Source organism: Balearica regulorum, chromosome 2 (assembly GCF_011004875.1).
Source record: "Balearica regulorum gibbericeps isolate bBalReg1 chromosome 2, bBalReg1.pri, whole genome shotgun sequence".
Taxonomy (NCBI): Eukaryota; Metazoa; Chordata; class Aves; order Gruiformes; family Gruidae; genus Balearica; species Balearica regulorum.
This window is the reverse complement of record NC_046185.1, coordinates 36,561,494-36,849,851: the sequence shown is the minus strand read 5'-3', so window position 1 is coordinate 36,849,851 and position 288,358 is coordinate 36,561,494. Positions and strand designations below refer to the sequence as shown.

General features: G+C 40.6%; 2 protein-coding genes across 6 annotated transcripts; both read right to left on the bottom strand.

The window, feature by feature from the left end:
• Positions 1–56,994: 56,994 nt before the first annotated feature.
• On the bottom strand, positions 56,995–64,572 carry PRDM14 (PR/SET domain 14). Its single transcript, XM_075742997.1, has 7 exons — positions 64,341–64,572; positions 63,949–64,238; positions 63,421–63,654; positions 62,962–63,232; positions 61,252–61,454; positions 59,386–59,487; positions 56,995–57,222 (listed from the first exon to the last, which is right to left on the bottom strand). Exons 1-7 carry the CDS (start codon positions 64,570–64,572, stop codon positions 56,995–56,997), a joined length of 1,560 nt encoding a protein of 519 aa, XP_075599112.1.
• An 8,264-nt stretch (positions 64,573–72,836) lies between these two features.
• On the bottom strand, positions 72,837–266,395 carry NCOA2 (nuclear receptor coactivator 2). Of its 5 annotated transcripts, none has more exons than XM_075743910.1 (24): positions 266,274–266,395; positions 256,311–256,390; positions 196,096–196,340; positions 149,971–150,072; positions 148,889–149,061; positions 128,202–128,305; positions 123,116–123,293; positions 121,542–121,727; positions 120,561–120,662; positions 120,337–120,477; positions 116,815–116,962; positions 113,342–114,611; positions 104,170–104,380; positions 100,829–101,038; positions 98,604–98,819; positions 97,826–97,955; positions 94,634–94,799; positions 92,399–92,677; positions 91,499–91,576; positions 90,749–90,983; positions 88,915–89,092; positions 86,402–86,600; positions 81,016–81,105; positions 72,837–76,641 (listed from the first exon to the last, which is right to left on the bottom strand). In XM_075743910.1, the coding sequence occupies exons 4-24, from the start codon at positions 150,051–150,053 to the stop codon at positions 76,630–76,632; spliced, it is 4,389 nt and encodes a 1,462-aa protein (XP_075600025.1). In that variant the 5' UTR covers positions 150,054–150,072; positions 196,096–196,340; positions 256,311–256,390; positions 266,274–266,395; the 3' UTR covers positions 72,837–76,629. The 5 variants fall into 5 exon arrangements, with proteins under 5 accessions (XP_075600025.1, XP_075600024.1, XP_075600026.1 ...); XM_075743909.1 differs by having other exon boundaries at positions 266,233–266,371; XM_075743911.1 differs by lacking the exon at positions 196,096–196,340 and having other exon boundaries at positions 266,233–266,356.
• Positions 266,396–288,358: the final 21,963 nt, after the last annotated feature.

The window sequence follows — 288,358 nt, the reverse complement described above, 5'->3', positions numbered from 1 at the left end:
AGTGTGACCACAAATCTTGTCAAAATCAACAAAATCATCCAGTCTTGGGATTGTGGGAGGAATCATCCTGCCCTTGTCAGGCAGAAAAATGGGATGATTGTATTGCTATCAAATCTCTCTCTAAATAAAAAGCGTCAAGTTTATTTTTGTACCTGTTACTATTGCATGTCTGGTGCGTCATATTAAATATGTGCAAAATTCCTTCTTAAGAGAAACTTCAATTTAAAAAAAGGAAAAAAGCGAAGTGAGTTTAGATGTGATACAATGCATAAGCAAAAAGAAGAAATGGAGGAGACAAAGTAACAATCCCATTCAGATACTTCATCATGTGTCCACAGCCAAGGGTTTTTCAAACACTTCTTTCATCTATAAATGTAAATATATAAATATTACATACTCTCTGAAGGGTAATAGAAAAGACACACAAGACAGTATAATGAACACTTCAGAAATCTATTCTACATTTAAGTGGATTTAAGGTTGAAAGCACTTGTCAATAATTCAAGTGTAAAATACATTAAGGGGCTACTGTAATTATCCAAAGCTCAGGCAATATAAACTGGAAAACAGAGAATCAAGGAACTGATTATAAGAAATCCAACCATGCAATCATCACGATTTTGTGGTTACTGTATAGAATTATCAGAGGGCAGAGTCAAGGCTGGCTGACTGCCTCTGTTGTGCCTGCTTTGTCTACATGTGTGTTGATTATTTTTAATGTAAAATAACTATATACTTAAATGTAGTTATTTGCTGACCCTGCTGACTCTCTACTAAGAGGCAATCGGCCCTTCCAGAAAAGCAGCACAGTGACTGTCAGAACACAAATGAGGTTATTCCCCCGTCCACGCAAACATAAACAACATACTTCAGTGAATTAGAGCAAGAAAGATTAAATTAAAAGACAACCCCTGGCCCCTGACAGCTGTGTCTCCCTTCCCGCGCACAGCCCAGAACAGGACATCTTGTGCATTTGAAAACAGCCTAGGAGAAACTGATCTGTGTGTAAAATCACAGAAAACAGGCTGAAAGGGGTCTCAGGAGTCCTGCGTAACATACTGCTACACCCTAACTCCATACAATGACTCTTTAGTAGGCTGCTGTCAAAGACAGAGCAAAAGGGATTCAGTATTTCAAGGAAATTACTGTCTCTGTTTCCCCTTCTTGTTAATGCTTTGCCTTCTTAGCTATGACTAAACCTGTGAAGTAATAAACGTTCATTTAGGCAAAAATACCCTTTAAATATAAAGAAGTGAAGAAGCCCTCTGGGGAAAGTGCTGAAACTGCAGATGACATAATCGAATGAAATAAAACCTGTGCTGAGGGCATTAGCACCCATTCTGCATGTGCCCAGGCTGTTCGAAATGACAGAGGATGCCTCTGGCACACTTGGCATTAGAAAAGAATTGTGATTCCATTTTTGATTCCTTTTCTTAGTAGTGCTGATAGTCTCCATACCCTCAAACAAAACTGAGCAGCTGAAAAAAAAGTGAGAAATAATAGCTTTCTGCTCTGTCCACAACCACTCCTCACTGTGCATCCCAAATCAAGGCTGCTTAATTCTTAAAATTCACGTTTTCTTCCTAGAGAATGTACTGCTGGATCAGAACAAAACAAAGAAACAAAAAATTTCCACCTGAAATGCAGCTTCATTCAACAACACTGACAAAGATTGTCCCTGCAAAGTGCCGTGGCAGCTGTGTGCTTCATGCAGAGCGTACAGCTGAAGGCAAAACAGAAACAGCAGGGAAACTGAATTGAAAACCATCCACTCTGTTTTGTCTGTGGCTGTACGGTCATCAGGATTAAAAAAAAAAAAAATATTCTGGATGCTTCCCTTCCTGCTATCTTCACCTGGGACCCTTTTAACGATTGCTGTGAAGCAGGTTGTCACAATAATAGATGTTTCAGTGCTATCTGCCTTCCAACCACTTGCTGCTTGATGAAGAGCTGATGCCTGATGCCTGCCAAGGAAAGTTTCCCTCTTGGCAGTGGGTACCTGGCTCCCCAGTCCCTAAGTCACCCTAACAGCCTGATAAAGAGTGTTTTCACTGCGTCCCGCTCTTTGCCCCAGGCTAGATGGTAGGAAGTTTGGGATAGGCCAGCTTGGCTGTAGAGCTGCTGCTCCTATCATGTTTGTTACATTACTTTGAGAACAGCTTTATTTCAAGATGTTCATCTCGGAACAGACTAAATCAAACTTACTCTATTAAAGCAATGGGTTAAGGGCTGGGCTGCAAAACTGGATGCCGAGTTACAAAGAGGTCAAGCAATCAAATGGATTACAAATTTCCAGCTAATATTGGCTTTATCTGTGTCAAGCCACAGTCATGGTAGTGGACAGATCCCTGGTCAGCAAGTTCCTTGATTTTGGTCCTCTATTTTTTATTCCTCCTAAGTCAGGAACATAATGAGTATAAACAAAGCATGAAAATAAATCTCAAAGTCCTCCTGGTCCTTTGGGGATAGCACTGCAGTCTAGCTTAATTTGTGTCTTCTTCCTTCACTGCTCGTCTGCTCAGGGAGATTGTTATGTGTGTTAATAGGACTGGAAATGGAGCAATGCTTTCCTCCTAGATCAGGCAGTCTGAATAATGCTTAGCCTCTAACATAAATACTGGGAAAGGATTCTTGATACTTCATTGTGCTGCTTAAACTAGTTCATTAAACAGCAGATTCTATTTTGCTATAGAACATCAGAAAACACATAAGTTTTGCCTGAGCTTCACCCAGTGGGCTTCCCCATCACAGCGGCGCTCCACTTTGAGTCTCAGAGAAATGGTGATCAGGATAGTGGGAGCTACGTTCACTGTAAGACCTCTTGAACAAAAAGGAAATGGTAGATCTGGAGCCAGATTGGAAGAATATATGAGAATCATAGCCTCAAAATTAATATAAAGTTCTGCCTACTAGGTAATTGTATCACACAGGTGGATTTTTGTTTCCACTGAAGTTAAAACCATTTGTATGAGGAATTAGGCTGGAGAGAAGGTGGAGTGGTAGTCCCTCCTATTACTATTATGTGGCACAGTATATGCAAAGTTCTGGGCAGACCACCACAGCTGAGCATCTCCACAGTCACTGCTGGGACTGAATCCTGTCCTAGCTGTATGTATGTCACACACTCGTATTGACAGCATTAGTCACAAACCCCTCCAGGTAAGGCTGACCAACACTTTCTGTTACAAGCTATGTGCAAGCCCTTAGAAATTTACATAAAGGGCATGTATAAACATACCTGCATGTGATTTTCCATTTCATTCAGGACAAAAATTAAAGGAATCAAAAAAGTCAGTGTCACTGGCAATAAAATATCCCGATGCAAAAAGTTGTTTAAATAGCAACTGAGAGTATGGAACTAAGACTAGATGTAAGTTACCTAGAAGATGAACTTGAACAGTTGGCTTCAAAAATTGGTTCATTTGGTTCAAAGAATGGAATTTTGCTGCTTTGGGAAACATCCTGCAAAATGTCCCTACCAATTTAACCTCCCAAAGGAGGCAGATTGATTAACATTACAGTTAGGAGATCAAGAGAGTGTAGTAAGGCTTTGCTCCTGAGCATCTGTCACAGCTACAGTCACATCACAGGGTCGCCTGAAACTGCTCCTCCCCTGCAAAACAGGAGGCCAGGGACTGGGCAGGAGTAGCAGAAATTGGGCTGAGCCTGACTGTGCTGCCCTTTGAGTACCCGTGCCCAGGGCGGCGGGACCAGGGATGACAACGTGACTGAGAGACACAGCAGAATTCATTCTGTGCTCACAGCCCTTGCAGTGACAATCTCCCCGTTAAGTCTGGTGATCAAAAATAGCATTTTTATTGATTGCGGATAATGATCAAAATTAGCTTCAAAAATCTTCCTTAAAGTTTGTCAGGTGGTACAGACTTGGCTGAGTTTATAGGAGCTGTATTAATCAATTAAGCTGTAAATCTGGCCCTTCGACTATCAGTAGCCCAAATATTGAGTAAACACAGAAACTATATTAGTACACAGTGATAACATTCAGAAATGCAGCAAAAGACCTGGGTGAGTACAGCTGCAGCCAGCTGTCTCCTCTCTGTAACCTCTCTAACATGCTCTGCTTTGCAGTTCTGCCACACACCATTTTAAAAGTTGACCCCATACCCTTGGCTCTTGCTGCACTGTTTAATCTCACAGCCTCGCCTCCAAGAACCAAGGAAAAATAGTTAAAAAGAGCCTCCTTCTAATGTAGCCGTTAAAGGCATTAGTCATATGTTGTTTAATGGGCAGTGCATTTCGCCAGTGCCGCAGAGATGCTGCTGGAAAAGCAACAGGGCTGATGCTACGAGCCGCTCTCATTTCCATGAACAGCATTTGAGATAAGCTATTCCTCCAGTGGCCAGGAAATGTGTAGTAGCTGTAAATCCTCTTTGTGCTTGGCTGCAGGTATGTTACAGGAGCTCGCAAGACTGACTCAGTGAGTGGTATCCTCAGGGTTGATGCCTTCCAGAAGGCATTCACTTGAGCTGCGATAATGAAAAAGGACACAAATAAGCCAGTGACTACATTACCCTGAATCTGCTCTAAAGACACACAGGAACAAAGTAGGAAAGAGTTCACAGCTGAAAATAACACAGATACAACTGGCAAGTTTCAAATTGGGAATTTTCTCTGTAACGGCATGTCCTGATAGTAGATCCAAAGTCCACGGGCCAGAAGCTACACAGGTAGAGTTGAACCACCTGCAGCTCTGAGACAGGTTTGCCCAATCAAGCTTGATTGACTAACTGTGCCCTCTTTTGGGTATGTAATTAAGCTTTAAGAAATGGGATTTATGTGCTGTGGCCGTGAGAGCTCATGCCCTGCAAAGCCCGTGTCTGCCCCCCTTGCTTGCTGTTTCCCGTCCCTGCTCTGCCAGTCGCTCATTTAGCTTTTCTCCATGCAGACTCCAGTCACACACCTGCAGACGCTCAGCCAGAGTGTCTATCTCTGATAAACTCTGGGCCCAGTGGCTCACAGATGCATTTAGTGGGGGACATGGGGACTTCTTCTGCGATTTGCCTAACTTTATCCCCTTTTCTCTGTGGTCAGATACCATGAGCCTCCACTATGCAAAACCGACTGTTCTGCATTTTTAATTCATTGCTAATATAGGAATCTACCACTGTTATACCAGTGAAAGTTGTTCCTCAGACCTCTGAGCAGGGTTAGTCCCAATGTTTATTCCAGGTTATGCAGCAGCCCTCTGCGGTGCCCTGTACAGGATGAAATGTGGCATGTTGACAGATCTGCTACAATCCCAAAGTTCATAGGTCTGCCCCTGCACGATGTGATGCTGCCTAGGGATGCTCAAATCGGATCCGGCATCAAATGTCATCTAGAACCATAGCAGGTTTTTCTACCTATGCTTGCCTATCCTAGTCCTCAGAGGAAAAATAACAGCTAAATTCCCTCCCAAGTAGTACATGAGGAGGAGAGAGATTCAGGAGGTGTTTGTTCAGGTTTGGGGAGGCAAGCGTGGCACAGCCATAACACAGTTAATGCTGCTAGCACAGATTCCTTAAAGATCACCTGTAGAAATAAGAACATGAAGGATCTGGGCCTTTGGGCCAGATCCAGCATTACCAGCGCCAACAGAAAGCTCCTGCTTACCTCAATGGACTCTAAATTAAGCCCTCAGGCCCTGAGAGGCAGCTGCTCAGAGAATTATGCTAGGTCATGGCTGGCGACCAGGCACTGCAGTCCCGGGAGTTACTAAATATTTTATGATTCAGTTATTAAAAAACATGTGTATCAGCCATCTATCAGTTTGGGTATCCATAACCCTGGCTTCTCCTGGGGAACTGAGGGAGGATATTAGCAAAAGAGATATTTCAGGACTGCAGGAGTCTGCCTTCAATAAGCCAATACTTTAGTGCAGCGAGGGACTTTGCTGGATGCTCTTGCTGCTGTCAGATAGGTATGGGGCTGCCTCACGCTCTGCTGCAGTAAATGGCCATAACAGATTATTCGGGGGTGAGCTGCCCTGTGGATGTCCCCAGCCTCCTGGGGACAGATCAGGGCAGGGCCAGCACAGGCACCTGAGAACAGCCGCCTCCTCCCAGGCTTGTATGGACACGGGGTCGGGGACTTCTGGGTGTGAAGCAGAAGGGAAAAGCTTCTGGAAAGAGACTGGCTGCAGGGAGCCGAGCACAGTGAGGGTAGGTTTTAAACAGGCAGCTCAGCGTACAGCTGTGATTTCAGCAGTTCGTCCAAACTGAATGGGGCTGCTCCCAGCACTACCTTGGAGGTATTGCCATTAAAGAGCTGCTGGATAGCAATCATCTACTTTAAAATTAGCATCAATAATAGTACAGCTTCATTGCATTTCTTGAAAACAATAGGCAAACAAGCCAAATCATTGATAATTATTTCTTAATGATTGTTAAAACCTGCTATGATATGAAATGCCAATCAGTTCATTGTTTCTCAGACTCTTGATCAGAATAGCAAAGCCTACTTGACTAATGCTAGTACTAACCTAGCTGATTCTAGATGAATAGCAAAGAAGATGTGGGAATTGAAGTTTGTATTTACAAAAAAAAAAAATATACAGTCTTTAATTACAACAGCTGGTTATTTTTTACTGGTTTAGTCTTTTTACCTTATATCAATGTTTTCTAATACAATGAAAGATTTCACATGTAGATGGATGTAGTCAAAGCCCATATCTATACAAGAGCAGAAAGTGTACAAGAGCAGTAGAGTGCCTCTGATTTATTTCCCAAGCTGACTCACTGAAAACAGAAATTTTGGGGATAAATATCACAAGAGAAACTATGAACCCCACCTTGAGATGGTCTGTAGGAAAACCCCATGTTCCAGAGAAAGGTAGTTTAGACTGTAATACAATGGTCTGCAATGTCCACTAAACCAAAAGTGACAGTAACAGTGTTAGAAAGACTTTATTATCTGGTAATATTCAGCTGTTCTCTGATTTCCACTTCTGCTCATGGACAGTTACAGCAAGCACTGATGCTTTGGAAATTGTGGCTAGAAGGAGTGAATCAGACTGAGGGGCATCATACCAACAGAAGTAAAAATTGCTTTCTTCAGGTAGGAAGAAAGGAATCTGACACAATATCATAATTATAAACCAAATGGTAGCAATGCTATGTACTCAGTTTGATTCAAATGTATCACCACAGCATTGCAGTCGTCCTTACAGCTGCATTGTATGATCTGCCTGAAAGGCAAAAGGCAGAGAAAGTAAATGGGGTCAGGTTCTGCTCCCAAGTGCTCTACTTTGGGACCAGTTTTGGTTCATTACATTTCTTCACTTCCAGTCCTGTGAGGACTGAGTGCTTTTAACTACAAAAGAAGGTGTTCAGACAAGCGATGCGGTGCCGTTGCAGCTGGCTGTCCTGTCCACCCCCCGTGCCACAAGACAAAATAACCTGACCAGATATAATGGCACTCTTAGCTCTCTCTGTACACCAGTGTGTAGGTGGAAGGGAAAACAAACCATGCTCCCTGTGCACGTAACAAGCCAGTCCCACACCACCTTCAGACTCCATGCTGCCTTGAGACAAGGGGCACTCCTGCGTGTGCTGCCCAGCATGGCTCCGGGCCACCCGGGACAGGCTGTTCACCTTCGCCTGCCGCCCCAGCACAGAGGGAGCCGAGATCCTCCCTGCACCACCCAACACGTGGGAAAAGAGCTTGTCCCACCTCAGCAAGGGCAGGCAAATCTAAGTCAGGACCCTGTTAGCTCCAGATGTGGAAGTGCTGCGGAGGCCCAAGGGCTGGTTTGACACCCACCAGCCCAGGGTGAGGGGTGGTACAGCCGTGGCTGTGTGGTGTTGTCTCTCAGTAACTAAACCTGCGGATAGAAATATACCCAGTGTCCATCTTGATTAAACTGTATTTTAAAGGTCAGACACTACAGTTCCTATGTGCAAGTCCTGGATGTCAAAGCTCATCCTGCAGAAAGCAATCCCATAATGACGTCCCTCGGTACGGGTTACTGCCCTCACACAAGTTCCCCGGCTGCTCTGGCTGGCTGTGATGAGGCAGATGATAGCTCATCCATCTGGACGCCATCTGCCTCACAGGAGTACTGAGTCATGCTAGTGAGGACTGAAGAGACCCTGTACAAGCTGTGATGTGAAGAACCCACACTGGCAAAGAAAAATCCCTCTGCAATCCCTGCAAGGACACCATAGACCTTGTCCTAAATCTCTGCTGCAACTGGTGGAGTTAGTTATACTGAGTTGGGGAACCTGCGGGGTGTTGCCCCGTGTCTGCAGTGATACCAGGAACTCTGTATCTTCTGTGTGGTTCACCGTGTGCATCTCTGCTGGATGGCAGGCTGGTCACTTTGAAGCAGGTCCTGGTCTGCCTCACAGCTGACAGGCAGAAAGGAGATTTGTATATTTGTCAGATGGGAAAAGCAATAGAGAGCCTCTCTTGCGGTCCCTAAGGAGATAAGGAGGTACTGTGTGCCCTTAATTATAGCCTCCAGACTGGATCATTACCTGGGAAGCAGAGAGCAGGAGCATACCTATACATGTACTTGTAAGTCGCTCTTAAAGTGATTCTGTGGGGGCCTTTGTGGAGACAAAAAACAAGCAAAAGGAATAAACTAGGAAACATGGGGACACTGTACTGACACTGTACATGCTGCAGCCTGTATTTCATTGTGCATGTGAAGTGCCAGAGCCACATGGATAGAAACTAGCCATTTATTAGGTTTCCAGCAAAACGTCTCTCTCTCAACTGGCATTTGACATCTCGTTGTGATGCCTCTCACCATGTCATGCAGGGCGGGCTGATAGCCCTGGCCACCCTGCACAACAAAAGCACTGGCCTAAACTCCCCGACCCAGCAAGGGGAGGACAGGATAAGGGGAAATCAGAAATGACCGCGTTTGGAAAATCTGAGTATTTTCAGCTGACTGCATTAAGGAAAATGAAATGTTCTCAAAGGATATTTTTAAAGCTTGTTTTCATTAAAAATAAAAACCTCTGTGATCTTTAAAGGGCAGTGGTAGTGTGGTAGACATAACTGGTCAATAACTGTGATGACAAAACAGAGTCTTTGTAAATGCTAGAAATCATTTAAATCAACATTAAAAAAAATAGCATTATAGCAACACTTCCTACTTCTGGAAATATTAATGAGAAAGGAGCTTAAAGTGCAGTCAACTGTCTTCTGGATTGTAATCAGGGACCTGGTTCTCCTGGCACAGGAATTGATCAAACTTTTGCCAGTACTTTCTGCAAGATTTGCAATCCCTACAAAAGGGTCAGCGCACCACAGTCACTCCATGGCTTTGTCAGACAACTTGGAGAGGATCCAACTCGCCTAATTCAATCCATCTATAAGTTAGGGCTGCTGCCTGAGCTGGTTTTGTGAACTTCTTAGTCATGGGAATGAAATGGGCACTTGAGGAAGGCAGTTCATCTTACTTTAGGCACTCAGTTTAGGACAGGGTGACACATCCTGTGGAGATGTTTACCTGCTTCTGATTGTAGGATCTAGATGGTTCAACTGACTTTTAAAGGTAGAGATGAACTAGGTAAGATAGTTTCCTTGATAATGACCACGACCTGGCCAAAATCAGGATGAGATTCAAAAGCTGCTAGGGAGAACATTAGGGAACCATGAATACACACCCATATATGTATACATCATTGTTTAAGCCTTGTTTGATCTATTGCAAAACAGAGTGAATTTTATTTCAGGAGGTCTAAGTGAAATTGTCTCAACAGAAAAAAATCTGAAATGCTGCTCTGTAAACATGCAAATGAAAAATGTTCACTGGTTTGGGGTTTTTTTTATGAGACTATTACTGAATGGTCTCAAAAATGTAAATAATCTGACATGATTTTGTGAGTTCAGATATGCATTTTTCAGAGTGAAAGAAAAGGGAAATAGCTGAGCAGTCATCTTCTTCCAGTTCTAGTTTCTATCCTAGTATTTTGTCTGAATTTCATTTACTGCATGAATTCATTTACAGACTGAATGCTGTGTTCCAGAACAAGCCACCCAACCTACTCCAAGCAAAAAGGCCACGACCCACAGAACCATCTCTGTAATTATTCTATAGCTGGTCTCAGTCAAATGCTAACATGGCACAGCAGGGATACAGAAACATGTTTCACCTAGGCCTTGATATCCAGATTTACAGCAGAGCAGAAGACTTATGTTCATGAGCAAAGACAGCAAGTTAGAAAAAAAGATCCTGAACGTGCCCCAGGGAGTCATGTCTCTTTACAGTGTATTGGTCTCATATATACTCTATCTGATCTCAGAACTGAATGTATATCTGACTCACAATTGTCATCCTTTGCCTGCTCATACATATGTCCAGAACCCATGTCAATGTTTTCATGATGCATACATTACATATGAATGGGCAAGTTATTCAATACCATTGTTGTTTATAACTAAAATTTATAGCTAGATTGGAAAAATGAGGGGGTTTCCTCATAAAACTTTCTCTTTCCTGTGCTTAGATGGTGGGTGACTTTCATTATTCTGATCTATAACCAAATCTTAATTACTTTGACAGCTCTTTCCTATCAACATACTACATGATTGTGCCATTATTTCATTTGCTCTAAATCTATACCTTGCCGGGTTCCAGAAACGTGAGCGCTTCTGCACGTTTGAGTGTGCACTGTGGAGCAGGGTGGAATAGGAGGAAGAGAACAACCCCAATTTTCTGCTCTATTTCAAAAAGTGCTGGTGTCCTTTCATCCCGTCTTCCTGCTGACTGGTAAGAAACAATGATAACCCTCTTTAAATAGATTGGAAAGTTGATTGCACTGCATTAAATATACCCTTCCTACCCTAGCTGCAGTTGTACCTGCAGCTAAATACTTGAACCATCTGTCCTACATTGAGTAAGAAAATGAAGACATGAAAAGACACGTTGACAAAATCAGCAGCTGTTCTTAGCAGGGCCATTTGCAATTGCTGACTGCTCTTGAAAGATGTGCAAATCCTAGCATTTTCACTAGTACAAACACCATTCAGGAATATGTACCAGACACATTTCTAGCTGTTATTGTATTTTGCCATTTATTAGATCTAGAGTGTTGGGCATCTGGTCCGGAAGTCTGGTCTCAGAAGTCTGAAATATGTGGGTGAGAGATGCTAAATGTTATCTTCACAGCCTGTGATACAGTGGTAACAGTGCTCTCAGCAAACCATTTGGACAGCAGATTGCCGCTCTGTTACCTGGAATAGCTATGTTTGTTATATACCACTCACCTGCAAGTAATGCCCTCAGCAAATGGTGTTTGCAGGGAGGATGTCATAAACAACAGCAAACAGAAGCAATTATTGGAGAAATTGCTTCCAAATTCATACCTCTGACTTAAAAAAAAAATGTTTAAGAGAGATGCTGGAAATATTTCATCGGGGAGATTTTGGAGTAATAACTCAAAATCATAATAGCTACATGTTGTTCTGGTGTTTGAAGAATATGAACATTTTTCTGTAGATCTGCTATCCTACCTAGATCTGCTATCCATACCAGTGAGTTAACCCAAGCTTATGTTGAAGTCATGCACCAAGTTTGTCCTGGGAGCCATACCACGCTGATCAACTGGAGTGAAAAAAAATCTTCAACTGGTTCTGGGAAGAGAGAGGATTAGATTCTAATCTTCACCTAAAAAAAGAATATATAGAGATGTGCAGTGACCCTATTTCACCTGAATAGAGAGGAGACCATCTGTGATTAATGAATGCCGCAGTCAGCAATAGTTACTTTGGAACTCTCAATTTTTTAAAGGTGAACACTCCCAAAGTCATACATTAAGTTCCTGACTTAGAGAACATAAACTCTTAACAACAAATTCTAACATAACCAGTTCAAACAGTGCTGCCAGTTGGTTGCTACAAGGTGCACCACAGTTTCAGGATAAACTGAAACTTCTGAAGAATCAGGGTATTACATATCATCCTAGGTCTTATGACTGGATCAGAGAAAGTTCACAGAATCACAGAATGGCTGAGGCTGGAAGGCACTTCTGGAGGTCATCTGGTCCAACCCCCTGCTCAAGTAGGGCCACCTAGACCCAGTTGCCCAGGACTGTGTCCAGACAGCTTTTGAATATCTCTGAGGATGGAGAGTCCATGGCTTCTCTGGACAAGCTGTGCCAGTGCTCGGTCACCCTCACAGTGAAAAAAGTGTTTCCTGATGTTCAGAGGGAACCTCCTGTGTTTTGTTTTGTGCCCATTGCCTCTTGTCCTGGCACTGGAAACCACTAAAAAGAGCCTGGCTCCGTCCTCTTTGCACCCTCCCGTCAGGTATTTGAATGCATCGATGAGATCCTCCCTGAGTCGTCTCTTCTCCAGACTGAACAGTCCCAGCTCTCTCAGCCTTTCCTTATAGGAGAGATGCTACAGTCCCTTTGTCATCTTTATGGCCCTTCACTGGACTCTCTCCAGCATGTCCATGCTTCTCTTGTACTGGGGAGCCTGGACCTGGACCCAGCACTGCGGGTGTGGCCTCACCAGTGCTGAGTAGAGAAGCAGGATCACCTCCCTCCACAACTGGCATCACTCTTCCTAGTGTAGCCCTGGTTACTGTTAACCTTCTTTGCTGCTAGGCCACATTGCTGGCTCATGTTCAGGCTGGTGACCAAGAGGACCCCCCAGGTCTTTTTCTGCAAAGCTACTTTCCACCTGGCTGGAACCCAGTCTGTGCTGGTGCATGGGATTGTGCAGGACTTTGCAGTTCTCCTTGCTGAACTTCATGAGGTTCCTGTCAGCCCATTTCTCCAGCCTGTCGAGGTCCCTCTGGATGGCAGCATGACCCTCTGGTGTTACTGGTTTTCCTTGCCTCATAAAGAGGGAGAACTCCATCTCTGTCACCATATCACTGAACATAGCAGACATCTCTTTAACCTGCATATACAAGTGTGTGGTGGGATGCCTGTGTTCACATGGAGACTCACATCTTCTGCCAGATTTGGTGCAAAGGTCTTTCCAGACAAAGGCCTTTACGATACGATTCTGCAGACTTCACCAGCCCAAAAAGTCTGTGAATATCAGTGGGAATTCTGCATGCTGTGTGCTTGAAGGTCAGGATTCATATAAATAAATATGAACAAAACCAATGACCTACATATGGGTTAAGTGTTTGTTTTCAGTACCCTAGTTGAGGGGGGGAGATGTCTGGATGAGTCCTGGCTCTGTGCTGTGTTTTGATCCCATGGAAATCAGAATTTGAGAGCAAAGATGCCCAAGTCTTGTCCTAGCTCCGTAACAGGAGTGGACATCTGGGCTCAAAGTAGACTTTCTTTCAGGTCTTGCTGTTTAGATGTACCTGTAGTGACCTCCAAATGAACACTGTGTTACCAAATAACTTACTAATTCTGCATTTGGCTTATATACTTCACAATAATGATGAAAGCTTTATATCTTCTGCCAGCTAATAAATAAAGCTCCACTATATTTAACACATTGAGTGGCTCTGAACAAGTAGTTCAGAGTCCCAAAGGATTTGAAAGCTGGATGGAAGAATGTCCTGCCCTGCACAACGCAGCCCAGCTCCTGAATGGATGCGGTGCATGTTTGGCTCCTGCTCCCAACTGCATGTTAAATGTCTACAAAAAACTGGAGCTGATTGGGGAAAAAATTATGAGGAAAAATAATACCTCCAAATCTCCTCGTTTTCTCCTGCATTTTTTTGACTCCAGAGACAACTCTCCCAATCTATTTCTGTGTTGATATGGAGACCCTACACATGCCTGGGTCACAGCAGCTTCCTCTGGATGAGGGTCTTTTCAGGACACAGCCAAAGGCCCCACAGCTCTGTCCGCAGGCAGCCCCCGACACTCCTTCCATGGAGTTTGCAGAGAGGTGCAGGAGTGCAGCCTGTCCAGCAGCGGCCACCACTGGTGGGAAACTGGCCACACTGGTACCCCCATGGACTGACCCATAAGCCTCCTTCTGCTGGCTGTGGAAATCTCTGCAAGAGACAACTGCAAGTTTCCTTTTAAAATTATTATCAGCTGTATGTTTTTCCTGATGTTCATTTTCCTTTCCTAAGCAGCATGTTGGACTGTTGACTTCCTTTGCTTCTGAAAAATTAAAAATTATCACTGCTCTGCTACTGCAGTGATAAAAACTGGCCTTTTTGTTACCAAACATATAAATTATGGTATATACTCCAAAAGTGAAACACAAATCAGAAATTCATCTTCATTCATCCAGACTGACAGGTTCTACAGTATGCGATGGCAAGTATTTTCCATAGAATGTTTTGCCATAAACTTAAAAAAAAAAAAAAGGGTAGGGAGAGAATTTGGTTATGATCTATAATGGGCTCTGCTGCATTTTGGGAATAGCCTGTGTATGGGTTATGCATATTAAATGTAATCATAGTCTTGAAAAGGAGAGCACATTTAGCACTCTGCAGTCCAGAGCTAGAGAACAGACAGGGACAAACCGACCTCAAGTGTAGAAGAATAGCTTAGGCTTTTTAATAATGTAGATAATACTGTCAATCTTCCCAATTTTAATGCAAGTCTTCAGATTTGATTTTATTCGTAAAGACCCATCTCTTGAAAAGAAGCAAATACACATCATTCTGACCTTTTTTTCCTTCTTATGGAAGTTCAAGATCTTTTCCCGTGACAAGTTTAGGAATTTATTTTATAGAAGAGCACCTGAGAAAATTCACTTAAAAAGCAAGATAGAGGAAGAAAAAAATCCCCTCAGTTTATAACTGTCACTGTCCTAATTTTGTGGAGCTTAACTTAGACTTTCCAGCTCTTAGGCCTAGCAACATTAATTTGTGGCTGTTTGCAACATGTGCTTGTGCTTATGCATAGAAAAAACATTGCGCGGTCCATTCTTAATTATGTAAACCCTGGATTTGAGAGGTTGAGGAAAATCAGTGCCTGGGCTGAGGAGGCACCAGTGCTTGATACTTCCAGCCACAGCGAGATGTGGTGACCCACACCGGTGCATCCATGCAGCGCTGCGACATGCGGGGTTACGCACCTGCGGTTGCTGCTTTCTGCACCCTGCAATTATCACAGAGGCCTCTTGAGCCTAACTTAACATGACGTGCATTTTGTAGTTGCTGTCAGCCAAGCCATCCCGTTTTCTCGTGGTGTTAAGACTTGACTGTACTCTTTAATCTCGACCGGAAAAAAGTAATTTCCAAATTTGGCCAGAAGAGGGCAATATTACGTCACCTAAACCACCCAAAGGTCATGCTAACTCCTTGCAGGACAGCCACTCATGCTATGAAATAAAGAAGGACAGTGGGGAATAACGTTTTATACCAATATAACATGGCATTTCTGCTCCATTTTATAAGTATGTTGCATTTAGCTGCTTTATATAGTTTGTGAGTGTGTCCTGTTAGAGCCTTGCTCACCAGAAGACCTCACCCTCCCGACTGCAAGCCTGCTGAATCTTCCACCCGAAGGCCTAAAGTGCAATGATTTATCCTCAGAGAGCAGGTGTTAATTTAAAGCATATGTGCAAATATACTTGAAGAAAGGCAGAAACAAGCAAATAAATTTATTTCAGGTTTTTGAAAGTTCAAAGGGAAACAGCTGTGTAGAGGAGTTCAGCTCCCACACTGCTGCACTGGCATTGCAGACCTGTGTGTGTGCGAGAGCAGCCAGCACAGCATCCCCTCCATCCTCCCCGCCTCTGCTTTTTGCCTCTTCCTCTTTCTGCCCTCCGTTTCCAACCAGCCTGTCCTGTTGGTCTTCCTGGCTCAGACTTGTGCACACTCTGGGTGCATCCGCCTCTATGTTCCCCTCTGCGTCCAGTTTAAGCACTTTTAGCGGTGCCACCCTCTGCTTCTCCACTTTCCCTTTGAACTTTAAGCCTGTGGACATAGAGGGAGTTTATTGCTCCGTGTTTGTCCCGGCCCCTTCTTCTGCCTCCCTGCTTCAAAGATTTGTGGGAAATATCTCCCTCACCCACCCTGAGGAACAGTGTCTGAGCCACAAAACCACCCAGGGGAGTCCTTTTAAAGGTTTTTCTCAAACCCTCTGGGTAGTATCAATGCACCATTTTATGAGCATTTTGGCAGCTCAAAAACTAGGGAAGCAAGTAAAGTAATTTCTATTCCTGTTCTCAGTGCTTTTCCTGTGCAGTGAGAGCCAAGGGGAGGTTCCCACAGTGGAACCGGGGGGTCAGGAAGGCAGTCGAATGGCACAGACGAACACAGATGCCCCGCACCCAAGTGTTTCTTTGGAAGCACCTCATATTCAGAGAACTTTTGCCAAATCTGGGGCAAGTTTCCTGGCAGACTGTGCCAGGGTTTCAGTCTAACATTCACACACCACAGATGATCTTTATCAGGAAGATCATCCCAGGACAGTGCAGACAGACAGCATCCTCCAAACAATTTACATGTTTCTGTCTATGTTTTTTCATATCAAAAAGTCAAATCTTGCACAATTTGACGTATCCTACAGAAATGTTCCTTGCTGACTAACTACAAGCAAAATACCATTACTAGATTCTTCTAAAAAATGTTTCCTGTGACCTTTAATTGTCCTAAATAGCAAGAGACCAAGTAGCATACTCTTGCAGAAACACTGTACACCTTAACAGCCATGGCTTGAGCAGTTAGCAGCTTGTGTGCTTCAAAGAGCTGAAAAGAGCTGAAAAGAGCTTTACAAACACTAAATAAGAAGCTCATCAGCTCTACCGGCTAATATAGGATAGGAAAAGGAAGGCTCAGCTGACACACCACAGAAACTCACTTCTAGAGAGCACAGCATAATACACCAACTGCATGTTGGTTCAAGACAAAGTCAAAAAAATACTATTGGCCTTGAAAAATTAGGAGAGACTTTCGTTAGTCCAAACACATGTCGTTTGACCTAGATACTCTTGTGAATTGCTCCTTGTTTTTTTTAACTACTGTAAAACCGAGAACCTACTCATTTGCATCCCATCAGACTGACCAAAGGAGTCATTGTGGGATAGTGGCTTATATGGAGGAGAGCTGCCTATTGTGTCACCAACTGCCACAGCTTCTCAGCAAACAATCAGGGTCTAACTAGAACCTGCTCTGCTAATCCATGAGCTCTCATGAAGTCACAGAACATGCAATAAGGCTGCTGCCCAGAACATGGGAAAGCAGTGTTGGCCAACATTTCCTTGACCATAGTACTTGTCATGGAATAATGCTACAGATTCTGAACTGCCAGCGAAGTCAGGTCACACCATCAGCAGTTGTCCCGTCACCCCTCCAGTACTCACAGAAATGCCTTCACAGGCAACAATGATGTTGTTGCATTTATGCATTTGCACCTGCATAAAAAGGACTCAAGCAGTGTGGGCTAGTTATTAACGACACTGATTGATAGAAATCATGTCATATCCCTGGCAAGGTCTGCACTACCAGAAAACTCAAAGTAATCTCAACAAAGCCTGGTCTTACCACCTACACGTAAGGAGGGGATGAAAACTCTCAACAGAAACTTGACAGCATTCACATGACAATACATCTGGAGTAGACAACCCACGAGGAGAGCTCTCCTGGAAATGGTGCTGCTGGCAGCAGCACAGCAGTATGAAGTGCTGGAGATAGCTTTTGAGGGTCAAACAGTCTGCTGGTCATTATGGTAGACAAGCCCAGACAGCTTATACATTTCTTCATTTCCTCTGTACCTAGAGTTGCTGTTTCCTGGATTCATGCTGTTGTTACGCAGCCATATAAAAATGTTCAGTCTGTTGGTGAGAAAAAAACCATGATCACTAGGCAGAACTAATAAGTTATTCTCTCATTCAGTCTGTTGGTGAGAAAAAAACCATGATCACTAGGCAGAACTAATAAGTTATTCTCTCATTTATTTTTTATTTCCTTTTTCTTAGGAGCAGGAGGCATAATACAACTGCAGTGCTTGTCCACCTGTCAGTCCTCTAACTGCTAGTGATGTCTAAACTTCTTGGTCAATTGTCCTCACAGACTGAGAGAGGCAAAGGCCTCAAAGATGTTACATTGCTGCAGTTTGTGCAAGAACTGCAGTGTGGCTAGAGGGAAAAGGCCTCAGCCGATGCTCCGGCAAAGGAAAGGCAGCACCCAGCAGCTCCCGACCAGGCAGAGGCACTGCTCTTGCCCAGCGAGCATGGACTCAGTGCAGCAACAGCATGGGAAGTGGACAGTAGTGGATGTGGAAGACTGGAAGACCCATGTCATGCCTCCTTTGGAAAGCAAGCTTAGCGTTATTTATAAAACTTCACTATTCTTAGAGACACTGTCCTTTTTGCCTTTGACTTATACAATTTCTGTATTTTTATTGGTTTCTTGCATTTTGCTTTCCTTATCCTGACATCCAGCACCTGAGATCTACTTTACTGTGTTTTATCTTCTAGTGCAGTAAACCTCTATTAAATTTACTGGAATCATGAAAGTTAAATTTGCCTACAATATCTCAACTCCATTTTTCTCCCTATTTTGAGGCTGGTTTGTGCCTTTATATGTATAACAAGCTAGCCAGCCACATTAACATGGCCATGTGTCACTCAGTGGTACACTGAGTATTTTCAGGGCTTCTAAAGGCAAATATAGCATTTGTATATGCTGCAAATGACTCCTCACGACTGCTAATTGCTGTTCTTCTGGTTGGAGACATCTACATTTTCCTATCTATAAATTTAGAACTGGAAAATCATTAGTTTTCCTCAAATGGTTCTACAATTTTGAATCAGCCAAAGCAAACATAAAAACTTAGCATCCTGACCACAGCTCCACAGATGGCGTAGGGCCTGGGCTGCAGGTCGTTGCCACGAAACATGTGGCAACAGGCAGCTCCTGTAACTCCCTCTTCTGTACATCATGATTGCTCCTTAAGACTGTGCCAGTTCCATGTGAGCAACCTGCCAAAGATTAAATGAAAATTTCTTTGTACCTGAGACAGGGAAGCTATAGTCAGAATCTCCACACAGGGGTGTAGCTGAAAGGAAATTGGTTAACTGGTAATAAACAGACTATTATGCTATAAAATATTCAGGGGAAAAAAACATGTGCAAGGAAAAATCATTAAAATTCAAGTAGTTTTCTGCAAAGCTGAGATAATATTGCAACTTTATCAATTATAGGATGAAATCTACAAAGCAAATTGGCCAAAATCAATGAAAGTCAAGTCCTTGTTTTCGCTTTTTTTTTTTTTTTTTACATTTTCTGCATATGTATCAATAAAGATGTAAAATTGCTGTTTTATCATGGCATAATAGACATGACAGCTGATAAATTATTTCAGAGATTGAAAAAAATATATTTATGAGAGGTCCTGGTGTAGTGGTTTGTGGGAGCCAGGAAAGTGCTAATTCCAATCACACAGAGCCATTGACCAACGTCTGTGGTCAGATCACTTGACCTTCTTGTTCTTCAGTCATCCTAGCTGGAAAGTGTATTAAATGCATCGCCCCTGGAAAATGACAGTGTGCGTTCGTGCATTAATGTGTGTTTTACCACATAGAGGATATTGTACTTCTCCTCCCCCTTCAGTTTATAGTTTCTGGTTTCCTAAAGTGTCATGCAGAATCCTCTGCAAGTGATGTTTTACATTTCCTAAACCTTTTATATCCTTGAAGTTTAAGAAATTAGATAGTATTAGCTTTCCTTTCTTGGATTTCTAAAGACATTTCAGGCTTGTCTTTTATCTAAATCATTTTATGGCCCATTAATTGAATAGATAATGTTTCTCTGCAAAGTCTGAAGGGTCATTTAGCATTTTCAGCATTACTACAACATGAGCACAGTGTGTTTTCAGCCAGAAGGCTGGAGTTTGTTGGGGTTTTTTTTGTTGGGGTTTTTTTTTACAGTTTTAACAACCAACAAGTGAGCCAGCCTTTGAAATCTACTGTTCTTGACAAATGTAAATCTTTCCAGATATTTAAGCAGAAGAAATAGGTTTTTGGTTAAAATGACATGGCCTCTAATACCATGGCTGAAAATTCTGAAAGGGCAAGGGAGGCATGAGCTATTGGTTTTAGTAAGACAGAATAAAATCCCTCAAAGGCCTAGCCACTAGCTCCCACGAAACTCAGAGAAAGTTTTCATATGCTAGGTAGTAAAATATGTGTTTTCAAAGAAAAATCTAGTTATAATATACAATTCAACTCAAAATCAGTTTTGTAAGCCAGTTTAACTTCTGCTAAAAACCTTTGTTAATCATCCAGTTTAAAGTGTTGCTGAAGGAATCACTGCCGTTAGTGGTCTGGTGGCACAAACAGCCTTATTGCCTCATGTTCCGTAAGGTCGCAGCAAGTCAAACAGATAAGTCAAGCTTCTTACAATTATTGTTAGTATTCTAACCATTTGGCAGTATTCAAACAGGTCAACCTAAGCTACATTGAGTCTACTGGGCCATTATGTTGCACCACATGCCAAGGAAAAGGGAACGTGCACTCTCCTTGTGTTTCTTCTGCCAAGGCAAATTGTGACCCAGTCCTGTAAGGGCCTGGAAATGTGTTGAGCTGTGCACGCCCCTTCCAGACAGACATGGAGGCGAAAATAAAATCTTCTTCATCGACTAGGTCAGTGTTTGTGTTTGGAGTCTGTAAGACTTCTTGGCTTTGGGGGAAATAGGAGGAAAACTAGGCCTAAGGGTTCAAAAAGTCTACAGGTCTAGCATTAGACCTTTTGCTAATAATCAGCCTTTCTAAAGTTAATGAGACTGTTTACATTCCACAGTATTGCTTCTGTGGGCAATCTTTGCACCTGAGTTGGTGTAATTTGTGGTGGGTTTTTAACTTCTTAATTTTTTAGTAGCTACTTGAGTGGAAGACATTTTTTAATGAGGTTGCACTGGGGAAGAAAGGGAGTTGGTCATTCTTATATAAATAGCTGTAAGGAATAGTTAACAGGTACTTTAAATCTTCAGTGGCCACATTCAACAAGGTACAATTGCTCCAGTGACTATTTCTGAGTTCTCACTAAGTGTTTATTAAACAGATCACTTAGAGCATGCAACTTCTATTTCAGTTCCTGCCTTATCACAAAGAAACAACGGGGCAAAACAGGGAAGAAGCATCATAACACATGTAACGTTATTTTCTCATTCATGAGCTGCAGGTACTAACGTAAGTTTTAGAATCTCTGTGAAATGAGGACAGTAAGTCAGCAAGTTATGCTGAGAGGTGTCTGAACTGCCAGAAGAAAATTCATAGACTTATGATCTTGCAGAGAGAATGAGGGAACTCAAAAAGAACTAATCAGCATTTAAAGTCATCTCTGATCATCCATCAAGGTACTGCAGACCCAGAAAAGAATTGAAGAAGGGTATATCCTGCACATTTGTCTTTGAGTCACACCAACACAAAAGGAGAATCTCAAAAGACCATTTGCCCCACACAGTTGGAAATCTTTAGTATAGTAAAAAGACTTTGAACTGGTACAAAGTACTCAGAATTAGGGCTTTATGTAGTACTTTTCTACTCTGATAATATTACTTACCTCCCAAGGGACAGGAAAGTCTCATATTTTTGAAATATTGGTTATATGACTGCATGCTCAAATTGGAAGCTGTGCAGTCTATCTTCGAACCATGAGCCCACCAAAAGCACTGTCTCTGCTTTGATTTTCACTCCAGCTATAAGAGAACTTAAGTTAGATAGTCCTTTTAGAAATGTGATTTCAACACTGTGATCATCGAGAGAACTCAAAGACTGGCTATGTCTTAGCTTTTTAAAACTATCAAATGGTCCAGTTTTTTTTCTAAGCATCCCCTGAGCATCTAAACAACCACTGGGCAATAAATAACAAAGTCTTCATGTATAATGTAACATAACATAACATAACAAGAAGAAGAAATAATAAAACTATCACAGAAACTACACAAGGTGCTGCCTGTGTGAGAAGGCATGACTTTCTGAACATGGACTGTGGCCAAATGCCAATCCAGTAGATACTTCCCAAGGAGGATGAACATAAAAAGTCATAGGAAGGATTATTATGGTGGTAGGAGGAGAGTAAAAACAGAGAATTCATGGACTCCTACACCCTTAGTACAAACAGTGCAAAACAGCATGCATCTCCCTTTACTTATATTGTATGATTTGGGCAGCAGAAGTAATCGCAAAAGCAGCCAAAGCAGGAGTCACTGAACATCCAGAGACATCTTCACAGCTGTGTGCATATTTTCACCTCTTTCTGCTCATTGGCTGTCTATCCTAATCCTATTTCTTTCACTCCCTCATTTTCTTTCCCTCTGCTTTGCTTCTCCCAAGCCACTATAACTAACACTGTTTGCTGCCATCCGCAGCTCACTCTGCTGTCTCATGATTTCCTTTTCTTCCTTGTGCACTTATCTCATCCATTTGCATTGAAAGGTCTCTGGGACAAGGGTGTTTTCCCAGCACCTTTAGGCCAACTCTGGTTCCTGAACCAATTTATAAGGTGCTAATCTACTCACTACAAGAAGCCACAGACTATCTTAACCAACAGTGCTTTCAAAATAGATTATAGCCATTCACTGCTGAATCTGAAACCAAAATAACACAATATATCTACTTCTTGTGACATTCATATACTTGCAATGTACCTTTTAAATGCCAAAATAAAACAGGCTCTTTCTCTCTCTTTTCTTTACTGTTAGAGTGGTGAGGCACTGGAACAGGTTGTCCAGAGAGGTTGTGGATGCCCCCTCCCTGGAAGTGTTCAAGGCCAGGTTGGATGAGGCTTTGGGCAACCTGGTCTAGTGGAGGGTGTCCCTGCCCATGGCAGGGGGATTGGAACTAGATGATCTTTGAGGTCCCTTCCAACCCAAACTATTCTATGATTCTATGATTCATTATTTCTTATGTGCATATCTTGATGGAATCCAATTTTATTTTTTTTTTTTTTTTTTTTTTGCAATGAGCATAGAGGACTGAAGACCTTTTGGAAAAATATTTATATTGTGAAATGGAACTCTTCTCTGTTTTTCATCAGGCGTGTTAGTAATGTGTCCACGTGCACTTTCTCAAAGATTAGATGGATAGATGATTTGTTGGTAATGAGGTAAAGGCTAGCAACTGAACATTAAAGGTTTCGGTGGGAAAAAAGCTTTGAGACAAGTCAGAATCAACCTGCTGGGAACTTGGAGGGAGCTTGTGGCTTCCTGGTGAACACCCAGTGAGCTCCTGGTCTGGGTGAAAGAAAGAAGATCCTACTGTAAGAAGGTAGAATTAAATTAGAGATGAGCAGCAGATAAAATAGATGAGACACAATCTCGAGTAAGTGATTAAAGAAGTAAGCAAGCCATCCATAGGTACTAATACACTGCACTTCACAAGGTCTTCATTGATTTCTCCTAATACACCGATATCCCATTAAGAATGTTAAATAAAAAAATATGGGCTCAAATACACCTTCCTTTCTAAGGATAAGTCTATGCTGCAATCAGAATTGTGGTTGCAGCATGTACCATAGACCTTTACCTTTAAACTAGCCAGTGCAGATGTTGCTATCCATGGAGTCCAGTAGGAGCCACCAAATACTCAGAACAACACTGAGTTCACCATTCATTCATTACACCAGTGGTCTAAGCTAACACAGTTATCTATAGCTAAGAGATTTGACAAACCATGGGGATGTCCTAGAGACTCTTCAGGTTCCTCCATATTGGAATGTCTGCTCCTGAAGGCAGAACATGACAGCGGAGAAGGAATGGATGGGGAGACCAGTTGAGCAATTTATATGAAACTTTGAATGCAGTTATATTGCTATTTTCTCTGGTGGCAAAAAGGTCTTGAGAAGTTCCTGGTTCTCATTTTTCCAGCCCTCTTGCCTTCACAAAATTGACTTCCTCTGCCGCAGGTTAGAGCCCACTATGCTGGGCTCATGCAACTCTGTGGGGCAATGCTGCAAACAAAATCACCATGAGGAGGAATTCCAAAAATCACCTAAGGAGGGAACTTCCCAAACTGGCTTTGCCAGCAGAGAAGGCAGAGTGCTTATACCATATGTCCAATTTCTCTTACCAGAATTGCTGCATTCATATGAATGGGTCTTAAAATACATCAGCTTTTCACTGCAGTAGCCACGGTAGGAAATCTTGATCCCCACATTAGACCACTGCTGTAGATGAACTTAACTTCTATAGTCTTTTTTGTGCTTATCTTAACCAAGTTAGCAAGCTCAGGCTTGCCTGTCTTATTTTCCACAACCCGTGAATGGTAATGCAAACATTCACCAGTTCTCAGTGTATTAGGAGAAATCGATGAAGACCTTGTGAAGTGCAGTGAATGAGTACCTACGGATGCAAAATTCTATACCAGGATTTTGCATTTTTTCATTCATCACAAAAATGATAAATAAACAAGATCTCTGTATACACACACATGCACGACCCTTTATATTTAGAATACATTCTTGTTATTTATAATTGTACTTCTATATGATTGCTCGGCAATATCTTCTAAGTTCTAGAAGCTGGTCAATCTTGCATAAGCCTTGCAGTGTGACCAAAAAATTGTCTCACTGATATTTATATAGCTTTGATAACAAAGATTTTTTTAAGGCATGTAAATTAGTATATTATATAAAACTGGACCGTACACAAGCTTTATGATGAAACCATTTGTGTTGTGTCCTTATTTGAATTTCCATATTTACTTAACAAAAGGTTTTGCTGGGGCTTTTCAGTCCATATTTACATAGATCCATCAAAGATGGCATAGTTAGACGCAGGATGTAGTTGAAAGTAGACAATAGCACAGCAGGGTTAAGGTATTGGGCTGCAGCTAAAGTGTTTTGTTAGGAAGATCTGATAAGTGCTTAGACTTTTTGCTAAAATAAAGACCCTAACAACAGTGGGAATTCAACAGGGTAATCACACTTAATGCAGACTGTTTAGAGCAATTAGAGGTGATTGGCAGTGTCTTAAAGCCCTTAAACAGAAACAACATATAAAAAGAACTGACCTCAATTGGATTTCAGCTTCATTGCCAGTTTCAGTCTAATGCATTATATCAACTGGTTTAATGCACATAAAAGTAAAGTATTTTTTATTGGTCCTGTGTCTGTAAAGTATTGTTACTGAGACTTCCTCTGTCATGGAAATATTAAAACGCTTCATGTGATATGCAGCCCTATCAGTAGACAGTGTAAATAAATAATTTGTACTTGCCAAGGGATAAATCTCTCTTCCGTGATGTCCATGAGGTATTTATCAATGAATGGATCACGAATGCCACGGGGCAGGCAGGGAGACAGTGACAGATGATCCAATAGCAGAATGGACTGCAGAGTCGGTTTTTAATGCAAAACCAAAGTTTGTGAAGGCTCATTTTCAAACAGCCGTGGATTTGTGCCTATAAATAACACACAGAAGAGATATTTAAACTACAGTGAATGCAATACTCTGATTTAAATCTGTGCTGACATACTGAAGTCACTGAAATAAGGCTGACTTTTCATTTCCCAAGGTTTTAGCTCATAGCTCGAAGTGGAACTAACTAATGTAATGAGTCACCAGGGCAGTTACATGCACCTTAGGGGCTTTGGCAGGGTATACTTCTGTGACAGTGTCTTTGGGCCCAAATTTGTTAAGGCAAGACACCCGATGAAATTACCAAATGTTGAGTAGTAGTCTGTCCTGGGTAGAAGAGCTGTTTGAAATAACAAAGTGATGCTTATCCAGGTAGAGTCAGGGTATGGCCAGCAAAAAAACCCCATCTACCTGGAACAGTTTAAATTATGACAGTCCAGGTCAAAATTACCATACTCTCAGCTGAAATGCAGGGCTAGAGTAGGTGTGTGCTCCTAAGTTGTAGCGGTGCAGAACTTGGGTGGCTTAAAAATTAAAACCTTAATTTAGGAGGCAGTAATTTCTTAAACCATGATGTCCTGGTCACTTTGGAATCCTTAATACCACCCAAATTTTGTATGCATTTTATATGTTTATACAATGCTTTTGTGTTGGTATAAAGATATTTTATGTTGGTCTGACTTAGTCCGTTCTCAAAAACAATTATCTATATTAGTATACTATTACTGCAGCAATATTTTGTAATTTCAGGTATTGGAGTGGTTGTGAAGAGATGTAGGGAGGGAACAACCAGCTGGCCATGACAGTAACCCCAGCCAGTGCTTTTTGAGCTAAATGAGGGGGGGGGGGGGGGGCAATGCTGAAATCCACAGCTGGATACACTCACTGCTTTGGCAGCAGAATTTATGCAATATAATTCATTTATTTCCACAAGTTGAAAATAACGACCAGAAGGAATAATAGTCCTCTGCCAGTTTGAACGCACAGTGGGGTGGGCATAAGCCAAGCGCCCTTCTCTGGATAAAATCTACATAAAATGAAGATTTTCCCACGGACTTTGCCCTGTGACAGATAGCAAAGCAAGCTGCTGGTTTAGCTTGCTTTATCAGAGCCCTAGGTTTAATCAGTAGTCATAACAATTCCATCTACACAAGGGTGAGAATTGCCTCAGTTCAGCCACCCAACAGATAAGTGGGTCTGACCCACTCACCTGGACTCCCTCCACAGCCAGTGGAGACAGAATAGGCACCTTCACAGAGATATTCCTCCCACCCCAAGAAGGTATGTAAACCAGGTGGGACAAGAGGATGTCCACAGTGACTATCTACAAGAAGGACATACACAATTAACTCATTCCAGGCACTTAGCTTTCAGTGATTATTTAGACGAATGTTTGCACAAGGTGTCTAGCACAGTCCAGAGGTCAGCAGAATTGTGCCCATCTTCAGTGAAAGGATCTGCCCTTCAGGGCTACTGAACGTCCCACCCACGCAGATCCCTTGTCCTTCCACTTCAGCTACAGATGCTGGAAAGCCTTTCCTCTGCTTTCAGAGCCAGTAGGACTGGAGTTTTCTTTTGCTGTTATACACAAATATCCCTGCACACACGAGTAACTCCTGAGCTGTTTACTTGTTTCACTTTGATCCTTACTGGTCATAAGCCATACGTCCCAGATCTCTGCTTATGCATACATTTCACCAACAACAGAACAAATAAATGACATTTTGTATGGTTTCTATGTTAGGATGAATAATATTCCATAATTTTGCTACATAAGATATGAGAAAAAGTGAAATTAAAATAATCTCCCAAAGGCAAGCTCTCAAAAAATGAAGAAACGTCATCATTTTGGTTGTTTGGCTAGTGGCATAATTTTGAGGCTTTTTGCTACACAAGAAACTTCTAAGTTTTGTTTTCATTTTTAAAACATTAACTGGAGGCAGAGGCTTATGGCCACTTAGAATGTTAGTTAATTAAAAAAGCGTTAAATTAACATCCTTTCCCTTGCCATGGGGAGCACACAGCCAGAGGATAATGAGTTTTATTAACTCTCATAATGTCCGTGTTGATTGCATCCAAATATTGGATCCATTATTTGTCAGTCCCCAAAGAACCACCTAGAGAAGCAAATGGGTCAAGGATTAATTGATCGGTGCAAGGTTCTCTCCTTCCAGTCACGGTCTTGCTACTGTGCCATTGATATGTGCAGGATAGGCGAGTCAAGGTGTTTTGAGACCAGGTTATTTCTGCACAGCACCTATCAGCATATCACCCTCCTTTTGCCTGGCTTCTGGAGTTGCTGTTGTACAGTCAGTGACATTACTGCAGCCTTTCAGCAGCTGCCAAATGCTGTTACAAAAAGCACTGGTCTCAAGTGCTATTGAAGAATTCTCTAACAAAAGTTTCGGATTTTTTGTTTTGTTTTTTTAAACTTCATGTTAATTTGTGGAGATGGAGACATTACCTGAGAATGTACCCCCCTCCAGGAAAATCTCACTAGGAAAGGACTCTCTGGCACAGGAATTTGGCGAGACATCCCCACCCCAGACTAAGGAATAGATCAGTGATTAGGACACTTGGCTGGGATGGTGAAGACCTATTCTTCCTCTACCCCAGCTTTGTACTAGCCCTGGGCTACTGCGGGGGGAAGAGAATTTTCCTCGATCTCCTCCAAGGGCTTTCCACTTTGGATAAATAAACCACTGCTTGCTGGATGACAAAAATTGTGTTATTTTGTAATACAGATAAATTTATCAAACATCTGGTTGCTATTCCTATAGCTCCTAGGCAGACTTCACCAGAAATTCCCTCTTCCTGCACCATCAGTGACATTTGTCTGACTCCATGTTCATGGGTGAGACAGGCAGAATACTAAGTCTACAAAAAGGGGAAAAAAACATTTCTACTCCCTAAGTTGCCTCTTTGTGGGGGAACCAAGAAGCATCAGTAGGAGCACAAAGGAAACAGAGCACAACCAGGAATGAAGGAACAAAATGTTGTGTTGGTAGCAGGTAGCCATTAGTTCATGTCCATTAAGTGACCAAGTCACATCTTCACATCTCTCCCGCCCTTGTATACTTCTTTTTTTGGGGGGGAAAGGGGACTGGGTTATGATTTCTTTTTATAAAAAGACTTGGTTCCACCTCAGTGAGGAACAGAAGGATGTAGAAGAAATACTTCTTAGCAATTTTCCAGACAAGAGATTTTAGGGGATTTTATCCAGCCTTTATTACAGACAGCCCTGAGCTGGAAAGTAAAGTGGCAAATCCCCATGAAGATCCCATTGGTTTGGTGTCAGAGATATTTTCTAACCTGTAAAGAGCAGGTAACCCTGCAAACTCTAAAACTGCCAGAAAGTTAGAGGAAGCAATTGCTTCCACTGTGCATTTCTGTCAGATGTGGGTGAATTTTCAGGAATTTGCCTCATTTCCCACATCGGGCCCAACCATCTCTGTTTCAGAGTTGACTCACCCTTTGACTCTGTGGTGAGCCAGCCAGTTCTGCAGCCAGGGCTTGTAGGCTCAAGGAGAGTCTGTCTCACCTTTCTGAAATTAAACAGAAATGCATTATTTCCTACCCCTTAGACTGTCCATAAAGTGGATTTCCTTTTTGATTTAGCTCATGTTCAAAGGAAATTTGAGAAGCAGAACTGACTGAGAGAAAAAACCATGTTTGGATGGTATTTTTCAATTACAAACTCACTTATCAGTCAACATTTCTTAGTTCTTTAACAGAGCACTGGTAAAAATGGTGTTGAAGCAGTTCAATGCTTTAGATACGATGAATTGAAATGCTCAGTTTCAAAATACCCTGTGATACTAAAAATAAGCAGTGAAGTGTATGCATATAAAAATATGTGTTTTTAAAATTTATGCACAAAATCCATCCAAATAAGTTAAGTATGAGAAGCACGGAAAATTATAGCACTTTGCACTGTGTTTCAACAGAATTAAAGTCTCAGCTCCTGCAAAACTCTGACAACAGAGCTAAACAGGTTTTCAAGAAAGATGACTGGTACTAGTACATCTTCTCATGCTACTAAGAACCGAACAACATGATAATAAAATTCCTGAAGTGTCTTAAATGTAAACTTTTTTTGGAGCTCATTTCCAAATGTGTTTTGCCATTTCCCCAAACAGCTGTAGTTTAACATTGGCACTGTGAATGGAATATACTCTGTGCCAGCTTTGGAACTCAGGTTATTGGGTTCATACAGCTGATAAAGTAAATCCCCAATAGCAACGGTAAGTTGTGACCTAGCAGTGATCACCACAAGCGTTTGTGGCTCCTTGTCCCTGAAAGATAGGTGTTGTGCCAGTATGAGATATCCCTCTCTTCTCCATTTATTCCAATTCCTACGCAATGGTTTGCTGCTCCCTTAGCTGATCTAATGCAGCTGTTTGTGGGCACATCCTCTGCACCACACTGGAAAACTGACCTGATTTTTAAAAAGTTAAACAAATGATAAAATGCTTTAAAAATGCCAAAAAAGCACTCATGAGTTACATCAGCAACAGGAACACCGTAGAAAGCAAGACAAAGGGGTTAAATGCAGTCCGTGTAACAAACTTTGTGTTTGCTTATCCTCGAGAGGTTCAGCGAAGCTTCTACTTAGTGCAGAAAGCCAGTCTCTCCTTAAAATAGGTGATGTTGCTGGATATTAACGCTCAAAGCCATCTGCAACTTGGAAAGCTGCATGTATTTTAGACCAGGCAAATCCTCCAGGGTAGCCTTGTTTTGTTAAAATGGATAGAGAAGCAGGTTAAAGGGTCTGAAGATAAATAATAAATGAGTGACAGCTCAAGACCACAATTAGGCCAAGGTTAATAAGCATCAATTCCAAAGGATAAGGGATTTCTCTTTAGAAGTAACCACCACATAATAAATGTCCAACTACAGACTTAATGGATGAACTCACTTGGTATCACAGTTGATTACAAAACAGGAAAAAGATTATACAGAGGAAAAGGATAAGTAAAAGTCAGATGACTAGCTTAACCTCTCATAAAGTCAGGCGGTGGAGTTTGTTCACCTTCTCAACTGCATGTGCTTCCAGTGCACCCAGCCAATGCTACAAGCAATTACAAGACCCATCTGCAAATGTTTTCTTCCCTTGCTTTTTATCCCCCTTGCACTGCCCTAGCAACAGCCTTCCAGTCATACCCATGGGGGAAAAATACCAGAGCATTTGTCTGTCCTTCTGTCACACAATCCTAATCTTCAAGAGGTGATCTTCCAGGCATAGCTAGCTTTGCTCTGTGTACTACTGGCACCCCATTCTCAACCCAGAGAGGAGTCCCTTTCTGTGGCAATTTAAAATTTGCTAACTAATAGGAACTATACTAAATTCTGTTCCAGCTAGATTGGTAGGTCTTCTCAAGGCAGCTGAAGCAACCTGAAAAAACTAACAATTGCAAAGCAAAAATGGTGAGTTTAATTAAATCTTTTTTCTTTGTTTGTTTGTTTCCCCTCCTCTCTTCTATTCTTTCTGTTTATTTGATCAAACTGTACTGAATGGCAAAACATCCCTCTGATACATCGTCTGGCTCCTCCTGAGCATATTAGCTTATCTGTCTCTTAATCCCATCTTTTACAAAATCAAATGCTGTGACAAATCACAGCACTTCATACTGGTTTAAGTTCTTCAACTCTAAATGTCTTACTGTTATTTTACCTTTGTTAAAGGACACAAATCTTAGAGACAAGATAATGACAATGTCCAAATTTATTACATGAGCTCAACATAGGACAAATACTGACCAGTCAGAAACAGAACTTTAATACATGATTATAAGACAATGACAACAAAATGTCAGGAGACACTTACAGAAATGAAGATGTAAATAACATAATTATTCAGGACTGACTTTATGCCTTGTCGAGCCTACAGTGGAAGCGTAACTTACTTCTAATGCTATAGAGCACTTCAACCAAGTGCACGTTTTTATTATGCTGACTCCAAAAAAGCCAATTCCATGGTCCTGCTACAACCCCAGTTTACCATAAATCAACAGAGTTATCCTCCAAACTTGCACTTTGGGTCTAGCAGGTATCAAACCAATTTTTGTCACATGAAGCATTGGAGCTGGGAAGAACAGCCCATAAGCTACAACATAGCATCATTTATGTGGGAATCTAGCAGCACAAGTACCTTCTTTTGCTGATGGAAAATAGCACTGCTTAAGTAACATAGATGTTCTTTTACCTATCGGACAGCCAGGAAGGGAGTTGATCTCTAGCCATGAAGGCGTCTTTGCCTAAAACATTCAGAATAAAGAGAATAAATAAGAGACTATGTCATTGTTCTCTTAAGGAAAAGTAGTGTTAGGAGTAACACATACATGTGATCAGGTGCTCTAACAGAAGCTTTTAATTAAAAAACTGTTACTTCACAAAACTGCAAGCTCCATATCAGCCCCAGAGTATAATACTAACACTAATGCTAATATTAATAACAACAGCAATAACTACTTTCCTGAAGATCATTCAATCAATCACTGCTACTGCAGCCATTGTTTCTGTTGCTGAAGCAATGAAAGAGAGAGTGGAGGAGCTAAAACATCTCTCTGAGTAAAAATAGTCTTGTCCAGAACCTCTTACAAGACTGTTATGCTACTGGCACCTCCAGAGGAATACCAGGTGGTATCAGCTCAGGTAACCAACATATTTCAGCTGAGTGATTAAATGGATTATGGCCTCATTTCACAAACAAGAGGGACATTTATCCAACACTCAGTGACTGAAAGATTTACGTTTCCACTTGGTTAGAAGCCCAGTGATTCTAAAATACAAATTAATACTGGAGAGAATAGATCTATTTTCTTACATATTTAAATGCAAATATCTTCCCAAAGCATTAAATAATTACAGCATTTGCAGCTGCCCTTTTAAAACTGGGTATGATATTTCACATATCCCTTAAATGATGGCTCTTTCTGTGCAGGAAACTGGGAGGAAGAAGCAGATACCATCACTAAACTAGGCATGAGCACACAAAAAACATTAACCCCGTGCTATGAGCATTGGATATTTCCAAAGCAACAGAGGTAGTAGTAACCGGATATAATTTTGAAAGGCTAACTCTCAAACTACTTTGGCAGTGAATGAATGACATGGTCTATTAAAAGTCTGCTTGATGTCAAACAGCTCTGTTTCTCACTGCCGTTCCAAGTTTCCGGTTTCCCTAGCTCACACCACTGTGCCCTGCCTGCCTGAGACAGACTGCAGTAATTATTGGTGATTACCGTGATGAACTCAGCATTAATGATGTACAATGGTGTCAGCGCTTATGTTCATGTATCATCTACCTATAGACCGTGCACACTTCCAACAATAGTGATTATGTTCATGATTGATACATTTGCTTTGTATCCTTTTAGATCAATTGAAAAAACAAATACGTATTGGCCATCTTTATTATAAACCTAGCTAATGAAAATCTTCCTGGTGTTCTCAGAGCTTAATATTTCTTCATGCTGGTTTTATTTTCTCCAGATCTTTGAGCAATGACTTTGCATTAGGCCATATATCCTACATACCAGGAAGATGAACATATGGGCATTACCGCATCTATATATTAACAGCAGGTTGAAATTCAAAACTCCTCCACTCAGTCTCTGTTCATTTTTTTATACTATCGAAATTCTCGTTAAATCAGTTGGAGTTTTACCTCAATGAGGATGTGAGAGTGCACACAAGGATGATTTTCCCCCACTTGAGAGGTCGTTTGGGTGAAAAGTGTGTATATTAGGGTTATTCACCAATGGGTGAAATAACTGTATGGTTTTGGGACCGCTAATGTTTTGTTAAGGTTTTCAGTTCTGGATTACTGCTGTCTAGAGTATGACTCATGGTGGCACCAGGTGACAGCTGTTCAGTGACCCATAAAAAATGAGCTGGTAGTAGATATCAAATCTTTGGGGACTGGACATCCAAGTGGGCAAGGTGAGTGGTGATGGTAGCAAACCCATCAGAGTCCTGCTGAGTGAACACAGAGCGTGAACTCCCAAAGTGATCGCTTCACGAGGCCAGGAGGACCCTGGCACACTGCAAAGAATTGCCCTTCTTGCAGTTACAACCTTCTATTTCCAGTGCTGGTGGAAACCTGTGCTGTTAATTAACCTCTCATTTATAGCTGATGAAACTGCTCCTTTGTTGTTGTGGGGACGTAGGTAAGGGCACACTCTGTCCCTTCCTGACGTGAAATCTGGTGAAGTAAAGCCAGCCACATAAACCTTGGGATTACCTCCTTGTAACACGTGTGGCCTGAAGTAGATTCTTCTGTTTCTTTTAAAATTAAGTTGTTAGGGAGCAGGTTTAAAAAGCAGTAAAAAGAAGAACCCTTCCCACAGGGTATAATTACACTCATTGCCATGGGGGTTTTTTGTGGGTGACAGCAGTAAAAGTTGCTCCAAAAAACAACTTGATAAATTAACAGTAAAAACATTCCTCCAAGGACTGCGTCAACAAAAAGAGCTGAATGCAAACTCAGCTCATGAAATCCCTAAAATGCAGGTGGCAGGAAACTTGGAGAGTGTATCAGGAGTAGTGGTTTCCTATACTCGTCTTCTTTTCATATTTTCAGTAAACATGGAGATATAATTTCTTTAACCTCAGACCTGAACCAGGATTTATATTCTTGTATTACCGCCCAGCAAAGACAAAAATGGTTTTATGTCCTCTTTCTGCTTATGTTTAAAGGAGACCTGAATTATTTCTGGACATTGCATTTGTTTGAACTTTGAGATCTTATAAAAACATAGATATTTTTCTCTGCTTTTTTTTTCTTCCTACCTTTGGAGAGTATCAAGGATGCTTCATGAAAGATGTAGCATTTCACATGAAAGAGATATTGATATATTTTCTATAAATGTTAGCCAGTAGAGTTGGTGTATTTATTATGGACTTTTTCCAACATATTGACCAGCAGAGCTGATGTATTCTCTACAGACTTTCTCCAAAGTGTTAGCCAGCAGAGGCATGTAAGAGTTAGCAAACATAAGTAAATGTATGTAAAGATGTCTTAATTTTTAGTCTTATTTTTCAGTATCCAGCTCTTTGAAGCCACTGTTACTCACTGGTTCATAATGTAGTTTACCTAGGCAAATAGGATTCGAAATGTACATGAGTGTACATGTGCAGGACAGAGAGAGCGCCTTTAACGATAATATTTTCTTTACAGACAGTAAAGATCATTGGATTTTCCTTTTTGATTTCAGTAACATTTTATTCTGAATTTCAGTGATTGTGCATTAACAGGCTCATTTGCATCTTACAAGCAACAAGTATTAGAAAGGCATGTTTCAATATCATCCTGAAAAATCCCCTTCAAAGAAATAACATTTCGTCTAGGTTACAAGTCCAGATGTGAAACACTGTGCACTGTCAGACAGGATTTTTGCTGATATCTTGAAGTCATAGTTCATCAGTGAATAATGGGACAAGGCACAACCAAACTTGGGTACGGGACATATGGCAGGTTTTGGCATGAGCATTGCGCTTGCTTTCTTTGTAATGAACAAGCCTGCGCTCATGACTGTGCACTGCTCATCAAAACGAGAGCTTAACTTCAAAACTTGACATGTACACCACAGCTCTAGCATTTTCTCCTTTCAGTTCCATCTGAAAACATAGGCAAGATTACCTGAACACTTTTCCTGAATTCACAGAATACTCATTGCAGGCTAAATTTATAAATCAATATCATTCAAACATATGGATTTAATCCCTGACAACAGAACTAGGTAGAGTCTAATTTTGTCTCTCTTCAATGCTAAAAAAAAATAGACAAAAAAAAAAAAACCCCAACCAACCAAATCCCATACCTCAGGGCCTAGGTATAGTTAGAATTCATACATGTAGAGAGAATTTAATTTCTTAATTGTACCATTCCAAAATATATATTTAAAGATCACTACTGCATTATTGAAGCACACTTACTTAACCTATACTTATTTTCTAACTAACTAATCTTCCTTATTTTTCTTTGTTATCAATGTTTTATTACATTGATGTGGGATTTTTTTTTTTTTTTTTTTTTTTTTGCTAGGCACTTGCAAAATCAAAATCCCCTCAGGTAAGAATGAGAATGTCAGCTCATGAAAATTCAAATGCTTCATCTATTCCTTTACCACACTCATTTGCCAGTTTCTTTAAATACTTCTCTGAATTTTTGTCCAAATGATTACTTTATTTCTTTTTATGATAAAAAGATTTAAATGTGAAAATTTTAGTTTTGAAAACATAAATTACTGAAAAAAAATCTTTATTTTTTCTGAAATCTCCAGTAAAATAAAACACAGATTGATATTGGATGTTAGTAAGCTGCTACTTCAGCTCACTGTGACTAGTTTACATCAAGACATTAAATCCATCAGTGATTATAAATGTGGAAGACATATTAAATTCTATTTTTAGGCCATTAGTGGTTATTTCTTGTATGCTCTTCACAAAAAAAAAAAAAAAAATCACCTGTGTTATTGTTAAACTGACAGCAATGAGCTGCAAAACACAATCAGAAAGGCTATAAAACCTGCTGTTTAATGAAACCACTAAGGTTTCTTGTGGTACTTAGATTACTCTCAGCAAAGCAACTGAGTAAGGAAATTTTGAGATTTGGCCTTCTATAGTAAGCACTCAATAGGCAACAAAATAATGCTTTCACATTAATCAATTTTGCCTTAATAAACATGTGTGTTTTTTTTTTTAATTAGGTTTGTAAACCATGTTCCTTCATTCCGTATCCAGCAACCTTGGGATAACAGTCCCAGTCAGCAAGAGATCGTGCTGTAGGCCTTGGTACTGAAAAAAAAAAAAAAAGCCTCTACGAGCAAACATAGATTTCTTGGCAATTAGACTAGCTGGACTAAATTCCTCTGACGTGATTTATAAATTCATCCAACTTAATTTGCTGATAGGAAGCTGAGCACTGTACCTGGGTCATTTGGTCTGATTTATATCAGAAAAGTGTACAAAAGAAAATGAAGCTTCTCTATCTTGCTCTTGTCCTCTCCCAGATTCCTGTTACTATATAACAGGCATCCTTTTCCTTTAATTACCTTCTTCACGGCTTGAGAGCTTTGATGACTTGATTAAGCCTTGCAGTGCAGTTCCAGTCCCTACCCATCTGATTAATTAGCCCAAACCTTATTAACTTCCTAATTCCAATCAATAATGCACTGATGCTGAACTGTGCAAGGGCAAACTAAGGATAGCAATTTTATCTGAAGACACAGAGCCACGTACGGTTTGTTCTTTTACCTACACTTCTTCATGGGAAGGCATGGCAGAGAGCTGCTCTCTCCCGCACACCCTGTCCGAGGGCAGGGAGAGCCAGCTGGTGTATTTTACTTCATCATAATGATGCCAGCAGAGATGTTTTAATGTTGAAGGGATATTTTAATGACTCCCAGCACAGCCAAAACCATACCCAGCTAAGTCAATGCAAGTTTAACTATGGGTGGCTAAAATGGAGCTGGGAGATGGTGGCACTTCTCCCATGGCCCTCAGCTCCTCTGCCCCTAACTCTGTCACTGCACTGGTACTGGAGGCGTAAAAGCTACTCAAGTCTTGGCAAAAGGAAATCAGGTTGTTTTTTTAGTTCCCCAGCAACATCTGAATGTGCTAGCAGACAATTCAGCACAGCCAGAGCAGCTGTGAAATGTGTCAAGCAACTCTGTTTCTCAGGCTGCCATGTTCACACTCAATCATTGCCCATCGCCACCACTTCATGTATTTTCATTACGAGTGTATGATGTTTCACAGTCAGCAGTCGGGGGTTTTTTAATTATTTTCTCACAGCAGCACTGACAGTAAAAATGAATTCAAAGGTCTCCAAAAGTCTGATTCAGCAGAGATTGCACATTGAAGTAGCTGTACCTGTTGTTACAAAAAGCATTGCTCTTGTCTTTGTTCAGTTCATTTGAGTTGATCTAACTTTCTTCAAGTACTAGGAGGGGAAAAAAAAGGACCTCTTTTGCATTCTTCCAACTGTAGTAGATAGCTGTCCTAGCAGTAGCAAAGATAATAAAAGGTACAGCTTACAGCACACTTCTCAGCAATGCAAACTACTTCTGGTTTGCATCGTTGGAATTTAGGATAAGAGTCGGTACCTAAGATTGATGCTTGCTGCTAACTATCCACCGTTTATTCTCCAAATAGAAACACACAACTTCCAGACCAAAAGCATCTGAATAACAGACCTCAAAAGCACCGTATTGTGCTCAGAATGTCTGCAAGAGGGGAGCTGCACAGGTACGATAGCCAGTGGGAGGATACAAGGGTTTGTAATTAAATGCCATTGTTACTCTTATTTTCACTGGGTTTTCATTTTCTGATCACATGAGCAGCTTTTTTTTCTTCTCATTAATGTCTGCCTTTCTAAACAATCTATAGTTCCAAATACCTCCATTATGCTTTCCACAGGCCACTGACAAGGAACCACAATTCTCTGTACAATACATTGTCTGGGAGGTAGTGGGTATCAAGGACTCTTAATAGTGCTGTGGCCAGGATCAATTGTTCAGCTCTATAGTGCAGGAGTGTCTCCTGAGCCTTTCAGTTGCCTGCCTTTGTGTACAGTATCACTGATGAAGAGTGACATTTCTTTCTTAGGGAACCTTCCATTAGAGAGGCTGCTTCCAGGCAAATCCGGTAGCCGAGTGTTTGGAAAAGAAAGCATGGGCAGAAGTGGGCTTTTATCACTTTTGGTCATGTGATTGATAAGGAATCAGACACTTTTCCCAGTACTCAATAGGAAACTCTACAAAAGCATTTTCATTCCTGAAGTATTACTATTTCTCTGAAGTTTTAAATATAAATACCTGGCATCCCACTATCAGGGTAAATTTCCTCATACAGAATTTAAGAAAAATTCCAAAAATTCCTTCATGTCTCTGCATTTGCTAGAAGGTTTACATTAGCAACTGATATTTGGGTATCAATGGCTTCAAAGTACCTCCTACAGTTTCCTAAAGGTATGAAATCACGTTTTTCATGTGTCTGTGCTGAGATTTATACAATAGGCAGAGTTAGGCCAGAGTAGGCCTAATTGTTAAGTGTTATCTTGAAACAAAGCTGCAGATGAAGTTTCAACCCCATGAAAAGCATATCTACACTGCAAGCAGATTTGGTTACAACTCCTCTTATTATACCTATGTAAAATCCCTCTGCATGTGTGCTTGTGAGTTTTGAGTCCAGGGTCATGCTAGGTCTGTGAAATATGTCATGAAGATTTCATCTTTACTGATGATGGTCTTTATTGAAAAAGCAGAATGTGGTTTTTGTCTTGTATTAACATAGCCCTCCAATGCCATCCCACAAATCCTCCGTTCCTAGCCTCTCTTAGGATATTAGGAGCAATCAAGCTAGGGACACCAATTGATATGTGAGATACTGCCCATTTGTTAGTATTTTGAGTCACATTGCCCTGGAAATAACTTATGAGGAGCTTAACATCACAGTCTTGGTGGCTAAGCACCAGGAGCTAGGAGGAAGCATCCACGTGAGAGGACACGCAACCTCGCTGTGCTTCAGCTTCCAATCTGCAAGCTGGAAAGGAGCGGTGATGCTGATAAACCTGAACAGAGGACCATGAATTCCAAGAAGGCGGTGAACAACATAACTTGGCTTCACCGGCGGGTGGTTCTGCATAGCTGGAGAAGGTGTGAGGAAATTAGATTGTTGCAGATTTAAGGTGCAAGTGGAATTCCACGTTAGCCCAGGCTGTGAACCCTTTCTCCTCCCTGCTAAGGTTCATGAACAGCTGGCCTCAAGCAGGAGTTTTGCTACTGACACCCTAGGTTTGTGGCGGTGTCCCGTTGTGCCCGGCGGGACGCACTCTGCAGCCTGGCTGCTCTCCCAGGGCCCACACACGGCAGGGGGAGGTGTGCTTCACTGGTTGAGATAAGCGTTTAAGCAGCTTGCAATAATCCTTTCATTCATTAAACCACACTAAGCAGATTTGTGTGGTGTTCAAAATGAAGTCAAACACGAGGAGAAAGGAAAGTGCACCTAGACTGATTGCACAAAGTCAGCATGGGCCTCGGCCTTCCTGTGCCCCACGGGCCGCCTGCCCTGGGTCACACACCGAGGCACGAGGCTGGCTGCAGCAGCCAGCGTGTCCCTGCTCGAACGGGTCAATGAACATCCTTTCTCCCCCGTCACCAAGGGGTGTTGAGAAGCAATGTGCCTGCAGGGTCTTGGCACTCACAGCTTATAGAGAAGTGCACAGCTCTCCAGACACTTTTTGCTTGTTGTATTTCTACCGTGCTCAGGGTCAGTCAAGAACTTCAGGCAGCCAAGGCCCAACACCCATGGAGTCTCCAATCCACCTCACCTAATTATCGCCACCACCCCGTCTCCCTGCTGTCCTCTCAGACATGCTCTTCATCTTGCCTCTTCCCTCCTCCTCTCCTCGCATTGTCTTCTGTTTCCTCCCCACCCTCCACTACTCCCTTGACCTTTACCTAGCTCTGATAAGATGCCTAAAAAACCCAGACCCATTTTCACAGGTGTTCAGGTAGCAAATGATACCTTCTACCTGTCCTTTTTTTTTTTTTTCCATTACCTGTTCGTGTCCCTTTCCCATTACCCCTCACCCCACTCAGAAACATGCAAGCCAGATAACCATCACAGGACAGACAGCAATCCTGCTGGCAGATAGCACTGAAAGAGCAATCAGCTCCTGCTGCCCAGCCCTTACATACCCCGCAGAGTGCTGTGGAGCTGAGCACAGCTGGCTACAGCAAGGGGAGAGGACAACACAGGTTTGGCCAGGCACGCAGAGACTGCCATTCCTTCCCCAGAGTCACTCAGCGAGAGGCTGTTCCATCGTCTCCTTCCCCTCTGCGCAGGCAGCAATGTGAAGGGATGCTCTCATTCTGTGGTGGCCACCACTTCCTGACATTGAGCCATATCGCTTCTTAGGGGAGCCATGCCCTCAAGAACTATACGGTGAGGCTCTTCCTAATCATTGTCTGGGCATATGCTTCTGACACCATGAACGGCATTATCTGATCTGGCATGCATTTCCCTGAGATGCAACCAGACCTGCCAGTGTCAAGTGATCATAGAAAGGTTGTTAGGTCATGTGGAAGATTTCTATCTAGTGTAATGGGGGAAGGAACAGCTCAGGAGAAGACTTCAAGGACAGCCCATTGCTCTTCAGGCTAGAGGAGTCAGGATGGCAAGAACTACATGGGACCTGGCTGTGCCAACCCTGACTTTCTACTAGGCACCCCCAGACTGTATGGCAATCTAAGTGATTACCAATAGTGCACTAACTCTATATCACACTTGTTTACTCGGCACTCTTTTCGCAAACTATTTAGCCCATTTCAATCCATATCATCATGTTTCAATAGTTGTTGCCAAAATTCTCGGGATTGCAACAAGCTAGTTAAAACCTGCCTGGACCTCTAATGCTAAAGCTCCTCCTCGAATTATGCATTCTCATATCAGGTGGTTACCTGCCAAATCTTTCATAGCTTAAATGGGGTGAACCTTCTTATCAAGTATGGTAACTCTATCATGTGTTAAAATCTTCTTCATTCTTCATGTGTGCCTAGGGGTGGAGAAAAAACCCAACACAACAAATTCCATAAAAGTAGGAAAACAGTTGATTATATATAAAAGAAAGGAAAAAAAAATCTTCTATTTATTTTCCCTATATTCTTTCTTGAAGTATGTGGAAATGTTGTTCTAAAATACATATAAGGGATGAGATTTGAAGAAAAATTGCAACAAGAATGAAAGATCCAGTGAACATGGTATCACCTTAAAAACAAATTAAATATTTCAGGTTAGGATCCATCTCAACATATATTTTTACAAATGGATTGCAGTGTACAGAGGACAGTGACTTTCCTCTGTTCCTGGTATCCCAGGGGCCTAAGCTATAGCTTTCATTCTAGGACATTAATGGAAGATTCCTAACCAGGCTGAGTTTACTAAAACAAAAACAACTCAAGGTCACACTTCTTAGGATGAGATACGTTCAATAGAATCACTGAAAAGGGCACATATGCTCCATGCGGATGTACTTACAGATGTCAATCATATATGTTCTTACTTTTTGAAACCTGAAGTGTAATGGAGGTATATTTATGTTAAAAGGCATTAAAAAAAAATCAAGAAATCAATTTCTGGTAAGAAGCCTTCATATGAGGAAAAGCAAATGTTTTTTCGAGTTCTATTTTTTTTTTTGGCTTACAGACATTGTGGTAAGATACAGCAGGGCCTTTGTAACAATTTATTGATGAGGGGTAGCCAAGGACATCTGTGGTCATGAAAACCCACAACCAAGGCAAAAAAACCCAACAAACCCAAACCGCAAAACCATGAAGTGAATTTTAAAAAGACCACAAAAAGCTTCAGTTTGTTCCTCCTGGGGTCTCCCATGGAAATTCTCTGAAAAGTTGACCTTTTTATTTCTGTTTAGATTTCCTGTATCAGTAAGAAACCAAATGACCCTCTAGAGTCCAGAAGAATTCACCCTGTTCCTTAGGTAAAACATACCATGACCAGAGGAAACAAAAAAGTTCAAGTGCTGCACCTGAAGCACTATACGTTTTCGTAAGAAGAAGAGTAAAATTTTTCAGATATGGAGATGCTGGTCTCAGTTCTGTGCTGATCCACATAAGTCCCAAGGCAAACTTCTCAAAAATTGGGAAGTGCAGTCATGCAGGACGAGTTCTAGGATTGTGGTGGGTTGACCCTGTCTGAGGGCCAGTTGCCCACCAGAGCCACTCTATCACTCCCCTCCTTCATTAGACAGGGGAGAAAAAGTACAACCAAAAAAACCTTATGGGTCGAGATAAGGACAGGGAGAGATCATTCACTAATTATTGTCATGAGCAAAACAGACTGAACTTAGAGAGGGAATTCATCTAATTTATTACTAAGCAAAACAGATAGAGGAATGAGAAATAAAATCAAATCTTAAAACACCTCCCCCCACCCCTCCCATCTTCCCAGGATCAACTTCACTCCCGACTTCAAACCTCCACCCCCCCCAGCGGCACAGGGGGATGGGGAATGGGGATTATGGTCAGTTCATCACGCAGTGTTTCTACCACTTCTTCATCCTCAGGGGGAGGACTCATCTCATCGTTCCCCTGCTCCAGCGTGGGGTCCCTCTCACGGGAGACAGTCCTTCACGACCTTCTCCAACGTGAGTCCTTCCCATGGGAGACAGTCCTTCATGAACTGCTCCAGAGTGGGTCCCTTCCATGGGGTGCAGACCTTCGGGAGCAAACTGCTCCAGCGTGGGTCCCCCATGGGGTCACAAGTCCTGCCAGCAAACCTGCTCTGGCGTGGGCTCCTCTCTCCACAGGGCCACAGGTCCTGCCAGGAGCTTGCTCCAGCACGGGCTTCCCATGGGGTCACAGCCTCCTTCAGGTGCCTCCACCTGCTCCAGCGTGGGGTCCTCCATGGGCTGCAGGTGGAATCGCTACACCCCCTCACCCTTCCTCCATGGGCTGCAGGGGGACAGCCTGCCTCACCATGGTCTTCACCACGGGCTGCAGGGGAATCTTGCTCCGGCACCTGGAGCACCTCCTCCCCCTCCTTCTTCACTGACCTTGGTGTCTGCAGAGTTTCTTACACCTTCTCACTCCTCTCTCTGGCTGCAAAAACGCTCTCTAACTGTTTTTCTCTTTCTTAAATATGTTATCCCAGAGGCGCTGATTGGCTTGACCCCAGCGGCGGGTCCGTCTTGGAGCCGGCTGGCATTGGCTCTGTCAGACACAGGGGAAGCTTCTAGCAGCTTCTCACAGAAGCCACCCCTGTAGCCCCCCCGCTACCAAAACCTTGCCACGCAAAACCATACAAGGATTTACTCCCCAAAGTTGTGTTTTTCTCCAAAAGAAACCTGCACTGTCCTGACCAATGCTGGACAGAGGAAATTCATTTTCTTGACTTGCTAAAAGAAAACAAATTCAGAAACTGAAATGATCCATTAAAATTATGATGATTAATAAAGGTCAGAATGGCAGTCTGACCTCTGGCTAAAATATAAGAGACTTTGATCTCCAAGGCTAGGAAAACAGTGATTTTTCAAAAAAAAAAAAAAAAAGTATGTGTATACACACACCCCCCTCTCCAGTCTTGCAACTACAAACTCATTATAATGCTCTCACAACAGCTTAAAAGGCACTGGTATCACAATTTTATTAAACTTTATTTATTTTCTACTTCATCAGAAATATACAATTGCTGAAAATTAATGTGTTGACATTATCTTTAGTACTGTGAATTCACATATATCGAACTATTTATTAAAAACTATCAATGTACCTGTTTAACAAAGTAAATCCTGTATACTGCAAAATATGAAGGAAAGCATGATGTTCATTCATTTCACTTCAGACTTCAGGCATGTGATTTATTATTCTGTTATTGCAAGTTAAGGCTTTTAAATCAGGTAACACAAAATGTTGTGCATTTTGTGCAGCTCTGGTGAACTGCAAACCGGAAAATATATAACATTCCCATTCTAGCTTAAACATTTTTACTGTCCTTACCTCAGCATGCTTTTCTAGATACACACACATGCATTTACACATAAGAGAATTAAGAATCAAAATGGTCAGAAGCAAAGAAGAAAATGGTAATTTTAGAGCTTAGATTGTAGCATGACAAATGTGTAATAGAGAAATAAAACAATAAGATAATGAAGCTTTCCTCTTTTAAGGAATGTTGTCTTTGTACCTTGTGCCACTGTTCCCAGGTGGGAAAGGAGTACTGACAATGTTGTTGTCTCCCATTGCCCCATCCCTAGTTATCATTTTAACCCAATCTCATACATGAAACAAGGCTAAAACTTTTATGATTCACTGGAATGGGAATTATTTGTTTAATTTTTGGTTTAATCTCTTTGGATTCTTACAGCACATCCACTGTGATACAATCTAAGCATCCTCTTACGCAATTTTTTCTTCTATAGGAAGCTCCGCACCACCTCCTGTCAGAAGTACTAGTCAAGTGCCATGTATTCATCAGTAAATATCTTAGTGAGAAGGTTGTAATACCGGCCAAATATTAATTGGAATATCTTCATTCATATTTGGTTTTCAGGCTTGTGTTGAATTTGTCATTCATCCAAAGGCCCCACCCTATCTCAAATTACTCATGTTTTACTTGTCATGTTTTTACATCTGAAATATATAAAGGAATATGTATAAAGCAATAACAATCAATGATTATGCTGCATGCTGGAGCTAAATATTGTAATATTAGCACTCAGATAAGAGTCTGAGCCCCTCTACCCCAGGCCATGCTCTTTTCAGTAGCTGAGGTGCAGAAAATACTTGTAACTCAAGCAAGTGGTTTTGCAATTAATGTTGTTCATCTACCTGCCTTTCCACCAATACTGAATATTATTGAGGAAATAAGAGCTATAACAGGCCATAAGTATTTCAACATAAATATTACTTCTTTTTTCTTCTTTTTTTAAGAACTAGCTAATAAGGATCAAATTCTAAGCAGCATAATTGGTGTACCAGACAGTAGGGTTTTAATCAAGCAATTCAGATATCTGTCCTTCTAAAGACCATGTGTGTCTTAGATCTTTTCCCATATATGTGCTAATTATAATCTTGAAAGTTTAAGTAGGTACAAAGTTGTGTCAATTTGTTCACTATTTAAAATAACAAAAGGGCTTCACCTCCAAGGAGAAAGCCTGCACAAAAGGAAATTCAGCAATGCAGGAGAAGGAAATTCCAAGTATACCTAAAGGCCTATAAGAAATAACTTCATTATGAAGAGGGAGAAATGCAACCGAAAGCAACCTGCCTGGAATATTCTGAACAACTACTAGAGCCCCAGCTGCAGTGGGGATAGATGCCCTCCACTGAGCAATTCCAATGAGGGAGAGTTATTAGCTTAGCAGACTATTAGATGGGATCCTGAGCATGGTTACAGAGGCATATATACAGTGACCCAGCAAAAGGCATCATCAGGCTTATAAATGCAAGCTCAGCCCTTGGAAAGCCAAGAGGAACTGAACAAATGGGATTAGGCAGACATAGGCAGCAGGAGAAAGACAAGGACCTGGCAGAGACTAGAACACTAAAACGTTCAAGAGGGAAAATTTCCTTGCTTGGACTGAGCCAAAGAAGAAAGAGTAAATAGGGGTTACAAATATTTTGAGCTTTTCGAATAGCTCACTTGCACTATGATGTTCTTTTAGTGCTCTCCACCCGTGCCACCCCCCCCTACACTGGGAGAAGCAATGTGTTGTAGAGCACACAAAGCGAAGGCTGGGCCCAAGCAGCCGACAGAGCTGGCACATGCTGCAGCTCCCTTCCAGGCCAGGCACTGAGGCTCCTTCCCTTGGAGAATATGCCACAGTGGGAGAAGGAGGCAAAGCTTGTGTACGTGTTTATGTCTCACTTCTATATAGTAATTGTTTGAGGTCCATTAATATGGACTTGGGCTTTATTCTTGGCATCAGTCTGTGCAGTGCAAGGAAAATAATTTAGCTGACCTGTGGCTCTTTTTTCCATTTGGAAAAATAAGAATTGCTATCCCCATCTGTTTTTACAAAAGTCTCTGGAGATCTGAGGACAAAAAGTGTGAACTGATATCACATTGGGACATTAAAATATTCCTATTCGAGGTCTCCCAATCTTTAGACTGTCCAGTCCCACTCCCTCTTTTACTGCCTTGAGAAGACCCTCTTTCAGGGGAGAAATCACTCAGTAACAGGTTACCAAAACAGCTCCAACACCTCCCTCTCTTGCAGGCTTCCCCCTTGTCCCAGCTGCTGTGGCAGGGTTTGGAGAAGGTGGCAGCCAGAAGCCAGCAAGAGTCTTGGAAGAGACGAGCCTGGCACCAGAGCCTGTCCCTACACAGTTAGGAGCCAGAGGTGCTGCCAAGACCAGCCCAGCCCAGCCAGAAGCTCCCGGACTGGGGTCGTTGTGCTGCAAAGGAGCTATTTTAAAATACCTTTACATGTCAATTTGAGTGTCAGAACAGAGCAGGTCAAAGAGGGTTGACACCCCCCCCCCCCCCCCCCCCATAGCAGGTTAAACTCCTTGAGGGTGGAGATAATCTCACAGCAGGAAGGGAGGAAAGTGCTGCTCCCGCCTGGGCCAAGATGTTTTCACACTCCCCATCGGCAGCTTTAGGCTACGGAGCCGGCCATTACCAGAGTCATTGTCATTATTATCTTTAAATCTGCTGCCTTGCATTCAGGCATCTATCAGGAAAAGACCCAAGACCCTATTAGTGCAGGCAATAAGCCCCCAGGAGGAGGGGAGGAAACCCCTTCATAGGTAAATTAACGTTCCTGCTGGCTACCTTCCTATCATCAGCTTTGTTAATTCTGAAGTGACATGTATGGATAAATCAGATTTTACCACCCTTTCCCATCAATCAGCTGGACAAGTCTCCTACCAGAGGTTGGTGGGTTGGGTTTTTTTGGGTTGTTTTTTTTTTTTTTTATTGCCACACACAATCATTTGCCAGGCACAAACACTTACCATCTGCTAGCGGGGTGTGTGTGTGTGTGGGGGGGGGGGGGGGGGGGGGGGGGGGTGTAGCCGAGCATCAACCCTCTGTTCCTGTACGAAAACCCTGTCCCCAAAAGGCACTGCTGCCGCCGTGTCCTGTCTGGGTCTGTGGTCTCTGCCTGCCTGCTCTCAAGCTGCAGTTCAGCAAGTCGGCATTTTCCTATTAAGCATATTTAGTCAGTTGTGAAATTATGGCACTCCCTCCCAAATGATGCTTCCAAAGAACGTGCCTGAAGAATAGAAAAATCCTTTACCTGGAGAAGCTTCCATTGCAAATGCATGTTAGAGATCTGAGAACAGTGGTCAGTAAAGCCTGTGTATTTTACTGATATAAAAAAAGTGTTAGAAAAGTCATGAGTATTCATCCCTCACCTCAGCAAGTCAAGTCCTGCTGAGAATCGAATTCCTCGAGCTGATTCAGAAATGGTTTGCCCTGATCTAGATGGCCAGTCACAAAAGACAATATCTGACAGGTTCTTATTTGTAATTTTAAGTTAATTGAATATTTTACCATCACCTGCATGAAATACAAAAAGAAGTAATAAATATACTTCCCCCCCAGCTATTCTTTTGGAGAAAGGAAATATTTGATCATAATAGAATCTTTAAAGATCTGGGTAGAAAAAAACAATTAACTTCTTGATATATTGGTATCCAAGTGAATGGCAGTGGGTGGAAGTTTGCAATAATCCTATAGGTGTTTAGGAAGAAAACCCAAACATCTCTAAATCAGATGCAGCTTTAAGTGAAACAATCTGAACTGATGAAATTGAGTATGGAAGGCACTGTCTTTAAGGTGATGAATAGTACTAGAGGACCTCTTTACCCCTCTGAAGGTAGTTAACTGAGCCGACTGCCTCAAGCTTTGATGCTTTTAAATGTCATGTTTAGCAAGGTAAAGATGGATTGAACTTGTAAAATCTTTGCCCTTTTTCTCCAGCCATACATTAATCCACTAAAGCGTGTAATCCTTTAATTTTCTTTTATTCCATGCCCTGCGAGTGGTGATGAAAAGAGAGCAGTGAAGAGCCTGACGCTGAAATAAAGTAAATTTAACTCTGTCCCCTGGCAGGTGGGAAGGGGGGGGTGTGTGTGTGTGTGTGTGCTGTTGGGTGGCAGCCTCGCATCAGAGTAGCTACAATGTGGGTTAATGTATACAGCGACATATAGTGCTGCTGAATCCCACTGAAGCGTTGCCTGAGAAAGGGACCTGCCTATAGAAGCAAGGAGAGGTGGGCAACTGCATTGTGTTGGGCCGTACATGCAGAAGGGTTGAGGAGAGGCAGAACTGTTGGCCCAGTCTCGTCAATGGCCGTGCCAACCCCGCTACGGTGCCCGCAGGGCCGTCCGGCTGCGGAGGGACTCAACCACGCTGCCGCTATGGCACCTCAGATTAAAGTCCGGCAGGTTGAACTTCTGATGAGTTTCTAATGACTGTAAAAGCTCCCCTTTGGCCTTGGGTGTTATAACTATTTATGAGGTTGACCTTTAATTACTCTCTCATGTAAAAATCTTTGAAAATATGTCTTTGAAAGCTTGACAAATATGGACCTACATAGCACAGATCAATATCAATATAGTAACACTACGAAGTAGAGCAACTTCCACAAAAGCAGATGCTAAAACGTATTGCCAGCAAAGCTGCTTCAAAGGACTTAGCCCTTCAGTTGGGCACTGTCAGCTCTTTCATATTACAGAAAGGTCTAGGGAATGTAAAAAAAAATGCAATGGATGCAAATATCAATGCAATGTAAAGACTGGAAAGGGTATAAATTACTATCCCCCTGGGGCCCAAGGGAACCACGATTGTCATCAGCAGTAGAACAAGAGTGGCTGCCATCTGCCATTGCTGTAAAGTCTTCTGTTCGTCCTCCATTCAGCTGGGGCTGGGAAATAAATAGAAAGTTTGAAAGTCATGGCTTCTTGAAAGGAAGTTCTAGCAAATTCATTATCTTATGCAACAATAATGCCATCCAAAGGAGTAATGAAACTAAGAATGCATAATTATTAGTTCTATATTCAGTTTACTTGAATATTCAATATTGCTTGATTTTTCAAAAAGACATTTTTAATAGACATTATACATATGCAGGGGCATACTTACATGTACAGAAATGCCTATATATGTGCATATACATACACACAAATACAAAATAAAGAGTGACTAATACTCTATTAGGAATGGTGAATATGCTTGGAAAATACCTGCACGGAGTAGAGGAGGGGGTATCGATACAACCATATGGTTATATAAGACAGAAGCAAAGAGGAATCTCATAATCCAGAATACTTCATTTTGATTTTAATCCACCAAGTATAACTCTTTTATTATAATGCAAGCTTAATACCTTGTGTGATAAGTATTATGGAAATGAGTGGGGTTTTTTCCTACGACAATGATTAAAAGCACAAACCTGTATAAACACAATACACATCATCTTTGGCCATCACTATACATTATACAGAACTGCCATTTTTTGTAACCTAATGAAATACTGCTGTGAGGAGGATGAGTCCCAAAGACATAGACTGAAGAAAAAGTAAAGACAAAATTTAAAAGACTTTATAATAATTTTGATTTCCTTATTGCTGCTAGAAAAAGAAGCGATCCGTATACCATACAGATGTAATTAAAGAAAAGTGTCATGGACCGAAAAGTTCCATGGATTTTAGGGGAGGTTTTAAATGCTAGCAGTCAATTTAGTTTTGCTTCTCTTCTGAATTTCCCCCAAATCAAATAATTTTCTTTTATTCAGAAGAACAACTGTTCTCCCTTAGCCCTCCCATAAAACCTTTTTTGTCATAACATCCCAGCCAAAATGGCTCCCAGGAGACGAAATCAATCAAAGCTATAAAAGAAGAATGTTTTTGTCATGCTAGGCCCTACTGCTCATGTCTTACAGTTACAAAACCAACAGCAACAAAACTGGGTTAGATAGACCATCGGAATAGATCTGGCCAGTTACTCTAACAAAAATCAACACACCTTCTGAATTTGAATATCATACAGTTAAAAAAAAAAAAAAAAGAAAAGAAAAAAGAAAAACCTATAGAAACAAGCTATATTAACATGGTGATAATGGTGTCATAATGGCATAGAAACACAAAAGGAGCTTAAAAGCCCTAAGCCCAGGCACCTTCCCCACACTGAGTTAAGCTCAGAGTGGTTTTCTCTGAGGCTGCCTCCCTGCCTGCACATCTGGCACCTCAGCTCTCTCCTGGATGGAAAGAAACCCCCCCAAAAATAAACCAGCTGAAAGGCTCCCTCTCCACCCCTCCTTTCTCAAACCTCCCAAATATTAGGCTGAGCTTTCCCAGGAATTTTCCCTTTTGCTGACATGTTTTTTCATGCTGAGTTTTTGTGTGTACTAGAGAAACTGTGTGTGGGATCCCTCTAGTTCTGAAACTAAAGGGAAAAGGCTTAGAAAAAGAGGCATGAGTTAAATAGAAGCCTACTATGATGGAGTGATAAATATAGTAATATCCATGTGAGGTTTCATACCACCCTTGACCGTAAGTCCATCAAAGTTGAGAGGAAAACTCATTTTGACCAGCAAAGGTCTGGCTTGGCCTCATTACACTGTGTGGAGCAGAGACACTTGGCACAGACCTGTCTCAGCTCCCCTGGCTGTGTGGAAGCCATAGTGTGAAGCCTTCTTTTACTGCCAGCATGGGGAAGGAAGCCTGAGAGAAAGCAGCTCTAGAAACACCAGGAAAGCAAGATACAAGTATTGCTGCCCTCCAGGGCAGGACAATCTCTCTTTCAACACTGCACACGGCTTATGGAGGGGAAAGCGCCCAAGGACTCCCACCAGAGTCCTTCAGTGCTGCCATCTCCCAGCACTCACTATTCCTGGCTTGCCCGTCCCCCGTAGCAGCAAGAGTAGGGTGCTGCCAGCCTGCCTTCCTGCTCGCTGCTGGCTGATGGGATGCATCCGTGAGAAACAGCCACACATCAGGCTGCGGAGGGAGGTTCAAGAAAGCCAACAGACTCCCTTTTTGTTGTTTCCTTGGGGTTTTCACATCCCTGAAAAAAAAAAAAAAAAAAAAAGAGAAAAAAATCCACTTTTCATTAAAAGAGTCTGAGACTGTTCGTGAAACTGATACTGCAGAGCTATACGTTCCTGTGCTCCTGCTCCATAATGGCTCTTGCATTAGGGACTGGGGGGGAGCTGCTGTTGTCCATTTACTTTAGTAAAGATTGCTATTGAATGAAACCTTTAATGGGGCGTTTATGCTCCCACTCAGCTAAGAGCTCCCAGCTTGTGGCAGAGTAGTCTTTCCCTCCACCTTGACAGCTATTAGAGAATCAATACAGGTAATCCCTCAGCTGGCCTGGGGATGCCCTGGCCACTACCACGGGGTCACTTGTGGGAAAGCGAGACTTCTCTGGGGAGCAGCCTGCCACCACATCCCCACTGCCACTGCACTGGGCCAGCACCCTCCAAACCACGCAGAGCCCTGTGGCCCCAGAGGGAACGCCACCTACTTCGCTTGGATTAAGACAAAGGATGGACTCGACCCTTTCTCCCTAGGGAGGAGGGGCTCCACAGCTTGATTTCACTTCAGGGATTGTCTGTGAATTGCATTTTTTGGCCAGTATAACCCCAGAATTCATCCCTTTCCCCCTTCCTTGATAGAGGAGATTTTCTCGGCTACTGCATTTCTCTTAATGGCCAAGGTGTCTCCTACTGGCTCTGCTCAAGTCCCTCCAGTCAAAGGGGGAGAAACTGCATTTTCTCACTGCTGCTTGGCAGACTGATAGTACCATAGTTTGCAGGACTGTGTGGCATTCTCACCCTAAGAAGGCATGCAATACTGCTCTCTACAGTACTAAATCTCTGGGCTAGCCAGAGGTTAGTCCCGTGAATTTAAGCCCAGTTTGCCACTGCTGCAATGCAACTAAGCTGGGGTTTCCAGGACAGTCCCTACAGCAAGACCTGCTGCAGTGTGGCTGGGGATGGATATGGGTCCTGCTGTAAGACAGGCAGATGTGCTGGGATACTCTTCTCCCGTGCTCTCGCATACCCCAGTTGCCAACACGCAACCCCAGGCCCCTTCAAGGGACTGGCTTTTCAGAAAAAGCATTCACTGGGGGAGGTTAAGCCTTTTTAGAGCTTGAGTCAAACACCATAAAACGCAGACAGTTGTTGGTCCCACTGAAAATCTGGACATAAGAATTTTACATGAGGTCAAAAAAGAAGGAAAGCAGAGACCAAAGCCCAGGTATCCTGACACCCCTCGTGTGCCCGAGGCCCTGCACTACATGCATTAAGGAGAAGCCAGAAAAGAGAAGGTGCAAAGGGACGTGCATGTGTGAGGAGAGAAAGGGAAATGGAAATGACGGTGACTGTATCCCTAGGGGTGAAACAAACTCCAGTGCTTGCTGCGGAGGCACACAGGAGACTGGAGACCCCGAGAAATGGCTTTCTGAAGGAGGGGACAGCCAGTCAGGGCTCCCCTGGTGAACAATCTCTCTTGTTTAATGGACAGTTTGGCACTAATCAATATTTGTTTGTGGCATTATCTTCAATTCACTAAGCTCCTTGCTGCTTTTTGCCTTCCCTCGGTGGTTAACCACCTCCCTCTCGCCCGAGTCCCCCGGGGAGCGCAGCGGGAAGGGGCCGGGGCAGCAGGGGGATGGGGACCAGGCCTTTTGAAGAGGAGAGCGGGGAGATGCAGGAGGTGCAGGGAGATGCCGGAGGCAGCAGATGTCGGTGGCCAGGCCTTTTGTTCCCTTGCACTCGCCAGCCTGAGCTCTGGGACCACCTTTTTGCTTTTGTCTCACCATTGTCATTCACCAAGGAGGAGCTTTGCAGGAGTTAGCCTGACATAGGCTCATCTCTCTCCCCACCACCCCAACAAAACAGCCCAGATTGCCCTCATCCTCTGGTTTCTATTTAGATCACTTTCCATTTAACGTTTAAAACACCCTGCAAAGCACTTAAAATCACCTAGTGTCTTGCAGGACTGATTTGTTGCAACGACATGACTTGCTGCTCCCCTTGGCAGGAGCATTTTTAATCCTAGTTAGGAGAAAGAAAAGCCAGGATGCACACCTCAGGTACAGTTTCTGTAATCCTTTGCCTTGGGGAATGCAGTGAGCACGAGCCCCCAGCCAGGGAAGCCACGCTACAGCCACTGCTTAAGCCAAACTGAGTGAGAAACAAGGGCATCTAGAGCACATAGTGTATTGCTATAGTCACTGTCATGGAAAATGTCGCTGTCGTCCTGTATTTGATGATGGAAAGAAGGGAACGGAGAGGTGGATCTAGTACAGCATGCAAGAGCTACAGACCGGCCCCTCAAAGAGCTGCGGGGATGTCCTGCTTTCTGCAGCCTCACCTCAGAAATGGCCAGCAGCACTGAGTACCAGGTGTCTGCTCAGGGGGGACCCAGCAGCTGGGGCTTCCCAGCAAGGCGTTGAGCTTGGTCAGTTGGCTTGGTCACGAGTATTCCCCCTTCAGTTGAACTTACAGTGCAGCCTCCTTCGTGCAAGTGGCTTTCTGCGCTGTGCAGTCATCCTGGGAACCTACCAGATGAAAAAACATTGTGCACACACGCTCCCTCCCTCTCCTCCCTTCTTATCTGTGTGTATAAATACCCGAAAGCCGGCCAAGCTGGCCAGAGCTGCTCATTCACTGGGCTGCTGACAGCACGGCCATGGAACGTGCAAGTAAACGTGCAAATCCCCGGGGAGGGAAACATAAGCTCATTGGATGCAAACAGGGCACACGTATGCTACATGATGTACAAGGGCATTCCCTCATCTAAATCTAATCTCCCCTAAACACTGTTCGGCAAGGAGAGCAATATGTTTGCACTGACAATCACTGCATTTTCCTTGCAGCAGAAGGAAATCTGCCGCGGGCTGGCAGGGCAGCTCGGTCTGCCCTCCCTCCTGCTCCCTGCTGCTTTATTTCTCCCCACCCTGCTGTGAAGTGTGCTGCCGGCCAAATGCCACCCCCGCTGCCCCCCAACCCCAGCACAGCTGGGACTCGCTGTTCAGAAGGGAGAAGATGATGCTCTAGGGTAGTTAAATGCTATAGGGTAGGTAGTTAAATGCCTTTTCCAGTGCTCAATCCGGATCCATCCTCTTGCTTGCAAGTGGGAGTGAACTCAATCCAGAGCTGAATGGCCTCAGCCTGCATGGAGTTATTGGGACACTTAGGGCCCACCTGATCCATCAAGGCACTGGGTGCCTTTTGCCTTCTAATGCAGTCAGCTGCTACCCGGCAGGACAAGGACTGCAATTCTCTGTAAAAGACAGTTTGACTCTGTAATGACTTACCAATAACGCAGAAAACACCCTTCATCCATTTGCTAGTACCACAAATGTACAACAACAATGCATCAGGCAGAAAACTAGTAGCCCGTTAGCGTACAGTGCAGCCTCCAATAATTTATTTCCGTCCTTTCTATGAATGTCATTGTAATAGTCTTAATAATTAGCATCAAAATTTACATATACATGTTTAATATCCAAGACCACCAGTAGCTTCAATCACAAGTACAAGCGAAACCCTTCACATACATACTCTTTTACAGACAACTCACCAAATACTGTAGAAGTATGTGAATATTTTAGTTCAAGGTATTTGGGGGTTCTTCAAGCAGAAGAAAATGCACACAACCAAAAGCATACAGAAGATGCACCACTTTTACTTAAATAAATAACCCTCATTCACAAGAAACAAAGATTACCTGCATGGGAAACTAGCCATGCATTTCATAGACTTCGAAGCCAACATTTATTTCACTACTAGGTAGTTGAGTTCACCAAATCCTGAGTTATTTATAGGACTGAACCAGGAAAGCCTTCACACACAGAATTCACATTTCTGTTGGCCAGCCTACTGTACACCTGGGGAAGAACACCTCCATACAGGCAGGCAGCTGGAAGTAAGACTCAGTTCCACACGCACCCCCCCCCCCCCAATACTTCAGCATGGTTTGTAGACAAATACTGTGATAATTTTCTGCTCAGGAGTGAATTTTACCTATTTAGAGCTCACCAGTTCAGCCCTCAATATGTACAAAATTCAGACTGCTGTATTATAGGAATCTTTGATATTAAAATAAGAAAAAAAAAAAAAGAAAAAATGTGATCTTCATTCTACCCTAAAACCTATGTGTATGTACAATATTAATGCCTTGCTTATTTCAGATATTGCCTAGTGCTGGGCCTCAATATTTTACTTACAAGTGGTTCTATAAATATTTTTAATATTTTTACCATGAAAACAATGAGGACAGAGCAACTTAAGGTACAATAAACAATATAAAATTAGTGCAAATCAATAGATACTTATACAGTATCTGCATGATATAATTAAATGTGCAGGTAACATTTTTTCCAATCTGTTTCTGTATCTAAAGAGATTGTTAAAGTTGGCACAAAATAAACTTTTCTCTCTGACACTCATGTGCAAAGTCCTTGTTAATCCGAGCTGATCTAGGATATTAAGAGAACCTCACCATCCCAGTAACATCTAATTGTCTGTGTTAATCAAACAGCTCCAGCAAGGGCTGCCATTATCCCTCCTGGATGCAAGACACAGCCCGACGGACACAGGGAGCCCCTCTCAGATGCACAGCCCTTTCCCCATCCCGCTGGTGATAAGCAGCTTCTGCACCAGTTACAACACTCCCTATACTCAGGGAGTATGCCTTCATCAGGAGATTTCACATTGCCAGGGAATGCTGTTCATGAATGTTTTTGAAAATTTGCAAAAATCAAGGTCTAATTGCCTTGGATTTTACACCGAAATTCCTTTAAGCACTGCAATATGCACTTGAGACAGTTTTGATCTGGGCCAGTTTGTTGACGTGAAAGGACAGGACGCCTGGGGTGGGGTTACTCTGAGTCCTTCTCCAAGTCAGAGTGCACAAGAAACAAAACCAGAGCTTTCAAGAAACGGGTCCCAGAGTACATCTTACCCGTAGCTAAATGAACAGCTTTCTATAACAGAAACACCTGCATTTTTATAAGCAAAGTATTCCCTTTTGCTAAAAAGAAATCAGCAGATAACCCGCACAAATCACTTCTGACTTGCTTGCAGGGTCAGTTAGAAATGGAGGGTGAAACCTCCAGCCCTCCCATGGAAGCAAAGGTATTCCCAGCAGGTTGAGGAGGGAATTTCATGTGAGAAATCCTGGCATCATCACTCCTGCACCTCAAATCTTAAATTTAGGGCAGGAGAAGGGTTTCCCCCTTCTTATACAGAGGTATCACAGAGCTGATTTTAAAACCTCCATGCTTTGAGAACTGCTATATGGTGCATTTTCAAAAGCATTCAGGAGTGCCACTACAGTGGTAGAGACAGCAGGAGGAAGCAGAGGAGCCCAGCCTTCACCTCAGGACTCCCAGTAGTGGCAGATTTCTAGAGGAGAGATGGTTACAGGGAAATCAGGCAGAAGACCCCAGTGGCGGGATCGTGCGGCTCCTGGCCTGTGCTGAGCCCACAGTGCAATGCCTCTAGGAGGTCACCCGACTGTTAGAAACCTACTGGTGGTGGTGGGAATATCTTCACGTTTGGTCCTCTAAACTGTGAGAAAGCAGAGTCAACCTCCACTATCTCTGCTAGCTGGCACAACAGGCCTGCAGCTATCTCATCACACCCTGCCCCTCTCCCCCTGTCCACCATCCTCTGGGAGAGTTGGTCTCACTACCCTGGAGCTCCCCGTGGCCTGGCAGCTGAATGAAGGAATTAAATACCCCTACGCTGGTCCAGCAAGTCAGTATCTCTGAGGCAGTTCACATCCAACTAGAGCATCATTAAAAGACTTGCACGTAAACGGGAAGTAGACCTATACCTGGTCATGTGCCCAAACAAAACAGGTTAAACGGGCTTTGGGAAATGCACTTGAGAAAATTGTCCCCCACGCAAGCTTTGGTACAGACCACATTAGGCAGTCCACTGACGTGGTGCATTAGAAACGCAACACTCCTCACAGTGGTATTTGTGCACAAAAGGTTCATGGGAGATGAAATTACCTCCTGCCTGTGTTTCCTTTCTGTGGAAATGAAGGTATGGGAGGAGAGGAAGGGAAAGGTGGGGTAGCGCATATGGGACTTCACCCCAGAATGTCATCAGGGTACCCAGGCAAGAAACTCCTGTCCCCTGCACCCAGAAATATGCCCAATGTCCAGAGACTGGACGTACCCAAAGAGTTGCTGCGAGGGTAAATGTCCCCTCCTGTGACGTGCACACAACCATGCACAAACACATGCACATAGACCAATACACACACGAAGCTGGTCCAGGATGCATCTGCAGGGCTCTTGACTAATGAGTAGCATGAATCTTCATGTGGAAGTGGTAATCCTCCTGCTCCGGGAACTGCTGGCCACACACCGAGCATGTGCAGCCCTTCTCCCTGCTGTGCGTGCGGCGCACGTGGCTGTCGTGGGCTGCGTGCGAGGCGAAGGCTTTGCCGCAGTGCTTGCACTTGAAGGGCTTCTCCCCCGAGTGCTGGCGGATGTGAGTGCGCAGGATGCTGGATGCTGTGAACGCCTGAAAGGGTAGGGATTGGAAAGAGGGGAGAAGGAGTTAAAAGAAATCTATTTTCACATATATAATCCCCAGGTTCAGCTGACCCAGATCCTGTTAGAAGCACTGTACCCTGAAAATAAATCCTCAAATAGCTCACATCCTCAAGATAGTTGGAGAAAAAAACCAAAGCCTGCCAGCAACAAGGAACCAGAAGCCAACAGCTATTGCACTCAGCTATACAGATATGGCTGAGTCCATGGAGTTTAGATGAAGCTCAGAGAAAGATTTCTGACCAGAGACACCAGTAAATATCTTCTACATGTCAAAGGATAAGAAGTCAATACTGTCCTAATTAGCTTTGCAGTTCTTTATGTTTGGGAGACATAATGTAGGTTCATTTTCAGAGTTAAACCCTTTCATGTTTACATATTCTGGCTTGGGATTCAGCTGCCAGAATTTATCCAGGCAGTCAGTGCAATATCCATCTTTTTCTCGCTCAGTCATACTCTGCTCTTCCTTCAGACAGACATTCCAGCCAGTTTTCCCCCCTCACACATAACAAAATGTACACAATCACACTCTGTCCCCCTCGTAAAGACTCCTCCTGCATTTGAGGAGAAAACCCTCTCACCAAGACTTGAGCAGGAATGTTGCAAAGTAGCCCGTTTTCCCTGGTTTTTTTTCCCAAGAGAGACACTTTCAGTCCCGTCACTATTTGCAGACCACACACACACACACAAAAATCTCTTTAATACAGTTATGCTGCTGAACCATCACAGGTAAGTTTTCACAGCAAAGAGCAATGCATCTCAGATACCTTTTCACCAGGAACCTTAGAGCACAAACAGATCTGAGATCCCTACAGAGAAGTCCCTGGAGATGTTTATCAACAGGGCCAAAGCGTGTTTGAGGGCCAGAATGGTGACCTTGGCCCAACACTTTTCCTTTAATCTCATGATGTCACAGAGATAGTGAGCAAAGGGGCAGGGAAAGCAAAGCTGCCGCAGAGCACAGCCACTGTTAGAGGCAGAAGAGGCAAAGAGGAATCGTGACTGTGCAGGAGGAGCAGGTGAGGATGCTTTAAAATAGCCCCTGGTTTCCCAGCCACAAGAAATGATGGCCACGTCCCAGGATAGCTACAGACCAATGGTTTAATCTGATCCAAACTGCAACAGTCCTACCAGAACAGCTGGGGGCTGATCAAGTGTCCCACGCGTCCTAGAGATCTGTTCACAGAGCAACCTGTAAAGGTCTGCCATCCCTTCCTGTGTTCAGAAGATTAAAGGATGACATTTCATGCTAAACTCTGCCTACAAGCGTTCAGGATGTCTGGCAGAGGAAAAATGTAATAGCCAAAAGGAGCTTCTTCTAAGGTTCTTTCCTACAACTCACTTCAGCTCTGTGTTAGTCCAGGCAGTCATAAAAAAACACTTGTCTCTCTCTGCAAAATCAGGACCACCTTACTACACACCGATGATGCTTCTGCATTGCATGGACATTCCATAGCACCTGGAGCGCCACCGATATTCATCCAGCAGCAGCCTGTACATCCACCCTCTGTCTGATGGGAGAGCTGACCTGAATTATCCCTGCTGTGAAGGGTAGCAAGAGTCGAGCACATTTTGAATCAGTGCTGTATGGCTCTATTCATGTTCTTTTTCAAATGAAACCTCCATGCCCAGTTGCACATCGATTACTCCGTTACTTCACAGTAAGCATGCACAAAGTCATATCGTGCAGGTTCAGCTAATGGGCCAAATCTGTTCACTGCATTCTAGAAGCAGCGTCAGCAATATCAAAAACTACCTGTCTGATGAAAAAGGGGGTTATTGGATCTAGCTGCATGCCTTGGATGGTGTTTGAAATGCTCTCAAGCTTTCCTAGACCTTATCCCCGCAGCAGCTCTCTGAGCTGGGATGAAACACAAATCCCACATCAGCTGGAGACCAGACCCTGTTTCTTCAGTATCAGCTAGCCTTGTCACTTCAACTCACAGCTGTGCCCAGAATATATACTCACTTATCTGGTTATCAACTTAAATAGAAGGAATTTTCTTGAAAGAAAATAGAAAAGAAACAGAAATATTGGAAAAAAAAATTAAAAAGGAGCATGGAAAGAGCCATCCCCCCCAGGTGCGGTGTGATGCTGAGCACAGCAGAGGGACAGGACGGGGCTTTGCCTTACCTTGTTGCAGTAGACACATTTGTAGGGGCGCTCGCCAGAGTGAACCCTCATGTGTTTGTTCAGGCTGGAGGACTGAGAAAAGCTCTTCCCACACACTGAGCACTGGGGGGGGGGGAAAAAAGGGATAAAGTTAAAAGGAAGCACATGACAACACACCTAAAAAGAAAAATCAGGTATGTGGATGATGTCTGCATGTATTTTCCTACATATATTTTTATATATATGTATATACATATATTTATCTATACATGTTTATGTGTATTTATGCATATACAAACAGTAGTAATTTAAGCAGTAAGAATTTGAAATAGTCAGAATTTTAAGAACAGATTTTTTCTTAAAAAAGGGAAACAATGAGCAATTTCAAAGCATGTTTGTATGCGTTGTTAAAAATGTTTGATTGAAAAGCATCCTTCTCAGAACATTAACAGAAAATATTGACTGAGTAATCAAAACCTGAAAAATTATGTAAACCCATCATTTTTTCTTCAAAAAGCAAATGAAGCTCTAGTTGCTATTGAATTTTTGCTCAACAAATAAGGTAAACTTCCTAAAAAAAAATAAATCAAGGGGACTTGTTAATATAGCAACTGTTTTCAGAAATGATGTGTCAGTCACAGCACTTGTCCTACAGCCTGATCTGTCAGAAGTGCCTTGCCTTAGAGGAGTGAAACGAGCAGCACTTCCTCCTCCAACCCAAGGACCTGCATCTTCGCAGCCGGCAGCGACAGGAGAAAACCCAATTCAGAGGGGGCTGAAGTAATTAGAGAGACTTGCACTAATTTTCCCCCTACAATAACTTGAAATAAATTATCTCTCATAAGTTCAAAATAAACTATGACTGAGACGGAAAGGAAAGGAGAGGAAAGGAAAAAGGAAAGGAAAGGAAAGGAAAGGAAAGGAAAGGAAAGGAAAGGAAAGGAAAGGAAAGGAAAGGAAAGGAAAGGAAAGGAAAGGAAAGGAAAGGAAAGGAAAGGAAAGGAAAGGAAAGGAAAGGAAAGGAAAGGAAAGGAAAGGAAAGGAAAGGAAAGGAAAGGAAAGGAAAGGAAAGGGAAATTACATGATATTCAATGCCTCATATTTAACAGATACATATCTGATATTTAACAGATATGATAATTTTTCATCTGTTACTAAATCAATGAGATGATAGTCTGACTTTAGTTATAAAGGTTTTTTTCTGAAAAAAATCACATTATTCCAGGACAACTATAAAAGAGTTATTTGGAGGATTTTCAGGATTGATTTAGTTGTGCCATTTCAAACACTGGAACTTGCCCTTCACAAGCCTTTAGGAAAAGTCTGATTTTCTACTCCCTGCACTCCTGGAGAAACCCCATCTACAGAGAGGTGTTTAGTGGAAGTGAGACAACTATCTCAGCAATGATTTGCTTCCATCAATTGAAAATCTGCTCCATGTTGAATGTAAAACTTTTTAACTCCTGTTATGTCCAACAGACATGTCCTAGAATGAAAAGGGGGGAGTGAGGGACACGAGACATCATTTCTCCTGATTCTGGACAAGTGGAGCACCTTCAAACACAATTTAGCCTCACGCTGTGTAAGGGAAGTAGCAAAACCCACATGCAAACATCCAAAAAGCCCAGGAGAAATACTGGGTTTTTTTGTCAAACTCTCACTGAGACTGTGGGGTTTGTTTTCCCATATAAATCCATTAAATTTCTTCAACTAAGCTCTGCTGCACAAGACAAACTCTGCCCGTACAGACAGAGAGGTCCCACCAGGGAACTGCTGGGGAAACCGGAGGAGGAACAACAGCATCTTACCTTGGCCAAAAGACTCCTTAACTAGCACCCCCCCACCCCAAAGAGCCAGTAACTGCAGAGAGACCCAGGAGCAGCTCACCTTGTGAGGTCTGTGTTTTTCGTGAACGTGGAGAATATGGATCCTCAGCCTGTCTCTTTTTTCAAAGGATCGGTTACAAAGGTGACAAGGAAATTTGCGGTCCCCCTGGTCCACACAACGGGTGTACTTGAGGTGCTTGTCCCGGTAGTACTTGTAGGCAAAAACCTTGCCGCAGCGCTCACACTTAAAGCTCTCCCCGGCTTCTGTACAGCAGAAGGGAAAGTGCCACCTCCCCATTACACCACAGCAAAAGGGGCTCACGTCAAATCAGCTTTCTTCTCAGAGCTGGTACCCAACTGGCAATTTTAAGTCTCCGGGAGGGTAATAACGGTAAATGGATTCTGGCAATTATCATTAACAAAATACGCGTCGGATCTCTTAAGGGTACGTACCGCTCCACGTGCTTATTGCCTTTCTAACGGAGGGGAACAAACTAGTACCCAGAGCCTGATAAAATTATTGGTTTTAGCTATTGACTTCAGCAAGGACAGGAGTTCACTCTTGCATCCCCATAAACAGCGAGCGAATATGTGAAAAACCAACGCGGAGTCCCACATAAAAGCGTCTCCCCACACGGAAACATGGCCAGGTATTTATTATCAATACGATCCGTAAATTTTACCTCCCATCCCAAAAAGAAAAATAAATTTGTACGTCTTTCCTATAGTTTTCAAAATGCTATCGAACAAAACCACATTTATTTGGTTTTCTTTCGTATTTCAAAATGTTCTTAACCGTTGTATTTAGGAACAACACAGGAAATTTTTCAAACGTTTACACATCGTAACTTTGGCTTAAACCTTAAAATGAAACGAACAATTTACCAGCCATCTGAACCAGGAACCTTAAGATAACAGGTACAAAAAATTCCATGCCAATTCGCCAAACGCTTCTCTCCCTTACTGCTGCACCACCGACCCATCCCTCACCCGCTCCAGCTTTCCCTGCATTGGCAATGATCTGTTTTCTCCATATGTGTAACTTGTGCTTATAAGAACGTCATACTTTTAGCACGTTTTAAGCATAACTGCTCCCGGAATAAGTGCATTTGCCATTTCTTCTGCGAGCACTATCAATATTATCATTTTGGAACGACTTTAGCCTGCCCCATTTACTGAGAACGCTAATTGCACGAAAAATATCGTTATATCGAGTGTGCAATCGTAGGATAAACCAGGACCAAAACAGGAACGCCCCCCAAAAGCCCGTCTCCTCCCAAACCAGGACCCCACTTCGAACAACGGCGCTGCGGAGCCGCGGCGAGCTCAGCCCAGCACCACCAGATGTTTTACAATCGTCAGCCGAACACTTTTAACTCCCCGAGGAAACGCGCCCGAGGAGCAAGCTGCCGGGGCAGACAGGGGTGCCTCTTGCTCCGAGCTGGCAGCAGCCCTCGGTGCAATCCCCGGGCTCCCCGATGCCGAGGGGAAGCTGCTCTTTGGGGTGCTGGAGGCTGCAAGGGAAGGGGAGGGCGAGGGCCGGCTCCCCCCCGGAGGGCGGGCACACCCGTGGGACCGGGGCTGCGGGGCCACCGCCACCCCAGAGCATCCCCGGTCACCCCGCCACCGGCTCACCACAGGGACTGGGAAGCGTTCAAAGTAAAACATAGCCGGAAAAAGGCGATGCCCGAGTTCCTGTACCTCCCTTAATGCGAATCTAATCCCGGCCAGATGCAGGTCCACGGGAACAAGGGGTCTCCAGCAGGCTCACCTTCGGGGTGCTGCGGGGGTCTCTTCCCCTCCGGCATGCCCTTCAGGCTGACGGGGATGCCCAGGAACTGCACGTAGCAATCGCCGTACCATACCAGCAGCTCCTGCTTCGGTAAGATTTCCTTGCAGGTCTCGTAGAAGATTTGCCCCTGGCACTGGATAGCCGTCAAGTTCTGCTCCTCGGGGAACCTGGCACAGTTCACCAGGGACATCCAGTTGCCAGACGCGCCCTTCCCGTCTATGAAGTGGCTCAGGCGCCCGTATTCAAAGATCTAGGGAGCAGCGATAACCGGATCAGGTTTGACCGACCCTTCCCGCACACGTCCCGTCCCGCTCGCACCAATCCCACCACCCACACTGGGCCGAGCCCCTCTTGCAGGCTACGGGAGCGGGGCGGCCGGAAGCCTCGCCCCGGCCCCGCGTAGGGGGTGCAGGGGGAGCCCGGCGGTGCCTCCACTACCTCCCACATCAGCGAGTTGTCGTCGTAAGTCTTGATCTCGCTGGTGTTGACCACTTTGCCTTGGAAAGGGCCGAAGCGGACTCCTTTGGGGATGGGGTCCGTGCAGAAGACTCCGAGCTGAGACACGTCCCCGTACGCCACCCGCAGCACCGAGAGCCCTGCGGGGGACAGGGCGGGCTGAGGGCGGCTCGGCCGCGGCCAGACGCGGCGCGGGGCGCAGGCAGCGCCGGGCCCCTACCTTCGGGCAGCTGCAGGGAGTCCCTGTCGAGGAGCGGGGCGCAGGAGGAGTCCGCAGCACCTGCAGAAGAGAGACCCCCTCTTCAGCCCGGCGCCGGCCGTGGAGGTGCAGCAGGGCAGAGGGAGCGGGTCCTGCCGCTCCCGACAGCGGCCGCAGCCCGAATTAACCCCGGGTTCTTCCCCGGTGTGGGCTCGCAACGCCAGAAAACCGCGGAGAAGGGAAGCCCGACGTGGCCCCGGCGATGCCCCCCGAGTCTGGGTCCTGCACGCCCTTGGGGACTGTCCCCAAACCCCACCGTACACCCGACATTCTGTCCAGCGCCCTTCCCGCCGCCGGCGGCATCCCCTTGCACAGACGCCGGAGACCCCCTTACCCGGGCTGGCGGGGGGCACCCGGAGCCCCGAGATGGCGTGCAGGCTCCCGGTCAGCTGGCTGCTCCGGAGTGCCCCGTACAGCACGGCGTTGAGCTCCTCCTCGGTGAAGTGGTACCTGTAGCTCTGCCCCGCCGGGCCGCCGGTCTCCGGGCTGCGGGCAGCCTTGCGCGGGGGGCTCGGGTAGGGCGGTGGGGTCGAGCCCGGGGCCCCCGCCCCGCGGGGCGAACCCTCCCTGGGGGGAAAGGGGTCCGGCGGCTTGGCGTAGAGGGGCAGAGGGAGGCCGGGGAAGGGCTCGGCGGGCAGGGGGAGCGGCTGGCTCAGGAAAGCGGGGACCCTGCTGAAGCTTAAGGGAGGTAGAGGCGGGGATGCGGGCACCAGCCCGCTCAGGGATTTCAGGGGCTGGAAGAAGTCGGGGGCCGCCTCGAAGTACTGGGCGGGAGGGAGGAAAGGGGGGTAGTAGCCAGCGAGGCTGGCGGAGTTCATCCCGAGCGTGTCTCCGCCGTCTCCGGGGACCGACTCGCCGGCCAGGGACAGAGCCATGTCGGGCCGGGCCGAGAAGGGAGGGATCTGCCGGGAAGCGGAGGGGCAGACACCCGGGGTCCCGCTGCGGGGCGGGGGCGGGATGGAGGCGCGGGAGCCGCAGCACGCTGCCCTCCGCCGCCCGGCGCCGTCGGGGCGAGCGGGCCTGCCGCCGCCCGCCCCCCGCGGCTATATGGGCCCGGGGAAGGGAGGGAGGGCAGGCGGGGGCGGCCCGCCCCGGGGGTCGCGCAGGTCCGGGGGTGGGCGGGGGGGGGGTTGCCCCGACGGGCGCCCCTACCCCGGGGCGGAGCCGCGGCTACTCCCGGAGCGGTCGGGCCGCCCCTCTCCACGTCCAGGCCGGCGGTGTCAGAGGGGGCGGCGGGGGGAGCCCCCCTCTCGGACTCACCTCCCCTGCCGCCGGCTCTCCAAGCCCCGACCGATGGGCCCGGCCGCAGCCCGGGTGGGCTCTGCCTCCCGCGAGCAGGAGGCCGGGGTGCGGCAAAGATGCTCCCCATGGATGAGCACCGGCTGCGGTGGGTGAGCGCCCTGCCAGCGGGCCTCCGTGCTCCCCAGCAGGACACACAGCCCCCGCACGGTGTTTTGGGGGCTGCAGGTGTGGGCTTCGGATATGCAAATTCATAAACCACCTCCCAAACCGCGGTGACCTGAACACACAGCAGCACGCTTTCAGACACTGAAGGTGTCATGGGCATTGCTGAGGTCGTTTTGCTTCAGCTTTTTGCTGCCTGTTGGGTGCCTGGCAGGACACTGGGCTCCTGCTGCGGTTTCCCAGGCTCCATGAACAGGCCAGGACCTGCCCAGAATGGGACCAGAGGAAGACATTTGGCTGTTGCCCCTTGCAGAGGTGCTGGGTGATCCCCTTCTGCAGGGTTTCATCCTTGGTTTTGGGGGGGCTTCTCCTTCTTTTAATCTCCCCTTCCTCCCAGGTGGCTACGTGCTGCAATTGCTACAAAAAGACAACCTGGAAGGGGCTGCAGGGGCCCAGGTGTGCGCCTTGCCATTGCAGGATGTCATCCCTGCTGGTGCGGGGAGACGGAGAAATCTTTAGTCCAGGGCAAAACCCCGTGCAGGATGGGTTACTGCAGAGCCCCTCCTTGGGTAGCTCATTCCCTGCCAGTGTCCGGCCTGGGTGACACTGCACATGCAGATGTGGACAGAAGCGACGGGGTGGGCTGTGCTGCGCTGCAGAGCTTGGGGACTTGCACCCACGGGTCCCTCTCAGAGCAAGGCAGCACAGGGCTTCTGGGGCACAGCACAGCACAAGGCAAACGCACACAGACACAGCTGGAGTGGGGAACAAAGGCAGTCAGGTCTGACTCCCGGAGGTTTAGATGCCATTGGAATGGTTATGGGGTACTATAAAAATTAACTAACATAGCTCCATGTCATCTTCTGTAAAACATTGCATCCATCCCAAGGAATCACTTGAAGCAGCCTCAGACAGACGGACCATGGCTCCAGACACAGTCGCTGACTGCACTTGACCAGAGGTGAAGCCATCCTTCCAGTCCTTATGTCTTATCTAGCCACAGTGAAGTGCTCTGAAATAGAGAGTTTGAGAAAGAATCACTAGCTGCCCCGGGGGAATGAGGGTGTTCAGAGCACAGGAACCCAAGCACTGTAATTCCTCCCTACCAAAAACTTCGATTTGAAACTTCCCCTTATTTTTTGCACTCAGGACATAAACAATAAAACTGCAAACACAAGCTCATAGCACTACCAAAGGAGACCCAGAACTGATCCAGGCTCTCCTAGCTCCCAAGGCCCCTTTCATAGTCAGCCCAGCACAGCTTTGTCCCCAAACTTGAATTTGAAGTTATGTACTTTGCATTAAATGTATTGGGCTAGTTCTCCTACCTGCAACCTCATTCTCCACCCTAACCTCCGTTTGCAAGACAAAAGTACTGAATGCACCAGGGACAGCCAATATGCACATGAGGCTTAGTGAGAAGGTAGGAATGCAGCCTTCTGAAACTTGCTTGAGATAGTCCTTTAGCTTAAATAGACTGATTTTTTTCATTATCTGTCTTTTTTTTTTTTTCCCACTTTCTCTGTGTTGTTCCAAACCTCTGTTATTTGTAAGATAGAATTAATGCTGTATTGCTTTAGGAAACAGTTTCACGGAAGCAGTGTAACGGTTTTATTGATGCAGCATCAGTAGCACAAAAGTAGTGCCAGAGTTAATCAGATTTACAGGAATAAGCCTTTGAGCTCTCATTGCACAGAAAAGTTTGCATTACCCTTAGAAATTAAGTGTTGCCAGATAATCTGGAATCCTTTGGCTACTCCGTGTCCAGGTATCACAGCACAGGAAGAAGGGGCTTGTGGAGGAAACACGCTCAGATTGGAGATTCAGGAGAAATGAAGACAAACAAACACAATGTGAGATTTTTAAATTCTTGTCATTAGTTAAATTATAGACATGACCAGAAATAAAAATACTTCTTTTTCTAGAAGCCTGATGACACAGAGCCTGGGAGAAGAAAAGGGCTTGAGGCACTGTTGTCCCTATATTGCAGATAATCTTTAGAGGCTTTCATCCCAAAGACGTTAGAGACATTTATTGCATTAAACCTCGGGGAGAGATGATGGGGAGCAGAAGTGCGGCCGTGCAGAGCCACCTCCAGCGGGCAGACAAGCCCCATCCCTGCGGCCCCCGGCTCTCCGGGGCTGCACGGCAGCCGCCCCCGGGGGCTGCCAGACGGGAGGGTAGATGGGATGCTCTGACCCTTTCTTGGGAATGACTGGGAATTCGGCCGCCAAAATAACCCGGGGGTTGGTTTTGGTCTCCACGGCACCCCGGGGAGCAGCTCTCTAAAAATAAACCCAATTTCGAGGTGCTAGTGCCGACATGCATTTTCAGCCTGGCCAGGGAAATAGCTTGCTTCCTCTGCCTGTGAAGAAGAGGGACAAACAGAAACACAGATTCACTTTGAGGGGAAATCTTCGACTCACCCACACTCAGTTCAGCCAGGTGCCCCTTGGTTGCTAAATGCTAGCAGCGGGGTGTGCATCATGTGAAGGAAAAAATTAACTCTGAAATTCTGGCTACAAAAAGAAAAGCCTTAAAATGAGCTCTGGGGACTCCCTCACTGCCCGGCAGCTCCCACCGCTGCTGGCATTTAGCACCCCACTCAGTGGCACCTTACAGATGTCCCCCAGGCCAGAGCCCCCCCCACTCAGAGCAGGGAGCCATGACCAGCAACGTAAGTGTGCCTGCAGCGTTTGGCTTTTTGGCTACTGAAGTGGCACTCAGGTTTTCCTTTGGGACTTTGTTACCATTTTATGGCTTGTTACAAAGGAATCACAGCAGTCTATCAGCCTCCCTCTCCTGCTGAACAATTTTAGAGGGTATTCCTTCCTCACAGTGATGTGGGGATGCATATTAAAGTCAAGCATCGAGGGACATCCCTGCGGGCTGCTTGCATGGCTCTCAGGCGCCTAGGCAGCCTAACGCAGATGTCGTCTCCTTGGACTGATCCAGATTTCTTGACCCAAAACATTGCATCCCAAGCCCTCCCATCCTCCTCTCAGTTTGGACACAACCTCTTCATCATCCCTCTTACTCCCACTTTACATCTTCCTTTCTCCAGACTTAAAGTGCTGCACCTCCTACAGATTCCCAAACACACAGGTTACTCCTAGCAGCAGTCCCCTGATCCTCTGAAGACCACAGTGCTGCAGCAGACCCTGATGCCCACCTTCCCACTTGTGGGCTCCCTGTGCCCCAGCGCTTACATGGACAACCAGCTGCAACATAGACGTTGTAGTCCCAGTCACAGCACCAGATGCGGTGGCAATAATCCAAATTACGATTTAGATCAGGTCAGAAGCAAAGCAGTTTATTGCTATGGCTAAAGGACAGGACAGGGAGCAGCAGAGCGACAGTATCTCCTAATGTGGACTATTTAAAAAAGGGAAATCACATATTAAAGTGTTTCAACTTTCCTTTCCCAGTATTAGCCATATTTTTAGATTTCAATGATGTTGTATTTAGCTCAGTGACTTCGCTAAAGCAACCCATTGCTCTCATCCCACTCCAAATACATTGAGAATAGACAACTGAAAAATATGCGCACAAGAAAAAGTTGGAGTAAACCAATCTGAAACTTGGAGCAACCCAATCCTGTTGTACGGCTACAATCCCCCCCTTTGCTGGAGCGGGCCACCAAGTGGGCACAAAGGCAAGGACACAATAACTGTTCTTGTCTCTCAAAGCCACTTTGCCCACAGTTTGCAGGGAGCTGAGTAAATTACTCCAGCAAGATTCACTGTGGGTCCTTCCAGCGTCCTGAGTAGTTGTAATGTGAAGTGAACTGTAGCCTGAAACCGGGGTGGGAGAGACATTTTTGGAGCAATAGGAGAGTCTCCCCACCTCTCAGGAGCACAGTCAGTATGAACAGAAACATTGAAAGCAAAGTTTCTGCTGCTGCAGTGAAGGAGCCAGATCTCTCTGTCTCTCTGGCTGAAGTGAGGGTCTGGATGTTGCCTCAGCCCCCACCCCTGCGCAGAGCCCCCTTCACCATGGAGTGCTGCCGCCTTTAGTGCCTAGCTTCGGGAAGGGGAGAACACCATGTTGGATGGCATTGAAACTGTCACCTGGCCTGTCCCCTGTGCCCTAATTGTTGTTGTTCTTAAAGGCAGAATCTTTTAATGATCCCCAGAAGGGTTCCAGCTCCTTAGGGCAGGAGAAAGTAAAAACCAAACATATATCCCCTTGGATCAGGGATTTATCCGAACATCCTTGGACATATGGACCTACTATGCCACTGACAATCACACTGGCTGGCCGTGGGTCGTCCTGTCCAGCCACCCCTTGTGCACAAGCAGGATGGTACGTGTTTGTCTAACGACAGTAGCCGTAAGAGATTCACATTTCCACTGGCTACAGTATTTGCTGAGTTAAGTGTTGTTCCCCCCATAATCCACCAATTTCCTCTGTACTACTCAGTTCTACTACTCAGCTTCATCAGGTTTAAATCTAAGTTGAGGCTATTCCTTTGCAACTGTGCATTACCCTTTCTACCCAATTCTTCACAACTTTGAAAGTTCAAATTGTAGAGAGCTCAGCCTTAGCCTGATTCTCTCGGGTTCCCTGCTGCTTTATATCCAACACCATTTATTCATTTGATAGTCGGAAGTGATCTGTTACTTACAGGAGGAGCTCTTGTACATCCTCTGGTAAACCTCTCCATCCCCCAAACTACAAATTTGGATCACTGGGCCTTCAGCTTCAGCCATTTACAACCCTTATTGTTCTTCCTGTAACCATCTCTTTTCCAATCCACCTGTTCCAATTAACCCGAGGATTTACCAGTGCTGGTCCTGTTTGGGTGCCACTATAATGCTCTAGAAGTTTGCTTACAAACTTAACACTGGGGACACATTAGCAAAGGATTGGTCCCCCATCACATAAGGACCACATACATACATCTAATCTCAGGAATACTCACAACTCAACCAGATCCTGCTGGCTACAAGACTGACATGGGATGTTAGAGGAGGCCTGCAGCACGCAAGGTCCCTGCTCAGGCTGGAGGGTGCAGGTGTCACTTTGGCGTTTGCAGTTTCCCCCAGTAGTGAAGCTGAGCACACGCACATAGCATACCCCCCCCCCCCCCCCCAACACTGACACAGCTGGTCACACAGGCTGCCTTGGACGAGGTGCTGTCCTCAACAGCACCCACACGAGGTACCCACATGAGACATAAATGCAGGCAGCCAAGTCCCCTCCTCTTCCGTTTTGTAGAGGTGCAAGTTCACTGGTGAAAGCACACCTTCCCCCCTCCAGGTTCACAAGCACACGCATGTTCATGGGTGCCCTAAGTACAGGCACAGCCCCTCTGCCTGCCTGGTACCCCTGCTCGCATTCCAGCCCTCGCACCAGCTTCACGGGTCCTTTACTCACTGGCCGGTGCATCTGGAGGCACCAAACACGAGCACTCACACACTCATCCCTCGGGCACTTCACATTCCACTTGTACTTCCAATATGCACTTGCAAGATTTCACCCTTTTGGGCAGAAGGTAAGCCATGTTCTCTTTCAGCCACTGTCAAGTGTTTCTCTGTCCTTTAAGATGCTCTACTTGGATCTTTTATTTTTTTCTTCTCCCAAAGAGTCTTTCAAACATCTGGATTGGGATTCTGTTTTTCTTTTGGTGACCTCCTCATACCAATCAAAACATACATCCCACTGAAACTGGGGTACCTTAGGTCCTCTGGACTCTTAAGGAGCTCCTTAAACATAATCCCTTCAATGCAATCAACCATGTTTTTTTCACCTCCAAGGTAAGTATCCGGAACCAGAGACTGAAGGGAAGGGGACAGGACACATGAGGGGTCCCTCCTGGTCACAATGTCTAGCGTGAGCCCATGGTGCTGGCCGAACGTTTGTTAGCAGCAGTTCCAAAGGAGGCTCAGACTGGAACCAGACACAGGGAAGGGTTAATGGGGTTGGTCACACCACTGGAGTCTTTAACTGCTGCAGGGATTTCTTTTGCGGCTGAGATATGTCCCAGGAGCCTGTCCCTAAGCAGCACAGACCTCCACGCCCACCTCTCAAGGACCACCATTCATACAGGTTCATTCACACTGCAGTCCCAATCTGGACCTTTCCTGACCTACCTCTCCTAAGGACTTCATCACTTTGTGATCGTTCTTCCCTCTTTTAGCCGACTAGAGAGTGGGAACTCTCAGTGGGACTCCGGACTGACCTGTATTAAAAGCTGGGATTCAGCAGCCCCCGGACACTGCAGGAGCCTGCGGACAACCCCTGGCTGAAGCCCCACAGGGATGTCAAAAAGCCAAGAGGACACAAGTCGTACGTACGTGTTACAAGCACAAGGCCACAGAACCACTCGAGGCTGCTCTGGCTTCTGCTTTCTTCAGTGCAAGAACTAATTTACCATGAAGGTTTCACCGTGATTATTGTTTCAGGAGACAGGGTGCGAGTTTGGTCATGAGGCCCACTCGGGCTGTACTTGGCATCTCTGCTTCCACACTTGATAGCCCAAGAGGCCACGGCAGAGGGCAGATACCCCTACGTGCCATCTTCCCTTGCTGCAGCCTGACCCCAAGCACAGCACAGCGCACAGCCCTCCACCCATACTGGCTACAACACGTGGAGGACCAGGATAAGCAGTGGGCAAAGCTGGGGAGTAATTCAAAGCCTCCGGGCATCCCTGTTCTGTCCCTGTGAAAAGTCTGGTCTGCATGACTCAACATACAGTTTACCATGAGAAGGACCTTCAAAAGGCAGTGCTGCTTTTTGTCTCTTCTGTCATGATGTCAGGTTAGAAGATCGCGTCCCTACGTCACATGCACTGGTCTCTGTGAACAAAGCCCGATCCAGAAAGTAAATGGCAGGACTTCTCTTTTGTAAAGTCAGTTACATCAGATGTCATCCTTAGCTCATCATAGTTAGACTGATGCTGGGAGTTTTAGCTAAAACAGTTGTCAAGAATTTTAATTTCTTTTTAATATTAATAAATGATAAGGGATAATCACGCCTAAAGGCGAAGTTCCGATAGGAAACTTTTTTCCTCTTACTATACACAGATGTTTTCTCTACTTGCTTCTGACCTCATATTGGCAAGAACCATCCTCCTTCCTTGCTTTCCTTCATGCGGCAGTATTTAACTCATATCCATGGATCACCATCATTTCGCTGAAGCCAAGAGAACTGCAGGGTAAGTCTGGTTTTGGTAGGAATAGTGGGAGGTTAACAGTATCGGAGGTCTTTAGAATAACTTTAGCTTCTAAAATTTTTAATATAAAAAGCTTCTCTGCCTCATCCATTTCCCAGAGAGAGCAGCAGATCATTCTGATAAACAAGCATTCTCGTAGCTGCTTTTTTAAATTTTTTTTTTTTTTAATTGACCAATGAAACATTTCCAACTGTCTTAAATGAACCATTTGGCACAGCAAGAACCAGCCCTTAACTCTACTCAGTCCCACTTCACACCATTCCAGGTCTGCCTCTGCTGAAACCGCCGGGAAAGATGCCAATTTTGTCCTGACTGTGATATAAAAAAGTACCGGTAATAAACTGTTTTCACATTAAGCTATGTGATAAACATTTTCAATTTACATAGCACTATAAGATAGAAGGATTTGAGAGTAACAACTAGTTGGAACATATAAAAGCCTTCAACACAGAAAGCCTGCCGTCTTTTTAAAACCTGCCGATTCATCTACCCTCTAGTGCTTTAGTTCTCCATCTTATACCCTTCTATGAATAAATGAAGACACAACAGAAACACGTTGAAATCTCTAAAGCCATGTAAAACCCGAAGGCATTAAAATTTATTAAATGATGCAATAACAACAGAATTCTTTATTTACAATAGCATTATTTAACATCAAATAAGCAAATAGCATCAGCAAAGCAATATTAACTTGCATAAATGTATTTAAAATTTCTCTGAATATATCTACCTTTGCATAAACTGCTCACACTAGAAATACAAACATCAATGCAGGTGAACAAAGTGATGTTCAGAGTCAACTCCGTTTTGAAAATAAATCACAACCTGAAACACTGTAAGCTTTCTCCTGAAGAACCATAGTTTATATATTGCTTAATTTTACCCTTGTATAATCTTTTCATATACACACATCTCAGATGCAACTTCATGATGAACTGTACAAATAAAACCCACAAATGACATAAAGGGAAAAAAATTAAATGACAGTAAATGTTTGAAGAAATGTGTCCATCATCTCTATTGAACAACATAAAGATCAAGTGATGATGCACTTATTCCAAAATTGTACACAATTCACTATACAAATATAATACATCAGACAGCTATGTAGGAATATACAAGACTTAAAAACAGATCTAAGGCATTATGCTAGATTTTAGCATTTTGAGGTTCTTGCACATAGCTTTTACCTGTAGTAAGAAACTTAAAAGATTTTGTTTTAGTCTACAAAGAAACACCAGGGAGAAAATTCTAATTAAAATCAAAGCCACTACAGTAAATTTTCTTTTGTGCAGAGAATGCTTTTGCTCTTAGGCAGCATACTACCATACAAATACTAGAAAACTTTTAAATTCACACCAACAATTAATGGCTTAAGTTGCATTTCAAAACTGATTGTGTATCTTTGGGTTCTGCAAGTGGAGCTGTGCCACCCATTTCATCTGTTAAGCCCATATGAATTCCGCTTTTAAACAAAGATTAAAAAATGTATTGTATAAACTGCAAAAACATTGCTTTTAATTAATACAGGCCCAAAGGGATACCGACCGGTGTGGGACAATATTTTAAAGATCGAGTACAAATTAATTCATTGTAGCAAAACAGCTCACTTCACTTTTTAAACTTACCACATTACATGAACACTTAAACAGGTCGTACGACCATGTATATATGCTTATTTTTCACATTATGCGCCTTTCACATTTAGTAATGTAAGTAGAACACTGATTAATTGTTCCATTAAACAAAATCCAAGTACTTTCTCCGACAAATTTACTGTATACAGGATGAAAAATACTGATAATGAAGGGAATTGATTTGGCTTTTTTGTTTCTATAGTGATCAATATGATCAGAAGATTCCTTCACTCACTTTTCTCTTTCATTAGTTAGAAGACGACTAAAGTCACGATGAACCCAAACGGAGCCAAAGTGATAGGTACAATCTCCTTTCTGTCAAAATGGCAATGGATGAAGAAGTATCACAATCACTACAGATGGTGAGGGTTTGCAGGTCTGTCATGAAACGGGACAAATTTAAACTATTTTGTCCACTGTGAAAAAGAATAATCTATCTGCAGAGGTTACGGTTAAGAACCGAAAAAGAATGGCATAGCAAAAAAATTATTTTAAAACTCATTTACACTTTGTGGTGCATGAAGTTAATTTCTTCAAATTTAGACGTTTCTTATACAAATAATTTTCTGTCAGACATATAATGCAAGTTTAACACAAATGGCGTTGTAGTAATGAGGCTGTGGAGCTCAGGGCTGACGGTTATTTTGGTTTCCCATTGGCAGGTAAGAGGGTGGCTTAGCTGACCAAATTTTCTCTTTGAGTTTGGTAACAGAACTGTGACAGCTGAAAAACGTTGTTTCTCCAGAACGGTGGCACTGCCCTCCTTAGGGACAAGCACAACTGTACATTTCCTGGGCTTCCATCAAAAGCCTTCTACAGGAACAGCCTATTTCAAACCACCTTTATCATATTTTCCTCAGCCTTAACAAAGAAGAGCTGCTATTTCATTTGAACTCCCACCTGAAAAACCAAAACAAATTCAATGGCAACGGAATAAACCTTTCATTCCCAAAAGACATGGCCGATGAGATATTATAAAACACATTGCATTTTACGTGACATCAAAAAATTTGCGTTCAGGTTAGAAAGTTTGTGGATTGGGGGTCAACGGGAAGAAAACAAGAGGTCAAAACCATCAATTTCTTAATATTTCAAGTCCTCAGAAACTGATGTCGGTTTAGTAAAAGATTATTCCAACCACAGTGGGCAAGAAAAAAAAACCACCACCCCTAACAGTGGCCTGCTTAGTAACAGTTAAGTTTTTTCTAAGATTTGTTACGAAAGGATATAAACATACAAAAATCAAGAATTGGTTCCTACAGTGGCTGCATATAATATAGGTTAGTTAAATGACATTATGAGCAGAATCACAAGGTTTAGAAAATGAGAAGTCTCAAGCCTACAAATTAGGTCTAATCAAGGCATTGTGATCCTTTACAAAACACTTTTCCAGGAGACACACACGGCTAAGAAGATATCTAATTTAATACTGAAGTACCTCATTTGGAATCAACTTCACAACATGTATATCTCACAAAAATTATACAAGTAAAACACTTAAGTTTTCAACTTAAATTATTGCTTGTTTACATATAAACTGGATTTTATGTACCTTACAAAACGTCCTCGTAGTCCACGCTGCTTTAAAATAATCAGAAACACACGATAGTGGTGAAGTCTGTAGTGATATCTGCTATAGGTATTACAGGAATCGTTATTTTCCCAGCTAAGGGGATGGGAACCAGAAATTATCATGCTTTAAAGCAGGTATCTTGAGCTCTTTGATATTACGCACCAATTCTGCCACTACCATAATCAGTACATGCATTACCATCGAACTTTGCCATTCAGCATCCAGTAACCGGCTGTCCAGATTCACACCTAGGGAAATAAAGGGGTAACCTGTTTTTTTTTTTTTTTATTCTATTAGAAAGAAAAGGAAGATGACAGAGGTCAGGAGAGCCAGGTAAAAAAAATCAGGATTTGCTAATTGTTAGGAATTTAATTAAATAAGAATGTAACCAACTTGTATTTTTGGATTCATGACTCGCATTATAAACATTTCCACAAAACCCAGCCGAAACACCCCTTATGAACAGCCCTCTCACAGGGTAATTTTCATGTTTTACAGCTTTAACCCCATTCAAAATTGGTCTGTATAGTTTTCTGCATCGGTTCGTCTTCTCTGACTCGTCGTCAGTGGAACGCGCTCGTTGGAGGTCTCTGTATGTACCAGACGTTGCTTCTACACCCTCCTCCACGCCTCCTCTCCGCCCCAAAATGCAGGCCTTAGTCTAAAACACCAGTTTTCAGATGGAACTGAATCCTTTGCACCAGACTGAGTAAGCCAGGGAAAAGAAAGCAAAAAACCCCCCCAAGGTCTAGAACTAAACAGAAACAGAACAAGAGCATGGTTGTTTTTCCTTAAATACATACATTTAAATACATTCAATCTGACATGGTTTATGAAAATTGCCTGTCAACATTTACTTCGCAGGAGAGATCTAAGTTGCACTAAGGTGAATGCAGTGAACAGACTGAGCAACTGTCTGTACGCTAGCTTCAGACTGTCAAAGAAGAGGCTGCTCTTCGGCAACGACCGCCCGGCTCCCCTCGGGAAAGCAGGGCTGAGTCCTGTCGGCAGCAGGCAGTCGCCACCGGCGCTGGCAGCTCAGCTGGGTCACGAAAAACAGACGCAGCTCTTCAAACCGGTAAGGATTTGGGGCCGTAAGCCCAGTCAGCTGAAGAAAGGAGCAACCGAACCACCCTCAGGGTCAGCAATATTTCTGGGGGGAAAAAAAAAAAAAGAGAGAGAAAGAAATTGGAGAAAAACAAATGAATTCTTCCTTCTGGGATAGTGAAGATGGATAGGTGAATGAGAGCTGGATGCTGGACTGCAGCATTCACCATCAACCATACACTGGCGTATTATTTTAAACCTGAAATTTAATTGGAATTTATAAAGCTAGACTATTCTTTGAGTACACTGATACAATTGACCCGCAATTTAACTCCAGTGATATCAGTGGGGGTTTAATTTCACTGCATTCTTAGGTCCTTAATTCATTCCAGTGATCATGGATATGATAACAACTCAGAATCATCTGCCTCTTGTCGACTCCAGCTAAAGGCACAGCAATATGGTTTAAGAGAAGTCTCATTCTTGGAGTACGTGCAAAATCTCTTACTGCTCAACCACCCTCTAAGGAAACAACCGCCTTGGTTCACTTTCCCCTCCAAGTATCATAATAAAAAAGGGAATGAAGTAGAAAAAAGAGTTTCAGCTACTGATCCCTAGAGATGTTCTTTACTTCATGCTCACTACCCTTGCAGTGTCTTTACACAAATAGAGTACAAACTGGTTTCAGCTGAGTTGATTATCTTGTACTTTCTTATTTAAAAAAACCTCAGGATGTGGTTTTCACAGTTGTTTTAAGACTGTTCCTTCCAGCTAGTGCAATCTGTGCCTCTCTGCCTTCCTCCCCATGCAAACTCCTGCTCCCATGGGGCGTTGTGGTCAGTCAGCTCGGAAAGCCAAAACCCGTTTTTCTCCTCCCCTGGGGTTGCTTTTCATTCGTATCCCGTGGCTCCGACAGCGGAGCGGCTCTTTGCTCGTAGCCTCCCGCCGTGCTCAGGGAAGGCCCCGTTTGCTCAGGGACGGCGTCGGCAGCAGGCAGTTTTCTCACCGGTCCATGTGCGTGCTGCTAGGCTGCCTTCTGGAAGCTGCCTACATCCTGCTTTGGACTATTCCACACCTTCCTCTGCAATCACAGAGACACCACACTCGCATCCCTCAAATCCTGACTAATATGGACAAGTTAAACTTTGGCTCTTCTCCCTGACATGTTGCGAGGCAGTTTGGGGGGGGGACCCTGTTAGCGCTTTTTGATCAGAAAGTGTAGAACAGAAGTGAAAATCCAAAGATGTCCTTATTTTCGGAGTGGACATTTAGCAAACTATCTCTACAGAGATGCTAAACAAATGCTTCCTCTATACCAGTGACTTCACAAAAATTCATCCACTGCAAAAGGGTTCTTTTATGATTTAACAGAGATTGAAATCGTAGGGTGATAAAATGTATAAAGGAGGGAATAAGACAAAGAAGGCACAACTGTACCTCTAGAACCGCCCCCCCCCCCTTATTTAGATATAACCAAAGTAAAGAGGACTTTAAAGAAATACATCAAATTATTATTTCCAGGCTGATAACGAATGTGGGAAAAACTGCTCAGAATAACTTCCATAGCCGAAGTATGTAACTTCAGAGTAGAGAAGTAATCTGAAAACCCCAAAGGTCGTTTACTATAAGATTGCTGCTATGCAATCTTCAGTTAAACTGGACACCCCTCAAAAACCTCAGCTACAAACAGTATTCTTCAGACATTTAAATAGGAGCAGGTTCAAAATTGTCTTCTACCACATGTAATTAATTAATACAAATTTGTTCCAATAATGGCAAAATAATATATTAAACTGTCCCCGTTGCAAGTATATTCAGCTCTACAAACGAAGGGTACTTTTTGCCTTGAAAGAGACAGAAAATTCTCTGTCCTCTGATTACTTTAAAAACAGCTTCTCTGTTAAATATTAGTAACATTTTTGCAAGTCTTAAGCTGTAGAAGTTTTATCCTTAACATGTTAAAACAAAGTGAAACAGTATTAAGCAAACAAATTAAAACAGTAAATGTAGAGATCTGACATCCATAGTTGTACAGATTTCAGCAATAGCATGTTATTTTCTGGTTACTCAACTCTAAACAGAACTGATCCCTTTAAATAACAGAGTTGTTAAGAGAATTTTATGAAACGTAGAAAAAAATCCTGAAATTTGTCAGATGAGTTTCTCAGTTTCTCGTTTGTCAGATGAATTTCTCAGCTTTCATACACTAAAGCTGCAACTGCCAAGGGATGAAGCACATTAATCCTCCCCTCAACTTTCTAATTACACAGCTTGTGATTTGAAAGAAATGTTACATAGGAGTAGTTTATAGCACAGAGGCATGAAAATAGTAGCTACTTAACCTCTATTACAGTTCAAAGTTCAGTAAAGGGTATTTATAGTGCATATAAACCATCCTCATTTTCCTTGACAGTCAAAGCTACATTAGTAGAACAAAAGTAAAATCAGAGAGTGCAGTCCGATGCACCCTGACAAAATAATTCAAGAGGGTTTAAGAAGTTACTTTTCTCCTGGTGGGACAGAACTGCTCTCACACACAGCCACCACCTATGTCATTGTCACAGCACTGACTCCATTACTTTCATTTTAAACCCCTCAGATTCCTTGTCCAAAGCCCTGCCGCTCATTTCCTTCCACCTGCGTCCCCGACTTCTCTCCACCCTCTCTCGTACCTTTTCCGTCACATCCAGTCTCTCTTCAACCCTTCTTTAAAAACTACCTCCTCCTTCCTCTTCTTCAGCCTGCTTCCCCCTCAACAGCTTTATTCCCTTTCTTTCCTCAGCGGTACCTGGTATTTTGTTCTCTGAGAGTCTGGCTTCTCTTAGCACAGGAAATTTAACTGGTTAGGGAATGCCCTAGGTAGGAAGATAACTCCTTGGTAGGCGACGGCTTCCACGAAAGCAGAACATATCGCATCTTTTTATTAATCACCCAAGTGATCCTGAAATGGCTGCAGAAGAGACTCTTCATGCACAGTTCCTCCATTCTCAGAGACAGGCACTTCTCTTTTCATACGAACCATGAAGGTGTGGAAAGAACTGCCCTTCGGGAAGTTTTAAACACATATGGGTGCAAAAAAATAAAAGAGGAACACAATAAAATACATACACGGTTACTTTTTCCTCTGTACTTTCACACTCTTGTCATTAATCTTGGTAGATTTGGAGGTTTTTTTTTCATTTCCCCTATTATTTAAATTTCTTTTCTCTAAAGTAGAAAACTTTGAATTTTGCTATTGCATTCAGCATAAGAGGAAAACTCGTTTATTTAATTCCACCTTTCCGATTTCAACACCGCGGACAAGGAGATGACAGGAAACGGTGGCGCAAGGCATGGACCTCAAGCAGGATATAAAATGACTCCTGGAGGAATAACGGGGTGGATCCGCCTATGCCGATTACAACAAAGACCTCCGTAAACGGACGATTTATTTAAAGAAGCGTGTTTAAAGGCCTTCCCGGCCCGTCCCCTCGCCCAGCAGAGCTGCGGCCGGGCGGCAAGGAGCGGGCGGGAGCAGCGGCAGCCGCTAGATGGCGCTTCCCTCGCGCGGCTCGGCCCGCGGCCCGCCCCCGCCGGCGGGCACCGCCCCGCACGCGCGGAGTGCCGTGCGCAGGTTGTTACGTCAGGCTGCTTGGCGGTGCTGAATGACGGGTCAGCGGCTTAGGCCTGGGCGGGGGCTGCGCTGCTTGGACCGCGCCGGGAAAATACCGCGCTCTAGTTTCAAATCACGTCAGGTCTCGAGATACCGGCTTTGCTGCGACCAACCTGGTTTACATGGTGATTGTTTCCGTACAAACCCCCTTCCGCCGAGGAGGGGCACGTAAGCCCCACCTCACTCACTTGGCCACAAGCCAAGAACTCCACAATGTCTTTCTCTTAGTGCTGTTACTGTCTGGAATACAAATCGGTTTTGACCTAAGCAAACGCTAATTACCCTATCAGCTGGAAATCTCTGTGAAAATTAGTTCGGTTCTGCCACTCCTCTCAGAAGCAGCACTATACAGAAAAGTAATAAATTAAGAAATTCAGGAGATTTTTGCCCTAAGTGTAATGCAATGAGAAATGGAAAAACACTTAGGCAGGATGAAACATGAAATGGGTTAAGCATGCAGCAGTGCAAATATAAATCAACAGTAAGTCTTTCCCATCAGCAGTAAACAGTCATGTAATCGCTCTGTAAAAAGCAAATACAACTATACATATGTTGAATGCGACTGTTTGTTAATTCAGTAACATACTGTATTCTGTTAATGTAAATGTATTCTGTATTATTAACTTCAGTAATGCTAGTGGGATCTAAACAAGGAACTTAATATAGATGTCATCAAAAGCAGAATTAAAAAAATTAATTGCAAAAAACTTAATTACTATTACCCTGGGTACTCATAACTTTGTAAGTAAAAAGATACAGTATCCATTCTAGACCACAATACATTCCTAGTTCCCTTGCCTCTGTACACCTATGTGAGCCATTTCTCACCCGTGTTGCATCTCCGTCCTGCTTTATCATATCCATTCCAGGCAGCTGGTTTGGAAAAAGGTTGCCTCCCCTCATAGCAGGATCATTAACCTATTGGTAACAAGATATTAAGGAGAATGAATTAAAAAATACATCAGGAAAAGGGCTGGGAATTAAAAAGAAGCAATATAAATCACTATGCTACAGTTATATACCAACGTCTGCTTTTGAGATGATGTTGCAATCAGGGAAGTGACTATACAGCTGAGCACCCTCCTTGTGCAGCGTGTGTTTGACTCACATTATTCTGCTTCACAGTCAACAACAAAGATTTTATTCCTGATATTATGACCCTTGCACATTATTTTACAAACCAGACTCCATAAATTAGGTCAGTGTTATTTGAAGAGCACATGCCTGCTATGCAAGTCCTGAAAGCAGAAACCTGTAACTGCTTTCCTAACCTCAATAACACACAGCTTTTCTGCTTGCAAACCACCACACAATTTTTTTTCAAAGCTTGATGAGATAACATGCAGGCTGAATTATCCCATCTATTGACTTAGTTTTAATGACACTTCTTTTTTTTTTTTTTTGCTCGTAAGCAATGGGAGAAAGATAGCTTTAAATGGGAAAACCTGCAGCGGCATGCTTTCCTAAAGGGATGGTCTCAACAATTTTCTGAACACAGCCCCGGGAAAGTACTGAAGCTGTGTGTTACTGCACAACCAAAGGGTCTGTCATGCTTAGTTATGTGGAAAGAGCGGCTTGCCAAATTTACAGCATTGCTTTCTTAATCAAAGGATTAATCTCACCATGTAGGAACTGGTATAAAATACAAAACGCAGCACTTCAGCACGGTTCCGAAATACTAGAAAATTCAGCTTTCCTTAGAAGTTTTACAGGGAAAGAAACCTCTTCCTAGGGAGTCTTTGTTGACTCGATTCTCTCTGTTACTTCCCTCAGACTAGATCGATGTGATAATAGTGAAGATATGCCTCTCCAGATTTTGCTGGAAGGAAAAAGACGTTTTCTGTGTCACCTGCCCTTTAGGAAACCAGACTCGTGTTGCCAAGGAGAGGAGATTCTGCCACTGCACAACCTCACTTCAGCTACAGCAACCTGCTGCAGCAAGAGGGGAAGACTGTCTTGAATTTACCACGTCAAAGTCTTCTCGTTTCAGGTCCTCCTGACTCTTGTTTCTGTTGCTATTCACCGATTTTGCGAAACATTGCAAAGCTAAATGCAATCACATGTGACCTACTTAAAGAGGTGGTTTTGAATGCTGCCAGAGACAAGCCTGCAGTTCAACAGGAAAGGTTAAAAACTTAAATATCTTTGCCGTGGGAATTTCAGCTCTGAAGAAATTGATTGGTTAGCGCTGCAAGCCTTCTAGTGATGCCTTCTGCTTCTTAATACGAATGGGCAGATTTTTAAATGTGAATCTGAAAATTTACATCAGAAGGGAAGAGAACCACACTATTTTGTTCGGAAAGACAGAAAGAAAGTAGATAGCTTTGATGCTTAAATCTACATGCATTTGACTAAGCAACAGAATCCACGTTTGAGAAGTGTTTTCTGCTATTGATCAACATTCATCAGAACGCACAGGCACAAATGCCTCTTCTGTTTGTTCAGTAGACACAGGATGGAAGAAATAAAAAGCAGAAATAAAAAACTATACTGAATCAACAGCAGTTTTGGAACAAAAAGATGAGTGTGTGATTTGCATCATGGCAGAGCTAGAACAGGTATGGAAAAGGAAGGTGGTTCCAGGCTGCACACCACTAAAGCAGCAAAGGCACCAGTGAAATTTCTATCACAGAATCTCTTTGCCAGCGATGATGCAAGAATCCTGACTGGCACGGTAACAGATAAAAAAAAAAAATATCTACTGTTCTGTTCTATGAATACATTTGCTTCAGAAGTCCTTGAAACAAAACACCTCACATTCAAACATTAACTTTTCTGACTGCAATAACAATTCCATCAGAAAAGTATGGAGCAGGACAAAGAATTGGAAGGGTTTTTATAATTTTCCAAAGACAGGTCGAGTGGCATTATCAGATATGAAATCTGCCGAAAACAAGACTGAAGATGTTTTACAATTCCTTTGCAATTAAGTACATTAATACAACCTCCTCCTAATAACGCAGAATTATATACAAGGCATCTAATAAGAAAAGTTTCCTACCACTCCACAGCTCCTTTCATCCAGTATGCTGAACAAAATCAAAACACAGTTTCAAAATAACTCTTTGTAGATGCCATGATAATTCTGGCCTGGGGAGTACTGCACCTGTGCAGATTAATAAGCATCTACTCTGAGTAGACACCTAGTGGTTTATTTCATAAACTGAAAAGTCTCTTCTCTTGCATAGGTTTCAAATTGCTTAGTATTTCTGAGCTCTGGATATGTCTGTATGATACATTATAGTGCCACAAAGAGAGACAGGAGACAGAGCCAAGCAAACCTGGTTGGTACCAAAGGTGATATACTTGCTTCTCGCCAGGTAAATAAGCCCAGGTGCAGCTTTTTACTAAGAAGTAATACATATTACTTCCAAAACCATCCAATAACATATGAAGTGCTACCTTTTTTTTTCCAAAAGCTGAAACACATTCGTAATGTAACCACTGTTATTCACTGTGGTTAGAAAGAGATGAGCATGTGAAGTTAAAATTATGTATTATGGAACAAAAAATGGCAATGAATAAGTAAGTAAAAGTGTAGGTGACAGTATAAAAAAAGCCAAAAGAATGAAGAAAATGGCAACAGTCAGCAGAATTAAAGAAAATATAGTAATTTTGAAAACCACCAGTTACAAGAAAAAGTTTAGCGCAGCCTAGGTCAATTGCTAAATAAAGATGCCAAATCATGAAACACTGCCTTGAACACAGAAAAAAAATAAACCAATTTTAGCATTAATATAAGCATTTTTATTTATTCCTGTTTCTCAGACAGAAAACGTGAAGCAGACAGCAAACATTCCTGAGGACTAAAAAGTACTGTCTTGTGGCCCAGAAGTGGCCCCTCAGCTGCCAGTTGGCCACCTCTGACCTAGATGAAACCTAAAACATTTGCTTGAGGAGTTTGCAGATGACACAGTGCCGGGGTGGTAAATCAGGAGAAAAAGAGGTTACTGCTGCAGACTGAGCCACAGCACTAAGGCAGGCAATACATTTGGGAACAAAGAATGCAGGTTTCATCTATGTAGAACATCCTCCTGGGGAGGATTTGGGGATCACCATAAGGGTTTCAGTATGTGCTCTCCAGTGTGACGTTGTCACCAACAGAGCCAAGGCAACCCGTGGGTTGAAAGAGAAATTACAAGCAGAACTTGACTCTGCACAGCTTTGGTACAGTCAGTTAAATCACCATCTCTGGTTACTCTGTTCATACTTCTAGAAGGAGGTTAGAACAACAGTGCCTGAAGTAGATCCACCAAAGGGACTGATGGGCTGAAAAACAAATGTTGAGATGGATAAAGAATCTCAGCCTATTCAGTTTACTGGAAGTTAGATAAATGCTATCTTGACACAAGATCTTGTAGTCTAACAGGAAGGAAAAGCAGTGCAACAACTATGCTAGCGGAAACAGTAGTCTGCATGGAAATCTTTGAAATAAAACCAGATATCTTTCTATATCTTTCTATAATGCATGTTTCTTAATTCAGGTTCCTGGAGAAAATCATATAGAATGGGCATGCTGAGAAATCAGACTAGGCTGTCACCTTCATATCCGCACTCTTCTTTTTTGGTTTTACTATTGTTTTACTACATTAAATGTGTGCAACAGTATGCACTTGGGAACTAATAAAAAGAAGTCTGCTATAGTTGGGCATAGCAACTGGGAATATCAGAGAAGGTGACAGAGTTGGGAGTATCAGAATTACTTCAGGTCACCAGTATGCGGCAGCTGTAAAGGACAAATGTGATCTGGGGCTATATCTGTCAGAGTATTCCAAGAGAAATGGGGAAGAACTAGTGTTATGCACATGGCTCTGGTGCTTAGGAAATACTGATTCAAACTGCAACAGGTGCAGAAAGCGAAAGGGAATTTAAAGCCTACAAGAAGAGACTGAAACACTGTGGCTTGTTTAACTTACAAGAAAAACCCCCAGAAACCCAAACCAAAACAATCCAAAAGAACAACAAAAAATAATGTTGATAGAATGACTCTTTCTAAAATACAAGAAGGGAAAAGAGCTACTTAAGCTAAAGGACAATATTGGGAAAGTAAATAGTCTGTTACCAAATTTAGGCTGGAAAATTGGATATTAGGAAAAATTTCCTCACCAAAAGCATTATCAAGCATTGGAACAGGCTGCCCAGGGCAGTGGTTGAGTCACCATCCCTGGAGGTATTGAGAAGACGTGTAGCTGTAGCGCTTGGGGACATGGTTTAGTGGTGGACTTGGCAGATTTAGGTTTACAGTTGGACTCGATGATCTCAAGGATCTTTTCCAACCTAAATGATTCTATGATTATGGTCTCAGTAGAAAGGTTTACGATATTGTCCGCCATAGCAGGAGATGTTGTCTGAAGACACAAGAGGTACTTTCCTGCCAATATTTCTAAGAAAAGTCCATAATTTCAATTCTGTGTGTTGAACAAATGGGAGTTCAGCTCTAAAACAAACATATGAACCTCTTAATTAAGAGGACTTGTTTGTCAAATACTTATTAATGTACTGTGTGAGTTTAATTGCAGGTCAACAAACAAATGTTATTTTTCTTATTTCAGATAGCCTAAGTAGCAGTCTCAAATAAAAACGAGTGTGCAAACCGCCTCTCAGCAGAAAAGAACAGCTTACTTACCTATTCATTCAGCAATCTAGTTTATACACACCACATTACAAAAAGTGTGGATTTTGTGTTTGTGAAGGCACCAGATTGATTGTTCTTAAAGTTGACAGCCTATTGTCTGGTACTACAACCACAGTGGCAGTAGAAACATCTTCCACACACTGCCCACGCCAGCAGCTTTCACTCTTGTCTCTAGGAAATAGCTGCCTGCCATTCAGTCCTAGCCTCCACTACTGAGAAAATTAGCAAGGACACTGGTGACCTGCAACCACGCTATGGAAACTTACCTACTGAGAACAGGAGCTAGATCAGCACGCACTTTCTGTGGAAGTCCAAGACCAACTACATGTGCTAGCTACAGTGGTGCCAGGTCACAATGGAAAATTTAGATGCAAAAGGTGCTCTCCACCTCATCAGTCACCTTGGTTATCTGAGTGCAGAGCTAAAAACAAAGCCTTTTTAACATCATCATTTCTCAAGAAAACTAGTAAAAGAAACGTCATGGCTTACAGCAGTTACAGCCCAATGCAGCGGACTTGAACAACTACTGAAAGTCAAAGCAAATCCTCTAGCTGTCATCTCACGTCCTTAAATTCTCACCTGCTCAGGACCCATGGAGGACAACCCTGATGTAGGCACAGAGGTCGCTGAGGTCATGCTGATCTGCCCTGTCATCTGGTTCATGTTGTTCATACCACTTGTGTTGGTTGCCATGGATACACTGATGTTCATGTTATTATTGTACATGCTGGTGCTTGCTTGCTGCCCAAAATGTGGTGGGGACTGTTGTGAAAACATGCTACAGCAAGGAATGGAAAAAGCAATGTGTCAGACTTAGAATGCTGAAGCCACTAAGACACTACTCTCTTTTTAATATATCTTAAGCTAGAATTTGTATATACTGTTGTTTATTCCAACTTCAAAGGAAAAACTAGTTTTCAGCTATATTAATGTCTAAGGAATAGATTTTCAAAATTTAAGGCCCCATGTCTGTGCACAAAAATGCATGCCTTTGCGTGTGACACTATGGCAGAGTACAAATCTGTTATGTGTGTGCAATAACAGCCAATTAGCTGTCTAAATGGGCTTTGTATGTATTTTAAACATGTTTGGGAAAGTAATTTTTGGAGGGAAAAGAAAACACCTTTTTCCTCCTCCAGTGTTAGCACAGCACAAGATTGTTGAGCTGAAATTTGATCTGATCTAATAACCTGTCTTTTTGCAAAAGAGGCTATTTGCACATATGAATACCAGATTTGCACATACAATTATGGCAAGTGGGCTCACAAATATAGACATGCAATTGTGCAGAAAGTAATTTACTAAATCTTAGCATCAAGTTTTGAAAACATAGCACTGTAAGAAACAATGTAAAGTCTAAGACAGTTACCCTCTATGTTCCTTTAAAGCCATTTCAGAACAACTGAAGGAGGAGCAACTGCAGAAGATCTCATCCCAGATTTTATTCAAAGTCAAGTGCTTTCTGGGTAGTATATTCCTTCCCATTATGTTGAAAGTCATATGAGAGACTTTTTTTGTATTTCCTAAAACGCACTTCACTGTTTACGTGTCAATCTTTTCTACTCTTTGAGCATAATCCCACAGTCAATGAAGGATTTATTACTGACGATGTGTCTGTTTAGAGGATCTGCATTAGACTGAAATACTGTGGAAGGGCTACTGCGTGCTGGATGGCACACAGTAACCACCTCCGTATCAACGGCTGACTTTTACTTCCCTGTGAAGCACTGCTCCCACAGCTGAGGAAATCTTTCGGGGTTAACGCTCAACCTCGCACTTGGTACACCATGAGGCTACTGGTGTGCGCTGTGAGACGTGGTGGAAGGCAATGGCATTCTGGGCACAGGACCAGACTCGGAAAATCCCACCATTCTCTTCCTTCCAATTCCATGTCTTTTCAGGCCACCTAACCCCATTTTTAAGTTGTTATCTGGGTGGCTGAAACAGTACACTACAGATCATTGTGAATACTCAGTGGCTTGTGTAAACGCATCTGACATGTCTCCGCTGTAGAGGTGCAGTTTAGCAAGCCGACCATTAGTCTTACTGAGCTGCCCTGCTGCCGTTTCGGCAGAAGCCACGGCGGTGGTAGCTATGCCTCCTGCAGATGCTTTGGGAAGACAGTAAGGAAGAGGCATGGACAAGGATGGGGATCAGAGATAAATCAGTTGCTTTAAGAGGAACTTTACTTGGATCAGCCTCATCACAGAAATACTGTTTTTCTGAGTTTATTAAATCTTTGTCAACCAGTGGGAAAAAGACTTGTTTCTGGGCTGGGACAGTAAGAGCAGCGTGAGAACTTCAGGATGACAAAAGCACTGAGCTGGAGACAACCGTGTGCACCCCTGTGTCAAGCGATACAGGCTGCGCACCAACCTGATAGCTCCTCCTGCCCTCCACTGAAAAGCACGGACCATTGCCATCTGGAAGCTTGTTGCTGCCTGCCGATAGCGTTCAGCACCCAACCCATTCAATGTGGACAGACCGATTATTAGAGCTACACTGACTGGGGCATGGGCCTCAACTGAAATGGTGACTGCATGCATGAGGCATGCTACAATGCTCTCGGAGAATGACAGTTATATGCTGACCCGGGGTACGTGCAAGCACTAATGGATTGAACCTGGTTGCGCTCCAGCGTTTAAAGTGGGAGGTGATACCCAGTCACCGCAATTCCAGAGCAGCAGGGAATGCACAGGCTCCGGCTGGGCTGATCCAGCCGTGTGGAAAGCAGTGTGGGAGCACATGAAAATCGTATGCAGAAGAAATGCATCCACACAAACATTAGGGGCTGGAGCTCACTGTGCAGCAGAGGTGCTTCTTAAGGACACACAGTGTTTTATCAGTTATCACAGACAAAGCGATGCATTGTGTGGATGCAGGTCTTTTAGCTATGCACTCACTTTGCCTTCTATGAGGACAGAATTTAAACCAACTCTTCAAGCCAAATTGAAAAGAAATCTCTTTTAGGATAGATAGTTAACAACAAACAAACAAGCCAACAATTACATATAAACATCCCCATAAGTAAGTGTAGACTATATGTGACCCTATTACTCTGTGTGTTCATTTTGGTTTTGTCCTGGATTTACCTGTTTCCACCCATATTCCCTTGTGCCCACCCATTCATCTCCGTAGAGGACTGATAGGCAGGATTAGCCTGAGACTGCTGAATCATGGGGCTTTGAGTATGAGCCAGTCGTGGGGACATCAGTGGACTCTGAGGAGTGGTGGCCCCTGTGAAGCCTGGATCAGGCTGCTGACTAATACCTGAAGAAGAAAATGAGAAATTTAGCCACTGTACATTCAAAGTTAGAGCAAGCCAAGAGCTTATACGTGCAGACATGCCTTTACACAGTCCTACTTACGCCATGTGGAACCTATAACCTTGTGTCTTAACATGGGATCCAGATTAAAAGCAAGACATCATCAACTGATACTTATGTATAACCTTAAAAATATCATTTTGCATAAGTATGTCGGCTACCTGTGCGTCCTAATCACACAAGCGAACTCTCCTCTCAACAGACCAAAAGAACAACACTGGTAAGTGACTTTTTTTTTTCTTTTTTTTTCCAGAAACTGCATTCAAAACAACAAATAAAACATTTCGGTTTTGTTTATAAATGCATTTTGGTGAAAGTTATGCATGACCCGTGTACTGCATGGCACCATCTTTTAACATTTAGGCTATAATTTTCAACTTTTTCTAAAGTTCCTAGAACCTCAGTATCTCTATTTCTGTGTCCCTGCAAAAATATGCAATGACATTTTGTGCAAGCATTTAATGACTTTGTAAAATAAGAAAAAAAATCTAGATGCAAAGAAAACCTAATTTAAGCTGTAAAATGCCAATGTGTGCAGAAATTTTGTTTTAAACCAAGTCATTTTGGTCTTGTTTAGGTTCATCACGAACCTCAACAGAAACAAGCCACTCTTAATGCTGGCATAAGAATCAGGTGGTATGAAATCTACTCCTATATTCACTGTCTGCATGACTTAACATCTTACTGGTGTAAAGGAGAACAGATCAATAAGAGCATATCTCAAATTTAGAATTGGATGGACATAATTTGTTATATCAGCAGAACAGGCACATTACATATTATTTAATATAATTGTAATATAACTTATACAACACTTATAAATAAAGAAGCTGTATAACAATAATTGCATGGAGGTAACTGGCCCATGCACCCCCAGAACAAAGCAGTATACAGCTTTGTAAAGCACACAAACAAAGTGGGTTTAGCTATCATATTACACACAAGTTTAAGGACAGGAAAGGGAATACCTACTCTGAAAGAAATTTTTATTATTTAAACTCAATAGTTAGTCACTAATTTTACATTATAATGCACACATGAAGAATTATCTTTTTGGGGGAAGAATCTATCTGATACTTAAGCAAGTATCTCATTACCAAAACACAAAAAATCCCCACCACCAATATAAAACCGATTTAAAAGGATTATGTACAGCTTTGCTTCTGATGAAGCTTCTGGTCACCTTACGCTGTCTGACACCATCAATTCCTATCTTTTTCTTCATTTGCACTTTTTACTGTATATATTGTTGAGTTTAGTAAAAATTCAAAGTCCATCAAGCCAATACATACACGTATATGTGTTCCTGTGTGCATACACATTTGTATGTGTTGATATGTATAGATATACGCAAACACACTCATCACACTTCTGCTACTGCTCAAAGAAAGAGCAGTGCTCAGAGAGTAAGTGGTACTAGACCTAAGAAAGTGGAAGGTACCACGTTGCGTGAGGACTCCCAAGGGGTCTGAAGCTCCATGTTGCCCATCGTTCCCAGGGAGCCAAGGAAGGGGCTGGGGGAAGGGGCTGGGACCCAGCACTGCGGGGGACATGGGGAAGTAATGACTGCCAAAATGCACTGGGGGGGTGGAACCAGTACCGTAGTTTGGAGGAAACGGAAACTGCTGTGCATTCGCCTGCGGGATCCGTGGATTGCTCATGGTTGCTGGTATGCCACCGGTGGCCACCATGCTGGGGGTCATGCTCAAGCCCTGCCCTCGCATCATCAGCGTCCGCTGCTGCACCTGCTGCTGCTGCTGCATCTGCCGCTGCCGCAGGTGCTGGCTCAGGATCTCCCGCTGCCTCTGCGCCAGCATCTGCGCGTTGATAGGGCCCTGCAGGGAAAACCACCGCCACCTATCAATAACCTCTTCTAAGGCATCTCCACTGGAGTAATCTGGAAGATTCCAGCTCTTTTTTTTCCCCCACCACACAACTAACAATAATATTAAATTGGAAAAATAATCCTATTGATACTTCTGCTGGGAAAGACTTTCAACAGCGCAAGAGTCAGTAACTGAAATAACACCAGTGCTTAATGTTGCTGCAATTTGTAATTGCAAACAGAGTAGCTCATTAATAAAAAAAGCATCTTTAAGAAATGAGAAGCTTGGTTAAAAATGCAATTATATCATATCTCTAGTAAATAACGATCTATCCCATGTAAATATGGGAAAGACTCTCAGAAATAAAACAGTAAAATACTTCTTATAATACAGACTGCATTATTCATATTCAAGCTTTAGAATTTATTGTATGTATTTACCATATAGCATTACTACTGTGCTAATTTGGAGGAGAAAGAAGAAAACAAAGTGATTTTTTTTTTTAAAAGTACTATTTCTCTCACCTGCGTTGGCACTCCAGGTCTCAAAGACAGATTCATATTGGAGACACTGCTGATCTGATTTATCAGTGGCTGCCGATTCTAAAGAAAAAACCCCACCACCAAACCCAAGAGTTTTTAGAAGGAAAACAAGAAAAAGAAAATTTTACATACAGAGGTATATACATCAGTTAAGTTTGAGGACCTAGTTTTACATATTCAAGCAAGGACTAGTTTTCCGGTTCAAGTCCTATTATCATTCACAGAATCCCGTTTCTTAAGGGGATAATACATCATATAAATAACAACGCAGGCACTATGCTGTTTACCAAACACGCTGCCTTTACAGCTCCTGTTCTGTTTGAGTCTGGGACTGGCCTGTTGAGGTTTATTCTGAATTAGACCCTATCCTGATGTTTGAAGAAAGACACTTCCTCCTCCACTACAAAAACATTAATTATTTATTTGTAGCTCTGCAAACCTATATATTTAAACATGAAACAAGAAACAACAACTTAAAATGATCCTCAAAAGTAGGCCAAGGAAAAAAATAAAGGATGTTGGTAACAGGCAGCAATAAAAGAATTTAGATTGCTGGAAGAGTCAAGAGAACACAAACAGAAAAAGACTTATATAACAAGAAGCACCTCTGTAGCCTCGCTCAAACAGTTAGTGAAGCCTAGGCTTAAATACTAGGCACATTCTTGCACAGTATTATAGAAAGAAAAATGGAAAGATGCAAAAAAGATAAAAGAGAAGAATGCACAAGGTACTGTCTCGGCAAACTCATTATGGCTAGTGTTTTTAGTTTAGAAGTGGAATTAGACTATAATAAAACAGGGCACACAATTAAGACCTGGTCTGCTTGGAGCAAGCTGGCAGTCAGTAGGCGCCACGTGAAACCGGGCACAGAAGGGGACGTACCTGCTGCGCCTGGAGCCTGTGCTGCAGCTGGAGCCGCAGCTGGTTTGGCTGGTTCTGGACGATGCCGGCGGGCCGGAGGCCGGCCCGGGGCTGCATGCGTAGGGCTGTGTACCCCGGGCGCTGCCCCATGGGGTGGAAGCTTGGGTCCTGCATGGGCGCGTAGCTGCCCTGCGCCATCTGAGCCTGTGCCGCGTACTGCTGGGAGAACACCGGAGCCTTCTGCTCCATCAGGATGCTCGACTCCTGGCTGGGGAAGGTCTCTGGGTCGACAGCTTGGCTCTGCAGAAATACGTGAGCGATAGGAACAGTTGGCGGGACACGGCTTTTCACGGGATTATACGAGACTAATAGAGCTGCTCTGCAAAACCATCCTTCTGGGATGTGAATGTTTTTCAAAGCTACATAAATTTTCTTTACTTAAATACAAAATTTAAATATAAATAGAATTGTATTTTTGAGTGTCAAAACATATTCATGCAGACAAATTCCTCCTCTCCTCTCTTTTCTTTTTTTTAAAAAAAAACCAAAGACCCACAGTCTTTGTCATGTTCTTAACATAGCCATTGTATCATTGTATAACAAATAAAAACCTGAAATGACAAATGCTATATGAAAATCTGTAAATGAAGCGATGCCAGCATATATTTGCCATTGAATCCAAAATAAATTCAAAGATGTTACAAATGAGTAAGAATAAGAAAGTAGATTTTTATCACTATCGTTAAACAAAATAACGACTTCAAATAAAGATGCCTGAAACTATTACAAAAGCTAATGTGAACAGAGTGCCTAATTCTTTCAGGGCACTTTTGCATAAACTGATTAGCCATTAGTATAAAAAAGCTAACACAATTCTAAACTCCATTCTAGATACTCCCCTAATATTTGCTCTAGCCAGAATAATTTCATAGCTTATTCCACACTGACCTTGGAAATCAAGTTAATATAAATTGAAGTGCCCTTATGAAAGAGGAACTTTAAGCTCCTAGAAAATGTTTGATGGATATTTTAAGAACATGTTCTAAAATGCAACAGTTCTCAGTCTCCTCTGCAAAATTACTTAACTGTTTCCAGTGAGATATTAATTAAATTGAAAGATATTTACCACTTAGTTTGAAATAAAACATTATTCATATTTTTTTTTGGTGGTGGTATTCCAAAAGCTATGTCATATTGCATTAAAGTTTCACGCTGCAAAATTGAAGTTCATCGATAAACTGTCTCCAGCTTAACACCTCACTGAATTCTGTGTTGTACCAAATGGGCTTAGAGATAGTTTTCTCATGTCCGAAGCAGGATTTCATTGTTCCTATCTCGTATCTAAACTGCTGAGCTAGTTCAGAAGTTATGCTCAAGACGTTGACGAGTGCTGGGAAATGAAATAGGTATTCTAGGCTTGTCTGAGAATATGAAATCATTATAGAGACATGTACAGCTGGTTTTGGAAATACAATTTTGATGCAAGAAACATCAAGCGCTAACTTCCCCCTCCCCTCCTTTTTTTACCACACTTTTTGGCATCATATAAGACTGAAATGGACAAGAACCAACTGAAAACTAATAAAAAACAACTGTGGGGAAAAAAACAGATGAAAAAGAATAGAACAAATTCATGCTGCAAAGTTTAGGAAGCATGTTCATAATTTAGAAAAAAAATACAGTTTTAACCTCTTGGAATGAAATCAGCTGCTTCAAGTGAAACTTGTCCCTTACTACACATTAATTAATTAAGGGGAAAACTACTGGTGAAATTACATGTTACAGGTTTGCTCATGCAAAAGCTTGTTGCCCCCATCACACAAAGGTCTTGATCTTGCTCCTCTGGCTCCTAGGTCTTCATATTCTTTTTTCTTCTTTCCTATACCCTGTTGCTGGCCATGACCTTACCTTTCTCCCACACAGTCATTCCTCCGACCACCAGATAAGCAGAAGCCTGTTAATTTTTTGGGTTTGGTCAGGTTAGTTGCATGAAGCGAAGTGGCTCAGCGCAAGTCAGAAGCAGAAGAGCTAGACGAGCGCAGCAGGGGAGAGGAAGGAAGACTAAACCCAGGGCTGAAGAAAGCTTTTCAGGTGACCCTGAGCTGTTAGATGGACTCCCATCAAATATATATAACTCCATCCTAGCTTGCAAGAAGTGTTTTATAATCCTCTTTTTCACCACATGTTTTCCCTTCACCTTGACAACATATCCTTTAAACACAATACCTAATACATGCAATGCAATGTCCAATATACCTGGCTAACTAGTTCTGGTATTCCTAGAGCCCTGTCAATTTCTTCTAAACCATCAAAATTCCTCAATGCCATGTAAAGTTGATCCAGGAGAGCACCCTCATCGCTTGGTGACTCTGATGAAGGATGATTACACAAGAGATCATCTGGTGAGCTGCCAAACGGTTGTCTGTGAAAACATAAACACAGTGTTTGTAAACAGCTGCTGAAAAAACAAGAAATAGTATCAGAGGATTAGTACTCAAATTGAACTAACAAGTGGAGACAGAAATCATTTTCATCACCGCCAATTTTGTTTAGAAAACTACTCCAAATGAAAGTTATGTTCCCCAAAGAAACAGCTAAATAGCGTGATTACTGCCTGTCAAGACCATACAAGCACGGTGTATCCAACAAGTAAGCAAGCACACTAAAGGTATGCATGAATGCTGTTTTCATATTGCAGGATCAACAGAGGAGCACAGAAGTCAGCACAGAATATAGTCACTGAAAAGAAGACTAAATTTTTTTTTAACTAATTGTAACTTTGAATCTTATACTTTAGATTAAGTATGCTATCACAAGTAGAAAAAGAACCGATTTCCACACACACTCTTCTTAAGTGGCTTTCTATCAGACTAACCAAGCTGAAGAGGTCACAGAGGGGTCCACGGACTGTCTGAGCTCACACAACCCGAACCTCTGGAAGAACTGGCCAGAAGCATGAGGGAGCAGGGAGAAAAGGACATTCCTCTCTTTGTTCACAGGAAAACACTGCACTAGCTCAGCCCATCTTACGGAATTGCACACTTGGGTACCAGTTTACGCACTTGGTTATGTGCCTCAGAAGGTGACGTGGTTTAGCCAGGACAGAAGGGTGTCAGCAAGAATTTGGATACTGTCAGGCAGAGCGTGCTGGCTCTATAAATCCTGCCTACCTCACCCCTGAATTTGTATGCAAAGCACACTCACAATTACAAAGGCAGAATAAAGGTTTATTCCAAACCCAAAGGACAAAACTTACTGAAAAACAAACTAAATCTGAAATAACACCTTATCTGCAGCCAAATGACATACTTTTGCTTTGCAGTTCACACATGAGCCCTACTTCACGCACAATACTACAAGACTACAATAGAAAATATAAAAAGCAAAGCATTCTGCAAGCAAGGGCAGCTACTATATACACATCATGGGAGCATCTCATCCCAGATAATTACTCAGAGACAACAAAAGCTGTCACACATGGAGGGAGAAAACAGCACTGTATGTGAACCCTTTTTACATGTCTGTTTGGAAAAACAAAGAAACATGTTTGTGTATTTAGTTTCCATAATGAGATATATGGTTGCCATGGAAGTCTAATCTCTATGTCAAAGCTAAACAGAAGGGAAGAGCTGCATCGTCAGGCTATACACCTAAAAACCCAAAGGATTGCAAGCAGGAAAACTAACAAAAACATATTCTTTTTAATTAGATCCTGGACTGTAAAAAATAAAAATAAGGAGATATATATAACGTACCTTTAAAACATTGCAAAGTATTAATCAATCTCATCTATAGAGAAGTTTCTATAACTCTTACAGAAGAAATAATAAATCAGTAAAAGGGAAGAGCAGGAAAAAAAAATCCTTTGAATCAAATTACTTGCAAACTTTAAAGATGACTTATAAGAAGGGATCTATGATCTGGAAAAATAATCGATGGGGCTACCAAAAAATTCTCCCTCAAATTGTAAATGGGGATGAATACATACGGTAAGAAAAAGTTTAAAACATTGTCAAATTCTGTATCTTAAACAATGACAATTACTTTGGTTTTCCTCCATTTCTTTTATATAATACAATCATAATGTTCAATTTTTCTCTAAAAGAATTATTTTTACTAACAATTTAACTTTTATCAAATTTAATACCATGATAATCAGATTATAAAAATACAAATCCCAGGGATTAATAAAATAAGAAATGGCAGCACCAAACAATTCATTATCTCTGGGTGTAAATGATCAAAATATGATTACTTTCAGATGCAATGCAATGGGAATTCTTCCCACCATCTTCAGCTGCAAGGAAATTATGAGAAATGCAAAGGTAACAAAATGGAGGAATTATCTGCCTGGCTTGCTGACCAAACATGGTCCTGTATTTTATTTTATGGTATCATTTTTATAGTGAACAATTAAGTTGTGCAAACAGTGCATTTGGCACATGGACACCTTAACTGGGGGAGAATTAGGAAACACCTTGAAAAGCATGAAAAAGTTAGAAAAGTTAACAGAAAAAATTCCACACTTAAATTTACGGATATTTTCGAACATCCTTTCATAATGAAAATTAAGAGAATGTAGTCAGAAGATCAATCTTTCTTCAAACACACTTCCAACTTCTTTCTTTTCATTTTCTTTTCAGCACTCCTCCCATTTACTACTGAAAAATATCCTAACTCATGCAATTCAAACTATTTCAACATTTCTCCATTATCTGTCTATTTGGTATCACTTAGACAGTGTGTGTGTGTGTGTATATATATATAGTTTCTCTAACTTAAGCGGCAAACTCTTCTGGGAAGACATGTCTTTTTTAAAAAAAAGTGTAAATTGCTTTTCATAGTTACAGCATTATTTAATAGACTTAATAATGAACAACGTTAATATATTACGTTAATAACTTGTCATCAAACTGTGGTTCTGGATACCCGAGAAGGAGCTAACTTGAGTGAAGAGGCAGCCTCCGTTTCACTGGATCTTTCCTTCCTCACCTTTTACAGAATTGAGGTCAGTTAAAAACCCCAAACAAAACAAATTAATGATGTCCTGCACTACTTAAAACACTATCCCGTTGCAGGAAAAGACAGCTATGTTGTAACTACAAAGGCTCTGGCATTTTTCCACATTTAGTGTTAAGTATAATTGTTAACAATAAAACCAGCAAAACCAGACAGAATCACACCCATATTAATGCTTGAGAGGTGAAAATGGTGCAACTACCCAAAGCACTGGCAGAATCCACAATAATATAGAACTTCCAATTCTTCCAACACATTAAATGCCAAAGAGGGCATTTATAAGTAGTACTGGAACATATATGCATTACACAAGTATAAAATACTACAAGCATTAAATTGATATACATTTGGTGAGTATTTTACGTAGGGCTTTGTTTCCATGAGGCATAAAAAAATATAGGCATGTTTTGATGCACCGGTAAGACTCACCTGCTCTGACTACCAAAAGTTGCCTGATCGATAGGCAAGATGCTGTCTGGCCATGGTGCAGTCTGATTTGGAGGCGCCTGCTGTTGGCTATACTGAGGTCCTCCTATGTTCATCTCCAATTCGGATGGCCCTAATCAAGGAAAAATAACCACACAATTTTGTGAAAAGAATCTAGTTTCATGTTCCTTCTTTCCATTGGATTATCTATGTTACAGTAAAAGCAAACAAAAAACATAAAGACTTCAGTAACACTACGCTTAAAATCATGATCTTTTTGTTAAAAATTGCTTTCAAAATTTGAGAAAATAACATGAGAACTCACAAATGGTTCAAAACCACGAAACAGCAGATACAACGCCACAGATGCAAAAAATTAGTAAGATAAGCATAAAATAAAAGACAGTATACAGAATCAATATAATAATGTACTTGCTTTAAAAGTGACCAAGAACAGTGATAATGTTCCCAGCATTTCCTCCTAAAATCCCCCTCAGTTTATAGTAAACAAGAGCAACTTCATATCCTCTTTCTTTGGCCACACCACTGTGGAGCCAGAGAGTAGCAGGAATTGTTCACATCAATACACGCACTAGAAGTTAGTGTTCTACCCACCTTCCTCCCCACTTCCACAGGCAACTTTCACTGTGGAATACTGTTGTCATCAAATCTATGATTGAAGTGAGTCTTTTTTTTTCTCTTTGTTTTTTTTTGTTCCTGCTTCATCTTTGACAATCCAGTGTATGCCAGAAAGCACAACTCCACAGCCGCCCTGACTTACCCATATTCATGACCTGAGATGGAAGCATCTGCCTTGGGCCAGGCTGGTTGCTGGGTCTCAAGGGGATGCTGGCCGTGGGGTTGCGGATCATGCCTGCTTGCACCGGCCTGTTCATGGCACTAGCTGTGGGCGCGCAGGTCACCCTCACAGCAGAAGCCTGGCTTCCCCAATCTCCAGATGTCATGGCAGGCCGAGGGGCATTGCCACTGATCATTCCTGCACGAAAGCCAAACAGACTTAGGTGCCAGCACATGATTCAGAACAGCTTTAGCATTACAAATGCTTGACGAGCTACATTTTTAGCGATGAAAATGCAGTAGTTTCACTCAAAGCACACTGTACCACAACTGCCCGTCCAGATGCGCAAAGCTACAGAATCATGCCTTACGCTACTTAGTCAAGGGACTGGAGATTATTATACATTTTACATGAGGAAGATCCTTTTATCATTTCCGAAACGCTGTTCAGAGTAAGTGTTCCCACATGTAGTCTGCAACAGGTGCCGAGGGTGTGTGGATAGCCCTAACTTCCTTCCTCAGGAAATGAATCACGTTTGCTGATGTGTGTGTCAGTGCTTTACTTTCCAAGTGCTAAGTGAGAATGCAGATTTGAGTAACGTGTTATCACTACACATGCTTACAAATTAGAAGGATTCAATTCAAATTCGCGTTCTGCAAACATCTTTACGCGAGTCCTTTCATTCGGAACCTTGAGCCTTCTTAGCTTCAAGGCTCACCCAGATAATCTCGAACCAATATACGGTGCAGGGAAATTACTCACAGGAACTTTCCGATAGATGCTGAAGTTCATTACCGTTATTTTAGGGGAAGTCCTCCTACATCTACTGTAAACAACTGATACAGTTTATTTACACTTGGAATATATAGAGTACTACACTCTGACAGTAGTCAAAAAAACCCAACCAAACCCCAACACAAAAAAACCCCAAACCCAAAGATGTGCATTCCTAGTATTTATACATTTCAATTTTATATAGTCAAGACAGCAGATAAAACACTGATTTCAGATTGGACTCCAGCTGTACTTTGCAACATCCTAAAATGAATACTAAAAGCCACACAAACAATTATTACTTGCCAGTTCAATTATTTGGTGATATATAACCAAGGAGAAAACCCCCTCTGAAGAGGGTCATTGCTTCAGCTGCTGTAGAAAATTTGCTTCATTTGTTACATCCTCAGGTTTGCTCTATTTGTGTATATATTGTATCAGCTGACATATGTGGTGTGCTAGAGCAAATGGCAGGAACAAAGATAATACTCTCTAACTTGTATACATAAGATGAATAACATCCTCTAATATGTATACAGAACATGAAAGTAATAGGACACTTGAAAGACTACAAGTTGACCTCTAAACTGCTTAAATAGGATATTTCAGCGTCTGGCAGCATGTCTTTTGTAATACTGATGCAAACTAAATATAAAATTTTGACAGTGAATAGCCAGCTGAAAGGTCTTACAATACCCATTTAGTTACTCAGAGTTCTTAGTGGCTGTTGCTCACTTGGACAGTCTCAGACTATGTGCTAGTTGAAGTAAGTCGATCAGCCAGACTTTTCTTGTGAAATCCCCTATGGTATCTTTGTACAGTATTAAGGAAACATGAAGAAATAAATTCACCACAGATCAGGTGTAATCCATGACAGGAGGTAATACCACTGCAACATCTGGTGGTTCCCCAAAAGTTTATGTTTCAGAAAATTATGAAAACATTATCATTTCTTTAATTTAAAATAAGAACTATGGCTAATAAATAAAGGACAACTGAGGGCAAAATCAAGGTCTGTAGAGATACACATCGTAAGGACAACAGTATTGCCTACAATTTTGTTTTGAAAGAACCACCTCTACAGACAAGTGGTTCATTTATTTGCTTTACTGAGGCAGAAAGACTGGATTTTTACCTAAGTCTCAGCTGAATCTGGAACACTGATATAAACACACTCTAAATGCCAATACACTGTGTTCATCTAGCAGTTTTCAGGTAGGTGAAAAGTAGTGCTGAAAGAGCAGGACTAAAAATACGCAGAAACAGAAATTAAAAATAAATACCAATACATAGCAGCCCATGAAACACGATTTTTCCCCAGACATTTTGGAAAGTACGTATAATAACCTGCCCTTGTAATAACTCCAACATTAAGTTACACATGCAATAGTCTGTTACTCAAGCGTATTTTCAAAAATGGAAAGCCATCTTACCTGTGCTACTGTTGCCTAAAGTTCCTTGACTTCCTATCATCCCTTCGTTCCTGCCCATCAGTCCTGGCTGAGGTATCACTGAATAGGGGCTACTTGCTCTTATGGGTGGGAAAGTTCCTGCACCTGTTGGATTCTGCAGTGTGATGTCAAGTGGTAAATTCTGGTTTGGTAATAACCTGCCCAGTTGCCCTGCTCGTGGGTTATTAAAAGCTAGAAAGGAGGAGTAAAGAGAAAAGCAAAGTTACAAGAATGGAAACTTTACTTGTTTAAAAAAAAAAAAAGAACCCAAACACACTTTAAGCTCTTGGGCTGAGCTATTTAATGCTGCACAATTTACCCACTCCATATCTGTCTGAGACACATCCCTTCTTGACATTTTTATGTAAATTTCAAAATGGAACATTCTGACACTAAACCAGATATGACTTATATTTTTAAAACCTTAAATGATGCAATTTAACTTACAGAAGAGCCACTACAGCAAAATATACCACTATGTGATATGCATACTACTGCCAATTAATCTCATACCTAGTAGGACTGTAATTGCATGCAGATGTCATCCTGAGGCAGACTGTTAGGAATTATCTCAGTTTTGAAAGTTTTCCAGCATAAGCTGTGCCCCTGAAGAAGTTACCAAAATTAATGACAGACTGAGTCTATATTGGATCTTGTAGCCCCATTTCTACGTCTCCTGCTAATTTTTTTTTTACTTTTTTTTGTCATTAATAAAAAGAAATACTTCCATGATTCAGCAACAACAAATAAGCGGTCCAGAACAAGAGCTGTGACACCATAATATTCTGGTAAGCAGAACCATGCCTGATTGTTACTGTCACCTTCATATAACTATTTTCTTGTGTTGAGGTGTTTTGTGCTCTTAAAATCAGCCTCTGCAAAGAAAACTGCAGACTGTCTCGGAGAAACGAGCTTCAGACCTCAACTGGCAAGCATCTGGCTCAGCTGGTGTTTGGGCAATGTGCCAATGCCTGAAAGCATCCCCTATGCACACAACTAGTTCTCACACATGCGTCAAACACCGACCTTGTGCCTATGATTCCATTTCCAATCAAAATACCAACAAAATATATACAAATAAATTAACCATTTTTGTGAAATTATTATTTGCAATACTTCCTGAGAGCCTCCCCTAGGAGAGTCTCTGATATAACGGCATCCATAAAGTGACTTCTGCATTTTTATATTCACCACATTACAAAGCAGTTAAAGAACTTCTTTCTTATTTTAGATCAAAGTAGTGATACTTTTGAATCTGAGAACTTAGATGACGTTTATTAAACTTGTTAAAAAGTACAGAAATATCTTATTACAAAGGTCTCTGACTTTTCTTCTTATTTTATAAAACCAGATTACAGGAACTCATTGTATTTATTTATTTTTTTAACAGAAGTTCTCTGCAAGGTGAATTTGCTTATATGTGTGTATAGGAAAAACATTACATCACATACATCTAATTCCTAACCATGAGAGCAAAATTTTGTCTTGTCTGCTCAAAGAAACAAACAAGACCTACTTATGAGACAAAAATGACTTTCCCAAGCCTATGGGCACCATAAAGTCTAAGGATTGAACCAAAACCCAACTTCAGTGACAGTTTCAGAACAGTTTGCCCCATGAGTTTGAAAAATCACATAGATGAGTAAGTTATTATAGGGGTAGCTTTGCCAGCACCCACATAATTCTGAAAGGAAAGCTGGAAAAGCAGCACAAAATAGTAACACAGTTGATGAGGTGTGATGGTGCTCACATCACATATTCTACTCTTGGTCAGGATGGGACTGACCCTGTCCCTGTCCCACACGCAAGAAACTAGCTATTTGGCAAATCTAGGAGCTTTCAAGTCTTATATTTATTTTTAAGCAGAAAAAAAAAATAATCATGTAAAACCTGAAAAATGAAAGCTGGTTATTCCTTCAGAAAAAAAATTCAAAAAATCCCAAACCTCTTTTGGAATTGTGTATGATTTGACATTCATTCTACATTGCTTTTCTGGGAGCATACGAGAAGCCACTCACTATTTCTGTGCACCTGTTTTCTGGATGCTCTTCTGCTGAAAGCAAGGCAGAAGTTCCCTAGGGGAATCAGGCACAGACACAAGACTGAGCTGGGGGGAAAAGTTTTAGGGTTTTAATTTACATGGGAAACAGGATGCTGCTTTTACAGAACTGCAGCTAACCACCAAGACCATCTCATTTACAATCATTCTGTTACTGTATTGCTGGTAGCTCTGAAAGGAGAATTAAAACCAGGGTAACTCTGGAAAGCCAAAAGGCTGCAGTGGAAGGAACCGGCAGACCTTGCTTCAGAAAGAATATGCTAAAGATTTCGGATGCACAGATTTACTTCTGACTTATGTGCTGCTGCAGTTAGTACCCCCTGTACTTACAAAGATGAGCACTTTTAATCCAAGCATCTTTCTCTGAGTAACACTGATAACAAATGATAATTTAAGGCTCTGTAGTGGTTTTAATATGAATTTAAACACTAATATTTATTATTAATATTTATTTAAACATTTCTAAATAATAATTTATTTGAAAGTGGCAGAGTCTTATTTAATATCATCAGAATGGCTAAAAATATTATCTGTGCCCTATGTTTTATAAAAAACCCACCAGTGTACATTTAAGGAAGTGAACAGATGCTGCCATCCTAGCCAACAGGAGAAAAAAAATGAAGCAGTGGCTTTTTATGCTATTTTCTTCAACATTCGTAACTGATAAGACTCTTGTCTTTCTCACTTTCCATTATTCTATGGTGGCAGACCAACACTTCAACACTCATCTGTAAGTTAATTAATAAAGTTAAGGAACACTGTCAGCTGGAAGTGACTCAATTAAAAGCCACAACTTCAAATTAAACTTGGTCATTCCTCTTAATCATAGGTCTTTCTATTAATCTTGTGGTTTTAGAAGATGACTCTCCTTCACACTTAGAAAAGCCTCTGTCATCCCTTTTCCTGAAGGAGCTGCTGGAAAGGAGCAATCTGCATCACAACAAAATGCACGTGGTGCTCTCCACGTCAGAGCCCCTGCGACAGCAGCATCACCTATAACCACAGCAGGGAACATTTCATTTATTTTAGGGGTACCCCTTAAAAATCCTCAGAGGGCACGGACGTCCAGGGTGCTGTGTGAATTAGACATTAACGTCCACATGTGTTTCAAAATGGGATGACCACAGATGGCGCTATGTCATCACGCAAGACCAGACCAGGACCAGGAGCTGCCCGGTTCCTCCCCGGCCGACCCAGGGGCTCCACGACTGCCGCTTTGGGGGTTTGTAAGCTTTGCCTACACGCGCGCCGAAGGCAGACTCACTGCTCTGTGAAATCCTCATTGCTGGTTTCTGGGTGGCCACAGCCGCGCCAGGGCTGCTGTCACTGGTGAGCTGCATGAGGTCATTGATGATGGCTTGCTTGTCGACCGAGCCCGCTGGTGCGCCTGGGCGGCTATCTGGGAAAAGCTGCGGTAACTGGCTGTTCTGCAGGTCATCCAGAATCTCCTCCAAGTTATCCAATTCACTGCCTGGCTGCAATAAAAAAAACACAAACCCACAGTACACGTCGCTGCTCGCCTGCTGTCGGCACCCTGCTCACGCCGAGCCTGGCAGCCCGCAACCGTTACGCCTGCATCGGCTTCAGATGCTTCCTGCAAGAAGCCCAGTGTGGAGGAAGCTCACAAAGTTGTCCGAAGGGGACTGTGCAGGCTTCCCAGGGCTCCTCTGCCTTGCATTTGGGGAGCACGGCGTGGCTTCAAAACCCCAGCATCGGGACGTACAAACAGCCACATGATCTGTACCTTGGGCAAAGGGGAAATTCTCCCTGTGCGCTTGGTGATCGGTGCAGACCGCAGGGATAATTTGGCAGGGGAAGAGATCTGACAGTGATGAAGATGGGGCTTTATGTAGGTATAACCAATATTCCTTTCAGCACAGTCATATTTCTAGTCTCTTTATGACTTGATTAAAAGCATACGATGGAAAAGTTGCTTCATGGCTAAAACAATTCCCCATATGCATTTTCTTTGTTACATTCAAAACCTTCACACGGAATAATTCCATATAAGTTAACTGGCATGAAATATATACTCAACGAAGTTCTATAAATTAAAACCTGTCAACTAGTTACTAGATGTAGGAATTTGTTTTGCACACAACTTTCCAAAGCCATGAAAGTAATTTCTCCACGGTAAGAAAAAAAAAAGAGAAATCTAGTTATATTCAATTTGGTAGAAACTTATCATGAAATAAAAATGAGAAAAAAATGAACTTCATTGTATACTGACATAAATACTGACCTGCATGTTTTTCTTAAAAATGTTGATGTTCACCAGTATTTTTTTTTGGTCAGCTTCTCTGTCTATAAACCCTCAGAATCAAAATCTTTTTCTGACTGAAGTTTGAAAATTATTTCAAGTATATTCTCCAATCCTCAACCTTAAATAAGGTAAAACTCTTTCCGGTAATAATTACCAACAGGCAGTCCAGTCTCAGTTACCACCAAGTTGCATAGGAAACTTTTCATGACAGTACTTATAACAAAAACCTACTCAAAATCAGCGCCTTCATTAGGAAATATGCAATGACGGAAGAGAGGCAAGAGAGTGAGCAGCCAGACGTGAAGGATGGGGAACCGAGAAATAACACCACAAGCATGCACACAACTGAAATACAATTCTTCCTGTCCTTTTTTGTCCTACCATCACATTGTGAACTTGTTACTTACTGAGAGCAAGTTTATGCCGCCGATGTCAGGATAATGTAGAAATACCTGAGATGGCTTTAATCTACCTACCGAGGCGTGCTCAGCCTAGTTAGGAAGTACTGCACATTAGTCCGTACTAAATTCCTGCTGCCACAGCTAACCTGCTCCTGGGAAGCCCAGCTATTTTATACACAGGTAGCCAAGATGCCTCGAGGTTACATCTCTACATACCTTTTTTGGACGACTGACTGCAGATAAACACGGTATTACTCTATTCCTTCCAAAACACCTCCTAGTCTTACAGCTCGGAATATATGGTGCAAAAGAGGAAGGAGTTTACTCCGTTAAAAGGCAGCATGTGGGTGATCTGGAGGCTGATGTTACTGGCGAAATGGTAGGAAATCACAGAATCAGAGGACTGGAAGAAATGTAAAGCCTCAAAGCAAAATCAGCGTATGCTATTCCCTACAGAAGTTCATATAGCCTCTTGTTAAAGACATCCAGTGACAGAAAATCTACAGTTTCCCTGGGGAACTGGTTTCAGCACTCTGCCATCCTTACTATCAGAGGTTTTTTTCCCCAGTGTCAGTGCAGAATCTCCCTCACTGAAATTTAAGCCCTGCCTTCCTGTTGTATTTTGAATTTGGAGAACAAATTGTGCTCCCCTTTCTTCTTCTAACCTTTTCTGTATTTGAAAATACGTGCCTTTTGGGGTTTTAAGCTGAAGTTAATAAGCAATCTCAACTTGTTGAATTTTATTCATCATATAACCTGTTTTCTAGACCTCTCATTACTCTTGTTGCTCATGTGGACTGCCTTCAGTTGATCCACACTTTTGCTGAAGTGCCGTTGATCCACACTTTTGCTGAAGACTTAAGATGAAGCCTTACAACTGCTGAATAAAGCAAAAAAACCCCAAACCTCGACACATAGTACACACTGATGGCATATTCCAGAAAAGTCTGTGATTTTTTTAATTACACGACACTACTGAATCTCACTCATCTTGTGCTCACTATGATCACAGCTAGACGCAGCTCTGAAAAAGACCTATCCAGCCAGCTGTCCCCTCCCTTTTTAAAAAAAAATCTGTGACACTATTCTGGACTAATTGTAAAAATTAGCATTTGTTCATCTTGAATGTTCTCCTAAGATTTTTTTCCTCCATATCTCCTGGTTACGGATGAATTTGAATTCTGTCCTTCAGTGTATTTGCAGACATTCAAGTGTCACACGCAGCTGCACCGAGCATACGCTCTATTCTCTCATCGGGTCAAACACTGAGCAGCTCTAGATGCTGCACGATCTCCTGCAGCACCTCCGCTTTGACAGTGAATCCTTAAATAACTACTTTGGGTGTAAGGATTTCCAAACAGCTTCCTACCCACTCACAGCAGTTTCGTCTTGACCACGCATCTCTAATGTGCTGACGAGAATGCCATGTGTAAGAGTGCCAAAGAGCCTTACTCAAACCAAGACACACGACTTACGCTGCTTCTCTTCTGCCAAAAAGCCCACTGCCCTCTTGCAGAAGGAAACCAGGTTGGTCCCACATTACCTGCTCTTGACAAATCCCTCCTGCTGACTCACTGCCTTCCAGGCATTTACAAGCGGTTGGGTGGACACAGGACACGAACAGAAAAGGTAGAGCCAGGAGGAATCAAATGTGATTGTAAGGAAGCCTAAATCATTAGGTGATAATTATCAGGTGATAAGCAGATTCAAAAAGGCACTCCCGAGGGATGTCTACAGGAGGCGCGTTTTGAGCACTGGGAGATCGGTAGGAGACGACTGCAAGAGCCAGTAGAGGAGACTGATGTAGGGTATCATAAATTATAGAAGGATGATTCAATACTCTTTGGGGGAATTAAGACATATGGTCTTCATTAAACATATTTGAGACAACTGTGAAGGGAAGTTTTACATGCTGCAGGATTTTTTTTTTGGTGTTTGGTTTTGTGGGGGACTTTGTGTCTTTTTTTCTTCCTTTTTGTTATTTTTTAACATTCTGGCTACTGCAATTCGTTGTTTAAACATCAGATGTAAAAAACCCACAACAAAACAAACCCAAAACAAAGCCAGAGAAGAACATATTGATCCAAATGTGTCAGAAAACTGCACTCCCCAAGATGCTTTTAACTCCTCTCAGGAAGTGGCAAAGAAACGCCAAATACAACAGATGTATTACAGTGACACAAATACATAACCTTCCTTTCTTTGCTTAACATAATCAATATCAAGTATTTCATCTTTATTTTTTGATGAGATGAGGGTTCTCAACTGCTGCAAAAGCTCCAAGATAGATTTAGAATTAACACCAAGCTATGATGTTAGCCTAAGTCTTTCCAGACCCACCCTCAAATGGCACCATATGTGCAGAAACTAGCATTAAAATATTTACTTGGTTAGTTTCATGGTATTTTTCTTTTATTTATATTCCATATTTATTTTGTTAATGGTCTAAATTGAACTTCATGTAAATAGAAGGCACACCCTAACCTCCCTGTAAAACAATTATTTGTCATGAATTTATAAAAAAAAGCCTGATAAAGTGCTAAGCATCACAAGAAAGTTCTTGTGCACATATTTTCACTATCTCTAAGCAAAGCAATTACAACAGTCTGCGTAGAACTGGGACTCTAAGTGCCAGAAAACATAAGACAAGTTGTGCTTAGAAATATTTTTGCATTTGAAAAAGTACTTATCACTGTCATGTAGAGAAAGGCAGATTAAAGTGTTAATTGCTTACAGATTTTTTTCAGCTCTACTGAAAGGCAGTTGCACCTCAACATGAAATCTGTTTTACAAAAGTTGCTATGTCAAAATCTAGCTTCCATGGATGTGAAGGACTGGATAAGATCCTAAATTCTCTGGAGATCTCTCTTCCACCACAGGCAATGCCCATGGCTTGCACTGAGACCCTGCATTCAAAATTTCATACATGTATACATTTCCTTTACAACCACGAATGACAGAGGCATCTGGGACTTTTTCCTTGCAACAGGATGTCTTTTGGCGGGGACACAACTTGAAATTATACCTGCCTTACGTAAACCCCAAGTTAGCCCAATAGCTACCTCTGTAGCATGGGCAAAACATTGGACCATAAAAGGTAAACAAACCCAGATCCCTGCTCCGAACTGGCTATAAATTAAAGGATTATAAAAAGAAGGAAAAAGTAAATCAGAACTGGAATCAATATAGTTTTTTTTCTCCCTGGTAACTGCAACAAACACAATTGGCTAGAAATCCTGTTACATTATCAGGTTAATCTACTACTGACTTCTGGAAACAGAACTCCAATTTCTTTCAGAAAATGGAAACCCCATTCTAAGGTTTCGATAAAATTTCAAGAAGAAACCAATGTCCTTCATGAATTTAATGGATTCTGGACATCAGGAAATATTTTTTGGAAGAAGAGGGACATGTGTAAAGAAAATATTTTAGTATTGGGAAGATACTGATTTCCACATAAAGCAAGAGGACAGCAGAGTCGCTAAAATGTATGAGGAACACGAGAACAGTTTCTGAGTTTTAGGTCAAAAAGCTACATGTTTAAGGTGATTTCTGGAATAGCACTGGTGGAGACTGAGGGATTGCAAAGTCCCTGTCAGACAAACAGGCTGTCTGTATTGGCTACTCGCTTAAAAAGAGGAGAGTGCACTTGCGGAGATAAGGATTTTATTCCACACTATGCCAAGTGCTTTCTCAGAGAATAAGCTACTTCAAATTCCTACATCGTGGTTTCTTCATCTGTAATACAAATACAATAATCCACACCCAATTTTATAGAAGAGGTTTGCAGTGCAAAACAACAGGGCTAAACAAAATGTTTCTTTAGCAAGGCAATACCTGACATTGTTCAGCACATGACGTTGCTCTGAGGTCCCCCTACGCTTTCACTGTCCTTCCCCCCGGCTGTTAGCCGGTCCTTGTCAGCTGTGAGCATCTGCCGACCACTGCACGACCAGCGGCAGCGTGTGCTGGCTCCTGCCAGAAGCACAACGTGGGTTTTTTTGAGGGACAGCACAAGCAGCGGGGCACAGGGAAGGAGGGTGCGGGATGAAGTCCCACCATGGCAGCTCCACGGCCAGCGGAGAAACATAGGCTTACTGCTGAGGGATGCCCTATAAAACAAATCTGTAGCAAATCAGGATTCATGTTTCCCCTGCCTTCCCTTTTTAATAGCGGAGAATGATACGAGCACTCGTGGAGCTTGATAGCAACAGTTCTACTACTGTTGGTGCTGTAGGAAAAGCTCCGCTGAGCCTCCCCAGCAGGTCTCTCTTTCATCCTCTCCCCCACAGCTGCCTTAACTGGAATAGCAATCAACCTAATAAAGCTTGATAACCATCATCCCACCAAGGAAGGGAAAAAGGTACGATGTCGCTGGAAATATTCTCTGCCATTTGAGAAAGGCTTCCTGTCAGTTGCTGCTCTCTGCAGAAGTATATGTTTAAACACACTACCTAGAAGACTGCTATTTTTAGTACAGTGGTGCACTTCAAAGCATTTCCTGCTCAGAAAGTCACACCAAAAGTAAAAGGAGAAAACGTAATGGCTCTGCTGCCTCCCAACACCCCGATCCCCCTTGCAGAGGCCATCTCACTGCTGCTCCGCCGCAGTTTCCAGAGAAACTGCACACTCCAGTGACTAATTACTTAAAAATACAACATTCCTTGGGGAGGAGAAGTTTTAAATAAACCTGCAAAATAGGTAACACAAGCACATGGCTAATTTTTACATACGGGAGGAAGAGGGAGGGGGGAAGGACGCAGGAGGATGGAAGAATTTAGCACAAGAATCTGTGTTCTAGTCTTGTACTAAATAGTTCCAGCTTTGATCTAAATTTAGGCAATGAGCACTTCCTGTGGGAGACCGTCTTCCAAAGCTGAAGAGTTTTTGATGCTAAATATTTTCAGTGATTTTTATAATTGGGGTAAAGTGGTTATTTGTTTAAGGGCCTGGCCTTCAGCTAGATAAACGCTTACATTATTTTATATTCCCTACCATTTCCTCTCTTACTCCACGTTGGACTTCTGTTTATTCAGCTCCAGGTTCCACTGCATTTTAAGTAGGTTTTAAAACTCTATTTACAACCAACGGGGGCAACAAAAGCCCTTCTGTCATTATCCAGCAGCCTTCCATCACAGCTGCGGGACTGGCTTCTCCTTACCTCAGCGCTGAGGAAGCCTCAGCACTCACTTCAGTCCTTACCACTTTATCACAACTCCTGCACTGCTTCGTGGTTTTCTGAACAGCCCCAAATCCTGGACTTTCCTATACCGCCGGTGCCCTCTCTCTGTCTTTAGATTTTAAGAAAAGACAACGCTTTCATAGTCCGTACTCCAACCTCCCTCAAATCCCTCCCCTGACCTCAGCAACGCAAAGCCTAAAAATAAACAACGAATAGACTATTCACTTTACAAAGTTCCTAAAATCGGGGACCTGACTTTCAAATGCTTGAGGTTGGAAATGCTTGTAGACAATGAAGTTTCTTTCTTTAAAGTTAGTCTTACAGTTACATGTTTACATTTAGGGTGAGACGCAACTTGCCTATCTTTAGTCATGAAACTGTAAGGCAGGGAGTATAAACTAGCTGTCTAGGCTAGTCAATGGGAACATCACTACAGAGCAGCTTAGCTTACCCACATTAGGGTAGGATAAAAACAATCTTGGAGTATTTTTCTACTGTTCCACCAACGATAAAAGGAGCTCATACGACTTGGACCTTGTACTAGACAGCTAACTTCTAGAGGGGACAAAGGCTGCTCTTTGCGAATGGGTTCACAAACTAAGCCATTTCTCAGCGACTCCACAGAGATCATGAAAGAGGATATTTTAATTAGTATAGAAATTTAATTCTCGGGGAGCAAACCATCTGAAGGCCATGATTTCGATCTACTAAGTTACTTAGACATAATTTTTTTGATGACTACCAAATTCTACATTCTTGTCCAGTATCAAATACTGAGGACTGAAGGATGTCTGTCTTCAAACCAGTATTATCTGAGGTAATGACATTGACTTCCACGTGTAGGATGTGAACTTGGAAATGAAAGCAATTAGATATTTTTACAATAATTTATTCTTGCCAGTTTAGCTGTGAATTTCTTGATATCCGTGTTTTTCTAGCCTAACAAAGAATAAGTTCTCACAGAGAATCTAAGCCCTCCCTACAGGCATTACAAAATAGTAGCTGCATTCAGAACTAAACTAACATCCAGGCTTGAGGATTAATCCCTGTAGAAATTAGTGTAATTTGGCTCAGTTTCCCCCTAAAGCATGGGAAAGATTGAAAAACCACAATTGCTCCTACGTAATGGCAATAGCTGTCAAATTCTGTTGAAACAGAAGTGAAGTAACCTTAGGAGACACTTGGATAACTGAGATTTTAACAATGCTGCATCCACACTGTAGTGGCAATGTTTAGCCTCTACGTTTTGTGGTTATAACCACTGTTGAAAGAACTGTCTACTGGTTAGAGACTGCTGAAAGGGCAAAGTAAAAAAAAAAAAATTCCAATGCTGTGATTTAGGACTAAGAAAATGTTGTCTATCCCTCCTCAGCATCAAAATACAACATAGAAAATATAAAAAATGATGCATTTATATACACACAATAATAAAAATACAATAGATTCACAAAAATAAACAAGCTCAAACCCAGTCTGCACATTAAAAATACACAGTATTTTAAAAGTGAAGGATATGGCTGTGAATGACAGTCATAAACATTTACAGTGTATAATCTGATCATGATTTAAAAACTAAGGCTTCATGCACAGGGCACTGCCTGGGGATTAATGACCAGCTGGGAGAGTTGATAGTGCAGGACAAAGCTAAGGATCATTAATTCCAGCTAGTTACAAACTCCCCAGAAAACGCCTTATACTAAAATTGATATTGTAATTACCTGTTTTATAAATAAAATAAACAGTAATACTGAAGTAGCAAATTGTTTCTGCTGCATCTCTTTTCTTGCAAAGCTCTGAAAACAGGAACATTCTGGGCGATGTGAACCTGGTGCTTTTTGAAAGTGAATTCTGCATGAAGGCCAGTGAAATAACACTTTTTAGCATGGGTGCTAACAACATACAGTTTGTTAGCATGTTGTGCAGCACAGTAATGAACAATCGTGCAGAATGCAGAGAAATACTGAATGTGAAATTCAATGCAGATTTGCACAGGGATTCAATGCTCTGCACAGGGAGACACAATCTCTGCACTGAACAATTAATTATCCACAGGAACTCGGGGTTGAAGATAAAAACTTTTAAAGTAAAAAAACCCAAAACAACAAAACCCCCTAACTGGCACAGAAACAAGAGAAGCCTTGGGTTTAATTTGCAGATCAAGTATAGCACAAAGACCAGTAATGTAAAAAGTTGGTATCAGTCCTTTCAAACAGCTCCTGTCCTTGAGCCCATCTAGCCCACATCTAGCGGTTCAACAACAGCCGACGGAAAAAACTGTCAGTAAGTTAACATTAACCAACAATTACAAGTATTTTCTCTTTGTCTGACTACCACCTGGGAAAGGTTCCCCAGCATTCAGTCCCTACGCTATCCATCCCCTCCCAGGCAGAGTCCGTTCATTTAGACAGAGTGATGCATGCAACTTAGAAACACCAACTGGAAAACTGAGTGAAGACTGGATTTCAAAAGACAGGTAACAGCCTCTTGAAGCGTCAAGAAATTACTCTTGGAGGAAGTCTGGAAAAAATGAAGATGGCAGGAATGCAGGCCTAGAACATCTCACTCACACGTAATGCAAAGATTTGCTTACCTGTTCGTTAGGCTCAAAGCTTATCTCTTCTTTTTCCGTCCTCATAGCTATTAACTTTGTGCTACCGGAAGGGTCTGTCTTACTGTCCAACCGTTCCAGTTTTGGGGGTATGTCTGGTAAACCAATATCTTTAGTATCATCTTTATCTAGCAAGTAGCGAAGTAGTGCATTATTATTCTTCTTAGGACTCGCTGGCTCCTGTTTAACAGTCACCTCTGAACCAGGAGCTGTGCTAGTGGACTCCTGGTTCAGTTCTTTGCCTGTGGCCTCTGCCGTGAGCTTGGCCAAATCTACAGGAGAACTACTGTCCTGCAATAGTCTGTGCAAAATTTTATGCTTCTCCTTGAGCGAGGTTCCGTGTGCCGAACCAGACCCAGGCAACCCTCCCGTGGAGTCCTTGCTAACGTCTCCCATGGTACTGGACAAAGGCGAAGGCTCCATCTGATCCGATTTGGTGGTCAGCAATTGTAAGAGCTTTGTCTGGCTTTTTCCGTCGTGCAGTTTATTCTGTCCATCAGGTCTCTCGCCACTGACAACTGGTGGCATGTTGCTATCGCTACTCTCTTTCTGTTCTCCTGAATGGCAGCTGCTCTCTGCTTGTCCAGTTGTACCTTCCGATTGCTCCCCGTATAGTCCAAAGCAGTCTTTAGAGTCCAGGCTTCCCATCTTGCTTAGCTGGGGAGGATTCATATTCACAGGGGAATTTTGTAAATTTCCCATTTTTAGGTCAGGTGAAGCCAACGACGATCCTAGAGAAACGCCATGGCCCTCGCTGAGGGCCTGAAGTGCGTTCAGGGAACTGTTGGTGTAGTTATGGCTATTTCCTGTGCTGCTGCAGACTCCCACGGGTGAATGCAAGCTTCCTGCAGGGGAGAACTGACTGGGTGGGATGCGAGGACTTCCTGCCACTCCAGGGCTCACACGATGCCTTGGGGAAAGCATAGAGTTTGGCTGCCCTGGGTTCATGCCGGGGCTGCTTTGTGAGGGGCTATTCATTTTTAGTGCATAGTTACTACCCTGAGGAGTGGATGCTTGTATGCTTGACACATGGTTCATTCCCCCTGAACCACCAAACCTGCCCGCTGGCATGCCCATTTGTTCCTTTGGGCCATTTATGGCAAAATTTATATTGCTACTGATGGTCATATCCTGACCTGGGTTCCCACTGCACATGGCCTGATGGGCAGGGCTGCTGGAGCTAATTGGGTTCAATATCTTCCCCATTCCTTGTCCAGTCAAATCCTGATTCATTCCACAGACATTCTGCTCTCTATGTGGCAAGGGGAAGAAAAACAACCCATTAGCTAAAATGACAGTGGCCAACTTGCAATTACATTACAGAAAAAGAAGCAAAACCCCAAACCTCGCTTTAAAATAACACAACAAACCTACAATTAAAAACAAATTGACAATTTGACAAAAGTGATATGCGACTCTCAACATGGCTGCACATTAACAGTATGGTTTTTCAGTGCCTCATTAACAAATCAGTGGAAGAGAGGAAAAACAAAATTATACCTCATTTAAATCACAGTCATTAGAAATGCAGATAGGTTACAATTTCAGACTCTCTCCCTTTAATGTGTATCTCTTCTCTACAATTCGGCAAGAGCTAACTTCTAGAACTGACAGAAATCTCATCTGAAACGGATGACCCAAACAAATACATGTTTTACAAGACAGCTGTGGACAGCTGTTTGCCGGCGTTTTGAATTTCTATGAGTTCGCCCCACCGCAAGGCTGGAGCGGGCTATTTGCCCACCAAGTTCATAGTTAAAAGAAAGTTGAAAAAGTCACATTTCTACACTGCCAGAGTATTTCGATACTGCTCCAAAACAGCACGTGAGCCAAGAGAACTACTGGATACTACTTCAGAATGGGAACAGTCTGTTAGCAATCCAGTCCTGCACGGGCATTTTGGAAAAGAGGAGAAGAAAGAAAAAAACCCACACACAAAGGAGCTGAAACTCATATTTTAGAGCTGTAGGCTGTAAGACAGAGGAAACAGAAGAGACACATGCACAGAGAAAAAGTACTTGTGAGAGCAGCTGAAGGTCACTTTTCCTCAGTAGATTTTAATTAGTTTATGGGGAGGGTGCGATATACTTTTGACTTCTGTGCTAAAACTTAAATCAGAAAAATCAGACATATTCCCAAATGCTAAAAGCTATAAAAGAGACAGAGTCAAGTAGATTAGGAAGAAAAAAAAAAGAAAAAAAAAAGAGGTTCTGAGAAAAATCAAATCAACTCTGGACTTTCCAAAAACAAATACTAATGGAACATTCCTAGTATGTGTTTTCGATGAGATGAAAACCATTCCAACTTGCACAGGATAAATGCAGACAAACCTTTGCATTTTGCTAAAGCACGAGAAGTGAAAGAACTGAAGGACACACAGTAGTGAAACTTGTTACTCTGCATCTGTTACCTTAGGTATAAAGGCAAAGGTGAACAACGTTAACTATAAAAAGAGAGGTGGCTTTTTTAAACCTTATTACAAATACAAAACTACCAGTGTTCTGCTAAAAAAAAGGAGGAATATTTGCAAGTACCATTTTTAACTTCATGGTGCTTTTTTAAAGTTGAAATTTAGCACTTTGTGAAATACCAAGTATATTCAGCAATCCAAAGAAAACAAATTTCAGACAGCTATTGGTCAGGTCAATTTCCAAATCTACGATCTCTATGAAACGGTTTCAGGTTTAATTAAATTGAGAGCTGTTTTCTTCCTCTCAAAAAAGTGACACTGTGTACACAGGGAAATGGCATTGTAATTCTAATCAGCAAATAAAACCTGAAACAAAATCTGACACAAATATAGCAGGACATGCAATGACTTAAGTTGAATTTTACATTGAAGTTCTGAGGTCAGTGATTACTTATCCTTGACTTTAACATATTTTTGCCTGTATCTTTTTTTTTTTTTAAAAGGAACAACAGTGGCATTTCTTAGGATTGGACGTGTGAAAGCCACTACTCAAAGCACCACAAAACACAAGGAATGAAGAGCGTCGAAGAGTTGAAATATGCAGTTTGTCTAAAATGCAGTTCTAATAATCATAATCTTAACATATTCTTTAAAGACGACCCAGGCCCAACATATGACTGACTGTGAACTACAGGAATTTAATCCTTCGAATTTTTCTAGTTTTAATTGAAAAGTTTCTTGTGCCTACTATGCAAAATACAGGAAATTAAAATATGGACATTAAAAACAGGAGATTAAAGGAAATTTTGTATGTTTAATGGAAGATCTTGATGTGAAAATCCAGCGTGCCATCTGTAAGTCCCAAAATAATCTTACAGTCTTTTCCTGCTGTAAGCATTGAATTTAAAAACTTACTTTGTTTTCATGCTATCAGTTCTAAGTCAACTGAACATCTATCAGCCTTAAACAATCTATTTGCTTTGGCAACTTTTTACTTTCCCTGTCTCTCTGCAGCATGTGGACATAATAAACCGTTGAGGATTACCTGTGAAGCATATGCAAGGAGATTACAAGCTGAGGTTCACTAGTCGTCTGAGAACGGATGAGCTTGCTCTTCGTTTGGGCAGAAACGATAGTGCCATCAGACAAGGAAAACCGATAAACAGGACTGAATGCTAGTCCCTGCCTTAGTACTGCAAGCAAGCAAAATAACAGAATTAAATAGATGAGAAACTGTAGTACAGATAGCTTAGTTGCTCAACATCTGATGTTCTAAATCCATCAGCACTGATACCACAGGTGCTGCATTAATTAAAAAAAAAAAAATTAAAAAAAAATATTTTGGGAATAAATAGTTAGGATGCATATAAAATAAAGGATCCCACATACTGTAAGGTGATCAAAAGAAAATCTACAAGGAGTGACAGCAATAACAGGACAGATACTATGAAATACAGAGTATTTCAGGAGTGAACCAAGAAATCCTCGATGTCCATTTCACTTTTCATCTAATATGTGCCTAACTCCTTTTGTTCCTCATACATTTTTTCATCTGTATCATCTACACCACAACAATTAATATAAATGCCTTTAGTTTCTACATCATCTGTTTCCATTAGCCTGTATCTTTTCCTCCTTATTGTCTGCGTAAATTATCTTGTAACAGTTACTATCACCACTTCTTTAATTTAAAAAGTACATAAATGTCTTACATGGGAACAATTAGAAATAAGAAGAACTGGAACAAGAAATTATTACTTTTTAAAGAACAAATACAAAAAAATGCAGCTCAAACAAATTACCAATACAATTACCTAAACCAATACTGGAGCTGAGCTATCCTTCCCAAGTGCTAGATATGACTCTATTTCAGGTTTGGGGTTTACTTCACTGCACATATTCTGCAGCCTTTAAGTTTTCAGTGTAAATCTGAACTTCAACAAATTCAATTCTCTGACATTTATTTAAAAATGAAAATCATGTTATGGAAAAGCAAATCTCCAAACATTTATTCTACTGTTCCCTCTTTGCCCTCAATGAACCAAGTCTGATCATTTTCAATTCCTAGTCCGAAAGCTATTACATTAGGATTGCAGATATGGCAGGAGGGAAATACTTAACTTCAGAATTATCATATAATTGTTTAGGTAAAAAATAGGAATGAAGTACTACAAATACTTTTAATTTCCCATTTTTTTGTACATACACATTTTCTGTGGTTTTGGTTTTCTTTCTTTTTTAAACAAAATATTAATAGTATAATCTGATCTTCATTTCATTGCTTGTCGTTTAATATTTCCTGTTGTAATGAAATGACACGCTTTTCCAAGTGTGGCTTTATTAAATAGTCTCCTCTACAGAGCTACCAGATTTTCAGCCTGGCAGGACTGGTCATGATCGGTTTCCTTCCCTGTCCCCCCCACTGTTATATATTGTTCTGCAAGGTTTTAAAGTATTATTTAGGCAGTGAGAAAACAGGAAGCACAATTTAAACAACCAGAAGGGGTTTTTCAGAGTAAAAATGTAAAGAAAAACAAAACCCTACAACTGTGAAACAATACAAAGCAAAATTTCACTGTTAGGTATGTCATTGTTTCAGTTTAACCTTTGGGCACCAGAAGGTCCAAAGCTCTTAACTTTAGCATATACCACATCAGGAAATTCCAGTACTCAATGCCAACAGGATACAAGTGAAATCTCTACTTAAATCATTTTCCAAACTAATTCTTTAAGCAAACAAGAATGTTTCCGTATTCCTCTTGAGGAAATGCTATTTTTCTGACTGTGGCCAATAAAAACTTACCATATATTTTGCACTTTATACTGAGAGTTAATTTGAAAGCTTTGTGTTTTTTATCGTTTATCGAACTACTGCTCAATTTTTCCCCGCACTGTAACACTGAATTACATGGAGGAGACAGTTACTTTCTTTGCTTCTATTCTCAAACCATGACTTAAAAAATGCAAGGGGTTCCCGAGTCAAGTGCAAAGATGCTACTGCCCAAGACGTGCCTTGTTTTTCTTCTCCATGCTGCAGGGCAGGGGAAGGAAGCATTTCAGCCATTATTCCTCTCCAGTGCTGGATCCTTTGCAGCAAAGCAGTTCCAGAGGTTTTTCCTTCTCCTCTTATCACTCACTCTCTTCACTGGCACAGGAAGAAAAGAGCCCCCCCCATTTACTCTAATTCTACAGTTTGTATGACTATCCTAAGCCTTTCCTGCAAAATGATACAGTGTAAACTCCAAACTACATATATTTTTATCAGTTCACAGATAGCTTAGAGAGGACCCACTCAAACCTCGGCACTGGATGTCGGAGCTGCTGATTTGGTCAGGAATCACTTGAAGAGGACTGAAGTAACAAGTGGCTGGATGCCATAACAGAAACTCCTAAATCACCTCCGGCACAGACAGGTCCTTACCTGAAACTGCTCTCTAAAACCCTGCTCTAACTTTCATTGCATGTTACCTTCTTCAATTCTGTCTGAAATCACAGCATAAGGCTGTGAACTTTTAGCACTCCTACTGTATATACCCCAAAAGCAGTTATATAAAATATCACGGTATTTCCATGACCCTACATTCCCAACACGAAATCTGAAGTTTTCATGAAAGCAGAACGTATTAAATAATGTTTAACTAATGCCACATGACTAAAGCTTTTTTTTTTTTTTTTTTTGGTGACCGTGTATTTGGCAGAATAATTTGAGATTCCAGTTACAATTTAATTTCCAAGACAGCGTGCCAGTTGTTTAATGACCATGGCAACTATTTGTTACAGGCCAGCTGCAAACCCTGTTCTACACACATGGACCCAAAGAATGATACTCCTGCATGGCAAATGTTCCAGTTATTCCCCACTGGTTTTGACAGGACTTTCCTGTGGACTATAAAGGGTTATTTGTTTTTACTAATTTGGATCTGTGTTACCAGAATTAGCAGTATTAGGGTTTTATGAAAAGAAAAATTCCCACTCAGTCACTACCACAGAAACCTCATGGGGAACCTGTCACAGTGCAGTGCTCTCCTACATCATACCTACCATAATCTTGACTGAGTAGATGTGCTTCTGGTGTATCCTATAACCCTTATCAGCTAGATACAGTACAACAATGTAGGTTACCAGATTGCATGAGTGGCGCATCTTAGATAATTCACACTGGGTGTTTCTCACAGGAAATGTGACAGTAAAAGTCCATTTTTGTAGAGAAAAGGAATACAGGTCAATGAACTGCGATCTGTGAGCTGAGGTTCTGAAGAATAATGGGTAGTGAATGTTTTGGTGGGAAACAGGTAAGGATGTTTCTTTTTAAAATAATTGTGACAACTTGAAGATTTAAAGCACCCTCCAATATGGCACAGTTATAACAAGTAGGCTAAAACAAACACAGAGAAAGGTACGAAACCTCTCTAGAGAGAGCCATCAGGGTGTTAGGCAGATCAGCCTGAAAAAGGAACTGTCAGTAGCCCTTGACTGTTCCATGTAAACATAACAAAGAGAACACAATCAACAGGTACAAATGACAAACAGTTTAAATATAGAAAGTGCTAAAAATATGAAACCTAACCTTCCTGGTGATGCCTCTTGGCAAACGATATTTCTCCCTCGTGCTGCGAATGGAACCTCTGAATGCATCTTCTCACCAAATCCTCCCAGCCAGGTTTCATAGCTGCTCGCATGGTACTTGTGTCCAGTGAAGTTATTTTGCCTGATATTAGATAAAACATTTGTTACAGCAATATTCCCTTTTTTTGGGGGGGCAAGACATGAAACCCTCCTATTTCACAATACCTTGTAGATCCTGGCGAGTAGTAAAGCTCTCTGATGAAGGAAGAAGTGGCCTTTCCTTCATTGGAGCTCTTCTTGCAACACAAATCAAGCAAGACTGCAAATCTGAAAGAAAAATGTTACTTCAGTAATTTGTATAGAAGAGGAAAATTTTGTTTCTACAAAGAATTCAGAAGTATTTTTAAAAAGTTGTTTAAATCTTTTTGGACCGAAAGAATAGATTTTGTACCAATAAAAGGAAAGATAGAACTCAGTGGTTTCACATCTTCATTATTTCCTACAACATTAAACTCACAAGAGAGGTGGGTTTGGGTTTTTTTTAGAAGAAAAATTATCAAGGACTCTACCACAGCCCATAATTATTGGCACATGTTTATGCATATACCTGTAGCAGCTCAATTACTCAGGAGACAAGTAATAAAAAAGAATATACTGCATGCACAGAAAGCACATTTCTTCAACACTCACCATTTTGTACCTTTTAAGCCACATTTCTTAAACATGCCCCAGATGCTTGCTGTCCCTGAGAAAGCAGCTTCATAATAAAGCCATTTTTACTTATCTGAATACTTAAAATACAATCTGAGGAAATTTACCTGCTGAAGTAGTAAATGGTAAAGGAAATGGTGAACCACAATTGTCTTGAAATTCTAAGAACTCAAAAAATTGCCCATTGAAACCTTCCTTCCAGTCAGCTACACTTGCAGTGATAGAAAACTAGGATATCTCTTTAATGTAAACAGAGTTACTCTCAATTTCAATTATATTGGTTTGACAAATAGCTGCATGCAAGTGTATACACTCATAATCCAAGATGACAGTACATTCTACAGTTAAATGAAAAAACCTGACATTTTTTTCCATTTTTCAGAATTTAGAAGCTACTTTATGAACTTTACCTCACTTTATCAACTGCATTGAAACTGCTGTCCTGCAACAGCATGGAAAGAGAAAATACTAATACAAATTGATAGTGGTAATTACCTTCGCCGTCCTCCTTGAAGGAATTTGGTTGAGAAACAGCAAAGCACTGCATAGTTTCATATTTCTGATGTGCTTCCTGGTTATCATGGCCTTCTTCAGAATCAGCAAGAGGTTTTACCAGCATCCGACAATTAAAGGTATGGCTATTACGCCTAGGAGTGTCACCAGACCAAGATCCCCCGTTCACTGAGCAAAGCAAAGATCATATAGTGAGATAAATCTGGTAGCAGTCATTTCTGCTGCCTATCCACAGGAAATTAATCAAGGTGCTTTGCAGGCTGGTCGGGAAACAGCTCATTTAGCAACAACAACTGATTTTTAATATTAGAGCCCAAAGCAGCACATAACAAGGTAATTTATAAAATTCTCGGATTTTAAGAGCGCTGCTAATTTTTTTCAAGTGACTTATAATGACATAGTAGAAAAGCAGGATAAAAGTCAAAATATTGGTACATGTAAAAGTTATACAGTACAGTGGAAAAGCCTACTGGGTAGATCAAGTTAGTTTATGTGCCTGGAAGAAATAAGGCAGTATGTAGGATCTGTTCAGTGAATTTAAAAGTGATTAATACAAAAGAGACAGAAGCAGTATATAAAAATCTGTGTCTGGATTTGAAATACAGAGAAAAGAAACTAAAATGCATTTATAAAATCAGGGTAATACAATTGGGAACATAGTCCCAGCTACAGCGGGAAAGACTGAAGGGATGACAATGACCTGGATGCAGTGATGGATAAAACTAAAGCCTAACACAGTGCTTAAGACAAGTAAAAAAGGAAACAAAATCCTGAGATGCACAAATATAGGTTCTGGACATCAGTCAGAGTGAATTAATGTAACACCACATAAGGAAATAGCAGGGTCATATTTAAAATACTCTTCACTTGCCCTCTTCAGTCATAAAATGCAATAAAGGCAGTAATTTATGGGGTTTAGCCATTAAAAGTGTTACATTTTTGATTCTTCAGGGGTTTATAAGTAAAGTCATAAAACGCTAAAGTGAATTGCATAATACTTTTTAAACTGCTGTGAGTAAATGAGATGCCCAAGTATTGACTTTCTCTTTCTTTTCACCTCCTCCAAAACCCAATGACATTAAAACCAACATTAATATGAATCCAAAAATGGCTGCAACTATCAAAAACAGGTTTTGAAAGACAAGGGTAAATATTGGTGAGACTGAAAACATTGAAATAAAAATTCTAGCATAAGGAGTTTCATGGTTTTTTCTTTTATGTTCCCCCTTTCTTGGGCCATTCTTAGAATAACCAGCCTAGATGGACAACTATCAGAGAGTTCACATAGCTAATGCTGTCTTTTAGTGGAGATCCATTAAAAATATCAGTCAACATGAGTTACTAAGAGTAATTTTAACAAAGAATAATCTGAAAAGAGTGGGGGATGCTTTTGAGAATAATATTAATCATTGATACAGGCTATATATACATTAAAAAGGGTATATATGATGAAACTGTAAGTAGTGGAAGGACATTAACTTCAGTTATTGAAATGCTGATTTATGAAACCAAAGTTAAGAAAGTGATGGTATGAGAAGAGGAAAAGGTATATATACCTAAAGATTTTGGCAGCAGGATTTTGACAAATTCATTGTGGTCCCCTACATGCAGAATGCTATATATGCTTGTGTTCATCAGCTCTTCTTGGTTGTACCTTAGGTACTGTGTCACATTCTCAGAAACAAACACAACATTACCTTCTGGGTTCACTACAAAGAAGAACCCATCTAGTGCCTAAGGGAAAAAAAAAAAAGTGGAGAGGGAGAGAGAAAGAGAAAAAGAGAGAAAGAGAGAGAAACATTACAAACAATCAGATTAACAACAAGATATACAGAAAATAAATATTCCCTTCAGAAGACATAGCTGAATTTTTCTGTGTCCACCCCAGCTCCTATATTCTTGTCTGTAATAGCAAAGGACACATCTCAGACCGAGCATCAGATCTTACTTACATCAACCCAGTGTAAAAGCAGAGCAAGGCGCATCCCTTGTAAAAAAATGAAACCCACATATGAAAACAAACCACCACCACCCTGTCCCAAACAAACAAACAAAAATAATGGAAGAGGTTGCTACCTATCTGCCTGCCTATGAAGTTGGAAAATCTGGACCAGAAACTTGTTCTGCTAAATCTAGAGCCTGTTCACTCCTCTATGCAGCACCGGGAGACTGATCCCATGAAAACATCTTAAGATGTGCTGGCATAAGGCAAGGAAAACACTGGCAGAAAGAAAGAGAAAGGCTCTGTCTGTGTCCCCAGGAACACATCTTCACAGAAGTGAGGCCCCATGCAGCCAGTAACGTGAAGGGTTAAAAGCAGAGAAGGGTAAAGGGGGCTGAGAGCAGGCAGTGGGCAGCGGAGATGGGACAGCTTTAGTCCCTATTCCCAGGACTGCTTTAATCTTTTTTTATTTGCCACCAGTTTAACTGAGTCCACACACGGTCCAGGGAACAGGAACCAGACTTTCACCTCTTCAACTCAGCTCCATGGTATTCCAAAGGACTTACAGTTTCAACCTAGCTGAAGCATTTTTTCCAAGATATCTGCTGTATGTTATCTGAAACCTAAGTCAAATACTACATCACTTCTACCTGATGAGGACAAAGGAAAAAATTGAGTATCAGTAGGAACTTCTCATGCAAGAGAGGCAAGAACTTCAAAAGAACTTTCTTTTCCTGAAGATGCAAGCATGATTGTGCATGCTAGAAATACTTCAGAGTACATCCCTCTAACTTTATGTCATATGAGCAGACTAAGGGGGATACATTTAAAATTAAAGCACCAAAGCTTTTGGTCTAAGCATTCAATTAACAATTAACCCTTACAGACCTCCGCAGTTTTGTCTGATTTATTCACCTAAGGATTGGTGGGAAATCACTAGAACACTAGAACAGTAGTTATTCCATCTCCAGGGACAGAAACAAGTCAAAAAACCCACGCAACCCATGATTTGTTATGGGTTAATTAAAAGCGAATGGATCCATGCTAAACCTGAACTCAGCCCACTGCAAAACAGCCTAACAAGGAGGAGCTACCATAGCAAGCGTATAGAGGCATGTGGCACTTTTGCTATGACCAAACTCATATACTGTACAACTTGCGTGTTGGTCGTAGTAGGCAGTTCTCAAGTCCTCAGGCTACAGATACTTATTAAAAATATTGCACACCACTGAGCAGTTAGTAAATCCAGCCAGTACAAAAAAGAAGGCTAAGGAGGGATCTTGTTCCTGTCTTCAGCCACCTAGCAGAAGGCTAAAGAGAAGACAGAGCCAGGCTCTATTCAGAGGTTCACAAAAGAAGGGCAAGAGACAACAGACACAGGTTGCAACATAGGAAACTTCATGGAGATACAAGGAAAAAAAAAAAATTCACCATGAAGGTGGTCAGATATGGGAAGAGGCTGCCCAAAGAGGCTGTAAAATCTCCTCCCTCAGAGATATTCAAACCTCAGCTGGACTCGTCCCTGAGCTACATGCTCTAGTCGGACCTGCTCGCAGTGGGAGGTGGGACTACACAAGCTCAAAGGTCCTTCCCAAACGGATCCTGCTAAAGGGGAGGGATAGTGAAAGCACAATGCAGAAGCAGAGTGGCCAAGCCAATGCTTGCCAAATACTTTGTTTGTTCTATTTTTAAATTACAAAATAGTAAACCCCACAAATAAATGTACAAGTATATACTTTTCCTGACTGCCTCTGAATTAAGATAAACGAAGTCCTTTTTTATCCTGTTAATTGTCACAAATTCTAATCTCTGACTTTGTTTTTTATCATTGCCTTCTTTTTGCTTCTGATCCTTCTTGGTCCCTCCTGTTAATTCACTTTCTTTGGAGTGCTCCCTCCTTTCCATGTGCTTTCATAACATTGATGACATTTTCCTGCTGACTAATATTTAGTTTAACTAACAATGATTTACAAGATTTAATTAATTGAGGCTCTAATACAATTTTCTATCAGCATCTCTGCTATGGATTAGTGTCTTAGACTGCATTTCAGCACTGCTTGAAACCAGCGCAAACATGACTTCTTTGGTTTAATCCTCTCTATGCCATGACAGCTCCCTGTTCTATCTGAGGATATGAAGGACTGGACCAGAGAACTGAGCTGGCCGAAAACTACTGCATGAAAAAAGAAAAAAAAAAAAGAAAAGAAAAGAAGCTAAACACATCAGTCCCCCAAACTGGCCCACCATGACACCACATGGCATCTACAGCCGGCAGAAGAGTGTGGGTTTGGCTGAACCCTTCTGCTTGGCAGTGGTCCATGCTTACATCAATTCAAAGGGACTGCAAAACTAAAGCCATAGCAGATGTTTATCGGAGTCCTAAGGAGAAAACTTTCAAAGGCAGAGATGGCAAGCATGAGATTATGAGAGTTACTGGCATCCCACAGTAATCTTCAGTTTTCCCTACTACTTCCTACTACAGCAACTTCTTTGTCGAGGAAGTGCTGTGTGCTGTTTCTTCACAGCTGCTTCTTGGGTTGACCACAGAAGTGGTCATCCGAGCCTAGAGTAACTCAGGGCCTTATGTGCCAGTCTCTCCTTTTCTTTTCTTTTCTTTTTTCTTTTCTTTTCTTTTCTTTTGATAAAATAATCTTGTAGGTAAGCAGCAGCAGGCTTCTAAGCAAGTTAATGCACCAAGCCACTTAAATCTTTTAGAAGTCTCCACTTTTGCAGTAATTTCTTAATTCTGCCCCCAGATGTATGCCACCACAAGAACAACTACAACAGTAATGAAGGCCAGCACACTCTTCTTCAGAGCTATTGGGACAACTGGGGAACAAATAATCGACAACATGCTGGAAGAGAAAATAAGAGAACAGGTATTATTTTAGATGATATACTGGAACGGAAAATATATTCGTGTTCTTTGAGCTGCTGTCAGCCCTCTCTTGACTATTTCATCACCCTCTCTCCCTATTTACTTTCTGCTTTAACCAAGAAATATGTTAAAATATTCCTCAGTAGCAGCTGCATGATGAATTTTACTCACTGACTGTAGCTGGAAACACTCACTATTTTGAGGATTCTTCAGTTTTATTCTTTAATAAAAACAGACAATTACATTTCTAAACCAAACCACCTAATAAATGGTTCATCAGCATTGCCATTATTATTATTATTATTTGGCAATGGAAAAGGGTAAGCTTTTGAAGAGGTTGTATAAAGGCATTCTGTAAAGATGAAATAACTTAATTGCATTTCCTTAAGGAGATAAAGACACAAAGAAAGTATCTGTAAGTCTTTTCACAGCAAACATGTAACAACTTTTGGTCCTTTTAAGTTTCTTGGTGCAAAAGAACCACTGTTTATTAATTTAGTTCCACAATCTTTCACTGTTAATATGTAATAGTTTTACTGCAAAGGAAAACTAAATTACATGCAATAACAGAACAGACGGGTGATTTTACATGTCATGTTTGCTGCAACAGCCAATCATGCAAGATAAGGGAAAAAAAATCATCTTATCCTTATTTTTCCTGTGATTAAAACAGGTCCTTACAATTAAATTAATAGGAAGTTAAAGATAAATTTTAAAATAGCAATGTAAGAGATGAATGTTTAACCTTGTTTGATAGCATAAAGAACAATACTCAATTCAATGAGCACATATAACAAATATTAAATTAAATCAATTAATTTGTTACCCTTGCTTTTCAAAGAAGAATTATTTCACTCCAACCTGACTAATCTTCCTTACGTTTAGTACAGTGATTTTGGAGCCTTTATTTTGTATGTAGTACAGGAAACTATGTTTCCATCTAACAAATCATGAAAAATAATGCAAATACTTAAAACTGTTATAACATGCATCTTGCTCCTGCAACATTCAGAAATGACAGAATAATTATGTTTCTGCCAAAGTTAGTTTCTTCAGCTTGATTCAGAGTTTGCGTTTTATCTAAAGTAACATTTATTCTTCCTTACAGAAAAAGCCCACAGTCAGAACAGGAATAAACACTTTGCAAGTGAGCTTAAGCAGACAGAGCAGTAGTGCCAAAGGACAGTAGCACATGACATTAGGATTCCAGATAACACACCTACCCAACATTACTATTAATGCATTTAGATGGTTTTAAACATGCAGCCTTTTGGGATACCAAAATAACAGCTAAAACCAGATAGAAAACTGAACTGAACTGAAATACATGGCTTGAAAAGCTCTCCTAGATTACTTTCATATTCTGGAGGGAAGAGTCCTGCTGCAAGTGCTAAAATGATAAACCATTAAAACTGTATAGCAATGACAAGCAATTTTAGAGGAAGTATTATCCACGTGTATACTACTTTATCTGTAAGTCAATGCTTAGGTGCAACAGGTCTTCCAAATCTGTCATGGTTTAGAACAAATAAAACATGCACATGCAGACACCCAAGACTTGCTACTAACTGAAGCCCCTCGAGCTGTCTGCTTTACAAAGCACTGGAATCATCTTCCTCTGCCTCTCCCCACCCCAAGTTAAAGACACTATCATCACTGAATCCACTAGAAATATGACATAATCCTAAGTAGCCAGGATGGCTTGTCTCTCTCAACCATTCTTTTACGCCAACATCCGACTGCACTTTTTCATTTCATCACACTGTTCTTCATCCTAGGGAGGGCAGAACTGGCTTAAATAAAGGAATTTTGTGCTCTTCACCTCAAGCATCATTGGTCCAAGTGCATCCTTGTCAATGACACTCTGACCCGTCGATGATACATCTGCTTTTTGCACTTCATCTTCATTAGCTGCTGCTGCTTTTTCTGCAATAAAGAAAATTAGGTATTAAATGACAGAGCAGTGCTCTTTAAGTGATACAATAAGAACCCACCAAGTATTGAGTCTAGCTGTGAAATGGTTAGAGTGCAACAATTCTGAAAATAAGATTAAATAGTCCCCCATAATGATTCAACAGATGCGTAACTAGTAAATCTGCTTCTCAGTGTTGAACTTTTATGACACAAATGAAATAACTGCTGCTGTTTCTCTGCTCGACATTTTACTAAACTATAAAACATAACACTGGGCAAAGACAAGGACTCCTCATGAAGGTGCAATGAGCAAGAACCAGGATCAAGGTGTATTAAGAGACCGATCTAAAAGAGCATGCAAAGCTCACAGCTGCACGACTTTTCCACGATCGCTATATTTAGAAGGAAAAACATAAGTCCGCAATCTACTGTTTCAGTACTGAGAAACAGCAGTCTCATTTCTGTTCCCATGCCTCCACCCACATTTTTACTATCACATAATTTTCATACTGCCTTATTTACCAATATGTTATTAAAACTACATACAATTTCAAGTGCCGTATCTGAAAATTACAGGCAAGAAAATAATGATTTAAGGTTTCTGGAGCGTAATGCCAGATATTGCAGTATGTTATATACAGTATCACAGATCATACCCGAGTCCAAACGTAAGGGATATTCATACATACTGGAACTTTCAGATAAAGGGGGTTTAAAATTCCTATCAAGTAATGGACTGTATTAATTTTTCTATTCCAAGAATGATATCGGTGTTTAAGTGAGAAGTAATTAAAAAACCTATACAAAATACACATTTTACATTATAAGTTAATGAAACAAGTAATTTTTTGTTGCTAGTTCTATACTCAAAACATTCTTTTATTTTTTTCCAAGCAATTATGTAAAAGCTAGGGTTATATTGTAATCTAGAATATTAAAAACCATTAAAGATTTTTTATTTTTAATATTACACAATAGACTGTTTTAATAAACATGAAAGCACACTTAAATTATGACAACAAGAATTTATTCCTTCTACAACAATAAACCACAAGAAGATTCATTGTAGGAATTACTGAAAATATCATGTGCAGATGGAGCAAAAGGCCTTTGGAAAATCACCCTCAGTGAAAATTAAAGCATTGGTCATACAAATTAAAATGTATCCAAATGTACAGTATTTTCCACTACCTGTAGATCTGCAATACTGCAGCCAAATTTCCTCTGAACTCTTTCTTTAGCGGAGGTTAGAAGGTCAGAGTGAATATACACTGCTTAGATGTAAAGGAACTGCTTCTGAGAGCCCCTGGGTGTTCTCCTACCAGCCATCACCCGCTGGCAATAAAGTTTTGGTCACTCAGGCTGTCTCATCCTAGATTTCTATGGTTTCTTGCTTTCATGAAAGAAGAGTCATAAAAATCTTAGCTGTCTTCTTAGGGTGTGTTCATACACAATATAACACCATTGTGAATAATGACAAAACAAAATTGTTCTGAAGATGGACTGCTGCAACTAATAGAATAATTTTAAGTCACTTTGATAAGCATAATCTGGTAGAAATAAATACGCGAGAAGTAACTATTAATGCCTCCCCTGCCACTTAAAGTCACCAGGATACAAAATCAGTATTTCTGGTTTGGACTGAGGACTGCAGTGGGATTTCCTTTTTTTCTTCTTCTTTTGTCAAGAAGCAGAGATTAGATGTAACAGAAAAAAACTGAAAGATCTTTCCCATACTACAAAATAGCAGAGTTGGTACCCATACGAGGATACAATACTGAAAACATGTTCTAAAAATTGTGAAACAACTATAACAGATTCTAAAAATAGGGTTGAGCTTTTAATAAAAACTCGGCAATGATATTTGTTTTCCATCTGTTCCTGGTAGCATAAAGTGATCCCTGGTTTCACACTGCAAAATATTATAACGGATACGGACACTAGCTTCTGCTTTCATCCCCTCACGGCTTCAGCCGTGAGTATTGGGGAAGATGGGATTATACTCTATGTGCTAGAAACGGAGGGGCTGCAGATATGGTACGGCAAGGGTGCGCAAGCACATTCACGACACTGTATTTTCAGGTTTCACTGGTTTACAATGATTGCTTTTACCAATTATTTTTCACATAACACGAAACATTTGTTGAAGATTTTTTTCACTCTTAGAACCACGGAGTTCATGCAAACCACCACCAAGACATCTGTAAACCCAACTGTTCTCTTTTATGCACACAGGCGAGGTTTTATATGAAGGAGAAAGTTTTTAATTACTCTAATAGTAATCAACATAGAAGCTGCCATACCAGCTCAGACCAAGGATCCCTCAAGCCTGACATCCAGTCCCTGAGGGCGGCTGCTTTCCCCTCTGGCTCCCTGTTTCTCCATTTTGATCCTTTGATCCCTGACCGCTTCCGTTCCATCATCAGCTGTCCCTCATGGCCATTCCACCTCCTCATTTTCTTTTCCCTTCGACACCCTCTATGCACAGAGGGCCTAACGCCTTCGTGGGATCCATAAACACAGTGATGCTCAAGGAAAAAGTGTACCAAATGGAGAAAATACGAAAATGCTCTTCAGACACAATGTTGCCTACCTGCCCCTCCCAGTGAGGGTGACAACATACACTACACTGCTCGTGACAATTGGTTAGGCATCCAAAAAGCTTTATAAATCACAAGTGCTCCAAAATTATGGACTTCGTAATTGGATCTGTAACTTAATTTTGTAAGAAGTTAAGTGGCCGGACAGCTTAGAAGAGGCTACACATTCAGGCCACAGGTGCCTATACGTTTATTTAAGAGGCATTGTATAGGAAACCGTGGCCTCAGACAGCCTCCGAGTAGGACCAGAAGTAACTTACATCAGTGCTATAAACTGCAGCTACTGATAACGTTAAGCTGTGCAGTAAATTATCCTGAAGAACACTGAGAAGACTCTATCAGCACATACAGAAAAAGTAAGTGCAAACCCTGTCAGCGGTGTCGTCCTGACAGACAGGCATGGGGAAGGTCTTGAAATGCCAATCTTTTCTTCAGCGATACATCATGTGGGGCTGAGAACAAAAATTTGTTGCAGGAAAGCTGGAAAAAACCAACTACTGATACACGAATTTCTAGTGCCAGCAACACTCATGCATTTATCGTGAGTTGGTATTTTTTGTTTTTCTTGACAGTTCCAGCTGCTGGAGTTAAGTAGTGGTGCAAAAATGTAAAGTTTACTTTCCTTTTTTTACTTCTCCTATCTTTTTTAGGTTCACTGGGGGCCCTACAAACAAATCAGAAGCACAGAGAGTTTATTATTTCTACACTAGATTAATGATTTTTGAATGTTAGGGGTTAGGAAAATAGCTGCAGAGGCCCAACCTTGCCAAGCCTCTCAGAAGCCTTTTTTCTAGCCCCATGGGAATCGCTGGTATTACCCTGTGACTAACCACAGCCGCTACATTTTTCCACTGCGGCCACTAACACGGAGAGCAGGAGCCGGTTCCCTGATCTCGCACCTTCCAGCGATGCCGTCTCCTAGAACAGCGATGCCCCTGTTCAGATGTAAAACACCAGGAAAGCGTTACCAGGCATCCTACGGGCACGGCGGCTAAAGCAGAGCGGAGGTTTAGTATGGAAAGAGAAATACAGCCTTGTGCCGGCGGAGGAAGTGAGCAGGGTGGAAAGGGGCTCCCATGGCTTCACCTCCACACAGGGAATTCTCCACTCGAGAGACAGCGTTGAATTAGAAACTGGTCCCATCCTTATAAATATGGCTACCAGGGATCAAGCATATTTTATGTAAATTACAGCGGAATAAACTTCACGCACATGAAATAATTATTAGGTCTGCTCAATTAAGAGTTTAGCCTAGAGAGAGAAAAAAATTTAAATAAAATAGAAGTACTCCTGAGAGAGATACTACAAAGTATATATATCTAATTATGTAGCATTTTAGTGATGTGTGTAATTTAGACTTTAAACTGTGGATATGTTTACAATTGTATACACAGTAATATACTAAAATATATATTAATATTTTCAATTGGGCATCTTCCTAGTGAATATAAACTGTATTTACTTTTCTATGTTAATATACAGAAGAAAGAGGGAAAAAAAAAGCCCTCACAAATATTGTCTGACAAATTTATCAGTGGGAAAGCCTCAAGCTTTATTTGAAGCTAGTTCCAGATTCTGAAAGCAAACCTTTGTGAAACCACATTAGTTTAACAGAAATTTGTAAGTCAGAGAAAGGGAAGCCAAAAGCAATAGTTTGAAGTCTCCTGCTACATTTTAACTTTAGAAGCCTTCCTGGTTTTCCATCCTCCCAACTCAAGCTATGTTGGTTCTCTCTGGATTTCTGACAGCAGACTCAGAAGTGCGACTGATGGGCATCACCTTCTCTTAGTTGTTTTTCAAACTCTCCCTTCCTACAGGTGGTCAGGCAGGACCAGCTGAGCCACCCGAAAAGCTCTCCTCGTCTGTATTCAAGCTCTACTCCAACTTCCTTAATGAAACGGGCTATAGAAATATTTCCCCCTTGATGCTCTCTGCAAAAGCAAAACATTTTCGAAGTAAAGAGCAAAACCATAGCCTCTGTAGGGATTGCAAAAAGATGAAGCATAATCTGAAAGAGAAAATCTGCATCAGGACATATTTAGGGTTTTTTCGTACGAGAAAAACTTAAGGTTCTTCATAGAACAAGAGGATCAAAAGAGAGACACTGGCAAACCCCAGGACAGGGCAGCACCCATGCTCTACAACCTGCTGAAGAAAGAAGTCAAGAAAAAAACCAACCCGTAACCGGCAGAATCAAATTTATTATCCAATACTGGTTAACACAGGTTTTCTCAGGTGCCCCATATAATTCCTGTTCTTCATAATTTTCTGGAATTGCTATTGAAATGTCACACCCGTCTCAAATCATATACCTTCATTTATATAATAATAGGTAAAAAGTAGAAGCAAAGAGATTTATTATAAGGGATACTAGAAAGCTCAAATCTGCACATTAGAGAAATAACACGAATCAAGAAAGATCCTTATAACAGTAACAGCAACATCACTTGAAAGTCATTGTAAATGCTATACAATGTTTAAACTTGCAATTAAATTTTACACTGCAACTGTCTCGAAAACAACTTATCTTCTCCATTTTTGGTATGCATTAGTCAACTACTTTTGTCTTGCCTCATTCATATCTGTGAGTAAGCTTCCGTACATGGTCCTTCTGATCTCTCCTAAATTGCCGAATAAAAATAAAATCCAAACAATCAATCGAGGAAACAATAAAAGTATGTAACTGGACAAAGATAAGGGTAGATACATTATTAAAACCTAATGTTAGCAAATGGCTAAATTTTAGTTGACATTACAGTTTTAAGTGTTAGATTTAGTAACATCTGTGTCTGACTATTGCTAAGGAATGATATTGACTGTGGTAACGGACAAGAGCTTTTTAACATGAATAGGGCTATACAAAAAGTACCTTCAAATGTATAAACTTGAATAAAAACCAGAAAAAAAACCAACATAAAAAGAAAGCTTGTATTTGGTAATGTGAGCAGTTTTGGATCACTACACATGATGAAGCAAAGCAGCGAAGAACGTGTAAGTTATTTTGATGCTTGGTTAACCACAGGGAAAGCAGCTCTGCCTTGTAGCTGCGTAATTGAAAGCACTACGATCCATGGCTCACATGGAACTTGATATCCACATGCACGCTTCTAACCCAGTTCCCATTGCCTTGACACAAGTTGTTTTTCCTCCCTGAAAGCAAGTAATTTTTCAAAAGACCGGTGCCTAAGAAACAGCAACTATTTCAGCAATCAATTTTAAGACCAGCTTATCCCATCCCTGTGAATAAAGTTAGCTACTATTTTAGGGAAGTGATTATGTAGTGAGGTTGCTCTTTCATCACACAGCATACATCTGTCCAGAGCAAAGAAGCTATTAGACTCTTGAATACATTTTTTTCCCCCCAGAAACTGTAGATCAAGTCTTACAGGAAAAACCATGCAACATCTCAGGAAGGTTTTAGGAGGTAAAACAAGGGAGAATTATGCATCTGCACCGAACTAAAATTAGAAAAGCTGCCATATGGCTCTGTGAAGCCAGCAGCACGTTCTTATTCATTAGGAAGCATTCTGCTAACATAAAAACACAAGGCCTTCCTGTGCTCTCCAAATGTGTTTATCTTCTCAACATCAATGCACGATATATCATCAAGCTGCTGAAATCTCCTGCAGTGCATATTAAAAAAGCACAGCTGCACTTTTTCTCAGCACATTTATTCACTGCGAGCCATCTAAGAGCACAGCTTTGCCCAGCTCCCCGACACACAACCCTCTTGTTAGCATGGCTCGGCCCCCCTTCTGTCGGAAAGGGTCGTGCGCCCAGCTGCCCACTCGGCCCCGCTCGTGTGCCCGTGCCCCACTCCACTCATCACACTCACATGGTTTAGCTCCATATTTACTACTGCTGGTGGAAGCTCACTTCAATGGCAAACGACCCCAGGGCTCAAGCTAAAAGCCCTTGGAAAGCTGTAAGCTCAATTACTCGCTCACGAGTAACAGCACTTACAACACAGTATTTTCTTCTTCGCAGGGTTTTCAACTTCTAATGGGCGCAGCTGCTCTCCGGTCCCACACATACCTGTCCCAACCTTCCCACTGCAAAGAAGCATCAGTAAGACACTAGCTCTATGAAAGGCTTTGTATTCTCACCAAACCACCAAATATAGGTAAACATTTGTGGAGCTTTTCAAGCTTGGAGTGATGCCTGCTCTTAGAAAATTCACTAACAGTAGCCAGTGTATAAAATTTTGACAGACACTGAAAGTAAAATAAGCACTGACAAACCATGACGGATTTAGGAATAGAAACAAATGGAGCTAATAACATATAAAATTAATACTAGTTTCATTTCTCTTAATAATTTTGACATTTCTCCACTGTTCTTTTTTTGTACAAGTCAGCATTTTTGTCATCCAATACAACTTCTGTAAGAAGTAGTGCCTGAGAAATAATCACCCCTGGCTCAGTTAAACTGGCAAAGAATCAGGCTGTCAAGGACAAAAATCATGAAATTCAACTCACGAAGAATAATATTTAACTGCTGGACAGAAAGAAGCCTCGTATCTCTGCATGCATTTTTGCTAAATAATACACACTTCACTCACTACCTTTTTCTCGGTTTCTTCTCTTCCCCATTCTCATTTTCCCTGTGTTTTCTGTTGTCACATCTACAATCCCTTTTTTTCCCTCATGATTGTGAAACTCAACGGTCTACTTATTGAAAGCGAGGAAGAGGAGAGGAGCCAGCAGTGGAAGCAACTCCTCCTCTCCCCTCGCCCCAGGAGCAGCGGGATCCAAGCGCTGTGAGCCGGGGTACGGCAGTGCCATGGTCCCGGCACATGGCTCCATTCAGAGCACTGAGCCTGAGTCTCACCCTCCGTAAATACACTTAAACAGCTTCCCTGAAGATTGCCAGCTCTTGGGTTTAACAGCGCCAACTAAAAGTGACAATGTTCTTTACAAAAATAGCGTTATTTGCAGAAATGTGCACTTACTATTCCCACATTTATCTGCTTAATGCAGTGGTACAGATTAGTCACGTCTGCGACAACCTCAGGAGGTCACTAGTTTCTGGTAGGTTAAAGACTGGGGACTGAAGCAAAATCCAGAATTACAACACGACACCCCCCCCCCCCCCCCCCCCCCCAATCCTCAACAACTTGATCCATCCCCAGCACACAGTAAAAATACAAAACAACACAGCAAGTAAAACAATTTCCCTGCTGAGATTATTTCTAGGATTTTTATTTATCAGTAAAGACACAGAAGGACAACTGCCATCCTACCATTTAAGTGAAATCCAAATTAAGAATAAAAGCAACATTGGATCTAGAAACTATTTCTCACTCCATGCCTCATTTTAAACTGCCAGGATATGTCAAACTACCACATTGTGAGTGGAAAGTTGTTTTTCATTAAGATCTCTGAATGTGGAATTAAGCTTCCATCACAACCTTCACCTGTTGACCCCCCAGACATGCTGCAACGTTGACCTTTTCCACTAAGTTTTCAAAAAAAGTGGAAGGAATATAACTGGGTGTAGTTTTATTCCTGCAGAATTTTTAGACAGGTCTTAGCTTATTAAAATATTTGAGTACATTCAACATATGCTTTTATATAAAATGAAATGGTGAGCTTAACTTGCAAACTGTCAAATCAAATGTGTGTGTGTATTCCTGTGTTTTTAAGCTATATTCTCTTTTCTCCAAAAAGACCACTAACACTATCTTTCCAGTGTATACTGATTGTCTAGAGAAAGAGGATAAATAAATTAATCATCAAAGATGCTGCCTGCCCAGGACACTTCCCTATCAAAAGGCCAAAATCCAGGATGGTGCTGAGAATTTATAATTTTCACTGGTTTAAAATGCTTTTATAAATGTTGGCGGTTTGGGGCTTTTTTTTTTTTTCATTTACACTTCGTAGGAACATGCAGTAAGCGGTATAGTCTCAAATCTCTGACTGGTTGTGGTGTAATTTAAAATATTTTATAAGTGCCCAAAATACAGTACTTAGACAACAAAGGAGTACACATGGCAGATCAAGTACACTGGCTATTGGTGCCTTACCCCAAAATACTCTCAATTTAATCAGTCACTTATTATGCTATTCTGGAATCAGAGAAGCAGATTCAAATACATGTATCTGTAGCTGTATACACAAACACATATCCAGGAAATGGTTTTGCCTCTGTTGATATTTAGATGACTTCAAAACATTCATATAAACTACTCGACTGTACATGATAACAAACACCATGCATCCATCAATGTTGACTTAAAATCTGTTACACTAATATGGCTGAATATCAAAAGAAAGAGCCAAGCTAACTGACCTCTGCACTGAAATAGTAAATACAAATATTTGGCATCAGTCAGTTTAACAAAGTAATTATTTTCTTTGGTATGTACTGAATTGGGACAGAAAATTTTACTGTATTTTTTGGCATTTACAATTTTATAAGTGTTAGATATTTACTTAATGAGTAACCTCATCTTGTTTTGATAATTCATCTCTAAAACTAGCATTAATATGAATGTCTAAATGGTGGGAGCCCGATGTTCTTTAACATTTTGGCTGAGCTGATGTTTTCAAAGACAAGAAACATGGCAGGATCTCATAATTTTGTTCAAAACCGGGCTCCATCACTGTCTCAGAAATAATATATTGCTTTCACAAAAGTTAACAGCTCTCCAGTTGGTTCTTTGATGCATAAAAACACAGGCAAGATTTTGAAAATAAAGATACAAGGATTAACGCTCTTTAGACTAGAATCTGCAAACGCAATTGCCAAGCTAATTAAACTTATAGGTTTCCAAAACTTAGGCCAAAATAACATACTGCAAAGGAATATTAATCTAGCCAGACTCCATTTCTTGAAGCCTCTCTCTTAAGTACTCAACCAACTGTTAAAAGGAAACAGATGACTCCCTTTCTTCGAATGCCACATCGCCGTGATTACTAAATATCTTCTTTATTTAGGATGCTGATGATAAATCTTTGTGACACACCAGATCATCACAACAAGAGGCAAAGATCTTTTTGCTTTTTATAAATTGCCATCGATGACTGCAAAAGTTTTCAAGAGACCTAATATGGCACACCAAAAAGAAATATGATGGTTCATGGGCTCAGCTCCCTGTGAGCCCATGAAGGAAAAAAATTTCCATAATAAAGCGTAGGCCAAAATGGAGCACAGATAATTGAAGACAGCTAAGGAAGAACAGAAACAAGTTTAATTTAATGTGTCCATGCTAACATGGATAACAGGGCTCCTACTGCTTCTAATAGTCCAGATTATAGTAGATAAATCTTTTACAAAAAAGCTCTAAATCATTAAGGACAAGTAAAGTTTTCTTCCTATAATAGCTCAGTGTTCAGAAATAGAAGCTGGGGCCCCTCTTCTTGCTTGTCTAACCCACCATCACAGGCCTCAAGCAAACATTTAAGTCAATTTAGAACTGTTCCTATTACTGCAAGGAAAGCTGAAGGAAAAAACAAAAGTTTCCTTAAAGAACCTGTTTACTTCTGCATGTTAGTTACTCAAAGGAATTTTTTAATCCAAATCTTTTATGAAACTGTGTTTAAGATTCACTTCATATATTTCAACAGTGGCTACATTACTTCAGGTGCATTATGACTACAGCACGGCTGTTAGAAGGATGGTAATGACTATTAACACGTATCGTTTAAGATATTCTCTAAAATTAAAAGATCTTTTTTCATTACCCTAGAAAAGTTTGGCTTATCGCGTTGCTAAGATTTACATCCAGACAAAATCACTTTTAATCTCAATTACATTAATTTGTTCTGTCACATTTTAAAATGCCTGCTAATAGAACTGAGAGGTACAAATGGGCTCCCTTCAACAGACTGAACCATACTTACAACTTAATTAATTAGGCATTATCATTTCTTGTTCTCTATTTTAGTCATGAAGTAGTGATCAGGACCTAAATAAGTCAGTATAACCCATAAACAGAAATATAATTAAACACAAACAGTACTGCTTTCTCCATTTTCTCAGTAAGCTTTATCAGTTCCCCTCCAAGAAGAAACTTTGACCTGCCTTAAGAACAGTTCCCTTAACCGCAGGCAACTAGCCGCTCATTGGAAAGGATGCTCCATGTCGTGACGGTGGGTGCTGCCGTAGCGTAGCCGGCTCTGGAGCCTCGCTGCTCTTCCCCAGCCCCAAGCTCCTGACACGGCGCAGGCTGGGAGCGAGGTGTCCCCGTTTGGCAATCGTCGCATTGGGTATGCTGAACACATCTGGCTTTAGCCAGGAAACGTTGAAGATTAAGGTCTGACTTCAGTCGTGTCCCTCCTTGGCACGAAGGCTGGTAATGCAGGTCTGTCGCCAAACCTGTGCATCCAGCTAGAAGTGATAGTCCTGAACCTTTTTCTCCAGTCTGCAATTTACTTACTCGCTTGCAAAAAGGAGCATGGGTGCCTGCTCCTCACTTCACCCATTAGAGCACCAACAGGTGAGACCTTTTAAATAATAGTTGTTATTTCCACAGGATTATGGGTCTGCCTCGGCCTAAACATTTAAGGGTACAAGCTTTTGAGCTAAGTATCTAAATTCTAAGTCATCAGTAGATCCAGGCCAAAGTCCTTATTAAAAAAAACAACCAAACAAACAACAACAAAAGAAACCAAACTCCCACCTTTGGAAAGGGTTTAAGCTGTCGAGATAAAGCATATGTGCTCCTTGTCTGAGCTTCACAGAAAGAAAGAACAATGCCCACAACCATCATAGAGCTCAGGGAAAGGAAGAGTATTCTTACACGACGACCCTCAGAAAGTCAATATCCTCCCTCAGTTATATTTAATGAAGGTTTCATGGACTGGCTTCTCTGCCTGTATCACTGACACAGCAATGCAACAACAAAAAAAAAGCTTACTGGACATCTTTACATTTTAGATTGCCAACTGCAAACATGTAATTATATTTTGAACATTAAGTACAATGGCCTGACAAGCTGTAGTATAATGTCCAGTTAAAATCAGCATCTCTAGCAGTTAGACAGATGGTGACTCAACTTCCAAGTTTAATGGTAATCACAATACTCCTTGATATTGACCAGTGTAACACTCAACGATTTATTAGTAAGTTCTGTCACAGTCCCTAAAATGATTTGATGATTTCTTACTGCAGCGTAAGAGAAAAAACAGTATCAGAGAGATAACAGGGAATGGAATAAAAACTATCACAGGTACCGAGATGCTGTCCCAAAACTACAGCTAAAGCTGCACTGAATGCAAGAGAGAGTGTAACTGGGGAAGAAATGGAAAAAAAAAACGCAGGACAATTATTAAAAAGGAGAGAAAAGAAAACAGCAAAGGCTGAAATACAAAGAAAATCCATTCTACATAAAACACCACTTTTGAGAGCTAGCGATAGTGAGTATTGTGTTCAGAAAAGTCAAGGGGGATATTAAGAAATAACTAAAGATAGAAAAATAAACTCAAACGTTCAAATATTTCCTCCAAGCTAAGGAGGTAAAAGGTTTTCTAGAAAAGAAGGAAGACAGGAAGAATTTTATGTTATTGGCACAAAATACTTTGATATTTCTCCACCCCACACCAAAACAAACAAACCAAGAAAAATCTAAATGAGGGTCCCTCTGAGTTTTCCGATCTATATTTAGAATTTACAACCTTGACATGTCTTCCTCTTCTTTTTTTTTTTTCATTTCCAAGTGAATCAATTGTTATATTTGAGCACACTTCCTCTTCAATGTTGAACATAGGCCCAGACTTAATTTGACATAGAATAACCTGTGTCTGGAAGGCATCTCCCTCAGAAGGATCATGGGAACTGCAGGTTGTTCCAAGTCTTTCTAGGAAACTGTGCCTCAGAAGAAAAAGTACCAGTAAAAGTCTAGTGCTCTTCATGCTCACACGTCTTAAGATGATGAGGGAGCACTCTAACTGTCTAGCTGGATCTCTGTAACCCATCCCAAAATATTTCACCAAGTGACTCCTGCATCATGCCAAGAACCTCCACTGAATTACAATGTATATTTTGAAGGACATTAAAATCTGTTCAGGAGGCCTGACAGAACCTACCAATTTCTTCATTAAGTTGCTTCAAATTTCAATTAACTTTCCACTAAGAATCTGCATCTTACATATGAGTTGGCTTTGGCCACAGATTCCGGTTGTTAGGCCGTATCCTGCCTTTGCCTGTTAGAGTCCTCTGCGGCATGCACACAGCGTAGGTCCATTTTGCTTTGCCTCGGCAAGCAAAGCAAGGTTTGCAGGGACATTCCTTCCTGATTCAAGACGAATACAGCCTCAGTCACCAGAGGTACCACCCTGCTGCTTCTTCCAAAGGGGCACATGGATGCTACTTCAGACAACATGGCAGTATCTGGAGCATCTCCAGTTATGGAGTATCTATTTTGAAAGTTTTCTACTTTAGCAGAACTTAAATTTATGTACTTTTCTGTCTTCATCTTCTGACATTTGCTCTGATCTTGTGTGAGCTAAAGAAGAGTGGTTTGCTTTCAGAGGGAGAGTATGTGTGTATGTAAGTACACACACAAGAGCACTCATTGTCTAGTAAAGTACATATAGATGTGCCAACACACTTTAATGATGAAAGGAAACAAGGCATATATGTCTTGGCTCTCTAACCATCTGTCTGAGGACATTCACTAGGAGCTCAACAGTGTACATGACAGAGCAAGTAACTGATCACTTGCCACGTCATCCCTCAAACTCCAGTCTATGTTCTTCCCCAGTTGCACATTGTGGATTTTCATAAAAGAAACTGAAAGCTGAAGCAGTAATTGTTTTTCATATCCTCAGTCATTTTGCATTCAAGGACCCCTATTTCTAACTAACTGTGCAGTTGTCCATACGTAGAATCTTTTACAGAAATAACAAAATGCATGACTTGGAACAGATGCAATTATCTTGGTTCTAGTTTGAACACAGAGGAGCCTTTGATCAATACCTCTTTAATGTGCTGTGAATCCACAGGTTTTCAGGATTCAAACACGGTATGAAAGGCATTGCACCCTATTGTGAGTAAATATTATATTATCACTTTTCAGGCTGCAGTCTTTAGAAAGAAAAGATAAAAGCTGAGTGACAAAAGCTAGGTTCCTTATAATAGATGATCTTATTTTGACTGAAGTATCATCACTACTCTCAGTAAATTAATTTGCTATTCCATAAATTAAGCTCCACAGAGACTGGCAAGGTAACGTGAAGTCTCCTTCTTCATTTACTTGCTTTACATGCTGCTGAGATTAGTATGTTGCATTTACTAATTTAAAGCACACAGCAAGCCCTGGTGTTCTACAGTCAGCACCTTTTACACTGCATACCCTCCAGCAATAAGAGATTACAAACACTAACATTAAGACTCAAATCAGCAGCCCCCAATTCTTCTTTAGCACCTAAACTCAGTATTTCTTCTTTATCACCTAAACTCAGTATTTCTTCTTTGTCACCTAAAGTCTGTATTGCTTATTGATTAGACACCTCTGAAGACAGAGTAGCTGGTGAGAAACACTAGACTCAAGAGCTCAGTTCATATTGTGGAGGGCTGGATGTCAGCCTGTATTTTATTTTTTTCCCAAATATAAAATGCTAAATGCCTTTATGATGCTTACAGAATCACAGAATCACAGAACGGTAGGGGTTGGAAGGGACCTCTGGAGATCATCTAGTCCAACCCCCCTGCTAAAGCAGAATGGTTCGGGTTGGAAGGGAGCTTTAAAGATCATATAGTCCACCCTGCCCTGCCATGGGCAGGGACATCTTCCACTAGATCAAGTTGCTAAAAGCCCCATCCAACCTGGCCTTGAACACTTCCAGGGATGGGGCATCCACAGCTTCTCAGGGCAACCTGTTCCAGTGCCTCACCACCCTTACCGTAAAAAATTTCTTCCTTATGTCCAATCTAAATCTAACCTCTTTCAGCTTAAAACCATTGCCCCTTGTCCTGTTCACTACAGGCCTCAGCAAAAAGTCTCTCTCTTTCTTATAAGCCCCCTTTATATACTGAAAGGCTTCAATAAGGTGTCCCCAGAGCCGCCTCCTCTCCAGGCTGAACAACCCCAACTCTCTCAAGACTTTAAGCCCAGTGTGGACACAGCTACATGTCATCAAGGTGTCTTCTGCTACTCTTCTTGTAAGTCACAATTAATTAAATTGTAACACTGCTTCCAGAGAAAACTATTAGTATAGCTAAAAAGACATAACTTATGTGTAGATAAGGTCTAAGCGAAGTAGTCTGCATGATACGCAACTTCAGTACAATAAGCAAACCCCAGGAAATTTCCTACTTGATGGGTCTGCTGGCTAGTAACTACTTTTCATCAGAGCCAGAAAAGAAACTGATGGTCTGCATTACCTAAACCCAGTTTAAATTCTTCAGTTAATCAGCAGTTCTCTGGAGGCATGAAAGTAGTAAAGTCAACATAACTGGGTATTTAGCCAAAAAGCTTTACAATGTTCGGAGGAAGATCAAAGCCATTTTCAGTGCATCACTCTCAGCTGTAGGTAGAGGAGACAGCAACGCAGATTCAGTAATAGATTTTTTTGTAAATGTTCTGCATAAATTGCTCAGCTTCACAGCATAAATTCTTCTGACACTGAATTCAGTCTTAAAATCCTATCAGGCTGAAAGTACAGCACATACAAATAATAATAGCCGTAGACAACTCCTTCAAAAAAAAGATTCAAAAATTGGCATCAATTTTGAATCTCCTGCCAACTCAAATATGATTAACATAAAAAAATATAATCACAGTAAAATTGACCAACTGAAACATTTGCAAAGCAAAAAACAATGAACAAAAAACAAGTCTGCATATGCTCTCTTGTCTTAATATCCTGATTTTGTAAGATATTTATGCACATAACTTTAAACCTTTAAGTAGTTCCACTGACTTAACAGGGATTGCTCATCTGCTTAAAGTTAGGCAGTTGCTTAAATACCTTGTGAAATATGAATCTAAATTCAGATCTGATAAATTCAAAGTAGCAGCAGCCAAAGTAACACCTCATTACAGCTTTAAGACCATGCTGTTCTCCTTTAGCAAGCGATTTTACTTGCATACTGGTGCTGGAGGCAACAATAAACCATCTACCGGAGTGACCCTGTGATTACAAAGTAGTACTGCTATGGGGAAGCAAAAACTGGTTTAGCTATCAAATGTGAAACCAGAAAAAGAAGATATACGATTAACAACAAGCCTTCTTTTTTAATTCATATGGGTTCCATAGTTCTTGCACATCTGTCTTCACCAAGTGCTTCTCCTTCTCTCAATGTTGTTTAGTTTTCACACAGTGATTCATTCTGTCCAAGGTCTGTCTTGTACGGCTATTCTGAAAACAAGATCTGACAACTCAGAAGTGTATATTAACAGCTAAACTGAAAATCACCACCCTGGTATCCGTTCCCTGTACTACTGAAAAGCTGACCTACAGAACACAAAACCTCTTCAGAAACTGATGACACATAAAAGCTGGACTCTGCAGGAAAATGGAACTGAGACATAAAATCGCATCTGGGGACACTTTGGCACAGTAGGTTATATCCCACCGTATGTGAATCTAAGACAGGTGGATGCCATCCTAAAAAAAAAGACTCCACAAAACAGAAAGGTATGGAGAGTAGAAGGAGAAAAATAAGAGATACAGACCTGGAGTTTAATAAAAGGCACTCAGGGGACTTGAGAAAAAAACTCAACACATCTTGTACTTGATGTCAGGACACATTCTACTGAAGGGGTCAGAGGAGAGTGCTTAGCTAGAGAAACTGCTGAAGAAGCTTAAGGTGATCTTCAGTATTCTCTGTACCTACTGCATTGCTGATAGCCAGAGAAGAGGGTAAAAGCACAACTAGATAATGAAGAGAAGGTGGTTTCAAAGCCAGAACCAGGAGATCTTCAAGCAGTGATGTAACAAATAGTCTCTGCTTTAAAATGTGAGCTATTTACCTGCTGAGACTGAGGTTAGCATGATGGATAAAAAGAGCTTTAAACTAAGGGCAAAGGTTTAATTTTTATATCCTGCTTAATACCTAGAAGGGAAAAAAAATCAGCTAAAGGGGGCCAGACCAATCAAAAACAATGAGAAAAAAAAATGCTAACATAGTGAGGAGTCAAGGGGATAACAAGATTCAAGGAAAAGGACTACTGCAGGTATGAAGTCAAATGAGATTGATGTGAAACAGTTCAACTGATTGTAAACTACGGAACAAAAGAATCCAGACTCCTTTCATTTGCCATCAGAATTCTGTTGTCTTCAGATATGAGAAAACATTTTCAGCAGTACTTATACAACTGAAATGAATCTGTCTTAAGTGCTGAAGTTGTTTCTTAAAAATAAGGTAGGATCCTAACATGAATCAAGACAGTATTTTACTAAATATATTTCTTAAGTACAATCAAATGGCTTTATAGCTTCTTGGTTGTCTGGCATATAAAGGAACATATATCCCCAGTGGTCTTTACACTTGCCTAAAACAAGCTTTTTTAATTAAGCACATGCAAATCACAACTTTCTGTGCTTGTACACATCTGTGTACATTATGAACACATCTGCAACATATATGACTATTATTCAACATACACTGCAAACAGGAGAGCTTACACTTTCAGTATCATGTAACACTACCACAAACCCGCCATTTCATATCACTTTTATGCTATAAATAAAAAACTGAATTATTTTTTCCCAAGTGCTTGAAACACAAGTCTCAACTCCCCAGTAGAAGTATCCACTTCAGATTTACTTGAATACAACTTCTGTTTCATCTTCATGCTAAAATCACAATTTTTCATCTCCTCTGGATAGCCACAAATCTCTGTCCAATCACTGTAAGATAGTATGGTAAAAGTCCTGAGTAGAAAATTAAGCTTTTGTAAAGAAACTTGTCTTCGTTTTCCCAAGTACTAAAAACATTTCAAAACCCACATTAAAACTACACGCAATGGTTACATCTTCCAAATATCTTTCATTCTTCTAATGAATTCAGTTACACGCATATATTTATAACTTGCTTTCAAATTGTAATAAACCAAATCTCTAACATACCACAACTAAAGAATCTTTGAAGTATATACTGTGGGAAATGATTTAAAGATAACAGATATAGTATTGCAAATAGATATTTGCATACAAAAGAGATCAGGATAACATTATACTAAATTATATAGTATTACCAATGTAAAAAATCTATTACTTTTTTCCACTACCAGCCCAGAAAGCTTGACATGGGAAATGAATATCAATCTATATTTCCTCCTTCCTCGTTTCCATTCCTAGAACCCAGGATAAAGTCTCCTTGTCGAATCTCAGTAGCAGCTATAAAACTTGTTGCTTTCAGTGGCTTTGCAAAGTATTTATAACTGACTGCACTTTTGTAAGTGATTCGACCTTAATGTGCAATTCTATTTATAGATGAAGAAGAAAATTTGTGAAGAATTTTTAGTGTTTATTTCAAAAATCCAACCTTTTGACTAAAACTTCTAAGTAATAAAACTGTAAAATAAGTTTCAACTACTTTAATCTAATCTGTCTTCAAAAACATGCAGAGCAGACCCACTGTGCAAAACCTGAGCCATCTCAATTTGCCTGTTTCAGGACATTAATTTAGTTTTCTCCTACAGGTATTCAGTGTAACACTAAAAATCAACAAAATATTTTAACTGTAAGAAAATATGATTTTTAACCTGAGTCTCATGGCGCTTTATGCAAGTATAGTATTATTTTCATGACTTTATTTTAGAAATATATAGTTAAGATAATGTAAGTGTTCCACCACTGTAAAGGTCTTTTAATACGTCTCGGCAGTGGAAAAGCAATCAAAAAGATTTGGAACAACCTAAAAGTTAATGCATTCAAACAATGAATATATACATATAAGTGCAGGATTCCCAATGTGAGGTGATAAACTACCTAAAAAATAGGAGACAGCAACAGTAACAGCCTCATGAGGACTTCAATCTGTTTGCCTTGCTTAGGTCAGCTTTTTTGTGGTCCTCAACAGAAGTATAGGTATACTGTACTGTTCCTGAAGTTTGAAAGTTTACTATATGTCAGTGATATTTGTTAATGAAATGTCTGTTCAAAACAATGTTGCATTTCAGAATATGCTGTCATTTGACTTTTTTCTTAAAAGGAAAAAAGCCTTTTAAAGTTGCTATAACAACAGAGATGTAGCTTCGATGTAGAAATTGGTCTAAAACTTTTTAATTAAAGGAATAATTTCAATTATTTTAATCTTTGTTTCTGCATCCTGAGATGCCATTAATGACCACCTTGAAGGTGTCAGTGTTTTGCGATGTCTCTTAGAGAGGCTTAAAGTCTAGTCTGGACCAGCTATGAGTTTTATGTAAAGACCTGCACAGTTATCAGACAGTCTAATGTTCTCAGCTGAGAAACCTTGTGCAACAAATCAACATCATAAAGAGTAATTTAGTATCTTTATTGCTCAAGGGTTGCAAACTACTTCTACATGTTGAAATAAAAAGTATTCACAGCATTTTAGTTTGTCTTTAGAATTGTACTTTCAGTTGTTTTTGCAATAAAACTTTATGAGCTTAGAAAATGAAGTGTACATTCAGCTCTGGAACAATTCTGGCCCAAGATGACTTAAAAAATTTTTTCTCTGTGTGCCCACTTCCAGGAAAACACTATTTTTTCGTCCTTATCCCTTGTCAGGTAAGGATAAGGATAATGTGTCTCTTGGTGACAGCATAACAAAAATACAAAACTGAAAGGAAGAAGAAAAGAAAATAAGGAAAAAAAATTAAATCTCAAAAGCCAGCTAGGTGCCAAATGATGATGGACACCATGCCAGGTTAAGAGGTATACTTCTAATATGGGGCATGGCAACCTCACCAGAACATCCATTAAAAAAATTATGACAACCTAGTAGCAATAAGAATAGAACAGGCTGATAAATAGGAACATCCACAAAGATTAATCAATTAGAGCCACTTCAGAGGCAGCTGACACATAATTTGACATTTCCCACTTTCCATTTAGCTTGGAATAGGTTGATATCTGAAACTACAGCTCTACTTACCTACTTCTTCTAGAGAGAAATCTGTATCTAAATTATGCAACGTGTAATCTCCACTTTTACAACTTCACACATACAGTATGGAAAAGTAAGCATTATTTTCCCACAGAAATAATGGAATACTGAAGAAGTGAAAGATGTTAATTACAGTGTTCGAAAACCAAAGGAATCACTCTAAACAGTTTTATAAAGACATTGCAATCTTCTAAATTAGAAGAAAAACAATATGCACCTACTTTTAAGAATCTGAATCTGCCCCAAACACCTGCAGTGCTATCCACGCCTGCACAGAAAAACCTGTGCCACAAAACCCACGCCAAAAATTTAGGAGTTGCTAAAAAGATTTTTTTTCTTTAAATAAAAAATATATCAAAAGAGAAGAAATACAAAACTAATCTTCTAGACAAAGAACAGGAAGAAAACTGTCACGTTCTCTGGTTTACGTTTATAACAGGACCCTATCTAGAGATTAGAATAGTTTCAAATCTATTGTAGTTGAGGATATGATGTCATCATTTAAGGGACGCAGATAATTTAGTCCACAATATCTATTCATATCAACAAAAGAAAGCAAAAGGGGGGATGCAGAATACTTTCATACCCCACTCTCCTGGTTTATTCCTATTTTACATGGATTCATCATCCATGTCAGAGTATTTAAGTAGTCTTTTCATTTTTCCCCCAAAGCCATCTGCTAGTTTAACTTTTGTAAAAGCACAACTGATTTCAACTCCATCAGATGCACACAGTGGACTGACTGATTTTCTCTCTCAGCAATTTCTGAATTTTCTGTGAAGTTTATTTTTAAAATACTGAATATGATACTTACCACACTTTGTTCACATGACATCACAGTATTTTTCATTACAGATTAATGAAAAACCTGGGAATTTGCTACAGAAAAGCTGAAGAGACTATAGGGTTTGCCAAAAATAAAGTAATAATCAACACAGAAAATATTCAAAGTCAATTAATGTCTTCTTACCTTGTTCTTTTATCTGACGAATTTGCTTCACAGTTTCTTTCAAGATTGCACATTTGTCAGGTTTAAAGTTAAAGTTGTCAATATCATTAAAATTTGCAAAAATCAGCTCTGCAAGTTCTTCTATGTATTTATTCTCTTGCTCACGATTGCGTTTCTCAGTGCTTCTTTTAGGGCTGAAAGAGGAGTTTATAAAAACATCGTATTTAATGTCAGTTTGCTTGCCTTCTGGCCAGCTCAAAGACTATTTCATAGAATCTTTGCAATGTGAAGAGAAACCAGAGTTGCAAATGGTTTGAGAGGAGTTTAACAAAAACAGAGAGAACTGCTCTCTCTCACTACAAAAAAAATTACAAGTTTCTGAAGCAGAAAGGCTTCCTCTGAAACAAGGAAAGGCGTATTAAAAAAGATGTTACTTATTTTTACCCATCAGTTGTGTCTTTTCATTTTTCAAAAGAGGTTTGGGATTTGAAATTCAACTGGGGAGGTGGGATTTAAACACTTACAAGTATTCCTCCCAATTCAGGGAGTATCATACAGTGACAGCATATGAGAAAATAAAACGGCTGAAAACGTTAAACCAAACAATCCATACTCCCTGCCTCCTTGTGAAATTACAACAGACAGTCATAAGAAAAAAACTGCTGAATGAGTGGTTATGCTTTAAAATTTATTTGTGTTGGTAACGCAAATGCTGTAAAACCGAAAAATATTTTTAAGTCCCTGATTATGACGTACAAGACAGGTGTTAAAAAATCTTAGATTGCCAGATGAGTGACTAGGACTCCCTGCAGTCATTAGCCAAAAAAAGATTTTTATATAGCTCCTATATTGTCACCAAAATTCTGTATTTTGGTACTACACTGGATTCAAAACAAACAAACAAATAATAGTAAAAGACAATACCCTCACCCCTTATCCCAAACCCACAACACCACAGAATTACTGAATCAGAGTAGTTTGGTACTGACTTCTTGTTGTGAGAATGGTAAGTTTTGTCATTTTCCAACTGAAAAATATGTGCACATGTAACAGTGTTTTTTAAGTCTTTCACTTGCAACGTCTTCAGGCATAAATGGTCTAACCTGGGTCCAAGCTGATCAGGATCCTTGCGCTTTCTTGACTCTGCCCTGGATGGGTCAGAGGTATTTTCTCCCATCCCACTCATCTTGAACACATATCAGCAACTAAAAGGAAGAAAGTGCAAGAAAGGGTTATGGTGGAAAAGCCCTGAGTCCTTTGTTGATATTTCTAAGTTTCTTGATCCATGCTCAACTCAGTTTTTACTTGGCAAATCTATCATTTGAAATGGAGTTTGTTTGAAAGGCACAAATAAAAAGATTGTGCTTATGTCCACACAAAACACTATACAAAACTCCTTCAGAAGAAAATTTGCGGTGGGCAAGCGAAGTGTTATCATCTCTTTGATTGTCACCAGTTATGTAAGAACAGGTAAGTACGTTTTGTGCCTGGGTTGCTGAATTTTCATGGCAATTTTGCAAGGTTGAATGAGGAAAGACAAAGGGAAAGTCATAGTGCTATACAATAAGAAAAACACAACAGAATTGAAATACATAAAATGAAATATGTATCCCAGTTGCATGAAAAGGTAGCACGTGCAGCTTCACTTAAAAATCAGAAGATAACACTTGCAGAAGTACATGTACAATATCACAGAAAAGGAACACTAGAGATCACTGAGGAACTGATAAATATTTTGTACATATAATCTACCTCATAAGGAAAATAACTTGTCAAGCTACCATGTGTTAAAACAACACAAGCTTATTATAATTTGTGCAACAAACAGCCCGTAGAAATCCTGCCCCGCTCCTGGCCGTCTGCTGCCCTATGCTCCGTAGGAGCACATGAAACTTGCCTGCCCCGCATTACATACCCCTCAATAAACACGAATATTCTAGAGGCAGAAAACACTATTACAAAAGACGTAAGGAGATGATGCAAATGATCAAAAAGCTCATGCAATACAGGGCAGTCCTAGCTCACCATCTGCCTCATTGCTGCCAGTTTTGTAAGGATGATGGCAGAGAGAGACGTTGCCAGACGTTTCAGAGAGCTCCTGTACTGTTTGGGATTAGCAGAAAAATAAACACGAGGACTATGAAGGAGGCGAGTGTCTCCAGGAGGTAATTCATACCATGATAAAATAATAGTTGGAGCCTGTAATTCCACGATCGCTTCACACTGGCATAAAATAGAAGTCTTGGTCTGGTATTAAAACAAGGGGATCCACCACCTCCTCCAGCCCCTCATTTCTGCCCCACTAGTTCCCTTCCCGCTGCTGGCCTGGTCAGCCATGCACTGAACTCCACAAGGAAACTGCTGTGGGTTAAAACTGTGTTTCCCTTCACGTTTTATTTTTGACACTGTGTAAAATCTAGCAGCCAGAGCTTGTGTTGGTACTAGGATGTTCACACTGGAAATCTTAATTTTCCCAATACACTGGCTGAATGAAGATGTGGGCAGAAAGAGCCTGGAGACTGAGATGGAAGCAGCTCTTCAGGGATGCTGAGAAAGGCTACTTAGCGAAACTTGAGCGAGCAAACAAAGACTCGGAGCCGTCTCCGATTGAGACATCTAACATTTTTCTGAATACAGAAAATATTTCTGAGTACAGAAAATATTTTCTTTTTAATCAGTTTGAGGAGAAAGTGGAATAATTTCCTTTTTTGACATACTGGTCAAGTTTAATAAAAAACACTAGATGATCCCTGAAATAGCTCCCAGCTGGTCTTTACCATGCATGGTATCAGATCCTATTTGAAAAATACCTGGGTTATCTTTCTATCAATTATGTCTATACATGCATACATGTACATATATACTGCCAACACTGTGAGAACAACTCACTTCAAGAACAGCAAGGAGGCCCTGGTTCTGCAGAAGAGCAGGGCGGAGCTCTCAAAGGGAAGATGTACCATCACAGATTCCATCATTCTGTACTTGCTGGGGAACTCCCAGTGACCCCCAGTCTGGGCATTCACAGTGCCACGCCAAAGATGACCTTACTCCAGTGTGAAATATCTACCACAGTCTCCAGTGTGGACTGTGACACTGGCTGTTCCTTAACATCTACATATCTTCACTGATTTCTAGCCCCAGCAGTCATTCATGTCCTACTTTATCTAAATGCAAAAGCAGAAATATACATTTGTCTAATTGGTTAAGAGCTAAGCACTTTCTTGAAAACATGCAATTTCACAAGTATCCCAAGTAGAGTTTCAAGGAAAGAGCAAGATACTAATAAGAAAACTGTGATGATAATTAAAGAGAAGTTATGAGGAGACAGCAGCTCCACGTGTCTGTCAGTGGAGAGCTGGAACTGTCCTTGGGGCTCTGTTCCAATGACTAAATTTTTCACTGACCGGGGTGAGAAAAAATCATCAGCATGATGAAAGCTGTACATTCCCAAGATCATCTGATCTCCGAGCCAGACTCAGATGCTGACCTATTAGTTCAGAATAAAAATTAGACTGGGGAATCCCTTTGTTTCTTATGCTTCCCAAGTAATACCTGAGAAATGTACATCAGTTAACTATTTTTCTTGAGAAAAGCAAGCACAGCGATTCCTGAAAACATGTCAAACATTCAACAGTCATCTTCTCCCCCAAGAGTAGTAAGAATTAAAGTCAGAGGTAAGCATTTAGGGGGAACGCCCCCCTCCACTCCCCATTCCTCCCCAAGAAAACAAATAGGAACAGTTATCGACAGTTTTCCTACCTACTCTGCCAGGCTTAGTTCAAAGGGAAGTTTATTTTTGCAGGAACCAAAGTTTCACCAGTAGCTCCACCAGTGCACAGCTCAATTCTTCCTGCATTCACACTGATGTTGATTCTGTAGGAATTCCACTAGGTCTATGGTATCAGCCTTCAGAGGACACAGTAAAACTAACCTCCTACCATAAACTTCTAAGGTTCATCCTTCTGTATTTAAGAGAACAAAAGTGGTATCATTATGTTTTGGGTTTGCGTGGCAAGGTCTTTGTAGCGGAGAGGCTACAGGGCTGGCATATGTGAGAAGCTGTTAGAAGCTTCCCTCATGTGTGATAAAGTCAATGCCAGACGGCTCCAAGATAGACCCGCTGTTGGCCAAGGCTGAGCCCATCAGTGATAGTGGTAATGCCTCTGGGATAACCTAGTTAAGAAGGGAAAAAAAAGGAGCAGCAGTTTTTGCAGCCAGAGAAAGAAGGGAGAAGATGTGAGAAAATTCACAGACACCAAGGCCAGTGCAGAAGGAGCGGGAGGAGGTGCTCCAGGCGCTGAAGCAGATTCCCCTGCAACCTGTGGTGAAGACCATGGTGAGGCAGGCTGTCCCCCTGCAGCACATGGAGGTTGATGGGGACCAGAGATTCCACCTGCAGCCCATGGAGGACCCCACGCTGGGGCAGGTGGAGGCACCTGAAGGAGGCTGTGACCCCGTGGGAAGCCCACGCTGGAGCAAGCTCCTGGCAGGACCTGTGGACCTGTGGAGAGAGGAGCCCACGCCAGAGCAGGTTTGCTGGCAGGACTTGTGACCCCGTGGGGGACCCACGCTGGAGCAGTTTGATCCTGAAGGTCTGCACCCCATGGAAGGGACCCACGCTGGGGCAGTTTGTTGGAGAAGTTGGCAGAGGACTGTCTCCTATGGGGGAAAGCCCACGCTGGAGTGGGGTAAGAATGTGAGGAGTCCTCCCCCTGAGGAGGAAGGAGCGGCAGAAACACCGTGTGATGAACTGACCACAACCCCCATTCCCTGTCCCCCTGCACTGCTGCGGGGAGGAGGGAGAGAAACCAGGAGTGAAGTTGAGCCTGGGAAGATGGGAGGGGTGGGGGGAAGAGGTTTTAAGGTTTGGTTTTATTTCTCATTACTCTACTCTTTTTTGTTCAGTAATCAGTTGGATTAATTTTTTTGCCTAAGTTGAGTCTGTTTGCCCATGACAGTAATTGGTGAGGGATCTCTCCCTGTCCTCATCTCGACCCAGGAGCCTCTCCCTGTATTTTCTCTCCCCTGTCCAGCTGAGGAGGGCAGTGACAGAGCGGCTTTGGTGGGCACGTGGCCTCCAGCCAGGGTCAACCCACCACACATTATTATGAAACTAGCACCTTTTTCTCTCCTTATTAAATATAGTAAATGGTTCTAAACAAATATTTTTTTTATTTTGTGTTTTAATTTTATTTTGTTTGCACTTGCAGGCCATTACGTCTTTTTCTCAGCAGCATTATCAGTTTGTTCTGAGAATGAGTTACCCATTTCTTTTACTCATCATAAAGTTTTTCTGGAAATCTACCACCTACTACCATGTTTGGTTCCTGCTCTTCCCTATGTCTTCATTAAAAATCATGTTCTACACCTCAAAGATCTGTATAGACTCTGCAGCTCCTGTGTTGTTGATGCCTGTGCTCCAGAGCAGAATCAAAATCCAGAGTTAGGTCCCTTGGAAAATGGAGAGCTAGACAAAGGATACCAAGGCAATCTAAAAAATCTCACAGGCCGAAGTGAAAGTCACTCAGCAGTATCTAGTACACAGTACTAAAATCAAAAGGATGTGCCCCCAAACCCTACCTCCCCAGGGATTTAGGGGCTGACTGGGATAGGTAAACTTCTGCTGTTCTCTTGGGATTCAGAAACTGAAATCCTCTCCCGAGTTAGGAGAAATGAGGACGAATCACCTTTTAGAAGCTGTGGATAGATAAACTGCTGCCCTGCTCTTCCATAATACTACGTACCAACTAAAACAGCCAGAAACTGGGCGATGTAGATTCAGTTCCAACTTCCCAGAGGGATTTCAAGCCTGAATTTTTCATCACGCAGGACAGCCTCCTAGGTGGTAGGCTATACACTTGCCCAAACTGGACGTTTATGAAACAAAGAGGGTAAGGTTAATTAACTCTTGCAGTGCAGTAAGAATCTTTAGGTGTGTAGCCCATACCACTAAACTCACGAGTAAGTAGTTCGAACACTGTCTTAAGACACAAGGGACTGAGGTTTGAATCCCTCAGGCTGAGAAGGGTAGCAAACCCGTATTTCGCATTTCTCAGCAATGACTCTAACAAGTCAAGCCAGAGCCAAAGAGGTGAGCACCCTCCCAGTTTCCTCATGTCTTTTTTTAAAAAAGCAGCTATTTTGAATTTTTTCCATGAGCTAATTCACATTCAAGACCTATGCATACTACTACATGAAGATGTCCGGAGGGTCTAGGAACCTCTACAAATCTAATGCGGCATAAGCAAGGAACTAAACCCACATTTTTCAGAAGAAAGTACTTCTGGGCACATGTAATACCAAAGAACAGGCAACCAGGAAACTTTAAGTGAGAAGGAGAAAACCTCATGAATTTAGATTGACTTGATAGATGAATTTTAGACGTACAAACAAACATCTGTGGGTCAGGAGCAGCGAAACTGCATACAAATGCTTTTTAGGTTCTGCTCTAACTCCATCCATACACATTAATTTATCTATCTCAAAAGTTCTGGGTTATTTGTTATTGCTAATAGTTTTATAATACACAAAAATTCATAACATTAAATAAGTTAATATTTTTTAGCAAGATAATTTAGGAACTTTTAAAGTTGCTCTAAATATTCTTAGGTTCTTGAACCACACAGATAGCTTCTCAGATCAGAAAATAAAACTCCCAAACTTGAAGTCTGAATTTTTCCAGGAAACATGACAATTCAAAACTTAAGCCACTGCGAGTAGAATGACAAATCAGAGGCTCAAAGTTTTACTCCAGTAAAACTCCCCTATAGGGAACTGCCTTAGATTAGAAAGCAGCATTCATCCTGCTCCTCTGATCTTTTTATACATCTCTGCAGGAATTTCCAGAAAGAAGAAAGATAAAGACATTGAACAGTTCAGTTCATTTAGTGCTTTAGAAGAAATGTAAATGTAATACCAGCTTTACCATATGTCTTTGGAAACAAAAATCAAGAAAAAGTGGGAAGGGCTTATTTAGCACAGTATAGAATAGGAAAAGGATTAACCAAATTGGGAATTAGTAAAAACAAAACCAGCAGTAATCACTGCATTGAGAAGAGAGAGATGGAGACAGGTTTGTTAATGAAAAAAATAGCATCATGGTATGTCAGATGCTGAACTAAACCAATTTTTATTTGAAAGAAAATGTCTTACAAAGCTGAATTTGAATGCGTGTCTTGCAGAATGAACTGTCATGGAAGACCAGGCACTCCCTTTTTTATTAAGTTGTTTGGGAGCTGTACTGCACTCCAAAATACAAACATAATATCCCACTGTGGGATTAGTATTTTGCCTTCAGTGGTGGTAGCAGATTTTTCTTCTCAATATATATTAAGGTTTTTTCCATCTGTCCTCCAAAAAAACTTAGAACAATAACTAAGAGCTGAACTTCTAATGCTGACTCAGAGGTCCCTTAAGCTTCAATTCCACTGGGCATCAACGAGGAGCAACAGAGCAATGGAAAGATAAATACACTCACCACAGCATTTTCATACAAGGAAGAACATAATTAGAGAACCGGAATTATTACTACTAAAAATACCAAAAGAACTAATTTTAGGCTCCAACACATGACCTGTACCAACAGGACATCTCAGGTAAGTAAATATTTTCTTTGTATTTCCATTTAACACCATAACTGTATTTTCCTGTGCGCTGTTTTGCTACCACAGGCCTAAGCATCCAAAATACTTGTAGAGAAAATCACTAATTTTTCCAATTGTTAAACGTAAATCACAAACACTGAAAAATTAAATGAATAAACTCTTGGACAGTGTATGTTAGTAATTACAGTCATTGAGACCTAACCAGTTTCTAGCAGATGTTGGGAGACTGCAATGACACAGCCTGAAAGAGGCTTCATTTTTTTCTTGTTATCAGTGATAAAACAATAGTTTCTGCTCTCGTCGTGACAGCACATCCTCCTTCACATCCTCTACCAGCAACTGCTCTAACTTAGAGTACACAGAGAGACTTAACCTAATTATAAAGCAATAGTAAACATATTTTTACAAGACATTAATTTTTCAAAGGGAAAAAAATAAAACAATGTAAACCCAAAAATAAAACACATGGGAGAAAAAAAGAAAAACAGAGGTCCCAGAAACGAGGAGACACAAAAAAAATCTAGCACAAATCAGTTGCGTGAATTTGTAACATCTTCTCCACTCCTCAAATGCCATGAAGGAACATGGCATGCAGAGTAAACCTTCCAGCACTGATCCTCAGCATCAGTGAATCCAGTTAATCATCCAGCGTCAACGTAGAAGAAGATAATGTGCATTTTATCTCTTATCAGAGCAGGCCATCTTCCAAACAAGGCCTGTTAAACTGTCAGATTTATTATAAGCCTAACAAATGCAGTTAAAGAATAAATGAGGATTACACCTTCAAAGCTGCTATTTCAATCTGAAAAGTAGCAAACAAAAGGTAAAGTACCATATAGCTGACAAGCAGGTAGCAGTACTACACTACCACCCTTCCAGCACACAAAAACATGCATTTAGCGCAGATACAACTGATAAATATAGAAGTGATTTATTAAAGCCACTGTTTTACTGAGTAACAAACAGTAAAAATACTGTTTACTGACCAAAAATACTACAAGTTGGTGAAAAGTTTGGCAAAAATTTTCTCTAACAGCCCAATTTAAAAATATAAACAGCTCATATTCCTGTGGTCAATTATAAACTCAAGCATACATCCATTACAATTCATACTTTTTTCCTGTGAAGTTCTCATGATTAGAAGCTTTCAGTCTCAGTTTCAAAATTAGTGATGTACTCCGTGTAGCATTAATTCTGGTAGAAGCCAGAGGAAAGCTGGAAGTCACATGCAACTTCTGATTCTTCACATTTTTTCCTGCTTATGAACTCTTTTTTCACTGGTTCCATTTCTGAATCGGAAAATATTTAATATTGATATATACTGCAATCTTCAGCCCTTCTGAAGAAGGTACTTACTCGCTACCCACCTTCCCAGGCTTCAAAAGGAAATCGCTGTCAGAGGCAGGACAAGATGTTAGACCAGAGACTGGAGCCGCTGGAGCCTAAGGCCAACCTTCTACTGGTGAGCCACAGCGGTTCAGGAGGAAGGGCTGCTTTGACTCCCAGCACTTTTCACTGTAGCACCCGTCAGAATCCCAATCAGCTAATTGAGCCCACTCGCCCCACACACCACAGCGCGCTTGGAAAAGCTCAGCCTCCTCGTGTGCAAGCTTTCTCTTGCACGGGTATTTCAACAAATGCAGAGAGACATGGATAAGGGTTTGGAAATGAGTAAAAAAATAAGAGGTGAAAATCAAGGGGGAAAAAAAAGGAGCAGGAAAAAAAAAAAAGACTGTATTGTCTGGTAAACTTAAATTAAAGCAAAGCATCCACTGCTAAAAAGTTTGACAGAAAAGAAAGTTAAAGATACACTAAACCATCCTCCTGCATCCCTGGTGTACATAAGCCACATGTTCTACAACCAACTACTATAGCCATCCTTCATCATCTAACACCTGGAATTCAGATATATCCCAAATGAAACAATGCCAGTCTGCCAAAATAAGCAAGATGCCCAATTCCTTGGTTGGTGACGGTAACTTCATATTAAAAAATACAAATTAACTTATTCAAGGGTATGCTTTTTTCCTGAAGCAGCACTACCACTTCACTACAGGATGAAACCCACCCAAAATCTTTGCCACCCTGCACCAGTCATGCAGTACAAAAGTGAAACCAGAAAACCAAGATTCGATGAGGAAGGTGGTAGCAGCAAGCTGAAAAACGCTAGTCACCTTTAAAGGACTAAAATCTGACCTGCACTTTCTCTATCTGAAAATAACACTTGTTACTCTGAAGATACAATTTCATTTGAAAGAGAGCCTATTGCAGGGAACGTTAAAGCAAGATGTATAGAGTAATATTTACTAATGTCTACTTTATTCTTGAACTCCACAAACTAGAACTAAGAAAAGGACCATAATTTGCTAGCAAGTGCCACTGAGCCTGTGTAAAAAAAGGAACAGAAAACTGCTCCAAGCACCTACTACTCACATTTTTGCTCAGTCTACAAAAAGCCGTAACAGACTATAAACAAATGTTTAAGCCAAAGGCTCCTTCCTCAACAATATCTTTTCCCTTACTCCTGTGTAATGGCTTTAGAGTGGTGTATTAGACAGTACGAAGAAGACATACTCCATTTGCAGCCTGAAAGCCAATAATGCTCATGAATTTTTTAGCTGAAAGACACTTCAAGATGCCACTGGGAAGACCGTCTAATAAACACATTAGGCTGCAAATGGGCGGCAGCAGCTCTTTAACACATGCTGTAACAATCAAATAAATGGCTAACATTAACGTTCGGTGTTACAGACTGGGTATTTAATAGGGCTTTCTTGAAAATCCACCAGAAATCCTGAAGGGAGAAGGAGGTTTCTCTCAGCTACTCAAACCCACAGGTTTGAGAAAGCCCTGGTTCCGCTGGAGAGTTTGCAGAAAACCCCTCCAGGCTGCCCCCAGCGCTGTGAGATGGCTCCTACCTTCTCTATTGCCATAGGCTAAGGCTCTTAACCCAGCCGCTCACGCAGCTGCTTATGGATTAGCCTACGTCAGCCACCTCTAACATGCCCAGGAATAGCAAGACGAGGCTTTAATAAGACAACACAGAAAAAATACCAGAGGAAGAAAGTACCATTGGGTTCTCACCAAACATACAATAAGTATGCTCAATTTCCACTTGTAAAGAGGAAAAGGTCTGTTTTCACCAAAACGTTGTCGAAGAGGATGCAGGTGGTACTACTGCAAAAAGCTGTTCAAGACTCCGTACTGTAATTTCAGGTTTGGATTCTACGTCTTTCTTGTTATCAAGAACTGTTTCTGATTCTTATAATGACAAAAGAAAATGCAGTTCATACCACTAAAGCTCCCCTTAAAACACCAGATTAAACAACAAAACACAATGCAAAACATTATTGGTATGCATGTCACTCTTGCATCCTTTTGTTTGTGGTTGTGTAGCTAAGTTAAAAAAAAGAAAAGAAAAGAAAAGAAAAGAAAAGAAAAGAAAAAGAAAAGAAAGAAAAGAAAAGAAAAGAAAAGAAAAGAAAAGAAAAAGAAAAGAAAAGAAAGAAAAGAAAGAAAAGAAAAAGAAAGAAAAGAAAAGAAAGAACCCCAAAAGTCATTCTAAAACCATTTAAACCTTCTAGTTTGCATTTGATAAGTATCAAACTATGGCTGCAAAAAATATTAAGCCTGCAAGCATTTTTGCTAGAGTCCAAATTCCCACATAAGATGTTTATTTAATCTAGAATTTTTCTTACAGTTCAGTTGTTAACAACTTTACTTATGAGACCGATTTAGAAGCAGAGCATTTCGAATCTGCTGTGATTTAAAGTAAAACTTTGTGAATAGTACAGCTGAGAAATGAAGCAAATCTAACAACATAGAAAAGGATAATATTATAGGAAACTTTCTATTTAAATAGCTTTGATTTCCAGTGATGGTACTTCTGGAACAGTAAGTTAAGCATATTTTAACTCCTACTGAATCCTCTTCTGCCAATCTTACTTTCAAAACTGCTATCTGTCCACTTAAATGCTCACGCCAACCTTCCCCCCCAGAAACCACCGAAGAGCAAGGGGAAAACCAGACCAGACAGAGGGGAAGAGGGAAACAACTGCTCTCACAACCGTAAGGCACCGTGGAAAAACTCAAATCCAGGAACATTTTCTAATCTCATAAATACAACTGACACATATGTATACATTACTTACAATACAGTAAGCTCATACAGTTCAGTGTGATTTCAGGATGCCTATCTTAGCAGTGAGAAAAATATGACTGATCACAATAGAGAAAGGCATTGACGCGTCTCTGTGTTGTGGGCATGTCTACATTAGGATTTAACTCCAGTTAACTGCCTGTCAAAAACCAGTCTGTTTACTTTAGATAAAACATATTCCATTAATAAAAAGCTCAGGAAATTGGGTTCCATAAGGGTAAAAAGTAAAAAGCAGAGGGCGAGGCAGCAAGAACAGCATCATGTTTCTACATCAGTTGTATACAGTAATATATAGAATTATCAAACCTATTCACAGAGATGTATCATATTTGAATTTGAGTTCCATCACATATCAACCTCAGCTTCAATGACTTCACACAGCTGGAGAGGTGTCGGTCCTCCCGGTCACTAGGATCAACTTAGCATCTCTACACACTCAGGTGCTACGTGATGTGCAACCCAAGCTTGCACTGGAGCCTCAGCAAGGGATGTTTATATTGCATGCCTCCTTTCAGAGCTCTAACCTGGTCATCAGAGTCATGTTCCTTCAGTCCCAGAGTAGACACTGTGACTGAAAACACATGATCTTACTGAATTTTTTACTGCAATTCAGAAAGGCCAGCTCTATGTGTCTTTTCTGGTGCCTAATCGAAAATTGAACTCATGTTTCTGATTTTCACCAAGAGGGTTTGTTTTTCTCTTCTACCCAACCACCTATTACTAGGAAGCATGTTGAAACTTCAGGCCATTCTTTCGAATGCCAAGCACTGAATTAAAACTCTGATTTGCAGGAAGTGTACCTATACATTATCTAAAGCATTTCTACACATTTTGGCATTGTTATCATGGTGAATGAATAACCTACTCTACACATACCTACAAGATACATTTATATACTCCACACTTCCTTCTAAAATACTGAGATGCTCTCATAAGCATGCATTTAGTTTAACAGTGTATAACAAAAAAGTTTCAGTTTAGAATCTAGAATTCAAGCCTCTCTGTTTCAAGAAGGTTGCAAAGTTAAGACAGACAAAGTCAAACATACCTATAACTCAACTTAATAATAAATGTTCGTATTCAGCTCACAAATGGCCATGGCCCTAGTAATGGTAACAGCTGGCTATGAGGCTAATTTGGCTTCACACTGATGTCCTCTGTCAGTCAGGAAGGTGGCTGATGCCCCACAAGGTTCAGAACCCTGCACCGCTTCTTGAAATTGTATACCCAAGTCATCCTCTTCAGGGTATGGTGCCTGGCTGAGCCATCCTCTCTGCCTCTGAAATGCACTTTGAACATCTCCCTGGAAAACTCAGTGTCCTCCTCAGCCTATCATAGAATCACAGGTTCACAGAATCATTTTGGTTGGAAAAGACCTTTAAGATCATCAAGTCCAACCATTAACCTAGCACTGCCAAGTCCAATCACTAAACCACGTCCCTAAGCACCACATCTACGCATCTTTTCAATACCTCCAGGGATCATGCCAGCACTGGAGCTGCTCGCCTTGGTGACTATAAGGTGGTTTGCCTCAGTCCTGATCCCAGAGGCTGCCCTGGTGACAAGGATGTGATCCCAGATGTTATGGGAGAGACCAGATGGGGTTTGGCCCCTATTCCTATCCTGTATTTGCATGAGCAGGTAGTTCCCCTCAGCAGGTGCTTCCTGCTGATACCGGTACCCATGCCAGTATCATCCATTTATAGTGGAGCAGCACTGTAAGAGCTGGGAAGAGAAAAAAATTTATTACTCTTTTCTTATTAAAGTTGAAGAACAACCAATTTAATACATGCTTTTTGAGAGATACAGTTGTATGCATAAAAGATTATACTTGTATCATGTCCCAACATGCCAAATTACAGTATTTGTTCCTACTACAGATGTGTATTAGATGTATGTTAAACTCTTGGCAAAGGCATTGAGAGTAGTAACGACACACATTGTTACTAACCACAAAAATCAGAACTAATAGAATCAATTATGTCAGTCACACACAAGTGTCTTGCAAACGCTTATGAAGTATGATTAACTTGATAAAAACTAAATGTCCATAGTAGCCTGTACACCCTCATCAAATACATTCTTAATACATCCATGAGTTTAAAAACTGATCTGTGAACATGAATAAGAATTACTAATGATTTCAAATTTCATGTTGGTCTTCATTCATACTTTTCTATTTGCTTTAGTAAAATACTGCAATCAGCAATAACAAAAGAAAGATGAAAGTTTAATTGCCATTTTAAAGCATTTAAAAGGAAAACACAACTCATAAAGATCTTGTTGCTTTAATTAGTCAACTGCAAGGAATAAAATCTTGTGGACACAAGCTTTGTACCCACAAGTGTGTGGCGTATACACACACACATGACACACTATATAAGAATACAGACTATGACCAAATAAAAAAATGAAAGAGATATTTAGTGAGCGACTAGTCTGTCATGGAAACCAATAGCAGATGCCTCAGGAAAAAGTACAAGGCAGCTGCAGAATGATCCTTCCCTGATACCTCCCCTCTCTGTCTCTTACTATCAGTGGTTCAAGCTTAGCTGTGGTGCTGCTGTCCCTCCTCCTCCCTCTGAACCTATCTTCAGTTGTGCTTAATTCCTTCTTAAATCCATATATACCTTTGGCCTCCATAACACATCCAGGCAACACCCTATAAGCTTTACCGCAGCTCCCTTAACAGCAGAAATGACATTCTGGAAAACATAGAAGAGTTCTAAGGGGATGTTATGACTCAACTGAAATAAATCAGAATTTTATCACTGACTTCACTGAAGCTTGGATTTACTCCCAGTCCTCCTACTTTCCAGTCTACTAGAGGAAGATGTCAAACTGTTATTTCGCTCTTTTTGTAGGACATAAATCACTCCATGGGCCTGACACAACTATGGCTGTAATCCTGCAGCACAAGGAAAACAAGGGTTACTCTACTATTAAAGCTGAACGTTATCAGCCATTTTATTCTCCTTGTAAAATAACTGAAATTAATTTGTGTTAATAATGAAACCATTTATGGTAAAGAAGAATCACATGTGCTAAGAAAGAATTAGTGTGTATTCCAAGCATTTTTAATTTGGACTATAATGAAATATAATTACTGAAGAGGGGAAAAAACGTCCACTACATTCATAGAAGGAGTTGACCAGAAGCCTGAAAGTAAAAATAACACACATTTAAAAGTAGTTGGACTGAATACCTGGAAAAAACTTCAGGAAAACCAACAAAAATAGTTTTATTACCATGCAGTCCTAAGAGAAGTTTCTTTGCGAGAATCTTTGTCAGATGATTGCTCAATCACAACCAGCCTGTGCTATCAGGAAAGGAAAATCAGAGCACTACAGTATCCTGATGAAGTTTATTTGGGGACAGTGTGCATAGGAGAAAATGAAATGGGAACAGCAAAGAGGAGATTCAGGTACAACACACACTGCAAATTAAGTGCATTTATCATAAACTTTCGGTTTGGATCTTCATTTAGGATTTTCATCAAATTCCTGTGATCTTCCTTACGCTCTGTATCCTCACATCCTTGCCAGTCCTTCCAGTACAACTCCAGCTACCAGGCAAACTACCCACAGGGTCAGCCACAGACTCCCAGGTACCGCGAGTAGCCCATTTCTGAAAGACACAGGCTTTCAAATCTTACCCCTCACCTTCAGAGACTAAAGCTTTACCTGCTAATAATAATTTTTAGTCCAGTTCAGGCATCCTAGGCCTGCCACAGCTGAACATAAGCAAGTAAGAAAAGCAAACAAGGAATGCAGGCAATAAGATGACTCCATCGGGATTTTCTCGCAGGTACAGTGATTATCAACTTATGAACAGTCTTCTCCTTCACTCAGCTCAGACATCTTGGCTTGTACATCCAGTCCTCACTCCTTAACTCAGCTTTCTTATTACAGTTATGGGGCTATTCTACAGTAGTGCACTAACAAATTTATACCATTTATTAATGAAGTAGATTCTGAGAATCAAGTTGGCTTTCACACCTTTCCTAATTTTTTCCCCTGTTACTACTCTAAATATATAAATAAAATGGCACTGCAAAATACCACCAGTCAGTTGACTTCCTAATGGCATCTGTCATTAAATACTGTGCTAAGAACTCCGGAGTGAAATTAAATATTTCACAGTACTCCTCTAGCTCAGACTTTCCAAGAAGGCGTTTTTTTCTTACAACTTGGTATATTTTGCAATGCAGTCATGTCTTCCCTCCTTCCTTGCACAAGAAATTTACCTTACAGAGACGACAACAAAAAAAGGAAAAAAAAGGGAAAAAAAGCACCTTTTGAACACTACCAGTGTAACCTTGTTGACTACAGTAGCATACAGAATTTTGAAGAGTGGGCAAACTAATTAGTCTGATCAAAGATAGTGCTTGAAGTTTTAGATATGCTACATACCATACTTCCATAAGAAATTGCTTATGAAAGAAAACACACCAACTCGAGTTTCGTGAGAACACTGAGCCACGTGAAGAACACAGTCTACACAAAAGGTTGATTTTGTTCAAATTTCCCCCCTTAATACATCCTAAAAGACATCAGGCGAATCAAAATGACTGTGCAAGCAACAAAAATCTATTTTCCTACAAAACATAGATGCCAACATTTCAGTAAGCACTACTTGGCCCCTACTATCTTGTTAGATCTTCCGTAATGAAATAAAGGAAGAAAACACAAGAAGCAGAGAGGAAGTTTCATTGTTCTTGTGGCTTCGACATTTGGTGCGGCGAACGTGACAGGCTCTCAAGCCTCTACTCAACGGCACCGCCTGCCCCAGGCATCTGTATCAAATGTAGGTATACTGCAATTAAAATAATCAAACTGAGACAAAAGAGAACAAGCAAATAATAGCACTAAACTTGTTTATGTTTCTGGCTCTGCCCTCACCGTATGAAATAAAGTCTCTTCAAATACATACTACATTAATTTGAAAAACAATAATATTTTCCTTCCCTCCCCTCCTATCTCAAAGTAGCATGAGTTTTTCAAAGTCCTAAATAAAATAAACTAAGGCATTTCCTGTATGTATTTAGTTAATTATTAAACGGATTCTAAGCATGATAGTCACCACCACTATTTCAATATGTATCCCGGAAAACACACTTTTAGCAAACTGCCAGTGCACTGCAGTAATGAGCGGTTACATGCGTCTTTGCAATCCTGCCCTTAACTTTGGAGACAAAATTCTAGAGAAGTGACAATCAGCACTCACAGGCAAATCCAAACACTTAATTTTTTTTTTTTTTTTGTGGTCTAGGATTATTATTAGTGCTGTGAGGTAAAAAGCAATGCTGGGCTTAATGCTGTGTACGACAGGAAAATAAAACCAACAAACTTGCAAGAACTTCCCGAGCAGGGGAGACAGCATACTATCCTCACTATAAGTAACCATCTATAACCTTTTTCAGGAAATATTATTATTTAATTAATCTGCAATATTAAATGTTGCCCTCCCAAGGTTAAAAGAAAGGTAAATACTGCCAAGATATGTAATGACATCAGCATGCATAACCATGAGATAAATACAAGGTCTGAAGATTAACTGAATGTCATTCTGTTTACAAAATCACATACTTGCAAAGAAAGAAAACTATTAAGATTAGAGAAAGTTATATAACAACTACGAATGTTTCAGTGTGTTTTGTCTACTTAAGCTCTTGGTCAGAAAGAGAAAGCTTTACTGCAAAAATGTCTCGATCTGACTTACTCTGTACTTTTTCATGTGCATAGAAATTACTGAATACCGAATAATAATTACTGCAATGAAAAAGACACTCTCAGGCTCCACCTCGTCTTCACAGTGGGAAAAATATAGATGGGTTTGTGTATTATTCTGCATGCCAGAAAACTTGCTTACAAAAATATTTCCTGTGCACTAAGATATATTTAGCCTCATAAACCCATAAAACTGTCACAGGCAACCACAAGTACACCTGTAGCCATTAAAAAGGGGGGAAACTACAGACACCAGAGAATCAAATTTACATTATTTCTTTGTACTTGTTATTTAGGAACATTATCTTCAAACTCTCCTGCTCAAAAAGAAATTAGCTTTTCCTCCCACTCCCTCCAAACAACACCCCCCTCGCCTCCCCCCAAATCCCGACACCTACAATGCACACACAGGAGCACACATACGTGCAAAAAGAGAGCGCTGACAATGAAGTCACAGCACTTCAGAAACACACCTTGTCGTCTTCCAGCCTTTGCAGTTGAAGGCAGATCTCACTAGTTTTTCTGCGTCTTCAGATCAAGATGTAGATAAATTCCCCATCCATCACACTGGCTTTTTATTAAAAGCAGGAGGGGGAAAAAAAAAAAAAAAGGAGGCAATTACCAGTAAATTTACAGCCTTAAAAATATCAGCTCTCCATTATCCCAAAACCAGTGTTATGTCTTGATGTAAACCAAAGCACATGCTGAGTGAGGACGTGCGCACACAGCAGCTTATCATCTCTGTCATCTGCTTCTAATGACAGCTGACAAACTGGCCACGCTAATCCTTCCCTAACTGCTGATCAGAGAGATCCCCCTTTGACAATCCAGCATGGTGGAGTACTCGAAAATTCCTCCTGCTTCTGTTCTGTTGCTGCTCTAAAAAGCAGTTTCCTTTTCATTGAGATAATAGCCTTTTCTGCAGTCACGTGGCGCCCGGGCTACATTAGCAGAGCTTGATGATAATAGACAGAGTAACTCCCCTCCCTCCCTTCTGCTGATTTTAAGGGTACGACTCCAAGAGAAACCCAAACCTGGCATGCTTGAAATCATTTTGCATCTTCCTCTATCAAAAAGCAAATTGTGCTGTCGGTGGAGAAGAGGAATACGTGCGCTCTTTCTACTTCTTGCACCAAAACTAATTAATGAATAAATTTTTAGGCAGCGCCTTTGTCGGGGCACACACACTGGTCATAAACATGTCATCTGAGACTAAACTGAATATTAAGCATGCTTAATACTGAATATCTGGCATGCTAGAATCACTCTTTTTTTCCCTAGAGTACTTTAATTTTTTTGCCTGTAATTTTAGTTGTGCTGCAATAAATACTCTTCTCCTCAGCAACATCCTATGGTTTCAACTCCTCCCTGCGCCCAACTCTCCTGCAAATACAAAAAGCACAAATAACAAATGATTTGCGCTACAACTTCCAGTGTGAGCGATTCCTTTTTTTAAAGTAACATCATTTATCTTGCTTTAACTCAGTACCCTGACAACACTACCTTAAGCATTTTTTAAATACACTGCCCAGTGGGGAAACCTACTTAAGCTTCAGCTTCAGAGCTCCCATCCCTCGTGATAGAGTGCCAAGCCCCGGGCGGGTTTGCACCTCACCATTCAGAAGGTTTGCTGCTTGTAAACGGCAAAACATACATGCCAACACACTGCTCTGTCCTACCTTCACTGAAGCATTTCACAGACTGAAAGCAGAACAAACCTTTCCTCTTCTGCACTGGCACGGCCGTTCCCCTGTCACCTTGGCACAGAGCATAAGACTTCCAATTCATTCCCCCCCCCTCGCCGGGTCTGTCCACCTCTGACAGCGCCGGAGAGCACGGACCCGTCCAGCCTTTCACCTGCCATTTCAGCGTTGGGGTTTCTAAACTGTTTAAGAAAGTTGTGGACGAAGCATCTTAAAAAGTAATTTTCAAGCCCACAAAACAACTTCTGCAGCTTTGTACCTACTCTTTTCCAATCTGAACTGGGAAAAAGAATTATCTCCTCTTCTCCTACTTCCATCTTTTCCCATTACACAAGATGATTCTCCTTAAAGACAAGATTGACCATAAGCTTACAGTGTCTCCAGAAACTGAAAAGGTTAGTGTTAGAGGCTGTGGTTATACTTATATGAAAACAAGGTGGAAATTTTGAGGAAATAACGGCTATCCCGTATACACCGTATTTGCCGACATTGCCCCGTCACCTTTTCTGTTTACTCCTCTCCGCAGGGACAGCCTTACCCGGGGAGATGGCCCTGCCCGAGGCACAGGGGATCCCTGCTCCAAGGCTACCATCAAAGCCGAGCCCCAACCTTTCTGCAGCAGAGGAGCTGGAAATGGAACGGGTGCCCCTCCTGCAGTACATGAATCCTTTTTTCTACTCGTCCCTTTCCCATGCTTTAGAGATAATCTGCGAGAAAGATCCTAAATCCACTAGGAAATAATCTGGTGCCGTAAGGAGACTATACAATACACTATATTCAGCAGAAAAACATATAAACACATACACTAAATTGAATATTACTATTTTTTTTGCCAGTTCCTTCTAAGTATGTCCTTCCATTTCAAAGTGCCACACTATATAGGATAAGCAAAATGAACATTATTTGAAGCTACATATAACTTTAAGCCCAACAGGACCAGAACTGCTTTGCAATCTTAACTTTCTTTTATTAAAGCAAATCACCACTCGCATTTTCTATATTCATTCCTTAGCTGAAGGAAGGTGCATCAAGCATACTGGTTAAATTGGAAAATGATACAAATGTGGGGAAAACTGTGAAGAGTACAGACAGCATCTCTGATATCCAAGAAAATATATTAATAGACAAGCACCAGAAGGAAAATGAGCTTTCACAAGGACACACACACAAAATACTTCACTTGTGAAGTACAAATCTAAGGAAAACATAATAAATGGGAACATACCATTCAGATACCATAGCTAGAACTGTACTGCTGATATTTACAGAACTCATAAGATGAGAAATTCAAAGACAACACAATATGGTGAGCACAAACACAATAATCACAGCGTTAGGGAAGGAATTATGTGTAAATAAAAAGGAGGTAAAATAAAAAGGTTGTTGTAGCAATAAAATACAAACTGAAGACTGAAAGGAGTGAAAGTATACGGATGTTGTTAAAAAGATTGCTTAGAGAAGAACAAACTACAGATAAAGCGAATGGAGAAGAGGGAAAATACCACTGGAGTGCACAGACTGATTCTAGACAAAACGGGAAAGAAGAAATGAGTGAAAAAATATTCCTGTTAGAAAACACCGGTCTGAATATAAACAAGGAAACAGGCAACTGCAAAGGAGGAAAGGCTTTTTGGTTTTATCAGGCAGTGAATACATGCTTCCAATGGAAACGACAGAATTGTTGCTTCCTTTTAAATAGAGCTTCACAGAAATCATACACATAATTTGGGGATGAGCAGGTGACCTTCAAAACTAGTTCTGGCGCTACAGATTTTTTCATGTTAGGATAAAACAAACATCTTACACAGCAGAAGATGTTTGTCTAAGTTTTCTCAGAGAAATATATTTCATTAATACTTCATTTTGTATGCCCAACCACAGGTGGCTTTGCAGTAGACACAGTGCAGCTGTACCTTCACTAAAACATTTACTATTTGTTTTAACACGATCAAGTAATTGAAATTGATAAACAGAAAACTGCTTTCATTGCATACATTTCACAGTTCTCTTGAGTTGTGTTTTCTTTTTGTGCCTTTATTTTCTCTTAAGAAAGAGTGAATTGGGCAGAAATGAGGACATACCATGACACAATCTGGCGTGGTTTGCCCTTCTTCTAACATACCTGCACCCAAGGCAAGGACTGGTAAAGCAATCCCAAAACATCTGTTCAGTCTTTTTAGTCCCAAAACCGTGACTTTTTAGTCCTTTCTCTCACCCTCTAGACCATATCAAGGAGGATCCAATTCCACCTCCATAATCCCAGTTCGGAGTACCCAAAGGGGTACCGTAATTGCCAGCTATAGTGACAGCTCTTGTTTACCCTGTAGAACGGTGAGACACTTCAAAATGTGTTTGAAAGATTCCAAAGCTGACTCATTAGGCTTTGTTGAAGGCAAGAGGCCACTGACTTTTAGGAAAGCTGACTAGGCAGCATTAAGTACTGCTTGTGAGAAAGACTGGAAGGACAAAGCCCCCCACCCGCACAGAGAACGACAAACAGAAACTACTCGGACTGACTTCCAAGAAACACAATCAGTGTATTACTGCTCAGATGAGGAACAAAGACAGTGCAATGATTTTTTGCATGTTACATTTCAATAAATGTAGAAGCAAGCATACAGCTTTCAAATATTAGGTCAATTTTTTTTAAATTCCTCTATCAGAACACTAAGAAAAATGTTAGGATTTTCAAATCAAAACTGGAAACTTGTTGACTTATGTGTCCCACGATATGAACGATATGTACATTTTACTCCTAATCCATCACTACTTGAAAACTAAATAGGATTTTGCTTTTTCCTTTTACCAGCTGAGGAAAAATAAATAGGAACCTGTAAAATAAATCTAGTTTTTCTGACCTTTGCATCTCCTCTTGAGGGACACAAGAATCGTATCAAATGTACTTCCACTGGAATTTGGAGCAGTTGGCATTTCTCACAGTCAGTCTCTGTATTAACAGTACTTATACCTACAATGCTAGGTACCTCATGACTTCTGTCATAGGAGGGCAATGAAAAGACGTTCTCCTCCTCTCTCACCTCTCAGATACTACTGTTGACTTCGTAGTATGAAAATGCCCAGTGCTTCTGGAACACAGCTTACCAAGGCTCTCATAACTTCCTAAGCATGCACCGAGCCACCCACTCGGAGTATTCTGCGTGCAGGTTTCTGCAATATCTAACTGGGAGAATTCAATACTGTGGTGTGTGCTATATAAAGCAATTAAGTTCTGTATGGGCATGTCCATTGACAATTGTGGTTTGCTTTTTTTTTTTTTTTTTAAAATACAAATTTGATGACTACGGTTAACTGAGATTTTTGAGTAATGATTGGTTGGGTTTCTTCCTTTTTTTAAATTTCTACTGCTTCACTCCCTTACCTTTAATTAAGAAGGCATATAAGAGAAGAAAAAGGGGTTCTTTCAGTGCGATCTGGAAACAGTGTGCTCCTGGGTCAGCTCTTTCTTCTCTTGCAAACTAAAAAGGGTCAGACTCCCTGCTCAGAGTCTCTTCTTCGGGGTGCTTGCTGGTGCTCTCTGTGGGTTATACACAGCGAGGTGATCTCTGGTGGCCTCAACCCACAGAGAGACAAGTTCAAGACAGCGGATTGCTTCCATCCGTGCTGACGGCACACGAGAGGAACTCAGCACAGGAAGTTGAGCAAGCAGAGAAAAACAGAACAGAATGGAAATACTACAGCACAGAATAAACACAGTATTAACACGATACGTTACATAAATGTAGTAACATCTAGTGCTATCATCCATTTTTAACAGAAGGTAGCTAAATTATGAAGAGTCCAGGATTTTATTTTTTTTTTAAAAGAAATTACTTTTAGCTTTACACAATGTGCCTTTCAGTGAATATATTTTTAAAATCAGCTCAAACTCTTTATTTTATGTCATCCCAGAACAGAAGTACTTATATGGAAAAAGACTTCTGCTAATAAAAGGTTCTTGAAACCTGCGGACCAACAGCTGACAAGATTCAATGGCCGAGATTTAAATTAGAAAAAAGTATGAATTAGATAAAAGTCAGACTAGAAAATGTTTATTATTAATAGTGGAACAAAATCATACTAATTCACCCAAGGATAAGGTAGGTTTCTTTCATGTAGCCTCAGCTAAAAAAAAAAAACGTATTTCTAGACATCATATGATTCGGTCAAAGTAGAGGACTAAGGAAGAAATAATTTGGTGAAATTTCATGGTCTCTGATGACCAGGTAGGGCAGCACAGTGTAACACTCCATCTGGCCGTAACAGCAACGCTGCGTGAACTTGGCAAGATTTGATACATTGCCTGTGGTTTTCCCTGAAACAGAAAGTTGCTGTTGTGTTTAATGCAAGTGGGACCTCTACCTTTAGTTCAGGATACAGCAAATTACTTTACCATACCTGGTGATGAATACGTGGGTCTCTGTGCCTAGACCTCTCTCCAAAGAGAAAGTAAACATTTCCCAGTAAGTCATAAAAGTCTCATGTCTTGTCTATGTCCAGTAGTTGTCTTCTAACTGCTCGTGGCTTGCAGACATTGCTGTGCATTTGAAAAGCCAGTTCCCATGAGCAGCAAGGAAGAAACACATAGAGACTGGATCCTGCAGACCCTGAAATTCTGGGCTTTCACATCCCTCCAGGAGACCTCGCTGAAGAAGGAGACACTACTGATTACAACTAGCTTCACATGGGAGAAACTGAACCAAAAGGACAGCTGCTCTTTACAAATCTGAGAATAAATAATAAGCTAATTTAATGCTGCATCATCCACTCTAGCTAAATCCTACAATCACGTCAAACAGCACTAAGTCAGAGTAAATGCTGAATGTAAACAATGATGAGCAGTAAACACTAAGGACTGACCACTTGCCTTAACTATTAGGAATTTAGTGGTCATAAAGGAGGTTCATGCCCCAAATTTTGGTTATTATTAAACATCCAGAATTATCAGTGGATGATATGAGGTACAGAAGAGAAACTAAAGAAAGTTAGCTTTTCTGTTAGGAGTTTTAAAGTGTTCTGGTGATAATTTCTATCAGTGTCAGACAGAATCATGAAAAAAACCCTGTTTAACTGAGCCCAAGCACAAATACTCCTGAAAACTACATGGGCTGTCACAGATAACACTGTTTGATGAGAAAACCAAGAGCCAGAGACTGCAGTCTACCAAGTAAAACAAAAGTGAAAGGAAAAGTAGCAGCAGCTAGAATTAATTTGATTTACAATAAAATAATTAAATACTCTGATATATTTAAGTCTATGGTAAGACAGGAAACCTGTCAGGACTTAGGTCTATTGCTAACTCTTAAGAGAAAAGTTCAACACACTGAATTCCAAACCAGAAATTTATTTTCCAACTTCATTTTTTTTCGAGGTTTTCCCTAAAATGAACTGCAAAGTAGGTGCCTATGTATGACTGAAGGGAAGGCTGAGAAACAGCATACAGCTCAATTATTTTAATCTGAAATATTTAGAAACATATAAAAAAAACCTGTCCCGTCCAGACAACTCTTACACACACATATCGATGTTTCATTGTACATCAATATGAAAAGTTAATGTCAGTCGCAATCTTTGAAAACAGATGGCAGGCACATTACAACTGCTTCTAACTGCAAATAGCAGGGCTGACAGATCTTTCCTCAATGTAAAATTAGTGGCCCCTACCATGTTTATACATTCTAAATTCTCCACAAAAGTAATTTCAAAAGCATTACCTTACTCTAATCTAACAAAAATTTCAACATTGTGGATGGTAAATTACATTTTCTTAAAGATTGTGCTTGAGCACGTTGTTCTGAAGCACAAGATGATACAAGGTCAGTTAAATGGGGAGAAAAGTCAAGTTTGGAAGAATACACGGCTATTTCATTGCTTTACTTTTGCCAAAGAGACTCCTGTCTTTATCTTTCAAACACATGGTTGGTGTGACTCTTGCATCTTGAAACTGCACTACTCTACAGTTCACAGGGCTATTTCTTAAAACCCATAGCAAATCACTCTTAATACGAGATTTCTAAGTTATTTAGATTTTTACAAATTGCTTGTCCCAGGCTCTTAAGAACACACATTTTCTAAACTTCAAGTTAATAAGGTAGTAATAAATAACATTCTATAAGACATTTACCTTGAGTGAAGAGGGTATCCTTCTGAGAAGAGATCAGCCAAGCTCCTGAAATTAACTGTCCTTTCTCCTGTGCAACTTCATTCCCAAAACAACAGAGAAAAGAGGCAGGGCACGCAACACATCAAGACAAAAAGACCTCATGGAGAACATTTTGCCAGCAGTTTTAACATCAGTATGGCAAAAGAAGACAGAGATGATCTGTGAAGTAATCTGGATGTAAAGTCATATACGGCTTTCAAAAGTCAGAAATTCAACCACAAGCCAACAGACAACCAAAGCAACCGTGAGAGAACTGATGTGCTCTGTGCTTCCAAACTATGCCTCCAGCCGAGAAGCAAGATGCCCCATGAGGCTGCCTTCAACAAAAAGTGTATGGCCACTGCCGTTGTCCAAGGGCAATCCAGCCAGCCTCACTTGCTCAAGAACATTTCAAGATCATCTTGCGGTTTTGTTCTGACGTGCATCTGTATCAACTGATTTACAGATGATGCTGTGGTCCTAATTTTGACTGATAAGGCCATGTAGAGTCCTGGACACCTGAAGGTTGATTTTCTCTTTATCGCATATGACGGGAGTTGTGGGTTTGGGATACTGTTGTTTTGGAACACCTCCCCAGACACTCTGATAGCGGCTCAGATTTTGGAAATTGCTTCTAACTTAGCTCAGCAGAGCCAAGGTTCAGGGACAGTCATGCTTGTTCTCCCAGACAACAGCCTAATAGGGGTGGATACAATAAAATGTAAGTGAACTAAGGCCATTAATTAATATTAAAAGGGAGTTTTGCTGTCAAACTGGAGTGATTCTCTTGATAAGCATGTTTGATGCTGCATGTGTTTGCTGATGTTACTGTCAAAGAAAGTTAAGGTATTAGGGGGCAGCTAAAGGGTTTGGGTTTTTTTCACTTGAAAGGCCTTTGAAAAATAAACTTTTTCAGTTTTCTAATCTTACATGGCAACACACAGTGGTGACCGTCCAGAAATGTAAGGCTTTACAGATCAGCAGACAAAGATATCTAAAGTAAAAGAAATTATAAAAAACATGGAAAGAAGCCAATAAGGAATGGCAAATCTATGTCCCTATTAGCCAAGAGAGATGCAATTTCTTAAATTACCTGCTGTCTGGAGACTTCGGATTTAACACAATTCTGAATATGCAAGCGGTACACACTATATATAGGCACATACTAGTTGGCACTGAGGAGGGGTACATGTGAGAACACTTTTTGAGACAAGGAACAAGGGAGAGCCTCCAGTGGAAGTAATAAGTGATGCGTTGGGAATTAAGTAACAGGGTCAATTAAAATGCCTCAATTTTAGAAAATCAGGCAACATGAGATTACAGCTCCTGGCTGCAATGCTGTTGTTCTCTACTAAAGCAGGGTTTAAAATCCCCAAACTTCTGTGGTGGCAATATTATTTTACAAGTTCAAATATTTCATAATACAAGGGGGAAACACAGCAGAGGGAATATTAAGCTGAGTATACCCCTTTATAACACTGACACTAACATTGGTATTTGCAATGAAGATTACTGAGAAGGATAAGGAGAAAGAAGAGAAAGTGATGAAGCAGCCATTTAGGTTTTAGGTATTTGAGAAACTTCCATGACACAGGATCCTGGCAATCGTTAATACATCACACTCACTTAATTTCTATGTTATATGTAAATTTATATAGATGAATTGCCTTTATTAATATATAGCCTGCAGTACCTCCGAGTCTGAGCAGTGCAGTGGGCAAGTAAGAAAAACGAGACTAGCAAAGTCCTCAAACTCTACAGCTGTGAAGAGGGCTAGATTAAAGTATCAAATAAAGATACAAAGAACAAGCAAAATGATGCCTAAAGCATAATGGAAAAGAACCAACATGGAAGGCAACATGAAGGGAAATATTTTCGAGCAGATGGCTCCTTTTAACCAGACAATTTACTACGGCCTAAAAGTACAGTCTTCTAAACCAATTGTATTATACATGTAGAAGTAATTTTTCTTTGAAGAATTTTCTCAAAAATCTCTTACTTAGGCATAGCACTGCTTCCCTTCTTCACTGTGATTTTCTTTCTAGTAACATCTCCCCAGTCTTTTCAACTGGATGTGGCTTCAGCTGTAAAACTGCACTTCATCCCATAGTGCAGGAGAGAACCAAAGTTATCCAGGACTCTGTTATCCCCAGGGGTGTTTTAAAATCTGTGCAAGAACCCTCTTGCCTCTATTGTCAGTATTAGAAAGTCTGGGCCTATCCCAAATAGTTACAGGCTCTTTTGGATTTAGGTGGATACAATTCTGACCTAATATTTGGACTTGGATTAAAGGCCAAAGACTTTAAGTTTATGCTAATGTCATGGATCTCAATGCTAGATAATTCTGCTGAGGACCATTCCTTAAACTCTTTCAGAGGCCAAAACTGATACAGAGAAACCCAATTATTAAAGCAGCCTATCTCAGCAGGAACTTGTATACTAGTTCCTCAAAACCTCTGCTAGCTGCCTACTGATTTCCAAGTACAGTTGAAGATGTTCACATTGAAGTATAAACCCCTCACTGGCTTGCAACATGCCTATTCTTGCTTCCCATGTATTTTATGTCTATCTCTACCTATATACATATATATACACATCTTATCTCGAATAACACATACCTAAATTAATAAAATCAATAATATAAATAGTAAGCAGAGAACACCACTTTTTTCCCCTTCTATACTTCGATGACAAGTAGGGCCTACAACAAACCCTAGGAAACATACTAAAAGAAAAATCAGTTTCTTTCAAAGCATACTGCTGGCATTTCAAATATCAGGAAATGGATAATGGCTATGAGTATTAGTAATCACCCGGAAGGCAAGTGATCTGTTACCCTGTAGTAACCCTACCACAATTCTGATGCCATGAAATTCTAATTCCCTTACTTCAAAACCCAATCTTCCCCCCATCTCTGACTATTTTTTCTAATCTTCTCATATTCATTCTTTATTTTTTAAATGTTTATTATTGTGAAAACTGCATTTGCACTTGTCAGAGGAAGCTGGGTATTAACACTTGAAAGCAATTCCTTGAAGATACCAAGGTTTCAATATTATCACATACTCATCCACATAAAGATTATATTAGATTTAATACGATGAATACTTCTTCTCTAAGTAGAGCTGTGAAGGTATGACTTCTGTTCTCAGGGGAAAAAGGAACAGACAAGATTTCTATAACCCTACAGTCTGCATGCTGTGCATGTCATGTAGCAATAAATAATTCATATTTTGACCTTATGGGATACCTTTTACTCATGGATTTCAAAGAGCTTTTGCAAAGGTGGATATATGTTTTATTATCTGCAGTTTATAGATCTTGGGATGAACAGAGAAATAAAATGACCTATTCAAGGTCATTCAGTAAGCCAGGTGTATTTAAGTGGGTAATACCAGGCATACTGCCTTTTTAACTCAGGTTTCAACTTACACTGACACTATGAAAACAGTCAGATACTGCCTTGAACTTCAATGATACCCACGAGAAAGCATGATGGATGTTAGCTTTCTTACAAATATAGAAGTCTACACATATTCAGGGGGGAAAAGGAGAAAAAATTACTAACTCTAGGAATGTGTCACCAGGACAGTACAGAAATGCCCCAGAATCAGCTTGTGCAAACCTCCTGGAAAGGGCACGGGCTCCACGGACAGAGCTGTTGGGGTCTGCTGAACAGGGATCAACAAAGCTGTCCTCTTCCACACTGAGAATTTCTTGGTCACCGTATCAGATACCAGACTGAACTTGAAGAAAGTAGCAGTAGTTGTCGTATACTATTATATGAATTGTACAGAGAGGTACTTTAGCAGATTATTTTCTGATATTGATTTTATGACACCTTGTGAACAGTTGTTGTGGTTTAACCCCAGCCAGCAGCTAAGCCCCACGCAGCCGCTCGCTCACACCCCCTCGGTGGGATGCGGGGGGAGAATCAGAAGAGTGAAAGTGAGAAAATTTGTGGGTTGAGATAAAGACAGTTTAATAGGTAAAGCAAAAGCCACGTACGCAAGCAAAGCAAACCAAGGAATTCACTCACCACTTCCCATCCCTTCATTCACCGCGTCCCCCGCTTCCTTCTTCTTCCCCCAGCTTTATATGCTGAGCATGATGTATGGAATATCCCTTTGGTCAGCTGGGGTCAGCTGTCCCGGCTGTGTCCCCTCCCAACTTCTCGTGCACCCCCAGCCTACTGGCTGGTGAGAAGCAGAAAAGGCCTTGGCTCTATGTGAGCACTGCTCAGCAGTAACAAAAACATCCCTGTGTTATCAACACCGTTTTCAGCACAAATCCGACACACAGCCCCATACTAGCTGCTATGAAGAACATTAACTCTATCCCAGCCAAAACCTGCACAACAGTCCAAACAGAAAATAATTCATTTTAGAAAGACTGATTCTACTTACAGCAACATTACCAGAAGAAAGTACACTACTAGGACTTAAGTTATATAAAACTGAGGCACATTTAAAATTTTAGGAAATCTAAGATAGTCTTTTATATTTTCATGAGCTAAAAGGTAGTGTTTGCCCTGGTGTTAATATTTCACTTTAACTTCTGAAAAATACTTTAAATAAAAAAATAAAGGTGCAAAAAGCTTTGTATAGAAAACTGTTTAATTGCAACCCAACCTGATACACAAATGTGAGAATATTTATGAGAATGTACCACTGTAGGAAGACAGTTTATTTGTTAGTTAACACCACAGCCATAATGCTTTCAATTAAATACTTAGTCTTGCAGTTCTCTGAACTGTCTTATCTAACGTTAAGTCCAAGGCTCCATTCACGTCCTTAACTGTAAAGATTATGTGTAAATGCTTTCCTGGAGTAAGATCAGAATGTTCTTTACTTTTCAGGACGGAGTCCTTATGTTGTCTCAAACTGCTGAGGACTCAGAAGCATACACCATGCATAAATGACCTGTTCAGCTGCCCTCTGAAGTGCAGCAGCAGAAGGGCCCCAGGTCCTTAGGTGTTAGCCAGGAAAGATAACAAAGAAATAAGCCTTGGGTTGTTTCTTTGTTTTGCTTGTGTTTGTTTCTTTTTCTTTTTCCCCAAAGAAAGAACATACTATAATCTGCCACAGAGGGAGCTTACTCTGTTCAAATAACATGATGTTTAAACAAACCAAAGATTTGTATTTTACGGGGGGGGGGGGGGGAATTATCACCACTGTTATCACCACTGGCTTATAACAATTGGTAGTAAAACACTTATTTCACAAAAGGTCAGCACTTCAAAGCTAGATATAACTAACACTACCATTGGAATATTTCCTTTACAGAAAACAAGCTTTTTTAAAAAAGAAAAAAAAAAATCACAAACCACACACGCTCCTTATTCTGCAGGTACTAAAATGAGGTAAACCCAAAACCTGGCTATGGGCAAACTGAAGTATCATTGTGAAAAATAAAACCAAACCAAAGCAGCCTGATTTTTGTCTATGTGATCAGAATGAAATGGATTTAAAAGACATACAGCATGCGCTAAGAAAAGACAGATTTGCCAGAATTTTCCTGGGGATTAATTAAAGGGGAAACATTTTAAATCCCTCTCTTCTTCCCAAGCCTCTCCAAGCTGAATTTACTCCATTTAGGTAACAAATGCAAAGTAGGCAGGGAGGCATGTGCTATTTTCCAATCAAGTCATTCGCAGCAGAGCAATCTGGTTTAGAGAATTTTTTTAAGCTTTCAAAATATAAAATTATTCGGACGACCGAATGAAATATATTCCTCTGTGCAAATGGAGTCCTTCAGACAGTAAACTGAAATGTGCTTCTGTCATCAAAAAATTCCTGCACAGGATTTACAAGAAGCCATCTAGAGTCTCGATATTTATGCCCGACTGCAAAAATATTTTAATGTAATGGAGAGCTAAGTAATGCTTCTTGGTGGAGTTCAGTCTCCAATTCCCCTACAGCTGATGTGTAAACAGGAATATCAGCATCAAGGACTGGGATGAACACAAGCCACCATGCGAAAGGAGCTGGACAATTATGATTACCACACACAGCACACATTTCACCATAATTTGCCCCATACCTTCTCCGTATTTAAGCTCCTCACCTTTTTTTTTTTCACTACTACTTTCACCACCTGTGCTTAAGTAGAAATTATTATAAGCTTATTAGCTGTAAGTGGTCACGTCTACAAACATGGGAAGGGCTGGTGCTTGGTGCAATCAGCTTTCACTAATCTGCACCCTACCAGTGCTCCCGCTGCCCCTCGGGATTGACTGTCAGGAGGTCAAAACCGTCCTCTGAGCCAATGGGGGACACAAAAATCATGTTCCTGTCTCCTCCTCTTCTGCTAACGGCTGGTATCAATCTAATTCCCACATCCCTGGAAAACAAACGCGTCTATATACTCCCCCCCCCGCCCCAAGGTATTTGTTATGTCATGTACATTGTGCAAAGCCAGTGATCTCCACAGCTTGTGTGCAGAGTTGTTTGAAGAGAAACTCTCTCTCAGATGATCACACACCTCGGGAGTGGGGATCTTCTGAGTTCCCATCTCATTTACAAATGAAGAGAGCCACGTTCAACACTTTCTTGTAATAAATATTTCACCTTAATTTTGGTGCTTTATGTAAAAAAGCAAAAAAAGTCTACATCTGCACCTTGTCTTCTATTCCACTAGAAATTAAATTTATCAGGAAAAACAATTCTTTTAGCTAAATCTGTATGGGCAAATTACTACTTTTATTCTCCAGTTACACGGCCAGCACTTGGCTTGTTGAGCAGCATGCAAATAACTATGTGCTATACGATATACTGTAACTATATGTATTATTTGCAACGATTATACAATGGTTTAACAAGTTAAAAACATCTCAATATCCAGAATATTCCTGTGATAATAATTCACTTGTAGTAATCTAAATATTTCTGGTATAGTGGTGGTGGTGCTCTCTTGCCACATTGATTTCAAAGCCTAGTTAGACCAGGTAAATACGGACACAGGTGAGCAATGCTTCAATATGGGACAATGAGGAAAGATTCCACCAGGTTTGGAAAGTTGTCTTCTGGGAGCAGAAAAATGCCCACCATGCCTTACTTGTATTTGTATGTGAGATGCAGTCTAAGAAATTATAGCTTTCGTCAGTTACTCTTTCAGCGCACATACAAAGGAAAACTGAATTAGATATTTAGATAACACTGAAAGGAAACTAAGCTTACACACATTGCACACAGGCGTTTCACCTACTTACCAAAGGGTAGATAAGAACTTTTTGTGCGACTCATAATGGAAACCTTCGTACTTAGCTTTGAGTGATACTAGAAAAGTCAATTTAACTATTTTATTGCCAGCAACGATTAGGAAATATGAGCATCTCTGTTATACTGTGGCAAGAAATAATGATCACAATTTAAAAGAAGAAAATGCAGGCACTATAAAGCATGTGTCACTGGTAGTGTATACTACATACTACATATATATAGCAAATACTAGAAAGAGAGAGAGAGTGAATATAGTATATTAATGTTTAATATATCCCTCAGTTTGGTCAATGTGCTAACATGCTTTACATTTTATAGAAGCATATACTGTATTTACTAAGTAGGAGTAATTGTTGGAGATACTTCAGTTACTGGAATACAAAACTAGTTAGTCTATTATTTACAAAATAGCTGTGAAAAGTACACGTCCTTCAATTAGATTTGTATTTTAATGACTGAAATATGGGAATAATGCCATAATATTTCAATAATGTTCCAATAATAACATTTCAGTAATATTTCAATACCTTTTTGTACTTCAGAAAGAACATGAAAGAACATAAATAGATAAAATCGCTTCCTTTCTTGAGTATGAAACCCATCTCTTCAGTTCATTTTCCTTTCTACTTCATATATTAAGAACTTTTTTCTCTACCCAGTTGCTTTTAGTTTTTGCATCTCCCAAGTACAACAAATGCAGAATACCTACGTGAAGTTGATTCTTACGAGGCAGAAAGCCGGCAATAACTGTCCCTATTTTCAGGTGGAATAGCATGCCATGCCATGCAAGTCATTAACACCACAGAGACAACCGCCTCCCGCTGAAGAATTACACCTCTACCTTTAGATCAAGATGACTCAATAAGGTTTTACCGAGGTAACTCTGCCAACGCACCCTCTCTGGCGGAGGCGGCTGTACCCCCCCAGCCCAGCCTCGGCAGGGAGCACGGGCAGCACCCCGGCTCACGAGCCGCCTCTGAAGAGCTTGGGGCTTCAACAGGTCCAGGCAAATATCGAGTGCAGCTCAAACCTGGATATCTGAAGGCTGCTCATGGGGAATGCATGGGTGGTATTTTTAAATTACTTAAAGTTTGTTTTGGTGGTGGGGTTTTTTGTTTGGGTTTTTTTTGGTGTGAGGGGGGTTAGAAAACTGTAGAAGGAATTAGTCTATGACAGCGTGTGCTGTTTGGCATTTGAGAAGAGTAGTTTTCATTTCACTGTATTTTAACAACCAGAAAAGTTTTGAAATCTTGTGTGACCCGATCAAACTCATGTGGTAGCAGTCACTGAGCCGTTTAAGTGCCTTAAAGCTTTCATCAGCAGCTCTTTGCTGCAGGTACAGGCATGGCTAAAATGAATACAATTTGTCTCCAAAAAGAAATGGAATTAAACCCAGCAGTCTATGTACAGTGCAAGCTTCAGCATGATTTAAGAAGGAAAAAACCCCGACCAACTACCCTTCATTTTATCAATATTTGAAAATTCTCCCTTCCTCCAAAAAGCATTTTTCAGTATCTTCTTTAGCTTATTACCATATGCTTGCAATTTCTACTCTCCGTAGAAGTCATTCTGGAAAACCAAAGGAAAATTTTTGTGAACCACAGATATAATAAAATAACCCCCTCCCTGAAATGGTCTAAAAGCTTGGATTGCTTCTGCTCCACCTCCCCACATCTGGCACATGCATCAGATTACAGGCCAGAAGGCAAAGCAAAGAGACGGAAAGGGAGATAGTGGCTGGATCACAACTAGAAGGAAGCATGCCTTCTATAATTCAGGCTTTTTTTCCCAAATGCCAATATGACAAAGCATAATAAATAAAACCAAACACGGGAGAAGTACACACACGTGCACAGACAGACACACAAACACTGCTTCCCCCCCCCCCCCCCCTTCAATCAGTTCCCCGAAAGGCAGTGAATTACACGAAATATGACTTCAGAACTACCACTCTGTGCCAAAAGTGCAACTGGGCTTCTGATTTTGTTAACCGACAAATTTCACAGGAAAATGACAATCATTCATCTCTAATTCACAAGACTCTCTCACTTTTTCTAATTTGTGAAGTATTTCATCGGTACAAACAAAACCAAAAGCCACTGAATTATCTAAATGCTCCAGTATCATCAAATAAATACAGTTTATCAATTGGTCTTTTTGCCTTTTCAGTTTTGCAAACATAAAACTGATCAACCAGGAAGACATCCACATCTACGCAAGGATATAAGGAGCTGATTGAGAATGTACTTTCCCAGATCTCTCTCTGAAGCCACATTCCCCTCGTCCCTTCAACCCCACATCAGCAGCACAACGGCATAAAACTTTCACTGAGTCTTTCAAGCTTAGCAATAAATCTGCTGCAGTCTGAATTATCAAAATTGTTCAGACCGTTCAAATGATTTTTTTGTTCCAAATGGACTTGGCACACTGGTCAGGAACTCGTCGAGTCAAACACGAGCAACAAAAGTGGAATTCTTCTTGCTAAGCTAATTGATGGTCCTACAAAAACGAAACACGCAACTGCATATTCAAAACTTTCAAAGACGTACTGTATTACAGTTACGGAGAGCCTTCCCCCCTGTGCCTGGTGTAATATGATCGTAATTGCTGTGAAAGGGCGAGAGACCGACTATATGTTAAATCCTGCCATCTGTAGGTGCTTTACACAGTTCCATTTGCTGCTGCCGGGTCAAAAGTTTACCCTATTTTCGCTTGTTCATAACCAATCACACACGTCTCTGCTATGTGTAATCTTTGACCCACTCTCAAAGCAATTTTTGTATTATACCGTCATATGATTACACTGAAAAAACCCACGCATTTTATTAAGAATACACTTCTTGTTGGTTAGCTTAATAATTATTATTATTTCCATATTCAGTAAGTGTACTGTACCGACCTTGTTCCTCCCAGTTAACTCCCTTGGAGCACAACCATAGTGCCATGAATTCTCCCCGCAACATGCTCCAGCATTTCTGGCTAGTTGCAATCCAGACCCACATGCAAAACAGGGCTGCAAAGCATTCATGGGACCTGTCGTTTTAAAAGTAGGGGGAAGTAACTGCTCAGTTTGCCCTAGTAGGGAGATTAAAATTAAAGTTCACAGTGAAAACAAAAATTCTCTTTGAAACTTAGGATTGTCATAAGAATATCTCTACACATTTACCTTAAAAATTACATATGCAAAAATATATTGCATGGAAACATTTACACTACTGATAGTATTATTATTATCAAAATATCTAAGGAACAAGTAGTCCCATGAACAACAGGATTAATTAAGCCTCATCTCCCACAGATTTACACCTCCTGGTTTGTTGACTTTGGTCTCTAGAAAGGTGAAAGCTGTGAACAAAGCTTTTCCCACAGTTGAGACATTTGTTTAAAGTCTCTCTTTTCCCATCACTAGCGTTCCCAGGCAACTAATAAGAATATTTCATGCTGTAACCTTTCTCTCTGTCAGGGCACCTTTAGGTGCTTTCACCTATACTCAGCTACTTCTTTTCACAAAACTTGTGGGATCTGAATTTTGAGACCTCCACTGCACCAAAAAATGTGATCAAAATCACCAATAGGTTCAAAAGCTACTAGGGGGAGATGACGGCATGTGTATGCATGTACACAAACACCCAGTGTGACCTCATGAGCCCAGTTCATTTCTATAGGAACTGAGCCTAAAAATAAAGAGGAATATTTGACCTTATTATAATTTCACAGAAAGTTAATTTAGATGGACCAAACTAAACAGCTGGCTGTACTAAAAGATCACCTATAAAAGTAGTACCACAATGTTTAAATCATTCTCATAGATTTTGCTAGACAGTTTTCAGATGAAAAAAGACACACAAGGCCCCATTTATCTTCTAATAGGAAATATAGATAAATAGATACATTTCCACAGACATGTATTTTATGTGTGATATGAATTGTGATAGATTTGTGATCCTTTAATTTTTTTTAAACTATCATTTACGCAAGTGTGTTTTGCCTCCTGGGATATAAACACAAGTCAGCACTCACATGAATAGTTGCATTGCTCCATTTCACATTTGACTCTTCGTTTGACTCTGAACAGAGAACAAAAGAAAGCCCATGCCACTGAGAAGATCAGTTAAGAGCTATACACCAGAAAATAATCAAACGAATAACAGCATTAAACCATTTATAAGCAGGTCATAAAATATGTTCACATACAAAATTCAAATGAAATCCCAAGCATTTACTAAAAGACAGAATAAAAACTCTCTCAAATAAATAAATCAAAATAGAGATTCTAAGGCCAAAACAGTCCATCACCTCATCTCTCGTACAACATATATCATAGGATTTTACTCAGCAGCTCCTAAAGCAAGTCGGATACTCTGGCATCTGTCAGCAAAGTTTATAGCATTTATGCGTTGTTACCAACAACCTAGCCCTTTCAGACCTGACCATATCTGGACAAACATATACTGTCAAAAGTAGAAAAAACAAAATATGCACTTCTAAACCAGTGTCTGTGCTTGGAGGTATGTCCACGGCTCTGTTCTGCAAATACAGTTAGAAACAAGTTGTTCCATTCTCAAAGAGCCATCATTCACATCTAAAAGTGTTAACAACCTTCCAGACAAGGTACATCTTTGATCTATATGCCTACCTAATACTTGAATAACTCTCCACGTGCCTGTAAAGATGCTGATTTTTTTCTCATTTTTGTGTCCGTTATTAACAACAGTGACAGAAGATTAATTCTGCACAAACAAACAGAATTTTAAAGTGTCACAACTTTACTGAACTCTGTGGTTTTTCCTTGCTGTTGGAAAATGTAATTCTATCCGAAATGGAAACCAGATTTGAAAGAACAAGCAACAAACAGAAGCTGGGAGAAGCCCTGAGACCACCTTTTAATTATTAAAGGTAAGAACTGGAACCTTAGAGTAAAAACATACAGAAATCTCTTGAATGAGACTATTGCTAGGTAGAAGTGCCACCAGAATAAAAATGCACAGGAACTGAATCCAAGCTGTTACATACTCTTTAATAAGGCACATCTCTTTAGAATGCTATCCATGAAGTCATACACTACTTCCAAAAGCTGATCAGTCTCAGTCAGTGCCTGATCCTTAGAAAACAGAAAAATCTACTGGAAACACTGTATGTCTCCTAAACAACAAAAAAGTAAAATAGAAATCAACATTTTAAAGCAAATCCTGCTCACAGGATTGGTGTCACCTATGATCCAGGCCAGGAACAAATGAATAGTCTTTCGTCCAGGAGAAAGCAAGGTAGATGATGTTTAGAGGAAGCTCACTCCACTCAGCTTAGCAGCAGCAGAATGAGCAAGGAACAGTGGAAAAAGCCTGCTATAAAAGAAGAGACAAAGAAAAGGTGGCGACAGAATTGACTCTCAAGAACACAAACGGGAAGGGCTGAATGTACCCAAAGGTATCTACGTGTCTGAACACAGGGAAATTTTTCACGTTGGCAGAAAAGTTTGATCAAGGACAGAGCTCAAACAACTGCAAGAGAAGACAAGACCGAAGGAGCGTAGCCGAGAACTCAGGAAACCTCATTCAAACCCCAAGGGGATCCAGTAGCATGGAGACGCTATAAAGCCATTTGCTATTTTGTCGAAGTTTATGCAGCTCCTCTCATTTTTCTACAGTGCAAAAAGTGGTTTTAGAAAGTTTGCAACAGTCTGAATGTATACTATTCTTTATATTACTGGGGCAATTTGGACAGTTCAACGCTGATCTTAGCAATTTGGTTAGCTGACTCATGTGGACCCCACTCTTGGTAAGGAGAAACAATCTGTCCCCAGCAAAAAGATCTTTCATGCCAGAGGCAGAAACCTTATGGGGAGTCTGAGGAGGCTCGGGGGAATTGACAAGTACCTGGATTTCATGTAGGTCCACAGAGCAATGACACAAGGGAACTGTGATGCAGGAGAATTGCTTTCATTCACATTTATTTAAGAACAACAATTCTGCCATACATACTAGAGGCCAGGCTAATTGCAATGACTCTTTACAACAATGCATATATTTCTCTATTTGACTGTATTTGAATTAAGTAATCCAGATTATTTGTATAAATACACATACACAAAAGTAACTTAGAGGTTTTTTCTACCATCAGCTGAAAGAGTGAAATATAGTAAGTAGAGATCTTAAAGCTAGCGCCCTCTTTGTACATGATTTTTCTATGATTTTATTTTCACCTGAACCACCTTCATTATTACAAGAGCTTAATGGTTTCCTAAGTGTGAAAATTCTTAAAACAGTGAATCTGAAAAAAATGCAAAAGTTAAAAAATCTAAATCTTCATTTAGTATTTAACCCTATGATGATCAAGATAAACAACCAAGTGTGGAGATAAACATTAGAGGCATTTGTTTTGGATGACCTGCATAAATTAAAAAGGCACTCTCATGTAATGGGTACATGTATTATTTCAGGATAAGAAAAACTTTATAGACTATCGCTGCATGCCAAAACATACCATTTTTAATTTTTTTTTTTAAATTTTTGTTTTATATATATACAGAGCTTTCCAGCCTCCCATGCTCTTTTCAGGTTGAGTAGTTATGGTCTCAAATTAATTCTGAAATTCTCCTAAAAGGCAATATAAAACTATACTATCAAAATCCCCTCAAAAATTAGTATTTGACTTCTCAAATGGCAAGTAGAAGCTGGAATCTGCATTACTTCATATGCAAATAAGATGCAGTTTATATGGCACGGTAGCTTGTAATTGATAAGGGCATTTTTAATGAACTGTTAAGGATGTGGTTTGCTATTAAAAGAGGTCGCTCATTACAAGGGATTTGCAATTAGATTTTGGTGGTTGGATGCAGATCCTCCCACCAGCTAATTCTCACAGCCTTCACTTCCTACTCCTCAGGGTAGTCACCAGCCTGCCCATGCCACAAGTAGCGATATTAGAAATACTGTCAAGATGCCATCATGGAAATAAGACCAGACCACGAGAGAAGGGAAGCTCTTCTACCTGGCCCCTTCCACTCCACCTTCTTCCACCCCCCTGGAGGCAGCCCTCTAAACTGGATTGTGGCAAACCTCCAACACTGTCCAGTTGCTCGGTGGCATCTGCTGCTGCAAAAGCTGCTCTCCATCTCCTCTGGTAAAAAGCAGAGCAGATGGAAATTTCCTGTAGGCTGGTCTTGGCCCACAGACCACTGTTTGGACCATACTCCTCTACGAATAAGAGCAATCTATTCATTGCATCGAACTGACTGGCCCTACTGTCCTCTTTTACAGCACAATCCCTTAACTCAGTGATAAAACACAGCGCAATGTGAGCAAATTTCATCGCCTGTGCTTGGGCTAGGAACTAAGCCATGAAGGAAAATATGGCCATGTCACGCTAAGCAAAGAAACGTATGAGTAACTCTGGCAAGCACCTAAGATAAGGTTCTTTTGAATGACTGAAGGTAATGTTATATTGATGTTATAATAAATTATTACCTACACACACAGACACAGAGTAAGCAGAAGTAGCAGCAGAAGCTGCGGAATCTTTCTCTTCAGAGTGGCAGCTGTATGTTCTCTTAAAACAATGGAAGACAAGAATGGGAAGGAATCCTTTACATAATTAAAAATGTTATAAACCTTGCTCTGTCCTGAAAGTTTCCAAATTTTACTGAGAATGAAAGAAACACCTCAAAATATCTAACAACCATGGTTTTTCGCAGGTCGCAAAGGAGTTCTCACTTTCATTGGTCCTGCCTTGTCTCCCCTGCTAAATTACAGCTAAAACCACTAGGGAGCTCAAAGCAGAACTCTATCCTGATTTCTGTTCCCTTCTCTGTCGGAAGTATCTTGGTTTTTACACAGAGACTGTTCAGACTGCTTTTGCTTTTAAAACTCCATTCAGAAAGATGAGTCCAAGTTCTCGTCATCGATGCAGCTCTTCTGGTTGTTCCAGTGGTAACACAAAGAGTTAGACAGCTTTTCCTGAAGAAGGGAAAACCTTGGGTAGCACAGGATGAAACAGTCCTTTTAAGGACTATTACCTTTCTTAGATAAAGTCAAAAGATGGTCACTATGACTGTATGATACTTCATAAGGTCTGGAGTAAGTATTCTCCACTATTTATCTGATAGTTGAAGTGGAAAGCTAGGAAAGGGAAGGGAAATGTTTCATATTATGTTTAAGACAGAGTAACGTTTGTTGAGCTCTGCCTGAAGGTTTCTTACAGGGCCTTGCAAGATGCAGTGTGCTACCTCTTCACATGAAGAAAAGCTTCTCTCCAAGAATCTGTCAGAAGAAGAAGAGGTCCACTGTTGATTCCCATACGTGGCAAGTGCTGCAGCTTTAGCAACCAAGCAGCGCTTCCCTGGAGAAACTCTCCTGGGAGAGCTCCCTTTCCCTGGAAGGGCTCCTCACTGGCTCTTCCCAGCAAGCAGAGTACGTGGGGAATATTCAGTAGGTATTTGCTGCTCAAGTGCCTGACATCAACAGGGACAGAGAAGTGATGACAGGCCCCTTCGGGATGAAAAGTTAGGGCTCTCCTCAAAGGCCCCAAGCAGCCTAAACCATATTTGAACCAACCCGAGAATGTACAGGAGCAGAAGAGGGACTCTTCCTTACCCTTTTGTACTCATGCTTTTCTGCCATACTAAGTGCATGAGCAGAGTCGAAGGCAGGATGGGTGAATTAACTCAGAAAAAAAAAGCTGTCCAAAAAAGCTGAGCAATCAGTCCTCAAAAAATTAATGATAAAAGACTTTGAATAAAGCCAATTTGTAATGGAATGTAAGAAGGGAAGTCCCTCAAGAGAAAAACTGCCTACCAGCTCTGCAGCAGGTTCTGCTGCCCCGTGCAGTTTACCATGGCAAGAAGCCAACTTGGCGAGGCTCGCTCTTCTCGCCGGAGCCTGGCAGGGGGCCAGCCGCACTCACCGGCCTCGCTGCCGCTGCCGGGCTCCAGGGCCGATCGAAGATCCTGCTCCGTGAATCTGCAGACCTTGCTTATGACCAAGAATATTTCTGTTTTAAAATGTTCTTAAGCAAGTCGAGTTCCCTCTGTTTCTAGAGTGACTGCACAGGCGAAACAGAATACTTAACCCAGCTAGAGAAAATGAGCCGCAGATTGTTAATTATATGGCTATTTGCACTTTGACTGGAAGAGGAAGTAAGCTGGTTATAACTACTTTGGGCTTTACTCCTGCAACTGCATTGAAACCACATTTATGACAGCTGAAACTATGCAATTTTATATAAATGCGGGCACTTCCTGTTTTTGAAGCAAGTCCTCGGCTGCTCGCCCTTACCTCACGGTAACGTCGCTGGAACCAGAATGTATTAAATGTGCTCAGTTTTGAAGACTGGTCTTAAGATCTTATTTTACTAACTATTTTTAAACGTGTAGATAAAATGCATACATTGAACTGCTGCTGTCAAGCATCTCTATTTCTAGGACCTAGCCGTACTCCTTAGGCGTTAGGAAACACGTATGTTTTCCACGTGTGAGCCCAAAACGCCCAGCTGTCACCCGGGGCATGCTCAGTCCCCGGTGACGTGGTCACGGCCACTCTCCGACGGGGAGGCAGGCGTGTTGCGTTCCCCCGAGCAGGCAGGCTGTGCTCTGCATTACACATGCCGGCAGATCTATCTTTTTCCGCTCAATGTGCAGTATTTCAAGTAATTTGTAATAGTAGCTTTGTTATTTTGCACAGTATGGTATTAATTCTTCATTGTGGCAAGTATACGTGCAATTTTACAGACACTGAATATGGGGAGTAACACAGTCCTCCTGGCATAAATCGGAAGAAAATCATTATTTGACTAGAAGATAATTTTGAAAATACCATTTAACAACCCTAATAAGCAGCGGTATGTTTCCTGTGCCTTTTCTCTTACTTTGCTTGTTTATGTTAATTGGATCTCACAAACCAAACTTCTGCGATGACTACAATTACGTAAATCAGCACTCTGCTTTTCCATTGACAGTCATTTTCCTAAGAGTTTACAGCAGGAAGACTGATCGTATTGTTCAACTGAAAAGCAAATGCATCTCCAGTAATTCCTGATGATAAATTGTGATAATACTTTCTTACAAAAAACCCCCACCCACATTTAATTTACAATGTATTCCTCCAGATTTAGTTCATGACATACTGCTTCAGAGTCATGTACCCCCTATAAATGCAAGATATTTACGGTCAAGGTCACCAAAATCCTTAACACAGAGAAGTGTCAGCATTTCTACTACCTTTTTGTTTTGCTCTCCAAGACCACAACCTCTTATTTCTGACCAATAGATCTCACCCTTTAACTATGAGAACTTGCCAGCTTTGTGGTGCTAACAGTGACCAATTACAGACCTCTTGGTCTCAAACTGGAAGAAGATTAAATAAAGATTCAGTTTAAAAGTCCTTATGCAAAAACCTCCAACTAAAAGAAACACTAAAGCTAAAATTTAAAATTCAATTACACCTTGATTTACTGATTTCTTTTCACTTTCAAAGTAAACACAGTATACAGTCAAACTTGTGCACTTCTTCAAAAACACTTCCCTCGGTTGCCTTCTTCCTGCCTCAAGTCAAGGCACGGTTTCAAAGTGGCAGACAAGCCAATTTGCAACTAGAAGAGGCTGGTCCTGCCGCCCCTCTTCCAGTGCAGACGTTTGTCCAACTCTGCAGTTAGCAAGTTCAAAGAGTTAAAGAGACAGCCAAGAAAGCCAACCAAAAATGAGGTTAGCTGACCACCGGTTTGGCTCCCGGAGCTAACTCACCCCAGAGTGGTGGTGGCAGCGGCAGCAGCAGCGGTGCTGGCACAAGGGAGAAGGGGCAATGCCTCAGCAGGGAGGGTGCAAACCGTGCTTCTGGAAGCCGTTAGACCAAGGTTAGCTGCAATGCTGCCACATTTGTGACATCTCCACAAAAACTGTCCCTGTGTTCAGCCCCTATCCTCCAAACAAAGGAGGATGCAGAAAAATCCAATTCCTGGGGTGCAGTCTAAAGCTCCCCAATTACCTTAACAGCCTGAGCTACAGGCTCAAAGTCTCAACTCCTCTTTTGACCTTTTCTTTTTTTTTTTTTTGACTGAAACTTACTGTTTCTACATAGCAGCAGTCAAGTCTAGATCTTTGCAGACTTATTCCCAAAAGTAATGTGAGCATTTCTAATAAGGAAAAGAAAAAAAGACTTAATGAAGGCAACCCGGATTAGCTAAACGATACATCATAGTGGAACAATTCTGCTGTTAAAGATCATGCAGATGTTACGATGGAGGCAAAGAAAGCCTTTCTTTAGCTACAGCACAGCTGCTGCATACGACTTCAAAAAGACTTGGCACAGGACTTCAGCCACAAAACTTCCCCCTCACTTCATTTCATGCACGTCATCTGAAACTTCAGCAAGCTGCACCAAGGACAAATCTGACACAAGAGGAGTTTGGAACATCTTATCAGCAGCGGGGCAGGCTCCTTGCGCTGCCAATACTCACATGCACCTTCACAAAACTCAACTACACATCTCCATTCCTCCCCAACCCAGCAATCCCTCAAAAGGCAATGATATCCCACACTGCTGACCCTCTTATTTGTACTTCCATTATCTTCTACTTCAAAGACGACAACCAAATTACCACATAATTAACATGTATTAAAGCTTCAAAAATAGCCGTAATAAAAAGTAAAGGAAATTATCTGTTAAAGCAACATTAGAAAGTCTTATCAACTTCTGTTCACATCCTTCATACACTGAGCTACTCTGAACAGACACCCTGACCACACAGCTGAAAATGCCATAGCTTACAATCACAGTGAATTTACAGGTTCAATGCCAGTCTTGTATCTTCCACGTAATATATGCACTACAAAGAAAATACATATTCACTGTCTAAATTCGAAGTTCAGCTTTTCCCTTTAAATCTGTCAAAGTATTACAGCTAGTTACATGTAGTACACAAGAAGAACTTGCATTGGTTTTATATATTTAACAGTAAAGCACGCAGAACTCAATTTGATCTGCATACTAGCATTACGCTTGCTTGTGATTTCCTTTCAGTGACGATACTGATAGGAGATGTACCTGAGAAACCTAAACTGCTTTAAGATGCATGAATGTGTATGAGACCAAATTAGAGCATTCCTGATGCATGGGAACAGAATCTTAGAAACTGTTTTTAATTTCTCCCTTTTTCTTCTTTTATTAATTCATGACATCAGCTCTATGACGTTATGACATTCTTAGCTTCCACCATGCGAAACCATAAACTGATTTGTCACCTACAATATTCTTCCCACAGCTGTGAACTAACACACAAAGAATAATTAGTCTAAACAAGAAAACAGCAGTAGCAGCAACTAAAATCCTGTTAACATTCAAATTTCATAAGTAAAACACAGTAGGAAAAACTGCAGAAACAAGGAAATATATGCAGAAATGCACTGAAAGAGGTTTTTTTAAAAAATTACTCAGTTACTTCATTACTAAGAACTTGATAAAAAGCTGGAAACCCAGGACATTAAAGAATATTAATAACGCTGATTAAAAACAGTGAAGAAAACCCATTAAAGCAAAGGCAGCACTTGAAATACTAGAAATATTAACCACAGTATTACTGTATTCATGAAAACATAACACTTCAAAATGACCTACTTTAATAATAGTAAAAAAAAAAAAGAAAGAATATGGGCACTAACCCCCCGACTCTACTGGTTTTATAAAACACCATCTACTTCTCAGAATTAGTAACAGACTCATGAAACTGAACCAATTTGTTCAACAGATGTTTCAGTTAACCTAAAGGAATTTTACTTTTCTATTGTAGAAATAGAGCAGGCCGAATAAAATTCCACTATTCTTAGCTGCTTTCAAAATATATTAGCTCAAAATTAGCTTCCATTTCCATTCTTTCTTTCACGTAACAGAAAACATTTTCCAGACGGGATTAGACGTGCCACCAAAATAAAGTAGGCACACTGATAAAACAAGTTGCCCTCCTCCTCTCTCCCTGCCTCATTTTATGGGATACGCAGGAACGGCAGAGTTTTTTTATTTTTCTTGGCGTTCCTCTCTCCACATTAGCCGATAATCTTCCCCGCGCAGCTCTGCCAGCGCGCTGCCCCGCAGGGCCACAACACCCGTGCTGTTCCAGTCCCCTGCTTTTCGCCAGCGGGCTCTGCGAATTGTGCCATCCTTTCTTTCGTCACGCGTGCTACTGCGTCGGTCTCATTGCAATGTAATTTTTCAATGCTCGAGGTAAAGCAAATAATTTCATTTTTAACTTCTACTCATAAAATACGGATTGTTTCCCCCGCCCCCTCGCCTTTTTTGTGTGTGTTTATGTTTAAAGATTTAAAGAGCAACTTGCACTGCACAGCAGTAGTCAAACAAAAATACCTCAGGTTTTCTTAGAAAGCAGCACTTAAAAATATTGCTCGGCACCTAAAGCATTACTGCAGCCTTTCACAGAGCCATATGTAGTAGATCCCCCATGAGCAGGCTGGAAGGGGAACGTGCATTCATACTCTGTGTATTTAATATAATATTTAGCCATTATCAAAGCTTCATAGCTTTTACTGTCTCTCTCTCTCCTGCAATAGAGAGTAACAGCTTATCTGGCAAACACGCTCACTACGTTTCTAGGCACCGAAGACACGCTCTTGGTTAGTTCATAAAATCTGATCTAATGTTAGGTATTTTGCATTCAGGTTAGCTAAGTTAAAACAGTATTTAGCTTAACCATGCCTTGGCCAAAAAATTCTCTGTTATCTACTGATTACAACAGCGTCGTAGCTAGCTATGGACATCACACTGGGAAAATACAAATCCTGAGCCTGAAGAAATGCAGATGAAATTCTGACCTCAAGCCTTTCTGATAGTGGGCATTACAAACGCTGTCTACTTTGTATCTGATACAATAACCAGGCACAAGAGGCATGTGCCTGCGATGAATGATGAATTTACGCGTCATTTTGGTTTCATGTACATATACTGAGTTGACAGCATCAAAAAATGCTGTGCTTCTTGCACCCCAAATCATATTACGTGACACAAACAACTACACTAAACCCAATCTGCAGAGGCAAGCACTCACAGGAGGAAATGTCAGAACTAAGTTTTAGAGAAACTTAAACTTTCCCTTTGTTTGCTTCAGTGGCATGCTATACACTGCAGTTATGTCATACCATTTCCACAGCACCCCTGCTTCATTCAGCATACAGGATTACCACTAATCAAAACAGTGATCTGTTTTACTCTTAGTATTCGGCGTATGGTCCGATACCTTATTTACTGCACACTATTCAAATTTTTTTTGGAAGACGGAACAAGTGATTTCTTTGTGAATTCAATGGTGCAGCTGAGCACCATTATTATCAACATAATGTTTAGTCGTACTGTTACTCTGTTACTTCTAACTTAGAATAACTGTGTTATCCTAACTCCTTAACTAAAGCAGCGATGGCTTTAAGGTCAAAATGATTCTCCAATTCTAAAGACAACTTTGTCTCCAGTTTGGCATAACTCAGACCTAATTTTTTCACAGCACTTAGCATTACATTGTGCTTTATATAGCACTTTCAGACCTCAACCCCCACTGCCTCACTCGCAATTATCAGTGCTCAGCACTTTTCCAAATCAGATCCAAAGATCTCAAGTCATCCGCAAGAAAGCAAGACACATACGGTTAGCGAAGACATGACAAAAGCCAGGAATGAGCAACTCACCTAGCATCACCTAGGAAGTCTGCAGCACAGCCAGGAAGAGAGTCCCGTTCGCCAGGGCAGCATGCAGCTGCGCAGAGCACCAGAACGGCTTCTGCCTCCCGCGATCCCCTGCCTCGCCCGCCACGCACGTCCCGACTTCTGCTGGAAGTGAGGCAGGGGTACTACAGAGAACAGCCTTCTCCACCGCATCAACCAGATTCATTCCTGGAGCAAGTCCATCCCGCGCACGGAACGAAGCAGGGGTCCTGCGGAAAAAAACAGCACATCAGCGTGCAGTTAAATACCATTACATTGCAAAGCTTCCTCACAAGGGGCCAAACAGAAGAGCTTTGCAAAGACAAGTTCAGTTTTGACATTCCTTAAGTTGGACACTGCCACGCAGCAAAAATGTTTGAATTTGCCACTTCTAGAAAAAAGAATTTGAGACATCAGACGTTGTATGATGGGGTCACACTGACACCTACAAAAACCAGCAGTTTATATTTAGATATACCATTGTGGCAAAGGAGCAAACTGGTTGCAAACACAAAACAATTCTCTGCACAGGGACTAGCAATAGGTGATGGTTAAAAATATATTCTCAAGGAGCTTCTACTGAAATCAAAGACTGTTTATTTCTATTCAAAGATCTCTATAGAAAAGGTCCTTCCAGAACAAACTCCTCTGCCTGTTTTCCTCCAGCCATATCCACTGGCCCATGTTGATTCAAGCCCTGCTCCTTCTTCGTTGCTACCTTCAGCACCCTTGCCAAGTCCCTCCTCACCCCCACTGCCCAAGGCTTTTCACCTCTCCCGCCTCAGTCACTTCCAGGCTTGGGTGGCAGTGCCACACTCTACCCGACTCCCTCTCCTTCGTTCCCCAACACCTCGTTGTATTAACTCTTACCACGGCTCTGTCTCCCCTGTTCAGTCTATGGTATTTTGGGGCACACCAGAGCCCCGTGTGTGCCAGTGCCCCACGGGTCTGCCTCTGGCTTTCAGGCGCTGTGGTACAAGGCATTGGTTTTGCCCCCCAGCTCAGCCTCCCTCTCCCCTTCCACACTCAAGATGGCATGCGAGAACTGTGATTTCTTTAAAAGGTTACAGTTTGGTTAGATCAGAGATTTTCGCACTGCTGACAAAGGCAAAGCCGTGACTCACAAGCTGCTCTTCTTCCCCAGTGCCTATCACCAGCGCTTCCCACACTGCCATCTAACTCCTAGTCTCTGCTTCAAAGGGAGGGATACGGAGCATTTCCAAAAAAAGGTTCTTTTTGTTTGTAAAAAAAAAAAAAATTACAATGAGAAATAACTTCTTCCACATGTTCTTACAGATAGCTAAATAATTTTGGCAGAAAAAAAAATTAAGCTCGAGGCAATGGCCTAGCCCCAAAGGCTAATGTTCTGCAAAGTTACATAAAACTCCAACCAGCATTCTATACTGGGAAGCATCGGGCAGCCTTCCTTACTGGGATTCCAGGTGCTCCCCTTTCACCCCTTAATAGCCTAAGTCATTCAGCTCGCTGAAATGAGAACTGTGCAAACACTAACACCTGAGACCAGCGGTCAAACCATGGGTAGCGGCTGTGGGTAGACGGTGCCGGAGTGAACACCACGCAAGCCGCCTTTGTCTTCACCACCAGTTTTGGTGCATGCCTGCAAGCAATGGTCAAACAGCATCGTCAGGTGAAAGCACACAGTCCAACTAGCATTTCTTTGGCTGCCACAGTTTTCATCCTAGAGGTACCAATGCTTGCCTGAAAAGCTACAGGTGGTCATGAAATACTTCTAAGCCACAAAAACCTGAAGTAAAATGGGTTATCTTCATTCCCAATGAAGGTCACACGCAGCTAACAGAGATAATTTAAGCAAATCCATTTTACTTCACATTTGTACTAAATGGGGAGCAGTCATGTATCAGTTACAAAAAGGAAGGGTAACTTCGTACAATACTATTGCTTGTGATCATCTCTCCCTGCCTAGAGGGGAAATAACCTTATTGTATGAAACTCCAGGTAATTTTTTCTTTCCTTTTCTCTGTTTAGCAGTTATTTATCTCAGCATGAAAAACAAATGCAGTACACTGTCAAGTAAAAGACAGAAAGAGGAAAACCTCTCAAAAGAGACAACACATTCTTTTAGAGCAAAATCCAATTTACAGATTTTTTTTTTTTTACTAGGCTCTTTATAGCATACAAGACAACAATTTCTCAATGGCTCTTGTAAATACATGGTCCAGAAGAGCAGACCAAGTAAAGAGAAAAACAGTGTCACATGTGCATGGATGGATGCACATTGTAGTATGGATTGAATTCACTATGGCATTTATTTTTCAATAAGAAATAATTATTTCCAAGGAATGACTAATTATTCCTGTGAGATCATATTTAGTCTAGAGACATCAGATGTACCTAATTTTCAAAAAGCACTTATGAAATACAGCAAGAAGTATGTGACCCACATGTACACTCCTAGAATATCCATGTTTACTCTTATGAAAATAAACTCAGAAGCTTCAACATCAGTGTGTAAAACATAATGAAGCATTAAAAGCACATTTCTGCTTTCAAAAATTACTAATAAATAATTTTTATATCTTTAATTCAAGTAATGAAACTGGCTACCAAGCATCTATAATAACTATAGATTATTTTTTAAGGCCAGAATAATTATCTGATCACTAGTTACAGTAAAGACGAAAAATATAATTAGGTTGAATGAAACTTCAGTACTTCAATGTACAATCATGGCAACTACACGAAACCTCTTCCTTAAAAAAGAGAGCAGAATTTCATGCACTATTTCATTTGGCAGAGTATAACATATTTGCTGTCAGCAAAGGACTTTTTTTCAATGAAGAAAAAGGAAAGTATTTCCATTCATACAGCATCGCCCAACTGATTAGAAGTATCAGGCACTGGCAGTTCTCTCTCTACTGTAATAGATTTAGTTTCTACAGACCACTATACAGTGTTCCTAAAAACTCATCTGAAATCCAACAGACCTCCAAAAACGCTATCTGTTTGTTTAACATAAACTAACCTAATTATTTTGTCATCAAAATCAGTATTTATGGCCTAAAACACTACATCAAGTAGGAAAGCTTTAACGTAAAACAAATCATAAAACACTGATAATGGAAATGCTTGAAAAGGCTCTGGGACTGCATGTATTTATATAAGATTTGTGAATATATAAACACTTGGTTATATACGTCAAGAAAAAGGTGAGGCTCAGGTTGCAGTGAACTAACCATCAAAAAGACTTATCTTCCTTAGAACAAGTGTATTCTCACAAGGACTTAAGCCAGCTGGCTGAAGTGTATTGAATGTCTTACCCAACAGCAAAGATTCATCTAAGACCATTAATTCATTGTAAGGTAAGATTTTCTTTTTCCTTTTTTTTTTTTTAAGTAGTTTCCAGCATTTTTTAAGTACAAAAATTCCCTGAAAACCTTCAGCTGCTTTTTGTTACTAATACAATTACCACAAAAGCCATCCTACAATGCAAATAGTGTCCTTGCTATGATCAACGTGCTGCCATCATTTGATGAGAGATTCTTCTCTACATGTTAAAATTAATTCTGTTATTAAGTTTGTTTAGGGAAGCTGTTCTTTAAATCATCATAAGGAACATAACTGCCTACAATATTAGAACTTTCAATCATCAAAAATCCCAAAATCATGCTTCCCTAATTTCAAGAAGTATCTCAAAGAATTGTACTATCCTACATAACTACTGCTACACTAACATCAACACAAAGAACTACTTCATGCATTGATCAACATGTATAGTGTAGTTTACTCTTTTATTTCAATGTGTTCAAATAACATGACACAATGAGCTCAGTATAAAACATTATGGTTCTTATGCAAATAAACAGACTCCCACATTAAGGTTACTGCTCCACAATACATTGCACACAGCTGCTCACAGCTTGTCCTCACACTGAAAAGTAGATTAAAATGGAATAGCAACCCTATACCTGTATTCCATTGATTTTGTTGACTTAGGGCGTATTATTTAAGAAAAATTAAAGTGTAAGAAATTTCTTACCAATACTGGCAACAGCACCTACAACTTCCCACCGCTGTGGCACAGCATCCTTACTTTTGTAGCTCATTGTCATATGAAAAAACCCGCGTCTTGGAAGCCAACTCTGACACAAGAAGCACTCACAACACCAACCTTCTACTGCTAAACCCATCCCCAGCACCATTGCAAGTTCAAGGGAATTTAGTTTCAGTTAAATATTTTAAAGTTTGAACACCTCTTCCATTCTTTACCAAGTATCTAGGGAAACACTGGGTGCAAAGTGACTCAAAGTATCATAGCTTTACAGACATCAACTCATGTCCCCCACTGACTTTCTTAGGATCTACGGCAATTTCCAGCACCTCAAGCACTGTTCTTACTACAGGTTTTAGTTAGTCGTTTCATAAGCACTTATTTTAGACCAATATTTAAGCTCACCTCACCTCACTCCATGTACTCTACAAGAGAATTTGTTTTTCTTAGTCTATGAATGACAGTGCCAAAAGTAGCTACAGAGCAAATAGTAAAGGGTGTATAGTAGCATGTTATCCATATGGTATCAACTAAAATAAATCTACTTATAGTCTGTTAAGTTTTCAAAATAATGCACTTATACCTATGTGTTATTTTACTTCTTTTTTTTTCATTAAATCAATTATAAAAGCAAAACTGATATAGGCACAGATATAGGGATATCTTGCACAGAAAGCTAACAGAAAGTCCGTAGAATAAATGCAAATATACCTGTAGTATTCTCTGATACTGAGAGCCACTGAAGTGGCTCTTAGGACGTATCTCAGAGTGAAGATGACTCCTGGCACACATTTGGCAGTACTGCACCAAAGCAAACCTTTGAAAGCTATCCCACTCTTATTAACGTGGCTTAGAACAGGAAAACACTGTGACCATTTATTTCTGTAAGCATAAACCCCCTTTTTGCTCCAGGGTTTTATGACTGTTTTTAAACTATGCTTTAGTTTTCACCTAGGTAAGTTTCAGAAATTGAAAAAAAAAAAAAAAGATAAAATTCATACATTTGCCAAAGACACAAGAAAGTTCTCCATAGAGCAGAGAATAAAAAATAGAACTGAGAAATGGTATTGTTCCCAAGCATACAAAAATGCATGTCACACACAGGTTCCTTAATAAAACAATGATCATTAAACTCTATTATACTGTTTGTGCCTAATTTGTGAGATTCTTTGAATAAAACGTCCTTTTTTATACCATCTTGCCATTCCAGTAGTGTGCTTAGCTCCAGAAATTGCAGGTTTTGAGCCTGAAACCCATGATGAGAGGGAGCAGAGAACATTCTCTAACAGATACTCTGTGAGCAAATGTGGTTTTGGTGCCTCAAAGCTTGACAGCTCTGATCTAATCCACCAATTTCTCCTCTGCATGTTGGGCTACATTTGTAAAACTTAACAAGCTCCTTTTTGAGATCTCTTATTTGAACCCAGAAATCCTTCCTCTCATGGAAATACCCCAAACACCACCACGTTATTCTGGACAGAAATGTTCAAAATGTGCAGTTACACCAGGGTGCTGAGCCAACCTAACAGCTAACTACTGCTAAAAAGTTCTTGTGCTCCTGTCTCTTTCCTTCCACTCATCCTATCCTTTAGTAAACCTGTTCAGCTCACTAATCCGGCATAAAACTATTCACTTTTTTTTGTAGATTAGCAAACTGAATCACTTCGCCAAGTGCTGAGAGTAGTTTTACAGCCAGCAAGATGGAGGGAGAACATGACAAGCTGGCCAAGGCTATGTGGAAGATGACAAGGAAAAGGAAAAGTCTTTCATTTCCAGAAGTTACCATTTTTTCCTCTACCAGATTAGCTCAATTTATCCTCCCATACCAAACCTTCTCACTCATCTGTTGATGCTTCTCCACTTTGCATAGATAAACACTTGCTAGCCTAAAGACTAGAAATCAGGCATGTTTGCTGTCAGGTGAGTGCATTTGTCTCAGCTAGACAACCACTCTGAACTGCACACCTCTGCCTCTGCAGCCCAACGACTATTGCCATCTCCCGTCTCTCCTGCTGAGGGTGAAGAATCTCCAAAAACTCCAAACAGCAGTTTCCAAACTGTAATCCATGGTCGATAGCCATGGTAAGTGGTCTATAGCTAGTATGGCAGTACTGTATCGCAGACCATAATTGTAAATGCCTAAATTTCACAGGGTATAGCAGTAGCCAGTGAGAAAATTTAGTAATGGGGGAACACCCTCAAAAAATTAGAGAAGCACCTCATGATAAAGCTTGCCTGGCCTGGGTCCTTGTGCAAGAACTGAAGGCAGCCCCCAGCACAGCTGACAGCCAGAGCAAGCCCCGTTCTTAATCCATGGTCTCAGTGGTACTTCTCTCATCTTCAGCCAGGGTGGCTGGACACCCTAAACACCACACACGTAACACAATTCAAACTGGGCGGTGCAGCAGTTATGGAAGCTTTTGTATGTCTTTCAGCAATGATGAAAAAAACCCAACAACATTAAGTTCAGTATTTTGGTTCAAATTGAGCCGCCTGGTTTCTATTATTTTTTAATTTCTTGCCAAGCATCCTGTTGTTTGGTTTTTTCCTTTAAGCCAACGCACCAGCAACTCACTGTACCCGGATGAAGAAACAGCTTCTTTATCACATAATTTCCCCAAATGTGAAATGGTTTTCATACTTACCTCCACTGACAGTTACAACATAGAAACCAAGAATTGTTATACGCTAATCCCACAAATTTCTGAGTCAAAAAGAACGTACAGCATTTAAATACAAGTTTAAAATGAGATAATTCTACTCAATTTACTAAAAAGTCAGGTAGTGCATATTATGCATATGTATTTATATAGATATACACATGTATATATAAAACTATAAAACATATATTATACATATAATTTCTAATGCTGGCTAAAAAAATTGCCCCAAAAATGCTACTCAGTTCTTCTAAAAATCAAAACAGCTCCAACTGTATGACTAAATTTGATGAATCATTTTCTTTTTTTTGTTCCAGAATCTTTCTGCAGACACCCCCAAAAATGAGGAAACTGGTTTTGTTCCTGCTGCACACCAATGGAATAAGTTGTATTTCTCACAAGAGAGAAAATATTTTAATTGTTTCAAGTGTTCCTGAAGTGCAAGTGGAAGCAAATGGAAAAGCTGCCATATTTACAGTTCAGCGCAACTGCAGTCCACAACTTTCACCACGTCTGTAACGCTCTCATGCAAGGTAGGGTGCACAGGAAGTCTGACTACGTATAAATTAAAGGAGGTAAAGAGAGCTTCACACTTCATTACGACTGTCGGCCACGCTCATCACATCTCTTCGTAGGGCCCTCAACACCCCATGCCACGTTTCCATCCTCCTCTATTGCACGGACTACTGACCCACCTCATCCACTCCTTGAGTCACATGAGCACCACTCCTCCTTTCAGCCACTTTTTGGGAAGCTGAGGGCCTTTTATATGATTGCTACCTGACTGGTTTCTAACCAGGCAGGCCAGTTTTACTGCTGTCTTGACTGCAAATGAGACAACCGAATTTTCCAGTTTTCTGAGTAGCCACTCCACCAGGAGATGTGTGGAAACGCTGGTGCACACACTTGGCCGTGGCCCTGCAGACTCCCAGCTCTTGCACCACATGTGTGCTGTAACCCTTGGCGTGGCTGGAACCATACACACGCGCAGAACATCTGAGCACGCAAACCAAGCATCTTCAGGTTGCTTTTTTGTTTGTTTTTTGTTTGTTTGTTTGTTTTTAATAACTGGCCAGCTGGCACGCCTAACTCTCTATTTTTCTCCTCTCGCATGTCAGCAGGACGGTCAGCCCATCAACAGCCTGCAAAAGGTTTTGTAAATCATCCTTTGGTAACACCAGGGCTTCCCACCCCACGTTTCTTCTACCTCCACTTTCACCCCACTTCCCATACACCCCAAATCCTCATTCCCACCTATCTTCCTTCTGTTCAGGGGGTAAGTCTTTCAGAGTGCCAACTTTTTGAGCTGCACTAGGAGGATGGGCAGAGAGGGAGCTGGGGATATTATGCTGGAAGGTGTTAACGGCCACCATCAAATGGTTCTTTGATCTCCAGACAATTACAGAGCTGCGCCTGCTAACCAGATGCAAGGGGCTCCCTCTTTCCCCCTGGTTTCTTCCTTCTGCATCCCAGACGGACAGAAATGCCATCAACTTGAGTGCAAGGCCTTATAAACCAATTATAGGTTTATTTTAAATTTTAAAAGAAGAAAAGGACTATTTTGCTTTCATAGGAGATGTCAGAAAGAGTTTGCAAACCAACAGTTTAAGTCTGAAAGAGACTCTTGTAACAACTCCTGTCTGCTTAAGAGCTGTCCGAAAATATGCAATTTGATTGCTGAAGTTTAAGAGCACTTACAATTCTCAAAAGTTCTTATCACAATCATGCATAAAAAAGAGAATTTTTTTTTTAAAGCTTCAAATACTAGACAAAAGGCATATGAGGTTGTTTTAGTGCTTTCTACTAATTAGTACTGCTTTTATTATACAGGGCAAGAAAATGTCGATTTTTTTCCTAAACTGGCAGTGAACAGCCAATTCAGTAAGCTGCGTTTTTGTTTTCTGTGACAGGGCAGTGGAAAAATCTCTTTCATTTATTAGGTCTACAGAGACCAAAACTGGCCGGGTGTCAAACTTGCTTTGTAAAAACCCAAATCCATTCAGCCATGTGTAGATTCCATAATTCTTTACAACCTGTTATCAGTATCAACTTCACAAAAGACGAACCTTTGGTGTCTTCCAACAAGTGTTACTGCGACCCTTTATAAAAGGGAGCAAAAACCTGAACTGACAGTTCAACACAGAAAGAAAGAAAAAAAAAACCCAACTAATGGCAGTGCCAAATTACATTAAAATCTAAGATCTCTTTTTTTTTCTAGATGAGCTTTGCATAAAGATATAAAATGAGATCTCCCACAAAGGTGGATAAGCATGCTCAGTAAGTATTTAAATTTTAATAGCTCTGATTGCTCCAAGCCCCACTGCATGCACTACTTAAAGTGTGAGTTCATCACCTCACTCATGATTGCAGGGTAGCCAGAATTTGTCATGGGGACAGACAGGACAAGACCTTAAGCTGGAAGGGTGCTGATGGCAACCCGAGATAGAAAAATGAATTTTTTTTTAGAAGGATGGGACTTTCAGGAAGGAAAAAACTACCAGGGCAGAGTGACTGACTTGCTTTTAACTACAAGGATAGATTCCTAGATGGCATTGATGAACTGATTAAAATGTGCTGCCCTGTTAAAAAGGTCCTTCTCACATTGTATCAGGTACACAATATATTACATCCAGGGAAAAAAATTAAACTTCAATTTTGGGTAAATACACCCAACATCACATTCTTACCTTTTCTATAGCAGAAGTTTTTGAATAACAGCACCTACAATACTTTTTAATCTCAGACTTTAAAATTGAGAGAAGTAATTAATTATTTTATTCGACTTGCTATGCTAAGAATGCTCTGTATCTGTCTATACCGACAGCATTTGCTTGCATTGTCCCACTTTTTTAGCAATGGATTCTATTGCATTCATTAAGATAAAAAGAACTGCAAACTAATTCACAAATGTTTCCCACATTACTAAGTACTATAAACAAGTAATTCGAGTGTCCTCATTCAGTACTACCTTTGCAATGCTGCAAAATGCATCTGACGCAAACGTGAACATTTGCAGTCTCAACAACACCCTTCCATGCAAGTTACATATATTTATCAATACAGATAAACACACAAAACAGGCATGTGATTTTCTTCAAAGTTTAATAAAATCCACAGGGTCTTTAGGTCTCCTGAAAGTACGTGCGATTTTTATCACCACCGTATAAGCAGTCCTCTTTAACACCCCTCTCCTCACGACGCAGCCTGCAGATCACAGGAACGCAGGCACTCTCAGCTTACTTGTATCTGCACAAGAGCGCAGGGAACGTTACATAGCACCACTTCTCGTAGGGAGAAGGAGCAAATCCGTACTCCTCACGCACAGATTCGCCACAATTCAAACTTCAGCCGTAATTTGCTGATAGCCTGGGGGCGTAAGGAGTAAAATTTTTAGAAGTAAACAAACGCAGCATTCATGAATACAACGTAGAAACAATTTAGCGCCATTTTTGGAGTACAATGTATAAATGTGGCTCATCTACTTTCTAGAAATCTGCTGCGAAACGTTCAAACTCTCCTAATCTTTGTCCCTGGCTTGAAGCAAAACAGCTTTGGGTTGCCTCTAAAAATAGGGAGGGAGTAGTGGGGGGTGGGAAGGGGAGAGAAGAAGAGGGTAAGTGGGAGTGAGAACTGATACACCATACTGGCATTAATTTATAAAAAGGCCAGCGAATTGTATTCTTAGACTATGGCTTTTCTAACAAAGTCAGGCACATTCTCAATTATCAAATAAAAAGGGCCATCCTGTACTTTTTATTTTGTACATGCACATGCAAAGGAAAAAAGGAAAAGTTTCGTTTCATCTGTTACCAAACCCACCATTCTGCAGTCAACACTTTTAATGAAATACAGGCCAAAGGATTAGTCAGAGCAGATTCATGGAAAAACAAAGGAAATCTGTATGCAAATACAAGCCCATCACAGTAACTAAACCCAAGAATGAATCCTGCTCGAGTACCTCCAAATACTGCCCTACAAGGCTCCCTGCAAAGGCTTCCCCCAGCTCCACAGCAATTAGCAGCAACTTCAGTAGCCTCTGTCCTGAAGAAGACTAATGATACTAGTATCATAATTAAAGCACTAACTTACGTATTCCAAATGTGCCAGAAATATAGTCCATATGTGTTAAAAGTACTTAGAAGATTCTGCTATTTTTTTTTAGGGAAGGAGCAGGCAGGGACCTGGCGGGGAAGGCTATAGGGGAGGCTACTGGGCTATAAGAAAGGCTGCTTGCTGCAGAGCAATTGCCCAGCTCGGAAGGCAAGTTATTTGAAAGGTAGAGTGTTACAAACACGTAAAGAAAGTCGTGCTTGTCACCAGAAAAACTCGGCTGTTGCGAGGAGCCAGAGTCCGTCTGATGGACAGGCCACGAGCACGGAGCGGCACCAACGCAGCATCGCAGTCCTGGCCCGGGAGAGGTGGAAGCAGCAACCCAGTGTTTTCCATGGCTTCACATTAGGCCGAACTCAGCTGAGGCTTTGCGTAAGTAAAATATGGCTCTAGGAGTTCTTCTCAGAGGGTTATTTTTAAATACCTGACCATATGAGCTTCCTTGGAATAGGAAAAAAGGGGAGGCAAAACTAAACAGTCATTACATATAGATTTAAATATAACATTAAAAAAACCACAAGATATTTAAACTGACTAGAAATGTTCACTTTCATTTTAATTTTACAGTTGGCAATAGACCTGAACCAAAAAAAGGTTATATTCTGACCTAGATGTGCAGCAGCATGGAGTTTCTATAACCAGTCTATAAACAGAAGGGAAGGAGGGGGGGAACTTGCTCAAAATCTCTCACTTTGCGTCCTCATTGAGATATGTGCTAAAGTCGCTCAGAGCTGGTAGAGAAAGCTCAAGTAGCAAAGGCAACAGTAGTAAGTTCGCAAAGGGAGTACGTGGTTGTACAGAGTTCAGTTAACAGCAGCAACATCAACAAATAAGGACGGGACGTTTGACCCTGAGTTTTCTCAATGCTACTTTCCCTGCAAGAAGCATCTGCACTAATGCCAAAAAGGCACTTCTGAGTCTCTATCTACTCCTGTTTCAAAATACAGACAAAAGCACATCTAGGTCTACGTAAATCATCTCAGACGATGCAGTGGGATGCTCAGAGAACACATGGTCACATGCGTCAAGCACTATCGAGAGAAAAGGCTGAGACCCAGAAAGAAAACACGTTACGTCTAATAGCACATTTTGGGAATACTGATACTGTTTGACTACTGGGAATCTAACAACTGTATTTTTCCAGCAGTACCTTTAGAATCAAATTCCGTAATACTACCTAAAAATAAAAAGCAAGCAACTGCTTGATAACATGCTTTCAGTATATAAGAAGCATATTTTTGTTTATAGAGAAAAGTATCTGTATATCAATTAATCTCAAATCAACTGTCCCCTTCTGTTTACTTGGGATTTTTTTGGCTGTCACTATCAATAATGCATGCAAACATTTGCATAGCTTTGCCATAGTGCTGGTTAATTATCCATTTGCTGAAGTTCTGAGCAAAATTATTTTGTCAAACAAAATTGTCTTTTCAATAGAGTGTTTTGACAACAGAACAGCAAAATTTAAGTATTAAAATTACATTATATGATCTCAATACGTGACAGTGTTAGCCACTGAAAGAACGGCACTTCTTCCAGTGTGCACATTACCTTTCATGGTCACTGTTACTGCTTACTCTCTCATCTTCTCTTGGCTTTCTAACTTGGACTTTTGTATCACTAGAAGAAATTGATTTTTTGGTTTCAAGAAAAATGCACTCACTCTGTGTCTCAGAGTAGAAAACACAGAAATACTAAGCCTTCTTTTGAGTAATAACCTCCTAAAAAACACACAAACCCTAAACCAACCCTCCCTCACACAGAAGAAAAACACTAGAAAGACCCAAACCCGAGTGATAATAGTTAACACTTACAGGTTTAATTATTTAATGTTTGGATATTCAATACATTTTAATTTACTATGTGTACATCTGGATTTCTGGAACTGCACAGCTTCCCTTCACACGGTAGAGCACAAAAATATTCTGCACTATCTGTCCCAGACTGGTTTCCTTTCCGATACATACACAACATATATTTGAGATGAGCTGATAACTCACTTCTGGTTCTGCACAAGTACTGTAGCTAATGAAGTTTTTGGTTGTTTATTACAGGGGGAAGGAAGAGGTACATTGACTTTTAATGAAACTGTGACGTTGTACGAATCTTTCCTACGATGGCTGTTCTTAAATGTTCCTTTCAGTTCCAAAGCAGTAATTTTCTTTCTAAGTTTATAAGATCTGTCTCAAAGCACCCTACTTTTGAAAAAAACATTAAGGGGGGAAAAAAAATATTATGAGCATTCACACCACATGTACCATGTGTGCACTACTCACCCACACAAAGAGAATAAACACTTCTGTTACATATACTTTTGAGTATCAACAAGATCTGTACTCATCTATATTTGTAATACCCCTAAGGGTCCTAGTCATGTCCCAGAACCCTTCATCTCTGACAACGCATTTTGGGTTCCCTCAGCCCAAAGAGGTGACAAAAGGGTGAAGGCAATGAACTGAGACTGACAGGGGAATGAAATGAAAAGTTTAATATTTACAAGACAAGATTTGGAGTTCCAGCCATAAATTAGCTTTCTTCAGAGTTGTTTTATCCGTTGGTATTTATAACCAGTTACAAGATAATAGTTAATTTGGCGTGAGTGCAACTGAGTATCTGCAGGAGACTAAAGCCATTAAAACCATCTGCAGACAGTAAGTGGAAGTAAGTGATACCAGGGCTACTTCTTTCTGCTGTTACCTCTGTATCTTGAAGAGACGCTGCTTCCTTTCCATCCATATAAAACTTTTCAGTGTTCAACAGAGTTAAGTTATAAAACCACAAGAGGAAAAGGCACGAAAAAAATCCCCACAAAATCCCTTAGCACCATCAAAAACAGGTTTCACATGACAACAAGGGTTATCATCTCATTTGCTTTGTTTCCATGTTAATGTATCAAAAAAAACTCCCAAATAGATCACAGGAATAGAACCTCCAGCTCTTGAGTTAGGATCTAACTTAGCATGTCTGAGCAAATCAGTCTCCTTGCATGGATTAATTATAACGCGTTTAACCACACACGTACCCTTGCCCAACTGTGCTGCCCTCTGTACTTCACTAAAATATTCACTAGATCCAACATTTTGTTTTACTTTCATTGCCCGTTGCATGACTGCACGTACCATTTATTGCAGTATTCAGAAGCATTCAGTGTCAAGTATTATTTTTCTGAGAGAACTTTCTGTGCAGCTCATCAGTATGTTGACCTGCTTCGCTTACAGCACCATTTGCATTTAGGATCAGCATTATGCGTGCTTCTAGCATGGACAACAGGCAGTATATACATGTAGGTGGTTATTATGGAAACTTAGGCCCTTATTTTCCAGAGTACTTGGGAAATATATTTATTTAAATATTCAAAGCACATCATCTCCTGATTCAAGAGTACAGCTTCTCCTTGAGAAGACTGAGCGCTCAGCATTTTTGCAAATCAGACCAAAGCTGAGCACATCAAGCAAGACGCATATTTAGTGCTGACCTCCTAAAAGAGCTGAGTGACACGTGGAGCATCACACGGGAAGTGAGTGGCAGAGCCCTGGGCAGAATTCAGTTCTTTACAGCTGCCTTGGTCAGGAGACTGTTTTCTGACTGCAATCCTTGCGCTGTTCCATTCTCACCACCCATTTTCTCCTACCAGTAAGACAACAATCCAAGAGCACCTCTATGAAGAATGGGTCCATCATGTTTCCTAAATACAACAGGGGTCCGGTAGTAAAATTTATGCAGTGACACAGCCGAGGCCTGTGGCATGATGCATATGCATCAGGGAACTGAGCTATGCTTGAATAAATAACCTGAATTTTGGCATTTTAAACTAATATGCCCATAGCTTTTGCATCTTTAGGATTCTTTCAGTATTTTTGGTATGTCATTTCTTGAGTTTTGGACAAAGCAACAGCAACAATAACAAATCATTGCTTGGCATCATGACCGCAAGCATGATGAAGACAGGGCAAGTGGATACCTCACAGTCCCAGAACAGATCTCCAGTGCCTCGAGCTCACAGAGCAAGCAAAAGCAAGACAGCCAACTTCTAATATGGGTTCATTTCATAGATACCACAAAAAGCAAAAAGATGGTAAGTCTCTAATCTTTGTTTTCATTCCTAAATAAGACTATTTTCTGAACCTAGATGCTCTCCCACCTCCTGTTCAGCACAGCATGCAGTACCTACTGCATAGTCTGCTGGGTGGAACACTTCTCCAGCTGCTTGACCCAGCATGGTTCACCCTCCCTCCTCAGCCCCAGACCCATCCTGACCAAGCACCACCTCCCCACCTGGAATCAGAAACATAAAGAAAAGAGGGCCGAGCTAGTCCATGCAGATAATGTATTTATTTCACAAAAGAAGCCGAGCAAAGTGCAATTATACTTAAGGACATCTTCCGATGTTTCATCTACTGACATCAAAGTATCTTAAAGCTCGCACCCTGGCCAAGTTTGCTTGGGTTTTTTTCATTGGGACAGGGAAAAAAATGCATTACAAAATGTATCTTTTCCTAAAAAAGAAAAAATAATATCTAAATCTTCACTCCAGAGCATACAGTCTACAGAACTGTTAAAAAAGGACACAATGCAGTTTTAACCAGTCTCATTCACAAAAACAGCCAGAAATTTTCCACTGAAAAATACAGAACAAGTACTTATTAATTCAGCTTCAGGTAGACACCTACCACAAAAACTTGGTAAAGATGGAAGCAACTGAAAATCAGATTTCATATTCATACGGAGATCTGTCAGCATAAATTATAGATACTACACTAACAGTTTGGCTTAAAATACTACCTTCTCCAACTCTTTGCCCCTTTTATGTGGCCTGTCAGCTTCACAGGCCACAATTTTTTATGCACTGAATTTTATTTTTATATATACATATAAGTGTATGTTTCTACATGTTTATATAAACAGGTTTCTATGGTTTTTTTATATATATAAAAGACTACAGCAAAAAAATTATTTAAATATTAATAAATCAGACTTCAGGGAAGGGGAATAGGGAAGACAATGTTTTATAATTTAAGTAAATGAAGTGTGGAAGAATAAAGCATTCATTTTGGAAAAATGGGTATTTGATGAAAAAGTTTGCAACTAAACATGAAATACATTAAAAATATACTGCAGAGGCAACTCTGGTACTTTGGCATCATATTTGTTGCTGAACTGTTCATTTATGGACTACTAGCACAAGCCTGAATACAAATGTAATGTGTAAATTACACAGCCCCACTTCAAGATGTCTGTGAACTAAAAATAATAAACTAATTCAAGTCTCATATGAAGAGCCAGATGTTTATTGTGCTGGGGAACTGGGGATTTCATATGATGATGTTTTCCACCTTCCCTTTTGGGTTCTCTTAGAAGGAGACTCATGCTATTAACATGTGTAGTAAGGAAAAACTTGATCACATTACAGAGCACAGATTCGTAAACCAGAATATCTATTGTGATCGAACAATCTTAGTACAGGCAATAAAATGAAATTATTTTTTAAATTTAAGTAGTGCTTTTCTTCATAGAAAAATACCTGATCTTGATTTTAAATTGCTGTGAAATCCACTCCTGTATATGGCAAAGTAATGTTCTGCTGTTGTTATCCTTTCTATAAAACTTGTCCTGGCTACTGCAATACATCTTTCCTCTGCTCTATACTTTCTGCTCACACCACCACCTTTGTATTACTCCTTTTCACCAGGATTATTTGGGAACTCCTGGACTCAGCTGATTATTCAGCATCATCCTTCCAACACCCACCTTTGCTATTTTGTTTCTGGATGGAGGTCGCCATATTTGACTATTCAAATACACTTTTTTTTTTTTGGTTGCTACCACTTGTAAAATGATCCATATGGCTCTGTAGTAGTTGCTCGTTCTCTTCACTGTTCATCATTTCAAACACTTTTGTATCATTTGCACACTTTTTTCATAACAAAGTTCTATGCCATATCACAAATATCAAAGAGCACAGGACCAAATAAGTCACTCTGTTTACTGCTAAACTAGTTGCTCAATGATTCCTCATTTAGAACATATTAATTAGCCAATATCAGTGTAGCAGGTATGTATCACTTTGATTTTGTCTTGTTCTAATTTCTTAAAATTCTGTGCAACACCAAGTCAAACTGTATGGTCCACAGGACCATCTAAAAATGTATCCAGACTGAATAGCAGTCATGGATCTAATTATACCTTAAATCCTTGTAGTATCCAAATCCTCATAATTTGCTCTCTCTTTATACGAATTTCATTGGGCAGAACCACGAAACATGGGCAAAATCTGACGGCATACATGATTTTCTGACTTCATTTTTTTTTTTTTTTTTTAGACTATAGTTGAAGAGCTCTTTTAAGGAGAAGAAAGTCCCTATTCCTGCTCTTTGCTTCCAGTACTACTTCTGTTTTGTTTTTCAATGGCTCTGGATTAAAAGAACAAAACAAAAAACAGTTTTAAAAATGCATAAGGGAATATTGTACTGTCCTTAATCTGCTGGGGAGGGGAAGGAGCCAGACAGCAATCTCTGCACTTAGTCAACCTAAAGTTTATCTGAGCTCTGTTTCTGGAACATACTGTATCTTAACATATTACATGAAAACTACTAATTGTTCCTCCAGATAAAATCAGAGATGATGTTGTCAAATAAACTGTATTGGCTAGCATTAATTATATTGCTCTGTTTTAATTCCTGGTTAATCAAGTCCTTGGTCAGCCTTCTTGAGATTTTATCTAAGGTTGGAGTCAAGCTGCTAAGTCGAGAACAAACAGCTCATCCTTCCCTAGATAATATTAAACTTCTTCCAAACATATCTAAATTTTCCATATATAACAAATTGGAGTGGGGGTGGAATAAAAAATAACCCCCAAGATTATCAGTACAGATAGCTCTGCAGATAATCCCAGAAAGTTATGGACAGAAGTTGGCAAACTAACCCAGTGTACCAAACTGCTGTTTCATGGCCTCTGGAGCCAGTACAGGAAAGGTACATCAGCTCATGGTGTCACAACATAGGGGGTTTGGGGGGAGGGGGTTGGGGGGTGGTTCTGGTTTGTTGTTTGTTTTTTTTTTTTTTTTTTTAAACAAAAATACGAGAGAGATACATTCTTCCTTTTCTGTATCGTTTATTGCTAAGTTAGTTTTCTCCTTGGGTTGCTTTCCTTTTTATTTTGTTACTTTCTACAATCACAAACTTCTGATTTAGATTCACCTTCCTCCCTCCCTTTGATTTGTTACACACCATTCCCAAACTGCCTTAATTCTCTTCATAATATTGAAGGTTTTTAAACCATCATTTTTCATTTGCAGAGTGCTGGTTTGTTGCCATGTTTTTTAAAAAGCAATTATTTTTCCAAGTCATGTGGCTTATCATTTGTGTATTTCACACTTTCTGCAGTGTGAAATACACAAATATACAGATTTACGTGCTCCTGTACTTCCCCTCCCCCCCCAATGGTTCAGACTTGATCATGCTTTGAAACTTGAGGCACTTTTTTTTTTAAAAAAAATGTTGTGTGTTCAATTGTTCTTTATGTCACACAATGGGATGTAATGCCCTTTTCTCAGAGTAAGGTGCAAAACCTCTTCCCTAAGGAAGTTGCCATCTTTATATTTAGACCACCCAGAGTTATGGTACTAGCAGAGGGAGATTTAGTGTGTACTCCTCAGCTTGAAATCTCCCACGATATCCTCCTCTCCCTCATCTCTTGGAGGGTCAACCGTTCTCATCTGTAGCATGACTTTAGCATATTCATCTTACACTCTGTCATAAACATTTAAAATAATTTCCCTCAGGGTTGTCTGAAAAAAAAAAAAAAAAATCACAGATAATTAATGACACCATTTCTGACAAAGTCAGATGTCCTCAATACACTTAGGTCCGTTTTGGTTTTCCAGTTATAAATCTGCATATGAGGTTGGGGTTTTTTTTGCTATGGTGGTATTGTGGAGTTTTTGTTGTTTTGCTTGTTTTTCAAACAAGGGGAAATATTTCCTTATGGAAGCAAGTGTTCCTTGGAGTAGATTTTTAGGTCAAATATTATATTTTCACGCAAAATATTCACTGCATTTGCTATACTGCTCTTCCTTAGCACATTACCTTCCAACTTCCTTACACCAAGAGGTGAACCTTAGAAGTCTTCTTTCACCAAGGAATTTAAAAGAATAAAAATCTCTAATGCCACATTTTTTCTAACTACCATAGTTTCCCCATGTAAAAGAACATCAGTCAATAATCTAAAAAAATAATTAAAAAAAAAGAAAAAGAAAAAATCAGAACAATCTAATCAAGTGCTTTTTGATCTTTGGATTTTTTTTGTTATAGAAACTTTCGCTTTTCTAACAGAAAAAAAATGCTAATCAGTGTTTGTATACATACTTTTTTCTTTATAACCTGAATCAGATAACCATATACTGGAAATAGCACTCTAAAAAGTCCACAATTATTTCCCAAGGGATGCCTTAACTTGATCCTTGGCTCATTTCCATCTAGCTGCTTTTTGGGGAAAAAAGTTCACTTCCTTCACTACCATCTTCATTTTATTGGAATGGAAAGTGAACTGCATGGAAACAGGAAGATTCCAACCACAACACAAAGAAGGAAAATCATCTTCAAATGAGAAGCATAAAGAGGCAAAACTGGGGCCTACTTCAGTTTTCTGCAGCACCAGTTAATTACAGCTGTACTCAAATTCACACAGCTGCAGAACTGCCATCTGCATACCAGCACGGAGGGCACGAGAACTCCATCACTTTGCTCAAATTAAAGGCCAGCATCACTAAAGCCCTCCAAAATAATTTGACTTTGGTTTCAAGATATATTAAGTCCCTAAATTTTGTCAACATTCTCTGTGGAATGTGCTCGTAATTCCATAAAAATGTAGCTGGTTTGGTTTGCTGATGGCATCAGTTAGGAACAAAAGCAGTTCGGCTTGGAATGGCTGGCACCCTGCATCTCTGCTCACCAACTCAGTGTATCTTACCCACCTTAGTCTGTTTCCATCATTACTCCTCATGTGCATAAAGATCTGCCATGCATAAAAAGGGCATTATTAAATTAGGATCATAATCTGTCTCTGACTAACTTAAAAAACAACAACAACAACTTTATTTCATTGTCCTGCTTTGCTGTATTATTCATTTTATTAACACGGAAAAATAGTCTCAGCCACAGAGATGTAAACAACAGGAACCATACCGATCCCTTTCATTTATTAAGCAGAGAGGAGAAACAAGGAAAAATGAAGCTATGCTCTCAAAGCAGAACAAGACTAATTTAAAAAAGATGTTTTATTACAGCAGTTCCAAGACATTTGATACATTTTTAATTTTATTAAAATTTTAACAAAATTGTAACTAAGAGCAATAAACATCAGTTTATCACTTTTGCATTTCTGACTGATACAAGAAATGCTTTACGTAAAAATCTTTCCAAGGCAGTGACAACATTAGATATCAGACAGTTCTGAGATTTGCCAAAGAGGTTTCGTCCCACCACACGATAAATGAGTTTCTGAATTAATAGAAAAGACAACACATTTGCAGGCAAAGAAAATTCCACTTCTTCCAGATTATCTAAACAAACAGATAACATTACAAATATGAAGCAGTATTCTTATGGGAAAAAGAAAACAAACTCCTCATTAAAAAATGCCCTTTGCTAAGCACTTCTACATACGTCAGAAAAGTGACCAGCCTACTGATGCCATTATGCAACCCTTACATACATATACATGTTGATTTTCATATACAGTGAAGAGTGATATTATCAATGATCTCCAGGAATAGTCTTATATGTGTTCCTCAATAGAGAAAATCAAGACATCAAGTCACTCTGCAAAACAACAGGGATATAAATGATTTAGATTAGCCTAGCTCCATATACTATCTCTAACTGTGATGACAGACTGATGCTTCCCAGAAAGCTGAGGCATCTTTTCCCTACAACTGCACGTAAATATTTTTCCACAATTGCATATGGAAAGAAAACCTTTCTGATCTGACACCTTGACACATTACTTGAAAAATCTTATTAGCAAAAAAATAAAACTATTTATGTGGAGGATTACACCCAAATAAGAGATGTTTCAATTATCCTACAGAATGGCTTTTAAAGAGTCTACATAGTAACATTAAATAAACGAATTTGCAAGCCTGTTCTGAATCAGCTTTAGTCCATCATCTCAGACTAAGCTTTGATTTTACTAATGGCAATGTAATGTATCTTGAATGCACCTCTGAAATCTAAAGTAAAATTAATTTATCAGTTAATTTAACATGCACAAAAATTGCTGACTTCAATAGCCACCTTGCTTAATACACATTGCTTAAAGTAAAAGCTATTTGTAAAACAAACACATGCTTGCTAAACAAAGTCATTCAAGAAGCACTGTGACTAACAAAGCTTACTTTCCTACACGTTTGTGCCATGTAGTTGATGACTTTGGTCAAATTAAAGCTCTTCCCACGGCCAAGACATTTACGAATTCACTCTAACCTATGCCCATTCCTTTGGGCCTGACACTTTTTTTTCCTTAGTTCAGGTACCAATAAAGTCTCTCTCCTTTACTTGACTTTCTGTTGTTATAACTGTCTTCAAGACAGTTATTCCTCCTCCCTTTGAGATATTTGCCAATATTCATTGAAAAGAGCTAATAAATCAAAACTAACAAGTGATGAAACCCTAAAACAGGCAGACAGTCTAATCATAATCATGGCTTTTAATGCCAAACAAGTTTAAACACTGAACTTCTGAGTTTCAAATGTTCATTAAATCCTTTCTAAGAGAAGGGTATCTTGGTACATAGGGAAAGCATAGCACCTTTCACCACATTTGTGTTATAGTAGCCACCACACTTGAACTCGGATGAGAAAAGAGAAACTGCACTGAATCTCATAGAGCCTGAGATCTTGCCTGAAAATTAAGAATTATGTTGGATCTGTTACCTGCTTTGACCTAATTAACTCCTTACTAAAACTCTAGCAAAGACAAAGCAATTGTTCTTCAAAAAGTGCTAAACTTCACAAGTTAATGCTTAAGCTTCCCCCCAGGCTTTAACTCCATTAACTAGAGGTGTTAATTAGATCGAGCTAGGTAAATCAATCAGGATCACACCTTTAAAGCCTGGACTAGACAAGGCCTAACCCTAATATATATTGAGTGGATAGATTTATTAGGATGCTTATTAGCATAACTGCCTAGCAAATATCCCACTAGGCTTGTAAGCATCAACACCTATAAGGTGCAATAATATAAACAGATTAAAGGTTACAAACAAAAGTGGTGACACTTATGTTGGGCTAAGTGAATACGCACCAGTTAAACTCAACATGCACTTTTCCTTTAATTGGACACAGGTTACCATCTTCCAGCATTACTTAAACGATAAAGGTCTAGCTCTAATATCTCTAGATGAAACCCTTCAGCAAGACATTATCTGTAACTGGGTTTGGTTCTGAACCTACAATGACAATTCTGTAGCGGATGTAAGGTCCCTGTGGCCAGCACGAATGCAGTCCTGGTGTATGGTACTACACCCACAGCACCTTGCATTCATTGTAAAATAGTCTACCATTTTACTGAGGGATAATCTATGCTGTACAGTTACCACAAATAATGGCAAAGGGGAATATATATAACAGGGTAAGAGTATGCACAGAAAACCGAGGTTTAACTGACAAACAATAACTTGCTCACACTGCATCAACACAAGTTCCCTTACTTCAGATTAAGCAAGACTTTAAAATTAATTCTGAGAAAAAAGGGCAGCTCATTACTCCCTGGACATTTTAGCAATGTGAGTAGTTCTGGAGAAGGGAAGAGTAGGGGACATGCAAGCATAACCTGTATTTTCTTTTTACTACAAGAACAGCAGGATGTAAGAGCACCCACAGTGTACAGGCAACTTCAGAGAGTATTACAAGAAAGATTTACTAATTTCATTTTTCTATTTTTTTTTTTTTTTAAAAAAAAGCTAGGTAGAACAATTCCAGATTACTTTCTGCATCAGGAATTCTCCAGCTTTTTGAAGTTGAGCAGTTTTATTTGAGGTTATCACACAACTGGGAAATCTTGCTGCCTGAAACTTTGAGCAGACTGAAATGCCATGATTTTTCTAGAGCTATTTGGCTGGAAACAGTCCTTACATTCATACCCCTCTGAAGATGTTAAGCATGTGCCAAGTCTCCTATTTTAGGCTCATCCTCTATCCATCTCCCTTATAAGGGCAAAGTTTTCTAAGTTTGAATCACTACAAAGCACTGATTATGTATTTAAAATGTCATGCTAAAGTCCTAATTAAATTACTGAACAGTTATTCAATTATTTTACCTTAACTTTTGCAAAATAATGTAATTATATAAAAAACTGCAAGACCCCAATTTCAGTCTCTCTCAACCAGCACTACCACCTTTCAGAACCCAGGACTAAAAGCAATAACCACACTACACAGAGCTTAACAAATGCATACTTTAATAGTTTTCTGTTTTTTCTCCTCATCCAACAGGTAGTCCAAATACACTACAGATTTTATAGAAAGAGAATTTTCAATGGACTATAGTAAAATTATGTGTTGATCGTTCTAAACTACATTTTAGAATAATCAGTACGTGTAATAATTTTTCTTCATTTTTGCTTTAGCATTAGACACATTAAACAGAAAGGACATAGCAGTATTCTAGCCAAAAAAAAAAAAAGAAAAAAAAAAAAAGGATTATTTCTACAGACTGGCCTTCTCTCAAGTGAGTTAAGGCAAGATACCCATTGTATGCATGTAGCTCCTCACGAATGATGTAACCAACAGCAGAATTCCAGTCTTATCAGAGACTTGAATGCTCTCCTGAAGACAATGCACTCAGTTTTTCTTACTGCTGAATCTTTCTTGCCTTGGCAAGTCATGAAACTTTGGCTCCAGCTTTATGAATGCCTAGATTTAAAATTTGGTAATATTTGAAAATACTCAGATTTTCTAACATTGGCTATATCTTCATGATTCTTATTCATGAAGCAAAAAATAAAATACGATAAAAAGTAATGCAAAAGTGGAAAACAAAACCTTTAACCTTGTTATTTCTTCGCTGACTTAATGTCATTCTAAAAAACTTAGGAGATGCTAGATATGTATATATCATTCTACTAGGAGGAGGCACCTATTTGTAACTCCAAGTTATAATCGGAAGCCTAGCACAGCTTTAGGGTTGGGACAAGGGTCTACTGGTATTTTGGTTTATATTGGTCTATAAAGTAAAAAACCAGCCCAAAACACCACCTCCCAACCCCCAAAAACCAAACTCAGACCAAGATCCTAAAACAGTGACCATTTTCCATCCCTCCTTACAGTTGAAATAGCCCACTCATATACCCTCCTTCACTTCAATATACAGAAACTGTGGTTATTGGAGGGGAAAAAAAAAAAAAGCTTTAGTCAACTGAAAACAAAAAAAAAGCATTCTCCTGTATTTTTAATTTGGCCATATCTTTATGGCCAAACTTTGCTTGCAACCTTTACAAGTCAACTGTTTAAAGCAGATGGGAAACCAACATGGTATTCAACAGAAGGCAAAAAAGGGTTAAGACAATAAAATTAAGAAAGCATTAGCCTACTGAATCATAATTATGTTAGTGAGTACTTTCTAAAGATCATATCAAAGATAACTAGAAGACTTAAAAACTGAACAAACAAACTAGACAGACTAGAAGGATAGGCATCTTGCCATTTTGTATAACATTAATATTAGGAATATTCATTTTCCTATCCACTTCCAAAAATCCAACTGTCATATTCTAGCTCACCCACTTTTTCAGTTCTTATCTGTGATGAATTCACCCTTTCAACATTTTTAGCCTTCTCGCCAAATAATGTTTACTTTACTTAGTGTACTGCTTTTATATGCAAAATGTTGTTATGGTTTTTACAGAAGAAAAAGTTTGAGTTAGGATACTGGGAGTTTTATTCCCTACACAGGTGAATGTAGCTGGGACAGCTATAAATTCTAAGATTTTTGCATCATCCTACAGGATCACAGCTTGGGGTGGGGGGAGGTGGGGGAGATGTGCATAGGGAGAAATACAAAAGAAATTCCAGACTCCTTCTCATATTAAAAGTTTATCTGAAAGGTTATCTTAGAACCACCATATAATTCCTCAACCCTCACTATTGCCTAGTAAACCTGCAGAAAATAATGAAATTTTGCCATATATCCCAAAAGTAGATGACAAGTACACATCTCCGGTCTATTCTCAGTTCTTTGCAGGACGATTCCCTATTTCCAGGAAGGCCAGAGAGAATAGGCATGCTACAGGAGGATGCCCTTGCTCATCACTACTCCTTAGAACATTCTCTTTATATTTCAGTCTTCATGAAAACTAAAATCACCAGGCTTTCTCACTAAGTTAATCCTGCTAAAACAAGACAACTTTTTCTTGTGAAGAAATGACGAACACAGAGGAGGCATCCCACGGAACTGACTGTACACACACCATAACAATGACAATCTGTTCAGGCATGTTTGAAAACCTCTAAGTTTTGATCTTTCCGCTTACATTTTTGCACCAAAAGACATGGCTTAGAACATGGAAGTGCACAACAGCTACTTAAGAGTCAACATGGGGAGGCAGGAGTTAAACTGCAACATCTATCATATTAACAACTACCGCATCCTCAACGGGATGAAAATGAAATTTTTTTCTGCAGAACTGAACTATCCACATTATCCTCTGTCATCATGGTTGAGGAGCTGGTCCTGAATGCAGCTAGATACAACAGGTTAGTACGTAATAAAGTTTCCAAGGGATGCAATGCTTGACGTTGAGCAGGACACTAAGTTATGCTCTCAACCCAGGCAGCAGCCCCAAGAGATACTTCAGCAGAGGCTGTATTTCCACAGACAACTTTTTCCTTTGGACAGAGAACGAGTAATCTAGGACCTTCCATAAACATCCAGCATACTACACAGATTATTTAATTTAGGAAGACATGTGAACATCACTTTGGTAAAATCATCTTGGTTTTCATTAAATATAATAAAAATGACATTTCTAAGAAACACAAGGATCCTAATATTTCAGTTAAATGATCTGCAAATCCAGAAATCTTTCTCTAGTCCCCAATGCCAATTCTGCCCCACCCACACTTCACTGAAAACTTAGAAAAACAAGCCAAACGGGCAAGAAAGTCTCACAGCAAGAATACTGGAGCTTGGCATACATTAACTGCACTTTATGGCAAACACTCTATTATGTAAACATTTATGAATAATTTCTTTGTATTTAAATCAAAAATTAAAATGGAAATATAAGGCTGCATACCACAAGGGTTGTTTTCATTAGTATAATGAAATTAATTCATGTTAAATATCAGTCCATTTAACCAACCAGAACCTGTGCATCCAATAGATTTTGAATAAAATGCCATCAGACAGTACTAGTAACAGAAGCTAGATGCCCACACCAAACACCCTAAGAAAAATGGAGAAGTCTTTTTATAAAAAAAGATATTTTCTAGTTTTAGAAGTAGCATTTTGGCATGGATGGAAGTGAAATAGCACTACAGCAAGTGACTAAATTAATCTGAAAAGCAAAAACTACAGCCATGTATTATTAGCTATGTTACATACCAAGTTGTTCCAACAAGGCCTTGCCATGTAGGACATAATATTTTCATACTCCAGCCACACAGATCCCAGAGGCTCAACCCACATTTCCTGATTTCTACTACAAAGAGTGTCATTAGCTACCAACATCATCAGGAATGCAGTACTACAGTAACCATATTTAAAGAAACCTTTCATCTAGTTTGAGAAAAACAAAAGTATGGTGAGACTGGTATGACAAGTTAATCAACTTTTAAGCTATTAACCATTAGCTTCAAACAAGACAGCTCACCTGGTAAGCACGGCCTTACACGTACAGAACGTGTGCTGAACTCAAGTTAATACAAGTATTAAATGTTCAGTTTAGTCTGCTTATTCTGATTCTTGACTTGAGTTTAGTCTGCTTATTCTAATTCTTTACTTCCTTTTGTTTTCATTTGATTCATATATCAAATAATGCATAATTTTGTAAGACTTAGCTGCTAAACCAAAGTCTCAAAGGAGGTTTTCTTTGCTACACAACTCTACCATTGGATTCTTATTAAGAGCACAGATTCAAAATTTATTTTACTAATATGCTGCTGCTCAAAAAAAATCTGTGTTAATGGGTTAGGGTTATGACTTTTCTAGGTCTTATCTCTTTCTGCAAGTTTTGTTTAACTGTTGATTTTAATAAAGCATTAAAATATTCTTCTATACTTAGACTCAGTCAAGTCTTATAACTCCTGGTAATCTTATGACTTCTAATTCCTTACATTCCTGTATGTAATTTTGCTATGCCACAGCCAGTCTAGCTGCAATGGGAGCCAAGACCTCTGTATACAGACCCCTCTGACTGTGCCTCTTATTGTTACATCCTTTGCCATCTTCATATGTTCTACTAAAGCAATACTACTGCTTACATTTTTACTTTAGCTTGTCCTTACATTTCCTTTTTTCATAAGGTACACACCTAGAATAATATGCACAGATGAGGAACACATCGATATAAACAAATAAAAGTCCCTTAAGCTTCTCATGTAAAACACGCAAAAACTGTGCAGTATTTTAAAAAAATTGTGGGCAGAAAAAACAACATGCAGCTGCTGAAGATTATTGTTCCTGCTTCACCTGACTGGATGCAGCGTAAACTGGGGGATTCAAGAAATGTCTTCCAGCAACCCCACAGTCAACTTGCCTGGAACAAACCTTCACTTCCAACTCCGCTCAGACAACGAACACTTATGACTACATACCCAGGCTAGCTATGGTACTGCCATCGATTTCTTGACAACATGTATGCACTGAGCATCTAGAGATCACAGGTTAAATATTAGAGATAATCCTGTTGCAGTTATCTGTAATTTGTTCATATAAATGTTTATTCTATAGGCCACGCTGGTGGAATAAAACCACTTGCTATTGCACTGTGTGACTGAAGAGCTCTGCGAGAAAGAAAAAAGAAAAAAGAAAAAAAAAAGAAAAAAGAAAAAAGAAAAAAGAAAAAAGAAAAAAGAAAAAAGAAAAAAGAAAAAAGAAAAAAGAAAAAAGAAAACGAAAAGAAAAAGAAAAAAGAAAAAGAAGAAAAAGAAAAAGAAGGTATTGCTGCCAAAATCCCTCTATTTTCTTTATCTGCAATTCTTTCTGTATTTTGTTTAGCCGTGGTGTTGATATGAATGCAGTAAAATCTGCAGCCTTCAGGAATATTACCTTCTGAAAAGCTTTTGTTTATCTCAAGTATAATTGTCAGAAATCCTGATTATTTTTACTTTTTTAAATATATTTTTAAATGGCAACTGGAAAGCTCCTCAGTCTTCAGCAGCACTCTTGATTTCATCGCTTTGCTTTTCATTAACTGTTCGATTCTTAGATCCAGCAGCTCCAGAAGTCAAGCTACAATTAAGTCACTGAAGGTGCTTGCTAGATGAGATTAAGACAGTTCCAGTCATATCCTGATTAAATCTACACACACCAAACAAATTAACTTTCCTTACAAAGTTAATCAACTGTATTTGCCTCTTACAATTTTAATAAGCTTTTTGGGTTTCAGCATGGATACCTAGGGAAGCAACACATTCAAAATTGCCACATACCTGCCAGTTCTCCCTAATAAATCTTGACCCAACTGGCCAGTGTCCATCAAGGCCAAAAAAGGGAAGAGAGCATCCCAGATACTTGAAAAGTTTAATGAAAATCAGGAGCTGATGACTCAAGACATCCTCAAATTTTTTTTTTTTTTTTAAGCAAGTATTTTGGTTCTCAAAGACCCTATTTAGAATTAAAGCCTCAGCATTCTGTGAGCCACACAAACATAAGGTCACAGCCTCTGTCTTGCAAGGTTTACTAGGAAAGTTAACAGCACCCTGCAGGGGTTTCCTATTATTCTCAAGGCTGCTTGCTGTTTGCAGAGTAGTAAAAATCTAGTTAGAATTTCTGTAGATTTGGAAAATACTATAATCTTCTAGTACACATCATAATAATTCTTTGTCCGATGGTTAAGTACATGATACATCTAACTACCAACAAATGCATTATGCCTAAAAATTTCAGAAACCGTGATAAGCAAACTCCTGTAATTTTAAGACTTGCTTTTAAAAGAATAAAATTTCTAGTAATTTCAGGACATTTGTTTGCCAAAGTTTAATTTGGCCCAGTGTGAGCCAGGCCACTGAAATGAAAATGCCAGGCATACCCAAAAACATCAAATCACAGCATATTTTCAACACGGTCTCAATGTCGAACAGCAACAATGAAGAAATAAAACAAAGACCTACTGAGGTCAATGGGACATTTCAAATAACACTGCTATATACTTTCTAATGAGACGTGTTAGTAACCCTTATACTTCAACTGCCTAACTCCTTTCATCATAAAGGATCTTGAAACCTTTTCAAGCAGAAGTGCCTACACCTCAATGGTTTACAGTGTACCTTTGATATTCAGCAGAGGAAATCCCCGTGGGCTATATAACTGTTTTTATTTTGTCCCATGAAATTCCATTCACATTTGGACGATGTATAAGCTGTTGCAGTCCAATTTTTTCTCCTCTCCCATTCCTGCAAAAATTTTGGCAGCATACCATAATCATAACCAGCGGTTATAAACCTGGGCTCACTTCACCACCAAAGCAGCAATGGAATTGCCAGAATTACTTCAACTGGTCAGCACAAAACTCTTTCCTCCTCCATCCTCTCAATTTACCTTCCAAAAGTCACCATGCAGGTCAGAAGATCCCTTACCTCCAACCATGACACAGTGATCCTAAAAAAAGATTCAGCATGCAGCTACAGCAGTCAATATTCCACAAGGTAATAGAGAATCATTTTCTGAAGCCTTGCACAAGGGAAAAGACTGCATGACCGGTCACGACCAGAATTTTTCTTGCCCATCTAAACAACTGAAAACTTAAGTCAAACTATCCATCCTGCCAAAGACCAATGGTAGACAAGGTTGCAGTTCAGTTGAATACTCTAAGATATCAGTGCTGCAGTTCAAAATTACAACCTTATAGTTTCCCATTAATTAAACCCAGGAATATTCCTGCACAAATTATTAGGGAATGTAATTTAGGTTACACACTCAAGACTTTGAAACATAGGAAATGATAGCTTGACAGTCATCAGTGCCGCTTTGGATATTCTATCATGTCATGCAAATGCATTAGGATTGAGTTTTTTACTTATGTAATACAATTCTTTCATTAACTTTATCATCTTTACTGTGAAGAAAAACAATATACAAATGTCTGAAAAAGGCAAATCAGTACAGCAACCAAATACAAGCAGACCAGGACCCTCCCATTGTACCAGCTTCCAGATGAAGAACATAGTCTCATTCACATACTCTCAATTCATTGCCACAGGAAGATTTCTTCTGGTAATACGTTATTCTTCCTCAAGATGCCAAATACTTGTTCAGTACTAATAAGAAAAAAGTAGCTTTGGTCTGGGGAACCTTGAACTCTCAACTCCCTTTTGCTTTGTTTTTTCCCCTCCCACTTCAGAATGGAGAAGAAACAGGTTTATGCTACAAGAGAGTTCACAAATGACAGTATTGCCAGAGCAGAATGCAAACTACATCCCTCTGCCTCAAAAGCAAGAACTTACATAGCTTCACCACACTGAATTAAGAACCACTGCTCATTTTATTTAGTGCCCCTAGTCCCCTTCTACTCTGCCCTGGTGAGGCCGCATCTGGGGTACTGTGTCCAGTTCTGGGCTCCCCAGTTCAAGAAAGACAGGGAACTACTGGAGAGATGATGAGGGGACTGGAGCATCTCCTATATGAGGAAAGGCTGAGAGAGCTGGGTCTGTTTAGCCTGGAGAAGAGAAGACTGAGAGGGGATCTCGACAACACTTATAAATATTTAAGGGCGGGTGTCAAAAGGATGGGGCCAGACTCTTTTCAGTGGTGCCCAGTGACAGGACAAGGGGCAACAGGCACAAACTGGAACACAGGAAGTTCCATCTCAATATGAGGAAAAACTTCGTCACTCTGAGGGTGACTGAGCACTGGAACAGGCTGCCCAGAGAGATTGTGGAGTCTCCTTGTCTGGAGATACTCAAAACCCGCCTGGACACAATCCTGTGCAACCTGCTCTAGGTGATCCTGCTTTAGCGGGGGGGGGGGTGGGACTAGATGATCTCCAGAGGTCCCTTCCAACCCCTACTAATCTGTGACAATTGTCCCCCTTTTAGTCTCTCCATGTCATTCGTGATCTTATCAACCTCTATCCTATCCTTTCTGGCCATAAGACAGACAACTATTAACTCTCCAGATGGAAGAGGTTCATTTTCAGACCCAAAAGAATAGCAGATCACCCTGAGTAAAACAAGATGGGTATATGGTGGGAATCAGCCACATCCCTCATCCACAGCTGCAGGTTTCAACTGATCCTACCTCAGGAAGGCTCAGAGCTGCAGATGTTACCCAGAGTGATACCTCAGAGAGATACTGCCTGGAATTTTCTTGTTGCTTCTAATTGCATGGAGTTACCCCTGTCAATCCCACCCTCATCCCCAAACTGGGGAAATTTACACTGGAATCTCTGTGACACTATCACAGAATGGCTGAGGTTGGAAGGGACCTCTGAAGATCATCTAATCCAACCACTTGCTCAAAGCAGGGTCAGCTAGAGCAGGCTGCACAGGATCATGTCCAAAAGGGTCTTGGATATCTCCAAGGATGGAGACTCCACAATCTATCAAGGCAACAACCAAAAGTCTATGCAGTTTTTCATTTATGATGACCCCATCCAAACACTATATTTTGACATTCCTGCCCTGCTGCACTTCAGAATATGAAAGATTCATCCAATTTAGGATTATACATGCCTCAAAGCCACTTGAAAGAAACATGCTTTCCTGAGCACAGTCACAAGACTCTCCTTCAAGCAAAACCTCTTCCCAACTTGATTTATATTCACATAATCTATCTACAGGCTAGAGCTCAGTGGCTCTGTATGGTTTGATTAAAATGTTCAAAGAAGTGTTTACACATTCTAAAGAAAAACTGATAACTACTATCTGCCCTTCTATGCAATTCTAGAAGGGAGACAGAGACCTGCTACAGTTCATAGTATGCACATTAATGAGAATAACTGAACAAGACTGAGTGGCTTGGTAGCTCACTTGCAAAATATCAAAGAAAACTGTGAGATCTTCCCATATGATATCCATAATATCTCAACAAGAACTTCCAAAAAGCTTGAAGAAGTCCTGGCTACAGGAGTCCTAGAGTCTTCCTAGACCTTTCAAAGAGAACTGATTTTGCTTTGGATGGAACTGACCAAGAAGCCAGGGAAAAAAAGCTGATCATTTTACAAGGCAAACCACCAACTCAGTCCTGTGTTCTATCTTATGCAATAAGAGAGGAAAGACTTCTCAAAGTAAAGAATCTTTAACAAGGAGATTTCTTCAAGGGATGCCTAAGTGAAGGAAGAAATCCACTAAGAGAAAAAAGCAACGCTTTTTTATTACTACAGAGACTTGACATAGGTGGAGAATAAAACTACCCTGGTAGAAGATTTCAGACCTGCATCAGGCACCAAGCAGTCGTGGTAGAAGAAAACAACATCTTTACCAAGAAGCACAGGTATGTCAACATTCACAACACAGAAATAGTCATACTTTGATTCACTGAAAGATGAAGGATGCAGTACTGACTTCAAGGTATGTCATCCTCCAGTCTTAACAACCTCACAGAACTGACGTAATTTTGACATAGGAGGTGTGCCTGCTTAGAGAAACCATCATGAAATCTCTTAGCCCTTGTTTAGACAACTCTATGAAAGCAAATAATGCTGGGCCACACCCAGAAATCTTTGATCTCTCCTGCTTCAGGGAGAAGGAGTAACCACCAGCCCAGACAGATGGATGAAGTGGGTCAGAGCATTTCTTCATGGCATGAAGTTTCTTTCAATCAACAGATCTTCTGTATCCTGCAGCTGGCTCTTGCAGCCAGAACATGTGACAGAGACAAGTTCAAAGCAGGAGTCTACTACTGAGACAGCATCTCAGAGTCACACTAGCTCTTTGTGAACTTTTCCATTGAGAATCATTTTAGATAGGTGTTATCACAGACTTCTCAGAAAACCTCATGGACTTCCCACAAAGTCTCCATTGAGAGTTTAGAAAAGAGGAGGGGTGGAATGCTGGAAAACAGGCCCTCCAAATGACTGTGGTACAGCAAGAAGCATCTCAATGACCCAGTACTTTGGTTGTAACTACCCAGCTTCTTTAGGGCTGCCCCAAGGCCACCAACAAGACCAGACCTGCTCGCTTTGCTGATAATGAGATACAAAAGTCAGGTGCAGTCAGAGAGCACCTTCCAGCACACACACAACCTCGAGCACCTCAGCAGCCTAGCATCTGCTTGGCACAGCAAGACATACAGACTGGGCAGCTCACAAGACAGCGGTTTGCTAGAAAAGAGGGTTCTGCAGGGCAAGTTGTACATATGGACATACTCATTGTAAGCACCTACTGATTGCCAAACACTGACCTTGGTACCAAGAAACAAAAATAAAGCCCAATGATTTGTGTCTTACATCACAGTAAAAACCAAAGAGCTTAACTAGAATTCCCCTAGCAAGAGTAACTCCTAACTACCTTCAGGTAAAGGGGAGAGCACAGCTATCCATGATGGGGAGAGAGCTGATGCTGCTTCATCTGCTGTTATCTTCGTTGGAAGGCAAAGCACATGCACCAGCTCCGGGCAGCTGCGCACATCTGGTATTCTGGACATACAGCTACTGTGGGCAATCTGGGCACACACCCTGTGTGCCAGGTTTCAGCTTAATGTGAACACAGTGAAATCATTATGAAACAAGAAGTCACCTTTAAAAAAAAATCAAAGCAAAAAGCTGCTGGATTCAAGGTCTGCTAATGTCACAGAAACAGCACTAGCTAAAAAAAAAACCCCTCTTTAATTCATTGCTGTTATTTTCAAGTATTTAGTAGTCTTAATGAAATACATATAAGAAATCATCAACCAAAACCTGAAAGCTTTCAGTATTAAAAGCAACTCCAATTTCTTTCAACTGCTTTTCAGCCTGAACATGAGAATGCGTTTTACCATATTAATTATTTTTTTCAGTTACTGTTTGCAATCATGAAATTGTAGATTGATGATATCCAAGTTGACATATCCATAATCATCAGTTACAAAACCTGGGCCTGCTCACATTTCATAAAGACTGAATCAAGGAAAAGAATTTTAGCAAGTTTCATTTCCAGCTCAGGAGATACCCTTATTTAACAAAGCATGTTACTCAGTTAAATGTTATGTAAATGTTTTCTTCAAAAGAGAGCATGTATTTAATCACAGTTCTGAAAATCAGGGCCCATGAAAAGTCCATATGTGGAAATGTATTTATTGTTACTTTTAAACGATTCCACATGTACAGTTACTCAAGTGTAAAAACTTACATTTTCCAATACAGCAGATCAAATATGAAAAAGCTGGGAAAATGCAGTAATAGTGAAAGATTTATGTAAGAAGAAAATCATGACAATCAGTGTTACGATTTTTACAATACTAACTCTATTAAGATGCACATTCGTGCTGTGGCCAAAAGAGTTATACTACACTTACAAACAAATATTAAAAAGCAGCAGTGTCCAAATGGTGGTCCTAAAGGCCATGGTCGGCACATGGTCCTATTTAGAGTATTTTCCCTGTAAGTCTCTTAGAAGTGCACGGTGGTCTTGAATATATTGAAGGAGGAGAGCTGTTCCATTGCTAAAAAAAAAAAAGTCTGGAAAACCTTGCCTCAGTTTAAGTTAAAAAAAGAAAAAAGTATGTTTAAGAAGTCAAACAGTTAACCTTTCCTTTCGTATCTATTCAGTACCCATTAGAGGGTCTACAGAAAGAGTACATAAGTCAAAGCCAGTAATTATTTAATAGTGTTTTCAAACATATCCAAGCTATTTTGGCAAATTGGTGTCTTCGGAGCTTGTTCCTTATTTATAGTCTGAAAGGCAGAGGCTGCTCGTACTAATCAATTATATAACCCTTTTTCAGATCTGAAAAGCAAATAACTCTCGGGTTTTTCAAGACCTGCAGGCCCTCTCATTAATTAGCTTTCTAAGCCAATTAAAATGTGTTTTTTGAACATCATTCAGACAATGTTTTGTTCAAATAACTGCTTAGGAAGCATCATCCTATTCAACATTTAAATTTATAGTTTCAACAACCCACTGGAATTCTATAGCAGAATTTACTATCCTTGGCAAACAAATTAGAAGCATCATTTTAGTCCTTAAGTAACCCTTAAACTCTACACTGAAGCGAGAATGTACAGTAAGAGATTTGTCAGAAATGGACTGGCTTTCATTTACCTAAAGTCAAACTTGACACGCAAGTGCAAGAACCAAGCGAGAAGTTGTCCTTTAGCTCGAGCCAAGCCCAGGGGCAATTCCTGCCCACTGCAGAAATTGAGAACACACCTAAATCTGTATCATAACATGTATTTTTGTGCTAAGCTGGCACACCAGCCTTTCAGGTAGACACAACACTCATTGGAACATGACATGGATCTAGAATGTGTAATGGACCGCGTTTTTATGCATGGCTGACAAATAAACTGATGTTAAAGGGTCCATCTTCAGAAACAGTACAACAAAAATACCCAAAATACATGCTCCGCTAGTATTTCACATTCAAAACCTATAGATGCCTAAAGCCAGCTCAGTCACATATAAGGCAAGCTTGTTGCAAAGATACTCACAGAGCTATAATGAGAGAAAAGGATATGGTTCGTATAGTCTCACCCACTTCCAGATGGGCTTCAGGGATTTCAAATTGCTAACAATTTCACTATTATTTTTATTAAACTTACTATGGCCTCATAATAACTACATCCTGGCAATAATGTATTGCTCCAGAATTGAGCTTCTAGGCTTCCTGATGCCTACTAAGTTTACTTTTTGCTTTGTCCACCTGATAAAAAGCCAATGCACTTTGCCAAGACACACACAAGACTGGCAATAAGTAGGTATGTACGTTCCAGACTGTATTTTGTACAGAATAGTCAAATTAACATTGTACTGTCAAAATCTGATTTTTTTTCTTCCTAACACAGTTGTATTTCAAGCTAACTTTTTTTTGCTGTTTATAACTTGATTGGCATTTATGTAGTTGTACTACATATAAAATGCTGCTGCTACCAACCACCCCGTACGGCCAACATGATGAATTATTATACTAGAAGAGAAGCAAAACCTTTGCACATGTGCAGTCTACCCAGCAACAAAACCACAGAATAAGGGAAAAGATAATAGTTTTATTCTAACAAGTTTCAGAAAGTGTTTATTTAAGGTTAAATTATTATTTTCTTCCTGTAATAGCAACTTTTTCAAAGCTGGTTAAAATGTTTGCTGTTATAATCTCTACGGGTTGCTAAACACTTTCAGGGTACAAAGTCACAAGTTCTGTGGAATGCTGCTCTGTGTACTCTGCCACCGCCAGCAGAACTTCCATAGGTAACACATGCACCGTACAAACACCAGCTATAACTGCAGAGTTACAACGTCTGTGCTTTTAAGTTTTGTTAACAATAGAACACACAGCAGGTTCCACTTTACCACACAGAGCATCTTCTTCTGGGTTTCCAGCAACACAGCGAGTGCCAAGTCAGTGCATCCCTTCCATGCAGCCAAAAAGGTTTAAAACATAATCTGGGAAGTCAAGAAATCACAGGATTTGTGCCGAACTTAATGAAAAACAGAACAGGGTTTTACTTCTCTGTGATACAGTAAAAAGGCATGTTAGCATTCCCTTGGTTTTATCATTTTTTATAAAAAATTATGAATATTAAAGAAGATTTCGTTTCCCTCAAATGTTCTTCCAAGTAGAATTGTTCTACATAAACATTGCACTTCCATCAATTTATGTTATTTGTAAACAAGTATATATAGTAGCATATTTATTTCTATTCCTTATCACACAAACGTACTAAATTTCAGTTGTTGAAACAAGTGTCATTGTGAACAAGGATCGTGAATAACAGCTGGAAACATTCGGGTTCATCTTGTGTGTTAAAAAAGCTAATACACCACATATTAAAACTTAGACAACTTAGATTATCGGCTGCGCACTCCTGCAAAACTTAAATTGTGCTTCATAACATTTGGAAAAGCCCCAAATGGGAGCACATGCAGCCTCCTGACAAACAAGCCCTCTTCCAGGGCAACACATCCCATATCTGACAAATTCTGCAACGTACGCAGGAGCAACTGGCAAAGATTGCTCAACACCCTGAAGATCAATATCTTTGCACAAGCAGCACGACCAAGGGAACTAAGCGTGGAACTGGTATCCAGCAACTCTCCGGTTTAATGCTGGTGCAGAAACAAACATATATCTTCCTGGTTTCTTAAATGAAAAACTGGCAGCACTTAGCAATGTCCAGTTATAGTTACAGAAGTGTTACTGAAGAGATACATACATCCCAGTAGAGCACGAAAGTTTCTCAGGTAATAAACAATTACTGCCTCCACTTTTAGGAACCTTGGCAGTAAAAAAATAAAAGAAAAAATTAAAATTTGACATTGTATCTCTTTCAAAAAAGAAAGCATTTCTCTAGTGTTTCTTAGCTCAAAGAGAATACATCTCCAAAGGGAAATTCTTCAAAGAAAAAGGGCAGAAATGAGTAAGGCAAAATAAATAAAAAGCTCACACAAAACCAGATGGCATCATAGGGGCAGTAGAAAAGTGGGCAATTGGAGCAACTGTTCCAACTGTTGAACTTACCATTCTTATTAAAAATATGGTATGATTTTGTTTTGCTTCTGTGAAACAGCAATATAAAACCTCTCAACAGCTAACTCCATAAAGCCCAACTCAAGAAATTACAGACCATTATCAGATTTTTTCCTCTGACTTATCTTAAAACAGCTAATGAGGTTTTAGGAAACACCATGTACAAACATCATGAGAGAAGAACTACACAAACAAAATTTTAAGAACATTTCTCCTTGCAGTCATTCAGAACACAAAAATGCCAGATTACTAAATCAGGCCTAAAAAGGTCTTGCATGTATACTAGAGGTGTCCTCATTATTTCTTCTAATTTCCTCATTAATTTTAACAAGATTGAAAAAAATCTTGATTGGCCAACATTTTTTATTTTTTGTTTTCCAGCCACAGTACAATATTTTAATATCACAAAAATGTCAACTAATGCTTAAAACCCAAACCTGAAGAACATCTTTATGTCAGTAGATCTGCTCAAAACGCCACCAGAAACACACACAATCACATCCACAATTTATAATTAAAGAAAATAATCTTCATGTCTAATTCACATAAAATTGTTAAAATACATAGTTCTGCGGCAAAGTTGAGTATGTTGACCTCTCAAGTCTAGAAGCCTCATTCATTATGATTTTCTGTATGAACATACAAAATAATAATTAAAAGGGGGGGGGGGTAGGAAGGAAAAGATTTTTTTTTTTAAAAAGAGCAAGTATTCAAAGCTGTAGCCTTGAACCTAGTTTTAAATGCAAAAACAAGGTGCTATAGTTCTGAAGTACTTCTGACAGTCAGCAGGAAATGTTAGCCACCCCATCAGTTGGAATATACACCTGGTTTGGCCAAGGCCTCTCCCTCTCAAATATTGTTGACTTCTGCCCAAGAGTTAATTAAAATAAGCAGGTCGTGTCTATCAAAAGTACAAAAATAGATTAACAACTACAGCTTAAGCTGAAGACAGGTAAATTTGTATTGATATATAGAAGTAGGTCTTCTTTTTAACCCTGCAAAGAAATTAAATGTTCTAATCAGCACACGAAGGTAGATAATTCTCAAACCTGCATTTACCCAAACACACAAATGGAAAGAAAGGAGATGCAGTAAAACCTGTTCTAACACGCTGTACATTAGAAATCTGACTCTCATATTTCATAGGAGCCAAGCTAAAAGAAAGACGCAACGGAAAGCAGGTTAAGAACAAGGTAGAACAAAAACCTGTACAAAGCTTCCAAACATCATGGTACTGAGGAAACCCATTAAAATACATTTTCGTAGTTTAAAAAAGGTCAAAAAGAAAAAAACCCAGAGGATTTATTCTTAATTCTGTCTTTGAACACACACACGCGCACAAGCCCTTCACACGTATCCCTTGGATCTTAAATTAAACATACCTTCCCTACAGATCATGAAATTGGCAGTATCAGACAAAAATGTTTGGCTAAAGCAAGATAACTAAACCAAACATCCATAATTCAGCAGAAAACATTAAAATGTTAGGAAATAAATGGACTTAAGGGTACTAATAGTTTACTATAAGGATTTGAACTTTATGTACTGTAGTCTTCTGAAATTACAGAGCAGAAGAACAGTAGCACAATGAAAAATTTCAGCAAAAAGTCATTTCAAATACAATCAAATGCAGAAAACTACTTGTCCTTTTGTGTACAGCCCATTCAAAAGTGGCTCCTCAATCACAGCACTCTCGGGCTATTTGTAGGATGACAGGTAATTATTTACGCACAACTTTTAGGAGCAAAGATGGACATAACATACAGTTAAAGCAGGCAACTAAAAGGCAGCTGAAGCCTGCGCTGATACTCTCCAAAGCACTCCCGATGTGGAAAGCTGCTTTCACAACATTTCCCACTAATTTACAACAGCAGCGGAATCATCCCCGGACAGCTGGGCTGAGATTTTACTCTGCTATTGGTTATATTGCATTCCTGGTGACAAAAGTTGTTGACGTTAAGGTTGAATAGTAGAACTGGCGCAAGAATAAAAACCGTCTCACATAGCCTTCCAACATTTCTTCACTACTGACAGCACTTGAATGGCCCAAGAACTTTGTTTAAAAGTTTAAGTGCAAGACAAATTTCATAAAACGTGATCAAGGAAATAAGTCTTATAATCTGCCTTACAAAAGGCTGATGTTTCATTTGCTTTTTGTTGGCAGAGGCCAGTGGTACTTTGCCATTGCCTTTGAAATCGTCCACCCATTTCTTCTTTACTTTCCAGTTCCTAGGAAATGTATGAACTCCAGGCCCAAATGTTTCAGGACTCATTTTCCCCGAAGGCTGTTCCTTAACGGGACGGGTTTGCACATGTGGCCAACTGCTATATTAAGAAACAGGATTAGTATCTGAAAACCGATCAACATCTACATCACCATTGAATGGAATAATTGAAATTACTGCACAGTCATTCATCGATAGGCCCGCAATCAGCTCCAAGCATCGCTAACATGGTGCATGAGAAAAGAACGGGGTTTTAAAAACCTCACAGTTGTTTTCCTAACAGGGTTGTCACTGTTGCGAGACGTGACTTGGAAAGCTTATGAGGTGCAACTGAGTACTTACTCAGCTGGAAGTAATAGAGTGATACTTTCACAAGAGCATTTTAAAAAGTGTGCAAGTGATGTAACACCAGTAGATAGAAAAAGGACTGGAAAACAATGTGTAGAGGAGAGGAATAAAATGCATTTATGTGAAAAGTAAAATTGTTACTCTAAAGGGTTTTTTTTTTCTCTCATAACTCTTTTGCCTGGTAATAACAGTGCATATTTTAGTACCATCCATTTGTGTATTACGCTTGGGAGACAGCTAAACACTCACTTAATTGTAGAACAGTGCTGGATGCAATAGCCCAATCTTTCCACTTCTGCCAGAGTTTATGGCAATTTATTTATTTACTTGGTTATTTGAATCACAAGAGGCTGGACTTTTAACTTCTTATATTGACCAAATCCCAAGATATATGGAAAGTATATAAACACTCGATTCACATAATTATGTTGAAACAATGCCACACATGTTGTCCATACTAAAACACATACAGAATTTCATGGCTATTGAAGTCATCACTTTAGCTCTTGATTTAGGAGATTTGGGACCAGAAACCTTAGCAAATACTTGCGCATGAAAAATATGAGTATGTATTAATTTAGAATTTCCTGACTATTACTGACGTAAACACTGCAACATAAATTTATGTACTTTTTAAAATTAAAATATGTTCTTAAAGGATTGTTATAAAAATACCCATCATAGTTTTTGTAGTCAAATATACAAATTAATATATTTACAACTGGACTAACATGCCGTAACAGTTTCCTTGCCAAAAACATTTGTCACTTGAGTAGAATAAACAAGTATCTTAAGTTTTTAAAGCCTTCTGCAGTTCAGATTTCTCATTTTATTGCCCTTCCACATGCTTCTCTTCATTTATCTCCATGAGTATATTATATTAAAACGCACATAAATTCTGCATTTGTAAAAGGAGATGAGAGAAGATTTTTCATAAAACTAAAATTCTGAATGGTGTTCAAATGCATGCACATAACGTTACTGGTTTTGTAATGCCGGCACAAATTAGGTCCTATTCATTTCGATGGTTTCTGTTACCGAAAGGAAAACAAAGAACAAGAGTGCTCCATTCGTTTTTTAAATGCAGAAAGATGAAAAGTATCAGAAGTACAATTCAAAGTGGTGCTTATTTGAAAGCTGAGGAAAAATATTTTTTAAAAAAGAGAAGTGTTAACGTTTCAAACCATCATTTGAAAGATCTTAAGGGAGAAGTTGAGAGAGGGAAGGACAGGATTACAGCAATGATATTACACACAAACACAGAGAGTCTTGTAAAATACAGCGGAGCAAAACAAGTGTGTGTGTGTGGGTGGGACATTATGTAAAAGGAAATACATAAATGAGTCAACAATTATATTTATTGTTTTAAAAATACCCCTGAAATTTTGTTCCATCATGTTCAGCAGACTTTACTGGATTCCCCCACCATTTCATTGCTGTAACCATGGGTCTTTTTCCCCCACCATTTTGTTTTCTCCAGAATCAAATCTCACTTGGAAGAGGACCATAAACTTGTTAGGGCAAAAGCAATGGCACTCAGTTTCTGTTCCTTTCCACGTATCTTCCTGCCGCAAGGGAGAGGGGAGAAGGGGGCACTGCTGCAACTGCAGACTGCTGAGCTTCAGATTAGCAGCACTCGGATTTTCTAAATGACAGTGTTCATCAAAAAACACTAACTTACCAAAACCAGTTACTTTGGAAGAACATTCCAGTTTTAAGAGAGTCCTGTCATAGTAAGATTCAGGATGAACTTCTGAGTGAGGATGAGACACCCCAAGACAACAAGGCACTGAACAGTCCTGGTGCTTACTAGAGATGTTTGAATTGGACAGACTGGCAATTTTACAGCTCAAGTCCCTGTCACCACAGGAAAATGCCATAGCACTGGCTGTTTGCTATTTCAGACTCCCTCTTTCATCCACACAGTCTGTGAAAAATTTCTGAAACCATAATCTCATCCTCCTATATAACAAGCATATACAACCTATCTCACTATTTTTGAGAAAAGGAAAAGAAAAAAATCTGGCTTAACCCTATCCTGCTTAACTTCTGACACTCATTAAAACCCTAAACCATGTTTCTCACCCTTCACTCCCATTTCCTAAGATAGTCTCGTGAAAAGGGGCTGACAGCTGGTATGAACGTATACCAGGAGCTATGGGACCTTTGAAGGACTCGGTTATGTTTAGTTCCTCCTTGGGAACTAAAGATGCATTAGGAAACCAAGTGGCAGAAGGGCCAAACCCAAGAGACAACTGAAGCTTCAGTAGTACTCCACATTTTTGTCAAGGATTCAGAGACTGCCATAAAATAATGCGTATCATCAGAATCTAGCTAAGTCTGTGCAAAAATTTAAATTATACACTGGATTATGGATAACAGGACTCCATCTGCTTCTTAAAGCAGCATCACAAGAGTTTCTCAAGGGCTGCCATAAGGCAATGGAAGTTAAAACATAGCATTAAGCTCCTCAGGTGGTCAAAAGCTTCTCTATCAGAGTAAGATGCTTTCAAATCCTTTTTCTAAAGCCTGAAGAGTGGTCAAACCTTTTTAGGTCATCTCTTCTGTAAGCTTTTGCTTTCTGCACAGCAATTTAAATTACAAATACATTTTGTGGTAAAATTTTAATCTACTAAAATATAAATGTGCATAAAAGAAAGACAATTAAGCTTCATCTGCAAAAAAATATTAAAGCTGCCAATATAGTGCACACATGAAAAATTAAGCCTATAAAAATATATAATGAAAGACATCTGGCACAAATGTCAGCCTTTGCATGCTTGTTTTGTCAGCTGTCAAATCATGGTAATATACGATGCTAAAAGGCATGCTGACAGCAACATTCCTGGTATTTTAAAGAACAATCATAAAATACATGCAGCTATAAGAAAATATCTGCATTGCTACCAAAGTAACCAAATAGGGCTGGTGGTCATTAGAAAAATATTAATGCTTAATACTTCTGACTCTCAAGTGGAAGTCTATGCAGGACAGGTCCCAAATTATTTCTTTCCCACAGAAACCTTTTTGGAAAAGTTACATGGAGATCTGAGCAATTACACGTGCAAACCTTTATAGAGTTCTTGTAGGTAAATACTGGTCCTGCACAGCAAATGACGTATATACTTATTTTTGTCAATTAAAAAAAAAACTTTTTTAAAAAAGTATATGTAAGTAGGGGGGAAAAAAGTTCTTCCCAATAATTCTCTGCTTGATTTCATCTCCAAAAGAGAATTATTTTGGTATGTTTCACTGATTTAAAAAGCCAATATTTTCCTTCATGTAAACCACAAGTTCCAGACACTTTGTGCATATGAAGCACTAAAACCCAAAAACCTCAGGACACGGTCCTATCATGGTCATCCTACAGTCCACCCAAACCAACCACAACAAATTAGAAGGAAAATGGAAACATTATATTAATACAGGTTTTCAATTTAATAATTTTCTTTACAAAACAATGATTGAGAAGTAATACCATAGACAACTTTCTTTTTTTGTCCCAAGATGATGCTACGTACCTGAAAATTTTATATAGCGTTATAGTCATCATCTCCTGGAAACCAAGGGAGCAGTAGTAACAAGAGTTAGTCATAAAGACTGCAGCCTGGTTTCCTGTTAAATATATAATCATGCTGCAACAAAAACACATTACTTTTAAATAACCATTCCTTAAAAAGCATGCCTGAATTTTTTTCTGCTATAGTCAAGAAGCTAAATCAGGCTTTCATTTATTCACATACTAGGCACACTGTGCCATTTTACTTTTAATGCTGAGGAAGGTGAATGAAGAAAGTTTTCACTAGAAAGTAAGTTCATTTACAGTTTGATTGGGTTTTTTTTTTTTCCTTTATAAAGTTAATTTCTGCCTTGATGTTATCAAGTAGAAAAGTTTTAGCCTTTCTTACACTGACTCTGCAGTGAGAAAGGGAAGGAAGACAGGTGAGATGAAAGGGATGAAACTAAGACTCCGGGCTAGCAGAGACACTGCACTGGGCACTGGACGTGGTGAGTCCCAGTGGGAGCTGGCAAGTGATAGGCCTGTACCGGGGAAACTCCAGTACAAAAAATTTATTAGGTGTCATTTTGCAAGATAAACTGAAGCAAAGCCATCCAACCACTGAACTTAGAAATTAATGAAGCCTAGGTTAAAGCTGTCTTGCAAGAAGAACTTCTGTCCGGGGCAAGTAAGAAGACATTGCATTTTCCAGTTTTCTAAAGTACAGCTGACCTCACTAGGGGCGTCAGACCTGACCAAGGGCATCCTCCACCTCACAGAAGTCTCTGATGAGCACAGAGCTGCCCAGTAACAGCTTGAGTTTGTGACACTTGTCTATAACACGCTACCATTCAGAGAACTTTTTCTTTAAACTTTTTATTAACAGTTAAAATAGACTAACTACATAAATCTCACTGCTTTCACTCATCCAAATAGGAAATAAGCACATAAGAAAAAGTTTTCATAGTGGTTTATGTCTACAATCACTCATGCTAAAAGATAGATACATATATATTATATATATCTCCACTGTACTCTTTTCAGTAAGTTTTTGTTATCACCAACACTATTAAAATGAAGCTTTCCACATGAGCAGTAGCTCAGTGAAACATCACTGCCATTTCAAATGCTTTCTGTATAATATCAAATACTGCCAAGATACTTAATCAGATTGATTATCTGAGGCTGAAACAAACAACTTGCAGCACTGACAGCCAAAATCATTATGTTAGATGTAGGGAAGGACAAATGAAGGCCTGCACTGCCCGAGAACACTGTATATTTTCCTCCTACCTCTACCTTGAAAAAACTTACAAAAAAATAATGGATGTTAAGACATGGCATTACAGCTAGCCCGTAGACACAAAAAAATAAGACTACAACTATCAGCACTTTAGGACAACAAAAGGATCCATAATTCACATGTTCAACCTGAATTTCTCAGTGTATGTAAAGGTTTTAATGTTTTTCTTTAAAGAAAGGGAGTTCTAAATTTTAATTATCCATATATATCTCAGAAGATTGCATTAATATTGTACGTGATTTCTATCAATAGATTTTGAAGCACATAAGACAGTGTCTTGATACAACATAGGTTCTGATTTTTAATACACAAGTCTTAAACCTCACAATTCTTCTGCATCAAAAGACGTTTCAATCTCCAGCTGTCAAGCAGAAAGAGTAAGGCGCATGGAAATTCAGTTTGACAAACACGCCAACACCTCTGCACTTGACCGACTTTGTGTCCTCAGCCATCCATAATTTTGCTCTCCCATAATGATTTTCTGATGCCGAATCAGGGTTGTCAACAGGTAAGGTCTTTCTTTCACTGACAGGATGGCAGTCATCTACCTGACCACGTATTTTCTTGCAACCTATAGGAACACAGTTTCTTTGGAGCAGAGGAAGGAAACGGCAAACACACACACTACGCCACAAAGGCAGATAAACATGTTTTGTCTCAGTCATGATCACATGAGTTTCGTTTCCTTTAGAAACCAGACTAAAAATGAGGAGGGTAGGGAAGATGCATAAATACGCAGTTATCGGATTCATTTCTCAAACCTTTTTCTCTCTCTCCTACTCCCTTCCTCAGTAAATTTGGTCAGCCTTCCCTGTTACATATTACCGATCAAAGAGAAGCTTGGGAAACATTTTGGCATCCATGTAATTCTTGTAAAAACACCGGGAAGTGTAATCCTCTCAAAACAAGGATCCTAGGGAACTAGGGAAGCAGTATTTTGGCTTTTTACCAACCATTTTACAGCAAAGGTAATTAGTAAGTTACATACCATTGTAAGCAACACCAGCACAAATCCAGCTTCCCTCACCGCTTGCTCTCTCTTCTAATGATGCCCAAGATCGTGACAGGCTTACTTAGCGTGGTGGTAGTTTCCAACTTCAAACCCTCATACTTAATTAAGTTCCAGCTCTAGATGATTTATCTTAAACAGCCAAAAAAAACCCCCAGAAATACTCCAACCCCATTACTTCACCTTTTTTTTCCCCCTCACTATAGCAACAATGTGTCAGAAACACTTCAGGAGGATTTTGTTTGTGTTGAATGGCTAAGATTTGGTAAATGCATGCAATAAGCTACTTTTGAAATAAATTACACAGAGTAACATACATTTCAGTAACAATAAGTATCCAGATCCTGGTCAGTCTTTTCATGTCAAGAGACAATTCCATATATCAGGAGCAAAAGTCTGTGACAGAAGTCATACCAACAAACCCAAGATGATGTGTAATCAGTTGCATTTCACACATATTAGGTACAGTCTTCCATCACCTGACAACCTGGAAAAGCTGCCCCTCTGTCTCTTGTACAAAAACCTATTGCCTTTTTGGATCAAAAAATATCAGACGTCTGCAACTGCTTTTAAAGTTTTATATAATACATAATTACACATGCGTGCGCACACAAACACACACACACCCCCCCTTGGAATTCCAAGATTCCCATTCAAATGCAGAAAGAAGAGCTAAAAAGATTGAGACAGTGATCAGCATCTCAATACTCCTTTCAAGAACCAACAGGAAATGATAACTAATGAAAAATTCCAAATATTATTAATACAGGAAAGTATGTGCAGCTTTGACAACCAACACAGTCATGGAATAAACACTTCCATCTTCAGTAGCTGCTAAAACAAACACTCTTTTACAGGCTTTGACAGAGAACAGAATTCATTTCCCCTTTACAGCTGCACTGCTTCAAAGTCAGTTAAACATCAATGTGACAGCCCGACTTGCGAGAGCTCAGACATTTACTATATTATCTTAGCCGGACACAAGCAGAAAGCAGAGCCTGTGAAGGCAGAGAAGTAGGCGGGGGGAAGAGAGGGAAATCAAGATTGGTTTTCTTAAACACCTTATGAAGTGTTCGTCTTACTTGTTGCCAGAGAGTTATTTTTCTTGTTTGTTTATTCTGTATTTAAAGACCCAGCTAATACAAACACAGCACAGGTCTGAAGGCAAAAAGTTCACTAGGACAGAGCTTATTTACACAGATACTACTTGGTTACCAACTTCTCACTCCGCCATACAGAGTGCTTCTACAAATGAATCTCAGTTGACTGAGCTTTATCAATGCTTACAAATTAGACTGTCTTATTTGCAACTTGCCGTCACCCTACTGATTTTCTCATTAATATCTAGAAAGCACACAGTTCAAGTTCTTACCCTAATTTCTGTCACCGACTTTCCCATACAACCCCCACCTCACAAGACTTAATATATATTAAGTGAAGCTTAATATATATTAATTTCACACAAAGCAACAAGCACAATAATAAGTACTTAACAGTAAGCAGGAAGAAGTATTGGCCAGATGTCAAACCGACCCTAACAATGTGTACAGGCCACCAAACTGAGTATCTTGAACAAGAAATAGACACCAGATAACTGTAACAGACATTTGCAAAAGCGGTCAAGAGTATTTCCTGAGATTCTGTAGAAAGCTGGCTGCTCATATGATGATGGCTCTGCTCACTTCCAGATGTTTAACTGTATTAAAGAAAACTAAAAAAAAAAACCACCCATCAATCTATGTTCTTACTACTGGTTTCCCATGAAAGCAGTTGTTGTTGCCATTGCAGGAAGTGATATGATCATAAAGAGAAGATGCCTTACAAATTACCTACCCAAATACAACCCAAACTACTACTAGTAGATTTGCTGAGTGGTTCTTTCCTGACAAACAATCCCTCAAAACCTCAACTCAGAAGACATTCCCTACAATACTGAAGAAATTCTCCATTAGGACTTTGACCATATTTATCACTTCTCTATGCATGCTATAACAAAGCTTGAAAAAAAAAACCCATCTCCAAGTCATACAAGTTTATATTCAGGAAATCTCCAGATTTCAGCTAATAATAGTTTGAGCCACCTTTCACCATCTGAAAGGTCACCTCAGGGTTAAGGGAACGACAAATCAAGATGCACTTCATCTACCAATAATAAAAATCACTCTTCTTCACACTTGATAGCAGCCCTGATATGAAGATTTCTATTTCACAATAATACTGCATATATGAGTTTTCTGTCTGGAAGTTGTTTGTGTGAACTCCCATACTGCCCTACTCCAGCTGGAGTCAAAAAGCCAGTTCAGTTTATATTTCCCTTCTAGGAAAAAGAAGAGAAGCAAATTAAGCATTCCCTACAAGAGCTTTTTTACCTCTGCATCTTGAATCCACCTTCTTTCCAAATAGCTCAAATGAATGACCTTCAGGGCATGCTGCAGAAGCTGGCCAGTTGGCTGGACTCCGGGGACGAGCTGGCCTGTGACTCTGCCTACCATGGGGAGATGGTGCCTTTTGTTTAAGCATTTACCCATTAAAATCTTGGGGTTTAGATGGTTGGGGAGGTTTTTTAGTGCTTTGCTGCTGTACTCCCCTTACTCCAGCACCACTATTTTTAGTAACCAGCAAATGGGTAGCTGTACGACCTCTCCTATCACCAGAAAGCTATCCAGCTTGAAGTGGCAAAGCAGCCCAACTCGTGCATGCTAGCAATTCTTCAGATAGATGCTGGCAAGCCCAGCCCCGCTCGCTTCTGCTGCCACCAGACTTCGTTGTACACATGGAAATAGAACTACCATCTGATCTGTCTTGCTCCGGAGGTGCTTTTTTACCTTTGTAAAAAAATTTTTGATGGAAATATTGTAAAATAATCTGCATGTTTTCTATCTTTATAACCCATATTGCACTATGTTATTTACATCTCTGTCAGCCCCTAGAAAGGACAGAAAAAAAACTTTCACATCCTAAAAAATTTTCCTCCCCTACACATGCACAAAACTGATGACTATGTTGTTTTACCCAGTATTTCTTCCCACAATCCCAAGTTCTTGGACCCGGTCAAGACTTACATTTCCACACCTGTTGCCAACTTCAAAAGCATGCCACAGCATGTTGGTATACAAATTAAAATTTGATTACAAACTGATATACGTGGAACTGTACAAGAATAAATACACTGGTGTTCTTAAAAAAAAAAGAAGAATAAAACGAAGTTCTGAGAAGCAACAGTAAGTAAATTTTGTTAAACAGGCAATTCAAACAATGTATAGCCACAGTTATTCAAATCGGAGATCATAGGTGAAATGCAGGCACATGGTACGTGACAGACTGGCAATGGAAAGTTCTGCAGGCCAGGCTATGCTCAGAGCAGCGCTGGAGCTGAGCCCACGACTCATATCAAAACTGATGTCAAAAAGTCTTGTGAAATTTCTCAGTATATGCAATGCATGCCGCACGGCTTGTCTCCATTCAATACTCCTGAAGAGACAGTAAGTGCCATTAAAATGATGTATTATGCTAAGCTTTTCATTGTATTAATTTATACCCTATGACATCACAAACTATAGATGTTTAAAAATTCAATTTAATTTGTAAGTTATAGAAATATGTAACCTGCTAAAATATGACTAGGTATGTTATATGGTTTTTTAAGGTAAACTGTGGCTGAAAAAAATTTAATAGCAATATGCACAGAATATCCAACATAAAATAGAGTGAAAAGTAAAATGTTGGAGTGAATTCATTATTAACTGAAATTCTGCCTTTATCCCCCCCAAATTCAAGTTTCTAATTAACTGCCAAATACTCCTTTATGTATGACACAGCATAAAACATTTGAGTAGTTGTATTTCAATACTTTGCAAATTAATTTTAAAGGTTTTGGCAGGATAAACATTACATGCATAAACTTGCAAAATATTCAGGCTGCTTCTTTGTCTACTTATAAAAAGCAGAACTTCTCCCTTCAGTTCCACAGCCACATTAATTTCATTTAATAATCAATTTTATTATGAAAAAATAAAGATTCTTCTCACTGGGGCACAAAACACTTATGCAAATAAAAGAAACACAAAAGAAGGACTCCTCCATGCATAAATAACGCTGAAGACAAAACAAATAACCTAACCCTAACCCCATCCCCCCCCCTTGGGTGAAGAAGACATTTTCCCCTTATCCCTCAATTATATCAGTCTCCAATTATACAGTTGATAGTAAGTAAAAGAAGAAAAAAAATTTGCAACTTTCAACCTCAAGGTAGATCTTAAAAGGAAGCCCTATTCATATAATCCCTTAGTCATCAGGTGACAATCCTAATTTAAAACAACAAATTCTCCCTTGTGGCTCCATTATAAGGTGATAGCTAGCACCTCTAGTAATTTAAAGACCTCCCATTTTCCTTGAGGTTAACCAGACAGCAAATCAAATAATCCCACAGAGGATTCAGAGCAGGCTTGACCCATTACCAAAGTGTTAAATTAGAATTTCAAAGAGTAACTCCATAGTCACCCTTCACAGAGATAATTTTTAATTCTTCCTCTGTGAAATGTGAAGTTAAGTCAATACTCAATGTTTTATCTTATAACATAAGCAGACAAAAATATTGCTAACTCAAAACAATCTAGGTTGATTCTTGTTTAATGAAACAGCAAAAGGCCATTGCTTCAACATTTTAATAGGCAAGTTGTCTCTGGCATTTTTTACAATTTTGGTATTAATTTACAACATAGGAGACAGATGCAGGCATTTTATTTACATTTGAGGAAATTAAATACATAAATATGTTTTTATTTATTTTCTCTGTGCAATCCACGAACAAAAATGAAACTGTATACTGCATACAAAGAAAAATAATGAGGGTTGGCCCCATTTTACAGCTAAGAAAGCAAGGGGCTTACAGCTCAAGTGACTTGTGTAGTACACCTCCGGCAAACCTGGCACTGAAGAGTAAATTCCTGGCTCTGTGGCACAAGGACTAGCTGCATCCCTGTCGTTACCCATGCAAGATCATTCCCATGGGCGTAATTACAGGGAAATTTCCATCACATGCAGGGGCAAACATTCTAAGTCCCCAAATCCTGCCACCTTATCTAAATTATTTGTTGATTAAACAAAAAAACAAGAAAAGAGTTGTCCAAGGTACCAATATGTTCAATTTTTGTAGGTGACCCTCATCCAACCTGAATAAATTGTTTTAACTGCCTGTTGAACCCAGCACAAGAACGGCAGAAGCCTGGCACAGTAAGAGCCACAGAGCCCATTGCTGGCATGGTATTAAGAGCGGCTGATACTACCCAGTACCCTGAACAAAGCAACAGGACAGAGCAAAAACCTGATGATACAATCAGTACAAACTACAATGTAGAAACAAACATACACACACAAGAAAAACTCCACACGTTTTCAATTGTTAAAATATTAAATAAAATACTGTCATGCTGTTGCAGGTATTCACCCCCACAGAAAACCATGTCACATTAATTTATTCTGCTACTCAAGACATTGTCTGTGTAAGAAAATACCAGTTCCCCTCTTACTGACTTCCTTCCCTGCCAGTGGTAAGCAAAATCAGTTAAAAAAAGTAAAACACCATGTCATCCTCACATTCAGCTAATGCAAGCGAGAAATATTTTCAATTAGCAGAAGGTTTGACCTAATATTGGATTTTACATTTTCATCTTTGCTGTATTGCTAGTTAGCTCAACCTTTCTGCAAGAAACCCTCTTATTTCCCTTCTCAGAATCTCATCTTTCTAAAAAAGTCCCTCCTCCCCCAAGGAAATTCTAAGAGCAGGCTTGCCGTCTTCCTTTCTCAGCTTCTGCAATACAACTTGAGTAAAAATTATTTACACAAACGTAACAGAACAGAGTACAGCTCATTATGAAAAAGTTACCACTATGCTTATACAATGATATTTCCACAAAAGTGCAATAGTAAGACCAGTCCCCAAATCATGTAAACAGCAAGACCCCAAATCATGTAAACGGCAAGAAAAAGTTATGGTATATGGCCCTTCCCACCATAACAGAAAATACTCACTTATTAGTGGTTTTAAATTTTTAAGGGTTTGTGTCTACCTTTGCCAGACATGTTATATACTGTTCACATTTTTATTTCTCATTTGCTTTGAGTGATCTAAATATGTCTCATTCTGATCTTTTCAGGTTTTCAAGAATTCATCAGTGTTACATGGTAAAATACTGCACATTGACCTTATCAAAGGATTTGGAAAGAAAGATGGCATACGCAGTGGCAACCATGTGAAACTTTAATTTGTGTTATATCTTTGTAGTCAAACGTACCCATTTAATTATGGACAATGATACCTCTGATACGAGGAACGGAGCTGGGCCTGTAATGGATTTTTCATTTCAGCCACTGAACAGGAAAAAAAAGTATTTAAAACTGTTTCAAGTTGCACAGATACTCAGTTCACCAGGAAAAATGCCCTTGTTTCAGATAGCTTACTTCATGTCAAAGTAGGGTAAGCTATCTCAAAGCATTAAGAGCATCCACAAGGGGATTTAATTGCTAAATATATCTGTGAATGTATACCTTAGCTTCCTTTGCAGTACCTCGGCTGAGAAGACAACCTATGGGTAGCAGATAAATAAATTAAATCTATAAAAGTAAGCAAGTGACAAAATTACTGTCCTTTACTGTAGGGCACACGCAACAGATAGGGTGCTCACCGCCAACGTAGGAAATTCAGTTCTCCAACAAAGTATTTATGCACCAAAGAAAGGCAGAGCTGTTTCACAGGCCACGAGCTCCGTGAAAAATCATTCAGCAGCCCAGAGATGGCAGTAATCTCCTAAGAGGCAGGAGACCCAAATGCAAACCTCTGCTCCGAATCAGGAGCATCCTGACTCCCTCCTCCATCTTGTTGCACCCGTGTCCCATGTTCAGGAGCGGCGTGCAGCTACCTGCCTCTCCCCGCTTCAGCGGCTGAAGACAGGCGTATGCCCATTTCCCCGTGCGCTGGTGCCCGTCTGGGTACAGGAAAGGGCTCCCCAGCCCCTCCAGTCAGCCCAGGTGAACCGGGTGACGTTGGGAGCCGCTCTCTGCCATGGCTGCAAGACGCTGGCAACCCGCCCGTCCCCAGCCTAGCGCAATGGGGAGAGGCAGGGCCGCCCTGGACGCAGGAGCAGCTGGGTAAACTGCAGCTCCCGGGGAGCGAGACTGGAGACGGGGAAGCAGACGAGCTATCTGACTTGTCGTGAGCCGTCCCTCTAGCCAGGACACAGGCTGTGCCCCCGAAACCATACCATGGCTCCTCACTCAGAGCTCTACCCCGTGTAGAGCTGTCACCCTGTGGCTTATTAAGTCTTCCCATGACTCTAGCCTTGAAATTCAAAATTTTCAATTTTAGAATTTCCTAGATGAGCCATTAGAGCATTTCTGATTACTAGGGAATTTTCCTCCTTCCTTAACCAAGCTACTTATGAAATTCAAGCCAATTCATTAATAGCTTCAAACTAGCCAAAAATACATTTTCAGTAAGTACATTTGCCCTTAAAAAACACTCAAATATGTCTAACTCTTATTAGAGAGTCTCACAACCATGGATCAAGCTGTCCTGACCCAAAACATTGCTACTCCTAGGTTGCTGCCCGGGGGCTCTGACTGATGGCAAAGGTGGAAGAGAATGGACTATCCCAAAGCTTTATCAGATTGTATCAGAAGACCACAACACACAGAACACTTCTGGAAGCTGGAGGCGGAAGGAAATAGCTCAGAAATGGAGTGATGAAGCAAATAAGAGGAAGACTAAGTAGGAGGTAACTCTGACAACTACTGTTACTGGAATCAAGTTCATCAGCAGCAACCTGATACTTTTTTTTTTTCCTTTTAGGAAGTGCCCACAGTACCTAGAAGAGGACCAGAGCATCAACTGCATGGGCCCATGCTGATAATCAAAAATAAATACAAACTACTATGAATCAGATGTGCTACACACACAGTATATTTTACACTAACCAACAAAAGCAGAAAATTAATAGAACAAATCCATTTAACCCTTCAGGTTGTGGCACTGTGGTGTACAGTAGCGGTGGTACTGAGCATACGGTGTGATAGCAGTAGAATAGCATGGGATATTTCATATAAAATGGCCTAATTTGGGGTGTTTGGGGTTTTTTTTTTTTGCTTATATGGATTTGTGTCAAGTATGTTTTAAGTGTGACAACCATAGTGTTATACAAGAGACTCACATGTATTGATTCCTCAAGTATTTCAGTGTTGATAAAAAGCCTAGAACTTGGATAATGACAAAAGAGTGAGCTCATGAGGAAGGAAAAACTAAAATCACAGTCAGGGGCAAGGAATATTTTAAACGCCAGTGGTCACGCATCAAGCTTCATGTACCATCAGCCACACATAAACCCTATTCCACTGCAGGATACGTTCTGGAAGTTACATACTGTAACTCCAGACAAAAAAGTTTTACATGAGTCTGTTCAGCAGGACTGAGCAATAAAAACACAGTTAACCAGGATTTGTGAAGAGAAGCCAAGCAAAAAACCACAACTGAAAGCTGAAAGGCCATAAAAATTAACCCAAGTGAAATTTCATATGTGTTGGCCACCTACTTTTAGAGAAATGTAGATGTTTTTATCCCATGTTAAAATACTATTAAACTGTGGCACCACACAGTAGAGTTTCAAGCTTACAACCTGAACAAAGAAATGTAGGAGACACCTCACTCTTTCATAGCTGTAAAACAAGTACCGAGATACTGCAGGACAAAAGGAATCCAACACAAAAAGGCATCTTTGATTCCATGTGTTACTTGTAAGGACGATGATTCAAAGTTTAAGTGAGAATACCCAAATTAAGCAAAAGAAAAACATGCTAAAAAACCATGAATGGAAATATTTTAAATCCCTCTGACACTACTACAGCTTCCCTCAAGGATGAACTGATTTGCAATACCTACTATAAAAACTAATTCTTTTCTCAACTCTAATTGTGAATATTTCTAGATTGCCTATTGCTGTCATTTTGAAAGAAACAGAGTTTGGGTGTATACAGAACGCTGCATGAACTGGGATTACTGAAGGAACAAAAGTACTGATAATGAAAGAAGAGAAGAATCTGGACCATAAAAACAGCTATGTCAGAACAGGAGAACAGAGCATATTCTTCCTTTATCATGGCCACAGCTGTAAATAGAGTTTTACCAACGCATTTACACACTGACAAATATTGTGTACGTAGGAGTGTCAGTACCCCTTTTTGCTCATGGTGAGATGACTAGAGGAGGATTTTGTAAAACATTTTGAATAGTTAAAGCCCTTCTAAATGACACTGTAAAACTCAACAATATTTCCAAATAATTTTAGTAACACTTCTTAACATCTGCAACTTACCTAAGACCATTCATACGAATTTTTCAACATCCAAAGTTTGTTTTAAAAAGAAAACCTACAATTTCTTGCCAGTCCAGTTAATATAAAGGTAAACTAATCAGATGGAAACACACTGTGCCACACTTTATATTAACCAGCTGCAAATTCACTTACTATTCTAGTCACATAAGTCTTCTGAGCCTAACATCCCAGCATTGCAACATTATAAAAATTCACCCACTTTAATGTACAGAAATATCCATGAACCTCAAATTATTGTATTATAATGCTGTCAAATAAACACACTACTGGAATTCAATTTCCAGAAAGCCAAGGCAAAAATCTACTGGCCTTAATCTGGAATACCAGTGTCATTTTCAAGCCCTGTATTTAATTAATACTATTTACTGTCAAGAGCTGAGCCGGGTAAATATTTCACTCTTCCCAATTCAGGAGCTAAAGGCAGGCCCAGAGGAAAATCTGCCCAAGTAAATGCATCTCATCTTCTTTGATGATGCAAGTGCTCAGTTGTCCTGTTCTTGACCCCTCTAGAATTCCCAGGCTCCAATACTGGTGGTACAATGTCATCAATCTATATTTAAAATATATATTGATTTTCCACAGATGATAATGACAGCTATTTCTTCTGGAAATGCGTAAATGCGTATATACCATACCTTTGCTCATATAAAAAGGTTCCTATCAAGGTAAGAAATGAAAAAATCTTAGCAAAGCCCATTACTAAGTCAAAACCAATATTTAAGAAGTGAATAAAATCAAGTTAGCAATCTCATTTCCTAAATATTTTTTATTTATCTCACTGAAACTGAAATGTTAAAAATAATCTTCCAAGATATAGCTACATAGAAAAGGCAAGCTTCAATCAATTGAATGACAGTGTTTTCATCAGTCCTGGATATATATATCTGAAGTTTGGTTCCATCTATTCAGTAAAAAGTTCACTGACAGAGCACTCCATTTAAATCCGTTAGCAGTTATTAATGAGTTTTACATTTTCAAGAATAGTATACTCCATATTTATTATGAATTCGAACGCTGTGGCCTCAAAACTATGAAAGTACTTCAAAGCTGTTTTCATTATTAACAAATCTAGTTCTGCGAGTTGCAAGCATGATGAGATTTCTCTCTACAAATGCTCTCAATTTTCAACAATTTTGAAGAAAATGCAATATATTGCATTTGTGTAAATTTCAGCTTTTCCACAAAATAAAAATCCAAAGATTTACATAAGCACCCGTTTCCAATTTTAGGAGGAAAAAAATATCTGTGGGGTGCAATTGTAAAATCTTAATAGATGCTCATTTCTCAATACTGCTGTTCTCATTGTACCGCCCACATAGAACTTCACTCTCAGATTAGGAGTATCATTTTAATGCTGATTGCATTAAATTCACTATAATCAAGCATCCACTTTTACTGGCGTCTTTATAGGCAATTCATGTTAACTAACATCACTGCTGAACAGGAGTGACTGAAAACAGAAAAACTGGATCATATTTCATGCAAAACACAACTCCCCAATTTTGAGGTCTAGGAATGGCAACACATTCCCTTTATCTATCACAAACCAATTCTGCAAATGAGAAGACTGACTCAGTAAAGACTATCCTTGTATTTTATTTCAGGTATTTCAGAAACACAGGTCCTGTGGGAATTAAAGTGCTCTGAACTCACTCCAGACCTCTAGGTAGGCACCATCCCAATCTGGTGTTGCATGCTGATAGAAATGAGCTCTCTCTTACTCAGATTTGATACGTGGAACCTACCGTAGGTTCCTCACTTTCCTCCTTAAACTAATACTGAAGGCTCTTAAAACTCATTTCAATATAAGGCACTCTATTTTTCAGTATTGCATGTCATTTTCTGACAGCATTCCTTTTACATGCACACGTATTAGGAGGACACAGTCAAAAAATGAGACATGTCAGAATCTTCTTTATCTACTACTGCTGTAAACAGCAATAAGTACTATAACTCAGAACGAACAGACACACAAATATTTTCTATTTATCACACTTGACACTAACTACAACACAAATGCCAATGAAATCACTACAAAGTTAGATTGAAACAGGCTTTCCAGATCGAAAGTGACAGAAAACATGAAGTTTCTCTTTTTTCTTTTTTTCTGAGAAATGTTGCTTACGAAACAAACATTTCATGCAAAAAGAAAAAGAGAAAAAAATTGTTTTCTGAATGAAAACTTTTAGACTAGGAATTAAAGTTAGTATTTTCATCTGTCTGTTTGGTGGGTTTTTTTAAAAGTCTAAACTTCTCACCAACCTAATTGCACAGCTTTTTGATAGCACACAGCAGCTCCTTCCCACCACCCCACTTGACAACGTTCCAAGTGATCAGCCACAAATTCTGTCATTTACATTATTTCTTATCAGTTCATGTAAGAACACATATTCTAAAGTAATTTAACCAGCCCAAGATTCACACTCTTAATCCATTATATCATATAAAACCAGATCCAATAAAAATTAAGGTTTTTTTGGAAAGTGAAACTACTGCTTAATACAGTCGTAGACAGGCTGAATGTGCACAATTTCAGTCACTGTGGTGGGACAGTCTCACAAGACAGTCAAACCCAACACCTATTCCACAAGCAACTCCAGTCAAAAGCTGAGGCCAGGATTTCTTAAATGAAACTTCAACTTATATGTCCTTCAGGCACTAGTATAATTTCAGATGGGTGGACTGGTTAAAATAAACAGTTACAGCTCTCCGATCTTGTGATGGAGAAGGTGAACATCTGAGTACATCAAAGACAGGACTGAAATCCTGGACATTGAGAAATCAATGGAAGAATCTCCAAGAATTCAAAGGCAAGAAAACTATTCCTTGTCTTATGCAACTTACTTTTGCTGAACTATCATATGAACACATGGATAACTACCCACTTTAGAGCAAAAGAATATTTTGAGTGAAGAACTACCTCTCCATCCTTGTCCTCCACCTCCTTTCATGACATCCATTTTTTACAGTGGTTTCTTCCTCACTGTCATCACCAGAGACTTCATATACAAATATTTATCTCCTATTTGCTCTTATTAAAGGTTTTGAATGTTTCAACCACAACAAATATGTTTTAGTCAGCATCTGTAAAGGTACTAGATTACTTTCTGGCACAGTCACAACCAAATTTATAACTTTGGTGCAGAATGTAGCAACACTGAGCAAAAGAGAGGGTTTTTTTTCCCCACATATATTAATTAGGGGGGGGGGAAGCAATTATATGCAAATTGCTTTTTATTCGAATATTTACCTTTTTAGTCTTTACTTAATGCATTCCTTTTTTTAATGGAAAATTACAATTGAGACAAGTGAAAACAAACATACTATCAATGTGACAATAAATTTTCATGTTCTCTTTGGAGAATTTTGTCAGTGACATTTTTCTTTATTACACATACCTAACTCATTCTATTATAACTCCTATACACTAGAAAAAAAAATTTAGATTCTTACTATTTCCTTTTTGTAAAGCAATTTGCTTAAATGATCACAAAAGCAGCTTATTATTGAGATCTGCACATGCACATTATGATCATTATGCAGCCCAGATAAGTAGTGTAAATAAATAATAAGTAATATAGTGTAAGTAATAAGTGTAAATAAGTAATAACATCTATGTGGCTGAGCATTTTCAAGTTAATATAATACATAAACAAACTATTAACCAGTATTATAAACTTCATTGAACACAATGAACTACAAATTGTTTTATCAGAACAGCCAAGGGAAGAGGTAGAAAAACCAGAAGCACTGGAAAGCTTCTTAACTGTTTTCATTCACTGATGCTAGAAAAATTCAGTAAGTTGAAAGAAAAGCATTGTTAGTTTGCAAAAATTGCTCAACATAATTAACAAAAGAGGAAATGATACTTGATGTGGACATACATAATTTTACCCATTAACAGTTAGTATTTTATAAACAGTTATCCCCCAAACAACTAAAAACCTTTTCAGCAGGCTCATTTCCCACCTCTATATTTAGTGTGCAAGCCTCAAAAATACATATTTCTGACCTTAATAAGTCACTCTATGTGTTAAAAGACAACTTTTATTCATGAGTACCCTGAAAAGGTTCTCACGTAAAATCTCAAATGCGTATTTGTAAAAGATTTATACCAAGTGAGTACATTGATATATTAAACTTACTTAAAATAAAAACACGACATTTATATTCTACTTTCTTTCACTGCACTACCAAACTATTATTAGTCTGCATTTAAACAATCCACAGGGGTCCCTTTTTCTAATTCTCAGCAGTATTATCCCTTCTTGTGAGCAGAGTTAAACAGACACAGCACTGCCTGATGGAGTCATCAGACAGTACTTCTTGAGCAACAAGCAGTTTAAGTCATCAGTGTCATTATACCGATTTCAACCCTCAATTAAAGTAATTTATTAGTGCAGATAGTTGGATGGAAAAGCTTGTATTATTTCATACTCAACCTTTTCCATAAAACAGACCATAATCAGCACATTTGGAAAAGTCAATTCCCTAGTTACCGTATAAAATATCAAACAAACTTAATTTGAAAGAACTTTACACACTGACCCCTTTGGCCTTTCTCAGCAGAGTCCCATTCCCGGTTCTGGCACTAAAGCAAGGTCCCTGCTTCCATAACCAGTCTGGGTGTTATTTTTGAAAGTCTCTAAAATGTTTGTATTTCGACTCACTGTATAATATCATACATTACTTAAAGCCAAGGCTTGTTCTGCTGTATCCACACAATCCATTTAAGACATCTCATATCAAAATCCCCAGTGAAGAAGATAAAACCGTAACGCAAACCAATTAAATGCAATACGATATAGACAACTCACCAAGATTCAGTGAGGCGGGCAACGATTTCTAGGGTCTGTGTATACAGAGGGCCTCACTACTCAGATACATCTCAAGTGTGCTAGGAACAAAATTGAGAGAAAAATATTAGTCTTTTTTTGGAGACAGGCACAGAAAAATAAAAATATGATGCTTAGCACATTGCAGTTTTAAACATAACACAACCAAGGGAAACATAAACTTTGCAGAGCATTATCTGGTTTTCCAGACATAACTACAACCCCCTTCCAGTTGCACAATCACTCCAGGCACACAACTTCCTCTCTACCTGCTGCCTACTGCAAAGTCACAGTGATAGCTACTAAGATGTTTACATTAACTTACACAGTATGCAGCCTTTATTTTCACAAAAGAATCTATGGGAACGCTCTGTGAAAGTGGTTGGTTCCTATTTGGTTGACTGCTTGGCTGGTTGTCTCTAACACACATTAGTTTCAAATCTCTAAAAAGGAGAAACTGGTGTTCTTATAAAATGTCTTTCAACCATTATTAAAAGTTGTATGTACAGAAACATACTTCTTCTCTGAACCTCCACTTACAATACTCCTGACCAAAGTGACGAGTATCGGTTGACAAATAATCAGAAAGCTCTTCATTAGTATAGTTCTTAAGAGTCCAGAAGAGCAGAGGACATACATTTCCCTGAAGAACTGTGTACTGCGGTGCAAAGGAGCACATCACTACCCACATAAATATTATACCTGCATTTCTGCTTGTAGGTCAAACAGTACTTTATGTCAAATGTATCCAAGCAAGCTACCAAAGAAGAGTTTTCTGCCTTCTTATTCTGACAAACAAAAAAGGCAGAACATAAAGCAAATGAAAGATACACTGCAAGAGTCATCAACAGAAGAAACAAAAAGTGCACTAACTATGTCTCAAGAAAGATGGAATTCAGGAACAACTTCATTCTTTCCGTCATTTCTACCATCTCACAGAAACCTTCTTCAAACAAATTCTGCTTAAGTTCTTTCAGTCGCAGGCAGGATACCACTACAGTAACAGGCTATTCAGGGGCACCACTAACAAAGAAGCATTCTTATAGAAAATATATACAAACAAGATCTGAATACATTATTCTGTCAGGAATGCCCAGAAAATACACAAGCTCTACAGATCACAAACATGGGGCTTCGAGTGGGTCCTCACTGATGGAAAGCATCACCTTGTCTCAGAATAAAATGTTAAGTACAATGCTACTAGATTGCTTGGGGACTTAGGGAGATTTACAAGGTCTGTTGGACACCTGCAGTTCAGAGAGACACCAAAGGGAAGCCGCTGCCTCACCTGCAGCCGCAGCCCACAGTGGGGAGACCTTTTCCACAGAGGAGCAATAATGCCTGTGTAGACAGAAGTGTTTCCTACTCATCTCCCATCTTTCAGCTGCTGCATGCCAGCAAAATGAGACTGACAATCCTACTACCATTTTGTTTCTTGACAACCAGCATGGCTGCTCACCAGTATTTTGCTACTGCTTGTTTATTTTTGGGCCCCACCTCCTGATCTACGTGGCCACCAGTACTGCAGCTCAAAGAGCGTGCACAGGAGTAACATGGCTCCTGACCATCATGCTTCAGCCCACGGGGCTCCACGTAGTGACCATGGAAATGATGAATTTTGCTGATTTTCATTTGTTCTACTGATGAAACATTTAGTAATAATACTGTCTGGAAACCAAGACAATATATGATAGTTTCACAGTAGAAGCACTACTTTCAAAATACTACTAACAAGATCTTTCTTCCCAAGTCTTGAATTATACAGCAACTAGCAACAAGCTTACATACCCAGCAGATGTATGATCTGGTAGATTCCAGATTTATTCCTCTAAACTAGACTGTCAGTGAAGAAAAGTGATACAATGAAACTACCTATTAGTCCTTTGCCTTCCCTCCCCAAGCCCCTTCTGAAGTTTGAAATGAAGGAAAACCAACACTGCGGCAAGACGCAATGCTCGTACCTATTCCCCTGCAAACTCCTACAAGAATCAGGAGGCTCTCGGGATGCCCCTCCAAGCTCAAGGGGAACCACTCTTGCATAAAGCCGGCTGTGGCAGTAACACAATGCTGTTAATGGTGGCGCTCAAAGGACTGTAGGCAGGCCTCGCGCAAAGGCCTGCATTAAGAACAGGTCTCCGCCTCGAGCGGTGCACAAATTATCAGCGTTAGCTGTGACATAAAAACAGAATACACCACAGCCGTCATTCTCCACGCTTGCCATTTTCCAACATCACCATTCAATCCTCCATCCCCCAAAGAGTAAAAGAAAACTTTTTAAAGGTCAACACAACAGTTAAAAGCAACTGATATGGCCCGGAACAACATGCCGTTCTCTGATTTCAGACTGCTTTACATCTTTATTTTCCGTTCATGCACAGTCATTTCTTTCTTTTCCAGTGCAAAGGCACATCTGTATTCCAAGTACCTAAGAAGCGTTACCTTCTCGCCCCATAAAAACCTGTAAGTTGTGAACAAAACATACAATATCAACTCTTGAAGCTACAGTTTAGCTACAAGGGAGCGAACAACTACCACTTTCAGACATATGTAGAAGAGATCATCAACTACAGTGTGCAAGGTTAGTGAACGTATTATTTCCTCTACATACAGTCTTCAGGTTCCCTCATTCTTATACTAAGAGGAAAAGGTGCCACAAACGATCTCACCATTGTGCAGTTAACACTGGTTTCACCCAGAACTGTAGCAGGAAAATAGTTTGAGGCCTCATTAAAAATTCAGTATCTTTGTATCAAAGTAAGTCATGATCCTTTAAAATAAATAAATAAATAAGCAAATAGCAAAACAAGCAAAAGTTTGTTTGCACTGCAAGTGTCAACGTAAATTGTCAAGCAATTAAAAAAAATGCTTTCAACTATGTTATTAGAGCTACATTTTATAGCCAGTAAAGTATCAACAGGTTGACTTTTTCTTTTAAGATAAAGGCAACAAGTATTCTGGCCACTTTGAAACAAAATAGCATATTTCTGGTTGTAAATTTTTGTTTTGGAAAAAAAACACTAAGATTTAGACTTGAAGAACAGCTTTTCTCCTTGAGAAATAATTGAAATCTGTTAAAATAAATAATGTATTTATCAGCATACACTCATAATCTTCTTCCACAAAGAATTTATTTTAGGAAATTGATAGAAAAGGAGGAGGACATTGCTCATATCTCTGGAGACCAAGATACAGATTTATGTAAGGGTAGCAAGTGAAATTAGTTGACAATTATCACATTTATTTCTGTGAATAAGATAAGCAGCTGGTCAGCAAGTCCTGACATAAATTTTGAAATAGTAAAGAGTACGGACAAGAGCTACTTTGTGAAGAAGTACAAAGAAAAGTAATCTCCACTGTAGACCAGGTGATATCTGAACTCTCACTTGTGCGAGTATTAAAACATAGAACCTTGGGGTTTTGGTTATTGGGGGGGGGGGGGGGTGGTTTGGTGGTTGTTTTTTTTTTAAATTTGATTCCATCACACAGACATATGAACTTGTAAGTTCATAAAAATACCTGTAATAAAACTGTCAGTATATACTATCAAATTTATTCATAGGCAGACTTTCCTCCATTCTCATAAAGTTTTCTTTTTAAACGCAATTTAGTACCTCCTACATAATCTGCGAGGCACGAATAGGTGACATACTGCATTGTTTTTAATTGGAGTGATTTTCTTCAAAATCCATGGGCAAGGCTCATTAGAGATCAATACTGACAGCAACGAAAAACTAAATCCGCTCACACACAGATGAATTACAGCATAGGCAGAGCAAGAGTAAAATTCCATAATAATTCTGACCTAACAAGTAAAATGTTATTTCACTTTCCATGCCCATTCTTCAATCCCAGACTTTTCCACTGAGGCAGCCAATAAAGCAGCCAATTGTGATATGCCCACTATAAATCCTACAAAGAGCAACAATATGTCTTACATAGCTCACTAAAAAAGCATCAAAATAGCAACTCTCAGTCATCACTACATCAGATATATGTTCTCACTATGCCCCAGGATCCACACACCCCCCAGCAGCTCATGTGATCCATACTACCTAAGATTTATGGATAAATCAACACATTCAGTAGATATTTTAATTAATTTGTCACCTATGCTCTCTGCTGTTTCATTAATACATTAATGGTTTCCATATAACATGGACTACTTCAGCAAAATACAAGTTATCCTTTCCAAACAGCAAGTAACTTCCTGAAGTTTAAAAACAGAAAAATGTAATTAGGCTTTACAGAGGGTATTGCATCTAAGCTGCAAAATCAAATGCACATTACAAAGAGGTTTCTGAATATCCAAGTAATGGGAGCACACTCACAGAAAGAGTGAGATTTACTATCAGTTATAACTGCTAAAATGAGAGCAAAGCAAGAATAATATCTGCCAGTAACTGTATTAATGGGAGATTGTTATGGAAGCCATTTAAGGAAATGCAAGACTTGGAATGGTATAATGATGCAGCTGCAGAAGAAAAAAATAAAAATGTGTGTATTGTTAATATGTTCTTGTATAGCTTCAGACATTTAAATTAATGAACTAATTTCAAACTTCAAAATGCCAAGCACCCCAGTGACCATATACTTTCCATAGGAATTGTGCCTATTTTATTTCCATAAAACTCAAGTAAAATTTCCATTAGTCTAACTTGAATAACGTGCAATTTCCATACAACAAGATTGAAAAATCACAAACAGTAACAAAATGCAACGCAGTAAATCCACCACGTTTGAGCTCTATTTTTCAAACTATTCATCAACTCAAAATAATTGCATAAAATCAGCAGAAGTATTCCAAATGCTCAGGAGAACAAGAGCTGTAATAGGTAAATGCAGGACTGGATAAAAGAAAATTAATTTTTTCCACTCAGACTTTTCATCATGTAAATACTATTTCTGAATACTCACAAGACTGACAGAATAGCTTTGTTTTAAAACCCTGTTTTAAAAATTCTCTGATTATTTTTTTTATTATTATTTTTGTACCCTAAATTGATTAAACTATACAAGCTGTCATTTTTCATGTCACATTTCTACTTGGTATGTTTTGAAAAGGCTAAGCTACTGAATCATTAAAAATAGGGAGTGTTTGCATAATGTAAATACTGCTGACAAACTAGCAACCGTAGAACTGGTAAGATGCCTTAGTAATATCTAACAACTGATGTAACATTACAAATTATTCTTACTACTTAAAGTTGCCATTTCACCAATACCTACGCCTGTTCAAAATGTTATTCCAACACAGAGCAGGAGTCCTGGCAACTGTATTTATTCCCTGAAATTTTCAAATATTATCAAAATATTATCTATCATAAATACGTAAAATATACGTTATCTAAGCTTGATTATCCTGACGGGTAAAAGCCAAAGAATACTTCTCTAAGGTTTAAATTCCCAAGAGAAGAAGAGCTCGGATCCCGTCTGCAAGCACACAATGGAATCACAGCTGACGATGCACATCTTTTTCTGGATGTCTCCATATGCTCAGGAGGGTTTCCCCCCCCCCCCGCTCCTCTGCCTCCCCGATTCTCCCTCTCCGCCTCTCTTGCTCCCAGCATTACATTGAAGGATTCATCATTATCCACCACCAGGAGTATGAGAATGTTTTACCAACTAACAAAAATAAAGTAGTGTGGTGAACTTCATCTCATTTAAAAATAAAAAGAAGAGATCGTGCCAGAGTAGCCATCTGTAACTAAATTAACTAATAGTAGAAAATGGGTGGATGAATGGATGCTGTAATACATCTTCTATGAAGTAAATATCAGTTACTCTTCTCAGTTTAAAATGTTGTGTCACACAGCAGAGTGCATACTGTAACAACACACCTAACCTTTGACCTCCAAAGCCAAACACAGAAATAAATGAATACTGAGCATTTTAATGTCTATAAGAATATTGAAGAAATACGTGGAATTTGTTAAATACTTTATACCTACTTGCACATGAACTGCGTTGTTTAGAGGGATCAACCATAGCAAACGTACAAAAAACCAAAAGCGGCAAGCACAGTCTTAGTTCAGTGTTCCCTTTCTCCAAGGCACAATCTATTAGCACTCGGCAGACAAAGAGAGTTACATTTATATTTGAATTTGGCACCAGGCTTTAGTTGGGCTTTTTCTTTTCAAATGAACCGACAGCATCTTCAAGGCTTAGACCTTGTAAGCCTCTGCAATTCTGGTGGAAGGGCGCTAGAGAAACTCCGGCTGAGCACAGAAGCCCAGATTTTGCCAGTGAGACAGTGACATCAGCAACAAAGGCAAGGAGCAGAAGACGATGGCATTGTAGCAGCAGCTGGCTCCCTCACTGACTTTGTTCTTCCTGCTGCAAAACCTGGGCTCCCTGCAGATGGGCCAGCTCTTCCTGGGTTTGGGTTTGGTTTGGTTTTTTTTGAGGACAGAGGGAAAAGTTGGGAACGTCAACACTACAGACTGCTTACATGCCTCTTTCGACAGGGCCTTTCTGCCTTATAGGGAGCAAGCTGCATCCTAAGTGATTATAAAAACATAAATGTTATTGTTAAATAATTAATTTTTACTTCAAAGCTTCACTTTAATGCAATACACTACACTATATGTGAGTAAATCCCTAGTATTTTCTCTTTTTCTCCACCAGGAATAATCTTTGACTGTTTTCTCTCCCAAATAACGTAGTTCCAGTTTAAAAAGTTCAATTGAACTGTCTTATTCCAAAAGTACCATTCTTGATAGCAATACAGTATTCCTTCCTTAAATGTCTGGAGTTTCAAATTTAGCACTGACACCACCAGGACAAACAACAAGGAACACGAGCAGATTTACACATTTAGTAAAGTGTCTTCAGACATTGCAGAGATACTGACAAAGCACGTCATGTATGGATCCTTTCCCTAGTAAAGACCAGAACCTTGAGAAAATGCAAAGTTAAAATATCTTCAGGTTTTATGTGAAATAAAGTGTATGGTGGCTGGGGAAAAAAAAAAAAAAAAAAAAAAAGAAGCGATGATTACACCACTTCTGTTGGGCATTTACTGTATAATGCTCACCAAAATGAGATACAAGCATATTAAAAATTATGTGATTCATCAAGTATTTGCATGATGTTAAAAAGAATATTTCTGAAGGTTAAGTCCATGACAAAGTATTTTGTTCAAGACAGCAGATGACCAAGCCTGGCTACAAACATGAAGCTTATCACAGCACTTCTCATAAACTGAGGGATTAATCATTTGGGGGCAATTTACATCTTTCTTTATCTCGTGTGACGCAGACTTGTATGTTCCAGTCCCCAAGTAGCTGTATCACAAATGCCAAAATAAGAGGGACAAATGCATGAGTGTCCATACGTGCCTGCATATGCATCTGTACATGCAAATATGCACAAGCCTGGTATAGCCTATTTGTGACATCACCACTGACGTAAACAAGCAAGTGTCCTGAAAACTACGTAGGAGGCACAATACCTACACCAACTCCGATAAAACCACTGTTTTCCATTCACAGTGGTCTTAACCTGCATGTAAGCAAACCAGAGCCCTGCTTTGGGGAATAATAGTTTCGGTATGACATTAACGATGGTGTGCAACACTGTCATTTCTCGGAGAGCATCCAACAGAGCGGACCAGCAGCTCCCTCCCTTCAGGCACTAGCAGAGGATTCCCCCATGAGAGGAGCCCACCAGGTGGCCCAACACCACTATCAGGTTGTAAAGAGCCAGGAAATTAACTGGCTAGAGTTGATTTTATAGTTCAGTACATAAAAACCCAAAGGGATAAAAAAAACCAAATGACTGCCTTCAGCCACAATGGCAGCAAACTAAGAACAAAAAAAAAAAAAAAAAAGAAAAGCTTTAAGTAAAGAGACTGGCACTCAAACTGCTTACTTATTTACAGTGGGAACAGAGCTCTGTGTAAGTGTCATAGCCAGACTCTATATGCTTAGCTCAAATTATACTTAAATACCATAGAAATATTATCAGTTCAGTTCTAAAGCTTATTCACCTGCTTCCTACTACTCTGAAAGAAAGATAAAAAGAGAAATAAAAAAAATAAATTATTATTACTGAGTAAGCAAGCTGTTCTCCTTTTACAAGGAGACTCTTTCCTGGCTAAATTACAAGCATATTTAGACAGCGGGCTCCCACATCCACACACTTCAGACAGAAGTATACAGGCTAACACAAACTAAGATTCAGATATCATTATTTCCCAGTGACTACCAGCAACCTCTTTGCCTTCCCCCCCTTCCTCCCTCCCAATCTTTTTTCGCCAGGCTCTCGGGCAGGTTTCCTGCAGACAAACTACACGGCCTGAATGCCCCTCTCTGGAAGGAGAAGCATGTGATTCCCGGGCTGGGGGGGGGGAGCGGGGGGGGGGGGGGGGGGGGGAAACGCTCAGGCCCGAGCGGAGGCGAAGGAGCGAGGGGCAGCGAGGCAGAGGACGGGGCTCCAGTTACACCTCGCCCAGCAGCCTCCGACCAGCGCGGCGGCAGCGCGGTCCCCGCGGAGGCGGGGAGGGGTTGAGCACCCGCCCTCCGCGGAGGCGGCGGACATCTCCCCACCCCTCCCCCGCTCCCCACACGCGTGGGGGCCCGCTCCCCGCCTGCAGCCGCCGCCTTGCGCACAGCCCCGCGGCCGCCGCCCGCGGCAGGGAAACAGGAGCGAGCGGCGCCGCCCGCCCCGCCGGCAGCACCCGCCCAGGGACCCCGGCCCCGCGCCCAGCCGCCTGCCATCCCCTCCTCCTCCTCCTCCTCCTGCCGCTCCCCGCCCCGCGCACACACACGCAGACACACGGCACTGCGGCGGCCGAGCCCCCACCCCTCCCCGGGCCGTGGGGAGGCGGCGGCCGGGCGCCCCGGGCTGCGCTCGCACGCAGCTGTGCCACCACGGCCTGGCTGCGCGGTCTGCGGCGCCCCGCCGCCCGCCCCCGCGGCACGGTTCGGCACGGCGCTACGCGCACACGCAGGCGCAACCCCCGCGCAGAAAGTTAGAGAAGTTGCCCGCTCTGCCCCCTCCCTCCCCGCGCGTCTCCTGCGGGCGCGGAGTGGCGGCGGGGCACCCCGGCGCAGGGGGAAGGGGAGAGGGTACCGGACAGCGCGGCCCCTGCCCGGCGCGGGAAAGGGGGCGGCCGGCTCGGCCCCGCGGAGGGAAGACGGAGCGGCCCGCACCCTTGCGCACCAAGTCGTTGTCAGCCGGGGAAGGAGAGTCGGTGAACACCGCCCTGCTCCCCAAATCACCCCTTTTGTGGCCGGGGAGAGACCCTCCCTCCAAGTTTCCATGTCGGTGTGTGCTGTGGGGTGGGAATGTCCTAAACAATCCCTTGAAAATTGCCCTCCGCATCCCAGCTGCCCCATCCTTCCCCAGCACGACAGGGCAGTCCCCTGCCCGCCGGGATCATCCGCAGCACCCTTCGCCTCCCCGGCTCCTCGCACTCTCTCCCCTTGCCGTCCCCAGCCAGGGGCGCGGAGAGGCGGCACCCGACGTCCGCCTGGCCTGGGAGCAGGAAACCAGCCCCCTCGGCCCGGCGGCGGCAGGGTGGGCTGCCGTGTTCCCCCCCCCCCCCCCCCCCCCGCCGAAACGGGGGACGTCCCGGGGAACTAAATCCGCGCCCCCCCACACCCCCGCCGGGCCCCAGGGGTGCGAGCACGATGCCCCGGCGAGAGGCGGCCCGGCAGTCCCCTGCCCCCGGCTTCTCTCCGGTTCCCCACGGAGGGGGCCGCGGCCCCCGCCCCGCTCCCCCCCGCCGCGGGGGAAGCCGCCTCGCCGCGGCCGCGGTGCCGCCCGCCAACGCCGCCCCTCCGCGCACCGGCGCGGCCCCGGGCGTCCCCCCGGCATTACACAAGGCGGCCGGGGAGGCGCGGGGGGCTCGGGCACACCCCCCCGCCGCGCCGGGGCCGAGGGGGCGTGCGGGAGCCGTTACCGGGGTCAGTGCCGTCTCCCGCGGCTGCCGCCGGCGCTGACCTTCGCTTTGTAAGATGAAGCTGAAGCTGGGGCTGCGGCCGCCATGTTCCCGTTTTAATAACTGCCTGCTTGTTTATTTCAATGGAGACCCTCCCACCACTCGCCCTCCTCCTCCTCCCCTTCTACCCAGAGGAGGGCTGGACGGGGAGGAGGCGGGGGGAGGCACAAGTCACTCCCCCCTGCCCCCGGGCACGGCGGCAGCGGCCGGGCCCGACGCTGGGGGAGGCCGGGGCGGGCGGCACCGCAGCGCGGTCCGGGGCGCCGCCGCCCCTCGCTGATGCCGCCCGCCGGAGCGCCGGGCTGCCCCGCTCCCCGGCCGCAGGGACAATGGCAGCCGCCCCGCTCGCTCGCAGCCCTGCGCAGCGCTCCCGGGAGCCTCCTCCTCGGCACCCGACGGGGGAGAAAGGGGAAAGGGAAAAAAAAAAAAAAAAAAAAAAGTCCTTCGCCCTCGAAGGGCGAGACTTTAAGCGTGGCCCTTTGCGGTCCGTCCGCAGAGGAACCTTGCCCGTAAGCGGGACCAGAGCAGTCAGCCCTGACGAGGCTTTCAGTGGCCCATATTCACAAAAACGGGGGCGAGGGGGGACAGTCTTATTTCCTTTCTCTGCTCCTGGGGAAAAAAAAAAAAAAAAAAAAGGAAAACACACACGCTGAAAACCCTGTCACAAATACACAGCATCGACTGTATCACACTCACAGGGACGGGGGGATGAAGATGCAGGATTTTCCTAGCTTGCAGGAGTGAATACGTGAGTTAAAAATTATTAAGGGCTGGAGGACGATTGTTAAACATTGCCCTTTAGTTCAAGAAGCAATCCACGATGAAGAAATCCTATCTTAAAAGAAAAGCTTTACATTTTCACGTGTCGATGATGGCGAGCTATACTCTACACAGTGTAACTATTGTTATTTTTGACATTTTCTCACATGGGCGTGCAGCCCCAAGTTTTTCTGCAGCTATCCACAGATTATATATTGTTACTGGTGGTATGGCTAACTCTGCTTGCAGTTAGGCTTGTCCAATAGTTTTTTGATCATAACCTTTATTTTTCAGATGGTTACATTTTGCCTTACTGTGCTGCAAACAATTTCCCACACTTGTGCCTCACTCAATTTTTTTTAAGCTTTTTTCTTTTATTGGGCAAAAATAGTTCAAATGCTTCTCCAAACAAATTAAAGGAAAACTATCTTTCCCACTGTCCTCCCACATGTTAAAGAAGTCTTTGCAACCAAGTTGCTGAAAACTTCTAATATTTTCCTCTTCTGAAGAAAGAACTCAGATACAGGAGGGATGCCCATCAGAAATCTATTTGAATTTAGCCCCATTAGGAAATGGGGGTGGAGGGATTGTAGCTTGCATATGCTCAATTAGAGCTTTGCTGCTAAATTAACCACAGATCCTACCTACATTAAATGTCACTGTTCTAAGGGGAGTGCTTTTGGCATCATCTCCAGAAGACAAGTGGGCATGCTCCAGTGTTGGGCTGCAGCGGCTGGAGAGGACAACCTTTCTGAATGTCCCTCCACATCAGTCGTACTCAGCAGAGAAATTGCTCTGTCTTCAGGAAGCTCTTCCACCCTGCCTATACACAGGCAGGCAGCAGAGATTGAAGCTTAATTCTGTCTGGAATGCAGAGAAATCAGAATATTACCTTGAAATAACATGGCAAATGAGAGTTGCTTGTATGTGAAAAAACAAACAAACAAAAAAAAAAAAAAAAAAAAAAAACCAACCCAAACCTGGGGCAAAGAGTTCTGGGGAGACAGAGCTTTTCCTCTGGCCTCATTTGTTATATCTGTGCAAATCTCTGTAGCAAATAAGCTCACAGTTACACAGGCAATAATCTCATTTACCTCACAGTCATGATTCATTTGTTCTCCTGTGCTAAGTGAAACAGTGGTCCGCTGAAAAAAAAAAAAAGTATGTCTTTAATTTTATGACTATAAGCCATCCAATTTAGAATTGCATAAGTAATTTTAACCCCAGTATTTCTTATTTATGAAAGCTTGATTTTTTTCCATCTTCACACTTCCTTTAACATAACCAAAAGTCTCTATTAAACTAGTACCTAGGAAAAGCAAGGAAGACCTTTTAATTTGCTGCAGTACAAACAGCCCATGGAACACAGTTTATGGTATCAACATCGACAAAACCCCCTGAGTCTGATGCAGCAGAGTGTCCTTGTCAAACTGGGTGAGAAAGGGGATTTAACTACACACAGTGGCTCAGAACCACTGAAGTTTGTTATAAGCTTGTAACTCATGAGCAAATACATTTTGTCATCTAAGGCCAAACCCCTGGTTACAAATATCACTGTGTCCAAAGCCCGGTAATTATGTTATTCCTAACTGCTATTCTTTAAAGGCAGAGCATCATCTTCCAGATGGGAAACAGATTTGATAAACACACTTCAGTGCTGGATTTTATTCAGCATTACATCTCTTTTCCGGACCTTCTCCAGTGTCACCCATTGCTGCTTTGTGCTGACTAGAGCTGGGCCTAGTTTTTTGACAGAAGCTTCATCCGTTCTAAACAAGACTAATACAAGCTTTCTGTCATCCTTTCATATTCATTCTCCTCCCATTTATACTTCTGCTGGCTATTTTGTTCACAGCATCACTTTTTTCATTCACTTGATTATTCACTGCGATCTGCAAACCTTTCCTGGTGTGAAATTGAACACAGAGAGAAGTTTTTAATTATTTTGGATTTTCAGTGAAGTTTGGTTAAATTTCCTCTCATAACTTTTTTTTTTTTCCTAAATCAACAGGAAAAAGATCAGAATCTGACTGCAACCGTGTTTTCCTGATCAGTATAGCCACATATTGTCAATGTTCTTTTTTCTTTCTTACTTTTTCTACATAACATATCTCTTAAAAAAATGGTAAGTGGGGTACTCGGAGTAAAACTAGAATTTGCAGGTATGTTTCTAATTGATTTTCAAATAACTTAAAGGTATTCTTCCATAAGGTGAAAGGTTATGTACCAATTGTTGACCGCTTATGAAGTTGGTGGACCACTCAGGTATGGCTGCTGTCTCATAAAGCTCTATTTGCAGCTTTAATACATAAGGAAGAAGGGTTTATGTGCACCTGCTGACATCAGGGCTATATGTAACGCAGCTGCTGGTGCACAAAGCCTTTTTCATGAGCAGCTGCATTTACCCTCTAGAATCACTCTGCTCACCTTTATGGGAAATTGAGTCCTCACTTACTCATTAACCTTCCCAAGTGGACTTAAATATGGTCTTTATGAAACCAGTAAGATTTTTGAGGGATATACCTAACTCAAACCCACAAATAAAACAAAATTAAATTTGAAACCATTTAAACCTCCTATACCATCTTCACCCTCTTTGGGATGGGGGAACCTGTTGAGGTCTTCTGGTTGAACTCTCAGCTCCAAGTAGGGCCGATTTTGAAGTTATGCTAGGTTTCCTAGGGTCATATCCATCTGAGTTTTTACTGCCTCCAAGGATGAAGAGTCCACAGCCTCTCTGGATGACCTGTTCCAGTGTTTGACCACACTTCTGGATTTTTCTTTTCCCCTGATATCTAATAGGTCTGTTCCAGCTTGTGCCTGTTGCCTCTCACAGTGAAAAGGCCTCTGGACCTCAAAGAAGGCTCCATCTTCTCTATACCTGCCTGTTAGGTAGCTGAAGAGAATAACAAAATTCACGTCAGCCTTCTCTTCTTACGACTAACAACCTGACTTTCTCAGCCTCTTCTTGTACACCATGTGCTCCAGCACCCCCACCATCACAGCAGCCCTCCTCTGGATTTGCTTTTTTTATGTCCATGTCTTTCATGTACCGGGGAGCTCAAAGCTGCACACAGTAATCCAGACAATATCTTAGAAGTACTCCATAGATGGGAATACCCGCTTTTCTCGACCTGCTGGCTATTCTTCTGCTATTGCAGCCCAGGAGACTATTGACCTTCTTTATTGCAAAGTCACTGCTGACTGACTTGTTGCTCACCAGGACCCTCAAATTCTTTTTTTGCAAAGCTCTTTTCTATCCACTTGGCCCCCAGCTCATCAAGTGGATGGCTATTCTGTCCCAGATGCAGGATGCTGCACCACCATTCGTTAAACTTCATGAGGTTCCTGACAGCCCATTTCTCCAGCCTGCTGAGGTCCCTCCAGTACACTGACCGCTCCTTCCCAATTTGCAGTCATCTGCACTTCATCTCATCACTGAGGTCACTGACAAAGCTGTTACACAGTATCAGTCCCAGTATTCAACCTTGAAGCATACTGGTCACCAGCTGGACCTGCTCCTACTGGTTGCAGCCCTCGAGCCCAAAGGTCCAGCCAATTTTCCTACTTAACCTAGCTCATGCCTCTCCAATTGTGGTGGCTTGACCCAGGCTGGAGGCCAGGTGCCTACCAAAGCCGCTCTTTGACTCCCCTCCTCAGCTGGATGGGGGAGAGAAAATATAACAAAAGGCTTGTGGGTCCAGATAAGGACAGGGAGAGATCACTGACCAATTACTGTCACAGGCAAACAGACTCAACTTAGACAAAAATTAATCCAATTTATTACCAAGCAAAACAGAGTAGAGTAATGAGAAATAAAACCAAACCTTAAAACACCTCCCCCCACCCCTCCCATCTTTCCAGGATCAACTTCACTCCCAGTTTCTCTCCTTCCTCCCTCCAGCAGCACAGGGGACGGGGAATGGGGGTTGTGGTCAGTTCATCACACGTTGTCTCTGCCACTCCTTCATCCTCAGGGGGAGGACTCCTCACACTCTTCCCCTGCTCCAGTGTGGGGTCCCTCTCACGGGAGACAGTCCTCCACGAACTTCTCCAACGCGAGTCCTTCTCACGGGCTGCAGTTCTTCATGAACTGCCCCAGCGTGTGTCTCTCCCATGGGGTGCAGACCTTCAGGAGCAGACTGCTCCAGCATGGATCCCCCACGGGGTCACAAGTCCTGCCAGCAAACCTGCTCTGGCGTGGGCTCCTCTCTCCACACGTCCACAGGTCCTGCCAGGAGCTTGCTCCAGCGCGGGCTTCCCACGGGGTCACAGCCTCCTTCAGGTGCCTCCACCTGCCCCAGCGTGGGGTCCTCCATGGGCTGCAGGTGGAATCTCTGGTCCCCATCAACCTCCATGGGCTGCAGGGGGACAGCCTGCTTCACCATAGTCTTCACCACGGGCTGCAGGGGGATCTCTGCTCCGGTGCCTGGACCACCTCCTCCCCCTCCTTCTGCACTGACCTTGGTGTCTGCAAATGTCTTCACATCTTCTCATTCCTCTCTTTGGCTGCAAAAGCCACTGCTTTTTTTTTTTTTTTTTCTTTTTTTTCTTTTTTTCTTTTCTTTTTTTCCTTCTTAACTGTGTTATCCAAGAGGTGCTAGCACGGTTGCTGATGGGCTTGGCCTTGGCCAGCGGTGGGTCCATCTCAGAGCCAGCTGGCATTGACTCTGTTGGACACAGGGGAAGCTTCTAACAGCTTCTTGCAGAAGTCACCCCCGTAGCCCCCCCTGCCACCAAAACCTTACCACACAAAGCCAAAACACCAATGTGGGTAAAGGATGTCTGTGGGTGATTGTGTCAAAAGGTTTACTAAAGTCAAGGTAAACGACATCCACTGCTCTCCCCTTCTCCACAGATGCAGTTGTCTCGTTATAAAAAGCGATCACGTTGGTCAGGCAGAATTTGCCCTTTGTAAACCCTTACTGCCTGTCCCCAGTCACCTTCTTGTCTTTCAAACACCTGGACATGGTTTCCAGAAGGATTTGCTAGTTAATCCTCCCACAGACTGAGGTCAGGCTGGCTCTGTAGTTCCTGGCTCTGTAGATCCTCCTCCTTGAAGGTGGACACATTTGTCTTTTTCCAGCCACCAAGCACTTCCCCCAGACACCACCACCTTGACACAATACACACACAAACCTGTCATGATACACATACCCTGTTGTTACTATAATTACTGTGCCGCTGTGACCTTGCATCCCATCTCCAAACTATCACTGATTATCCTCTTTCCATTAGCCCTTCACCAAGTTCTGCCCTCTCAAAAGAACACATTGACTTACATGGTGTTATATTCTTCTAAAGCATCTAGGATCTGGCTCAAATCCTTCAGTGGCACTTTGGCTTTATTTTCATTTGATACAGTGATACACCAGACTCATTAAGAGTTTCCAGTGAAGGTTCTGTGACTAAATCACCCATCCTATGTGTATAGTGCTTATGTGTTAAAACTAAAAAGAAGATTTTTTTTTTTTGTCCTAGAAAAACTTTAGACATAAAAAAATAATTTTTGTACCTCAAAGAACAAAATTGTAAATTAAAAAGTGGCTAATCAAACATCTTATTGTATGTTGATGTCTTATTAATTCAATAATGTACTTCATATTATTTTTTAAAAATCAGATAACCTTGAAATGCTCCATTCTCTTCTAATACAAGAAATCAAGCAAGATCAATTTCACCTTACAAAGTGTTTTGAAGAAAGTTATAAATGTACAGAGTAGGAATTAGAATTTTAATCAATACTTGTGCAAATACTTCTATACTAGAATAAATGACTCATTTTACTTATGCTACTTTGGTAGCAGTTCATGCTAAGACAAAATAATGTTCAACTGAGGGAACTACACCTGTAGAGCTAAAGCACAACTGCTGTACTAGTACCAGGAGTGTATATATTTTTCTTGTACTGTAATACAATACCAAAAAACTTGCATTTTTACCTTGCTTCTGCCACTTTCCTTCAGCTACATATAGCAATTGTGACCACATGAAGTGCTGGATCAGACAAACAAAATCTGCTCCTAAAGTTCTCGCACACTGTGATGGGACTGCTGAGCAGGTGGCACCAAATTCCAACCATGAGAAAAGGGGTAGTGCCTGCTGGGCGCTCCTGGGCAGCCTGCTGGAGATGACCCTGGGGTTGGACCAGATGACCTCCAGAAGACTCTTCCAGCCTCAGGAATTCTGTGGCTCTTTGATACTTCTTGTGGAAAACAAAATTCTACTCTGCTTTTATTTCATACCACTCTCCTAACTTCTCCAATCGTTCTTTAACCTTTTATTTTCCTTTTGCCCTTATTTTCCCTTTTATCTTTATTTTTGCTAGTCTTTTATTCTCAGTCTCTCCCCTATTCTTATCCTGCAGCATGTGCTCAACAACAGTTATGCTCTGACATACTCTGTATATTCGTGCAATCTATTCAAAAAGACATTGCCGTTCTTTCTCCTGAGGATGAAAAAAGCCCAGCTCACCTCTATACTCCAACTTTAACCAAAAATGTAATCAGCCCTCAAGCACACACATTAAGGGGTGTAACTGAGCGACATATAAGAAACAGAGCTAGAAGTGTTTCATTATGGTTTTCTGTTAAAGAGCGATGTTCTCTTCCCCTTGTAATTAAACTGTTGAATACATTAACATACCTTTTGTTTAGAATTGTGTAACACTGTTCTTCCCTTGATTTTCTGTGCTTGAATACATAAATCTTTGTAGCTTCACAAGAATTTGGTAATAAAATGCGTTGCTGAGGAAGGACAGAATGCAAAGCCATCCCACCATTAGCAAGTGGAGACGTACACTTTAACAAGCCCCCTAGACACACCCTTTGTGCTGTTCTTTTGGGGATGTCCTCCAAAAAATTATTCTAAGGCAGCTTTATTGATTCATATCTAACAATTACTTATCATCACTGACCACATACATGCAAATGTTTTTGTCCTAAATCATAATGAGTGCACAACCCTCAGCCTAAGTGACCCTACGTCTTTTATGTTGAATGCACTTTCTAAATTCACTATTAAGCTGATTACACCTTGAGGATGATCAATCCATGTTCTCTATTGGCCACTTACTTTGTAAGAGTTATGTACACATGTAAATTTACTAGCTCATGTAATTAGAGCACAGAAGATTAAAAAAAAATCAGAGTGGTAGTGAAGCACGTTTTTAACAAGCAAAAACTCAGCATGTCTGTACAAGTAGTGCATTTCATGCAGCAGACTTAAGATCTGCCTCTCTGTGTTGAAGTTCTTAATGCCATTATGAAAGAGATGAAATCAAGATGGAAGGATGACAGTGATTTAGTCACAGAACCAGTTAAATGGCTTTCCAAACTTGAGGCCATAGATAGCTTTTTGATTTACAGATAGCACAGAAGCTTGATCTTACAAACCTTTAACTGAAGTAAATAAAGTCCAGAAAGTATGAAGAAGGAAATATCACTTCAGGATAGAATTAAGAGTTTTAAGTTCAAGTTCTGTAATTTCAGACATTCAGCTACTTGCTGGCTTTTTGAAATTATTATTTTAATTTAATTTACTTTCATTATTAAAAAAATTACATTTTCATAAGAGCTTCTTAAGCTCATGGTTTTTGTTCAACTTCCAACCCTAAATTTCTGAATAACTATATCTTTGTATGAAATAATTATTTTAATCTAACAGGTATTAGAAAAAAATATTGTTCCTGAGCTTTTTGGACTATGTAGTAGGACAGAGGTTTTGCATTCCCTGAGACCACCTCCATTTTACCCTAGTGGCATGCTTTCTGAAAGCGCTTTAACATCAGCTTCATCTGACTCACCAGAAGAAGGCATCAGGGATGGAGAACAGTCATTCTTAAAGGCTGAGCCAGAGGGTGCAGAGCAACCAGAAGAGTTCATGATTTCCCTGATCAGTTGAAGACATCTGCCCTGTCCTTGCCCAAGCAGCTCCTTGGATGTGCAGACTCTGGCGGTCTCCTCAAACTGGCTTCCCTCACTTTTGGGCTTTAGTAGCAGATACTATTACAGATGATTCCTCCACGTGTAGGATGAAGATGATACATTGCTCACAATATAGCAAGCAATTCTGCAGTTTTCTTTCTCCTTTCTCATATCAGGAAGGAAAGGTAACAGTGTTGACTTTTAGTCACTGGGCGTCAGAATTAGCACCTCACCAAAATGAATGTCAGCTCCAGCCTCCTTGCGTACTCAAGTAGACAGCTCTGTACCAGTAGAAGATAGTTCACGTTTCTGAAGTTGTGGTATCCTATAAATATGGCTCATCAGGAAACAGCAAGGTTAGCAAAGGCTGAAGGTGGCAGAGGTTGCAATTGTATTACATTTTGATATTTTTTTCTTACACCATCCCACTCCAGCCATTCCAATTTTAAGTTCTCAAACACGTTTGTAATAATTATCAAAATGATGGCAAAACCAAATATTAAACAGTAAAGCTGTTTCATAAAAACAAAAAAATTAAAAAAGAGAAAAGGCACTAAGGGAGAAATGGATAAACATGGATAAACTAACTCAGGGCTTGTATCTGCAGTAAGAAAATATGTGCTTGAATAGGTGCTTGAAAGATGATGCAAATGCACTGAATGGTTTGGAAAAGCACAATTTGTAACCATGTGTGTACTTACATATAACTCAACCAACTCAACCTTACCATTGTTTGGTGACTCCAACCTGACAGCTGAGGTAATGGGCTCTGTCAATAGTTCTGCTTGCCCTGTTTAAATCAACAAGTGTTTTGCAAGAGCCACCGCAGCCCTGATGCTTGGAAGACAAGTGGCACAAAGCCATCCTCCCCCACCCTTGCAGTCCTGTCTATGCTGTCCCTCTCAGAAGACAAGTTGCAGTCTAAGCTGCCCCCTCCCTATTTTGACTCTTATAATTAAGAAAGATCCTGCATTGGACAATTCAAGAGTATTTGATGAGATGGTTACAGATCCCGTGCTTGCTGGGATGCAGGTTTCCGAAACTGTCCTTTGTATACTCCTCTGTCCACAGTCTCAGCCTTATGCTTGCCAACAGGGAAAAAATAAGTCCTATGAAGGACAGGCTGAGCTGAGGCAAAAGTGTCCATTTTTTACATCAGAGAGTGCCAAAGTACAAAGAGGAATTTTATTTCTATATAGAAAACTATCACATTCCCTCTTAGTTTAAATGCGGCTGGGCTGGTTACATACCCTGAATCCAGAAAAAAAGAAACAAGATCACGAGGCTGAAAGAGGTCAAGAGGCCATCTGTGTCCACCCCTCTCCTTTAAGGCAGGATGATCAACACCTATCTCACTCCTAATGCATTGGTCTAACCTGTTCCTAATGACCTGTGATGAAGACATCTCAGACTCCAGGCTACTGCATTGCTCTACTCTCCTCACCATTAGTTTTCCTAATGCTTACACAAATGGGCTCTTTTGCTCCATTTTAGACCTTTATCTTCTCCTCAAATCTACCATAGATATGGAATTTTTTTTTTTCTTCTCTCTTTGCCAGTTCTCATCCTTATGCAGAGCTACTGCAGTGTTTCTCCTCCATCTTTTTCTACTCCGAGCAACCCCAGTTCCTTCCAGCTCTCCTAGGGCATGTTATGCTGGTCCCTGCTCATTCAAGCTGCTATGGACTTTCTCAGTTGGTGCGGAGAAAAGGGTGCGGTTTTGACACTGAGCACACTGCTTAGTTTGAAGCCTTGCTGATGCTGTAAGGATTACTTCATTTGCCACGCAGGCTGTATGTCCCTTTCCACATCCTGATAAGCATTTTATTCCTCCTTCACCGCTCATACAACATGGAATTGCTCGCTGTTGTTCAGAGATCAGATCTACCATCCTAGATTTAGGACCCCCAAATTTAAAATCAAAATTTAAATTTAAAAATGCAGTTTAAGGCATTAATACAGACATCACACTGATGTAAAGACACACACCACTTCAACTAAAGACCTTGCCCAGTCATTATTTTTAAAAATATTAAAGAAATAAATCTGACAGAGGTGTTTAGAGCACTAATGTTTGTACATTTTAGCAAAATCAAAACTCTAAATCAAAGCGTAATAGACAAAGAATACTGCTACTGCTTGTGTATGAATCTGCCTGATTTTTTTTCAAAGACAATGACACATACATTATTTCCTGTACTGGTAGTATTTCTACAAATTAGGATCAGGAATATCAGAGAACCACTCTTTTAACTACAGAAAAGTCTTAGCAACGTCTCTTTATAGTCTTAAGCCAAACAGTTTGATTTGTAGAAAAAAAACAACCTGCAAGGATGGAGAAAGGTACTGTTTATGTCTATGAAACTGTGATGGTCACATTTGCCCAGGTATTCTTTTTACACCTATAGATTTTTTTGAAACGAGTCACATCATAACTATAGGTTCAAACAGGGAACTACACTCCTGCCGTTGCTGTGATCAGTTGTTGAATGGGATCCCATTTTGCTAAGACCGCACAAGTTTATTGCAAAAAGTTATTCCCTGGCTAAACCTTACAAGCTAAATACCAGATAAGGAATGAGTGGATTGAAATAAATAAATAAATAAATAAAAAAAAAAAACCCCAACCTGCAACCCCCATCCCCACCCTGCACCTAGAGATTGGAGTTAAAGGGAACAATGAAAAGTTGGCCAAGTACAGGGTTTGGTACGATAGAGAGGTGTCTGCTTAACTGGCCTTGAGTCACCTTGGTAGAAACTAGAGCAGGGTAAACAATGCAACAATTCAAAAAATTCAGGAGACACCCTTAGGTAAGTGATTTGGCAAATATATTTAGCTTTGCTGGGGATACTCACTGAGACTACTTAGGTGCCTAAGTACCTTGCTAATCAGGAGGCTATTTAAGCTATTTGGAGTCAGAAATTGAAATGTGTTTGTTTGTGTGAAGCTGGTGGGCCTGGTTTTAGCTAGTTCTTGCAGGACAGAATCATGCATTATACAATATGCCTTCCAAACATGCCTTCAATTGAACTTTTTTGCTTCCTATGTATTTTTAAAGATAATTTGTTAATACTCATTATTGTGGATCCATATATTCCTTTTTCTTTTTTCTGTTGAAATGAAAACTATCAATGAAACAAATGAATCAGTCTAACACTTCAGTATTCACAAAATGCTTATGATTTTGAGGCAAAGGATGTTTGCAAACAGAAAAAGCTTTTTTTAGAAATTACTTAAATCTTATCGCCTACTGCTTTGATAAAATCTTTCATTTTCTTTTAATAACAATGATAAAGAAGGAACCCTGGCTTGTGACATGTAGAATGGGTACTATTCAAGGAAAGCATCGTACAATTGTGTATAACTTGTGTATAATTTTGAATGTGTCAATATTCATAAATATAATAAATTTTGTTTTGTTGACTACTTATTGGTAAATACAGAGCATGGGGCTTAGTTTTCCATACCAACTGTCTTAAATGCATTTTACTTTGTAATCTACCCATAAGAACAGAGTAAAATATTACATACCCCCATTAAATGGATTATATCCCTTTTCTCTGGAGGAGCTGCTCAGGATATTATTCAAGAACTCTATTTGATTCATTACTTTAAAGTGTGTTAAATTCCTCAGTGCCTGTTTCTCAGCATCCCCTTCACTGACACATTGTTTGAGAATACTTGCAAATTTCGGTGGAGTAAAAGAATACGTTGGTTAGAGAAGTCATGTATTGTATTTCTATTTAACCGTCAGACAGCCTACACAACTATGTAGTACTAAATTGCAATTTGATTTATATATAGGGACAGACAAAAATAAACAGTCCTTGATACAGCCATTAGTCGTTCTTACTATATTCCACTGTTGAGTTTATTTCCTGAGTATTTTCTCACTATTCTGTCAAAAACTAGAAAAAATAAATGATAACCACAGATACCAAGGAGAGCATGAGCAAGGAGTAGTAGGCTTGCCTACATCGAGTAAGCCGTCCTAATTCACATGACTCAAACAAGAAAATCAAGTAAGCTGCCAAACCCCAAACAATGGAATGAAGAAGTAATGCAAGAGTAATTCCTAATTAATGCTGTTTATTTTGTAGAAGCAGAGTATTTAAACATTTGGAATTTCATCTGACCACCACCATTGAGAATACGGTACTTTTAAAACCTGTATTTATAATTTGTAATATAATGCATTATATCTTGAAATGTGCTTATATAGACATTATAGGCATAAAATGCCATATATAAAATCACCAGCTGTAATTATTCATACTCATTGTAATTAAACATGCTGAAGTCAAAGCAGAGACAATGTAACAGAAGCTAAAAGAAGAAAAGATAAAACTGTGCACATTTCTGGGCAGATAAAATTCTAATAAGCAAGAATACTTCCAAGAGATAATTTCTCCTCTTTACATGCAAAATGCCAGTTTGGTGACTCGAGTAAGAAAATCTGGAAATTATATGCAAATGAAGGTGAATCTGAAAATCAAGTTGTTTCTTAAACAAGGAAATGTACATATATATTATGTACATATATATTAGATATCCCATAATCCATAACCAAATCCTGACTGAATTGCTAATTCAGAGCAAGTGAAAAGGTTTATTGCCAAAAAACCCCCCCAAAACCCAACCAAGAAGTTCCTGAATAGTCAAGGTATGGAAATGTCTCTTTACATGTCTATTTATATCAGCAGCGATGGGATCTCAAACTTCCTATGTTCCTCTAAGACCTACCCATGTATAAACCAGATAGGAAAAACATGAGAAAATACTGTACAGATTGCAGTAAGGATAGAATCTACATTGCAATATAGCATGATTTTATGGAAAAAAGCTGCCAGGGGAGACAATGCGAAGATTCAACCTTATACTGTGTTTTGTAAATGCAAGTATTATTCTAAATACAAGCAGAAAGGAGCCTCGCCCTACCTCAAATCATAGTGTCTGCAACTACCACTTACTAAAAAAAAAAAAAAAAAAAAAAAAAAAAGAGCGCTTTGTAGTTCCTGTGTAACTGGTTCACACACAGGTAGGTAGAAATCTGCATCAAAACCCTGCGTCAGCTCTTTTTTCTATGAATGCCTTGTGCTACCCTTCCCTTGTCCCATGCACTGGGATGGAACTGCAGCACGGGCATCGCTTACCTACAGCCACCTAAGTTGTACAGCATTAAAACAAGACGGCAGACAACCTTTCTCTGCCTATACCCTGTGCTTTTTTCCAGCCAGTAGCAGTCCTCTCTCTGCATTGCAAGCTCTTCCTATCGATAACTGCTACTTAGTGCCTTTTTTATAACAAAAAATACTCTAGAGCATACCCCTATGAGCAGGGCAATGGAAGCCAAACAGCTTGTAGTGTGTGAGCTCCAAACTGAAGGATTAAATTCCCTAAACGTATTGGTTTTGACAGAGTCCGTCTGTGCTGTTTCACAGTCAATCGCACAGCGTGTGATGGAAGCCTTGCCCTCCATCCAAACCCCCGTGCGTTTGGGGGTTCCAGATGCAGGATGGGCTTAGGCATCCTAATTCAGGCAAATCTTTAGGCATGGACAAATGGACTCGTAAAACTTCTGAATGAAAGCACTATGGAAGCCAAACTTTCAAAGTTGACAAAAACTTAGGAATCCCAGCATGGTTTTAATGGTGAAAAAAAAGCAATGCAAGCTTTTGATTTTAACAAATCAACTACTTTGGATTTCTCAGCCAGAATAATGAGATATTATTTACCATTTGGGCCAAGGGGCCCATTTTGGTACAAGCCAGGACCGAGCAACAAATTTACACCTCTTGGATTTGCACCCGTGCAGTTTCTAGCAGCGTGCTCCTTTTGCCCCAGCTGTGCTCCTTTTAAACAATCCTTGGCTCCATCCTATCTTCTCTTGGGCTTTAATTCCTCTTTCACCGAGAGTGTTAAAAAATCCCCAGGCTTCCTTTTCCACAGAGAAGTTGCTTTCTCTCCCACTTTAAAGCCAGGTTGGATGGGGCTTTGGGCAACCTGGTCTAGTGGAGGGTGTCCCTGCCCGCAGCAGGGGGGTTGGAACTAGATGGTCTTTATGGTCCCTTCCAACCCAAACCATTCTGTGATTCTTGAGCAAGCATGGCCAGAGGGGAGGCATTGGGGGGGAAGGAAGTGCTGCCAGGGGCAGCTGAGGCCGGGGGCTCCTGCCCCGCTGAGTGATGGCAAATGCAATGTGGTCCTGCAGCTCTCCAAAGCCAGCACTCAACCTCCATGGTCCCTCACAGGCACCAGAAAAAAAAAAAATTAAAAAAAATCATTGCACTACTGGCAATTCAAAGCAATAATTGGGTAAAGAAACAATACAAAAATAATAAAATTTTTGTTTGTTTGTTTTTTTAAAATGCAAATGTTGCTTTTCTGTGGAACTTCTTTTCTTGAAATCTGGGATATGGGAAAAATAACATAACATAACATAACATAACAAACATAACATAACATAACATACAATAAAATCCCTATATGATGGTAACAAAAGGACCAAGCCCTGCGCTTCCCATAGGCAGCAGTGCATCTCACCAGAAGCCGCATGGCTTTGGGTACCAGGCAGCACACGCGGGAAGAGCAGCCTCAGGAGTCAGTACCCACAGTCCCCCGCTTTGATTTTTCATACGGGAAGAGAACAGACCTACAATGAGCTTAAGGAAAACAGATCTGATGCCCCATTCCTGAGGCACAGGGATGGGGCTCGCAGCAGCAAAGCCCATTTTGTAATTTCCTTGTATCTCAATAGAATAGCTTCCGTAAGCAATTAATTCGCTCACAAACTAATTAGAAGAGGTTCAGCACCTTTAAAAACTTAGGCCCTCGTTGTTCTAAAAAATTAACAAAATACTGATTCTGTTTGTAGAAGTGACTTTTCCACAAAGTAATAACTGTTTTCTCTGGACTTCAATTCCTTAGTTAATTTGATTGCACGAATTAAGGCATAGAAGCTTCACCACGATTATAGTCAGTTGAAGTCTCTTCAGTTTTTTTCAAGGGATACAAAAATTTGTGTTTATGTAGCTTTGCTCGGGAACCTAACATTTACTAAGATAAATGGTAAGGTAATTATATTCAATGTTACTGAAAGAAAATGACAGAGAACCTTATGTAATCGTTCTATTTCTGCAAATCCACGGGTTTTAGCTGCTAGTCTGCAATCTGTATTTTACCCAGTCATATCCCAATTTCCTCCCTAAGACAAGCTGCAAATTGAGTTTATAGTTTATTTTAATATTTCCTGCCATCAAATTATATGGATAAGAAATCCTGTATACTCGTGCCATAATACCATTTCTGATGAAGAAAAGAATATACAAGCCTGTAGTATAATATTGTCATGCAAACGGATTTGTGTCTCCCTATCTTAGCTTGCCCAGACTTTGAAATCTTTTAAAGTAAACAACATCTTTTTCTTAGGTTAGCTGGAGAAGGAACATAGAAACTTCACATGGAAAACTAAGATATCATCTTTCAAAATGAACAAAAGAATGGACAGTAAAAAAACTCCCATGTAACATGGCTTTGCTTACAGTTCCATTAAGAAATGAAGAACAGTTCTCCAAGCCCTTCACTGAAATACTACAATATAACTTGAGACACAAAACAGATCTTTGTTTTTTTTACTGAGCGCAAGTTTTGTGACATGCATGTTTAATTCAATTAGAAATTAAACAAGAAGCCACATCTCCGAGGATGAAAGTCAAAGAAAGAATTATACCTGCATTAAATAAATTTCAAAATAAAAAAAAACCAGCAACAAAACAACGAACCCAAACAAATAGTCACTGCAGAAAGCAGAGTATAGTACAGGAGAGCAAGTTCTCTTCAGGAGATCAGTGAAAGTACTTTGATTTCCTAAGGAAAAACAGGCTGATACGAACAAATGAACGTAAGGGGTAACTTAGGGGGACCATCAAAACTCCAGTTTCTCCACAGGAGTACCAAGCAAATTATGAAAACAAAGTGAAAAACACTCAATTGTACGATAAATAGGCAAGATCAAATTAATTGAGGGAGGGATTTAAAATTGGTATTTACATGTTTTTAACACGGTTGAAATTATTATTATAAATCCAGTAAAGCACAGGAATTATGCATCAGTTGAACTTCCTTAGATTAGATACTTTCTACAGAAAATATATAGCAAGACAAAATGCTCGTTATTTTTGTGCTAGATGATATACAAAGTACAGAGTACAATCTGGGGAAATGAATGCAGTAATGGCCAAGATTTAACAGCTAGTAATTTCAGGGTACTCGAAACTTTAATGTGGTCTGTTCTCCTGTCCTCAATGCTTTCTGAAAATCAGGTCCCCTCTGATGTTTCCACAAAAACTGGGGCACACAGAATAACTAGCAATTTGTTAAAGCTGTGGCCTGAAAGTACCTTCAGAAATAGATAACCTCAGAAAGTTTGATGAATATTCTGGCTGACTCCTGTGAAAATTTTGGGCAAACACAGAATGCAGTGGAATGTCCAACAATGAGTATTAACATGTAAGTCACTCCTCCTCAAAAGAAAAACTAAAATGCAGCATCCTATCCGATAAAGTTACAAAGAAAAAAAAAATCCAACTCATGAGGAAGAGAAACAACCTCTCTAGTGCATCAGCTGGCAGAATAATCATTAACGAGCAAACCAATATCAGACGTATTAAATGTTTCGGGAAAGTACCAAACTAAAAGGCAGGAATGCCCAGTACCTCTCAGCCTGACAACTCACCACACCGCTGTGTCACACTGAGGAAGTTCTCTCTTACCACATTCCCACGATAAGGCGGTGCAATTAATACTAATAGCACAGGGTGCAGTGATGCTTTAATTTCTGTAGAACATTATACGACTATAAAGTGCTACATGTTCTATTTTTATCACTACTGTTACAATGGTCTTTCTTTTTCACTCAGAAAACTACAGGTAAGTCTTCGAGAAGGTTTTAACATACCTGAGTGTACAGGATATCCACCATAAGAACATGGTTCAAGCATGATGATACAACAAAAAATACTAATGCATTTCAAGACTGTTGTCCAGAAAGAGACAATTGTTCAGAGGTATTTGAATATGTACCAGAAAAAGTAAGAGACAAAAATATATAAGGCCCTATCTTTGGGTCTACTTAAAATCTTCCTTTTCCCTCATCCTTGCGTCAAGCAGATTTTACGGCCTGCGGTCCAGAACTGTAGTCATGTGGGTGACTATTTTCTAAATCAAAAGTCGGGAATTACTGAAGAGTAGTCTGGAGAACATTTACCTCTCAGCATACCATTTTGATACTCGTCACAAATAAATAACCTCACAAAGGCAATGCACCAGTGCTTTGATTTGTATTGCAAGGCAGCAGATCAGAAGAGAAAATTCTTGTTCCAAGTAAGGTGAGGCAAGGAACCTATTACACCTGAAAGAAGTATCAATTGCTCAAAGAAAATTGATGATACAATCTTATTTAAAATGATTTAAACATGGAAGTAACACCTGTAGTCCCCAACCGGGTTTGTCCTCATGAAATAGCAGGGCCTGCTTCACCGGTTTGCGTGAGGGTCGGTGACGTGTCTTGTTAATCTTCCATACAGAAGGATTTCAAGCTGGCTTATATGGCTTGAAAGACATTTAAAGCCATCTTTAAAAACCAGAAAGGTAAACAGTGAGTATTTGAGTTTATTTAGCTCTCTGTGAGCTTAAGGAGGTTTATAAATTGGTTTCACCTCATTTAGCATCTTCATTAATAAAATGGCAGAGCGTGTTGTAAACAACAGGCTAATCACACCACGTAATGCTAAAATAAGAGGTTCTGATGGCATTAGTGAGAATGGAGATAATACAAAAAACAGAGAGGATGAAAACACTGTAAGAAAATATAGTAATGAGCTTTGAAAATGATTACAGGGAGAGCAGAGGCAAAGTGGGAGAAGGGCAGGCTGCGCTGCCTGAGAGCAGGCATGCCAGAGCAGCCCTGCAGGTGACACTAGACAGCAATTTGGAGGAGGTCTCACAACCAGACGAAGTAGCTTAAAAGATATGTAAAATTCAGGCTGCTGCTGTGGCGTTTCTTTTCTAATAGAGCAGAGAAAGCCACTTTTGCTAGCTGAATCTGGTTCAGTTTTCATTCCCAGAAGGCTGCAGCATGCTGGCATAGATTGGAATGAACTGAATTGAAGGGTAGAAAGAGAGAAAAGGTCTTAAAGGTTGCAAGGAAAACATTAAACTGTTAAGAGGTTTTGAATTTTCCCTTTCGCAAATGTTACGAGAGCAAAAGTTTGGAAACATTAAATAAAACACGATGGAGAAAAATGAATGAGGGGATTGGCAATGGGTGTATTTCTTGATTGAGTCAATTCACTCTGGCCAGAAAGCATTCAAAGTCTCTTGCAGAAGAATGGAGGCAAATTAGAAATGAGTTGCAGTTCTCTCTGCTAGTCCCAGGGAGAAGGGCTTCATTTTGCAAAGGCTTCCTGCCAAATGATATCTCCATCAGTCATGACAAAAGAGTCAAGGTCTGAAAGGAGAAGACAGGCAGCTTCCTTTCAGAAGTACGTGCTCTCAATAATTCTCAAATTATTTCATGAACGGTATTCATCACGAGGACTGTGGGCTCCTTATTTGCATTTTTCACAAGAATTCTGACCAATGATTTAAAAATGTGTCAATCCGAAAGCTGACACTCAAATCACGTTAAAACATCTGAAGTGGAAAGCCACAAACTTTGCTGTTTAGCAGAGAGGACCGCTACCATTAGGCTTTGGTACTTCCTCATCCCACCAAAGCTGCCTTTTAATCGCATTGTCCCTGTCTCTGTTTCAAGGCTTTCGAGCTCTTCTGTCTCGATCAGAAAGTAACAGCTTCTACTGACAACTGCCTCGGTCAAGGACAATTTCTGGCCCAGTTTCTAATAACTGTAACAACATCTACTACTGTAGTAGGGTCTGCATGCACTTTTTCCTCACTGCTGCTGTTATTCTCTGAAACTTTGGAGCAGTTGTGTTGTAATATGAACCACTCTGCTTCATGCAGAGGGAGAAATATAAAACATCATTAATAACTGATTTTTTTTTCCTTTCTGAAGTACTAAAACCAAAACAACGTGCTTCTCATCCTTAATTTAATGCACTCAGATTTGAAAATGGTGAATCACAAGAATTAAAAGGCAATGCAACTCCGTCTTCTGAGCCAAGACAGAAAGCCTTGTATGCTCCATAAATCTGGGGATCCAACTAGAAAACAACGTACAGGTGGGACTGGGTGTGCCTAATCCAGCCAGCACACAAAACAGTATCAGAGAAGGTTCATCATCACGTAGTCAGGACCCCCTACTCCTTAAAGCCTCTTCCTCTAGCCGTTACCCGTGATATTCCAAGTAAGCACATTCACTAGCCCGCAGGATTTGTTCTGTGCTGTGGTTTTGGGTTGTGTCTAATGGGTACAGCCCAAACAGAGCAGTAGAATAACCAGAGCTCCAGCACTGTGGGCAACGGCACGGGGCTCTGAGTCTGAAACAGCGTGAAGGCGATGAGCCATCCCACCCTCGGTCGACTTCCTGATGTCTGAGCACGCACCCATGCGTTCACATACCCACATGCACGCGCACGCACACACTGTGACAGCAGTTCAAAGCCACAAAAAAAACGTGACGAATGGGTTTTGTAGGTTCTGATCGCTTTCCTCTGGAAAAAAAGGACCATTTTGTGCACTGTTATATGTACTTCATTGATAAAATCAATGGTAAGCTTCATCCTCCTTATAAATTGAAACAAGATTGTTTTCCTAATTACATTTACATCACTTTGTTTTTTAAATTTTTGTCACAACCAGAGCACGTATTCTGGAATGACATCAAGGAGTATCTGATGACATGGAAAATAGTCAGATATCTTTGCAGCAGTATTGACTTTTGTTGCTTTTTGTGTGCAATTAAAAAAAAAAAAGCTTTTTTCATCAGGACTCTGAACACATGGGATTCCAAAACACCATGGGAAGCAACAAGAAATTGTTTAAGAATTATAATTGTATATTCATAATCAGAAAAAAAGGCAGAAAAATAAATAAAATCAGTTTTTAATTAATGATCTTTACTTTTCTTCTAAGCTTTTCTGACATTGACTCAGCCTCCCCCACTCTGCCTCTCCTTGTACTGAATGCTGCCTGATCACATGGCCACAAGTCAAAATGAGACCAAATGACGCAGAAAACCAAAATTGAACTTTAACCCCACCTCCTCCCCCCAGTTATTCCGCCCCTGCATTGGCAGGGGAAAAAAAGAAAAAAAATCCAAATACGAAGCAAAAGTCATTTCCCCCACAAATGCTGAAGCTAAACAAACAAACAAACAAACAAAAACCCCTCCAAAAAATAGTACATTTAATTTGACACAAAGACTTTTCTTTTTGCAGAGTTCTGCCAGGCAGATTATCTGCAACTAGAAGTAGAGCATTTAGAATGAAGAGCAGAAATAGAAATGTAGGGGTGGGGACTGCTAGCTCAGAAGAGCCTTTTGTCTGGCGATACTGTGACTAAAGATAATCTTTGTTTATCTTGTATGTTTAACTTGTGTCTTGTATATCCAAAGTGTTGGAAAAAAATGTGGAATTACAAGTGAGTAACCGAACAAACCCATAACACAGGCTATAATTTCTAGGCATGGTGAAGGCAGGAAAAACAAACTCAGCAGTTATTATACCATTTTTTTTTTCAATAGAATCTCTCCCAGACTCGTGGCACAATACTGTTACAATTAAAGTATATTTTGACTAACAATTTTACAGCAGAATGAAATTAAATTATGTCACATTACTAATACAGAAAAGCAGAGCCCTGGCTATGCAAGTACAGCTTAAAGATAAAACTTTACAGAGAAGAAGGAGTAAGCTCAAGGCTGCTGAAAACCGAATAGGATTTAAGTATTTAGTGTCACCCAATCAGTGAAATATGATTAATGAGTCTGGAGGAGTACACTGCTTTTTAGTCTCCAAAGCAAGGCAGGCATGGCGGGGGGAACGTATTTGAGCTCTTCAGTGATAAAAGCCACAGGAAAATTCTGCAGTTAAACTACACGTTCAATCGCAGCTGCTTATTTCTCCTCTGTGTGATTAGAGCCTCCCATTTCCCTCATTACAGGCTTGATATTATTGAAGTAAAGCCAACAGCAAGTTAGCAAGCCAGCAGGGGAGCAAATTGATTATACAGTTAGCTGTGGAAAAACTGAAATTCTTTATTAAGGGGAAATGAAATACAGTTAATTTATGCTTCAGCTGAACCCCTCCCACACTACACTTACTCCGCTGGTACTCTGAATTTTCTCTGAAGCTACAAGACAGCCAAGAAATTACAGAAGCTTTATTGATATAAAAATAAGTCAGCCCTTCAGTATTTTTTTAAAAAGGATTCTTCTATTACT

Excerpts from the sequence above, each read along its gene's own strand:
- PRDM14 (XM_075742997.1), bottom strand. The coding sequence starts at position 64,572 with ATGGCTCTGTCCCTGGCCGGCGAGTCGGTCCCCGGAGACGGCGGAGAC. Across the intron at positions 61,455-62,961 it reads ACCCCCGCAGCACCCCGAAG|AAGCCGGGGAGAGCTTTAAG; the intron begins GTGAGCCTGCTG and ends TCTGCTGTACAG. Across the intron at positions 57,223-59,385 it reads AATGTGTCTACTGCAACAAG|GCGTTCACAGCATCCAGCAT; the intron begins GTAAGGCAAAGC and ends CTACCCTTTCAG.
- NCOA2 (XM_075743910.1), bottom strand. The coding sequence starts at position 150,053 with ATGAGTGGGATGGGAGAAAATACCTCTGACCCATCCAGGGCAGAGTCA. Across the intron at positions 98,820-100,828 it reads TTTAGGCAACAGTAGCACAG|GAATGATCAGTGGCAATGCC; the intron begins GTAAGATGGCTT and ends GCTTTCGTGCAG. Across the intron at positions 91,577-92,398 it reads ACAGGCTCCAGGCGCAGCAG|AATCGGCAGCCACTGATAAA; the intron begins GTACGTCCCCTT and ends TTTTTTCTTTAG.